Here is a 288,358-nt window from a genome sequence, read left to right as displayed (position 1 = left end):
ATATAACAATATTATTATTTTTTAAATAATTGATAATGCTTATTCAAATAAGATAATATGTAGTAATAAGATAATAACAATAAAATAAGGGGAACCTACATCCCAACGGAAGGTAAATTGAGTTTTTTTAAACAAAGGTGTGTCGCCTATTGAAATTTCACTTCAAATGAAAATCAACTTGACATTTTTTTAATCAAATACATTTGAACAAGTTGAAATGAATATCCGAAATATTAAAAATTTCACCCAAAGAAAATATTAAATGCAAAATCATTCAATTTAGTAGAGATCCACCAAAATGGCAACACTGTTAATACTCAAATATATCGAAATAATTTTGTAACTCGATGCCAGCGACATCTATCGATTAGTAGTCTCATTTGCAATACTCCAATTACTACAGTGATATCCAAACTCCATATGTGGCCATAATTATATTGTGTAGGTTACACAGTGGGGTCCGGATAATTCGGAATTGCAAACGACCAGTAATATTTTACGAATTGATATGCTTTTCGAATTAGACAGATTCCGATTTAGCGAAATCAAAGTAAGAAATATAATATAAGAACTGTTTCTTCAATTGTGTTGTTATAAGTATTTGTTTTTTAACAGAACGAAATTCATACTTGTATGATTTATGCAGAAAAAAATAAATAAACTGAGCTGAAGGTATATCAACAATTTATTTGAGCATTTTTTTTAATGAATTTTTGAGACTTTGCTTAAGAGATATGAATAGTGAAAATGTATTTAAACTTTTTGTACATTATAAAGCATCATTTCAACAATATTGTACTAAATTTTTGTAAGAAAATATCGGGAAATAAGCAAGTGAGGTAACTTTTCCGAAAACGCCTTTTCCAAAAGGTGATTTGCGGTGACTATCGTATCTAGTTGTAGAATCACCTGAAATAAAAAAAACAGAATTATTTGGTTAAATTATCACCAAAACCTCCCCCCCACTGGCTCCGATTTTTTTTTTCATTTTTACGTTGCCAGCGCGTTTTTGAAGCAAAAAGTGCGATTTTCACTGATTTTTTCGCTGTATAAGTGGAAGCCGCCCTGAATGTAAAACAAAAAAGTGAAAAATCTCTCAGTGGGGGGGAGGTATTTTATATATAGAAGTTGTATACCAAATTTGAAAAGGATCGGTTAAATATTGTTGAAGTTCTAATAGTCACGGACTTTGAAAAAGTGGTTTCGAGAAAAACGTAACGCTCCGCTCCAAACGCTCGCAGCTGTCGCAGAGGAGTGGGGACAAAAACGTCTATAACTCCAAAAGTTTTGCTCCGATTGAGCTGAAATTTTGGGACAATATTTTTGAGATGATTTACTATAAGAAAAAGCTATTTCCAAAAAATCGATTTTTTGAAAGTCAAACCCTAGACCCCTCCCTTAAAAAATGATGTTATTTTGCTTTAGTTCGTTTCGAGTCTTGCATCGACAGAATTTTCCAAAGCAATCAGGGAATTAAAAACGAAGTTAATGGTGGATTTTGCCCTTTGTATGCCATAAAATCATCTTCATCGTCATAATTTTCATTGTTTTCCGCCAAAACTTCCTCCAAATCTTCCAATATACCAGCAACAGCCACGTTATTTACATATCCGACATATATGGTACTTATCCAATATTGGTAACAAACGAAGGCTGCTTAGGAAATTTTAATCCAAACGTATTTTTGAGAAGGGCTGCACCCATAGGTAATAGGGCTACATTCATATAAACCATTAAAATTAAAATAAATGAATTTCACTGTACGGCAAAATCATACTTACCCCAAGATAATCAAGTCCCGGAAAGGGTTTTAGTAGAGAGGACAAAAAAATGTACTTGCACTTAGACCTTGTTGAGTTTTATTTTCGGCTTCGTTTCTCAACGCCTTTAAAAGGCGTATCAATCACCAAGGCTTTTGCAAAACTGTGTATTCCGAGAACGGCGAAAATATTATTGGAGTGGAAAAAGAGTTGAAAAGCAAATTTCGACGTTGCGGGGCGAATGGAAAGGTCAGTTTAATTTTTGCTCGGCTTCAGCATCTCGTAGAATCTCAATTCACCGAGCGCCGCACACATTGGTGTGATCAACATCGGACCCTTAGCAAAAATTGAGATTGTTTTAGTGATATTCGAAAAATTTAACGCAGCCTTCGTTCATGTTATTCCTTGCCTTCTGAACAATGACGATTGAAAGAGCCAAAGTACTCTCCCGATTTTGCTTCGAATGGTCAAAGCTTATAAACTATCCTTAGGTGGTTATTTAGGTATGGCATAAAGTGTATAAAATACCAACTAAAATGAGTTTTAAGTGACTAAAGTACTCGTATCAAGAATTTAGTACCTTGCTAACTAAAGTAGGAGCCTGTGTAAATTTTCGGACTTTGTGCAGTCAACCCGCTTGCTCCAACGACTTAGAAGCCTTGACTTCTTAAATTCCTCCCAAAACTTCGTATGCAGGAATTTAAAAGACGAATATCTCAGGAATTTACAACGTCGAACAAAATGGTTACGGTCGTCGCCTAACTTTGTGAAAAATTACATTGCATTAGTCCGTTGATCGAACTAAGCTTATTGTCAGCTGAAGTGGACCTATTCTTGGACGAATAATAATAATCGTATTTTCAACTAGACGTCTTTTTTGTATTTTGCATATTTTAATAGATTATATATTATATGAATACCAATTTAGATGTAAGATTTCTAGATATTTATAAAAAAGTTGAACACAATGCGTCAACTGTCTTTTTTACTCGATGATGTCCTGGGAGTGACTTTTGTACTTCCTGCAGAACCTTGAAAACGTTCTGAATTATGTATAGTATTGTATATTTGTTGTTCCACAAATGGAGGGACCTACAGTTTCAAGCCGACTCCGAACGGCAGATATTTTTTATGAGAAGCTTTTTCATGGCAGAAATACACTCGGAGGTTTGCCATTACTTGCCGAGGAGCGACCGCTATTAGAAAAAACCTTTTTTTTCTTAATATTGATATTTCGAACCGACGTTCTCTCTCTGAATTCCGAATGGTAGTCACACACCAATCCATTCGGCCACGGCGGCCACCGTTCTGAATTGGTTATTATTAAATTTAATAACATCAAATTTTGTTGCAAAACTAAAATCTGCAGTCTATCCATCGCTAATAGGACTGTCGTAATAACCGGTGTTATAGAGTACTGACCTAACATTTAAAAGAATGTTATAGAAAAAATTAAATAATTAATGGAAAACGCGCTGTGGCTCTGTCAAGGTGCAAGCTGCAAAACGATACATTTTCTAGTAGAATAATTTCTGAATGTCTTGAAAATCTAAATAGTATGTCTAACGTAGTTACTATGTAATTTTAGAGTAAACAAATCTGTCACTCGACTAGTGCAAACAGGAAATTCAACCGACTTGCTTACGTAGTTGGAAACAAAATAATTGGGATTTGAGATACAAAAATCATTTGAATATTTATGAACCATATGAAGCAAACAAAAGAATCGAATAAAATTGAAATTTACATGTAAGAGAAATGTACAAAATAATGATTACATTGTTATTAAAATTATAAATATGTAAAATGATTTGTGTGTGGTGCATCGCGTAAACATCGGTATTCTAAGGATTATATAAAATAAAATAAATGAATAATTAAAATTTGTATAAATCAATAATTAAAATTAGTATCGATTTTACATTTATCCAAGTATCATTTATCAAAATATCCTTCCAAACTTTTATTCTTTGTTGTCATTGATGATATGTTGTTGTTGAAGTAAGGAATAAATGTGAAAGTGGTAATCATTTTAAATTTAATCTTTTTTAATTAAAACTAAGATTCCTCGAAATGTGTTAAAAGTTAAAAATCTTAAGAATAATATTTTTAAAGGACATTTTTGACATGTTCAAAAAGGACAATTAAAAACAAAAGCTATATTTAATCTTGCTTCGATTTATCCTTAGAATTTATGCCCATATATCCATATTTTCTGCAAAGCATTTTTGGAAAATTATTACAGAGGGGTGCCTTTTATATGTCGGGATTAGAGAACAAAAACAAATTTTAATCATCGAAAATCACTTTATTGTTTTTCAAAATATTCTCCATGAAGATCTAGACACTTTTGCATGCGTTTGAACCAATTGTCGAAGCACTTTTGCCACTCTGAATGAGGCACCTCCAAAACATGCATTCTGAATGCCGCAACCGCTTCTTCAGGTATCGAAAAACATTGACCTCTCAGTTTGTTTTTTACGTACGGGAATAAAAAGAAGTCATTCGGTGCCAAGTCAGGACTATACGGCGGATGACACATTAGTTCGATATTTTGGGTGCTCAAAAATGCAGTGCATTGTCCTGGTGAAGAGTGATCCGTCTTTGGCGATTGGTTTTCTTAATTTCTTGGAAGACAACTGGCAAACAAATGGTTGTGTACCACGCAGAATTTACTGTTCTGCGTTGTTCTAGTGGTACGGTTGCGACATGTCTAGTTTTTCCGAAACAACAGGCGACCATTTGCTTGGAAGTGCTTCGTGCGCGAACAACTTTTGTTGGATTTGGCTCATCTTGAAACACCCATACAGTCGACTGCTGTTTACTTTCGGGCTCATACGCGTAAATCCATGATTCATCACCTGTCACGATGTCATAGACGAAGCCCCGCGATCGTATTTTTGAGCATTTCCTTCGACCAATCGACACGAGCCTTTTTTTGAGCGATTGACAAATTGTGTGGGATCCAACGCGAACAAATTTTTTTGACAGTCAAATGTTTATGCAATATTGAATGTATGCTGGTCCCACTAATGCCAAACATTGTCTCAATCTCACGATAGGTCACATGACGACCTTGCCATATCAGTTCGCGCACAGCATCAATGGTTTTCGGAGCAACAACTGATTTTGGACGACCTTCACGAAATTCGTCTTGGAGTGAACTACGACCACGATTGAATTCACCGTACCATCGATAAACACTGGTTCTTGATGGAGCTTCATCGGCAAAAAATGAATTAAGTTCATCCATGGAATGTTGCTGAGTTAATCCACGTCGAAAGTTGTAAAAAATGCACGAAAATGTTCACGATTTAATTCCGTTTTTGGACCGAGATGAATCTTTTAAGTTACTGTAAACAACACAAATAGCGCTGGTATTTCAAACCGTACTGAGTACGTAAAAGCCAAAAAATGATAAACTTTGCGATACAGCTGTCAGTTGCCAGATTGCAACACCAGAGTTGCCAAATCCCGAAATATAAAAGGCACCCCTCATATAATTTAAGGTCCGTTGGAAAAAACCTTGAGTAGTAAGCCGTAATACTTTAGGGAGATTATAAGTAGTACCACAGTAGTATACAGAATTAAAAGAAGTAAATTAACAAAACACGCCAACTGCACAATGCTTCTACCGCTAACTTTAACTGCAAGCCGGCTCTGGTTCCAATGTTTCGGGTATGCGTTAAAAATAGCTATTGTTTCTTGGGACAATCTAATACATTTATTACGTATATAACAGCTTTGGTCATCAAAATTATATTAATAAGTTTTTTAAACATAAAAAGTTTATTTTTTCGAAGTTGAGATTAAATATAAAACAAATCTATAAATTTAATACATTCTGATAAAATTAATTGTAACATAAAACACACATGTAACAAATTATTTCAAATATTTCAATAATTTACATTTCATACAACGTTTTTTCTGACGTTACTTTTTCCAACAACAGCCTTCCTTTGTTCTTCGGTTGAATTGATAGAATCAGGGTTTACATAATTAATTAAATACTTCGCAAGGGTTTTTTATATTTAGTATCTATAAGAGAAGTATAAATTGTATGTCGCTTTAAGTTTTAATACTACAAAGTTAAAACCTGTAGTAATTGGGTTTAAAAGGTCCAGCCTTATTTAGTCCTAGATATTTGGCTTGCTCATCGGTAAGTTCCGTCAAATGTGCGTCTAGGACTGGTAAATGTAAACTTGCGACATATTCATCTGTGAATAAATGAATTACTACTTAATTGTAACCAGTTAAATAGATACGTGTAATGTCATACCCATCTTTTTAGGTAACAGATAAACATCGGATTTATAGCGCCCAACTGGAGCGTTAAATAACTCTATAAGAGCTAAAGCTTGTGCTGCAGCTGTAACCGATACCACAAATGATGGAATAGTGGAACAAGACAAATTAGCAAGACGTCCTTCCGCTAATAAGATGATCATGCGCCCATCAGGCCAAATGATGTGGTCCACTTGCGAACGTACTCTCAACCACGACAGCTCAGGAGAATGTAAACTATTCTATAATTTTTGAAATAGTTAACCAGTTTTACTACAATAAGTAAAACTTGTATGCATAAGCATAAGGGAAAACCTACAACATCAATTTCCGAATTGGAATGGCCCATATTGCAGACAATACATCCAGACTTCATGCGATCCATATGCTCGCGACTAACGACATTCTTGTTTCCAGTAGCCGTCACAATAATATCCACTTGACGAACAATCTCATTTAAACGCACTACGCGAAATCCGTCCATACTGGAAGATATTTTTTTAAGTCTAGAATTGATGAAACCATAATACATATTTCAGTTTGCGAGCTTACCTTGCTTGCAGCGCACAGATCGGGTCGATTTCAGTTACGTACACTATACAGCCCTGTCCGCGGAGACTCTGTGCACATCCCTTACCCACATCACCATAGCCACAAACAACCACTTGCTTACCAGCAAACATAATATCCGTTGATCGTTTTAAACTACGAGTTTTTACAAAAGAGGATACAAGATTTACATATGTATTTGTGTATTTAGGTACATACATATATAATAATATAAAACTTATATGAAAGATATTGGCTATACCTATCCAAAATGGAATCTTTCGTGTTGTAGAAATTATCGAATCTTGCTTTCGTTACAGAATCGTTAACATTTATTGCCGGAACAGTTAGTTTTCCGTTCTTCACCAACTGATACAATCTATGCACCCCGGTCACACTCTCTTCAACAATGCCTTTGATTGCCTTGAAAAGGGTGGGGTATTTTTTCCACATTAAATGAGTGGCGTCACCGCCGTCGTCCAATATCATATTTGGATGCCAATTTTCCGAGTTGACACACTTATCAAGGCACCACCAGAAATCCTCTTCGGTTTCACCACGCCAAGCAAATATTGGGATACCCACCTCGGCGAGTGCAGCGGCTACAGCGTTCTATTATGTACGTACATATATGGAAATTAATTATTTAAATTTTTTACTGGTTTTACCTGCGTAGAGTATATATTGCAAGCTGCCCAGCGAACGGTGGCACCCAACTCTACCAGTGTTTCAATGAGTACCGCTGTTTGAGCATTTATATGGGTGCAACCCACGATCTGAGCATTCCTCAGAGGCTTATCTTCTGAAGCGCGTTTACGAAGTGCAAGTATACCCGGCATTTCTTTTTCGGCAATTTCAATTTCTCTTCTCCCGAAAGCATGTTGTGAAGCAATATTCTTAACACAAAAATCGGAGCTGCCGGCGCTATTACGTTGCCTCTTTTCGCGTGGAGATACAGTATCCTCATCCGAACTGCCAGTATAACATGCTAAATTTTTTCAAATACAAAGATATGTTCATTATATATGTATATATATCAATATAAAATGAAAACTTGCCTGAGCTGAATGAGCATGTAGACGCGGCCGATGAGCGTCTTCTGGTCATACTGGCCATTTTTAAGGCACTCGGTTGCTTAGCTTCTTGCTATCAAAATAAATGTTTCAAGTAATTTTTATGTAATAATGGTTATTAAGTGTTTTTATTTGTATACACTGTTATTATATATCTATATAGATACTGAAACCATACATAATAATAAAAATATGCATATATCTACATATATATAAATATGTTGCAGAATACAAAAACTGTTTAACAGTGGGTATAATTTTAGAACGCACACAAAGTTTATTTTGTTTTTTTCTTTGATTGTTATATTGTGCGCATTATTGTGCACAAGGGTAGGAAGGTAGGTGAAATGGTTGAAGTACCAGTCTCGCACTCCCCAAGTAGCACAAAAGCGCCGTTTTGATACCATTATGAGACCTTCGCCAACCAGAGCTGTTGATGTAATGGAGAAGGTTGATGGGATTTAAGTTCGAGCACTGCCTGCGGCGGTCGAAGAAAGGAGCATCCAGGGCCTTAATTGTCTAGCTGCCTAAGTCCGGACAATTACAAAGAAAGTGATCCACAGTCTCCTTCTATAAAAGGTGCTCTGCAAAGAGAATTAAATGGTAAACCTAGATTTCCTTCGTGTTTGCCGATCGTCCAATGGCCGGTAGACACAGCTACGAGCATGGAAATTGAATGACGTGGAGTCCCCAAAACTTTCTGCACCCTGCGACTATTGCATTGTCCATATACGAAGAAATGGAGCTCCATTGATTCTGTGCTTTTCTGAGAAATAAGTTGTACTGTTCCCCTTTAAGAATCTTCAGGGAGTGCCAGGCCCGACGAGAGGGGGTACTTTTCCCCCGGGCCCGGAGTTTTCAGAGGGGCCCGGACTCGAGATTATACGTATTTATATGAATTAGACGTCATTGGAAAGGGCCCTCATTTGCAATTTTCCCCCGAGGCCCGGATTTTCCCCCGGGGCCCGGGTATGCTCTCTACGGCCCTGGGGAGTGCCGATGCCCGGATAAGAGAGCTCTAACACCAATTCAGTCGACCCCTTCCTGGCAAACTCATCAGCAATTTCATTTCCCTCTATGTCCCTATGACCCAGATCAGAGAAATGTTACCTGCACATGGCACCATGCACCATGGCGTCGTCAGTGCTTTGATCACAGCTCGATAAAATGTTAATATGATATATCTCTTGCTCCCACGTTCTTTAAGCATTTTGCATGCCTGCCAGAACGCAAAGACTTCTGCCTGAAAAACACTGGCAGTCAAACTCCAGATAGAGAATTTCAGAGAATTACGGTGTTAACTGCTTAAGAATGCTACAATGTCCGTTCAGAGATTGCCCCCTTCCGATGAAAATAACATGAAAGTTGATGGGAAGTAAGTGCAAAGCGACATTAAGGGAAGCACTGTGGCAAGTTTTACATGCTCCGGTAGTGCCAATACAAACAGTCCTTTGCACTCTCTCCAATAAAATGATATTCTAATCCTTCCGAAGAGGTTCCCACCAAACGAGTCATTCGTACGTTAAAACTAAAATAAAATTATTTGTCGAACATAGATTTGCAGGAGTAGAAAGCTATGCTGAAGAAGGTCAGCCTTCTTTACCGAATTTCTATTTGTGGCTTCCAATGGAGTTTGGAGTTAAGTATCACTCCAAGATACCTAACTTACGATGAAATCGTAGAGTATTATAATATTACGGTGGTATTAATATAAATTGAGGTTCATCATTATGAAATGAGTCCATTCTCTTATAACTAGAGTAAAAATTAATATATTTCAATGAAACTTGGTAAACAAATTACTCTTTGTTCTATATCTATCACTTCATATATAACAGTAGATGCTTTCCATTTCAATTCAACCGGGCTATTCGGGTCATGTTCTTCGATTTCGATGTAACTGAAATATGTTGCTCTCTGGTCAAAACAATGAGACACGTATTTTTTTGTTCGCCCGAAAAATTTTTTTTTCAAAAGTTATCGGCAATTTTGTTTTTCGGCTCAAACTCGATTTTTTTTAATTATATAAGAAAAAAATTTTTTAAATGCCCATAACTTAGTCAAAAATGAACCGATTTTAATAATTCTGGGTTCAAAATGATCGTAATTACTTACACGAGCGATTTCATGTAGAAAAGTAGTTGAAAATTTTTTATTTAGCAAAAAAGAAAAAAAATTGAAATTTTTTCGAAATTCAATATTTCAAAAAGTGTATTTTTGTTTTTTTTATAACTTTTTCCAAATCAAAAGGACACCTGAAACTTCAATTAAGCTGAATGCCCAGTAGCTAAAATGAGTTGTTTTTGAGTAATGAATTTTTGAGTAAAAAACCTGTTTCGCACTTTTTGTTTTTTGCAAAATAAAAAATTTGCAACTACTTTTTTGCAACTGTTTCTACATGAAATCGCTCGTGTAAGTAATGACGATCCTTTTGAACCCAAAATTATTAAAATCGGTTCATTTTTGACTAAGTTATGACCATTTAAAAACAAAATTTTCTTATATTATTAAAAAAAATCGATTTTGAGCCGAAAAACAAAATTGCCGATAAGGCTTGAAAAAAAATTTTTTCGGGCAAAAAAAAAAAATACGTGTCTCATTATTTTGACCAGAGAGCAACATATTTGAGTTACATCGAAATCGAAGAACATGACCCGAATAGCCCGGTTGAATTGAAATGGAAAGCATCAGTAACTTTCGAAAAATAAAAATCTGATATATTTGTATAAATGGAACAAAATTACTCACATTTGTACGAATGGTGAACCTAAAGAAATAAGGGACAAGTAAAACTAGCCCAATCATGATACACATCTTGCGCCTGCTTCATTTTGATCCAATATAAATTTTAATGAGATCAGATAAAAACCACGACAATTTTGTATATAATAAGACTAAATTTCTGCCCGTCCCTCTGGTGTTACAAACTATAACTCAAAAAAAGGGTTAGATATATTGATATTTCTGCAAGACTCAGCAAGGACTTTCAGATATAGTTCAATTGACTCCACATCAATCCCAGAACTTTGATATATGTATATATCTATCTCGATACCTGTATGCTTTAAAAACAAACCGCTATGTGAAAAAATTGTATTACCCTTGGGCGCAAGTACGCGGGTATAAAAACAAAATCTTAATTAGGCCTTGCACCAAAAAACTTTGGTGTCTGATGACGATGTGGCATATGACACACGCTTCTAGAGGTTGGTTATATCGGTTTGTTCTCATATGTATGTATGTATGTATGTATAGCACATAATGAATTGATGCTAATTCCTAACTTCACAGCAAATGAGTTGGAAGTTGTCTCTACCATATATTGTAAAATAGATTTTTTTTATAAAAAACCTAAAAATATTGTTGTTATCAGAGCTATAAAATCATTATTTCTGTAGAGAATGCCCCGGAACATGATAAATCATGAATGCGAATTTGAGTAAATGGGATTATACTCGTAAAAAAGGTAAGTAAATATTCAATTAAATAATATAGAGCGTTTCTCATGGACTGGTGAATATTAGATGTCTTCACACCGAGATCTTTGTTTTATTTTTTGGCAGTTTTACGTAAATTTTGTTTTTGTAAAGCTAACGAAAGCGATAAGTAACAAAGCGCCAAAGTGACAATCTTGGCAATTTGATTGGTAATTGGCAAAATAGCGTCAGTTATTTGGCAATGGGCATTTGATGGTCAGGCGTGAATTAGAGTTTAAAATATCAAAAAATGAGAGAACAAAAATAAATAATAAATTTTGCTATATTTTTGTCTATTTGAATTTTTGTCTATTGAAAGAAAATAAAACTTGAAATGATCATTTTATTTTCACCAGGGTCCGGGTTTTATTTTCATATAAATATGTAACAAAAGAATTCACATAAATCAATTATAAATACATGAAATAACCACATCAGCAGAGTTTCGTTCACAATAAAATTGTAGGTCCCTCCATTTGCGGAGCAACATCAAGACGCACCACACAAATTTAAAGCGGAGGCCTAGCAATGAAGCATATAAACGCCAATAAAAAAATGTAAAAGAACAAAGAAAGAATAGTTAAATAAAATTTTATTTATTGTTTTCAGCGCCATTAGCGGTCCCTTTTTATTTCGGTTAGCAGCTGACCTTCTGCTAAACTCTGTAAAAAGTAACTAATAAATGTTCGCTAACCAGGCATTAAGAATTCACTTTTTAAGCTAAGACAGAAAATTCTAAAGTGGCTTATTTTTAATTGGGGAAATTGTATTAAAGTTCAATTGAAAGTTGAATAAAATTACAACTTTTTGTTAGTTGGTTATATGTCCAATACCAAACTCGTTTTTCATTTGTTTTTCTAAACACTTTTAAACGACTATCGCATCCACAAATGCGTATGGATATGAAACCCATATTTGGGATCATGTCTGGTAGAAACAAGTCTGGTCCATTAAAGCGAAGTGTGCAAATTTTTACTGGCAGCGTAACATAAATTTTATTCTGAGGTTAGCAAGCCCACAAACGTAAGCATTGCCCTCCTTTTTTAGGTTCAATGGAATACTTTTCCATTAAGGTCAATGAATTGGGAAGATGTCCGATTATACTTTTTTGGCCACTATCTAATGTGTTGCATGAAAGCAAAATACATATGTATGTATGTATATTATATGTACCCCATGATAATCACGTAAAATTTTCAACCAAACTAAATTTATTTTGACTAGCTGGAGCCCTCGACTTTGCTGGCGTATAAGATAAAATACTTAAATTATTTCCACATCTATTTGATATACATAGGTACCAGGAAATAGAGACACATCCAAGTATTGTAAGGCAGACAAATTAGCGAGACTATCGCCTCCCTCTTGCTCTGGAGCTTGTAGGATCCCTCTCAACCTACAAGCTGCGTGGTACAAGTAGCTTTCTCTGTCTGACATGTAACGCTACAAAAAGAATTCGGCCGTATTGGGATGTCAGGCGCTCAGAGGCGCTACTTAATTGCTCAAGGAAAAATATCTCTACCTTCGTTGCTTTGATCACAGGTCACTGACTCCTAGGTCGGCATGCTCATAGATTGAACATACCTCATTTCGACTATTGCAGAAACTGCAAAAATGAAGAGGAGGACGAGTCTGTCAGACATCTTCTCTGTCACTGTCCTGCGTGGCATGCCACTGGATCTAGATACTTCGGCTCATCGTTCTTCAATGATACTGATGACCTTAGATATATAAGGCAACGGTCTAAGTGAGTTGGTTTAAAGACCAATTGCCACTTTTACCTATGTGAGTTAGGTGACAACGCCATACACAAATAAAATCAATTAAAACTTAAATTAGAATAACAGAATTTACACAGTCCGTTTGATACCCATATCACAAACTCTAATTAAATATTGATTTTAATTAACATTTTTCTTTGAAATTAAATAGCAACGCATTTTAAAATATTATTGTACTACATTTTTTAGCTTTACATTGATATATGTAAATAAAGGGTCTTGCAATAACAGGTGTTATTTTAAATAGGATTGCGCTATCGAGAGATGATTAACGATTTTTTATGGCCGGAATTGAATGGTATTGATCTAGACAACGTTTATTTTCAACAAGACGGCGCTACGTGCCATACAAGCAACGAAACAATTGATCTTTTACGGGAAACGTTTCCGGACCGTGTTATCTCTCGAAGAGGTGATGACAATTGGTCACCGAGATCTTTTGATTTAACACCTTGTGACTTTTTTCTTTAGGGCCACGTGAAAGAGAAGGTCTACGCCAACAGCCCAGGGTCGATTCAAGAACTCAAAGATGGAATTCGTGAGGCTATCGAGGACATAGGGCAGCCACTTTGCAATTTGGTTATGGAAAATTTCATGTAAAGGATATTGTCCTGTAAGCGTGGTCGTGGTGTTCATTTGCCTGATGTTATTTTCCACTATTAACGGCATACCTTCCTTTTTATAATGAAATAAATATCGGATCATTTATATTAAAAAATAGCATAATTGGCGCGTACACCCGTTTGGAATAGGTTTTTCTCAAAAATATTTGCCTTTATACCCATTATGTACGACTTGCAATAAATCACTTTTTTAATACAAATATACATGAGTTTTCCTTTTTGATGTTTTTTCAAAAAGTACAAAAATAATCAGTTAATCAACGTCTAGAAGATAAGTTAATCACATTAAGGCGAAATTCTCAAAAAAAAAAATCAGTCATTCTACAAAATTTAAATATCTTTGAAAATGAGGTTACATTAAGTTTTCATGCTTAAAAGTGTTGCCTCAAGCTCACAAATGGAGCAACCAGTCAGAAATACGCTCTGAGGTCGAGGCCACAGTCGAAACCGAAATGAACCCCAAATCTGTTTGGCTACATCGAAAATCAAAAATAGATACTCCCTTTTCATATATTCGTCTATATCATCACTAGACTATATCTGTTTTAAGGGGTTACATGGGTTTCGTTGGTTCAAAACATCGACTTATTTTTTTTTTTTTGCTTATAAATTTCTACAACCTCTCAGCAATATTATCCTAAATTTTCAAGTCGATCCGAATAATAAATTCGAAGATACAGCCTTTGGAATGTGTGCGCTCCAAGCCACTTTTATTATTATTCAAAACTTTAAACGCGTTTTTCTCGGAACTGTGTTTTCAAAGTCGGTTGTCAAATGTTCTCGAAAACTACTCAACCGATCTTGATGAAATTTTACACAGGTGTTTTCGAGCTTGAACGAAGGATTTTGTTTTTTTTATCAATTACAACTATTTAAAAAAAAAAACAAAATGTCAAGCAAATTTGACCGAAATTTTCATTTTTTGCAAAAATGTCTGCCAAAATTCCAATTTTTATTTTTTATTTCTTTCCTTCGTTCAAGCACGAGTTTATGGTCTTAACTAAAGCACTTATTTTTGTTTTTTTCATTTTTGATGAGCCTGTCAGGAGTTATGCTGACAACGCGGACGCACCTTTTTTTCGAGGGGTCACCGGAAATGACGTCACAATGGAGGAGTTTTAATTTTTTTTTTTTTGAAAATTTCAGAAATTATTCTTTAAATAGGTATCTATAAGACAGAAAAAAGAAAGAATTAAATAAATAATTTTTTACATAGAAAAAAAATATTGAAAATAGGCCTTTTTTTACCCGACGAAACCCATGTAACCCCTTAATGAATAAAACTTCGTTCCGGGCCATGTAAAATACTTTATCTGTAATTTTTATTCGATAGTAGCTTTGGATAATAATCAGCAATTCAAAGTGAGTGATGGATTTGTGCATGACGACTATTTTGTTGACTCCGAGAGATGATGATAGAAACATTTTTTATATTGTAGTGCCCAATTGATAATTCTACAGATTTATGTATGTATGTTTTAACTAACGATAATTCTATAGATTCACATTTTCAACAAGTTCATAGATACATATAAGCAACCCTCTGTAAATATAATTAAGGTAGCTTAAAATTTCCACAAAATATAATATACCTATGTATACAAATTTATTCTAAAAATTTGTATGAATATACTAAGTTATAAAAAAATTAATAAGTATATTGGCTGTTATCAAAAAATATTAAGGTAAATCAACACAAATATTTTGTATTTTTCTATTGAACCAATTTGCACTACATTCGCGGCTAGCGCAAGATCAATAAGTCTAAATGGGGAAATATTGATTAGGCAATCGAAAATGTTATTACATACGAACATATAATTATTTGCATTCATAAGTACACAATTTTTTAATCAAAGGTGTTAATAGTGTCAATTAATGTTTAGGTGCGGTATGTGTGATAATTTGATTTTGAGAAATATAAGAACTACGAAGTAGAATGATAGTTATCTAAGGAAATTTCTATAAAAAAAATTTTACAAAAATTCTAGAGCACTGCATATATTTCACTGACACAAGGGTTGTCATGTACATTTCTGGCCTTAGGCACTTCTAGTATTGTGAGACGCCATCTGAAATTTTATTGGAAAGTTTAACATACTTTACCATAAATAGTAAAGTAAATATCTACTCCAACAGCACAAGAAATTGGTTGGCTGCTACACTTTCGTTCGCATCCGAATTCTTTGATATAAGGCTCATCTGGATACCTGGTTACACCAATATTGCAGGAAACAGCGCGAAATTAGTGGATTGGAGTCCCCTTGACTACCTGCGGTCTGTTCTTGGAATACAGAATACTGTCCGAGAAGTATACATTCAGTTCGTTTTGCGTCAGCTGTATGGAAGATGAAATGGAATCATCTCAGCCCTTCTCCTTAGCTGTCCTTCTTTCGCGGGGCTAAGATTTAGGCATCTTGACTCTCATTTCTGTGCTATGCTTGATGATGTAGCAGGCTTTGATATTAACCACCAAATGAACTTCATCAGCAGCATGAAGCGATTAGCACGACCGTAACTAAGTCATCGTTCCGCCTTCATCCACAAATTCCCCTCTCTTTTTGTCCTATTAGTCCCCTCCTCCTTATTTCCTCTGCGATTGTAGCAGGACGGAAGAAATTTCCCACAAGGTGACGTTATTACTAAAAATCGCATTTATGGCCCGATATTGTTCATATTCGAAATATCAACTTTTTCAAAATAATTAAATTCCAACGCTATGCATTTACACAGTCCAATCGAGCAAAGACGAGTGTTTTACTTAAGTTTGTTGCTGATGAAATTAACGATTAATTAGAATTTCTGCGAACTCTGAATGGTGAATTGTGCACAACATTATCGAGAGGCCTGTCAGAGTTTATATTTACTTGAGGATGGTACTCATTAAGGGGGGGGGGGGGTCACAAAATCGAAATTTTTTTTCTTCCCTCATCTTATAGTAAATCATTTCAAGAATGTTGTGTCAAAATTTTAAGTGGATCGGAGCAGAACTCTCAAAGTTATAATTTTTCAGAGTCATTTTTTCAAACGCGTTTTTCCCGAAACGACTTCTTAAAAGTCGGTGCCAATCACAACTCCGAAACTATTCAACCGATTCTTTTCAAATTTGGCACACGTTTTCTAAATCAAAAATAACTCCCCCCCCCCCCCCCCCCCACTGTTTTTTTTTATTTTTTTTAAGGTTGTTTTTCACTTACAAATATGGCGAAATTGTTCGCTAAAAATGCTCGTTTTACGTTTTTTTGCCACCAAAACTACAAAAATGAAAAAAAAAAAAAAAATTTATTAATGGGGGGAGGAGCATTACATCATACTTTAACTGAAAAAATCGACTTTTTTAGTTTCAGATGATTCTACGACGAATGCCGATTGGCACCGCAGAGCACCTCTCGAAAAACATATCTCCAAAAAAACTCTGTCATGGGCTTATTTGTCAATATTTTATTATTAATATTTTTTAAAAACTTATTGAAAAGATGTACAATAACATGCAACTGATTTTATTAAAGTATCTTAAGCCATATTTCTGTAAAAAATTCAAAAAAAAAGTGTTTTTTTAGCGCTAAACCCTACCAGCCCCTTAAGAGCACACACTTGCTGATGCTGTTGTTTCATTTACTGCGCATCAAACTCGATCAGTTTTGCTATAATAGTTTCAACTTGTTTGACTGAAGTATGACTGAAGACATTTTGCTTCGAGTTCGTACAACAAAAGAAAACCTCGAACTAGAATTTGGCACAGAGATTTATAAAAAGCGTTAGTTTTGATAGAAGATGTCTGGAAAAATGTTGCACGAATTAGGAATGCTAACTCCAAATTGACAAGTGAATGATAGATTTAATCGAGAATTCCGAACGAGACTTTTTGGATCAACTATTACAAACTATGATTCACTTTTAAGCAGCAGCAAAAAGCCGCGTACAATGAATTGACGAGAGCAGTCAACGAAGGCTTCGGAGGAATCTTCTTCCGTGAGGGTCCCGGCGGAACTGGAGTTCCCTACCCAAGTTCATTGATCTTAGCTGTGGAATTGTTGAACCATTGCTAGAAGGTGGACGCTTAAATCATCACTGAATTTGCAAACGACGGTTGAATCGACGTAGAACATGTCCAAGAAATTTGTAATGGCAAAAGTAGTGCTCAGTAGCAAAATAATCAATTGAAATGCGTGTGCAATGTCATGCAAAAGAGCATTGGAAGCACTCGATCGAACATTGCAAAATTTTCCCAATAATCGGAATCTCTAATACTGCTGGTCGGCGGTTTTCGTCAAACGATGACAAGTATTCTAAGCTCAACAGCTTGAAGTCATCTAATTCGCGGAGATATGTATGTTAAAACTCTCGAATTGACCACAAATATGCGAGTTGCATTAAAAAATTACCAAACAGCAGACATACATGCATTTGAAACAATTATTCACTGGTTTCTTTCTACTTGAATTTGCTCAATTCATACGTCGAAAGAAGAATTGATAACGAAAATGTTCTTATTGGTGAGCGAACGAGCCATTTTGTCAGCGAAGAATAAGGCTGTCCTTATTTGAATATAAAAAATTAAAGTCAAATATCTGGCTAATTGCTTTTGTGTGAATCGATTGCGATACTGATCCATACGAAGGACTTACAAGGAATGTCACCACATAATTTACAACTCAATGTAAGATCGTTGATAGTCATGTGGCGAAGCCTGAAGCAGCCAAAACTGTGCAATAGAGCAATAAATGTTTTTAAAACAATTCAAAATCGCAATTTCTTGCAAATTTAAGGAAATATTCGTTCGGATGAATCCTTTCTCGACAAAGGGTCTGAGCATGATCTTAGAGGCGCACGATAAAAAACAGGTTCACAAATATAAGTTTAAATTCAATCACGTCAGCGTATTCGGAAATGTATCCTTACACTCAATGTAGAAAGAGTGAGAGTGTTTTGTGGAACAATATTAAGACGCACGCCACAAATATGTATCTATATGCATACATATTAGGCCGGATCGATTTGTGGGAGGCAAAAAAATCGCCCATTGCTCTGTGAAAATCGTATTCTAGGGATCAAAATAAGAAACTTTGCCGAAGGAACCATACCTCTAAAACGTTTCTGATGTCCCCCAATTTGGGTCGAACTTTTTAGTTTCTTTTCTCATGTAAAGGCCAAAAATGGTGATATTTTGAAATGATTGTATGGGGAAGCCCCAGGGGAGTTCCAGGGCGTGTGCCACTGACATGGGTGGATCGGCGGTCCAAAGTTAGTGTGGGTCGGTCATACATTTGGACTCGAGTGGAGCACTCTAAATAGGTCAAAGTGGGATTTTTCGTTCGACCCAAATTGGGGGACATCAGAATTCGTTTTAGAGGTATGGTTCCTTCGGCAAAGTTTCTTATTTTGATCCCTAGAATACGATTTTCATAGAGCAATGAGCGATTTTTAAATCGACCCGCCCTAATACATATGTATATATCTGAACAAAATTGTAAAATCCTTGTGCACAAATGCGCGCGGGTAAAAAAATATATGTACATATATACTCGTCATGATATTTAGCAGCTTTCAAAATATAGGAGCAATTTAATCACTCTGGAAATATTCTAAATTGTACATATATTTTTATATACATATGTACATGCATATGTATATATGTATGTAACACTAGAAATTTTAGGTTCTTATTTCACTAACTCAGATAGGCAGTATATCTGTGAACGTAAACACAATTTACTTATACGCTTGCGAAACTAAATTGCTTTTAAATAGCCTCACGCTCATTACAGATAAGGAATGCTACTTTACAAGCGGTTTTAGTGTGTATTTTAATTTTCAAGGAATATCTACATACATATGCTTGTAAACCTAGGTTTTCAATGTTCACATCAATACACTAATTCATACAATTTATAAAAATAAAATTTGTATACTGAAAAATCCATAAATATTTCTTGTTTTACTGAGTTAAAATTAATAAATCTATTCTTTTTCACTCACCTTGTCGCCGAACCCTAAATCCGAAGTAGGCGTGTCCGAAGTCATTTTTGAAATATTCATATTTAGCATCCGTACGAAACCAATTCGTTATGTGTGCACGTTTGATTATCTGAAAATTATACCGATCACCAAATTTAAATTTCCATGTGACAAGTGGGTACAAATCGTCACTTGTTAACGCGCGTATTAATGTTTACATACCTTGATACACACATACATATACATTCAAATATTCATACATGTTTAAAAAAAATCGCTAAGCAATACTTTCAAGCTCAATGTTTAACTCGTGACTTGAAGCGTTAACAGCAATAAATTACTGAAAATTAATTTGCATAAGTCAGCCGCTAAATATCGACTGTAACTGCACTACTTATAGCAACAGCTGCGGCAAGCAAGCGGGCAGGAATACGAATACAACATACAATATTTTAATAGAACGCGGTTCATACATCTGCAATCACATGGCTGATTCGAAGATTTGCATTCCTTGACGAAAATTACAATTAATTGGAATTTCTCTTAATTAGTAAGAAGCGGGATACATGGATGGTTATTGCTAAAAGGGACAAAAATGATACCTAAGTAAATTTGTGCACTAACGTGCCAAGTTTATTATTATCATTGCGCACACAATCAATATTTTTATATTGCACATTTATAATAGCACTCGATAGCTCGATTTATTAGAAAAACAGCCTCGTATTCAAGTTATAATTTTATGCGTTAGCAATCACTCGTTCATGTGGTGCGTACGTATTGTCCATACAAACTTACATAGTTAGGTACGCTCATTTGTATTCATGTAGATAAAGGTACATTGTAAACATGTCTGTTTGAAAATGTTTATATGCTCTTGGATGTATAAATAATAGTAAATAAATGAATCACAAAGCAAATCTCACATCTGGTCGAATTTGATTAACCACTGGGAACCTGTTTGCACCGTTCAGTCGCGTTTCGGTTTGTATCGAACTGTCGCAGTAAAATGCAATTAACACCGCGAAACGAGATCGTTTAAATTCGGGTGGATCACCACAGTACGGGGTTATAGCGCTTTTTTACTTTTGTACTGTGTGTGTACATTTAGCGTCCACTCTCGATTAGAGTAAGCTTCTAACTGACTTCATCACTGCTAGGGAATGATCATATATAAATGAAAAATATAGTAAGCTGTAGTGAGATTCTTATCTCGTGTAGCTTTCGGACCGTTATCGCCCGATTTACCTGTCAAAGTATTTATACTCGCAGACACTCTTTCGTCACTCCGCAAGGAGGGTTGAGGGAAATGTATTGAAAGTAGTGAGAGGGCATACCCGTTGATAATAACTTTATTTTAAAAAGTAGCACTCTTTAATGCCGTTCGCCATGAAGTGAAAAAATAATTAAGACACATTTTCTTTTATAGAAACAGTTTGTTTGAAAATCCACAGGAACGATGGCAGAAGAGAAAAATTTGCATTTTCATGGCGTTGAATGAAAACTAAGTTAAGCTAATAGATTTTTTTTTGTTTTTTAACTGAAAAAAAGATATATGTATGTGTGTACGCATTATTTTATTAATGAACCAACGAAATGAACAATGAAATGAACGATGAATCAACGAATAAAATAAAGCCTATGCTACGCACCTTTTAAATTTTCCGATTGAAACGAGTAATCTTAAATAATAAAACGAAAAGAAATTACTACCGATGTGCTGGGTGGCAAAAACTTGGACAATACACTTGTGCGTTATTTTAAACCTCCTAGTTATCAAGCCAAACGAGATTATTTTTAAGAAGATGCATTTGTTCCCAAATGCAGTACCTTTTCATGACGTACCTAAAGTGTATGTGGTCACGAAATTAGCCGCTGGTGTCAAACAGAGTAAGTCTGCTATAAACAACCACAATCGGGTCCATATTTGCACTAAAATATAATATATAAGCGAATGCTCCGTGAACACTGTGATAAAATTATTTGCTTTAGAGGCTTTCCACATACATATGGTACATATGCATTAACCGGAAAATGTAATAACTACTTAAATGAAGCTGACTAGGAGATACTTTTAAATACTTTCATTTTAACAGAAAATTTCATTTCAAATGAAGAAATAATGTGGGCAAAAAGTAAGGTGAATTTATTTGTCAAACTTCGCTCTAGTTATTTTTTTCATGAGTTGGCAGCACTGTTAATAACATCTGGGCCAACTTTCATGTAAATGACATTATCAGTAATATATTTACGCTTGTGTTTACCAAACGACCAAGAGTGCATTTTTCGATTTTTACAATGTCTGATTTGATTGAGCAGAGAAGTGCCATCAAATTTTGTTTGCGGAATGAACTTTCGGCTGCGGAAACGTTTAGCATGTAGCAGAAGGCATTTGGTGATTCGACCATGTCGTAGAAAAATGTTTATAAGTGGTACAAAGACTTCAAAGAGGGTCGAGAACGTGTTGATGACTTGGAGCGCTCCGGACGACCATCGACGTCAACAGATGACCAACACGTCAATAAAGTGAAGGAGTTAGTGCTCAAAAATCGTCGGTTGACTGTTAAAGACCTTACTGATATGATCAGAATATCAGAAGGATCTGTGAAAACCATTTTGAAAGACCATTTGGGCCTACGAAAAGTCAAATCTCGTTTGGGACCGAAAACTCTCAATTTCTTGGAAAAAAGTCGTCGCGTTGATGTGTGTGAAACAATACTTTCAGACTATTAGGTCAAGCTCAAATGCATCATTACGGGAGATGAGAATTGGATTTATGCTTACGACCCTGAAACAACCGACCAATCAAGCGAATATCGTGCTAAAGGCGAGGCCAGACCGAAAAGAGCACGTCAAAGTCGTTCAAAAATAAAGGTCATGATGACACTTTTTTTCGATTTTCGTGGTGTGGTGCACTATGAATTCCTTCCACCTGGCCAAACTGTTAATAAGGAATACTACAATATTTGAGCGTTATGCGCCGTTTACGTGAAGCAATTCGTCTAAAAAGACCAGAATTATGGGCCAACAACTCTTGGTTTTTGCATCACGATAATGCACCGTCTCACACTGCACTCGTTCTTCGTGACCATTTCGCCAAAAATTCCACGCATATCGTTCCGCAAACACCGTATTCGCCTGATTTGGCTCCGTGTGACTTCTGGCTATTCCCAAAACTCAAGAGACCACTCCGGGGAACGCGTTTCGAGTCGATTGAGGAGATAAAAGCTGAATCGAAGAAGGTGCTGATGGCTATACCGGAAATGGACTATTTGGCATGTTTCGGGGATTGGAAAAATCGTTGGCATAAGTGTATTTCATCGAGAGGGGACTATTTTGAAGGGGATGAAACTGATTTACAAGAATAAATAAAGATTTTTCATTTTCATCATTTGCGGTTCCAGTACATACCCGACTAGAAATTTTGGTAAGGCGGTGATTAGGCGCAAATAAGGCAGACCGCATTCCAAATTTGCGCCTCATAAGGCAGCCAAACTAGGGCCAAGTCCCGAAAGTAACACCACACATCTGCCTCATTAGGTGCAGGTTCGAAAAACCGAACTTCGGTAATACTCCTTCTACAAATCACTGCCACAGATTTTCGTGACCACAACCAAATTTGGTATTGTTCTGGCATGCCAGTCTTTGCCTTGCCTAACATGGGCCTGGTAAGGTACTAGTAAGGCGTGTCTCAGTAAGGCCTGCCTAATTCCGGCCTAACTGATTCTTCGGCATGCCTCATTATAATTCTAGTTGGGTATGTATGTAGATATAAAAATAGAAAAACATATACTGCTTTCCTGTTGAAAACTAAGAATTCTTTCTTATGCTGTAACTTAGTCTGCCAGAAGTTGAAGATGATCATAACATTATCCAACAACCTTGAACGTAAACCATCATATATATATAATATATATACATATATTTAATTATTCCTTCCGCATAGTGAAGCATAGGACCACAACAAAGCTCTTAAATCTATTCCTATCCAATGACATTCTTATTATTTCGTTCCAGGTCAATTCACTTAAAACGCTGGACGTCCCCTTCTGCGTGATTGATTGATGGGTTCCATTCGAAAATTTTCTTCGTAATATCGTGTGCAGGCTTTCTAAGCGTATGGCCAATCCAATTCCATTTTCTTTTCAGAATATTTGTTTTGATGAGCATATAGTTAGTCGATTCCCAAAGCCAGTCGTTGGATATATATGTAGTAGTTTCTGGCCACTTTACTTTTAGTATACGCCTAAGGCAACGATTTGTAAAAGATTAAATACGTTGTATTAGCCGTAGTGCAGCATTCCATGTTTGGCATCCGTATAATAAAACGGATATGACGTGATATGAGGACAGGAATGAGGAGCTTTAGATGTTTTTCTATTGCACGAATGCAAGGTGCAGTCGCCACAGGTCGAAATAATGCATCCTAGATATCAGAAACTTTGAACTTCCTTTATAGATGTTGAGTTTAGTAGTAATGGACGGGTGCTGTTTCTATTTATGCGCATAACCTTGCTTTTAGAGCCATTGATGTTGAGTCCCACCAGTGCCGATATTGAATCGAGTTTTCGTGTCATGTCGTCGTAGTTTTGTGCAAGGATACAAATATCGTGATGTGATGCTTCTCTGTTTAACTAGGGCCTGATGTGGTCAACACATAATCGGTGCGGCCTGAAGGTTGTGCTTCACGAAATATTAATGTAGGGTAAACGTCGGGGATTCGCTGATTTATGATATGCGTGATGATTACTAGCGCTGCATATCGGAGTGATTCCTCTGCAATTTGTTCATTATAAGAGATCGCTTTTTTGGAATTTTGATTATAACATCTTTCTTAATTTCGCTTGAAAGGTACCCATCTAACCAGAAGCGTTCGACGATGGGCTGAACGAAGTTAGGGTCTGCCTTTCTTAGTTCTGGTGCAACGTTATCACTGCCAGGTGCTTTATTGCCTTTTAGTGCTACTATTACATCTGTTATTTCTCGTATGAAGGGGTGTTGTGTCCGGACGTTATCGTTTTCTGCGTCCTTATCGCAATTGCATTGTAAATCACTGCTTCCCTCATAGTTAGAGAGTAATATTTTGTAAAAGCTTTCTCAAAATTTAAGTTAATCGTTAGTTGAGTTGACAAGCGATCCATTCTCGACCCGAATTGGCTTGCTAGAGGCAAACGGGCGGTTCGGTAGCTGCTCCACTATTTTATAGAGGTTCCTACTGCGGTGTGCCTCGCTTGCGCCCTGTGCTTTCGTTTTTATCGCAAAGCGCGCTTCTTTTAAACATGCGATTTAAGAAGTTGTGCTTTCTCTGCGAATCAAGCTTCGCGCTTCCCGTTCACGCGGTATTGGTTGTGGCTTTGGCAGCTGTTCTTTGTTGAATAAGACTCCATGTTTCGTCTGATATCCATTATTTTCATTTGCTTTGATATAGCCAAGCTCTTAGATGCAGTTACGAATATATTTTTACAGGGTGACAAAAAATAACTGTATACAAACTTCTCTGTGCAATTAGATGAATGTAAATTTTGTTTAGCGAATGCTCTTATTTTGTGATTGTTGTGTGTATTCTGAAGTACAAAAAAAAGTATTAGTTTCTATTCCAGCTCATTTTAAATACTTTGTGTAACGATGTCAAGTAGTCGCTCAGCTATTATAGCCCTGCATCAGCTAGGAGCACGCAACTGCGAGATAGCCCGGAAGCTTGGAATTGGACTTTCATTGGTTTCTCGTGCAATCAAACGATTTAAGGAGCTTGGTAATGAAGGTGACCGTCCTGGAAAAGGAAGAAAACGAACTGTTAACACTTCCAACAACCGAAAAATCATCAAAACAAGAGTTCAACGAAATTCGATGGTCTCGATGAGGAAAATTGCTCGTGAGACAGGCATCAATCGTGAATCAGTTCGCCTTATAGCAAAACAAGAAATTGGACTTAAGCCTTATAAAAAATAAAAAATAAAATAAATAATTGGTGCGTACACTTCTGTTAGGTGTTTGGCCGAGCTCCTTCTCCTATTTGTGGTGTGCGTCTTGATGTTGTTCCACAAATGGAGGGACCTACAGTTTCAAGCCGACTCCGAACGGCAGATATTTTTATGAGGTGCTTTTTCATGGCAGAAATACACTCGGATTAGAAAATAGTTTTTCTTAATTTTTGTGTTTCACCGAGATTCAAACCTACGTTCTCTCTGTGACGTCGACTCTCGGCTACGTCGACTACTATCTCACTCAAATACTGAGTGGGCACGGTTGTTTTTTGGAGTACCTCTACCGATTTAAACTGGAAGACAACCCGTTCTGCCCAAACTACAGCAACGCGATAGAAAGTGCGGAACACGTATTCTTCTACTGCGATCGTTTCAGAGAGGAGCGCCTAACACTTGAAGCACTTCTGGGTGGTCAGCTTTGCCCGGAAAATCCAATCACCAAGATGATCTCATCAAATACTTGCTGGAATGCAGCAACAAATTTTGCAACAATGATAGGGCTATATCTTCAATGCGCAGAGTGGCAACGCAACGCGCAGCGAAGAATTCAGCAGCAACTTTTGACTGGAGGTAGACTACCTACGAACTGACGACAAATCACAGACACCTGAGCTTAGTGCTCGAGACGGTATCAGACTACGACATGTCGGTAATACTTACGACACCTCTTCCGATGTTTCATTTGCTGCAGAACCACTTATGAAGTGGAAGCAATGGATACTATCGATAGCGTATAACCTCCATACTCCCATGTAAGAGGAACCTGGGCGCAGGTACCTGTTGTGTCAATAGACATAAAAGCGGCTCCACCTTGACGAAATGTTAACACTGTCCCAGGGTCGAACTCAGTCACTAAGGAGGGTTGTTATAGTGTTAGTGGGAGCATGCCCCACATACCACTGGTGCGACGGCGCCTTTGATGATGTTTCTGACATTTTGATTTTAGCCTCCATAAAAAAAACAAAAAGCCTGGATTTACAAGGCTCGACTACCCTTGATGTGGTTGGGGGGGCTGTCTAAGGCCATAATCGCAGCTTGGCTGTCGCTGCAGGCACATATAGATCCGCCTCTCCATCGGTTTTCCACAACAAAGTTCATCACTTCTTGAACTGCCAACACCTCTGCTTCAAACACAGATGCATGCATTCCAAGAGCAAAGTGCTGTTTTGGCCTGCTGGATTCCACTTAGACCCCAGAGTCGGAGCGATGCTCGGTCCTGGAGCCATCCGTGAAAATGCGAAAAAAATTACTTTATGTAATACGATTTAATTAGCGAGAGTTTGCATTTTTCCATCTATTTCTCAATATTTTTCCTAACAATATTTAACTTCAAGAGTCAACACCACAAAGAAACCGTTACATAGGTTTGCCTACTGAACTAAAGCGAGTATACGAGTATTTGGTTCTGATGTGATAGCCGTTGACCTCATTGAGCTGCAGTTCGCTAATTAAAATTGGTAGGGTTCATTGCGGAATTCCGATCGCCCCCATAACTCAAACCTGATCTTTTGTTGATTCAAAAGCATTGCTTCATCCAACATTCGCAAGTTCCCTTCTGACTCAGAGACGGTCCTTACAAACTCCCCGGCTTACAAACTCTATTAGCAAAGTCAGTGTTATTTTGCATGGGATCCTGTAAAGGACACTCATCACTTTCCATAATATCTACACTGTCCCACAGTCTATGGTCGCAATAGCATCTCAGCCAATTTGTACGAAGAAAAACCTTACCTGGAAAGTAGTCGGAGGTAACTACTGCCTCTTGCACCCGACTCTGCTGTTGTATAATCTATATATTGTTCTAGACGTCTCTTTGGCGTAAAGTGATTGTTCAAAGCAGGAACCCTAAACCCATCCCATATCTGGAAAATGTTTCGGAAGTATTGACCTCTCTGTTGGCTTTGAAGTCAGAGCCTATTGGCATTGATAACTACGATTTAATGGTAACTTTTGCTTATGCCGGTTGATTCCTCTTTAAAACCGAAAGTCCTTTCGAAAACGGGACACCAGTCTGCACTTTGCACAGTTGCATGGGTAATACTTAGCAGTGATAGACTTTTGTGGTTCGCAGAGGAACCACCTAGCGCAATCACAGTGGCTGGAAGTATCGTGTGCCACCTACAAATTGCTTTGCAGTTGCTGTTCCGCCTTGGAAAAAAACTTTCAGTTCAAAGAAATTATTTCGGATGAGATATTCGTTAGGAGCGCTGAATTAAGACTATAGTTTCTTTTTAACATTTTCAGGAGTTAAAAACAACCCTTTGAGACTGTGATTGATATCTCTTAAAATTACTCATTAGCTAATTCATCGGCAGCAGCAGCAGGCGATTGGTTTGAGCGTAACTACGAAATCGTTGGATCCAAGTTGGAAACCCCGTCATGATCTAATAACCCTAAAAAACCGTTTGCCCGTCAGAGGCGACATAAAATTGCAAGTACCTCCATTCATCTAACAACATCAAAACACAACACAAATGGAGTAGGGGCTCTGCCAAACATCTAATTAAGATTGTATGTGTAAATTATAAAAATATATAGATATAAGTATAATATAAATATTTCATCAGACCTATTTCATATAAAGCATCGTTTTGCAAATGTTTTATGGTATAGAAGCAAACTTTTAATGAATTTTAAAGTAATTAAGTTTTATGAAACAAAAGGATAATGAAACTGGAATAATAGCATATCGCTTTTAAGAAGAACATTTCGTCATTTTTTGATAAAAAAATTGTTATTACTTGTTTGTTAATGATAGCTCATTAAATTTGCGAGTAAAAATTTATAAATTTAGTCCATGCACTTGTATGATACATTATTATCAAAACTTGTATCGCGACGATGGTGTATAAAGCACAGGCTTAAATCTCAGAGATCCCCTAGCGGGAGAGGCATAAAGTTGCAATGAGCTGTAAAGCTGGTTAAACTTATTCTCCTGCTCACGTTTCATTAGACGTGTTTCGTTTGATATTAAAACTAAAACACCCATTTTTAAAAGCTCTCTTGCTAACACGTGACGATTTCAATGCTTATATAGTAGTATATCATGGCCAAAGCGAATTCATACAAGGTGTTGTTATTAAGGCGGGCGTTTTTCTTTCTTGTTGCGATTTGGTGGTTTGAATACCAAAGGAATTTAATTTTTGTTGTTGCTTTGATTGTTTACATTCTGATTGAAATTTTGACATTCAACATAACAAAATTCATGTAAATGTTGTTGCTCTAGTGGCCTTAAAAAGCAGTCAAACCAAGGCGAATCTTTACAAAGTTATATCAGTAACGCAACTGATTTGTTTTTTTTTTCGCCTTGAAAATTTGAATGTCAGCACAAATTAAAATTACGAAAAGCCGTTGTATTTCACTACTTCTGATGTTTAAAGTGTTGTTGTCGGTCTTGTAGTACCACCTTGTACAGATTCGCCTTGAATCAAACTATTTGCATATATTTGTCACATTTCTTTGAATAAAATAGTTAAAATATTGATTTATTGGGAAACATACATTGATTTATTGGGAAAACATCACATAGCCACTAGCAAGGCACAATAAACAGATAGTAGTAGTAGGGCAGCTGATTTGGTTTTTTTATTATTTGGTCTATAAATTGTAAATATTTTTTTTAATTACTCTAAGCTGTGAATCATTGCTTACAGATTTTGTCTTTTTAGAGACCAAATTGCAGATATATATCCGTTATCCACGCATTGCTTTGTCTTTGATACCAGCGAAATGTATATCACAAAAGTTAGTATACAGCAAACGATTGTTCAGTTAGCATAACATTTATTTTTACGTATAGATTAAAAAGGTTAAAGCTATTAAAAGGATATAATTAAAGTCAGTATAAAAATTTAGGGAAGTATGTTTTGTATTCATTTTTGCGACATTTTTAGTAATGGCACCAAAAGGAAAAGAGCTTTCTGATGCTTTAAAAAAACTGATTATAAAATATCACAAGGAATATAAATCATTGCGAGAAATCGGTCGTTTGATAGATAGGAGTTTTGCTACAGTTCAAAAGATTGTGAATAAATATAAAAGTGCGAGAAGCACCACTAATAAAGAGCGTTGTGGGCGTCCGCCGCTCTTAAGTCCCAGAGAAAAAAGCTTAGTCGTACGGAAAGTCGGGACACACCCCAAAATAAATGCCTCCAAATTGAAATCTGAAGTTGAAAATGAGACTTGAAAACAATTTAGCACCCAAACTATTCGCCGGGTTTTGCATAGTGCTGGTTATCATGAAAAATATGACCAAACGTTTTGGAACCAAGTCATATTTTCTGATGAGTGTAAGTTCAGTATCTGTGGATCTGATGGCCGTGAAAAAGTTTGGAAAAAAGTTAACGCGGAATTGAATCCAAACAATATGACCGGCACTGTGAAACATGGAGGGGGCTCTGTGATGGTTTGGGGATGTATGGCTGCGAACGGGCTTGGAAACTTGGTATTTATCGAAAATATTATGGACCGATATGGTTATTTAAATATTTTGAAAAACATTTTAAAAGAAAGCGCTACGAAATTGGGCCTTGGTGGCACGTTTATCTTCCAGCAGGATAATGACTCCAGGCACACATCCAACATTGTTCGAGAGTGGCTGTTATATTATACAATGTGCGAAAACAGCTGAAAACACCGCCACAGTCCCCGGATACCAACCCAATCGATTATTAAAAGCGGCAAATACGTAAACATCCGATTAGAAATAAGGAGCAATCGAAAAACGTCCTTCAAGAGGAATGGAATAAAATACCACCAGCTGTAACTGAAAACTTGGTGAAATCAATGCCATCACGACTTAAAGCGATTGTAAAGTCTTATAGTTAACCTACCAAATTCTAGGATTTGATTTTAATTATGTTTTTGATTTCACAAATTAATAGTATGATGAACTGTATACTTACTTTTGAAACATGAATTTTTATAAATTGTGTCATTATTTGGATTAAATATGACTTTTGTATTTCATTCATGTAAATAAAACACAATTTTGTTATAACTTAGGTTGTTTGAAGGAATCGATTGGGGGAAAACTGAAAACGTGTCCGGTATATACTTACTTCTGTTACTAACTGTATATATTTTCCTTTAACTCCTTGGGAAGCCTAAGACGTAAACTACTCCAGAACGCCATCGGATACGATTTTGCGCTATTACCTTCAATTCGCTCCATGATAAAACAAGAGTTGCCATCTCGGATTCAGTTGATCTACGCCAGATTAAACAAGGCCTTCCCACTGCACGCCCTACTTGTTGGAACGGGGTCCTCCGTAACGCAATTTTAGTCACTTCTGAAGTGTATGGTCATTTCCTTCTTTACATTTCACTGGCAATCTCGATCTGATTGGTAACCATCAACAACTCGGAGTTTCATTTTCTCAGATTCATAGAATTTTTGAAAGCAGCGGTTGATGAAAGGAGAAAAAAGCAAAAAACAAAATACATTGCTTTGGTTGTTTTTGCTCTTTTGCTCCAATTTAATGTGCCTTGGCCCCTAAACTAATGGCCTACGGCCATTTAAACACAATGGGCACATAGTTTTTATAGATATGCATTTCGCATATATTATTAATTCGGTGTCCAACAGGAATTTCGGAAGTTAATCAGAGATGACCGGCAATCCATTCTCAACAGAAGCACATGTGGTGAATCTTCGAGTGCTCAGGAGATAAGTGAAAAGAATCTAAGAAGTGTTACGAATAAGCTACTGATTGGAATAACGCCGTGATATGTCCATATGAACTTTACGATATCATCGACATAGTCTAACAAATTGAGGTTAAACGGAGGGAAACCTCTCGTCGACGTTAAAAAAAGACTCATTAAAGAGGGGCATGAACAAAAGATAATCCAGGAGTCAAAGCCTATCCAGGAGTATATAAACGTTCAGAGCATAAGAAGTAGCATTTTCAGTGAGTATAAGTGTGAAATCAAAATGCTTAGTAGCAATATATTTACTTTAATAATATCAGACCAATCTTATCTAGTTTTGGAAATATTCCGTTGGTAATGAAGAGCTTAGGTAGTCTGAAGTGAATAATTTATCGGAATAGCCGAATGCAACGACGACATGAAAGTATAATCAGCAAAAACAAAAAACATACATATCAGCCCCCAGTATTAGCCGTTATTAGCGAATCGGCACAGCAATTCGCATAGTCGTAATTAGCAAAGATTTTGAATATTCTTTCTAGGGAGCGTATCATTATTCTGTATTGCAAAATTCTGGGTGACAAATTCTGTAAATTGCAAAAAAATTAATTAAAATTCTCCTTTTTTAAAATTCTGCTTTTTCGAAATTCTGCATGTTTAATGCGAAAAATTCTGCTTTATTCAAGTTTTGTGATTTTTGTCATACAAGAAGTAACAAAATAAACATTTATTCCATAAATATACATATATGTGATTTGGTCTACCATATGAAAAGGTACCTTATGTGCCCAAAAATCATTTTTCACTTTTTTGTTGATTCGAATTGTGTGTGGAAGGCTCTTTAAAATGATGAAAACCAGAAAGTCATAATTTGTTTAGAAGTTTGTTAAAAGTAAAAAAAAGAAAAGTACAAATACGAAAATACAAAAGCTAACTTATTTTTTAAAACGATTTCTGCGATTTGCATTAACTTTTTCTTATTTATTTATATATAAAAAAATGTTTTTCACTGCTTCTGTGATTTTATTGATACTGTGATCTATGCTGAAGAAAATAAGCCAAACCGGATTGAAAAATATTAATATTTAAAAAAGTTACAAGGGTTTTTAGAAGTTTAAACTTTAACTGCTGTTTTCTCGAAAACTTGTTTTCGCACGTAAGGTACCTTTTCGTAGACCAGGTCACATATGTTTAAGCGATAACAATATTTTAGTTTAGCCAATTACAATATTTTTTGTAATTCTTTTTAAATATGTAGTGTGACTTAATTCATTTCTTTTCTTAATAATTATTCGCAGCTGTTTGTTTTTTTAATTATTTTCCTTTTTTTCTAACTCTTTCTCCATTTTCTTTTCTTGATATTTGAGTTTCGCTAAAATAAGTTCCTTTTGCAAACTTAGCACAAGATGGTAAAATTGCGAGTTTCTTCTTCCAACAATAACTTACAGCCGGCGATGCCACGCTTCAATATTGTTTTGTGTTCTAGGAAATGTTTCTGTTTGCGATGCATTATGGTCATGCACTGACCAAAACTCGGGAGAATATTTGGAATTATTATTATTTATATCAATATAATTTTTATCAAACCAAACTAGTAAATTTTTTACACTTTCATCATCGCAGTTATTAAGTAATGTTTGAAAGTAATTCGGTATTTCGCTTGGCGGTACGAAAGCTAAGCTTTTAATCATTCGGACTTGCAGTGCGAATTCCACCGAAGTCCCATATTTTTGAGCCAATCTATACATAAAAAGAACATATTATTACTTAGTATACATACACAACCATAAAATAGGCTTTAATTACCTCTCCTTCCGAACCTTTCGCCATATTAGTTGTCCAAAATGGAACAAACAGCCGCGTAAATCAGTGTTTGGAAAACATTGCTTAATTGCCGATATGATACCCATTTCGAAATCGCAAATTATACGCTGAGGGCATAAATTCAGTTCATGGTTACTTGCAATCGTCAGCGACTCGTTAAAAACAGCGACATATGAATTCAACGTTTTTTTGCTCATGAAGCAAAAAACGAGAGGCACGATTTCGCCATGTACTCTGCCATGTATGGAAAAAAGTTGCCTCATAACGCGAGGAGCAACATGGAAAGTTCCATCAACAGCCCAGCAATCACTGCTACTCAGCATTTCCAATGAAGATTTTGTACCCAATATTATAAAAAATTCATCATCGACCCACTTTTCTGCTAAGACATAAAGCTCGCCTTCAAGGACATATAAATTAAGTGGCATATCAATATCGTCTACAGTTTTTGGTTCTTTCATGTTCCATTTCTTTTTTGTAGTCCGCATTATTTTACTTTTTTGGGCCATTTTAGAAGGTAAAGCATCACGGCTATCGCTCGTAGTTAGCACAATGGTTTCTTGATTTATCTGGCTAGCCGGCAAGCACGTTTTTTTGGATAACTCTTTAAGCTTTACATTAGCATCGCATACAAAGCCTTCCACTGCCTCAGGGCTATGGGTATGTACACCGAACCTTTTAATCACACAATGGATACCGTCTTTTAAGTCAGTCACCAATCGAGATTTACAGTGACACGCTATTCTTTTGGAACACGACCAATTATATGTCCTTTGTTTTGTTATTCTTTCTAAATAAAAGAAATACCCAAAAACAACCCAACATTTCCTTATTTTTATTTGTTTTCAAAATTATTTCGGACATTTTTATCAATAGGTATAATATTAAACCACGCTCTTTCACAAAAAGTCAGCACTTAACAGAAGATAAACAAACAATATAAGAATCGTTGTAGACAGGTGTGGTGAAATTGTAATTCCTCATTTGTGATAGAAGTTCTCATCTCCAGGTAATATTTGATTGCAAACATATGTACATACCAGTGTATAACTGTTGTCAACTATAATTAATGTAGGTATGTACATATGTACGAATATGTTAAAAACAATGGGGCGCATATACTCAAATTGTGTAAAAAGTTTTACTAACAAATAACCATACCTAAATTTGACAATGAATATCCCACAATGTTCTGTATTACAAAATTCTGTATTAAAATATAATGTTAACAATGTTAAAGAGGAGAGGTAAGCGAATTTTAAAAAAGCAGAATTTTAAAAAAGCATAATTTTGTTTTTAGAATTTTGTACATACAGAATTTCGACACCAACCCTTCTTTCTATAATCAACGTTGGCATTCACAAAAAGGTAGTATATACTACTACTATTCTACTTTTCTTTACACTTTTCTGCCCTGATTTTACCCGGTTTAACCATTTTTGAAGTCGATACTTTCAGCCTTTCAGTCATTTATATCATGTCAGAGTAGTTTTGACATACTATAAGTACTTTTTTAACTTTATGTACCTATATATAATACAATTTATGATTTTTGAAAAACTAAGCTCATTGCCGACTATCACTGTATATACTACCTATTCCCAGATTCGTTTATTCGCAGTCGAAAAGATAGATTTTTAAGACATGAAGGTTTCTGAGACATTGCTAAGCTTTGGCTCCATTTAAAACCCAGTAAGACCTCGAGTCTTGGCGATGATGCTATTTATACTAAATTAAAAAAAAATGCTATATTTTACATGACAGATGTCTTAGAAAGAGATTTCGAGGAGTTTCAGATAGGGGTAAACCTTTGGTACAAAATAATTTGCAATATGGAGTTTGAAGAAAGGCCAAAAACAGTTTTCTGCCCCGAAAAGATAAACTTATGATTTCTTCTCCTATACACCGCCTTGCAAAATTATGAATTCATCTGAAAAAATCGAGTACTTACTATAACAAAATAATTTTTAAAAATTAACGGTATTTTGCACTTTGCTATAATAAATTTTAATAAGATATCAAAATGCATACCAAGAAAAATTCTAAAAGTTCTGATTAAAAAGTTGAAAGCTTTGATGCAATTTTGAATAAAATCTATAATAAAATTTTCCGATATACGGTTTTTATCGTAGTATCAACTATACTTTTATAAAAAAAGTAGTTGTACTTTTATAGTTTTACAAAGGGGTGTATATGAGAAAAAATTGTAAGGGTATGAATTAATAGTGGTTACATATAGAAATAATTAGTGGTTTCCATGGTGGAAGGAATTAAAAAAAAATTTGCTGAAAACATGTGAGTCAAAATCAAATTTAAGTTATTTTTAAATCTTTATTTTTCCCCTTGATTTGGATTTAGTTAGTTTTCTTTAAAAAAAAATAATATTATTGTTGTTTTTATTTTAGCATACTGAACTTGTTTTTTGTTTCATGATCTTTATTTGATTTCCGTTTTTATCTTTATTTTATTTCCATATTTCATGATCTTTATTTTATTTCTTTATTTTAGAAATTTCCGAAATGTGCATATTTATCATAGGTTGAATCTCATGTGACCCATTGCTTTCACATCTGCCATTTTAAGATACACTAAATTCTGATGACGAATAAGAAACCAGAAATTATAATAAAATAAAATAATGCAAACTCTGATCTGAGCAAAGGAATAGTTCATTAGCGGTGGCTAGGGGATGAAAAATACGTACATAAAATCACGGTAAAATTTAACTAATGCTTTCATCCCTTCATCAGTCTTTGTCTTGTAATGACTCAGTCGTGTGTTTTAATAGATGCAGGCCAATCCAATTACAATAAACTCAGTAGGATACAATTACATTTTTTATGTTAGTATTCATAGCCTCATTTGTTAACTCTGGTGGTGAGTAGAAATGGAATATCTATTTTCCTTTAAGCACAAACACTAAGCGTCAGTTGGTAGTAAACACTCACCGTCGTTGACTTCTTAAAATACAAAGATAATCCAAAATATTTGTACGAGCTAGTACCATACCAACATTGACCGGTTATATTGCATGATTTACTGCATAGCACAGTGGTCCGACCAGAAGGCGTTGGCGGACAAAATTCAAAAACTCATTTAATTAAGCTGAAAATATATATTTAGGGGTTTTAAGGATCAGTGATGACGAATCTGACCTTAGTTTTAGCAAATTTTAAATTCATTGAATACTATAAATACATTTTTACTCCCGTAATTAGCTGGTGAGTTCATTTTTACATTTTTCACGACCTCAGAGAGTACCACGTGGAGGTTTACGGTAAGGTTATTCTCTCCTCATTTTTTTTTTTTTTTTGTTTTTAGATTTTTTTTATTTTTAATTTTTTTTTTTTATTTTTTTTATTTTTAATTTTTAATTTTTTTTTTATTGTTAATTTTTAAATTTTTTGTTTGTTTTAGTTTTTAATTTTTGTTTGGATATTTAGTTGTTTTTTTGTTTTTCATTTTTAATTTTTTTTTATGAAACCGCTTGATTAAATGAATATCAATTCCAGTAATTTATGATGATACTTCAGGATCATTAAAAAACCTGCGAGCCGTGTTCCCATCATTTGTCGTTCCACTACCACCCGTTTTAGGAATATCCACCAATAATCCCATTCGACTTTTGAATGCTACTTGGACAGATGTCTTTTTATTTCTTAAACTATTTTTTTCTTCTAGACTTCTAGCCTGCCATTTTTTGAACTCTAATCGATATGATATGTGTAGTAAACATTCGAAAAATCTTATCCATGCATGTAAAGTGGACAAGCCAAACTGAAATGTAGATGGATCGGTTTCCTTTAGAATTGATTCTTCGATTTTGTTCATCATTATTGGCGTTGACCCACATACATAGCATTTTTGAGATGACGATGTGTGGGTAAGAGCATTGCATACTTTGCCATCTACCATGGTGAGTAGCATTTTATGCGAAAATGATATATGTATTTAATTCATTAAGTTTAATTTTACTTGGTGTTTAATTATCTATTTGACTTTGTACCCAATCCCTTTCTTTCAAAGAAACTATCGAACTCTCTTTTATGAACTGAAGTCTAATAGGCACGCAAGTTCGGGAAGTTGATGGGCGATCATTTTTCCAAACGATTACCATATTTTCTCTGTTGTATTAGACATATTTGTGTACAATTCTATAGGTACTAGTGAAGTTATGAAGAGGTTTTGGTCATCAAAAATTTCAATTGATCTCTGTTTATAAACTACCGTCAAAGCCCCACTTAACAATTAAAATCAAATTTGGGATACATTCGGAAGGAAGGGTGATCAAAACAGACTCTGCAATTTCAACTAAACGTTTTGATAAATGGTCGAGTAGTGATTGCAACGGAATTTCTGCACTATGTTCGCTTCTTAGCTTCGAGAATTTTATGGTAAGAAGTATATAGATCAATTCCTCTTTCTATTGCACCAGATCTTATAGAAAGATACTGATGCTTTGTCAGTCTATTAGCCACCAAGAAAGCTAAAGCTTCATCGCTGGTATATGAGGTAAAAGTTTTAATGGGCTTAGGACTAAAACTAAAATTGCACCCTGAACGTTACCTTCTGAACGCAAATTTACTGATGCAGCATACGCCAACTCAGGCCCGCATGATTTAGGTAAATTCTCTACTTTACGTTTCTTGGAACGTTCGCAAACATCATTGGATGTTTTTACGGGCGGCCAACATTAGTACAGCTACCAGAGCCAGATGAAGAGGATTTAAAGTTGTCGTTTAAAGGAAAATCAATTTTTTCAGCTAACCAAGATGCATTCTCATTTAATACACGACGCCAATGTCTGTTAAATCGTTCTAATTTTCTATTAATATCTTTACAAAAATTACTAACAATCTTCAAAACCTGATCTTTCAATTACTTCACACTATCATCATGGTATTGAAGCTTCTCAAGAATGTAATCTTGTAATTCTAACTTCTTTGACTCAAAATTTTTTTTTTCTGAAGAACGTAAAAAAATAAATAACTCCTTTTTTCAAAACTATACGTCATTTTGATTTTATTATTACAAGCAATTCTCAGATGTTCGTTAATATTCTAATCGGCTTATGCCCTTTCCTCCAGTGACAGATAAAAATGTTATATTATTATATATAATTTTATTGTATATAGTGTTATATAATATATCATATTAATATTGTAATTTTAAAAAAAAATTTTGTTTTTTTAATAAAATTTTGTTTTTTTTTTAGTTGTCTCTTAATGCTGATGGGGTCTGTGATGTCTTTTTCTGTCTTTTACACAAAATTGCATAAGCCATATGTAACGTTTTGCCTGTGGGTAAATGCACAAAAGCTACATTATTTTTAATTTGCGCAACTTTGCGCAACAGGTTTCAGTTTGAGATCATAGCTGAAATATGTGGCTACATCACTCATGTTGATTTCAAGTGGACCGGTGTGGACCACTCCAAAAAATGATCTTTAAAAAAAAATTTTCGAAAAATTTTGAAATTTCAAAAAAAAAATTGGATTTTGTACCACAACTTAAGAGAATTATTACTGTTTCCGTTAATATATTCAATTATCTTTTTTTTTCAATATTTGGTTAACAATCAAATGGTATTATTTATTTGCAGACATGAAAATGAAACTCTTGTATGAAGTACGATTTACATACCATTTCATGTTTAAAGTCAACAAACTACAATGAAAAATTTTTTAAATTAAGTAATATTTTCAGGAAATCTGCCTTAAATATTTAAGAAAACATTTGCATTATCAAATTTTTATTTCAAAAATGTTGAAAAATTGAATTTTGTCCGGCCGCCGGACCACTGTGCATAGTTGTGGAACTCACATATAGGTATAATCAATAATTATATTAGGAAATCTGGTTTTCCGAACAAGTGGCAAGATAGATCTATCTTCTAGTCGACTGCACCACAGTTTTATTACTTACTCAATGTATCGGGTGTTTTTTAAGAGCTTGAGAACTTAAAATGATAATACAAAACTGAAATATTTTTGGAATGAACTTTTTTTATTATAATCTAGTAAATATGTAATTTCATGGCATTCATTTTTTGAATATGATATTCGGCATATGTCCGCCATGACTACCACTTACATGGTTCATTCGATCAGTTCAATTTTTGAATACTTTTTCCAATGACGGCTTGAATATTGCAATTAATCGATAGTTAAGCGCGCTGTATGGCACGTTACACCGTTTTGCTGAAACCAAATGTCGTCGATGTTTTGCTGATTAATTTTTGGAAACAACAATTCAGTCAACATGGCTTTATAGCACTCGCCATTTATCATAAGGGCATTTCAAAAGAAATACGGACCGATGATGCCGTCAGTGCTCTATGAACTTCGCGAACAGATTAATTTTTTTCACAGAAAATATCCACAATTTGGTAGCGTTATTCTGGCATTAAATGATTCAAAGATATCGATATCGATAATTTTCATGCAGCTAAAAAACACCCACCGCTTGATTTTTTATTGTGCGTTTTAATCAAAATGCGTTTGCGTGCATATTTTACAGGGTTGCATGTGTGTTAAACTACGTTTGGTTCAATTAAAAAAAGTGTACTGCTGTCCAAAAACAAAATATGGATATCTTAAATGATTTAGAAGACCTGATACTTTTAAGAGGGCATATACCGTAGACGAAAATGATACAAATGCAGGCACCAATGAATTAGGACTTATTACTGAATATTAAATATTGAAAAACAAGGATTTAGGTTTGTATTTTAAGTCGATAAAGATGCCTCGCGATATATTCAGTGTCTTTGCTATTTGTGTCTTCGAAAACTTAATGAAAGAGGAGAATGTTCCAATGCGATCACATATTTAATAGTAACAATATGAAATTCAAAGAGGACAACGTTGTGCAATTTTATTAATATAATTTATACTTGGCTTTATGCTATTTAAACAAGTACCAATGTTAAATCAGCAAATTAAACTTTGATACAAGTTTTATACATAAAAAAAAAAAATAATTGGCGCGTACACTTCTGTTAGGTGTTTGGCCGAGCTCCTCCTCCTATTTCTGGTGTGCGTCTTGATGTTGTTCCACAAATGGAGGGACCTACAGTTTCAAGCCGACTCCGAACGGCAGATATTTTTATGAGGAGCTTTTCATGGCAGAAATACACTCGAAGGTTTGCCATTGCCTGCCGAGGGGCGACCGCTATTAGAAAAATGTTTTTATTAATTTTGCTTTCACCGAGATTCGAACCAACGACCTCTCAGTGAATTCCGAATGGTGATCACGCACCAACCCATTTGGCTACGGCGGCATACATATATATATAAAGTTGTATATGTATTTAAATTTATTTGACACCGACACTAGGAGTAAAATTTCAAAACAAAAAACCATTTGATCCGTTTCTGTAAAAGGTACAGGACGGTCTTCAGCGGGTTCCTTTTCTTTTTTGTAATAAATTAATAACAAGCGAATTCCGAATTTTACCGCATCATTAATAAGTAAAGACAATATTCTATTTCAGCCTCTATGATTTGCGGTTGCGGCTTACTCGCTCAACCAGACCGGCCGGCGCCTTCGGCAAGATCATTGCGATTTCTATCAGACAGTGGGAGCCACCATGTTTTGCAATTAAAAGCTGAAATATGTAAATAGTTATATTAACTAGTTTTAAAATAAAACAGCACACACTTACAAGAAATATCCACTTCGGTTGGTTTCATGCAGAACTTTTGATGGAAAGTTGCCGTCGTACGTGAATATTAGTTTGGTCTAAAAGGCAATTTAGTGAACTCAAATTATGTGTCGTATTGCAAATCAAATTACTTCCTAATTTCTCAAACACTTCTTTCGCATTGATGTATAATGCACCTCTATGCATAGGAACCAAACTACTTTTTTGGCAATATTGGTTTCAAAAATTCATATACTATGGGTGAAGGATTGTTAAGAAAAACATTATGATTATGGATGCTTTACGGTGTGAGTTAGCTATGCGGCTCAAGATATGAAAAAAATTAAATAAAATTTTATTGTATTTATTATAAAACTTCTTGATACGAATTTAGCTGACACGCTATGCCTTCTTTGCTACTAGGCCATCTTGATTAATCTGTTTTAACTCATCTTGAGTTTTGCACTTCGTGGTCGGTCACTTCGCATTAGCCGTTCGTATGTGTTTACTTATTAGAAGTGAAAGAGTGCGTGAGAATATGTGTGTGTGTAGGTGTATTGGGGTAGTGGGAGTGTGGGAGTGTGACAAATGGAGTTTATCCAATCAATATGGTGCATTGGTAAGGGCACTCGGCTTTGTTTACTAGGCGAAGTAGTTCAGCAAAGGAGAATTTCAAAATATTTGTATATCGACAATTTATTAATACGAGTATGAACAATATGAAATGAATAGACAAAATTTTACGAAATACGATTACTTCATTTTAAGATTTGTTTGCAACCTTCTTAACTAAGTTATGTTCTAATTAAACTTTGCACTGCAATTATGTCGGTTTATATTTATTTAACTATATATCTCAGAATTATGTAAAATAGTACGTAAATACGCATGACAGTTTTTATAACACCCGTATAAAATTGAAATCAGGTGATGTTTTCAAATCACAGATTGATCTCACGACTATTAAAAGTAACTTAAATACTAATAATGCTTGCCAAATATTTCTGCGTTACATTCTCTATCTGTTGCTATCGTAACCAAAACATTTTTATTTACATATGTATGTGTGTAAATTAACTTCTTCATTTAAAATATTTTTCATGTCGGGCCATAATATTCTGGAATATATGGATGCAGTTTTATGAACCCGTTGATAATGCTTTTTCCATAAGGTACCATGGTAGAAAAACGCTAACAGCCACTACTACAACACAGCTAGCACACAAAACTATTGTTGACGCTATGTTTCCGACCGAAAATTCTTCATTACTGTGCTCAATATCTTCATGCGGTTGCTTCTCAAATTCCAAAACTTCAACATCAAACCGGAAGCGTATTTTCGAACTTGGAGACTCCTTGCGCCATACCAATTGACCTGACGACTCACGTCGTTCCAGACTCCATTTTGGATCATGAGCTGCAAAAATTTTGAGATTTAGTACAATAAGAACAGCGAATCTTCGAATTATTATGATGCAGAAAAAATAAATTAAATTGAAGTAAATGTTTAAGTTTTTCAGTTAAATATTACATATTTTGAAGAAAGTAATGTTTCAGATGCCGGTGTTGTTTTGTTAAATGATGAAATTTACTATAATTTAATTATAAAAAGTTTCACGCTCATTCTCCATGGCGCTTTTTTGAAAATTTATGTGTAAGTATTGTAAAATATTTTTAAATAGCATTAAAAAATTTAAATCGTTTTCGCTGACAACGGTGTGAAATGAGTAAATATTTATAAGAAAGTTGATATATTTTGCAATAAAACTGCATATTTTCCAATCATTGCTTATAGTTTTCGTATTGTGTTCTTGCTCCAAAGCTATTTCCTTGCCTAAAACTACGTTGATGATGAATCCTCCTTTTTATAGGATATCCTGCCGAAGTGCAACGTCCTCCGTTCATGACGTCTCCGCGCGCAACATTTCCAGTTTTCCAGGACATTTACATGTAGGCGAAACCAAATTATGCTTATAAAAAAACATTGTATATGCGCCCAGTCAGGAAGGTTAAATTCGGTCCGGACTGAAAGTTAGTCAAACGTAACTTGGCTGACTGTTGATTTTTGGAATCGAACAACTTCATAGACTTGTAACATCAGACAAATGGACGGAAATGTAATCTTATAAAAAGTGATAATGGTTTTATTCGATCTCAGTAATAAAGGGTGATCAATATAGAGGTATCAAATGTTGGCCGCAACTGCGCCGTATTTCGGCCATCCGTAAACACCAATTTTGAATAACTCGCTGGAGGACTTCGATCGGTATCTTGTGAATAACTTTAGTAATTTTGGCTTCCAATGCCTCAATCGAAGCTGGTTTATCCACAAGGCATTTAGACTTTACATGGTCCGAGACGAAAGATAAATTGCTCACCGAAACGACGACGCAATGAATCCATTGTTTCATAGGCAGTTTAGCAAGAAGGTCGTCTTGTTGGAACCAAGTATTATGAAGATCGCGGATTCCAATTTCCGGCATCAAAATCATGATTCATCCAGCCCATAGGCCGCACCAAACCGTTATTTTCAATGGACGTTTGACGTATCCATCGTTTGGCGTAGCCATTAAGCCAAAAATGGAACTCATCGTTGAACACAATAAGTTGGTCTGAGCGCGAGTTACCTCACTCGGCCATTCCACTCCAAAAGAAAATATAATTGAAGTTGACTGGTCATCGTAAGACAACACCCAACCAAATAAGTGTCATTGCACTACTTCATTTCACAACTCATATGCCAATTAGCTTGCAATGAAAGAAGTGCAACGACACTTACGCAAATAGTAGAATGTAGAAATTAGCAATAAGAAATATACCTTTGACAAATAAAGAAGCCCTGGTAGCTAGTGCTGTTAACATATTACTTTATAATTTTAATTATAGTTTAATAAATAAATAATAATAATAATAATAAAGAAGCAAATTGGTTTTTTTTAGCCGCCCGCATTTACCATCAAATGATCGCCGCATCGATAAATTTGTAAACTTTTATAAGTTTTTTCTGTCGTATTTCTGTTTCATTATTTGCACCAAATTTTTGCAATTTCGCTCCAGATATATCGCGTGTTATATGGCAGGTGGATGTGGTTATTTACCGAATTCCCTCAATTATATATATATAATTGGAGGGTGTTTAGCCGAGTTTCTTCTCCTATTTGTGGCGTGCGTCTTGATGTTGCTTCACAAATGAAAGGACCTACAACTTCAAGCTGACTCCGAACGGCAGATAGTTTTTTTATGAGGAGAAATACACTCAGAGGTTTGCCATTACCTGCGGAGGGGCGACTGCTAACTTTTTCTTCGTTTTGGTGTTTCACGGAGATTCGAACCTAGGTTCTCTCCGAATTACGAATGGCAGTCGCGCTTCAATTACAATACCAAAATACCTTAGGCAAAGACACATATTACGTTCCTACTTTCATTGAAATATATTAACTTTTGCTCGAATTATAATGCTTAATGCCATTAATTTAAATGTTATTGTTGTAGATTACCATTCATCGGATTTCTCGAGTGCATCGTACTCATTTATAGTCAGTTTCCTGCTGTCCCCGTATGTGGATCATCACCCGATTTTAATTCCTACGGGACATCAGCACTGGAACGCTATTGCGAATTAAAATATTGCTACATTTTTTTTTTTTTTTTAATATTCATTTAATGAATACTGTTTCATTTACTGTATTTTTGTTATTGTTAATATTACTCAGCAGTAGTTGGGAATTATTATAAAATCGAAACAAATGTTATCAAATATTTTCAGTTGTAAAAAAACTGAGAAGTAAAAGATCTATCTTACTCGAATGAAATTTAGTTTCAAAAAGTTAAGTTTTTTAATTGAAAAGGATTTCTAAACGTTAAGGTTATATTTAATAATTTAAAGGCTCTTCCTAACCTTTGAGCATATGAGCAGAGAGGGGACCACGTTAGGTTTGTTATTTGTAAGGGTTTCTTGGTCACCATGTCACAGTTGACAGTTGAACAACGTGCGTTCGCAATCGAAGCGTATTTCAAGGCTTAGGATTCGTGTGCAACCGTTCGTCGTAGATTTTGTTCAAGCTTGAAGATTTAATTTGTTCATGGGTGCGAGCATCAGTCCGTGCACGAGAGGGCGGCTGCCTTGGGACTTCCAAGAACTACTATGCATGAAATATTAAGGAAGGATCCTAGAATTCATCCCTTTGAAATTCAAATTGCACACGGTCAGAGAGACCATATTACGTAATTTCTTCCCTAACAAATTCATAAACCGTTTCGGTGATAACCTCCCACCCAGGTCGATCTTACCCCCTAGGGGCTATTTTCTGTGGAGTACCTCAAAATTAAAGTTTAGGAAACAAATCTGGAACCCAACTCAACATCCCGACATCACTTCTGCAACCAGTGGCTCGGAGAATGGAGGCCAAATTCCAAGAGGGTATCTAATATAACGGTCCACATTTAGTGGAAATAATAAAAAAAAAATAATAAAATACATTTATCATTAGTAATTCTTTTTTAATTTAGCTTTTAATTTCGTGCCACCGGAAACCCTGTAGTTATTATCTTTGTTAATTAAAATTCTTGCTATTTCCATAACGAAAACCATCTCATCAGAGGATTGTATTAAATAAGTAGCCACTATAAAATCTACCAATTTCTTCAAAAAATATTTCCTTATTGTACAGTTTACATTATGCAACTCATTACCTACTTTGGATACTTTTCACCTAACTTTTCGAGGATTACATTTCTCCTAATTTTTACTTCCTTCGTATATGCAACATTTTGTAAGGGAGAGCCAAAGCTTAGTTGTCATTATTTATCAAACCTTTAATAACACAGTCCAACAATTGTACAAAAATTTTCCTTAATAATGGAAAGTAGATGCCCCAGACCAACTTTACAGAAGACAGTACTTCTCCACTGCTGTATTAAAAGAAATATATTACTTTTATCCTAAATTTACGGAGCTCTACAAATTCATCACATCCTTTTTAAAACTTATTTAAAATAATTTAAAATTGAAAGGCGCTATTTGAAATCGCAAAAACAATAAAGAAATAGCAATTTTAGTTTTTATCGTAACACCTGATACGCTACATTTACAGATTGAGAAACTGAGGACCCTCCTTGATTCCTACTACAAGAGCTATAATCACGTAGGTGGTTCCCCTCTCTGGACCCAATTTTGAAGGATATCAATCGGAAAGGATTTTTATTTTCTGAAAATTATTAAAAAAAAAAACATATTGAGGCGGCAAAGTTCTATAGATGCACTACAATAAAGTTTTTGTTTATTGCAACTTTATTTTATGTTGGTCCAGGTTACTGTTAATCCCTTAAAGTTATTTTCCTTATATATTTTTTACTGCAATCACATTTTCACTATTTGCCTACATTTTTTAACTAATCAGAATTAATTTCTATGCAAAAAAAAATGTTTGACAATAGTGTTCGTAACCTTTTATTTTATGGACTTGGGGGTGAGTCAAAAAAGCCTTGAAAATTACAACAGAAGTCGTTTCCACCAAGATGTACTAGTGTAAGTAGTGAAAGCTCGTCAAATTCAATCACACTTTGCTAAATACAATTTGATTTCCACCTAATAATGTTACTCTAGACATAAACTTAATATAAGTTACGTAAAGATGTTTACTCAAGCTGCCAGTTCAGTAGGTATACAGCCTTATGCCAAATAAAGAAGAGTTCCCAATTTTTTCATATCTTTTTCTTCTAAATCTGGTATCCTCAACTAAACAATACTTTTAAAAGATACATATTTATCGTAAATATACCGTTTATAATTAGCCTTAGTAGTAGCCCTTTTAGTTTTTGCACATAATCTCATCAATCAATCGACACAAAAATTGGAAAACATTGCAGCAAGCATAATGGTTTGACAACTTTAAAGTAATATTTCGCAGTGTTCAATGGCAATTCGAACGAATTTTCGCACTGTTTCGAAGCAGAAAACAAAACATTGGCTCGTTACAATAGAAGTTCTGTCAGAATTAAGTAACCAATTCCCATCTCATCCTACGTATTCTCCAGAGATAGCGAGTATTTGACTGTGACTCATCGATAAGAGATCACCCGATGAAGAGGTGCTAAATTTTTTTTAAATCTTCATAAATTCAAATGGTACATTTGCTTATTTTTTGCTATATCATATTTAACTATAATTATGATTCAAAGCAGTGAGATGTAAGATGTGCTGGATTGATAAGTAGATTGTTAAGCTTGATTAAAGATACCAAGGATCTGTGCTGATCTAATTTAAATTGTTCGTAGATCGACTGACTATTAAACTCATCAGAGAAACAAGCAATGTATAAGTACATTCCAGCCAACGGGTACTTTTCTGCACATGGAAGCTTTTCTTTATGTTCTCCTTCATGAAAATTAAAGTCGCATTGCAAAATTATTTGAAGTACTAGTTTTTAAACAATTGATCTGCTTAATCTCTCTATTTATTGTTCTTTCTCAACACGGGTATTATTAGTCAAATGAGCCAAAATGAGCCTGAATTCACAACTCACATCTCAAATGGGTTCGAACAAAATATTCACACTGATTTGGCTAAAGTCTTTGACAAAATATGTCGCTCAATGTTCATTTAAGTTCTTCGTGGTTTTCAACCTGGTCCCTCGGTAGGAGTTCCCTAGAGCAGCTATTTTTGTTATTTAGCAGCCCTTGTTATTCATTCTTGTTATATAAAACATTTAGTTTTATAAAAATATAAAAATTATAATGCTTGACGATGACGTCATTCACTTTGCCAACTTTTAGGTCATACACTTTGATTAAAGAAAGGTTTAAACTTCAAACAGATTTAAATACACTAAATAAATAACAATAATTAAAATAAAAATTAAATACGGCGGCCGCCGTAGCCGAATAGGTTGGTGCGTAACTACCAATCGGAATTCACAGAGAGAACGTAGTCGGCTTGAAATTGTAGGTCCCTCTATTTGTGGAACAACATCAAGACGCACACCACAAATAGGAGGAGGAGCTCGGCCAAATACCCAAAAAGGGTGTACGCGCCAATTATATATATAATATATATATATGTATATATTATTATATATTACGTATATATATATATATAATTAAATACCATTAAAAATACATTTGTAATGCAGTGGCCATAGATCCATATCTTAGTAAGGCGTTTTTTAAACTTTATTAAGTCAGAATAGGTATAGTTTATATAGCCTGAATTTATATAATCATGCCTAAAATTCATCTTATTTGGTACAGGAGGAAAACAGCGAGATGCATAATTGCGGAATGCTAATCACGGAGAAATATGAAAAACGAATGAGTGGCAGCGGAAGAGATACAAGACATATAAATTATAGGAAATACAGATGTTTGAAACCAGGTGCTTCAATGACGGAATTCGGTAAAATTTTCTGAGTCTTCCATAATTGGAAACCTGTGCCATGTTTGGTTGCAATTGTTGAGATCTTTCCAATAGCAGAACCGCGTAAAACTTAAGTACAGTAGGTTCTGTTTTCATGCGGCTTTTTTTTATGCGGTTTTGAAATAGTGCGGTTTTTTTTTAAATTACAAAATGCATGTCGACCTATCGGGAATTGTACATATAAACAAGATTCTAAACCAGCTAAGCAAAAACTCATCACAGATTACATCAGAAATGCTAACCCTACAAGTATGGAACCGCCTGCATAACTATCTAGATCAGACGTGTACATTTCCTCAAGTTACGAAAGTGATTTTACGCCAAATCCTAAACGACCGCGCAACATGTGGGCATTGTCTGATTCTATTTCTGGCTTAAATTTATTTTTCGATTCTGACGTTTCTTAAATAAAGATATAATTTTCAAAAATACAAAATTTTGTTTATGCGATTTTATTTAATTATTTCAGATTCATGCGGTCTATGGAACGTATCTATAGTTATAATATGGGACTAGTGCCCTTTTTTATGCGATTTTATTATATTATTTCAGATTTATGCGGTTTTAGCACTTTTGAAACGTATCCATAGTTTTACTATAGAACTAGTAGCTTTTTTTATGCCGTTTTTTTTATGCTGTTTCTTGCGGAACGTATCTACCGCATAAAAACAGAACCTACTGTACTTTACTGCTATCAATCAAATGGCGAAGGTATGTACGAGTATGTATTGTAAAAAGGGTGTTGTATTGCATTTTTATTTTTTTTTATAGTTTTTTGCGAGTTATTATAAGTTAATACTAAATGAATTAATATTTTTCAATAAATCAATATTTTATTTTTATTTTTCCACATTCGTGAGTAAATTAAAAAATACTTACGTATTCCTGTCATATTAGAAATAGATAGCCTGAAAAGAAATGTAAATTACATTAATTTCTTCATTCAAATGTGTAAAAGTGTCTTAAGGTTTAAAAAGTATAATATCATAAATAACGTTAAAAGAGAGAAGTGTCTGAATTCGGGCGAAACGCATAATTCAATAATAAAAGTTTCTGTATTCAAGCAGCTTTCTCGCTACATTTTGGGGCCGGATTTATACAATCCATTGGTAATGATAGAATTTATCAATGCTGTCAATGATGGGTTTGACGTGTTCAATACAAAGTTTTCAAATTATTGTACCAAATATACCTTCCATTTGGCCAGGATTTGTGTGAGCCAAAAAGTTATTGCCAGGGTGGAGAGCTTAATAGACACACTCATGCTTCTGGGCGAATAGCTTTGTTACCCTTTCAAAAGAGTGGTATGGTGATCAGCAAGTAAACTTGACGGATTTATTTCGATATGTCCAGAACAATAAGCCTTCAATACATCAGACATATCAACTAAATCAAAATATATTGGAGCATTTCTATGAAGCAATACGAGCAAAAGGTGGTCTGCATGGCAACCCCAGTCCCATGCAATTCAAGTACAGGTTGCGAAGATACTTGTTAGGTGTCATCTTACAGTAATATTGAAAGTAAAATGCAATAAAAAAGGCTGTTCTCTATAGAGTTTCTACTATAACTAATTCGATTTATTTATCTCTTCAATACAGGTTTGACCAACAAAAATTAAATTACTATACACAAGGAACAATATTACATCTTATATCATATAGAAAGGGATTAAGCATCAAACTAGCTTACTTTCGTTTTGAGAGATCTTTCAGTTACATATTTTTACCTGTTTTCCTCAATATTGTCACATTTCAGTTGTCACTGAAGCATGGGCGAAACCCATTTTTATATTTACTTACGACATTTCTCTCTTTTCAAATTGTGAAAAACCTGAGAAACGCTTTCCTTCTATATATGCGAATTTCTTATTGTTTTACTAAGAATAAAGTATTGAACATGTTTCCTTTATTATTCATTTCCTTTATATTTCATTTCTAAAAACTGTCAATATACAAACTACTTAAAATAAACTACTTAAAAATAAGATGTGTTACATGCACACACATAAATAGAGAAGTGCACGGAAGCATTGATAGATACGAGGGTTGCCTTTTATATTTCGGGATTTGGCAACCCTGGTGTTGCAATCTGGCAACTGACAGCTGTATCGCAAAGTTTGACATTTTTTGGCTTTTACGTACTCAGAACGTTTTGAAATACCACCGCTATTTGTGTTGTTTACAGTAATTTAAAAGGTTCATCTCGGCCCAAAAGTGGAATTAAATCGTGAATATTTTCGTGCGATTATTTTTTACAACTTTCGACGTGGATTAACTCAGCAACATTGCATGGATGAACTTAATTCATTTTTGGGCGATGAAGCTCCATCAAGGACCAGTGTTTATCGATGGTATGGTGAATTCAATCGTGGTCGTAGTTCACTCCAAGACGAATTTCGTGAAGGTCATCCAAAATCAGTTGTTGTTCCGAAAACCATTGATGCTGTGCGCGAACTGATATTGCAAGATCGTCATGTGACCTATCGTGAGATTGAGACAATCTTAGGCATTAGTGGGACCAGCATACATTCAATATTGCATAAACATTTGACTGTCAAAAAAATTTGTTCGCGTTGGATCCCACACAATTTGTCAATCGCTCAAAAAAAGGCTCGTATCGATTGGTCGAAGGAAATGCTCAAAAAATACGATCGCGGGGCTTCGAAACACGTCTATGACATCGTGACAGGTGATGAATCATGGATTTACGCGTATGAGCCCGAAAGTAAACAGCAGTCGACTGTATGGGTGTTTCAAGATGAGCCAAATCCAACAAAAGTTGTTCGCGCACGAAGCACTTCCAAGCAAATGGTCGCCTGTTTTTCGGAAAACCTGGACATGTCGCAACCGTACCACTAGAACAACGCAGAACAGTAAATTCTGAGTGGTACACAACCATTTGTTTGCCAGTTGTCTTCCAAGAAATTAAGAAAACCAATCGCCAAAGACGGATCACTCTTCACCAGGACAATGCGAGCTCTCACACATCGGCTCAAACAACTGCATTTTTGAGCACCCAAAACATCGAACTAATGGGTCATCCGCCGTATAGTCCTGACTTGGCACCGAATGACTTCTTTTTATTCCCATACGTAAAAAACAAACTGAGAGTTCAACGTTTTTCGACACCTGAAGAAGCGGTTGCGGCATTCAGAATGCATGTTTTGGAGGTACCTCATTCAGAGTGGCAAAAGTGCCTCGACAATTGGTTCAAACGCATGCAAAAGGGTATAGATCTTCATGGAGAATATTTTGAAAAACAATAAAGTGATTTTCGATGATTAAAATTTGTTTTTGTTCTCTAATCCCGAAATATAAAAGGCACCCCTCGTATATTTGTACACTTATCTCCCGTTTTACTTGTAGGCTCCTGAGAAATGCATGTATTAGGCCTGTTACAATAGGTATGTTGTGTCCGTTGCCGTAACATTTTGACTAACGTGACATGGAAGAGGTGCCGGAATCCCACAATGAAAATTTTGCCGCATATAAACAAAACAATATTAAATTTCACTGTGTTTAAAGAGGTTTTAAATTCCATTTATTTGTTGTATTTAATATACATAATATAATGAAGCACTTATAGAAAACTTCGAATTAAAAACTGTGTAAAATCGAAAAAGTGAAAAACAGGTGCCGTGTAAAATAGATAATAAATAGGGAATAGGTGTTTCAGGTGTAGTCTGTACATTGTATGGTTTGAAATCATTGCAATTCGCCAAATATTTTGGAATATTTGTAATGAATAAATAAACTATAAGCTATAAACTCTTCATTTACGTTATATCTAATGAAGTAGGGTAAAATGTTTTCTTTTTTGTTAAAAAATCTCCGAAAATGGTTTATTAAACACACACGGATTTCATATCGTACGATTTGCAGAGCACACCTGTATATCATGAAATAAAGCAATAAATGTCACACCGATATGGTATTTTGTTAACTGTGGCATACGAATATATGTATGTAAGCACGTAAAGGCACAAATTCCTAAAATAGAAAACCAACTGATAGTGCGCTTGCATTGTATTGATCTATCAAATATTCCAAAGAATAGCTCTTAAAATAGTCACGCTTAGAATAAAAGTTTTTAACGTCAGAAATTGTATAAAAGAAGCCGTTTATTGCTACTTACGAGTACTAACCCCACCCGAGGTAAGGAATAAACGGCACACTCTTAGGCTAGCCCCATCATAATATTGAACGCTTTTGGTCCATACGAACCTTATTACAAAAAGTACGGGTAAGGAAAGACATAGGTGCAGAAGTAGGCAAAACAGATGCAGAGAAGCTAAAAAAGTATACATTTTGTATAAATTTTAATTCGATCCGAACGCCAGTCAAGTTATACGTGGTTGCCAACAAGAAATTCACAACATAAAGGAAACGTTAAAAAGAGTCTAGCAATAGTAACTCCTAACTCCGAAATAAGAGACGAAAAATTCTTCCTTTCTATAGAGAAATTTCAGAATGCCTACAATTACCAATTTATTTACGAATTTCATTCACAACAGTATTCAAAACTCGGATGTTGAAAATATATATAAGTACAGACTAAACTCGTACATGAAAGATTAAGCTGGTCGGTTGATATACATAGTATTTGGCTGTCACCACTGAAATTTATTTGACAGGATATTAGAGAATAAGGCTGAATGTGAATTCGTCTAAAGAGAAAAACCATAAATCATTAGAATTTAGATACTAAAATTTAGTACCTTAACATCACATACTGCTGACTGTACGACTCCATCAACAAACGTGAATGCTAATTGAGATCGCCGAAGAACCAAAAGAAAGATATTCGACGATAGAGACAATTGAGTACTATAAATTGGTGACTTAAGCTCAAAGTAGAGGTCCCATAGCATAACGCCATAACCGTAATCATAGTATTAAACATAACGATATTTATGTCATCAATTAATGATACCATGGCAGCCGGTTCTATATTACTGGAATGGCTCGGGTTTTTCCCGACCAAGGGCTGCCGCCCCAGTAAACTGGTCCTGTCTAGTGAACAGCATATCACTCCACCTCTTACGTCACAGGAGCAACTCCTCGCAGCCTTGCTCCAAATGCTTCTCCTCAGGGCTGGAATTGAATCCAACCCTGGGCCAGAAATATTCAATTGCTGCGTCTGCTATAAATGCTATTGAACAGCAGGCCCAACGTGGGCAACCCCACGCGTCCCTCAGCACTGTGAACGACGAAGCCCCCACCAGGGTAGTGGGCAATTGCAGCAGCTCGCCTGACCTAACAATAGCTAGCGCGGGTCTGATAAATAGCATAACGTGGCGACCTATGCTATCGCTTGCATCAGACCACTTGCCCATTATCGTCTCGATTGAAAGACCTGCCGACTTTGTTTCCGCGAACCACCGGTACTATTTTAACTTTAAAAAAGGGGACCTTCGCCACTCTTCCCATCCCCACCGATGTGCACGCAGGCGAACGCGCATTCCGCAAGGTGCTCACAGCTGCTAAGGCTCGCTTCATCCCAGCTGGAAGCTTCAAGGACATCCGTCCTCATTTCCCAGCCGAAGCGCCAGCTTGGCAGACGAGCGTGACCACCTACGACAGGCTGATCCCGGGGATCCCCGCATAAGGGATCTCAATTTGAAGATCCGGCAACTGGTAGACCAACACAAGCGGACTAAATGGGTTGAGCACTTGAAGACCTGTAACCTCACCTCTGGAGTGAATAAGCTCTCATCCACCGTTAGGTCCCTGTCGAATCCGACGAAGCACAACGACAAGGTGGTCATCACCTTCAACGGTTGTACTTCGTCGGACCCGAAGAGATGCGCGAGCTATTTTAGCCGGCTTTTTATACTGCATTCTCCGGCCGACAGATCCAAGCGTCGTGCTACCAGAAGGCTGCACAAACTGACGAACGACAGTGCGCCATTTACTTCCTCCGGTGGTGAGGTTCAGGGGTCCATCAAATCAAAACATCTAAAGCCATTGGCCCTGACGGAGTAAACGCGCTGATGCTGAAGCACCTGGGACCATTGGGAGTAGGATTTCTCACAAGGGTCTTCAGTCTGTCCTTGGCCACTCTCATCATCCCTAACAAGTGGAAAGCAGAGAGAGTGGTCCCACTACTGAAACCTGGGAAACCGCCAACCAAGGGTAATCTTATCGTCCGATAACTCTCCTTTCCCCAGTAGTGAAGACACTTGAAGCCCTCCTACTCCCACTCTTCACGAAACACCTGGCCCCTGCCCCACATCAGCTTGGCTTCCGACAAGTGCATAGCACCACCACTACACTCACCGCCATAAACGCCCAGATAAACCGCGGGCTTAACCAAAACCGTCCCTGCGAGAGGACTGTCCTAGTAGCGTTGGACCTGAAGAAGGCTTTCGACACAGTCAGCCATTCCACGCTACTAGATGATATTTATCAGTCGACACTCCCGCCAGGGCTGAAGAGGTGGTCCGCAAACTACCTGAGCAGTCGTCACTCGTCAGTGATTTTTCGAGATCAAACATCAAAGCAGGGGAAGATAAAGCAAGGTGTACCGCAGGGTGGTGTCCTTTCTCCCTTGCTGTTAAACTTCTATATCTCGACGCTCCCCCAACCACCAGCGGGAGTCTCCCTGATCTCATACGCTGACGACCGTACGATAATGGCGTCGGGCAATGACATCGATGGTCTGTGCTCCTACCTCACCGACCTTTCTCGCTTTTTCACTGCGAGGAATCTCCAACTTTCCCCCACTAAATCCACGGCGACCCTCTCTACCACCTGGACAAAGGAGGTCAAACTGTCCCTTAAGATAAAAGTCGACGACACACCAATTTCGACGGTAAACAACCCCAAATTTTGGGTGTAACCTTTGACAGTTTGCTCTGCTTCTCAGCGCACACAACCCCAATTGCCAATAAAGTCCAAAACCGCCAACAATTGGTCGGCCGGTTCTAAACTATGCAGCGCCTGTCTGGTCGCCTGGAACTAGTGACACGCAGTGGACAAAGCTACAAACATGCCAAAATACTGTCATTCGGACAGCGACCGGTTGCCTCCTGATGACCTCGGTTCAACACCTACACAACGAGGCACAAATGCTCCCAGTAGTGGAGCATAACAAACAGCTCAACAAGCAGTTCCTACTGGGATGTTACCGCAGGTTTCACCCCTGCAGACACCTGCTTGAGCCTGAGCCGCCTCCCAGGCACGTCAGGAGAAATCTCTGACGAAATCCAGGACAAAACTGACCGAAATCTACTGGACCTGACAGTGTTTAGGCAGTCAATAAACGACATTCACCGGGAGACCGTCACCACCTTCTTAAGCTCCCGTCCTGTGAATGCCGTAATCGGAGTTCAACCACCACCTACAGCAGATGAAGAGCTCCAGCTTCCTCGTGAGACACGTGTAACACTGGCACACTTACGTTCTGGATATTGTAGCTGGTTAAACTCCTACTTATCCAGAATCGACTCCGACATACCAAACATATGTCCGGAGGCACCCCGCACGACACTAATCACCTTTTCACATGCCCCCTAAAACCGACTCACCTAACACCCCTCTCCCTCTGGACCCATCCCGTCGAAACAACATGTTTCCTGAGCCCCCCTAGATGAGCTAGACGAAGACGACCGGTGAAATGCCCGCCACTGGCGGGGCTACTATTACTGTTAACAAACAAAACCATAGCCAGCTGAGCTTTAGATAACTATAACTTATTTGTACATTTCGAAGTGCAGAAACTAAAGAAGAGATAACAACATGTTTATACCACAATGCAACTGGTTACGGTTACGGCGAAAAACCAAAATTCAATTGGTCTCCCCGTTTATGATTATCGCTACGGAATTATGGCATGTCTCCTCTAACAGATTACAGTGTTGCCCATATGTTGATTCGATCAGCAAATTTATGGTGTCATGGTTATGGCACCTGTACTTTGGGCTTTAAGCTAGAAATGTTCGATAATTGACGCATATATTTGTTTGGATGTATGTATGTATATAAGAGCTGTTCGTGCTTGCTTTTAGATCCATCTGATATAAGACCAAATTATAAATGTACATATGTATATTTGTTTGATGCAGTTTTTTTCACGTTACGTGCGATAGCCAAAGTCGAGTTGCAATGAGAGAAAAACGAACAAAAATTATAAGTCCATGTATGTACATGAGAGGTTGATGGAATTGCTGTTCAATTTCATTAATTTGAAAACCCATAACTATAGTTAGGCCAAATTCAATGTGTGAACCAAGCTTTGTCAAGTTTTATAAAGTCGGTTTAGTCGTATTTCTTTCTTCTAGATAATCAGTTAAACCCGAAGAGTAATATTCGTTCATTATAATAGGTCAGAAATATCCCATTCTTCTTACCGAATTTCGTCAAGATATCTTACTTTTGATGAATGGACAGACATTCTATTCCTAGTGCAACAGTGTAAACCGGTTATAAAATATTACGTATTCCAGCACATGTAATCGGTTTGAAAAACATTTATTTTTTTACTATAGTTTGTGTTTGTGATGTTTCCATGGAAGATACTTATAAAAAATGTTGCCGTTGTGTAGACAATGCCCTAGCCGTAGTGAAACTATTTTTTATATACAGGCTGGTCGATATAGTGTTTTCTTTTTAAACACATTGAATTGCAATAATATTAACATTGAACGAAACTTAATTTTTTGGTGCCTTATTGGTTTGTTCGAAAGAGAAACATTCTCATTATTTATAGAACGCGATTTCATTCATGTGGTTGCCTCGCTGCCTTAACATTAGCTAATTCTGTTAATCCAGTCTTCTAAGGCCTTGGTGATGGTTTCTGGCTCTATCTAACGAATGGCATGCGGCTTAATGGCCTCAATCCTTATTGGATTGTTCGCATAACATCGGTCGCTTACGGCATCCCTCAAAAAAGTCTAACGGAGTAAAATCGCAGCTCCGAAGTGGCCAATCGGCAGGTGACTGATAACACAGTTACCGAATTTGGTGCTCAAAAAATCGATTACAGCATGGGATGTGTGGCATAGCGCACCATCCTGCTGAAACCGAAGATTGACCAAGTCCAATTGTTACGTCTTTTTAGCGCTCACCGCTGATCGAAATGACGTCTCCAGCAGCATTTTCAAAGGAAAATGGGCCAATCATGCCCCAAACCGTCACATTTTGAGTATGAATAAGTTTCTATGCGACCACGTGTGGGTTTTTCGATCCGGAAATAAGTTTGCAATACTCGTATTTCCCAATGATTCATTGTATTATGCAGATATGATACTGATTTGTTTTATATACATAAGTATGTGAAAGCCAAGGGACGCGATGTAATTCGGCGCTAATCAAATTTCCTGTAGGGTATGCACGGAAGAATACGTTTGCATATGTATGTAAATACAAATATATGCATACATATATGTACATACATATAATACACAGCATGTGTTACCGCAATAATAAACTTGAATTCAAAACAACAATAAAGGTCGATTACACTTTCAAATCGATAATGCCTACTCATAATCAGGGTATTCATACATCCTTCTACTATTATTATTTTTATTATTATTATTATATTTTTACATACACCAAATAAAAAATTATCGTACCACTTCACAAGTGAGAGTAAAATACATCGTATCGACATACATACATACATACATATATAAGAGCGTAGTTTGTTTGCCGACATTGTTTTTAGTACATGGTTTTGAGCAAAAAAAAAAGCCGTCAATAGATGTAAAATATTTTACTTGGAATTCCATATCACTGTATACCGATTAATTGCTGTATTCTTTTGCATTCGAGCTACAAAGAAAATGCTCGACATCGGTTATATTTTACTATACATTTACTAACATTTTCTTCATTTATTTTATTTTATTTGTGTACCCAATGATAGCAGTAGTACAACACCTAAATTTTCATTTTGTTACAAGTATTTTGTTTTTGGCAATTTGTTGGTTTGAGTGTCAAACTTTTAATCAAAATGTAAGCAAACAGGAAAAAAACAAATCAGCTATTATAAACTGCTATCACGTAGTATGGACGCGCCTCTTTTTTTTTGTGTGTATCCAACAGTTCGACGTTTAGCTGGAATTTCCCCTCAGAAAAGTCTTTTTTTATACTTTACAACACCACTCGCATATACTTCTATCATTAGGCACTTTCAACTTAAGTAGAATATTTTGTGTTTTTGCTTCGACGTAACTCGCTAAATTTCCTAGTGCTCTTCTACAGCTTAGACAGACCGGGACGTTAATCGTGATTAACGATTTAATTTGGAATTATCTCAGGAATTGAGTGCAACTAATTGTTAATTGCCATAATTTAGTGGATTAGAGAAATGGCACCACTGCTGAAAAACGACCGTTAATATCTATTGTGATTGATAAATAATCAAACTTTGAAAAAGAAAGACAAGAAAGGCTTAAAACAATCAATTGTGAACAATATGATGAGCACAGCAGGAGTAAGTATATTATAGCAGGAGGATATGATGTGAATTACAACCCATTAAACTCTATAATATCAAAAAATTACATTAATTCGAAATAACATTAACTGTTTTGACATTTCGGAGCAGTTTGAAAAATAGCAAATTAAGATTTTGTAAAATAAATAATTATTTTTAGGCAGCTAATACCCGTATTTTTTGCCTGCGGTTTACCTTTTACTAAAACTCTCAAATAAACAAGTCAGCTATTAATTTATCTGCGTAATAACCGTCTGTCACACTACAATTTTAATCAGATTAACTGCTCCGATAATCCGGATTAACGACGCTGTCTGTCAATGCTATAACAGGTCGGATGCAAAAAGAATATAGCTAATATTATATGATATAATACTCATAAATTAGACGGCTGCTTATACAGATACATATACATACATAATTATAAGTAAGTAGTTACATATATCAGCTGGTTTGTGTTTAAAATAAAAAATAAATAATTGGCGCGTACACTTCTGTTAGGTGCTTGGCCGAGCTCCTCCTCCTATTTGTGGTGTGCGTATTGATGTTGTTCCACAAATGGAGGGACCTAAAGTTTCAAGCCGACTCCGAATGGCAGATATTTTTATGAGGAGCTTTTTCATGGCAGAAATACACTCGGAGGTTTGCCATTGCCTGCCGAGGGGCGACCGCTATTAGAAAAATGTTTTTATTAATTTTGCTTTCACCGAGATTCGAACCAACGATCTCTCTGTGAATTCCGAATGATAATCACGCACCAACCCATTCGGCTACGGCGGCCGCCGTGTTCACATTATGCAAATTAAAGAATACGAGTAAATATTTGTGTTTTGGATTAAAGTATTCACACAAAAAACATACGCATAAGTTGCGTTCCATAAGTATAAAAAACCAGCAAGTGGTTTTGGTTAGGTTAGGTTTGGCAGCCACATCGCACCTAGAGACAGCGATGCCACTTAAACCTCGAAACGGGTCCGTTGTGAACCGCAGGGGCTGGGCTACATTTCCCCTTCCAGATTGAACTATCCTGAGCTTTGGACAAGGCGTAAAAGGTTGTGTATACCTAAAGTGTATAAATTATCTATAATCATTCTGGCTAGAGCCGGACTTGTGCAAAAAAGGTATTGAATTGTCTCCAACTTGACCTCATCCCTACAGCTACGACAGAAATCATGCATGTAAACATGATTTCCTAGCATGATTTCCTATGAGACAATGTGCTGTGAGGGCCCTACTAAGGTCCTAATTTGAAGTATACTCAATTTTATAATACTCTTAGACAGACGTAGATTTAGCTATGGCCATGTTTTCCTAGCAATTTCACGGGTAATGGTACTAATCCATCTTTGATTTACAGAATTGATTAGTGCACTCATAACAAGAAGCTTACAAGTTGCGGGAGGTACCACCATAAAGTTATTAATGTTTGGTATACAGGTACCTTCTGTTGCAAGTTGGTCAGCCCTACAATTCCTTGGTATATATCTGTGAGTTGGAATCCAGCATAAGATAATACGTTACTGTTTAGCCATTTCATTAAGAGATTTGCGACAATGTGAGACACTCTTTGATGTTATTTCGAATGCATCCAGAGCCCATAGGGCAGATAGAATGCCAACCATCTTCAGGCTTTATGAATATCGTTTATTTCCGCTTGAAAAACACTACAGTGATCTGGTAGTTTAAAGGATTCACTGATAAAAGCTCTTCGCAATATAACCCTGATCCTACACCTACATCCATTTTAGATACGTCCGTGTAGATCTTAACAGGCCGCTGAATATATGCAGAAGAAATCCAAGGGTGGCAAATGTGGCATGATGTCCAACGTCATATATTGCTAATTCCGCTGATCTCTGCACCTTATTCAATAAATTATAATAGGTTTTTTTTCTACATAGCACATCACCAGACAAAATTTCCATATAGAAGAATGTTTTAACTGGTTTAATACTAAAAATTTTAACTTAAGAGTCGGTCTCTTTTAATTAAAGTATGTGCTGACTTGTTTGGAGCCGATTTTAATTTGAATACGACTATTCGCCAATTTGTCAACGATATTATTTATGATGTATTAGACATATTCCATCCTTGATGAAGCCTTATCCACATTGCAGAGAACATTCAATTAAAATAACGTCAAAGATAATATGATATGAAAATATCACTTTTCTTCTCTTTCGATTGAGACCAATGTCGTGTTTTAGTCTGTCAAAAAAGCTGAATCGGTCCCATGGCGAACAGCTGTCAGGTACAAACTGAGTTACCACTAGTCGCGTACGAAATGTGCCACCTCTAATTCGCTTTTATAAAAAAAGCTGTGGTAAGACTAGAGATTAATTAAAAAGAATAAACATAAATGTCTAAAATTGAGCGTTATACTCGTATTTAATTGAAAAACTATTTAAAATTCCTCAATCAGTGCTCGTTGTTGCATTCCATGCCGCAGTAGCACTACAGATAATAAAAAAATGCACATTTTGGCAGTGCTCTCCCGTAACGCAGAGATTCGCGTCATATATTATTTTTATGGATGCGATGACGGATGGTCATTAACGAACTGTTGGAGAAACACATATCCATCCTTAACTCACACAAACAGCGAATACCGTAGCCTAATAAAAAAAGATAAAGAATGCGGGCCCTATGGAAGTAAGGGTCTTGCTGTATCGCATATTTAGCGAGCGTAAAAGAAAAAAAATGATTCGGTAACTTTAATCAAATCGTGTACTGGGTATTAAGCTCATTCAAAACACAAACAAACTGATTATGAAGGCAACTCTGCAACTACTCACTCCGGCGAACACAGCGTAGAAAATTCATTGACACAATTCGACAAATCTACTTTCATACATAACACGCATGTACAAGCATTTATAAACAAACATACACATATGCAAATATATATAGACATTTGTATGCATGCTTATTGGAAACGTTGCAAGTTTGACGAGTGTAATCAAGAAATTGAAAACAACAACTCCGTCAAGAAATCGGACTATGGCCCCTTACAAATTTCATACTTATTATTATAACTTTTGTTTACTATAAAATTTTAAGTTTCTTAAGTTATTTATGTCACTTTTAAGTTATTTACGTATGTGGATACATACAAATGTATATGCATACGTTACTATGACTTGACTTAGTTCACAGAATAAAAAGTATAAATTTGTATTTCTACCTTCGTACCCTTCATATTTAATCATACCGGACAAAGGTGAGAGATTTATTAGCACAACGATAGCCAAATCAATACTTTTCGTTTCCATAGATACTCGTACTAAGCCAATAAAAAACTGCATAACATATATACCTGTGTGTATGTATGAGTTAGTCTTGCGTTGTCAAATATGTGGTACATATATACATTCATACATACATACAGACGTAGACTCATATCTACATACTACTTTTTTGAATATCTGCGTACATATGTCCATTAGTACGTATATATACTTATATACATATATATATACTTTTCCAAATATATAAAATTGAGTCTCAAAAGCCAAAGCTGATTTAATATTGGAATTAAGTAATTAAAATAACACCACATCAATTTTTAAAAAGTAAGGAAAATGTATAAAGTTTTACGCTGTCACTTATTTAGTTTCCATAAGGTCGTTTGTAAGAATTTAAGTATGTACATATGTACATATATATGTACGTACATACATAGCATTGTTCTTTTTTGTAATATTTGTCATCGAATAACATACATACACATGTATGTTAATATTTTAAATTGTTGTATAACCACTTTAATATCAAATTTAGATTTGACCAATATTTGTTTAAAAAAAACAGATACAATACAAAAATATACAATGTAAACTCACGCGCGTGGAACCATGCTATGTACGCTATTTCTAACATCGAAAAGTCGCGTTTATTAGCGAATAGCAGAAAAGAAAACTAAAAAAGAAGAGTTCATCGATTAGCGAACGAATTTCTAGCGTACTAAGCGAACGCGTCTACTCAGGCCAACTACCGAGCTAGTCTATTGACCATAACAGCTATACCGTCACATCAGAGCTCACTTTCGTGCTTGCGCCCCGCTTTCCGCGCGTATTACGAACTCTAGGTCTATCATCGCTAGACTACGAATATGAATTTCGATCCGCTATCCGATTGCTATACAATCATACAACCCTCTCAATTTAGTGCGCCATAAGCAGGGCGTACACCAAAGGGGGTATATAATATTGGCCCCACAATTCAATACGTATTAAAACTCAGTTAGTGTCGACTTAACTTAACAGATTGGCAACGATTTCTCAACATCTTGTCAGTGCATAGTTTTTGTATCTTCTATTACATTTGTTTAACAGTTCTCCTATAATGCCGCACCAAATAAATTCTTTTCAAAACTAGTTTCTGCAAACATTTATTTATAGGAATTATAAAATCTAAGATATGGCATGCCCGATTCTCGCATAGCTCTCAATTTACGTAAGAACGAAGCTTAAAAATCTAACATTTGCAGCTTCTTAAATTTCTTAAGTTGAGCTAAATTTTAATTAAGAGCGGAGCTAACAAATGGGTTAAAAAGTCCCGGGCCTAACAAAAAAAACTCGTTTTGTTTTGTTCAAATTAGCTTTATTCATCTACGTAATTCTAGGGAATGCTCTAACGTTTCAATACCACTTTTGTAAAACGATTTATCTTTTGTCTCAAAATAGGTCTCAGTTTCATGGTTAAGCTCCTCATTCGAGCGAAATTTCTTACCGGCGGGCCATTTTTTTTAGGTTTGCGAACAGCCAGTAGTCGCTGTGAACCAAATCTGGTGAATACGGTGGTTGAATTCCTCTAGCTTTGCCATTGTTCAGAATCATCAACACGTTCTTGTTTTTGGTCAACAGTGAGCAAACGCGGCACCCACTTTGAACAGAGCTTTTCATAGTCAAATGCTCATGGAATATAAAGCCAATACGTTCCTTTGATATCTTTACAACGCAACTTCACTTTTCTGGTGTTATCGTCTCATTTGGAGTCCACTGTGGGCATCATCAATCATGTTTGAAGTAAGCAAGCAACAGCTGTATTTTTAAGGTTAATACTAACTGAAAAAGAGATGAATGCAATAGAAATCGTCCGACGCCAATATCGACAAATCAACAGCATAAAAGATCAGTAAAAATCACTCTAGTAGTTTGGGATCCCACGGAATGTAGATGCAAAGGCACCTTTTGGCAGCGCTTTTACATTCCCATATAGCCGGCTGTTGCATTAAACTTATTGATCCCCACGATATATGGAATACAGAGGTGTGGCCAACATTCGCTGTCAGCGATTTTGAAGGAACCAGCTGTAATAACAGGGGTCATAACAGCGGTTTGTGTACGAAAAAACTGAGATTGTGTTGGCGACTTACGAAAAAATCAACGCTGTGCTCAATAATGTTACTTCGTTGCCGTCTGGACCATAGATAATAAGATGAGAAACTCTTTCATTTTGAGAGAGAGAGCACGCCCATGAGAACGTTTCAAAACTTGGCAGCACTCACACATTATGGGATTTTGAAAAAGCTCCAAAAATAACTGACGAAAACAGTTCGTTTTGGCTTAATGGAGAAATGACGTGTTGTAATGTTTATAATTATTTGTCTTAAAATTAATTCAATTGAAACGTAATAATTTGAATTGAAGTGAGTTTGTGGAATCCAAAGCTCGTTATAGTGTACGAGTATCCTTTTCGACTTCTACTTATAATTAGTCTTAAGTACATAATGTAATTTTATTGAAAACTGTGTGTTGGTTTATGTAAATTTGTATATACGTAAATATTCTATGGTTGAAAAGGGTAGGTAAGGGAATTGAATTTAAGTTTGAGATATTTTACAAAAATTAAAGGTAATCTGTGTTATATTATGAAATCGCAATATGTCATGTTTTTAATTATAACTTATGTTCTTCGGGTTCATTACTTTATTATTATTAAATTGCTTTTGTATATCAGTTTCAAATAAATTCATTTACATATAAATTTTTAAATTTTTTGGTTATTTATGTACATATTTCATACGGATTGTGCTTATTTTTAGTATATGTAGGTGTCTACGAGTGATATAAGGTATTGGGCAACCGCACACTAAATACTAACCTCAATGGTGGTGTGAAAACTAAAAATTCTCAATTCTTGTTTAAAAAATACCCAATTTATGTTTCTACCGGTGTGGCAATATTGGCAAATGATATAAAAAATGCAAATTTTTCAGCGCTCTCACGAGAAAAAGATTTTCCCATCTAGTCATCTATAGTCTGGACAACGACTGATTGCACGAGTGCAAAATTCTGCTCGCGAGTACCCGAGTAAAGATTGCCAGCTTTAGCCATCCGAAGCAAATTTGTGAGAGTAACTTCGGCTGCCACGAATTCCGCCCGCTCATTTCTCGGGATTGACAGAGTGGCAAGCACACTCAGTAATTGTGTTTCGTTTGAACCAAAGGCGGGCGAAAACTTTCTTGGCCGACAATAAGTTGGTTGGAATGGCAAAGCTTTGTAGTACGTTCGGTAGGAGGAAGGAGATTCTAAAGGCAGCAGATATCGAGAGAAAAGGTTGAAGAAAGAAATCCTTTTATATTTCGTATTAAAAATGCTAATGATTTTCTTTATAATAGCAATTTTCTTAATTATCATTGCATACACTATTATTTATATAAGTAGAAAAATTGTAAATATATCAGTTTCAAAATTCAATTCATTTTGTTAAAAGTAGAACAGCTGATTTGATTTTTTTGTGGATTTATTTGGTCTCTAAACAATATGAATTCAATTCGTACTTGGTCTTCTCTAGTCTATGTAAACTGGATTCCTTTTAAAGTCAGCACAAATCTACAAAATTTCAATGGCAAGCGCGCCGCAATCAATACTTATTTGTATCCCATTAAAGAATTTCGTACTCACTATTGGTCTTAAATGGGAACTTTAAGCGATATCAAAGCAGGATTGCTATGACTGCCGTAGTCATATGTATGGAAATGGAGTTATAATTAAGATTGGGCCAATTTTTACAAAGTTATTACATCGTAGTATAGGAGGCATCACGTCTACTTATTCCATAAATACGATTTTCCGGAAAATTTCGATAGAAGCGTCATCTAAAGGGTCTACCTTTTCCATAATTGAAACATATTCCGTATGTATGAAACCAATCGAACAATAAATACATCGCCAGTTAGTGACTCAATATTCTAAAAAAATTTTCTTCATATGTAATTACCGAGCCCATTGTGAAAACACGCATACCTACGTGTTCGTCTCGACGAGGAGAAAGTTTACGACTATATTTTAAAGAGGTTTGACATCTGATTGAAAGAATCAAATATAATTTAATTACACACTAGTTATATTCGTATGTGAGCGGAACCAAAATCCGTTTTCTGGTTAACTGATATTTCTTTAACTTTCATCTTTAATTCAATTTCAATTCTCAATATAAAGAAATAGTGTGATTATTTCTATAATAAGTACTTGAAATGTGAGTTAAAATATAGTTTTATCTTTATTCGAATTACCTTGCGAGATTGAATTTAATATTATAAACTATTGTTGTTTTGCTTAAGAGTGTTCAAAATTTATGATCAACTACATTCAACTTTCTTTGGATGCCTCATCTATCAATAAACATTTAGCATTGAAAATCGTTTGAAATGTCACTCAAAGAACAAAACATCGGAAGTTCAACCACGGCACCACGAAATTCAACGGATCAGAGTCCTACTTCTACAAATGTTTAATAATCCGAAGAGCGAGACCCCGTCGTCAAACTGAGCGATTACAACAAATTCGATCAAGAACGAACATCGATCGTTTCTTAAGATTAAGGTATTCAATTAAGATATGGATTACAATTACAACATGCATCATAATATTTTGCGGTACCTTAAGTAATGTGTGTGATCATTGTACTGCTTTGAAGTTTAATGGGTTCGGAATGTTCTATAAAAGTGTAGTGTCATTTCCCAAGTAATTTTTTGCGTAGAATCCGAATCCGGGATTTAAATTGCTCTATCACGTCAGGATTTTGAGATATCCTAACTTAAAAGTGCAAAAAACGCTGTTTTTGCCCATTTTTGAGGTTATATAGCTACGAAGATTTTGCTCTTCATAAAAAAGTAGACGTGGTATTTTAAATTATAAGTCTTCCTCTTTTAAATGCCGTTGAGTTTGCTCAAATATCTTAATTTTTCACTGAGATATCGCATTTTGAAGTCTCCATGTTTTTTTTTTTTGTACGACGATGTAATCGACCGTATCACATCTCATGTTATCTCAATGGATTTTCGAATATCGAAAAATTCACAAACATGGAAACTTCAAAATGCGATATCTCAGTGAAAAATAAAGATATGTAAGCAAACTCAACGGCATTTAAAAGAGAAAGACTTATACTTTAAAATACTATGTTTACTTTTTTATGAAGAGCAAAATCTTCGTAGCTACATAACCTCAAAAATGGGCAAAAACAGTGTTTTTGCACTTTTAGGTTAGGATATCTCAAAATGCTGACGTGATGAAGCAATTTAAACCCTGGATTCGGATTCTACACAAAAAATTACTTCGAAAATGACCCTACACTTTCCTAGAACAAAACGTTGTTGACCTGTGTTATTGATGAGCTTCGAGCGTAACTGTTTCGCCATACCTAGTGAAAAGCGTCCTTGTTTGACCAAAGAGTAAGAGACTAATGATATGCGATCTTCCAAATTGTGAGACTAAAGTATGCCAGAAAAGCGAGTGCTAACCGCCCTGTATCTAATCGTGTTCCTGATGCAAAGTCTCATAGTAATTTGACCATATTATTGATCACTACCTTTGCTTACAACTCTCTATTTTACCATCTGCCCCTCCCTTCTTCGTCAGAACAAAATAGCAACCAACAACATTTTCTTTCTCCGTTGCTTTAACAATATCCCATGTTTAATTTTTAATAAATTAGTGATATTGCATTCATTGCTCTCAGACCCACGTAATGCGATCTGCGCATTGACCTCGCCTATACATCAAAAACATTGCCGTCAACAGACTCATAATCGTCAAAAACATTACTGTCTACATTTATCGCCCTCTGGAATGATAGCGGAACTGACTCTCGATTTGCGCGATACCGAAATAATTTACGTGGTCGCAGTAACTTTGGCGGTCTTGCTGCTCTTTGCATTTCATTTACATCTTCTTGTATCACAGCAACAAGTTCACTGCCCGTTATACTCTGGTTATTTGGATGAGGAGAGTACTCTACACTTTTGGAACTGGCGCTGTTATTCTTTTCTGTTCGCAGCGACAGCAGGTCATCAATAGCGCGAGTTGGAGGAGATGAAACCGGTTGTTGTTCATTTATAAACCTGACGTCACACGAACATACGTATTATTTTATGCTCTTTTGATAACCCGTCTTATCTCGTGGATATCTTACAAACATGCCTTACAATGACCTGGGAACAAGTTTACAATAAAATCTGCCGTTCGGGGTCGGCTTAAATGTCCCTCCTTTTGTGGAACATCATCAAGACGTACACTTTAAAAAGCAGAAGGTGTAAGCGCCAATTATATATGATGCTTTCCATTTCAATTCAACCGGGCTATTCGGGTCATGTTCTTCGATTTCGATGTAACTGAAATTTGTTGCTCTCCGGTCAAAATAATGAGACACGTATTTTTTTGTTCGCCCGAAAAAAATTTTTTTCAAGAGTTATCGGCAATTTTGTTTTTCGGCTCAAACTCGATTTTTTTTAATTATATAAGACAAATTTTTTTTTAAATGTCCATAACTTAGTCAAAAATGAACCGATTTTAATAATTCTGGGTTCGAAATGATCGTCATTACTTACAGGAGCGACTTAATGTAGAAAAAATTGCAAAAAAGTAGTTGAAAATTTTTTATTTAGCAAAAAAGAAAAAAAATGAAATTTTTTCGAAATTCAATATTTCAAAAAGTGTATTTTTTTTTTATAACTTTTTCCAAATCAAAAGGACATCTCAAACTTTAATTGAGCTGAATGCCTAGTAGCTAAAATGAGTTGTTTTTGAGTAATAAATTTTTGAGTAAAAGCCCTGTTTCGCATTTTTTGTTTTTTGCAAAATAAATCATTTTCAACTTCTTTTTTGAAATTGTTTCTGCATGAAGTCGCTCGTGTAAGTAATTACGATTATTATGAACCCAGAACCATTCAAATCGGTTTATTTTTGACTAAGTTATGAGTAATTAAAAAAAATTTTCTTATACAGATTCTTTCCATTTCAATTCAAAAGAGCTATTCGGGACATGTTCTTCGATTTCGATGTAACTGAAATTTGTTGCTCTCTGGTCAAAATAATAAGACACGTATTTTTTTGTTCGCCCGAAAAAAATTTTTTTCAAGAGTTATCGGCAATTTTGTTTTTCAGCTCAAACTCGATTTTTTTTAATTATATAAGAAAAAAAATTTTTTAAATGCCCATAACTTGGTCAAAAATGAACCGATTTTAATAATTTTGGGTTCAAAATGATCATCATTACTTACACGAGCGATTTCAAGTAGAAATGGTTGCAGAAAAGTATTTGAAAGTTTTTTATTTTGCAAAAAAACAAAAATTGCGAAACAGGATTTTTACCCAAAAATTCATTACTCAAAAACAACTCATTTTAGCAACTGGGCATTTAGCTTAATTGAAGTTTAAGGTGTCCTCTTGATTTGGAAAAAGTTATAAAAAAAAAAAATACACTTATTGAAATATTGAATTTCGAAAAAATTTCATTTTTTTTTCTTTTTTGCTAAATAAAAAATTTTCAACTACTTTTTTGCAATTTTTTCTACATTAAGTCGCTCCTGTAAGTAATGACGATCATTTCGAACCCGGAATTATTAAAATCGGTTCATTTTTGACTAAGTTATGGACATTTAAAAAAAAATGTTTCTTATATAATTAAAAAAAATCGAGTTTGAGCTGAAAAACAAAATTGCCGATAACTCTTGAAACAAATTTTTTTCGGGCGGACAAAAAAATACGTGTCTCATTATTTTGACCGGAGAGCAACATATTTCAGTTACATCGAAATCGAAGAACATGACCCGAATAGCCCGGTTGAATTGAAATGGAAAGCATCATATACATATATTTATAACAAAAATAAATGTTAACTTCAACAAAATTCTTCATCATTTAATTTTGTTGACATGGTGCAAATGATTCCGATTTGAACGAATGGAAGATGTATCGATTTTTAAATGACTGATTACATTGAAACTTGTTACGCGTACCATAAAAAATGTGAAGTATTCATTAAGCATTAAGCATGTTTTCTTTGCATCCCTTTTACGGCTAATTTATAATTGAAAGAAATAAACAATTCATTCGAAAGGCACTTTGAATAATTTCAATCAAATTTCAAATTAGTTTAATTTAAAGTTCTTATGTGTAAGTATATGCCTCCTAAACATATGCTTTAATTTTGATATTGATTAAAAAAATCGTAATCAGCGGTTTAAGGGTAAGATTTAAATTAAGATTAATACAAAGATGAAGGTTAAAGTGCATATGCATAAGTAGATGGAAAGGATAAGGCAAAGATAAAAATAAAGAATAAAGAAAAAGACACCTAAATATAAAGACAAAGAGAAAGGAATCATTTTACTTAAAACGTATTTAAATTCCTAATTTGAGATCTATGAACATCTTACTTAAGTGAACGGGGCTTGCACGATCAAAATACTTGGATTGTGGTGTAATTACAAAGGGAATGGTTAATGGTCGAATTTTCGACTACGGCCAACACTGGATCACATAAATATTATTTTAGGGGGTAATTTGAACTTGTAGGAGATTAAAGATTTTTCGTTACCAGTTTGGCAAAATTTGCTATCATCCTTACCGCATCGAATACGAAATTCAAAATCAGCTATCTAGGAGACTTTCCCGTTTCCTTTTGCCCTTATTATTTTCATTTCTCTCTATTTTTTATCCTGAACAGTGTTCCAAAAACGGAAAAATTGTTTCGGAAGAAAAGCAAATATCAGGAATGCTAGTAAGAGAGAGACTGTGATGTAATTTTTAAAGACTTTTTTCACCAATCATTTTAAGCAAAAGTTAGAGCTTGTAATGGTTAATGGTTGTAAAGGGTTAAGGTATAGCCCTTTAGCACTGCGACCATATTGATCTATTGTGCACCCTATGCTGTCTATTTACTGTTAAGTATGCTTATGAATTGTACCAGCTCATTCTGAGGGAGTGATTGAAGGTCTTCATCTGTAAGCATGAACTTGTTTAAAAACCTTTTCCTTCTATGCGTCAACCCCGGACATTCGATAATGAGATGTTCTATAGACTCCTCATCTTCGCAGCAAAATCTGCAGGTGCTGGTGTTAGTTATGCCTAATTTATGTAAGTGTTTATTGCAGGTGAAATGACCCGTGAGGGCGCCTGTGAGAGTGCGAATGCTCTTTTTGTTTAACGTGAGGGCCATGTTAGCTCTTTTAGCGTTGAAATTTAGGAACTTTTTGGAGTGTCTAAGACCCTCTACGTTGTTCCAATCCTGATTTAATAGAGTTTTGGCCCAGTGTTTTACCTTTTGTTTCAGGCTGTTGAATCCGAACATGGGACTAGGTCCGATGAAGTTTGCATCTGCCCCTTTTTTGGCTTGAAAGTCTGCCTTTTCGTTGCCGTCATATCCCTCATGTCCCGGTACCCAAATTAATGAAACATTGTTTTTGGATGCCAGGTTATTGAGTGCCTTGTGGCATTCTAAGAGGGTTTTTGAGTTGTAGGTATAGCTATCTAAAGCTTTTAGAACTGATTGGCTGTCCGAGAGTATTTTGATCTTTACTCTCTTGTGGTTTCTACGTTGCATGATGTTTGCTGCTTCCATTATTGCATATAGTTCCGCTTGGAAGATGGTGGTGTCCCTGGTGAGAGTGAATGATTTGTGGATTCTGGACCCCACTACTCCTGCTCCTACACAATAAGGTGTTTTTGATCCATCAGTGTACCATTTTTGTGTATCATCATTCATCCATTTTGGGTTTGTTTTCCACTCGATCCTCTCAGGAAAGGTAACTTTGTAAATAATTTAATGGAAGATATAATAATACTTATTGTACAAAAGTACAAAGAGAAAACAGCTGGAAATTTTGAAAGAAGAACGGGAAGTTTTTACAAAGTTACTGCCTTCTCAACAATTTTAGCGCAAAACTGTAGAAGAAATAAGTTCTGCCCCGCCGAAAATATTACTGAATGAAAAAAGATATTTATATATATATATATTTCTATTCAATTCTATGTACAATATATAATTGGCGCTTACACCCTCTTTGGGCCGAGCTTCTCCTATTTGTGGTGTGCGTCTTGATGTTGTTCCACAAATGGAGGGGCCTACAGCTTCAAGCCGCCTCCGAGTGGCAGATATTTTTTATGAGGACCTTTTTCATGGCAGAAATACACTCGGAGGTTTGCCGTTGCCTGCCGAGAGGCCACCGCTATTAGAAAAAGCTTTTTCTTCATTTTGGTCTTTCACCGAAATTCGAGCCTACGTTCTCTTTGAATTCCGAATGTTAGTCACAACCAACCCATTCGGCTACCGGCGCCGAATAAATATATACCGTCAAAATAAATATATACTTTATACATATTTATTTACTTGGCTTTGTTTAGTTCACTTTATGTGACTTAAAGGGATTCAGTGAATGCCGTTAGATGAATTTAGTGGCTTGTAACCAGGCGAACTCACACGAAATTAAACATTTATTAACTTTATATAATTACAATACACACTTCAGTTGCTTGCGCAAAACTAAGCTATATAGCGCGAGTTATGGCCGCTACCGCAACCTACACACACACCAACACACCAACACAAGAACCACCGGAAAAGCAACCAAGGCAAGAAGCTAACCGATCATCAACACCGGAAATGCAGATGCGTCAATAATTGGTTAAATTTGAGTTATATGAAATAAATTACATTCTAAGCTAATTCAATATTGTGATACTTATTAATAAGGACGGAATATGTATAAATATGCTAGTAGTTAATAACCAAATAACAAACACTTGTCAAATTGCTTTTCAAAAAGTTGGTGCTTTGTTTTTTATGTTGTTTAGTGAACGATACCTTAAATCGCGCAAATGAAGTTCTGGCAATAACAATAAGTGGTAGTACCTACTAATCCTGCTATATGGATTGTTCTGATGCATGTCTACTACCATGATATAAAAGAGAAGGTTCTTTCATTGTCATCTTTACAGTATACATAAAAAAGTATAGATATTACTAAAGTACAGTATTTCATTTCATTTTATTTGGAAGTACATATTAATTTACGTCTGCTTTGTCTAAACCTACAATAAACGTGATAAAGGATTAGAAAATATAAAAAGTTGATTTACTGTAATTGGTTTTGCATATTTGCCATTATCTCTTTGGATTTGTGAATTTTTGAATACTTATATAGGTAACGTAGGTAGGTAGGTAGGTAAGATGGCAAGAGTACCCCAGGTACACTACACTACACGGTAACGTATTCGTAACTAAATTCTGCACTTGAAGGGAAGATTAAATTCTGCACTTCTATCAACCAGATGCTATTTAATAAATTATATTTCTTGAGCTCAAAGGTTGTAGTAGTGATGATATGTGGCCCAATCATGCGTCAGTGTTCCGGCTAAGTAATTTGGCGCATACATCCGTAGGTCTTTAGGAGTGAGGTGGTTAAAGAAATGTAATGGCTGCATCCGTGCTTTATTTGCACGTTCATCAGAAGCTTCGTTGCTGTTGATTCCAGCATGACCAGGAACCCACATAATTTTTATTGCGTCTTTTTTTCATATATAATATTTATTTCTTATCATATTGATGAGTAACAGATCGTTTTTTGGGTTCTGCAAGGCTTCAATAACGGATTTGCTGTCGCTACATATTAGATGTTTTTTGCTGGCTTGGGAGGCAAACATTACTGCTTCATGCAGTGCAGCTCCTGCTGTGAAAGCTGAGCAGTATGTAGGCAGTGCACCGACAGAAAATTGTGGCACCGTCGCTATTTGTCACAGCAAATGTTGTGCTGGTGTCCGATTTGGATTCGTCAGTGAATATAAAATCCCATCCCGCTCGAAAAGGTTCAGTAGCCTCGATGTAGTGCTGTATGTATTCGACCGATGCTGTTTCAATTTTTTTAAGGCAGAATAATTTATTATAGAAACAGGATTTAAGGGAAACCCACTGCCGGTATGTTGGTGTTCTCATAAGGATCGGAGTCGATATGATGTTCAATTCTTTGGCGAGTGAGATGCATCGCGACAGGACCGACGGCTTTTTGCATTGCATTGTAAGCTGTAGCGACCTTTCGACTATGTTGAATAGAAGATTGCTCTTGCAGTACATAATTTTTGGTATTAACATCAGCGTCTTGCTCAGTACTCTGGATGCGATAGGTGGTAGTCCTGCTTCCGTTAAGACAGCTTTGGTTGGGGATGTGGGGAAAGCCCGGATATATCTTCTAGCGGTTGTGTGATATGGTGCTTGCAGTAGTTCTAGATGATTTTTGGCACAGTGACCGTATATAGGCAGGGCGAAATCAATTTTTGATAATATTAACGCTTTTGTTATATTTATAAGGGTTAGAGTATGTACTAAAAAGTGTTTAGACGAAAGATATTTTATAATATTGAATCAAGATAACAAGCTTATTCTAATACATTTACAATGGTCTTTAAATGTAAGTTTTTTGTCAAAAACAACGCCGAGTATCTTAAGAGAGTTAGTGTGGGGGATTATAGTGTTAATAGTGTTAGAAATGGAAAGGCAAGGTAAGATACACTTGTGTTTACGGCAGATGTGGAATGTTGCACACTTGTTCAAAGCAATGCTAGCTCCTGATGATTTAGACCAGAGATCTGACTTGAAATATTTATAAAAAGAGTTTTTATCTAGGAAAGGTCGTTTAGATCAGACAAAATTACCAGATCATCAGCGTAAGTTACGAAAGTAATTTCATTGAAAGCTATGATGAACAAAATTACTGAAAGGTGGGAACCTTGAGGTATGCCATTGTGTAATTTTAAAATATTAGAATTGTAATTGTTGATACTAATAAATAATTTGCGGTACAGTAAAAAGACTTAATTGTATGGTACATTTTGTTGCCAACTTTCCAGCGTTTTAATAGCCGAAGAACAATATGAGGACCTATCCTATCGTAAGCTTTTTCGAAGTCTAGGTTAAGAACTGAAACGTGTTTTCCAGAGGATACAGCGGTAGAAGCAAAGTGTTCAAAATATAGAAGTGGGTCAATCATACCAAGACCCCTTTGGCAAATTGATTGTCCGATATGAAACCTTTTGGTTTAGCCTACCACAGTAACCGAGTTGAAATTATTTTTTTGAAAACTTTAGACATGCAGGGGAGTAAGGATATAGGTCTGTAGTTCGAAGTAATGGTATTGGGTTTATTAGGTTTAAGGATAGGAATAATCTTTGCAGGGAAAGGTGTTGTCGTAGGGTTCAGATAGGATTTTGTTCTTTACGGTATTGAAATTTGTATGGAACTTAGAAGAATGTGAATAATCCCTCCAAGTGGCTGCAAATTCTTCGGAAATATTCTGTGCACAGTAGATCGGATCTCTTTGGGAGTGGACGATTTTTATATGGTTGCGTTGGCCTGATCTGTCCAAATATGCTTGAGACTAGATGCCGGAGTCATTTTGGCCGTAAGTGTTTCTAATGCTTTCCTTTTTGCTGATTTTAACTCTCTCCTAAATACAGCGTTCGCTTTTTTTAATCTTACAAGGTTGTCCAATGTTCTACTTTGTTTATAACTGGCCCACAATGATTGTTTGTGGTTTCTTAGGGATGAGAAAACAGTAAACCAGTAAGAAAGCTTTGTAGCGAAATGTTTTATCTGGATTGAGGGATGGCAATGTGAGCAGCGGATCTGATAAGTGATTTTATGGATGAGGCCTCAGCGTTTATATTATGCAAATATGCTACATGTATCTACCAAAAGAGAAGGAACTTAGGCCAGTCCGCTTTGTCTGTTAAAAATTTTGCTCTAAGCTTAACTTGGTATAGGATCGGTAGGTTGAGGGTAGTAACTAGAGAGAAGTGATCACTGTTATGGAGTTCGTCAAGTGTGTGGGATGACAATTTGGGTCCTAGGGAGGCGGAAGCGAGGATAATGTCAGGATGCGTGAAGGAGCCATGAGTGGAAAAGCGAGTGGGTGACCCGTCGTTAAGGTCGATAAGGTTATTTCGCCTCTACGGATTGTTGTTGGAGAGCCCCAAAGTAGGCTAAAGCATTGACATCAGCGAGAAAGATGTAGGGAGAGGAAAATAAGATTAGGAAATTTTTTTGAAGTTCCCTGCTATTAAAAGTCTGATTGGGCGGAATATAGCAGGTTATAATTGACAATTTAAAGCCAATGTCTATTTCAACTGCTGAAGCAGAGATGTTGGATGAAGTGGGGATAGCTTTATGTACGGAAGATTTTTTTACAAAAAGGGCAATGCCTTGTTTACATGACGAATTTTGAGGGAGGTTGTGGAAATACAATAGCTATTGATTGGGGAAAAAGCTTTTTTGTTGTGGGGAAGGTGTGTCTCTTGCAGACCAATAATATCGGGAGAAAATTCATTTATGAGAATGTTAAGGTCTGGATAGTTGTTTAGTAGACCATTTAGATTTCATTGCAAAATTGTCATTGTTTAATCTGAGATATTATCAGATAAATAATCGGCTTTTGATATTTTACTTAATGTAGAAAAATTGTATGAAGAAGATTTTATTGGTGCTGTAGTTTGATTTGAGAGGTTAGGGCTTTTATTAGTGTGACTGTTACTTTCTGAATTAAGGCTTGAAATGTTGTTTGTGTTGAAGTTATGGTGATTGTTTTTTTTTTTTTGTTGTTGTTTGTAACTATGGAAAGAGATGAAAACAGGTATGCATTACTTTGATGTTGGTTACTTGAAATGCAAATGGTGAAGAGGTTTGTTTGTCACTTTGTTGTTGAATTTTTGGAATATTGTTAGAGACTAAAGTAAGAGGTGGTGAAGTTTTGGTGTTATAATATTTTGCTATTGAATATTTAAGATGTTGTTGTAGCTGCAGTAGGGAGAGGAGAAGAAATAAGAGAATCTTTAGTTACAGTAGAAAAGAAAGTAGAGTACATACTCGTTGAGTCGAGGTGGAATTTGCAATTTATGTATTCTAATTGCTTCTCACATTGGGCTTTTGTTGTCAGTTTTTCTTACAATAATCTCTTTCATTTGCTTAAACTTCGGGCAAAGCTTGCTGGAAGCGCAGTTTACGCAGAATATTCGAGTGCACGGTACTGGAAGATGGGGGGGAAGAGCGCACATGTCGCATGCAGGTGTTTTCTGACAGCGTTTAGCTGTGTGTCCAAGCAGTTGACAGCTCTTGCATCTCATTGGATTTGAATAATATGCTCTTACCTTAGTTGTATACCTAGAGACATCGATTTTCTCTGGCAGATAGTAAGAATCAAATGTAAGGAGTACAACTCCGCTAGGAAATGCTTTGCCCTCATTTTATTTCTGGAATTTATGAACACTCACTACTCCATGATCTTCAAGGTTTCCCACTATTTCCCTCTCTGGTGTTTCATTTAAGCACGGAGCGTAAATGGTGCCCTTGGAATAATTAAGGGTATTGTGAAGGACAATATTAACTTTACAAATCCGTTTAAATGTTTGGTTGCCAGAAATTTCTTAGCAATACTGGAGTTTTTTATCATTAATAAAAGATTACCATCTTTTAAGTCCGTGATTTTCATGGATTCTGAGCTTATATTTTGTAGGGCTTTATGCATGGCAAAACACGAATATTTTTTCTGGGGCTTCTCTGTATCAACGGCACTTACCATGAGATATTTCGGGTTGTCTTTTTTTACTGTTGATAAAGACGGAAAAAACTCTGTAGTTACTGATTTTGCTTTTTTCCTCTTTGGTTTGGGACTAGGGGATAACAAGGAAAACCTGTTATTCTATAGTGGAGATCCCTCTAGAGACATTTCGGCTTACAAAAGACAATTAATCAGCAGAAGCAAAATTACACGAATTAGTAAGTAAATGAGAAATAGAAAAGTAAAGAAAAGAATAATCGCACTGAGGAGAAAAAACACAACTACGCTGTGAAACGACCGTATGGTTCAGAAGGCAGTCGATAACTGATATATAATATATAATATATAATATATTACATATCAATATATACATATGTATATATATATGTGTATAATTGGCGGAGCGACCGCTTTTAGAAAAAACTTTGAGTTTCATACACGGATATTGGAACCTACGCACTTCCGAATGGTAGTCACGCACCAACCCATTCGGCTACGGCGACCACCGCAGAAGGACTTATACATTTTATTTATTTTCATTTACTCAGATTGCGTGTCTCAGTCCCTAAGTGACACTTTGGCTGACTTCCTAAAAGTCAGTGCGCAGCATATGTACAAAGTCAAATGATCCTAAATAAAAAAGTCTAATCGTTTGATGCCTAAATCTCTGAATCAAGTTATTGATACGCATCACAAACACAAGTCGTTCATCACAGATTTGTATAAGCAAATCATCGTAGTAGTATTAAAAATTTGCATCGCAGTGATTAATTTCAAAGGAAATCAGTCTTTAGTGGTATCAACCAAAGTAGATGAAACGTTTTTTGTAATGGAACCTTCGACAGGATACTTCTGGATGATAGATCGGCGATCACATACCGTTAGCGAATAGATTATTTCTAGTTTTTCGAACCGTTAGCAGCTAGAAAATTTTTTATTTTTCGAATCGTTATCCAATGGAGATTTCAGCTCTCCGGTGATGTGTGATTGTAATTTTTTTTTCCAACTTTAAATTTATGGGCATAATTTAAATGTTTAAATTTTTTTTTACACATTGCCAGTATTAGATAAATGAAGCGGGAAGCGCATTTTTTTGTTAGCACAATAAAAATATGGAATTATTTGTCACTTGCAATTAAACACTTAAAGAAAGAAAGGAGTTTTATAATGGCCGCCTTTAATTATATTTACCTACTTTAAAGTTTTCAGTGAATCTCTTGAGCTTTCTATTTCAGACTCTTTTAGATTACAAGATATTTTAAGGGAATTATTTTATAAGTTACTGTTCTCAGCTGGATTGTTATAAATATAAGTTGTACAGTTAAAAACTCAGATCTACTACATACAGAATATTACTAAATTGAAATTGAAATTGATATAGGTATTTGAAACTTGGTTGCAAACAAAAAAGACTGGTGAGTGTATTATTCAAGTTCAAGTGCTTTGGAAATTTTTGTTAGCCACTTTAGTAGCAAAGTTAAGGAAATGCAAGCGCATTAAATCAGGATTAGGATTATAATAGGAAACGAACGCTGGTTAGAGGAAGAGAAATCTGATTTCCATCTGAATCTCCCGTCTTGCAATAAAACTTCTCATATGATCGGCCAGACAAATCTTTTGGTGACTACCATTTAAAAGTGAAAAGGCAATCCACTTTCTCTTCATCTCAAAAGGAACTAACTCTTACGGCACGGATGAGATTGATGTATACTGGAAGGAGTGATGCTGTCAAAATTGTAGAGGTAGTTTTTATTTGCAACAGTGTCCATAAATTGTAGTCTCCTGGAAAAAAAGTATAATAACGTAAATCTTTCCTCTAGGCCAACTCATATAAGAGGCGCAGAGAGCAATATCATTTTTGAATTCAGGATCCATTTAGACGTGGCACTGAGAAGTTAATTAAATTGCGCTAGAATCCAAAAATTACACACTGTTTGCCGTAGTAGCTGTATGTACCTACATCCATGAACCAATTACACAAGATCATAACTTCGGAAGATAAAGAGAAAAGTAAATTTCGGTCCGTGGCGTCGCGCTTTTGATACCAAGTTTGTCGTTATAAAACACTACAAATAAAGAAAACAAAAAAGGGGTGTGATTGACTGCGATTAATGGCAAAATATGTAAGTGAAATTGGTTGGAAATATGATTTTCACAAAGGAAAGTTTTTTACAATCGCGAAGTAACAGAAAGACTCGATTTTTCATTGCGGGAAATGTAAACGAATAGAGAATGTACTGTGCATTACGTCATCAACTTTTTTTTCAGATTCGGTTACAAACACGCCGTTGGTTGATTACGTGATCTTTAGTAATTTGTTTTGTAGTACAAGGTTTGCCCATTCGAAACAAAATTATGAGAGTAACTTTGGCTGTTAGGGGAAAGGGGTCAGGGGTTGACATAAGGACCCAAATGAAATGAAAACAAAAGACGTAAAGTGAGGTTAGTTGAATGAAAACAAACATTGCGGTCATCAAATTGTAAATTATAAATTATCATGACGGGAATACAATTACAATCTAAGTGATGCTTCGTAATTTCTAAAAAATACTTCGTACTGAAAAATAGTTAGCAAAATATTACCAGTAGGAGCACAAATAGCTCACACCGTTGGATTAGAAATATATTAAATCTGAAACAATTTGAGTTACCGTGAGGTTGCCTTCTATTACCTCAAGTAGTCGCAAATAACAAGAGAACCATGACGAGAACATTTGATGAAATTTGATCTCTTCGCATCTTCGTATTTTTAATATTATTAAGACAACTTTGATGTCTCCTAGAATTTGGCGTCCCTGAAAACAAGTTTCAAAAGTAATGTAAATAATAAAATTAAATTATACTGAAAACAATTACAATAATGAAAACTATAAAGTATACTTACTTGTGAATATATGGTATTATTACTTCAGTCTAGGATGAGAATTATAGATTGCATTACGTTCTGTACATAGCGGTCTAGGACACAAATGCTTTTTCTTTATGCCGATGCCTAAACTTGGGAAATGCTTCACAAAAATGTGCGATTCGGGTTAAATTCAACTTCCCTCCGGGGGATCTGAATACACTTTTCCAACAAAGCCGCGTCCAATGGGAAATTGAAAACGTTTAAATATTTATATGACGGCCGCCATAGCTGAATGGATAGTAGGTTCGAATCTCCGTGTATTAACATCTAATATTAGATTAAATTGTCTAACAGCGGTGTCCCCTCAACAGGCAATGGCAAACCTTCGAGAGTATTTCGGCCATGAAAAACTCCTCATAACAAATAATTAGGCGTTTGGAGTCGGCTATAAGTTCCCCCATTTGTGGAACTACATCAAGACGCACAAATAGGAGGGTCTCAGCCAAGCACCTAACAGAAGTGTACGCGCCAATTATTTATTTTATTTTTAAATATTTATCGATATCACCATGCTCCTTATTTAAGTGTAAATAATAACTTTAATTTAAAAAATTCACGCGTAATACAAAATAACGAGCTTTTCAAATTTACGTCCACCGTAATCGTAAACAAACCGCCGTCATTATCCCTTATTATGTCAGCAAATCCGCAAATTCTTTCAAATTTGCGATAGCCAGATATTCGTGATATTTTTAGGATATCACATAATTAAAATTCACCAATCATCCCATGGGCTTTGCTCAATAAATATCAATTGCCGATGCGGGCAAAGAGTAAAAAACTAAGTGCCAAAGCAATTAAACTTGAATTTACTGTATTGGCTGAAACTCTTGTAAATATAATTGTTTCTCATTTCCACTTCGTATAACTCCAGTTGGCGACTACGTTTTAAGTCTATCTTCAAATACAGTCAAACAGTTACTGTACCCACTGATAGTGAGGGACATCGCTGAAGACCGTTATAGTGGTATTAAACCTGCAAAGTGTTAAACCTGTGAGTACGAAGCAAAAGAGAATAAATACTGATTTTCAGCTTATTCTATACAAGTATAATATATATATATATATATATATACATATATATGGTATATATATATCTATATATTTAATGTATGTATGTACACATGTGTATGTAAATACATAAATTGTAAATAGAATGTGATAAGTCTGTTATCGTTTTCGACTCATTGTTGTGCCGTACTGTCAGTACTCCGTGCTCTTTTTGTGTTCTGCGATTAGCTTTGAATATTATCTGCTGGTGCAGCATCTCAGCTGTGTATTCGAGTAGAATTCATTGCGGAGTGTTGACAATCAACAAAGAGTTACTTAATGTTAAGGGTTTCCAAAATATTTTGAGCCTTAAGTCGGTGTGCTGTTATTTGTAATCTAAAATTTGTAAATTTTATTGTGGAAAAAAAATCTATACAGTTATATCACAGTGAGTTAATGATTCAAACTGTGTTTAATTTTGTTTGTTATTTTGAGATTATATAATACAATTTGATTAAATAAATATTTAGTAGCATCCGTTAACTACTAGCATGTCAGATGCAGATGGTATTCTAAGCAGGGACAACAACAGGTGAGTTTTTCTGCCAAAGAAGTGCATACTTATGTAAATGTATATGTGTATGTATATAATTCAGTATTGTATAAGTATGCATGTACATTTGGTAATGGATTAGTGTGTGACTGCCATTCGGAAGTGCACTGGTTCGAATCTCCGTACATGAAACAAGAAATGATGGAAGCATAGCAGTCGCCCCTCGGCAAGTAGCTCCTCATAAAAAACCATCTGCCGTTCGGAATCGGCTTAAAACTGTAGGACCCTCCATTTGTGGAGCAACATGAAGACGCACACCACAAATAGGAGGAGGAGCTCGGCCAAACACCTAACAGAAGTGTAAGCCCTATTATATATATATATGTAGGTACATTTTTACATGCTTTGTTATTAAAAATGATAAGCTAAAAGGGCTTTCACAATCTGGTGCATTGGAAGCATTTTTGGAATACTTTGGTCTAATTGAGGAATGGAAAATTGGTATAAAAAAACGAAACCTCATTAAAAATAATACGAAAACGGTAATAATCCTGTCAATGTACGTATATACATACATACATATATACACACATACATACGTATGTACATATCCATATATATATTTTATACTACAGTTCGTTCATAATCTATTGATTGCCACGCAATAAGGCTTTTCATACACATAAAAGTATATATAATATATTATAATATGTATACATATGCATAAACATATGTACTCCAATTTCGAGTAAATATAATAAGGTACAATTTTAATACTTGGATTATATGCGAGTTTTTTACCTTGCTAAAGTCACCGGATTGGTGTACAATTACCATTCGATAGTACCCGGGGTAAAAACCAGCTATGGGCACAGAACACCAAATTGATAGAAGAGCTTTTTCTTATGGCGGTTGTCCCTCGGCAAGCAATGACAAAACTCCGAGAGTAATTCCATCTGCCTGCCATTCGAAGACGGCATAAAACAGCAGGAGTAAAAACAAGGATAGAAATCACAAAAAGTACCCACAAGAAATATAAAAAACTTTCAGCATCAAACTCAAATTTCGTTTGTTATTTGTGCATACATATGTACGCTATGAGAGGTTCGGTACTGAAAATGTCTGATATTATATAAATTTCGAATCTACATATTCATGGGAATATAGAGCTATTACTTACTAAGGTTATTATCATCAGAAATAAGAAATATCAGCTATTGCAATTAATTACAAAAGACAAAATAGAAACAAGATACAGATTTGTTCGAAAACGTGGTACACATAAACCGTTCACTTAATACAGGGTGGCTGATGAATTTTGCTACATTAAGAAACTCAAATAACTTTTTTTTTAGTGTATGGAATTCATTTATTTTTTTTTCAAGTTGAAGGTCATTAAATTTTATTAAATGTAGCTTAACTAGTTTTAAAAATAATTGAATTTAAATGCCCCCCATGCTCGTTGACACAAGTGCGGCAATAGTAAAAAGTTGTTCATTGCTGCTTTGAGAGTTGCGACAGGAATAGCCGCAATTGTTGCCCGAATGGATTGTTTTAGTTCATCCAAATTTGTTGGCTTTGTTTTATAAACTTCTTGTTTACATAAACCCCACAAGAAAAAGCCAGGTGCAGTAAGGTCAGGCGACCTGGAAATCAGTTTATTGGGAAATTTTCGTCGCAACTCTGTCATAACAGTCTGGGCTATGTGAGACGTTGCCCCATCTTGTTGAAACCACGCAGAGTTGAAAGGAATTCTCTTTCGGCATAGTTCTGGATAGAAAAATTCTTTCAGCATTTTCAAATAACGGTCTCCAGTAACCGTAACGGTGTGACCATTTTCTTCAAAAAAATAAGGCCCGACAATACAGCGTGAAGAAACCGCACACCACACTGTCACGCGAAGAGGATGCAATCCCGCCTCGTGGAGTATCTGTGGGTTAGAAGTACTCCATATTCGACAATTTTGTTTGTTCACATTGCCGTTTAAATCGAAATGGGCCTCATCAGACATGAAAAGGCAGTTTAACATGTTTTGGTCTTCTCCCACCAAAATTCCAAGCGAATCGGCAAGTCTGCTGCATTCAGTTTGTTAACCATTTGAATTTTGTAGGGAAATAAGTCTAAATCTTTGTGCATTATTGTTTGCAAAGACTGTCGGCTGACACCAAGTTGAGCAGATAAGCTTCTTGTTGAAACCCTTGGATTGCTTTGTATAGCTGCAGCTACAGCAGCGATCGTTTCCTCCGTCCGAACTGGTGGGTTTCTCATTATGGTCCATCTGCTCGGGGGATCGCCGCCAAATATCCGCCTGTACTCTCTCTGTACCAAAACTACGGACTCCAGTGCGTGATAGCGGCGGACTATCCATTGTATCCATATTCTTGTTTGCGTGTCCCAGTTATCCATTTTAATAAATTTTAAATATCAATCTGCAAATTAAAATAAAAATGGAACAGATAACTTAAAAAGAAAAAAAGTTATTCAATTTTTTTTTGGTAGCGGCTTTCATCAGCCACCCTGTATAAACAATTAGCATGTCGTTTGACCCCGTAGCCGAAAGGCTTGGTGCGTGACTACCATTCGAAGTTCAGAGAGAACGTTGGTTCGAGTCTCACCAAAGTGAAGGAAAAGTTTTTTTAAAAGCGGTCGCTCCTCGGCAGGCAATGACAAACCTCCGAATGTATTTCTGCATTAAAAAAGCTGCTCGTAAAAATATCTGCCGTTCGGACTCGGGTTAAAACTGTAGGCCCCTCCATTTGTCGAACAACATCAAGACGCACGCCATGAATAAGAGGAGGAGTTCGGCAAACACCCAAAAAGGGTATAAGCGCCAATTATATACATACATATATACATATATATATGTTATATTTATATGTTTGTATGTATGTTTTTGCTATCCCATTTCATTGATTCTCAAATAACGAATGCCATTCTTAGAAAAACTGATTTTCTGCAAGCATTGAAATAATCGCATTTAAAAAGAATTTTTTATCTATTAAACTTTCATTCAATGGATTCATTTATAATATATAATATAAGTATGTATATCGAGTATTTTTTTAACGGCATGAGAACTATCTATATGGTTAACTATGGTTTGACAACTGAGAATAACAAACTGTGTTGACATTTACGAGGGAGGTTCAATAAGTACCCGTGTTAGAAATGAAGACACTATTTTTTATTTTTTAACATAGTCCCCTTTTAGGAGGATATACTTCGTCCATTGCTTCGGCCATTTTTTAACCCCAAAAAGAGGATTTGTCGAACTCCTCAAATAACACCTCTGTCTCGGCGATGACTTCCTCATTTCAACTACATTTTTTCCCCGCGAGCCATTTCTTCATGTCAGGGAACAAGAAAAAGTCGTAGGGAGCCAGTTCGGGTGAATATGGGAAGTGCGGAAGCAATTCATAACGCAATTCATGGAGTTTGGCGGCGACACTCCGGACGAATATCCTGGGGCGGTATCGTGTTTTTTCGCCAAATGATCCATAAGATTAACGCCGTTCGCATCCCAAAAGTCGTCGCCATGACATTTCCGACCAATAGGACTGTCTTCCCCTTCTTTGGATCAGATCCACCGGGAGAAATCCATTGTTTTGATTGTTGCTTAGTTTCTGGTGTGTAATGATCAATCCAGGTTTTATTAAAGGGACAACTCAACGCAAAAATTCCTTCAGATCTCGCTTAAATTGCTCCAAACACTACTTCCAAGTTAACAGCTGTCCACCGTGAACAATCGCGGCACCAATAAGGCTGACAATTTTTTCATCACCAACTTATCATGTAAAATTATAAATGCCGTTTCGGTCAACACACCTATGGCCTCTGTTACTTCGCGCACTTTCGTTCGTCGATCATCATGTCGTGGACTTTTTGAATGATTTCCTCGTCCACGCCTGTCGGGCGTCCTGATCGCTCCTCATCATAAACGGATGTTCGCCCACGTTTAAGTTCGTTGAACCAATATCTAACTGTGGTCATGGATAGCATCCAACTTTGCCTATTGTCCCATAGACAGCATCCAACTTTGTCTATCTTCTCCCATTTTTCCCCATCCAAAAACAAAAAGCGAATTTCCGAACGATATTGCTCTTTTTCCATCTTAGCGAATAGCATGAAACACATCTTACTCGATTAGTTGCCAAATCCAAACTAACCTAACAATCAATCTGAAATTTGTTTTGCCGTCGTTTAATAGATATCATCATGAATCGCTTAACGCCAGAACAACGCTTCCAAGTAGCTGAAATTTACTTTGAAATAAAGAATGGCAAGCAAGACGTCGCAAGTTGCCATAGAAATTTCTTCCCACTAATTCCCGCTTGTTCCTAAAAAGTTTGATAGTACGTAATACGTTATTAATGATAATCGGCCGCCGTAGCCGAATGGGTTGGTGCGTGATTACCATTCGGAATTCACAGAGAGGTCGTTGGTTCGAATCTCGGTGAAAGCAAAATTAATTAAAACATTTTTCTAATAGCGGTCGCCCCTCGGCAGGCAATGGCAAACCTCCGAGTGTATTTCTGCCATGAAAAAGCTCCTCATAAAAATATCTGCCGTTCGGAGTCGGCTTGAAACTGTAGGTCCCCTCCATTTGGGGAACAACATCAAGACGCACACCACAAATAGGAGGAGGAGCTCGGCCAAACACCTAACAGAAGTGTACGCGCCAATTATTTATTTTTTTTTTAATGATAAATTTTATTGAGTTTGAAGTTGAGTTGAAGTTTATTGGCAAAAAACAAAATAGTACTCCAGTCGGTTAAACCATTTTTGATTTGTTGAAAGTTAAAAATAATTTAATGCTTTTTTAACTCATTTTATCTTATAGACCCGCCCCTTTTTTGCAATTTAAGTCGTAAAAATCCTTACAAGACATATTAGCTTCAAATGCTGTGCTTATCGGATATTTCTATGAATAGTTATTAGCGTGAAAAGTTTTTATATTTGAAACATGATTATTTTCTAAATGTATTTACATGAAACGCGCATACGAGTATAGAGATTTGTTCCACCACAGCTTAGGCTGTCAAGGCTTGATATATTATATAATATTTAAATTTTCGTTGCGAACTCTTTTCGTCTATACTTACCGCTTACCGAATAATTTTTTTCGACTAATATGGTATTCTATAATAATATTCGATTAACCCATAAATGTTTGGGGAATGCTGATGAATCCGAGTCCTTTCGGTAACGTAAATCCGAATGTTGTGGGATCGAATAGTAAGAGCCCTCGTACATATTTATTACGTTTTGGTTATAGAAAATAATGGTTTTAGTAGTGGTTAATATTAATATTATTTTTACAATTTGTATCTGATTGATTATTAAAATATTTCATATTTATGTTATAATTTCAGCGAAAATCAACAACTCTTTTCGGTACTTAAGTCCTGTGCGAACCTTGAGTTTTACGACGATTACTGCGAAGACTTCGGTCTATCGGATTATAATTTTTGTGTTATGCAAAAAATTATATCTGTTAGTGGAAACATTTCTACAAGTAGCTTCGCCAGTGATGACTCCATTGGAGATAATATTCTGGAGGAAAATGGAAGAATATCATTGGCTTATGAAAATTTGCGTACAATACCCGGACGAATCGCTGAAAAGTTTAACACCCATACTAAATGCTTAGATCTTAGTTACAACCGTTTCGAAAATTTATCGTTTTTATCATTCTTCGATGAATTGGATACGTTAATATTAGATAGAAATTGCACTTTGGATGTGAATACACTGCCGTTTTTAGCAAATATCAAAATTTTGTGGTATACTTACATAATAGTTGTGGTTTTCATGGTATATTTATCATATTTCTTTATTTTATTTTGGACAGGATTAATAACTGCAATATTTCAAATATGGTTGAATGGATCCATCGCATACAAACACATTGTCCCTCATTGGAACATCTTTCAATGATGGGTAATCCCGGTGTAAATAACGAGTTTGTTTATTCCATGTCATCAACACAAAAAGCGACCTGTCAGGAGATGCCGTTGCCACCCGCTGATATAATTAACTACCGTGAATGCATATTCAATTCCCTGCCACAGCTAAAAACCCTCGATGGAGTTGCACGAGATAACAAGCTATTGAAACATCAGGAAGTTAATTTCACATACAGTAGCACCGGCAACAGCCCAGTATCTTCCTCTTCGAGTAACAAATTAGGCAAAGACGAAAGAAACCAACAAATTCATCCAACGCCTAGTTTTGGGGATCTTTTTCAAATCAACAAAAAAAGAAAAAAAGTATATCAGATGTCTTCTAAACGTTAGTTACATAAGTATCTGCATTATACAATGTTTATGATAGTTTTCCATGCACTTGTATATACCAAGAGACATACAAAATCAAAAATAATTATCTGCATGCAAAGACTTATTTCAAAGTGCGGTACTTATCCAAAAACGTATCATTTTTTATTAATCTTTAACTGCTTCGAGTTACGAAATACTTATAATTTGTGATACATTGTATTAAAAATAAAAATTTATTTAAAGGCATGAGAAAATGAATTCTCCAAGAAAATAATTAAGTGTGAGGTCAACTATCGGATTTCGAAAACAACAATACTCAGGTATGCCCAACCCTTGAGCTCATGATTGAAAACAGTTCTTGTGCTTTCACACGCTAGTTCCGTGCAATCAGATACACACGATTCAAATAGGATTCTATGCGCCATGCGGCTCTTGGCTCTTCCCTACAGCAAATACAATAGGTGTAATGTAGGTCCCAGCTTAAACATATTGATATAAATAACTAGCATTTCCCAGTGGGCTTCGCACCACCATGCATAAAATGTTTTTTTTATATCGCAAGAAATTTTTCATATTAAGGGGTAACACCACTGTACACGCGTAAAATAAACACGATATTTAAAGAATTTTTTTGTAAAGAAGGAATGGGGAAACAATCACTCTGATTTGGGAAGTTATTACTTATATACGAAAATACAAAACTACAAAGTTTGATCAAAAAATTTTACAAAATGGCGGCATTGGAGACATTTTTGTAATGTGGTTTCTCTTGAAGGAGCTCCGCGGCACGCAGCACAGAGGGTGCAAATTTTAATCTGGAACAAAGAAACATTTTTTTTCTTAATCTAGATAAGAATAGGTAGAGAAACACGTAGGGGATTTAAAAAATATTTATTTTTGTGGAATTAGCAAGCATTTGAAGGAAAAAACTCTATTTTGGACTAAAAAAACGGCACTTAAATAATTATAACAATCGTTTAAATTAATCTATCGAAAATCCCCTACGCTCTTCTCTTAAGAAGGTTATTTTACAGACGTAGTGAAAAACCTGATTAAAAATATTTAAAATTGTTTGAGTTATGCTGCGTGCCAATTTCAGAAAACGTGTTTTGAGAAAAACGCGTTTAAAGTTTGGAAATTTGGAGAAGTCGTTAGGTAGCAGTCACTAACGCTTGGTTAAAAGCTTAAAATATTTATGAAATAAACTTCGGTAACGTATAAAACGTTTTGTTCTGTATTTTAACAGGTTCAAAGAATTTTTTAAGCTTATAAAAAAAAAATCAATTTTTTGAAATCTCTACAGTGGTGGTAGCCCTTAAGTTTTCTTTATAGAACTCGTAAAATGTTTAAACAGTTGAATTAGTTGATTTTTTTCAACATACTTTCTAAAGATGTCACAATAGCCTTTTCTGTACTTTTTTAAAATTTGATTGTGGTGGTCACCTATATACAGGTAAGGTGAAAGAGCCGATAAAAACTTGTAATTAAACTTTGATTCTTTAATTTCCATTTCAATTTTTTACGCTAAATAAATTATGCTAAAATAAATAAAGTTAAAAATGTTTTTCCAGTTCCTTGAATGCTCCAGTTTTTATTATATTTTCGTCCAAAATTAATATTAACATAATACACTTACAACCACAACAGTCCAACAGAAACGCTCATAAGCGGCTGTGTATTTGTTGTTGTTTTTCCCATACAGGCATTTCGTATGAGAGGAAACCATTACTCACATAAAATGTCATAACTCAGGAACGGCTGCACCGATTTCAATCAAACTTCACACAAACCACCTCCTCAAAGATAGAAAAGAACTCTAAAATTTTTGTGTCAATCGGTTCGGCGGTTCTTGAGTTATAAGATTACAAAGAAAATGTAACTTCTTTTTATATATATAGATTTGCGCCGAGCTATTCTTCCTATTTGTGGTATGCGTCTTGATGTTGTTCCACAAATAATGGGACCTTCAGTTTTAAGCCTACTCCGAACGGCAGATATTTTTTTTTTGTTTTTATGAGGAGCTTTTTCATGGTAAAAATACTCTCAGAGGTTTGTCATTGCCTGCCAAGGGTCGACCACTATTACAAAACACTTTTTCTTCATTTTGGTGTTTCACGGAGATTCTAACCTATGTTCTCCGAATGGTAGTCACGTCCATTCTGCTACGGCGGTTATAAACTTCGCAAAAATTGTATGCATTGACGTTGGACATGGCTGATGTAAGTAATTCACAAGCCTTATGAATTGTTACACTACATCACAACAAAATCACTAGAGTGAAAATATACGATGCTTTGAATATATTCTTACATATTCTTGCCTCCTTGCCCTCTGAGTACTACCTACCCGTTTCATAGTATTCAGTCGCTCTTTATCAGTTTTGAAAGCCAAAATTGTGTCCATCCTTCTACAGATTCTACATGGAATAGGTACTGTGGCGACGTACATAATTGGGAATCCGAGTGTAGTACAATGGACTTAATTGTGTCTGAGTGCTGCACTTGCTAGTTGCCCGCCAAAGAGAAAACCTAATTGCTCCAAGGTAGATTTATATTGCCCCCTGAAATTGAGGCCGGGCGACAGTCTTTAATATACATTTATATATACACAGGTTATTTTTAATAGTGAAAACCGAATTATATATAAATTATGCTTGTGAGACACATACAGCAACGACTGATTGGACGAGTGTGTGAATACGTGTGAAATAAGCGAGCAGAGTTCTGCTGCCGAGTACCCAGTGACGTGGCAGCCGAAATTACTCCCTCAATTTCGTTATTCACCATAGCTAAAGGACAAACCTGGTAATCTACCTTCCTTGGATATATTTAGGTCCCTATTTATATTGTGTGTCATTCAGCATACACATAGTTGCTTGTTTTCTTACGATATGCTTTTTATCCATTTAGCTTAAATGATAAAATGTAATGTAATGTACAGAAACGTCCATCTCAGGATCCATTAAGAACTGGCTTATAGTGTGCGATGCCGTTTCTACACCACAATAGACACCTTTAATACCTAATGTGTTTATCAAGAGGTCTGATAATTTCAAAACTATTTCTTCAATGCCTTTTGCAGTTTGTTTGGTCCATCACCCGTTGTTCTCAACTTTGATTTATTGGCGGAGAATTTATCGTTTGATGTGGCTTTTATAAGCTAACCAATCCTACAAATGGTATTGGCCTAAAAGATAATAAAAAAATAGTAATAAGATACATAAATACCTTTTGTACTTTTAAAATGTTATCCGTACGTTTTTCAAATGGGCTTATCTATTGTTGGTGGGCCCAAGCTTTTCAAATGCTGAGTGACACTACCACAAAAAACTGCCTATCATTTTTGGCACCTTTGCAAATGCTCGAGCAATATTCGTCCTTTTTCTTTCACATTCCACCATTTCTTCCTACTGTGTGATCTTGATGTGATCTTCGTCTTGACAATTTCCTAAAAATGTGTTGAATCTTAAGCGCAATTCAATTTACATATTTTTTGTAAATCTTACGTTTATACAAGTTATTTTATTATTAAAAAAAAAACGTTCAACACCGACACTAGTTGTTCCTCGTACAAAATTTCTGTAAAAACTTTAAATTGACAGCTACGTCGGATTTCAAAATTACGAAACAGCAACACGGACTATCCAACAGAGTATATCATATTCTTGATATGACCCATTGAATTTTCGAATGCCAAGTAATAACAGAAAACCACACTTATAATTGTCTAAAGAGGGCTAATCGTTTTAGAAAATTGTCCCCTTGTTTTATACTAGGCCTCTTCTATTCGCCACTTCTCTGCTCGCCTAACATTTGCGTGCGAAAGGAATAACTAAGTTATCGAACAAGATCTGCCGCTAGCGAGTACGATTATACCTCATAAAACTTGAATAACGCACTGTCTTACAAACATATGTAATTTAAGGCAGCTCTGTTCCAGTGTTGCCAAGATATTTTCATTTGTACCAGTTGCTTTAGCTATTCGCCATTTGCGAACGCTTTGTGAAAAGACGAGGCCTAATATAATATATAAAATGAAATATATGTCTTAGCTACAGCCATGGACAGAGAAATAGCACACTTCTAATATTAAAATATTTATTACTGTAATGTTTTTATACACAGGCGTAGATCAATTATTTGGTCATGTGTTGTTAGTCATATCAATACTCTCTTGATCCCGTTTACCGTTATCGATTCGTCTCTTTTTTTTAATCACGTTTTTGTTGGTATATTGCACATTCACCTTGGACAAAAAATAGCACATTTTCAGTTTTGTTTCTGTATTCATTCTTAAATGAAATAATAATCAGTCAATTTGTTAAAGTATTTTGTGTATTTTGTGCAAGTGATAAAATAAAACAATTTTTTTAAATATGGGTCGAGGAGTACATTGCACTCTTGAAAAAAGAAAACTTATGTGGAATCTTTTTGAAAAAGGCACCAACAAATCGAAAATTGCCGAATTACTAGATTGTTCTAATATAGAAAAATGGTGCATAGTGCTATTAAATTCATCCAAGCAGACAAAAGTTTTTTGACGTTTGAATGAAGCCAATTTGTGTGGAAGAACTAGCAGGAAGAAACCACTTCCTACAAAACAAAAATATCAAAGCGCGGTTGAAATTTGCAAAGCTGCATCAAAGTAAGGATGTAAATTTTTGGAAAAAGAGTACTATGGAGCGATGAAACTAAGATTAATAGTATCGGACCTGATGGAAAATCATTTGTTCATCGCCCAAAAAACCAAGCGTACAACTCAAGGTACACTAAGAAAGCAGTTAAGCCTGGTGGAGGAAGTGTTATGGCTTCGCGTGCGTGTTTGTTGTTGTAGCAGCATAAACATTCCCCATACTTACATACGGTGAATGCTGCTGGAGTGACAGTCCTTGGCCGGATATAAATCCGGGTCGTTTCGGTAACGTAGAACCGACTGGCGTTTTTGTGGTATGGCGTTGGTCCATTGGTGCGAATTAATAGCAAAATGGACAAACATATTTATTTAGATATACCTAAAAGTACAATAGAGCCATTTGCTTTTGAAAATATGCCTGTAAATTGTATATTCATGCAGGATGATGATCCTAAACATTCATCAAAGGTGGTGAAAGAGTGGTTCAATAAAGAACGTGTAGAAGTTTTGAATTGGCCGGCTCAAAGCCCCGATCTTAATCCTATAGAAAAGCTTTGGAATGATGTAAAGTTTCAGATCGGGGGAAAAAATTTCAAAAATGCCAAAGAATTATGGAAAGGAATCAAAAAAGAGTGGAATTCGATACCGGTGAGCAGATGCAGGACATTAGTGGAGAGTATGTCCCGAAGATGTGATGCAACTATAAGAAGTTGTGGCCAATCAACTAAATATTGAGGTAATTTATGAATCTGATGCGATTCTATAAATTTTTTAATTAAAATTTCAATATAATTACAGCGTGTGCTATTTCGCTGTCAAGCTGATATAGTGGTATTGGAACAATAATGATTAGAAAGGAATAAGCAAACGGACAAACATTTGATTTTTGAAATTAAATTTTATGTTATAAATAAATTGATTGTTTTTGCAAAGAATAAAATGTTATTTACATGTGAAGAAAATGAAGTTGGAGATGAAGTTTGTCTTGTGTGCTATTTCTCTGTCCATGGTTGTATATAAAGGCACTTATCCAAGAGCAGACTTCATCAATTTTCATCTGTTCACTTTCAAAGATAACAATTGGGCAGCTCACAAAGTATTGAGAAGATTTTTTTTCAAAGTTGTAAAGTTATGATTGTTTCGACATTTTTGGTTTTTTACAAAATAAAAACAAAATTTTTAGAACTGTAGTCAAATTATATGACTTCATGACTTTTTACCTAAATGTCTAAAGTAGAAAACGACGGAAAATATGCGTGTTTCTAGAAGCTAATTATAGACGAAACTTCACGAAAAGAATATTTATTCACTTTTTGCATATTTAATATGTGTGTTTTAATTATTTCTAACTTTCAAATGCTGAATCCCAATTTGTTTAATTGATTGAATTTTAATCAGCCGTATGAAGTCAGCGGTTTCGCTGGCTGGCAAATTGTTGTAAATAAAAGTTTGTTCAACCGAAATCAGCCTCTGCTCACAATGAAATGCTATTTTACTGTATCGCGGATGCCAAAAAGTTAAGCGAACTTTTATAAAAACCTTGATATATGTTTTCCGCAACTTTTAAGCTTAACTTATAATTAAACTTCACATTCAATGGGATTGGTAATGGCTATAGGATTGACAATGAATGTAGAAGTAAAACTTAGTTAAACGGGTATTTAATATTATCATCTACTAGAGCAAAATTACGAATGTTTCAGGACAATGTCAATTAGACTTAATATCTAAGCTAGCCATTGTACTTTCTAGAACCGAAATTAATTTATCGTTGCTAGAAATTTTCGATGATTTTGTCGTTCGCATTGTTGCATTCTCCAATGCCCATTGCGCCATTTTCTGTGCTTCCTTGCGCTTCGAAACCAAGGCGCGAGAATTGGCAACGTAGCTGCAGCACTGAAAAGAAATATGTCCTTATTAGTTATTTATGATAACCTATATACATATACTTACCAGATATAGGCCGTATAGTGCACGCAAATTATTTGGATTCAGTTTGAGAGCTTGCGAATAATAGGTGCGAGCGATTTCCACATTCTCTATTCCACCCTAAATTTAGATTCATAAAGATTTATTTTCAGCAATTATAATAGTAGTAATACAAATATATGTATTTAAATATATGTATGGGCATGTACGTTAATTTTATATCTATATATATAAATGTGAAAATCTGTCCCTATATTCGCTTAAAACTAGAGAACGGCTGAACGGATTTATCTTATCTTGGTCTTGAATTATTCGTGGAGGTCTAGGGAAGGTTTAAAAGGTGAGAAAAATTCGAATAATTGCCGGGAAAATGGTCAAAACGTGGACCCGGGTAACCTTTGGTTGTGTATGTACAATATGGGTATCAAATGAAAGCTGTTGATAAGTACTTTAATACGGGGTCATTTTCATACCTATTGATCACTAAGGTCTCGAAATATATGCCAAAACGTGGACCCGCCGTGTCTTTGCACCGAATTAAACCAAACTTACACACATTGTTAAGGAGGTATTGAAGATGGCTTCCGTATAGTTTGGATACCTATTGGTAGATACGGTCTCGAGATATAGGTCAAAACGTGGACCCGGGTAACCTGGGGATGTGTATGTACAATATGGGTATCAAATGGAAGCTGTTGGTGAATGCTTTAGTTCAGAGTATTTCCATCCGCTCCGTGACTAGGGTCTCGAGATAGAGACCAAAACGTGGACCCTAGAATATGTTTGTACAATATGGATATCAAATGAAAGCTGTGGTTAAGTGCTTTAATACGGGTTAATTTTCATACCTATTGATGACTAGGGTCTCGAAATATATGCCAAAACGTGGACCCGCCGTGTCTTTAAACCGAATTAAACCAAACTTACACACATTGTTAAGTAGGTATTGAAGATGGTTTCCGTATAGTTTGAATACCTATTGGTAGATAGGGTCTCGAGATATAGGTCAAAACGTGGACCCGGGTAACCTTCGGACGTATATGTACAATATGGGTAGCAAATGGAAGCTGTTAATGATTTCTATAGTATAGACTATTTTTCATACCGTTCCGTGACTAGGGTCTCGAGATATAGGTCAAAACGTGGACCCGGGTAACCTTTGGTTGTGTATGCACAATATGGGTATCAAATGAAAGCTGTTGATAAGTGCTTTAATATGGGGTAATTTTCATACTTATTGATGACTAGGGTCTCGAAATATATGCCAAAACGTGGATCCACCGTGTATTTGCCCAGCGAAGCGGGCCGGGTTTGCTAGTCTATATATATAAATGTAAAAGTCTGTCACTATATTCGCTTAAAACTCGCGAACGGGCTCACCTATCCAAACCAAATTTTTAGGCTTTGTTTTGACTATTCAGTAGATGGTTTGTGTTTTAAAATTTTAAGAATCGGATACCAGGGTCTCGAGAAGTAGGCCAAAACGTGAACCCGGGTAACCCTAGGATGTGTTTGTACAATATGGGTAGCAAATGGAAGCTGTTGATGATTCTATAGTATAGAGTATTTTTGATGCCTCTCCGTAACTAGGGTCTCGAGATATCGCCCAAAATGTGGACCCCGATAACTTAAGGATGTGTTCGTACAATATGGGTAGCAAATGGGAGCTGTTGATGATTTCTATAGTATAGAGTATTTTTCATACCGTTCCGTGACTAGGGTGTCGAGATATAATCCAAAACGTGGAACCGGGTAACCCTAGGATGTGTTTGTACAATATGGGTACCCAATGGAAGCTGCTGATGATTCTATAGTATAGAGTATTTTTGATGCCGCTCCGTGGCTAGGGTCTCGAGATATCGCCCAAAATGTGGACCCCGATAACTTAAGGATGTGTTCGTACAATATGGGTAGCAAATGGAAGCTGTTGATGATTTCTATAGTATAGAGTATTTTTCATACCGTTCCGTGACTAGGGTCTCGAGATATAATCCAAAACGTGGACCCGGGTAACCCTAGGATGTGTTTGTACAATATGGGTACCCAATGGAAGCTGCTGATGATTCTATAGTATAGAGTATTTTTAATGCCCCTCCGTAACTAGGGTCTCGAGATATAGACCAAAACGTGGACCTGGATAACCCTAAGATGTGTTTGAACCGGTACCTTACCTGTATATAGGTGACCACCACAATCAAATTTTAAAAAAGTACAGAAAAGGCTATTGTGACATCTTTAGAAAGTATGTTGAATGAAAAAAATCAACTAATTCAACTGTTTAAACATTTTACGAGTTCTATAAAGAAAACTTAATATGAAAAATTTCTTGCGATATAAAACAAACATTTTATGTATGGTGGTGCGAAGCCCACTGGGTGATGCTAGTATTGTATATATGAATAAGTTATACGTCAACTTTTAATTTTTTCAATTTTTTGGGAGGCATGTGAAGTGAGCAATAATAAAATTTTTCTCACAATATATTACTTTACAATGTAGCGGTTGGAAACTACAAACGCACTTCTCTTGAGATGCTATTACTGAGGTATAGCTAAGTTAACAAAATTTTTTTTTTATATTAAACAAATTTTATAGCAATATATTGTAAATTTGGGTGCGCATGCCATTTTAGGTAATCATAAATTAAGTTTTAATAATAGAACACAATGTTTGCAAAAAATTAGAGAGATGTCATAGCCATATGGCCTTGATCGTGACATTTCAGCAAAATGTATATATAATATAATCCCTACCGCGGCCATAAAACATCGGGCTGATAGAACAAATTTTTTAATAAGCGCAATGGCAAACTTTCGACTGCCATAAAATCATACACAGCGTGACCGCCATAACTTAGCAACTATTTGACCATTCCGATTCTAACAAACTGCATTGTATGGGCTCATCGTATTTACTATTCGCAATGCTTCATATCTTCGACTCATACTTTGTGTTAATTTCTGCCCAAGTTGTGCAGGTAATCGACTCCAAAACAGCCAAATTTGACTTGATAACTGTTTGAACGCCCTTATTTGAATGCCTCTTATTGAGTTTTGGCTTAACTATTGCCTAAACATTTTCTATAGATTTGACATCAGGCCCAGTTCAACATTTCAATATTGCTATTCCCACTCTTCCACTTTTCACCCTTCGGCTTCGAATCTTTGGATCGTTGTCTTCTTGTAAAATCCAAGGTTGACGAGTTCTTCCAAACATCTTCACAGCTAACGGTTATAATGCTTGCTGGTAAATTTTATTCATCAAAACTGCGTTCTAATTGGCGGTAAACACAAATACATTGTCAAATCCTTTTCCGGCGAAGCAGCACCAAACATGAGCCTTAACTAGATGCTTAACAGTTCGTTGAGGTCATCGCTTATCCGCATTACACTAGGAACGACGTATGCAACTATTCGCCCAAAAGGAAGATATATCCGCGAAAGTTGTCTTTGGATACATTAACACTATTCTTAAAATTGCTTCAGCTTCACGCAACGATAAGTTTAGCTATGTCACAAACAAATCAATGATCTTCTGATCTTGCTTTGGAGGTATTTTTTTTTTTGCCGCATCCGAAGAAGTCGTCAACGTTTTTAACTTCGGTATACCATTGCACCCATTTATTTATGAACTCCTACAACTTCTTCAAATATTTTACTATAGATGCTCTTGACATTTTTGGACATTTTAGGTGTGCAACACGACCCAAGACCTAACACAACACCCACTGGAGCTACCAGATTACAGACAGCCTATAAACAGCATTCATGGAGAGAACCGTGTCATATTTGCACAATTGCATTCAGGATATTGTAACAGTTTACCTACACAGTTTTACCTAAACAGAATCATTTCGATGGCACCCGGTTTCACGTTACCGGAAGACTCGGGTTTTTCCCGGCCAAGGGCTGCCGCCCCAGTAAACTAGCCCTGTCTAGTGTACCGTACCCCACCCCCAATCTATCGTCACAGGAGCAATCCTACGCAATATGTTTGCTCCAAATATTTATGTTTTTGTTGTTGTAGTAGCATAAACATTCTCCATACTTACATACGGGTGACAGTCGTTGGCCGGATATAAATCCGGGTCGTTTCGGTAACGTAGAACCGACTGTCGTCCAAATATTTCTCTCCACAGTGCTGGTATTGAACCCAACCCTGGACCAGAATTATTCTACTGCCGCATATGCTCCAACGAGTGATGCCATCGTAAGACCTACTCAAGCCTTATGACACATAGGGACTGGTCCACACGGTATGTGGCCACGCCACGAGTTGCTCCCGCCAGCAGGCGGCCCCTGCCTCAACGGCTTCATCGTCGAATGTGCCGACACTTCAAACTGCCGCCACTAATCAAACCTCAACGGTTAGGAGCCCACCGGTGCAACAAACTCCCTCTGTGACCCACAACCCTCCCCGAGTTACGACAATACTCCCGAGGAGCTTCAAGCTACTGCAACGGACTCATGAGTACGATAGACGAGATAGTCGACTTCATGAGCCGGCACGGAATTAAGATAGCTGCGGTCGAAGGGACAAAACTTCACGCGAGCTCCTCCCTGATAACCAGAGGTGGATATAACGTGCACAGAAACACGGCCAGGTGATGCTGAGCTCGAAATATAAATATTGAATATATGTACATACTCATACTCGTACCCATACCCATACATACCCCTTCACCTGTTGCCTGGCAGGATATCACCCTGAAATTGCTGTGCTTATCAGAAGAAGAAGAATCACGATCTTTGGCACTCAAGCCTACCAAACGATCATAGGGGACATCAATTGGCAGAGCAGATAGACGATTCGACATTTAGCACAGTAAACGATGACGCCCCACCAGGGTAGTGGGCAATTGCAGAAGCTCGCCTGACATAAGAACTGCTAGCGCTGGTCTGATAAATAAATACCTGGCGACATATGCTACCGCTTGCATCAGACCACTTGCCCATTATCATCTCGATCGAGAGATCTACCGACTTTGTTTCCGCGGATCACCAGATATACATCAACTTTAACAAAGCTAATTGGGCCCGATTCACGCAATTTACCGAGAACACCTTGGCCGCTCTCCCCATCCCCACCGATGTGCGCCTAGGCAAACGCGCATTCCACAAGATGCTCACAGCTGCTGCGTATTTCCAGCTGAAGCAGCTGTTCTAGCAAACGAGTGTGACCACCTACGCCAGGCCGATCCCGGGTATCCTCGCATAAAGGATCTCAATTTGGAGATCCGGCATCTGGTAATCCAACATAAGCGGACTAAATGGGAAGAACATCTGAAGACCTGCAACTTTACCTCTGGTGTGAGTGAGCTCTGGTACACCGTAAGGTCCCTATCGAACCCGACGAAGCACAACAACAAAGTGGATATCACCTTCACGGTTGCGTCGATAGAACTAAGCGTCGTGAGACCAGACGGCTGCACAAACTTACGAACAACAGTGCGCCACTTCCTTTCTCCAGTGATGAGCTTCAGGGCGCCATCAAATAGACGAAAGCATCTAAAGCCATTGGCCCTGACGGACTCAACATGCTGATGTAGAAAAAGTTGGGTCCATTGGGAGTAGAGTACCTCACAAGGGTTTTCAATATGTCCTTGGCCACTCTCGTAATTCCTGACAAGTGGAAATCAGGGAGAGTGGTCCCCCTACTGAAACCTGGGGAACCTGCCAACCAAGGGGATTCTTATCGGTCGGTAACTCTCCTTTCCCCACACAAAATATATTCAACAAAGTGCTCTCATTAGAAATATACTATAATGCCAAATTGAACCAAATTTGTACCTATTTTAATTCGTTTATTTATATTTGTAGTCAATTGGGTTGCTACGATCTAAAAGTCTACAGGCTCGAAGGTCCGAGCATGAATGGCCAATAATAGAGTCTTTCGCATAACTGTCACCCCTCGGCAGGCAATGCCAAGCCTCCGAGGGTAATTCTACTATGAAAAAGCTCGTCACAAAAACACTTTGCCGCTTGGTGTCGGCTTAAAACTGTAGGTCCCCCCATTAGACGAACATTAAAACGCTCGCACATCACAAATAGGACAAGGAGCTCGGCCAAACTACCAATAAAGTGTGTGAGCTCCAATTATATACCTATAAATATATATTTTTTTGCATTATAGTAACTTAAAAAAAGAGTCGCACTGAGTAGTTAATCACACTTTATATAATGCACCTTGATAACACAGTAGCATTTGCACTTCGAAATTTTTTAAGAATTTATGAAATAGGATTCATGAATAACCTTATTTTATAACTTAAAAATTGCGATATACTCGTATACTTATAAATATATGATTCAACGTCAAGATTTCGTTAGATGTATGTGGGTATACTTATAGACTCATAGTTACCATTGTATATCGGATCTCTGCAATACGTTGTTGTATAAGATGGCTATGTGGGTTATGCAGTAAAACTTCTTCCAAACAGAACACTGCTTTTGAATAATCACCCTCCGCCAAATATAATGCATATAGCTCATGCCACGCTTCTTGATCAGACATGAACCTATAAAGAATGCCAGAACTATTGAAACAGCCACATGTACTTTATTAATTAATACTAACGTTTTTAAATATTCACTTAATTCTTTAATAGCCTCTGTACGTTTTCCCTTTGCTTTCAATATAGCTATTTTTCGTTTCCGAGGTGCAGCATTTGTTTCATCCTTTGCAATGATTTCATCGAGCAAATCATTAGCTTCATCATACATCTGCATAGCTTCCAGGCGCATAGCTTCGAATTTCATTACCCGCATGCTATCAGGAAATTCCGTGCTCAGTTGCTCTATGCATTTTCCTGCAATATCAAATCGTGACGTGTCCAAAGCGGCAAGTATCACTTGTTCCAATATAAGGTGCCTTTCGTTGCCAGTCTTTTGGACTCGATTTTCTAATACTGCTTCCCACAGTTGAATAACTTCATCACTACGACGCTCATTATCTTCACGATATTTCCGAAATTGATCACGAACATCTAAAATAAACAAAAAATACTTGGTACATTAAGCAAATCATATAAATCATATCTAATCTAACGCCTTATAAATAAATGCAAAATATTGCAAGTATTCGCAAAAACTCAAAACACACCTGACCAACTCATTTCTCTAAAGTTAAATGTCATTATTTTAGTATTTCAATATCAGATTGAATACACTTTATTTCACGGACTTAGTAATCAAATTTCACCCAATTAACACAAAAAGGCAGCAATCTTAATTGCAAAAATATGTCATATGTCATATTCTTAAACGTCAAATTTAACTAAAAAACTTACGTAAAGATGACGCTGTAAAACCTATAATTGAGTTAAGGCGAATTCATACTAGGTGACCTCGGTAGGGTAACGATAACATTTGCATGAGTTTTGCTTTTACGATTCGGTATTTTAAATATCAAAGTGTCAATAACAACGTGAATAAGCAAACAAGGCAACAAATCGCAAATTAAAACAAAAAACAAACCATGCTATACGAAGATACCTTGTGAGAACTGCCTTAATAGGCATATTTCTTCTAGAGCTAGAGCCAGGGCTAATCTATTGTGTAGCTCTGTATACATTGTATATTCTGATCTACTTGATTATATTCACAAATCTATATAATTAAAAAAATAAAAACAGCATTAAATAACTAAATAACGTGGACTTCAATTCCTGGCTTGAAAAAGCGGAATGCCGTGTACTCCATCGCAGACAGTCAATTACCGCAATTTGAAATTTTGAAACATCCTTATTAAGTCTTCAAATTTACGTATATATGCAAATTATAAGGTCTCACAAGTGCATTGAAAACAAGAATTTCCATCTTTCATTTTCACGTTTGGTGATATTTTAAAAAATATATTTCCTGACGTTGCCTAGGAACAGCGCCTTCTTACACAGCTAAGATCAAAACGTTCCTTTATATAAAATGGTTGCATAAGGAAAGATTAAATTTTATAGAAAATCGTACCAAAAAGTCGTACAAATTTTGATATCTCCCATTAAAATAACATTATTATAGTTAAGAAATATATTAAAAATATTGGTTATTTATTATATCTTTTACCAATTAAATATTAATTGAGCATTAATTATTTGAATTTTTGTATAGTAAACTGGGTTACCATGGCTTTTTGCTCAACGTCACTAATGTACTTAGAGTGACACCAATTAGATACTACCCAAGTCCTACCTCTTTGATTTATGCCTCTGCTCCACATTAACTTTTTCTATTTTTGCAGAAAAGTATGCATTGCACTAATCGTGGATTTGTTTCGCGCACCGAGGTCGGTCCTTCGGATTCACCTTTCTTATGTGCTGATCCAGGATTTTCTCTAATCTATACCTTAAACTCCACCACCAGTAGAAAGTCAACTTTTCTCCGAGCAACCGTGAGTCTGTTTACCATCTGTACTATGTATCCGTCCCTTTTGAAATTATAGCGATTGAGTTCGTTTACTATTGTTATTAGTGTAATCTATATATATAAAAAGAAGTTACATTTCCTTGGTAATCTTATAACTCAAGAACCGCCGAACCGATTGACACAAAAATATTAGAGTTCTTTTCTATCTTTAAGGAGGTGGTTTGTGTAAAGTTTGATTGAAATCGGTGCAGCCGTTCTTGAGTTATGACATTTTATGTGAGTAATGGTTTCCTCTCATACGAAATGCCTGTAGGGGAAAAACAACAACAAATACACAGCCGCTTATGAGCGTTTCTGTTGGACTGTTGTGGTTGTAAGTGTATTATGTTAATATTAATTTTGGACGAAAATATAATAAAAACTGGAGCATTCAAGGAACTGGAAAAACATTTTTAACTTTATTTATTTTAGCATAATTTATTTAGCGTAAAAAATTGAAATGGAAATTAAAGAATCAAAGTTTAATTACAAGTTTTTATAGGCTCTTTCACCTTACCTGTATATAGGTGACCACCACAATCAAATTTTAAAAAAGTACAGAAAATGCTATTGTGACATCTTTAGAAAGTATGTTGAATGAAAAAAATCAACTAATTCAACTGTTTAAACATTTTACGAGTTCAATAAAGAAAACTTAATATGAAAAATTTCTTGCGATATAAAAAAACATTTTATGTATGGTGGTGCGAAGCCCACTGGGAAATGCTAGTATATAATAAAAGTAATCAAATTTTTCCTACAGTGATTTTGAAATGCTAAGAACATTATACTAAGTATTATCACTTCACTTTTTAACTGTATTTCACTTGCTAAGCAGGCTGTTTACAGAAAAGGCTGTTCAAAAAAAAATCGCCTCGGGTAAAACGCCAGAGTTGTCAAAATTCATCACGCACCTCTTGAAGCGTGTAAACAGTCTGTTACACTTATAAGATTACAAATTGCGCGCCAATTTGTGGCATATGAGTAAAACATTGTGTAGCGAACAAAACTCTGTCGACATTTTGGTTTGCGTTTGTAATTTTTGGGCTTTTAAATATTAAACGAATAGTTATGGCGGAGACGGAGCATTACATTAGGGATATACAGCGTGAATACGTTGACTTTTTGGATGATGAAGAGGATCAGGGCATTTATTCAGGGCTAATTAAAGACATGATTGCTGAAAAGAGCCGCCGATTGATCGTCAACATTAATGATTTGAAACGTAAAAATCCTCAGCGCGCTCAAGGTCTTCTTTCGAATGCTTGTGACGAACAGTTGGCATTTGGGCGAGCGTTAAAAGAATATGTTGCGACCATTGATCCTACCTACGCAAAGCAACATGAAGATTTCTTCGTTGGATTTGAAGGTTGTTTTGGAAATCGTCATGTTACACCACGTTCTTTAACATCAATGTAAGTTTAGTATATCGCATTTATTTTAAGCTTCATTCTCCATTTCATTGGTATAAAAATTAGCATAACATGTATGCGTATTTGTTTTTCTTTTGATAGTTATTTGGGAAATTTAGTATGCGTTGAAGGCATTGTTACTAAAGTTTCCTTGATCCATCCCAAGGTCGTGCGAAGCGTACATTACTGTCCAGCTACAAAAAAAGTAATGGAAAGGAAATATACGGATTTGACTTCGTTTGAAGCAGTACCTTCTAGTGCTATCTATCCAACAAAAGATGATGAGGGGAATTTGTTAGAGACAGAATTTGGGCTTTCTGTGTATAAAGACCATCAAACAATAACCATACAAGAAATGCCTGAAAAGGCTCCGGCTGGTCAGTTACCTCGATCTGTAGATATCATATGCGACGACGATATGGTGGATCGTTGTAAACCTGGAGATCGTGTACAGATCGTAGGCAGCTACCGTTGCCTACCAGGAAAGTTTGGAGGATATACATCTGGAACTTTTCGCACAGTGTTGCTAGCCAATAATATATCACTATTGAGTAAAGATAGTAATATGGATATTAGTCGCGAAGACATCATTCTGTGCAAAAAACTCGCTAAGAATAATGACATTTTTGATTTGTTAGCAAAAAGCTTAGCACCTTCAATTCACGGGCATGCCTTCGTAAAGCGAGCAATATTATGTTTGTTGTTAGGAGGTGTAGAAAAGGTTTTGCCAAATGGCACTCGTTTACGTGGTGACATCAATGTTCTCCTTATAGGCGATCCAAGTGTAGCAAAGTCTCAGTTATTGCGATATGTATTAAACACGGCGCCTAGGGCGATCCCCACAACTGGTCGTGGTTCCAGTGGCGTAGGTTTAACGGCTGCTGTAACGACTGACCAGGAAACTGGCGAAAGGCGTTTAGAAGCGGGTGCAATGGTTTTAGCAGATCGAGGCGTTGTTTGTATCGACGAATTTGATAAGATGAGTGACATAGATCGTACAGCAATTCACGAAGTTATGGAACAAGGACGTGTAACGATATCAAAAGCTGGTATACATGCTTCATTAAATGCGCGTTGCTCAGTTTTAGCGGCAGCTAATCCAGTCTATGGAAGAGTATGCATGTGGTTTTTAGAGCTTGAATTAATACTAACAAGTTTTTGTTTTTATAGTATGACCAATACAAGACACCAATGGAGAATATTGGTCTTCAAGATTCTCTTCTTTCCCGTTTTGACTTATTATTCGTAATGTTGGATGTAATTGATAGCGATATTGATCAGATGATTTCAGATCACGTTGTCCGGATGCACCGCTATCGGTAAAAATACTATTCATTTGATATGTTATTTGACGGGGAAACTATTTTCCTACTTTTTTTTCAGCAATTCAAAAGAAACAGATGGTGAACCTCTCTCAATGGGAAGCACTTATGCGGACTCTTTATCTTTTGCTTCAAATTCAGACGAGGTATATATGAAATATTAGGAATTCTGATTTTATTTTAATTTTCCAAATTTTCAGAAAAAAGAAACTGAAATCTATGAAAAATATGATCCTTTGCTACATGGTAGATCACGAAGGCGACAAGACAAAATTTTATCTGTCGATTTTATGCGTAAATATATTCATATTGCAAAATGCATGAAACCAAAGCTGAGCGAACAAGCTTGTGAAGCTATTGCTACTGAGTATTCCTGTTTGCGTTCTCAAGAAAATATTCAGTCAGATGTTGCACGCACACAACCAGTAACAGCTCGAACATTAGAAACTCTCATTCGACTTTCCACAGCACATGCGCGGGCTCGTATGTCAAAAACTGTAACCGCCGATGATGCTGAAGCTGCTATAGAGTTAGTGCAATTTGCTTATTTTAAGAAAGTATTGGAAAAAGAAAAGGGCAACAAACGTCGACGTGACGGTTCAGTTTCCGATGCTGAAGAAACTAATAGCAACGAAAAGTCGTCTGCTCGAAAAAATAAGCGAATACGCAGAGAGTCTTCACAACAAGAGCCCTCCAGTGTTGCCTATGACACTGATGAAGATATAGAAACTCCTCAGCCAGATGCTGGTGATTTAACTCGCCGTGAAGCAAGACGTTCCTTGTCAGGTCATAAGTCAAACGCTGCAGGGGCTACAGGACTACAATCGAACGAAGAAAGTACACAAGGCTCACAAAGTTCGGCCGAAGTTACACCTCCTTCTATATCGAATGCAAGGTTGAGCATTTTTAAAAATAGTTTGCAAAGATTGTTCCGAGAAGCGCGCGAACAGAGTTTATCTCTTGAACGCATCACCACTACAATTAATGAAAATAATTCCGAACAGTTTTCTAATTCTGAAATTGAAGCTGCCATGCATCAAATGACTGAAGATAATCAAGTCATGGTTGCTGATGGCATTGTTTTCTTAATATAAATTTTTCCACGTTTCTCGACAAAATTTGCATTCATTTTTTTTATAAACATTCAAGTATTTGCTGATAAATATTTTCTATTGTTTACTACTGTTCTATGAATGAATTAAAGTTTATTTTTAAATTAAGTTGGCATCTACTTTAGAGGATAATTTTTGTTGTAATTTTGTCGTTTGAAAATGTTAAATGTTTTCGGTTTTTTATTATACTTACCTCGTTGCCTTTTACATATTTATACAATTACGGAAAAGTATTTTGCAAAAAACTTTCAGAGCATGTACTTAATTGAGCTCGACAGTAGGATGGATGAAATAACTAAGTGGACAAAATGCCGAAAAGTGTAGTTTGCAAACCGGACCTAGTCCTGCATACTAGAACTCTAGAATTTCTATTTTGAATGGTATTCCAATCGGAAGTCACTTCTTTTCTCTTGGTATGCCTTAACGCATCTTCAAAAGTGGCGTCTTGCGAGCAACTAACTCTTTCTGGGTGTTTGGCCGAGCTCCTCCTATTTGTGGCGTGCATCTTGATGTTCCACAAATGGAGGGATCTAAAGTTTAAGTCGACTCCGAACGGCAGATATTTTTATGAGGAGCTTTTTCATGGCAGAAATACACCCGGAGGTTTGCCATTGCCTGACGGGGGGCTACCGCTCTTAAAAAAACCGTTTTCTTAATTTTGGTGTTTCACAGAGATTTGAACCTACGTTCTCTCGGAATTCCGAATGTTAGTCACGCACTAACCTATTCGGCTACGGCGCCCGCCGTACATACCTAGAAGGCTCAATTTTTAGCGTATCAATACAGGGTTAATTCCACTAAAAATATGCACTTATTTATGAATTTTTTTTGGAAAGATGATTCATGTAAATTTATTTATCCAATTAGTATACTGTAAACTCATATTTCAAAAATTTTCACAAGAAAATATACAAAATTGAGCCGTTGACAGCAGATCTACGGAGACGTCTCGAAAAAAAGGCAATTTGCCGTGGACAGTTTTTCTCAGCATTGGATCATCTGAAATCAAAAAATCAAAGAGTTTTCATTAGGTAATCAATTGTCCGAGGTAACCCTGTCGAGTTTTTATTAAAGTTTTTTTTCAATTTTTTTTAACATTTGAAGTAGAAGTGCGATTTTTAGACGATAAATCGCATAATATTGTTTATTGTAAAATAAATAAAAATTGAAAAAAAGCCTCCCAGGGTTACCTCGGTAATTATGTAGAGAAAGTGTGTACAAAATTTCAGGAAGATCGGTCGAGTAGATTCAGAGTAAAATTGTCCACGGACTTGAAAAACGTCGTTTTCCAGAAAATCGATTTAAAGTTTTCCATAGCAGGTAGCCGATTCGGAGCGGCCAACGGTTATAATGCTCTAACTTTGTGAGTTTTGCACCGATTGACTTAAAATTTGCACAACATTCTTGAGCTTATGTACATTCATTTTCTCAAATAAACCAAAATCAATTTTTTTTACCCTAAAAACCCTATTTAATTCGTAAAGACCTGGTAGGGTCTGAAAAGTTAACCATTTCTAGAAGAGGAGAACATTCAACCTCCCACCTGATAATATTAAACAGATAATACAGGGACAAAATCGATCTTCTACTTTCTAGCTGTTTGAGATGAATTAGAAGTAGGCGAGATTTCTATTGGCGCATGCCGCGCTGTTAGTTCTGCCTTTTCCAAACTGGATAAAGGGTAAAGCGAATGAGTCTGGTGGAGAACTAGGACGAAACGAAGTACCTCCTGTCTTCAAACAAACAGTCGGCGCACTCACGTATCGGTTGTAAAAGACTTCGTTTATTTAGGAACCAGCATTATTATCGATGTCAGCCTTGAAATCCAACGCAGAATGTCTCTTGCCAACAAGTGCTACTTTGGAGTGAGTAGGCAACTGAGCAGTAAAGTCCTCTCTCGACGAACAAAACTAACACTCTACAAGGCTCTCATAATGCCCTTCCTAACGTATGGCGCAGAAGCGTAGACGATGACAACATCCGATGAAGCGACGCTTGGAGTGTTTGAGGGAAAGGTTCTGCGTAAGATTTTTGGACCTTTGCACGTTGGCAATGGCGAATATCGCAGGCGATGGAACGATGGGCTGTATGAGCTTTACGACGACATAGACATAGCTCAGCGAATAAAGACCCAGCGGCTACGTTGGCTGAGTCATGCCGTCCGAATGGATACAAGAAAAACTTTTTGAACTCGTTCAATTCTGTCGATAGATAATTGGTGGTAAGGTCCCCAAATGAACACGGCATATTCTAATGTACCAAAAGCTGCTAGTTTGTCCCCGCATTGGGGTTGGAGCAGGAGGGAAGGGGATTGGCTATGTTTGGGGAGTTGTGTTGCGCCGATAAGCTCCTTACCGTGGAGGTATGGATTTTGGTGGCGGTTGGTAGTGCCGGCCTATCAGGGGATGTAGTAGTCGTTGAGGCATTGGACGCTTGGTGGCGGGAGCAACACGTGGCCACATACCGTGTGGACCATTTCCTGTGGGACTTAAGGCGTGAGCAGGTCTTAAGGTGGCTCCACCCGTTGCATTTATTGCACCTAACCGAGGTGGAGCTCGGGTGGAGTCATTTATGGCAAACGCAGCAATAGAATACCTCTGGTCCAGGGTTGGTTTCAATACCATCCCTGATGAGAAGTATTTGAGGCAAGATTGCTGCATGGAATTGCTCCTGTGACGTTGGTTCACTAGACAGGGCTAGTTTATTGGGGCGGCAGCCGCTGATTGGGAAAAACCCGAGTCATTCCGGTAACTTAGAACCGGCGGTCATGGGAATGAACGTCGATTGACACGTCGAAATCTATGCCCAAAACATTAGATAATAGGAGAACTGGAAAATAGGAACTTTTTTACTCGCTCGCTCGTTGCAAGTGACGCAAAAACAAAATAATTTGAACGATTTCTATTAAATAGTGCTATGGACTCTCGAATAATGTAACAGTCTTGGGCCTAACACAGCGATGGCACTAGTTTTATTGCATGCACCTCTTTTTCAGTTAGTATCATACTAAGATATTTCGCTCGAATGAAGAGGTTATGGCTGAAACTGAGGCTTATGTGGTATTGATATGTTAGAGCGGTGGTGGAATGTTTGCGTTGTTCTTGTTTAAAATTACGTTGATGAATAAAGGTAATTTTGAACAAAAAAAAGTGTTTTCTTTGTTATGCCCAGGACTTTTCAGCTCAAGTGTTGTTTTCCTAAGCATATATGGCTTATGCGAAAGATATAGGCATTCTTCTGAGTTGAAACCACAACTGCCATGTTGCACGATTTTTTTAAATATGACCTTCGATGTGAAATTCTGTCAACTTTTGTAGAAGTGTATTATTTATTTATTCAGTTTATTAACACACTAATTAACAAAGTATATTAAAAACTTAAATTTTGATGATTAATATAAACTAAAGGTTATAATGAAGTAAGCTAAAAGTAAAAATACAGAAGATTTATAAGCGCATTTTTTTATTAAGTAAAATTAAGTAAGATAAAATTGGAGGTTAAATTAAACTCAATTAAAGAACGAGTAATAGGAGCATTTCGTGCATAATCAGTCTTATAAATTGAAATGAATTTGTGCCAATTGAAAGGGGCATTCTATAACACCGATAGCAAGGCTAAACACAAAAGTAAAGGGAGCAGGACCTTCTAAAGGGTGTTTTTTTTAGAGGTTAGGTTTTCAAGATGAAATAAAACGTATATAATTTAATGTTATGGCCAAGAATTTAGCTTTATTATAAAGATAAGGGTTTGCCATTATGTTTTAAAAATGATTTCGGGCAAGTGGCCGCCGCGGCTGGCTCGAATAAATTCCAGCCGAGAGGCCCAATTTTCGACCACTTTATGCAGCAATTGGGGCCGAATGTCAGCAATAACGCGCCGAATATTCTCTTCCAAGACGTCAATCGTCTCGGGCTTATCTCCGTAGACAAGCGACTTCCACAACTTCCGGACCACAAGAAATAGTCCAGCGGTGTTATATCGCACGATCTTGGAGGCCACGCCACAGGTCCACGGCGCGAGATAATGCGCTCACCAAAAGTTTCCTTCAATAAATCGATTGTTGCGTTGGCTGTATGGCATGTAGCGCCGTCTTGTTGGAACCAAAGGTCGTCCACATCAACATCGTCCAATTCAGGCACGAAAAAGTCATTAATCATGGCTCTATAGCGCTCTCCATTGACTGTAACATTATGGCCGGCTTCATTTTTAAAGAAATATGGACCAATGATTCCCTCTGCCCATAGAGCACACCAAACAGTGACTTTTTGAGGATGTAACGGCGTCTCAGCAATGGTTTGTGGATTATGTTCACTCCAAATGTGACAATTTTGCTTATTGACATACCCATTCAACCAAAAGTGAGCTTCATCGCTGAACAAAATTTTCTTGTGAATGCGTCGCGCGAACCGAACCATTATTTTCGTAATAAATTTGCACGATTTGCAAACGTTGTTCAGGTGTAAGTCTATTCATTGTGAAATGGCAAACCAAACTGAGCATAAATCAAGTGACAGCTGTCAAAAAGACCATCTACGAAAAAAGTAGTGCCAACTTGAAAACCTAACCTCTAAAAAAAACTCCCTTTACTTTCCAATGACTTGAGATTAATTAAGAGTAAACGACTACTGTATGGTGGCGTAGTGCTGGCCTCACAAAAACGTTTTAATCATGTTCAATTCTACTTATTAAGTTATGGCGTGGTCTCCAAATACATGTGGCATATTCTATTCGGCCGCCGTAGCCCAGTGGCTTGGTGCGTGACTACCATTTGGAATTCAGTGTGAACGTAGGTCCGAATCTCGGTGAAAGATTAAAATGAAGAAAAAACAATTTTGGCAAACTTCCGAGTGTATTTCTGCAATGAGTGCCTTGCTTCTCGGATACATGACTTTACCTATATATAGTTGAAATAATTTCGTATTTTTTGAGCAATATTCAGTAGAAAAATTGTTGTCTGCCGAATTTGTAGACCAGGTGTTGGCGAAAGTTTCAACTATAATATTTGGGGATGTTAGAAAGGAATCATTGTGTTTTATGGCTTTAATAGGGGTATGCGGGTTGCCGGTTAATGTTTTTATATCATATATCACACATTATATGTGTGATTTTCGACGTAAATTCTTCTAGGCTTTTTCTTTCGGCTTCTTTTACGGATTTTTAAAAATTGCGTTCGCTTTTTTATATTCTATCAAATTCGCGATGGTCATACAAAGTTTGTAGCTGTGCCAAAGTCGTTATTTCTTTTGTCTTAACCTTTTTAATTCGCTGTTCCCCCAGTGGATGAATCGTTTGCCAGAGTTTGGCTTACTCTGAGGTATGGCTATATTTGCAGCTGTTCTAATGGCCTTGGTAATCTTCGCAACTTCTTGGTTAACATTGGTGGTCGGCCAGCTTTAAAAGCATTTATTACCTTCACTTTGATATAAATCCCAGTTAACATGATCAAGCTTGAATTTAGGAACATGTTTTTTAATTATGAAGGTGCTTTGCAGTGTTAATGTAGTGAAAAGTGGGTAGTGATCACTTCCGGATAGCGAGTCACTGACATTCCAGCTACAGCTTAAGACTGATCTGGGATGAAACTAATGTTAGGTCGATGTGCGTAAATGTATTGCGTAACAGATCCATCATTGAGGACAACTAAGTCTCCACAGAAAACTAGGTTTTCAATTTTAGTCCCTCTTCTATTGATGGTACTGGAGCCCCAGAGAGGGCTCCAAGCGCTGAAATCCCCTGTTATTATTAGCTGAGAGTTAACTTGGGATATGTATGACATCAATTCTTCAATCGAAAAGTCTTGAATCGGCGGTATATAAATATTTATTAATGTGAGAATTAAGTTTAACCCTGGAAAGTCATGCCTCGTCGTTTCGACGACGCGAGTTTTTATTTTACCGTTATCGCACTGTTCCTTTCTTTGTCAGGTGCCTTTCTTTTTTACAGCGTTAGTTGCTGTTGATGTTTGCAGTTGGTTGGCTTCGTAGTAGTCTATTAAAGCACCTGGAAGTATATTAAGGGGTTAGGTGGGTTTCAAAAGCTCAAAATAGGTACATTTTTATGAATTTTTTTTTATTTAATCAACAGAATATTTCATTCCATCAATTTAACACATAAAAGATACATATTTTATAAGTAGTTTGTGAAATTTTCATTGAAAAATTTTGAAAATTAAGGCGTGGACACGTCGTCTTCTATGACCCCTCAAAAAAAAGTTCTCTCGGCGTAGTCAGGATAACTCATGACAGATTTATCTGAAATTCAAAAACAAAAAATTTTCTGTTAGTAGATGTTTCAAACTCGTGCTTGGACGAAGGAAAAAAAAAGAAAACAAAAATTACATTTTTGGCGGCGTTGAAAACAAAAAACCCTTATTTTGAGTAGAATTTGCACCCTTCATGCCCTTGAAAAATTACTTGGAATAGAAAAAAAAAATTCCTTCGTTCAAGCACGAGATAATGTTATTCCAAAGATGTGTGCAAAATTTGAACAAAATCGCTTCATAACTTTTCGAGAAATCGACCGACTTAAAAAATCGAGTTTTGAGATAAACGCGTTTAAAAACGAAACGCTGCACTGACATGGCCTGATGGGCGGAACTTCTGAAGGGTCTATCTCGTAGAATTTTACTCGGATCAATTTGAAATTTTAGGAGAATATTTTAAACATATTATACTATTTAATAAGACAAAAAAAAATAAATCGATTTTTTGAAATTTTGAAACCCAACTAACCCCTTAAAGCACCAATATTTAATTTATAAACTCTTACGGAGGAAATATTTCCTTGAACCACCATTTACAACGTCGAATGCATCCGCACTTTTAGACTTAACATCACTTAGGTCGTTTGATGTTGAGCAAGCAATGATGCGATCATCTTGTATACCGTATTGTGAAGGCCGTTGTTTAGGTATGCCGATGACACGTCTGTTTGCTGTAAAAATAACTCGTATTTTCAAACGTAATTATGCACATAAATTGGAGATGAAAACGTGCCCTTAAAATTAGAGAAAGATCCTTCCGCTACTAAAATCGACTAGGGACGATTTCTACTACTGTCAGTATTTTACTTTATGTGTATGTTACAAACCCACTAACAACGAATCGATTTCTCATCGAGAGGCATATCGACTGGCAACCAGTCGTTAAAACACAATATTCATTAAATATCTGCGACGAAAGTATTGTAAGATTTTGTTAAACTTAATGCCAAAATTATAGTTAACATTTCTTCTGGACCTATTACACCTATTGATATGCGCCTTTATGATTCCACCTTCCACTTACACGGGAACATTACCTTGCGGGTCGGCCTATTTCGTGCTTCTAATGAGGATGTGTCGCTCTTGATTTGATTCAGCTTCGAAGGTTTTATGCTAAGCCCTTTCATCCCTTGTCTCAAACGCTGGAACTTCTGCTGCTGTTACAATATCGGCTTTATGACTTTTCCATAAACCATTGGCTACAATTCTGCATGAATCAGTATACTTTTCATATAATTTTAATTATAAATCTCTAAGTATACGAACGGCTCACAAGCTAACAAACTGATGACGCTAACAGCGCTTTCAAATACAATCATCGTTGAAATTACCGCACACAAGACGTTTAATCATTCAAAAGGAGTAATATATTGCAACGAACTACGATCAATACCCGAGAGTGAAATCCTTGAAGAACTGAGACCGCAAAACGTATGCGAAGTGAAAAAAATTCTTAAAAAAGTGAATAATGACCTTATTGAAACAGGGTTAATTATATTAACATTTGCTACAACAACTTTATCAACAAAAATACATATCGGCTATATTAAAATAACAGTTCGCCCATATATCCCCCCAGCAATGAAATGCAAAACTTGTTTTAAATTCAATCACGTTGCTAAATTCTCCAAAAGTTCAAAGTCCCTTAATAACTGTGCAAGCAATTACCATATTAACGACGAAAACAATGAGCAATGGAATAATGCTACGAAATGAGGCAATGGTGATACGAAAGGGCTGACATATACTAATCACCCCACTCTCGACAAAAAATGTTCCATATTTATACGCGAGAAAGAAATCCAAACAATTAAGATCACTGCACAAGCCGACAACAAAACTGCACGAGCTATATACATACAAAGAACGACATCCACGCAACAACTATACATTTGCAGAAGTCACCAGTCAACATACAGTGTTTGATTGAAAAGTAATGAGCCTTCCCGCGCGGAGCGTCTGCCAAGCGATCAACCGAGTCGGCTGGTGGGGGAAAATGATCGTTGGACCTTCCATTTCCACTAGAAACCGGCCCCAGTTCGCTGGCAACAGCGGTGCAGTTAACATCGCTCCGCGCGTGAAAGCTGTTTTGTGTGTTAGGATTTTGCAGTGGCGAAGTTGCAGCGATCGTTGGAGCAACGTTACTCGATCAAATTTTGCGTAAAGCTAAACAAAACGAGTACCGAAACCATTGGGCTACTCAAGGAGGCTTACGGGGACCAATCTCTGTCCAGTTCCCAGGTAAAACGGTGGCACAAGTCGTTCAAGGAAGGCCGGGAGGACGTCGAAGACGAACAGCGATCTGGAAGGCCTTCGACGACACCAACAGACGAAGATGTGAACCGGGTTCGTGAATTTTTGAACATTGGCCGTCGGGCTAGTCTACGTAAGATCAGTGAAGAGTTAAATTTGATCTTATTACAATAACCAGGAAATCGTGACCGGAAAACTTGAGATGCGACTCCATCGAGGCGATTCAAAAAACTGTGACAGCCGAATTGAACGCGGTGTATTGACGCTCAAGGGTCCTATTTTGAAGAATATTAGTTGTATAAGCCAAATGGATTAATAAAACTCCTTAAAAAAATAGGGCTCATTTCTTTTCAATCAAACCCTGTACATATAAATGAACAAAACTCATCTCACAATCAGAACATCAAAACTCCCCATACTTCAATCACCCACTCCACACTTCAATCATAGTCCAGTCAAAAGAAGATTTAACTTAGTAATTTTAGGAGTATGCGAGTTTATGGTTTTATTATGTAAAGCCCATCACTGTGAACTTAAGTTTGAGTTTTCGGGGTCGGGGGTTATGTCCCGCGGCCGCCATCTTGGAAATAAGGGTGCAACTGGTTTTTTGCGATTATCTCGTGAATTTCGAAAGTTACGAAAATTTTGTATAGTACTTTTTTGTAGATAATAATATTATCTACAAGTTTCATTCAAAACTTTTTATTGTAAAATTAATCATAAAAAAGTTATAAACAAAATTAATTAATTAAAAATGGTGAGTCAGCACATTTATGGTGTGAGACAAAATTTTAAGAAAAATAAGACTCAATTCAAGAAAATTAGTAATCGACTATATCATGTCCATGTTATCTTAATCGATTTTCAGGTGTAGGAAAATTTAGAAACATGAAAATTTCAAAATACGATATCTCAGCGAAAAAAATGATATTTGAGCAAACTCAACGCCATTTGAAAAAAGAAGGCTTGTATTTAGAGATGCCATCCTTTAATTTCGGTGGGAGAAAACATCTGCAAGGCTACATAACCTCAAATATGGGCAAAAACGGTGTTTTTTGCATTTTTAGGTTAGGATATCTCAAAAACCAGAGCTGATAGAGCAATTCTGAGGCCAGATTTGGATTCAGCGCATCATAAACCTTCGGAAATATATAGTCTGGTTTCTGGGTCTGAATGTTGGTTAAATTTTGCCGGCCTGTGTAATCATGTACGCGCTTCGCTAATGTAATGGTTGCTCCGCTTAGCAGCTCAAAACCATAAGACTAAATAAAGATAGCGAAAAAAACTTAAGGACAAAAATGTTCACAAAAGAATGCTCTATAAAAAAGCTCTGATGTATATTTTCCATAAAATCAATAAAAAAAAAGTTATTACGTTTGAAAAAAATTCATCCCTTAATTTTTCGCGTAATTTTGTTTATAACTTTTTTATGATTAATTTTACAATAAAAAGTTTTGAATGAAACTTGTAGATAATATTATTATCTACAAAAAAGTACTATACAAAATTTTCGTAACTTTCGAAATTCACGAGATAATCGCAAAAACCAGTTGCTCCCTTATTTCCAAGATGGCGGCCGCGGGACACAACCCCCGACCCCGAAAACTCAAATTTAAGTTCACAGTGATGGGTTTTACATAATAAAACCATAAACTCGCATACTCCTAAAATTACTTAGTTGGCTATTTTTTTTGTCTCTTTTGACTGGACTATCACCCACAGCCAACAAAGCCAACCGCACCAACTACCACTTCTCTCACTCAAAATAGCATGGAAAGGAAAGTCAAATGACAGCTTAGAATCCACATCTACATCAAAGCAGAAGACAAAAATCCTATCAAAAACACATCGAAACGATTACAATCACAGATAAAAAAGTTAACAAAAAAATTTAACCCAACTAACACTACAACTAATCAAAACGTTAATTACCCTAATATTCCTAAAACGAAAATTACTTATACATACTTATTTCTAATTTACTAAGTATTTATTAGATCTTTCTTTAGTTAATTCAAAACAAAAACACGAACACTTATCTATTCTACAGATATATGACACTCACTAAAAATCGTACAATCGTACTACAAATATTACTCACACAAATTAAACCATACGTAATTACCCTGCAAGAGACACACATCCAAAACTCGATACCACTGCCAACGCCTATTAATTATAATATATACACATCCACAAACCCCTGCAACTCACTTGGAGGATCTGTTATTCTTATATAATACATAAATGCAAACAGCATAAAATAATAAACCATACCACTATCAATTTTGATATACATACATACATAGTTAGTATACAAATACAGTCCGTACTCAAATTTACAATTAAAAAAAAAAAAAAAAAATTACAATTAGTTCCATCCTTTCCCTAAACAAAAATTTCAATATCAAAAACCTTCAAGATATATTTGACAGCTTGCAAGCACCAATTTTAATTACCGGTGACTTTAATAGTTGGCATCCAAACTGAGGATCCCCCAAAAGCATAGCAGAGATAATAAGCTCTTTAAATTCCTTAGTCAATGAAGACTAATTCTTTTGAACGATGGCTCACCAACCCACTCATGTTGATTTAACCATAGCCTCACCTCCCATAGCCCTACAAAGTAATTGGCTGCCTTTTCGGCAGCGACCACTTCCCAATAATTACAACCATCTTTAACAACAAATCAAACACCACAATAAATATCAGGCCCAGGTTTAACCTTAATAAAGCTAATTGGGAAAAATTTAACACCCTAGCGAATATACTATGTCAATCTAAACCACACAGCAATAATAAAGGGTTTTCCAATAACAGGTGTTATGAATGAATGGATTGCGCTATCGAGAGATGATTAACGATTTTTTATGGCCGGAATTGGATGGTATTGATCTGGACAACGTTTTTTTCAACAAGACGGCGCTACGTGCCACACAAGCAACGCACCATTGAGTTTTTACGGGAAAAGTTTCCGGACCGTGTTATCTCTCGATGAGGCGATCAAAATTGGCCACCGAGATCTTGTAATTTAAGACCTTGTGACTTTTTTTTCTTTGGGGCCACGTGAAAGAGAAGGTTTACACCAACAGCCCAGGGTTGATTCAAGACTTCAAAGATGGGATTCGTGAGGCTATCGAGGACATAGGGCAGCAACTTTGCAATTATTTTCCACTATTAACGGCATACCTTCCTCTTTATAATGAAATAAACGTCCGACAACATAAAAAATAACATTTTTCTTTGAATGTCAAAATAACACCGCTTATTGGAAAACCTTTTACAAATAAAGAAGCGACCACGCTAAAAAAAATCATACTACAAAGCGCAAATGAAGCTATCCCTCAAACGAACTACAATACGAAAAAATGCACCCTTGGTTGAACAAAGAAATCAAAAGATTGAAGAAAGATAGAAATCGTTTTTGGAATAAAGTAAAAAGACACATAACAACTGAAAACATAATAAACTATAAAAGAGCAAACGCTCTGTTTAAGAGAGAATTTATCCAAAAACAAGGGAATGCATAAGTTTACAAGCCCCATTCACCCCTATACACCCACTGGACAGTTGTGGCACACTATACGTCGATTATGCGGCTTAAAATCACACCTTCCGATACACAGTATGGGCCTACAAGATCCAATCTAAGCTACTACAACCAATAAACTTATAATAGCCAACTCATTCGGAAATTACTGGTCAAATGAAGCCAGCAACACCAACTTTACACGATCATGTTTAGATAACATCGATCAAAAGCTTAACCTCAAGCAAAACTGCGCTCCAAATAGAAAACGATATAACTCCCATGGAACTCTTTATAGCTCTGTCAAAACTTAAGGGTCGCACCCCAGGTATCGATATAATTTCTTACCCCATGATAAAAAACTTACCGGCGGCCATGAAAACCCGTTTACTTTGTCTTTATAAGAACATTTTGAGCAATCAAATTCCTCAAATGTACAAAAACAGTCTCGTCCTCCCTATACATAAACCAAACCAAGACAAATCCTCCATCAAATCCTACCGTCCAATATCTTTAAATCCGGTCTACGCAAAATTATTAGACAAAGTAGTAGCTAATCGGCTATGGTGGTTTGTTTCCTGCAACAAGCTACTACATAGCCAGAAAATCGGATTTAGTATATCTAGACCATCAGATCACGTTCTCCCTATCCCAAAAAAAGCATTTATCAATCATCTCACTCGACTTTACTAAAACATATAATAAAATTGGAGTACGCACCATTCTAGACCATCTTTTAGAATGAAAAATAGGTCCTAAAATATTAAACTACATCAAGATTTTTATGACAAACAGAAAAATTAAAATAAGAATAGATTCTCACTCCTCCGAAGTATATCCACTCCAAAATGGGATACCAAGGATCCCAAATTTCAGTCATACTATTTCTAATAGCATACCACAAACTCAGCAACATTATATCATTACACAAAGAAATAGACTTTCTGCCTTACGCAGACGATTTCGCTCTCATAAAAAAATTAATAAACATGAAAATACAAACATAGATCTCAACGACATTCACAATGATATTTTGAACTGGTGCAATTACTCAGGTGTAAGCCTCTGAAGAGAAAAAAGTAAACACATACACATATGCAGGAAAAACACTGTCATCCAAATATCACATGCAACAATTTTACAATAAAATATTAGGTATCGAATTTAATAAAAGATATAGATAAACTCACTAAATAAACGTTTGAACATAATAAAATGCCTTTCAAGCCTAAAATTTAACGCTAACACTACATATGTAGTCAATCATTGCCGCTACCAAATCTTTAATCGTATCAAAAATTTATTATGGATTATACCTTTTTGGTTACGCACCTAAGTCAAATACCAACAAACTCAACTCATTACTAAACTCTGCTATACGAACCGCCTTAGGCGCATACCGTACTACATCGATTCGCAACGTAACGTTTGAAACAGGCACACCGCCGTTAATGCAAATGAGGGAGTTTGCCACAACAAAACTTTGCAAAAACCTACTCGTTATTGACCAGCCAACACTTTCCAAACTAACGCACAAAATAATAATTTCTAAACGAAAGCACAAAATTCAATCAACACTCAATCGCACAATAGATAAATCCCTGGAATTAGATATTCCCAACAATAATAAACCTAAGACCATCACCCGATTTCCTGGATAGCAACTACCTTTCAATGCCATAGATACATCGCTCCACCAGTGATAAAAAGACAATACGCCTTAAACAATATTTCAAAAACTCTTCTCAGAAATAACCAACAAACTTTTAAAAAAGAGGTTGTCTGTAAAGTCGGTTTACTGACGATAGTTTAACGTGACAACGTCATAAGAAAATACTGATGTAATGGTTGCAATTTTCAAAACAAAATTTTAATTTAGTTTGTTTGATAGATATTTTGTATGGATATAGAGAAGGAGGTAAATGGAATCGCAATGGAATAGGTCAAGTTACATTTACACAAACGTGAAAAATGGCGAAATATTTATCAAATTCATGAAAGATATGTTCAATTTCGATTGTGCATCTTAACGTCTAAGTCAACAACACTAAGAGGCAACATCATCGATTTGCCTTTTTCAAGACACATTACACTCGAAACACCCTCTTTCATTTCCTAATTTTCCTATCATCGTCCTATTCTCAACAGAGAAATGGTTCATTACCATGCACACAGGAAGAAGGCATATGCAAATACAAGTATGTGAATTTATATACAAATGCGCATATATATACATGCTCACTGAAGTAGGAGAAAGGCAGATGTCGAACGTTGCCGAACGCGGGGGACGATTGTGCTCTTTGCCGTTCGTTCCGCGCTTTCGCTTACAGTTCAAGCAAGGGAACGACGAATGAGCAAGATAACGACACATTTTTTCGTGCGTGGAGCCGGCTAAATCGAATTATAAGAATTATCACGTCAAAAAAAAAAATCAAACTAATCTTCACAGACAGTTCAAAAAGCGCAAATCAAACAAGCTTCAGCGTTATATACAATGGTAAAATATTAATTAGCAAAGTCTTACCTTATTGCAGCACAAACGATAGCCATATTTGAAGCAGTACAATATGCTAGCCAAACACCTGGAAAATTTACAATTTGTTCCGATTCCTTAGCCTCATTAGAAATGGTAAAATATATAAACAATAATTATTATTATACAGAATACATAAGAAAATGCTTATTGAAACTCAAAAATAAAATCAAACTTATCTGGATACCAGGACACGCGAAAATCAAGGACAACGAGCTAGCAGATTTAGCAGCAAAAGAAGCACCAAACCGCCCCGTAACTATAGGGTAGGCCATGTAAAATTTTCTTTTTGAATCGGCTATAAAAAAAAAACTAATCAATATTTTTTCAAACTTTTTTTTTATTTTGAAGATTGAACATTGTCATTTATGAATGAAAAATAATATCGTTCAAATGACTGCTACGACTGGTTTTACAGTAGGCCATTCGATCAACCCAATTTTTAAGCACATTTTCGATTGTTTGGGCTCCAATTTCATGAATGGCAACTTCGATTTCGTGTTTTAAAGCATCAATCGTCTCTGGATGGTTTGCATAGCAAAGCTAGCTCCAAACACATCCTAGACGACTGCACACATTTTACAAACCACAGAAAATCACTAAACAACATAAAACCTACTGATCTACTCTTAAACAATTCTACAGAGAACATTATTAAACTTATAAAAAAAAATAATTGGCGCGTACACTTCTGTTAGGTGTTTGGCCGAGCTCCTCCTCCTATTTGTGGTGTGCGTCTTGATGTTGCTCCACAAATGGAGGGACCTACAGTTTCAAGCCGACTCCGAACGGCAGATATTTTTATGAGGAGCTTTTTCATGGCAGAAATACACTCGGAGGTTTGCCATTGCCTGCCGAGGGGCGACCGCTATTAGAAAAATGTTTTTTATTAATTTTGCTTTCACCGAGATTCGAACTAACGACCTCTCTGTGAATTCCGAATGGTAATCACGCACCAACCCATTCGGCTACGGCGGCCTAACTTATAAGCTATTTAAGATATTGTAAAATCCTAAATGAAATTTAGCTAACACTCTACATACACATATATACACATCCAATGTATTAACTTAAGGGCACAGTAGCCATAGCTATAAGCTTATTGTATTTTATAGTTAACTGTAAATACAATTGTCAATAAAAAAAAAATTGATATACATATGAACATATGTTGAGATATTTACGAGTATACCTATACATACATATAAACTGTTTGAAAATTAGGACTCCTTGCTTTAGGATGCTTTGTATGCTCAGGGGGACTTCCTTTTGGCATAATTATTCTCAAGTATGAGTTGCACTTAATAGTGTTTATGGATTTATTAATAGCCATAATAAAAAAAAAACAGAAGAACACATCTGACTAGCTGCAGAAAAAATCAATGATAATTAAAAATACTTTGCCTACAATCAAATTAAAGGCGCAGTTGGTACTTTGGACCAACTTGCAAATAGTTTTACTTCCCACAGAAAATCACACAGATGACCCTTTCACTCTTTTGTAATTTGGAATATATTTGCAACATAACATTTGTTGTTTGGAATAATGTGCAGACAATTTGGAAGGTATCGTATTACGAAATAAAACCCCAAGCTCTGCTTACGAGATTTTGCTGAAAGACTCATCGCTTCCCAACGCTCAAACGATAAATAGCAACGTGCTATAGTTTATCGCTTCCATAAATTTTTCGGGAAGGAAACACCTCAATTGTCTCTGCACCAAACGTTTGCAAATGTTACTACTTGTATGCTATAAGTCGCATAATCAAAAATATAATAAAAATGTTTAACGAATACGCGAAGAAAATTTTGCTATGCGAAGAACGTAATTAATAAAATAATAAATACAATAATATAACTCAATTTATTCTGGTTTCAATTATTTTATTTTGTACATAGAGGGACATGTTGGTGGGATATGTAATTTTTTTCTTTTGCCAAGATGAGGTGTAACAGGATATGACAGTTCAATAGAAGTTTCATATTTGTGTTTATAAATGGTGAATTATTTATATAACAGAAGTTATTAAAAACAATGAAAACTGAAAGTTAAGATAAAGCCATGTTAAGAAATGGGTTAAAAATTTTGTTAGCGACACTTTTTCCGGTAGTTTGCTCATGATATGAATGGTTATCCCGGGATCAGTAATTTTCCAAAGTGTTGGTATAAGCAAGCCATTAGCTTTATGGTTTGTGATAAATCGATATTTTTCCTACAATTCTGTTAATAAACGGTTTCTTGTGAAAAGCTACTCATACTTGAATTACGTCCAGCAATATTTCTAGAATATATCAGTCTAAATAATATACAGGGTCCGGCACTCGATGCGTAACAAACTTCAGACCGCTCGCGCAGCTGATGAACGGGAATCTGTTAGCTGTGTTTGTAAGTTGTCTAAATGAAAGTCAAGAGTATTGTTTACAAGCACGCGGAAACATTTTGCCAAGAGTAAACGCGATAAAAGAAAAACCAGTAATGGATTTCAAACGTAATAGTGTGATTGCATTGTATTTGGCTGGAAAATCACAACCAGGGTTTGTTCGTGAGCTCGATCACCTTAAAGTAAATAAAGTTTTTGTTTATCACACCATTACTCGTTACAATGATACTGGTAGCTGCGAAACGTCATGAAGGTGATCATCAAAAGACTAAAACGTCATTCGAAATGGTTCAAAAAGTGAAGAAGCGACGTGAGCGAAATCCCTGACGAAGTGCTGACCGTAGCATCCGCCGCATACTGAAAAATTTTCTCACAGTTAAGTCTTACAAGATCTAAAAGGAGCGCATGATCTCACACCAAAGCAGCAACAAGTCAGACTTGAGAGAGCGAAGGAGTTGCTTCGCTTGGCCGAAAGCGGTCAATTTCTGAACATTTTGTTTCTTGACGAGAAAATTTTTCAAATTGAACAATTCGTAAACCTCCAAAATAATAGAGTTTATTAGACCGACCGTTCATATGAGAATTTGAGTCATCGAATGACCATCAGAAGGCAGCACCCCACACAGGTATTGCTTTGGGCCGCTGTAACCGCAGGTGGGCATTCTCTAATCGTTTTCATCGAGCCTGGCGTCAAGGTAAATGCGAAATATTATCGGGAAAGTATTGTGGAGGTTGCCTTGAAGCCGTGGAGAGCAAGGTCCGAACTAAAAGATTCACCAGTCTCGAGGCGTTTTGAAAAGCCATTGTCCGCGAATGGGCCAAAATACCTGCAGGTCACATTCGGGTAGTTGTGATTCGTTTCTGGACCGTCTCAAGGTTAAGTCAAAAGGTGATAATCTCGAGCAAAAGTAAATTGATTTTTAATTTTGTATTATTTTCACACATTTTTTACTTTGAATTGAATAAAAGTAATTTTCCAAAGTAAATGTATGGCCTTTTTAATTAGTTACACTTCGAGTGCCGGACCCTGTATAATGAGGTCTCATTTATATTGTAGGTTAGTCGTATATAATTAATGCAAGAAATTATTCATTCCTTATTATAACAAATTTTTTGTAGGTACGTATATGTACGTTTATCATTATTTATTTAGGTAAACCGCTTGTTGTATAGGTGCTCTCCATTTCCATAAATCCACCTGAGGAAAATCTTTACAATTTCTCAAAATATTCCTGCAGAATAAAAAAATTAGTATAGAACAATAATATGATTTAGTATACATAGAGAATTAATGAAAATAATACGATTTATGATAATAACCTGCTGTTTGGAAAAATAAACGCATTAGGTTGAATATCCTGTAAGAAGTCGGCATTGTTGCAAAATAACTGCGATAAACTGGCTTTACGGATCTCAGCTAATTGGGCTATAAATAAGACAAATGCATTATCAGTGTACAATATACTAAATATTTCTATATGTATGTGTAAGTTCATAACCACCTGGTTTTCATTATATAATATATTTGACAAAACGTTTTATGGTTATCAATTCGATTTGATGGTAAGGTAACTGGTAACTACATAGAATTACCAGTATGTTGACAATTTATGGCAAATTTCGTCGCCAAAAACAGGAAGAATGCAACTACTAAACAATTGGCATACATAGGGCCGCCGTAGCCGAATGGGAGGAGCTCGGCCAAACACCCAGAAAGGATGTACGCACCAATTATATATATATGTACATATAAATATATATATGGCAGAGACTAAACAACCACAAAAAAGGGGAAGAATATGCAAAAGTGAATGGAAAGCTAAGAATATAGAATAAATCGTGCACACATACATCTGCATGCGCATACATTTGCGCATAAATGTTGATTTTCTGTATTGACGACACTCAATTGTCAAATTCGCCAAAAGTAATGTATAATAGCAGTTTTTGGAAGGCGCCACTTACTGTATTCAATACATAGTGATATGTACGGGTTGCCCATATTCGACGGGCCCGACGAATTTCGATGACTCTTTGGGCCCATTCCAATCGACGAGGCTTATCCGCAGGCAACAATCTTTGCGTCAATTGAATCTTATACGGGAATAAATGCAAATCAATTCGGATAATTCGTTGTAAAGTGGTCCGAGCAATGCCGAACTGCTGAGAACGGCGATTTTGGGATGTCCTTGGCGACGCCTTGGTCGGTTTTGATTTGGCCTCTTTAAGTTAGAAAGAGCATCACCAGTCGAAAACCTTTCGTACAAACGTTTAATGGTGTTCTTAGAAGGCGCACTTTTCACATTATTTAATTTTTTATACGCACGTTGAGTTTTCACAATTGACTTCTTTTGTCGAATGTAAATTTCAACAATTTGGGAGCGCTCGCGTGGCGTGTACTGTTCCATGATAAAAATCTGCTTGGACTAACGCTTCCAACGCGGTATGTCATTAAGCGGTCTGACGTCTCTGTCAAAAGATACAGGGTTGCCAGATGGGTCCATCGAATATTGGCAACCCTGTATGTATAAGTATACTTCAACCGGCATCGGCAAGAGTCTAAGCTCGTAAGGTTTTTGAAGCTTTTTAGGTTTGAGAGACTACAGAACGTGGCCTAGAATGACAGATTACAAGATTGCGACATCCGCTAAGAGTATTTCTAGGTGTGACGTAACTATTGAATAAACGAGAAAGAGAACGGCGTTGCAGGGAATGTCGCAGCAACACAACAATAAAATGAATCCAGATATTATATTGTTACTTCAGCAAATTAGCTGATTGTCAAAATCGCGAAAAAAGGAGCATTTTTCTTGAGATTTGCTATTTGTCAGAGGTACCTGATTCCGTAATATTACTTTTTTTTTGTTTGCTTACATTATTATTGAAATTTTAGCATTCAAAATGCCAAATTAAAAAAAAAAAATTGTTGAATATTGTTGTTGCTCTATATATGTGGACTGGCCTGGGTACAAAGCTTTGTGCAAGACAAGGCACAGGGAGCAGGAAGCAGCACTAGAGCAAAAACAACAAGAGCAATGCATTGGTGCTAGAATTTCAAAATCGATGAAGAGTTAAGAGACCAAATATATAAAAAAGTCAAAATTGCAATTCTGCTGCTGCTATCTCTTAAATGTGCCTTGCCACAGCAATAATACTATTAATAATAATAATAATAATAATAATAATAATAATGGAGTAACTCTAAAATAATAATAATAAGATTACAAGTATATCCGTTAGTTGCGCACCCTGCCGAGATGGAGTAACTCTATAATAATAACAATTACTTTCTTCCTTTGCTTGGCAATTGAGTGACGTCAGTACAACAAATAAACATGTCTTCAGATCCAAATGCATTGTATGATCGTCTTATTTCTGTATTCTTGGCTTCGCACTAACTTCCGCTGTTCTTCCTCTTCTTTTTGCTTGCTTATTTTCTGTACTGATGTCATGTCACTTATGAAGGCACGTCTTGTATTCTTGAGTTCAGTCAACGTTCAGTTGGCTATTGTGGTCGCTGGGTATTGTATGATTGGTGTCTGAGGGGGTTATTTTAGTTTTTTAAACAGCGAATTTTATTACCCCATTTTATATAAAGTAATATCAATTTTAAGCAGAGTGTTTACGACTCGCCAAACAATTTTTCAGAAAAAAGAACATTTGTTCTCATATATGTGTGTTTTGTTTTTCTCATTACAAATTAATATTTTAAAAACCATTAATATCCTGCTAACAAAAACTTGAAAATTCGGCCGATACTTATTTAAATATATGTTTAAAATGCTTGTTACAAACCTTTTGAAAATCCACTTATTGGATTGTACCGCTCAAAAAAGAAATGATCACCCACTCGAGCTTTGAGGAATTGTCGTCCTATTATACATTGAAACGTAGGCCCTAAAATAGATTCCGGTGCGTGTGCTTCCAGCGAGCCACCAATAGATAAATCTACATCGTCGGGAGATGCGTAAAGCTTCTGCATTACAATAATTTTCTGAAATTAAAAATTCCAAATTCCACACTAATTATAGTAATTATTATACATATGTATGTGCATACATAACATCAAAGGACTTCTAAGAAAATCACATATTTTACACAACTTTATTCTTTCCGAGCAATAAATAATTGGTGTTCAAGGATATTTTTTGAGTTCTTCAAGCCTAGTAATTTAATGCTCTCAAGAAAAAAGTGCGAAGTCGAATATATGTATGCATGTACTTACAAGTATACATATATGTACATATACATGCACATGTATATGAATCAATTACACTGTTCAGACAATATCAAGCGAATCCAAACAAGTTGATAGTAGTAGTAGAAAATCAATTGATTCAAAGTGGTTTGAACTTTCAATCAGAAAATAAACAAATAAAACAAGAACAAAAAACAGATCACTTTGACATTTAAACCACCGAATCGCAAGAAAAATAGAAAAATCAGCTGCTTCAGTAACTTCACCTTATATGAATTTGCTTTGCTCTATACACTTATGCTAAGAAGAATCTATACAAGGTGAAATCAGTACACCAGCTGGTATGTTTTTCTTTTGCTTTGAACCTTAAGATGTCATCACAAAATGAAACGATGAAAAGCTGGTATATTTTACTACCACTCTACTTTTTTTCGAGACATTCTAATGTACAAAACATTGTTTTTGGTCTTATGCCACCTTCTTGTATATATGAATCTTAAGTTATACGTACATCTTGTGATATTTCATTGGAAAATCCTGACCAGTCGTAAGCACGTGGTAATCCGCAATAGGTTCGCATGTCATTATAAGATGGTAATCCATAGTCTCGCCCACGCTGTATATCAATTGCTTTCAAATCAGCTCCAAATACTTCGAAGCTTTTACGATCAAAGAAGTGTTTTATCTGTAGTAGATGTGAGTACGTATAAATGTATTTATATGTATTTATAAATAAACCTCAAATAAGTTCTTATTAACTCTTTCCGGGGCGCTGGTATAAAATTTATACCACTTATTTAAATGTTTTTCCTGCATTTTATGCGCATTGGTATAATTCTTTTACCACTTATACAGGCAAATTTAAGCTTATATTTTCTAAAAAATAATATAACAAGTGTTTGAAAGAGATAAATATATATGTTTTTCATGCGCAAAATGAGTAAATTGTTGAAGTATTAAAGTGTTACTCAGAATTTATCATATTTTGTAAATAAAAGCACGAACAGCATCGTTTTCCTACAATTTTAATAAAATAAAGTCTTAATGAATTAATTACTCAGCCAATGGAATAAAAATAATCAGAAGACTTTGTGTGGAAAGTGTTTAAAGTTCCTGGTACTAGAAGTATACCACCGCGCGGTATATACGTATGTAAATGACAATGGTTAAAAAAACTTAAGCAGGGTTGGAGATATACTATATACGGGTAAAAAAGGAGATCTAGTCGAAAAAAAACTTGGAGAACGGGTCGATCTCGGCTTAACTACCTATTTTGGGGGGAAACATCATAAAGTGTTTTTCGATAATTTTTTCACTTCGTTCAACTTGATTCTTGAACTGAAAAAGCAGTTGATAAATGGATGCGGAACAGTGCGAACCAATCCAAAATTTCTTCCTACCGATATTAGACCTGGTAAGCAATTAAAACGGGGCGACTATGATTGGCAAATTAGTGATTCTGGTATACTTTTTATGGAGTAGATTGACAAAAGAGAGGTTACAGCTTTATCTAACTTTCATGATCCGAGTAAATTTGTAATGGTACAACAACGCCAAAGCGATGGTTCTGTCAAAGAAATCGAAAAGCCTGAAATAATACACGACTATAATATGCACATGAATAACGTTGACAAGTTAGATCAGCTAAAGAAGTACTACGAGCTGAACAGAAAAAGCCGCAAGTGGTGGCACCGAATATTTTTTCACTTTCTTGATATTGCACTCGTGAATTCTTTTATTATTTCTAATAGCATAGGGTACCACTTATCCTTTAAGGACTTCAAACTTGATTTGATTTCAATACTATGCAGTTCAGCCTCACCACCTACTCTTGGAACCAAAAATAAAAAGCAAACTAGAGTCCGCATAAAGAAAAATAAACCGTATGTAGATCCAAGCCTACAATCCTCGTCATCTCACCAACCAGTCAGAACAACCTTACGTAGATGTGCGTACTGCAGCACGACAAGCCACCAAAGAAGGACTCAGTGGATGTGCTCAAGTTGTAATGTGCCACCTTGCCTCAGCAAAACAAAAACTTGTTTCAATGAGTTTCATAAACCATGCGCGATGGTATAAAAATCGTACCACATCCTTGTACAAAATCCTGTAAGAATAAACATTTTTTTTTTACATTTTCTTCATTAAATGTCTCGAATAAATGAAATAAAAAAATCTTTGTGTTTAATTTTTAGCGATTTTTTTCAGTGCGCCGGAAAGAGTTAATACTTATATTTTATTACCGAGAGTTGTTTGATTAATTCTTGTTAGATAGAATACCTGGGTAAATACTCATGTAAATCTTCGGTAAATACTCATTAAAGGGACATACCCTGTGCAAACCAGATAACGTTCCTGCAAGTTAGATATTTCTACCAACTTTAATATAATCATTCCCACGTAAAAGAAATATGTATTTGAAATTATAAGTACTATATATCAGCGCTTTCAAATAACCAGTTATTTTTAAAACTTGGCGTACTCGGAATCGAATATAGCGCTATTCTTGAATGGAGTTTTTTTCTTAGAGCTTTATGTAGAATTCGGATCTGCCAGGAACGATGTCGAAAAGTCGTTCTATATATATTGACGCGCCCATTTATATATATATATATATAATTTACCCTTACGCCTTTTCTGGACAAATGGAGGGACCTATAGTTTTAAGCCGACTCCGAGCGGTAGATATTTTTTATAAGGAGCTTTTTCATGGCAGAAATACACTCGGAAGTTTGCCATTGACTGCCGACTGGTGTCCGCTATTAGAAAATAGCTTTCTATCATTTTGGTGTTTCATATACGAAAATTCGAATCTACGCACTCCCGAATGGTAATCACGTTCCAACCCAGTCGGCTACGACGGCTAATATGTATTTATTGTTCCAACAAGAACAACTGAACCATTTTAGATATTAAATTTCTACAGCTTCAATCGAACTGTTAACCATTTGGCAAAAAAGACTTTGAAGGATTTAGATACACAGTAAGGGGGCGTCCATAAATTACGTGAGATGTTTAAGGGGGGGAGGGGGTTGAGTCAAATCTCATCTAATCTTACGGAGGAGAGAGGGGGGGGGGGGGGGGGTCTCGGCAAATATCACGCAATTTTTTTTCTGATTAAAAGAAAAAAAAAATTATACTATTTTGGTCCATTATCCAGATTGTACATGCTTAAGATTTAATCTTAAGCGTAATCGTAGTATGATTAAGATCATTCACTAATTCGTTCGAAAGAAAATAATTTCATTCATACTTCGACGTTATACATTACTGCTGTCAAACCACCATATTTGTTTTATACCAAAAAAGCTCAATTTAATCTGAATTTACGGTACAGTGTAGCCCGTCGTTTGTTTTCGCACCACTATCAGCCGAATGCGCGACTCAATGAACAAGAGCGTACGAGCTGAGTGGCAGCGACATACGGACAGGTTCCAACCTTCTTTGTTTAGAGAGAGCCAATATTTACTCCAGTTATATTGCAGTTGATTCATATCAAATTTTTATGCGTGCCTATTTTTTTTTTTTTTTTTTTTTAGTTTTTTAACGAGCTCGAATGTCAACAAATTTTTATTAAGAGTTACAAAGGGAAATTGTTTTTTATTTTTTTTTAGGTTGTGAAATGCGATGATCAGAACTGCGGCAGCCCACGCCGGAGTGATCTGCATATGATTCTTCACGACCGTTTTCTGCCACCTCCATACCCTATCACTTAGGTTGATTGACGTTTGATAATTCCGGACTTTAAAGAACATGACGGAAAGTCATTTGCTCCATTTCGAATACGCCTACCGATTCAACCGCTGAATGCCGTCATCAGCACGCCTTATGATCTCTATTGCCCAAGTATACGTGATAATTTAGAGAAAATATGCTGCAGTACATGCGGTATTTACTTCGCATCTATCACAAGAGCTGCAGAGCACAGGCGAGCAGCTCACATTGCACCAGCTAAGCAAGCGCGTATGCACCGCAAAGTGCGACCCTTACGGATTGTCGCAAGACGAGCTAATGAGTTACTGTGCGCAAGCGACAACGGCTTAGTGTGGCTAGATCAGAACGAAGTTGAAGGAGCAGATGATTTTACTGAAAATCATATGGACATGTTGGTCCCAATAGTCTCTCTTGAAACCGCGCATGATTCTCCATGGACTGAATTAGAGTAGATATTCTTTTTTTAATCGGAGTAGTTACGATTTAAGTCTTCTACTCGTATTGTTAAATTTTTATTACACTTATAACTCTCAGCAATATTGATTACTAGTCTTAACTAGTCGTAAATAAAAGCACGAAGCAATTTTTTTTTCTTTTTACAATAACAATCCAACGCGTTTACATAAGAAACCCACATTTTGAAAAATCTCACATGAGATTGGGGGATGGGGGATGGGGTTGAATAAAATCTCACGACATCTCATCAGGGGGGGAGGGAGGTAGAGAAAATTGAAAAAAACACCTCACGTAATTTATGGACGCCCCCTAAATATGACAAATTTTGAATTACTGATGTTTTTTTTAATATTAAAATGCATTCAAATCGACACAAACACACCATGAAATATGGGTTTGCAAGGGGTTTGGGTTATGATACCTATTTGCAAGGGATTTTGTGTTTTACCTAGTGTTTGCGCTTAAATACGCTAGCGACAGCAAACCCAAAAGTAAGATGCGATTGCAACGTTATACTAAGGTCCTATTTGGTCTTAATTTGTATTTTTCTTTCCCAAATCGTAAGCTGCTTATATTTTACATATGTATGTAATTATAGACCTCTTCTATTCACCATTTCACCGCTCGCTATTTTTATGCTCGATTAACTTAACGAAAAATTTGCATGCGAAAGCAACAACAAAGTTATCGAGTAAGATTCGCTGCTAGCGACTATGGTTACAGCTAATTAGATTGGTATAACTCACATCTTACAAACAAATGTAATTTAAAACCGCTTTATTCCGGCGTTGCCAATATATCTTCATTTATACCAGTTGCTTCATCTATTCGCCACTTGCTAATTCTTGGCGAAAGGAAGAGGCCATATATTATATGATCATACCTCTTTGTCTATGTTACTGTCGGGACGCTTCTGTAGTTGTGTACATAAGCCACGAATAAGGGAGTCAAAGTTATCATTATCCCACATCAAATTCAGATTCTCAGGCCGCTCGAAATGATCACTTAACCGCAATGTTTGATTGAAATTTCGTCTTGAAGAGACTAATCTGTTGAATAAATAAAAGGATAAACATTAATCCCCATGTTTTTTCGAATCTGTTGGGGTTTCGAATTAATATGCACTGAAAAAATGAGACGCTGAAATCTTTTCCGTACAACTAATCCATTCATTGATGAACTTTAACAATGCGAAAAACTTGTTTTGGGCTTTGAAGCATGAATAAATTTAGCAAGATGGAGTTTTATTAAGGTGAAACCCCACTTATGGAAACCTGTTTGGTAAAAGATGACTGCAGCATACCGTTTTTTTTTTTCGAGAATCGTAATGCCATTCAAATGAAAAATTAGTTTCATGAACCAATTAATATAGATCACGTAATCATCCAGCCGTGTATTTGTCATCGAATTTGAAAAACAAACTGGTGCGTAGCGCTTTTAAAAATCTAGCCGTGCTATTGCTCCGCGTTTGTGAGCCACTTTCTACCATTCGTAATTTTCAATCAATTCTATTTCTTAATTTTTATAATAAATACCATTAATAATCGCACTCAACCCTTTTTTGTTTCCTTTCTTTGTTCTTTTTTTTTTTTGTAATAGGTTGACGCCACGGTCAGACAATTACTTTTTTCTTCCTCTTTCGAATACGTGATCATGTTTAATTAGTTCATGAGATAGTTCTAAACAGTTTGGAATTTGAAACGTACGAAAACCATCCAGGTATTTGATTGTGTGAGTAACGAAAAGCGGCTGCAGCGAATTCTGCGTAAGGTGCGGCATTAACGGCTGGATCGTAATCATATGAGTACTCATATTGCGTAATGTGGTATAATAGGTCTTTATTATAAGCATACGAAGGTCCAATAAGAAGCGGCAACCAATCATAAAACGTAATCTTTTGATATTGAGCGATATTTATTTTTCTTGCCTCTTGGAAAAGTGTCTCATCCGAGTAATGAGGGTTAAATTGTTCAAGTTTTCTCGCAATTCGGTTATGTTCGCGCACAAGGATGGTATGCAACACTGCAACTGTTGGGATGAATTGGTTACGCATATCTGGTATATCGTAACATTGATAATTTCCTTCTCCACAATCACTTTCAGGATTGGTGGATAATGGCAGCCAGTCACGGTTATTCACTAAACTTGTTTTTAGTAGGCCACTTTTAAATACACGAAATTTTCTGTTTTGCCTTACGGAGTTGCCATAAACAAACGACAAATCCAGATATGCTGAGGTCATTGTTATTTTCTCTGAATATGGCAAACCACTAGCGGGACATACAGCATCGGAATCAGAAGTACTTCTGGCGAAATTTAAACACCCCTTCGAAGAACTCTGCGAAATTGGTCCGAGCGGGTGAAGAATAATTGGATAGCAGAATAAACTTTCAGGACGAGAGCAACAGTCGTCTAAAAATATTCAAAATTAAATTAGTAATAATTGTATAGAGCACACAAAATTGAGAATAAATGTATTATAAAAAATAAACTAATAACTATTTATTGCTTTACGTGCGTATTTAGTGGATGTTTCAAAACTGCTTTAAATCAATATGACTTATTTTTTTAGGTAGCAAACTAAAGCAAGAACCAGCAATTAAAGAAGTGGTTTTTTCTTCAGTTTGTCTTGACCGTGCTGTCTTTTCTGTTAAATCCACCCAGAAATTAATGTATCCAGCTTGTGCTGAAACATTTTAAAATAATTATTTTGCTTGCAAACTATTGCAAATTGGCAAGAATTCTGAAGAGATTTTAAAATATATCACAGATTGGCCTTTTTTTTTAAGATACCAGTATTTATATACACGCATTCTACGACTTCATCGGTTTGTTAAATCACAAAATAAAAACATATTAAGGCAAAGATAAAAATCATATGAAACCGGCGTAATCGAAATTTGATTTTGTTCTTATTCAATATTAATAAGTAAATTTCAGTATAGTTACCACTGGTGTTTCCTTTAACAAAATGTGTCATGTCGTGAGCCACCAATTGACCCCACTGCAAAAACGCCATCGTTCGAAAATCATCCGGCAAGGTAGTTTCTCCGTATAAGGACAATGATAATAGACGGCTATTTGGTAATGGTGCCCCAGTGATTGAGATTGTTGGAGAGTAAACACCATCACCATATTTCGGCGGCATCATTCGAGTATACCTAAAATGTATCGAAAAATATATTTTGAAAGTAGATGAAAAAAATTAGAATGTGAAGGCATATTTAGAATCAAGCTAACGGGTAATGACTATTTTTAATTATATTCCTTTTTATATTATTATTATAATTATTATAGAGTTTTTCACATGTAATTAGTTTAATAATTATTATAATCATATCAAAACTGCAAATCCCAGAAAGTAAAAATCCTCCTTGATTTCAACATACACAACACGTATTATGTAATAAACAATTAAAAGAACTGATTATTTTCATTATTCTATTGAGAAAATATTCTGAAAAATACCACACTTATGTATTTATTTAAATTTGAACATTTCGGTTATGGTACTTTGATTTGTTTTTACTTGAAAGCACACTTTTAACAATTCAACATAAAATTACCTAGATTTTGCCATTCCATAGTCGGGATTTTGAAAATTATTGCATGACCCATCATAGGTTCGATAATAAAAGTTTTTCGAATCACTCGCGCAGTTTGAACGCGGTGAAGTGCACTGAAATTTTTCAGACTTTTCGGAGCTGAATAGTAGTTCATTCAAACTAGGTACAATGGCACTAGTTAAGTGACTGACATCATTATGCCTAACTCTTGCAGTATTCCTTACGTCCAACTCGGCAAAAGCAGCTGCAGCAGATGAGGACACATATATGTTCGGTTTTGTCTCATATTCCTGATAGATCGTAAAAGGACTGAAACACATTTAATTTAAGAACAATACTCGTGTTATTAACATTGTCATGCCCTTTGGAACACACATTTATTTTACCATTTACTTGGAAAATCTGCTACCACTTCATGAACTAGAGATAAAATGAAGGCAATAAAAATAAAATTATACTCTTGGCAGCCCATATCTGCGTATGATTTCACGATAAAGTGCACTTGTTATATGCTCACCATATACTTGGTTTTGAGCTTATATTGTTACAGCGATTATGTTGTTGGAATATTCGCGATGTCTTTTGATATGGCTTGTGCCATCTTTGTAAGCACGCGTATCAAACTATTTAAATAGCGCACGTTCAGATTATCCGGAAATGTTAATACACAGACTTATTTATACACTTAGAAAAAATCTGATAATAATATATTTTATTCTATTTATGTTAGCTTAAACTATTGAAACTTATTGTAATAAACACATGTATTCGTGTGTTTATGTGACTATGTTAATAAGTAAATGTGACTAATAAATAAATGGAAAATGTGACGTCGAAATTCCGTCACCTGATTACTAATATACATATATAAAATATGTATATTGTATACAAAACTTTTATCAATATATATAAATTATGGAAAAATAGTTTTAAAATTTTGTGTCATTATAAAATTTGATAATTTTTAAGTACCCTTTTCCCATGATTCAATTATAGAAGGTTAGGTAAGTAATGACAAGGGCGTTTTGACACTCCCTTATTTGAGGGTTGCATTTACGAAGCATGGAAGAAGAGGGGCATATGTTTTCTCCTTCTTGCCTTAAAAGTAAACTAGTTAATTCGTAGTGTAATAAAAATTAAAAAAAAATTAAGCATATTGGTTAAAACGAAACAGCAGAAAAATTATCGTTTTCTTTTAATGCAAATGTAATATTTACTTAAAATTTTTTCGATGCATTTCGCACAAAAAAAAAGCATGATCTGATATAAGTATAAAGTTTTAAATTAGTTTGTAACAAATTTGATATTGATTGGACTGCTGCCGGATATAAGGGGATTGCTATAAGTTCACAAAGTTTCTAGTTGGAATTGATACGAGTCAAAGGTCGACAAAACTCATGATAGCTGTCGTGATTAGTGAGTCCCTAGAGGAGCATTTTCATTATAATAAAAAAAAACATGGCTAGTAATAAAAATAAGCTTATATCAGGATTCTCGGGTATATCTTTTACGCCTTCCAAAAAATGTGTCAGGAAATTTCGTGTGTTCAGAATGATTAAAAAGAGAATGACACACAGAATTAATTTATAAAATTCATAATATCGAAATAATATGATATAATTGGAGCTTACATCCTTTATTGGGTTTGCGCCGCCTTTGGGTGCGGAGGGTTAGGTAGGTAGGTTTGGCAGCCGCATCGCACATAGAGACAACGATGCCACTTAGACCACGAAATGGGTCCGTTGTGAACCGCGGGGGCTGAGCTACATTTCCCTCTCCATATTAAACCATCCTGAGCTTTTGACAAAGCGTAAAAGGTTGTTGATACCTAAAATGTATAGATTATCTATATTCGTTAAGAAGTAGGATTTTAAAAATCGGTTCCTGCTTCTGGCTAGAGCTGGGCATGTGCAAAAAAGGTGTTGAATTGTTTCCAATTCCTCCTCATTTCTGCAGCTACGACGGAAATCATGCGTGTAAACGCCTAATCTCTTTGCATGATTTCCTATGAGACAATGTCCTGTGAGGGCCCCTACTAAGGTCCTGATTTGAAGTCTATTCAGTTTTATAATACTCTTGGACAGACGTAAATTTAGCCTTGGCCATGTTTGCCTAGCAATTTCACAGGTGTTAACGCTAATCCATCTTTGATTTGCAGACCTGATTAATGCGTCCTTAATGACAAGCTTACAAGTTGCGAGAGGTATCTCCATAAAATTACTTATGTCTGGCAAACAGGTACCTTCTCTTGCAAGTTGGTCTGCCCTACCAGCATAAGATTATACGATATTGTTTGGGCATCTCATTTAGAGATTGGCGACAACGTAAGACACTCCTTGATGTTGTTTGGAATGTATCCAGGGCTCGTAGGGCAGCTTGGCTGTCTGATAGAATGCAGATATTCTGTTTATCTTTAGCCATTTTAAGGCTACATGAATAGCGTTTATTTCCACTTGAAAAACACTACAGTGATCCGCAAAATAACCCCGATCCTACACCGGTGTCCATTTTAGACCCGTCCGTGTAAATCTTAACGGGTGTGTTGGGTCTTAGGAAATTCCTTTCGAAGCAGAGAATGGGAGGGTGATAATCACAGTCACTGGGTATGTGTAGGAGTCTAAGATGGTTGAGTGTCCATGTGTGATAGTCTTCCATTGTGAGCTCGCTTTGAGCCTTACAGCGGAGCAGGCCGCTAAGTATTTGCAGAAGAGATCTAGGGGTGGCAGATGTAGTATGATATCCAACGCCACATATTGCTAATTCCGCTGATCTCTGCACCTTATTCAATAAATTAGAATAGGTTTTTTTCTGCATAGCACACCACCAGACAACATTTCCATATAGAAGAATGGGTCTGACGACAGCAGTGTAAAGCCAATGAGCAACCTTAGGTTTAATTCCCCAGGTCTTACCTAAAGCTCTCTTACAGGCATAAAAAGCTAGGTTCGCTTTCCTGACTTTTTCTTAGATGTTTGACTTCCAAGTCAGTTTCCTATCTATGATTAGTCCCAAGTACTTGGTTTCTTCCGAAATCACAAGAGCTTAATTGGACTTAGTTGAGGGATTTTGTGTTTCCTAGTGAACAATATAAGTTGTGGTTTGTCTGGGTTGACTCCTAGACCACACTTTTCTGCCCACCTAGAAAGTATGTCTAGAGCATTTAGTATTAGGCCTCTTAATGTAGATACAAATTTACCAGAGACAGCAATGACAACATCATCGGCGTAAGCTATCACCTTACAGCCCACCGATTCCAGTATTAACAGAAGTTTATTTACAACTGCGTTCCATAGAAACGGTGAGAGGACTCCACCTTGCGGTGTACCTCTACTTACCAATCTCCTGAACACCGACTCTCCTAGTTCCGCTTCAATGATTCTGCTATTTAGCATTTTGCCAATGAAGCCTACCAAGCCTGGTTCTACCCCAAGATCAGTGAGTGCTGCAGTAATTGCCCCCCTCTTCAACATTGTTAAAGGCCCCTTCAATATCAAGGAAAGCGGCTAAAGTAAATTCCTGTTTGTGCAGTGAACTCTCTGCCGTGTAAGTGCTTAGGGTTATTATAGGAATAGTAATGAATATTAAATAAAAATTTGTCAAACCATTGAATTTGGTACAGATTTGGCTGCCATGATATGTTAAAAATAACTGGGAATATTTACGAGGAACATTTTGAGAATCTAATCTCGCAATAGATTTGTGTCTATTTTGTGGGAAAGAACAAAAAATAGTCATGATAAAGGAATATAATGTGCAAAATTCGTTTAATGCAATGCGGAAATGCATTGAAAAACTTGAAAAACGATTTTTACATCAATTGGAAGTTCAGCTTCGTGGCTAAGGATTAATAATTATTAATTATAATTACTGAGAGAAATTATCTCACCATTGAATGCTTAAAGTATCCTTTCGAATTCATGCAGCTTTTTTGGACAGGCTAGCGGAAGTAAATGTTTCTTGATCCTGCTGCATGGAACACAATTGTGTTGGGCATGTCTTACCAACTCCAATGCATGTTCTATCCAGGCAATATTAGCTTCCGCAATTGACACTCCCAAAACAACTATAACTTATTTTCTTTCAGTTGGTCGAATTCAATCTCTTGACACTTCAAACTTGCGTTGTACGAGTATGTTTCAATATCCCTCACACTCTACCTAAGGTTTTGTATTTCGGTGAGCTTGAAATTTCGAAACTGGAAAAATACGTTTTTTCTTTTACAATCAGAAAAATGCTCATGGTATCATACAAGTGGCTTTTCTTATTAGGTTGCATTACACATACGTGGTTTAAATGTGTAATTGAATAAAACGCATGTTCTATTTTTATTTTTATTTTGTTTTTGCTTCTATTTATTATATACATAAACATATATATTATATTCAAGGACTTATATTACTTAGCTAAGTGGTATTTTAGAGTCTTGATCGACTTATACATCCGTATTTGAAATGTCTTGTTTGTATTAATCCGTCTATTTGAGACTGCAAAACTTTAAACGCTATCTGATGACTGGAGTGCATCCAATGCCATGGGGATTGTCTTTTTATTTAACCGCCGACGATTGGAAAGCATATTACCTAAACAAGAATCCATTTGCGAAGTATGGAGTTAACATACTCTTGAAGTGTGAGGGAGTGTCACACCACCAAATAGAGCCCTTCGGCAGCCCATGTTTTGCAACAAATTGTACAGTATGCAACTCAACAACAACAGCAAACAAATTGCACAAAATGCTAAGTGCCACTTTTCTCAAATAATATTTGAAAAAATACACGTTTTTTCTTTCTTTTTGAAATTGCCAAAGTAAAATATAAGAAACTGACAATGTTGCAAGCTACAAATTGTTTGATAATAATGGTGGAATTGGAATGGAAAGGGTGTACGCGCCAATTATATATGTATATACATATATATATAAATAAGGTATCAAAAGCCATTTGCTTTGCATATGTACAGTCTGTCTAATAGAAGTGTAACCGCTAAACATTTTCAATGCGGTTGGCATCAGGCGACTGTGAAGCTCAATCCAACATTTCAATCCCATTTTGTGGTTTTCACTCTACACACCTTCGGTCTTCTTGTAAAATCCAAGTTTGACTAGTTCTTCCAAAAATCTTCACAGCTTTTTGGTTAATTTTATTCATTAAAATTGCATTCAAATACACGGTTAAATTCTTTTTATTAGAAACAGCCCCAGTTAAGGTTCATGGAGGTGATAAGAGTTTGTTGAAGCGTACGATTATCAGCAGTACACCAGGTTCGCCGTATGCAACTACCCAACGCCCAAATGGAAGATTCATACCTGAATATTACGTTTGCCCAATTGCGTTCTGAATTTGCCTTAGCCCATGCAATTGATTTACAAATTTTTAAATGTGTGATAATGAGAGCAGCGGTTTTTCAATGTGCTCCGGAATGTGAGGTCTTCTGCACGTAAAAGTCCTCGAATCGTACACTTTTCCTCAAAACTGCTTCAGATTCACGTAACGATAAGTTTGGCTTAGTCACAAACAAATCAATGATCTTCTGATCTTTGGAAATGTTTTTAACTTCGGTACACCGTGGACCTATTGATATATGAGCGACTTCGACTTTTTCAAATATTTTGCTGCAAATACACGTTATAATTACTTCAAAGAGTGACCGGCATTATTTTTATTTATTTTTTCAAATAACTGTTTTGAAATTTATATTTATATACATATGTGATGCTTTAACTCTTATTTGGAGCTAGGGTGTCAGCCACTCCTCTTTGCCAACGGTTACGGTTTTGTGCTAGGAATCTTATTTGGCTTTACGATAATGTGAGATAATTCATTCGCAAAATCCGACGGAGGCAGCGATTTATGAACTTTTGCAGGCGTTTCGTGATCTTCGCAGTTACTTTCCAGGTGATGCAACCATATAGTAGAATGGAGTTTAAGATGCGCAGCTTGGTGTGAAGGTTGATACTGTTGTTTTGCCACAATAGAGCGAGGATGTCGAAAGATGATTTAGCTTAGCGAATCCACCTTAGGACCGCCATCCGCGATGACCATATAACCATGGTAGCAGAATTTGTTAACGGTTTCGAACTGTTGTACACCCACTATCAGTGGTTCCGATACGGTGCCATTGAGGTGCAGCGCTTTCATTTTTCAGACGTTAACTTTTAGACCGGTTGATTTCAACTTCTCCTGCATGGCTTGTGTCAGCAATTTGAGGCCACACAGTTTATAATCGAACAAACAGATGTCATAAGCGTATGCCAGGTGTCTCAGGAATGTGTTGTTTATCTGCCATTGGATGTCCCTCTGTTGGTTTTTGTTGCTAAAGGCAGCGCTTATGACGTGTTCAATAACAAGAAGAAAGAGAATTGGTGACAGAATGCAGCCTTGTCGGACACCACTTAGCACGTGAAAAGGGTTCGACAGTTTTCCTTTGTTAAGGACGCAGCAGTTTACGTGCCTGTAACTCTCCCTTATTATTTTAAATTTAACTATTTTATAATTTCAAAATAAAATTGTTTTATTGAAAAAACCTAGTAAAAAAAGTGTTAAGCAATAAATAAACATACAGAAGAATTAAATGTCATATGTTTATTTAACTTTGTTAACACACTTTGCCCTGAATTTATTAAAGATGATAGATGTTGTTTTTTTTTTCAATAAATCAATAAATCTGATTTTGTTCTTCCGCTCGCAGATGGGGGTTATGTATGCTTTGACTGATTGACAGCTTTAATCTTGAGGCTTCATCGGGGGATAGATGTTGGTAGCGTGTATTTAATGCTACCTCACAATCTCGCATAACGCAATAACTCATTACGGGATTATAGCATCGTTGTGCACTAAACTCTCAAACAGACTCATAAAGTTTTAAAATTTCCGAATATTCCCTTTTAAATTTAGGTGGCCATGAGATGTGAGGTGCAATAAGCAATGTTTTGGCGATTGACGATTTATTTCTCGCCAAAATAGATTTTGTGACGAACTTGGTTTCCACTATAGGTCCTCTAACTTCCCACGAGCTGTGTCCTCCTCGTCGATTTTTTTTATTTTTGACTGAAATTTCACAAGCTTCTAGCTATTTGAGTTCAAAATGTGAAGTGGACACTCTAACTCCATTGGATTGAATGGCATTGTTTTTTTGAGGACACCCGGAAAATAGCTGACAGGGGTCAAGTCATGAAAATATGAGCAACCACAGTAGCACAACGAAAATATTTCCACAAATTAACGAAAAAATTAAATCTTTTCCTTGTAAGCAAAGCGTGTTTACAAAAAATATGTATTACTTTTTATACTAAACTTAATTTAACTGTTGAGACGGTGCCGAGTCCTGTTGAAACGTCCATGGTCTGCAACCAAAATGTTTGTCTACCCACGGCTTCAAAGCAACCTTCAGAATACTTTCCCGATAATATTTCGCATTTACCTTAACACCAGGCTCGATGAAAACGATTGGAGAGCGCCCATCTGCGGTTACGGCGGCCCAAAGCAATACCTGTGTCGGGTGCTGCCTTCTGGTGGTCAATCGATGGTCAAATAAACCCTATCGTTTTGAAATCACAATGTTCGGAAATTGACCGCTTTCGGCCAAGCGAAGCAACTCCTTCGCTCTCTCAAGTTTGACTCGTTGCTGCTTTGGTGTGAGATTATGCGCCTTGTACGGCTTGACTTTGAAATCAGTTTTCAGTATGCGGCGGATCAGATATTTTCACTTCTTTCGCTATTTGATTGGCACTTCGTCGGGGATATCGCTCAAATCGCTTCTTCACTTTTGAACCGTTTCACGTGACGTTTTAGTCTTTTGATGATCACCTTCATGACATTTCACGATGTTACCAGTACCATTGTAACAAGTAATGGTGTGATAAGCAAAAACTTTATTTACTTTAAGGTGATCGAGATTGTTCGTGAGATCCCTGGTTGTGATTTTCCAGCCAAATATAATGCAATCACAACATTACGCTTGAAATCCGTTACTGAGTTTCTTTTTTCGCGTTTGCTCTGTGCAAAATGCTTCCGTATGCTTGTAAACAATACTCTGGACTGTCATATAGCCAACTAACAGAAGGCTTATGCCCGTGCGTCAGCTGCGCGAGCGGTCTGAAGTTGGTTACACTTCGAGTGCCGGACCCGTATGAATAGACAAAACAGTGCAGTAGCAATAAGGTGCCAGAGTAAAGAAGCGAGAAAAATACTGGTAAATGATATTAAAGAAAAAGTGGGTCACAAGTATGACATCCACCTGCCAAAAATGAGAAAACCAAAGATATTGATATGTGGATTGAGTGAAAATCTAAATAGTTAATAAGTAGCGCAAGCTATAAAAAAAAAAACAAAATAATCTAGAGATTAATTAAGTACAAAGTGTGAAGGTCTATAAATCCTACAAAAACATGTATTGTGAACAAAGTAGTTGAACATCGAATAGGACAGGTGTACTGGATATGAAAACTGCAATATATTGAGGGGCTACAAGTGCTGGGGACTCAATCATAAACCCGCTGTTTGCAAAGAAAAAAAAGCAAATATATGCCAAATGCGGAGACTGGGGACACACATTCCATGAATGCACGAACGAATCTCTGAAATGTGTAAATTGTGTTAAAACAAAAGAAAAATTTTAGCCGAACTCTAAGTGAACCATGACTGTAGAGGTTCTAATTACCAAACTCTTCAAAAAAATCTAACAGAATACAATAATAGTAGCCTAAGTCGTTAATGAAATGCTGGTACTTGGCTTCGGGCTTGGGCTGCGAAAAATATAACCAGCTAGAAGCTATCATTTTTGAAACAAAATTTGATTTTATTTGTATTACAGAATCACATTTAACAGACGCAATAAATAATGGTGAAATAAAATTGAGCAACTATTCATCTCCAACCACATTGGAAGTGTTAAGTAAAGTCGTTGTGGGTTTATATGTAAGAAGGAAGACATTGCTTCTTTGACTATTTATTTATTTATTTTCTTAATTTAAACTATTTTTTTATAAAAATAGATTTCATTCTATAATAAATGTAAGAAGGAAGACGGTGCTTCGTTTACTGCTTGCGACTGATTTCTCTACGATTATCTATCCTCGTTCGTCGGCACAAATAACAGCAACAGCGGGCGATGCCGGAGCAGCAGAAGCAGCGACGGTGACAGCGATGAGAGTAGTAGCAATGAGCAGAGTAGCAGCTATCCGCGGTAACTGCGACAGCGGACAATGATAGACATGAGGGCGACGAACAGCAAATAAGCAACGATGAACTGCACTGTTTTTGTTTTGTTTAAAAATTGCATTTTCATCGGCAACCAATTTTTGGTTTTAATGCGGCACTTAGAACGTGTTTTATGTATTTTTTTGTATTTTACGGCTCACAGTTTTTTTATTGAAAGGGGCAACTTACCTTTACAATTTGTGTTACAATTGGGCGAAAACTTATATGTACCACTGTGGCCGTTCTTATATGCACCGCTAATGTGTTTGAACCGCTGGCAGTATGTATTTTCTTTTATTTTTAATTTATTTTTTAAGTGCAGTTCACTTTAACACAAATTCTAATTTTGTTCTTGCGTTTCTCTTTTCCACCGCCTCTTATGTGTATATACACATGTATAAATTATGTCAATGTGTGCTTGTTTTGTCTTATTTTTCGTTTGTTTATTTGTTTAATTTAGTCACTGCACTCGACGCGAAAACGGGCTTGTAAAGAATACGCGCATGCAATTGTTGTTGCCATATTACTTATCACGTATATATGTATGTATATTTATGTATAATTAATACAGCATAAATTAGCACGTACGTATGTATTATTGTTATATATATTTATTATATTATAACATATGTTTAATGTTTTTTGTATATGGAAATAATTTCCGTATTCATTTGTTTATGTTCACAAAGCTATTTCACAAATTGATCATTTTTTTAATTTCACGCAGTCAGGTCCCTGCTCGGAAACTGAAAAACTCTTAAGCATTTTTAGGAATATTTTTTGTTTACTTTTTTTTCGGGGAGTGTGCGAAACAACAATTTTTCATTTAATAATAATACGTTTGCGACAAAAAGAATGGTCAAGTACCTAGGAGTGCAATTAGACACAAGGCTAACTTACTGGGGGCATATAAACCATGCTGCCACAGGAGCTGCCAAAGTAAGCGGCATGTTAAGTAAGCTCATGGCAAACCTTGGAGGTCCAACGCAGAACAACCGAAAACATTTAATGGACACGGCGAACTCGATTCTCGTATACGGATGTGGTGCAACGGATGGTGCAATGCCGGCGGAGAACTCTGCAATCTGTGCAACGCACCTGCGCTCTCAGAGTTGCTTCGTCATACAGAACAGTATCTAAAGCAGCGGTGTTAGTTTTCAGTGGAACCATCCCTATAGATATTCTAGCACAAGAGCGCAAACGGAGATGGGAGGCAAAAAATACAGGAATCCCAGTACCACGCTTCTCCGATATTAGAGTTCAAACGCTCACACTTTGGCAGGCAAGATGGAACTCTGAACGGTATGGTAGATGGACAACGATACTAATACCCGATCTTAAAAAGTGGGTAGAAAGAAAGCACGGTGAGGTTACCTATTACCTCACACAGTTTTTGTCGGAACATGAGTCCTTTCGCAAGTATCTATAGCGAATGGGAAAAGTGAGCCAACCAAACTGCATATATGGAGATACTGAGTATGATGATGCGGAGCAAACCTTCTTTAAATGCGAGAGGTGGATCGTAGAGAGAACAGGTCTGCAACGAGCTATTGGTGTATTTACACCTGAAGAAATTATCGAGAAAATTATGATATACGAAGAAAAATAGAATGCCGTCGCAAATTTTGTGGAGGATATTATCCGAAAAAAGAAGCGCGGTATGGAGGTTTCTCAAAACATGTGACCCTGGACGCAGGGTGAGTAAGTAAGTGTCCTTCTTAGGGCGCCGTCTTGGCCCTCTACCTCGAATCACCACACACGTAGTAGCGACGGTTACTATATGGTGCGAAGGCATTTTTAACCCAACCTAACCGCCAAAAAAAAAAAAAATCGTAGTCCCGCAGAAAAAATGCGCTGAAGGGCTTCTTTTAAATTTCTCAGATGGTCGCTGCATCTTTTACCCATAATGGTGATGTCATTCAGATAAACTAAACACGTTTTCCTCCAGCACATGCTCCATGAGACGCTCAAAGGTTACCGGAGCATAATTCGAATGGCATCACAGAGAGAAAAGTAATAAAAAAAAACACGGAAAACTGCCACGACCCATCTTCTATGCTAAAGACTGTCTTCGCACGATCGTAATCCTCAGTTTCCACCTGCCAGTAACCACTTGTGGAAAACCATTTCGCATCGGATAAAGAGTAATGGGCTGTCCGGTTTGTGACTTAATTTAGCTTATTTTAATCCACATAAAAATCTGCCGGCGAGCTTCACAGGCTTATTAATGGCTCAACTACGGGATTATTCATACCAAATTCAATGTCTTGGATTATCTCATTTGCTTCCTCGCGCTTTACTAATAGAACTCGGCATTGAACTTGACGAATTGGCTTTACATCTCCTTGCGTGTCTATTTGATGTTTCATACGGAGTTTTTCCAACTTTTCAACAATCACCATTGAATATGGAGCCGTGTTTCTTCAAAATTATCTTATATGTATTTCTTCTTCTCTATCCCTCTTACTTCATGCAACCAGCTCCTTATGAAGTCGGCAGGTTCTCTTCTTCCTTCCTAGAACTCTTCGATTCTCTGTTGAGGTCTGCCGCAGTTTACTATGGCTTCTACTTCCCGAAATTTTCGAATCACAACTCCTTTCTCTAGAAAACCTTGAAATCGCGCACCACCATTGCTGGAACCCGTGTATATTATCCCGTTTTTACCAGTGTTCTTTTACACGATTTTATTTGCCGTTTCTTCAGCGGCTTCTACGACCCACACTTAACTTGTTCCACAGCGCCTTTCCACATTAACCCATATGACTGTTTTAGATTTTGGCGATGACCTTTTTACCCAAATCCAAAGTTAAATCAAGAGAGCTGCTGTTTCCTGGTGCCAGTGCAAAAGACCCTGTTTCAGCAAACGTTTCATCGTATCCACATCCGTATCCGTATATCTCTTATGAATGCCTGACACTTCATATTTTTTACGAAGCTTGCAGTTTGCTTCGCGTAGATCAAATGCGCTAAACACTCGATCTCTGTCGCATATTCTTGCAGGGACTTATTAGTCCTCTAGCTTTGATTTGCTAGTTCCATCTGGGAAATTTGTTTTCTGCGGTCACTCCCGTAATGTGGATTTTCAGTTGCGCATTTATTTGTGACGACAGCTCTGCTGACATTTGTGAGATCTGCGATGAGATTTGTGACGATACTTGCGGCGACATTTGTAATATCTGTGGACATTTGGACTTTATCCAACAATCCCACTACTGACACCAATTGTAAAGTTTTTCTCAACATAAAACGTCTCTTTATAATTCTCCTGAGTTCGAACACTTGATTTATAAATAAAAACAACACTCTAATGGCAACAACTTGCTTGCATTATGTAATCACTATACCACAATATGCTTACACGTTCACGCGCTGAAGCTATGACTGATTATTTTGTGTGCCTTCACCTTCGCTTGTTTCGGGTTTAGTATTATATAATGCGACATGGATAATTTTAGGCAAAGTATTATGACTTATTTAATGAAACTTGGTGGAGATGTTAGGGAGTGGCTTAGGAACAACCTTTATAACTCCCAATACTCCCGAAATAATAGTTTTTCAATTATTTGCCTTCAAAGTATCTCCGGGAACTTCACTATAGTTTGGCACATTATAATACAATATATTTTTTCTCTTCTTCATTTAAATTCATAAAATATACAGCCACACGCACATTTTTACTAATTTTTATAATTATATTCGAAATATTTTTATGAAAATTAAAGGTGAATGCATTTATTAATATTATCACTTTCCAATTTTAAACGAGAATAACAATTCATTGTCATTGATAACAGTATTGTGTTGCCGTATGCCTGCAAATGAAAATTAAAATGCATAAAAATGTGGGAGTACCTCCTTACTGCACATACGCATATGACGTTTTAATTTTTAGTTCAATGTTTTTAACGTGGAAAGGATGATTATTATTTTTTTTTGAAGCGCGGTCGATGGAAAGGAGTTCTACGCAAAAATACTGTGGATGGCGTAGTTTTCATTCCACTTTTCTTCTGCAACGTTTTTTTTTTTAATTCTAAACTAAAATAAAAAATATTGCAGATTTACAAGCATCCTTCCAGTGAACGTCTCTGCATACGTCTCGTTCTTATTTTAGGTCCTGGCAATACCAACTTTTCGTTAAATTATACAACTTCAACAATAAATTACTTAGAAACTATAAGCCTCCGGAAGGTACGGTTTTCAGTTTTAAGATGGGGATATACCTCTCCCACTTAATATCCAGTTTTTTCAAATCGTGTTGCATTATATCATACTAAATATTTCCTTTGCATATATATATGTTCTTAACAACTATAATAATTTCTTTATACTGGTATTCATATTTTTGTTTTAGCACCTCATTTTGTAGTAGTTTGTAGTTGTTCAAGTAAAAATACGTTCACATATGCATTAATTACCAATAAATCCAGAAAATTAGTCTATCGGTTCACATAAGGCAGATTACCTGCAAAATTGACAATCAGCTGTCAATACTATTGTGAAAGGTTTAGTTTGAAAAGAAAATGAATAATGAAATTATATAGGTGGAATATTTTGGTGTTTTTTGTTTGTTTAATTGTTATTATTAACGATATGAAGAAAAGAAAAAGAGAAGGAATAGCTAATTTAATTGCGCAATTGGCTGCTAATAATAAACAGTTGGAGGAATCCGTAAACGGCGTTTACTGAGGTTTCAAAAAATACGCATTCGGAATGCGATATTATATTTTATAATAAGCAATAAAGGCAAAAGCGTCTAATAATACGTTCACATATGCATTAATCACCTATAAATCCACCAAATTAATCTACCCGTTCACATATGGCAGACTACCTGCAAAATTGACAATCAGCTGTCAATACTGCTTTGAGAGGTTTTTCTTTATAGAAATTATTTTGGTGGAATATTTCGGTGTTTTTGGTTTCTTTAATTATTACAAACGATCTGAAGAAAATACAAGGAGAAAGAATAGCTAATTTAATGGCGCAATCAGCTGGTAATAATAAACAGTTGGCAGAAATCCGTATCCGACGTTTACTGAGGATTCAATAAATTATGGCAGCAATACGCATTCGAAATTCGATATTACACTTTATAATAAGTAATAAGAGGTCAAAGCGTTTGTGGTCACACGCTTTGTTCTGTAATATGAATGTATAATTAATAATATATAACAAACATTTAACTAAAATTATATCTACAAATCTCTTTTCTTTGCCGGCGTCCATTTCATTTGGTTTTTTTTTTTATGTTTCTCTTCACATTCGTAATAATAATTATCGATAACACAGAAAACACAGGATTGTATGTCCAAAAGTATGATCATTATCTAGGATTATTTTATAATCTCAGATTTTGGGAGAGAAATTTTGTATGGGAAATCGCGCTTTTTAATTATGGATTTTGAGTTAAGCGCGAAAAAGTAGATCATCTACTTATATATGAACGTATTATAAGAACACATATACATATGAATGCATAGTTAATAATACCTAACAAACATTTTATTAGAATTAGGTCTACAAATTGGTTATCTTTGCCGGCAACCATTTTAGTTTTTACTATGACGTTTTTCTTCACACGCGTAAAAATAATGACCTATTACACAGAAAACACAGGGTTGTGTGTCAAAAAGAATGGTTATTATCTAGGATTATTTTATAATCTCAGATTTTGGGGGCGAAATTTTGTATGGGAAATCTCGTTTTTTAATTACGGATTGAGAGTTAAGCTCAAAAAAGTAGATCATCATCTTATATGTGAATGTATTAATAAATTCGCCTTGGTTTAAGATGTGGTACCTCTATTTTAGGCGTAAAATAATTGATGGCACTAAAAATCGATTAAAACAATTTTTTTTTACTATCGATAGGGCCAACGATCGTTTGGTGGAAATATTTATTATCCCGTTATTTGAAAGTCCGTTGGATTCTATTTTGAAGTTAATTATATAAATTAGTTGGCCAGTTATCGAAATATTAATATAGTCACAAAAAATGCATCGCATACCACTTTTGCTACCTGCGCCTTCAGTATCCTGGAATCGAAGCGAACCAGACTATTTGTTGTTTGAAAATACAGTAAATGCTTGTAATATTGAGTAATTGCAAACTATTTTACGTTTTGTAAATAATTGCACTAATATTTGATGGAAAATATTTCAGAGAGAGTGATGAGTTTTTGTCTATCTTGGATCGTGAAGCAAACGAGTTCTTTGACCGCAATCATATGTTAGCAGCGGATCAGGTTGCGTTTGCCAGTGAAATGATTCATAATGGTAATTTGTTAGGGGTAAGGATGATGAAATATCGTTATGATTCAGAAATGTAAATTTTTAATATCAGGCACTACGGATACTGAATAACATAATATTACGTTTGCCAAGAGATTGTGATTCCCTTTCACAAGCCTTAAAAATTCGAGGCGACTTGAATCTTCAACGGTACCACTTACAGGTAAAGTTATAAGTTTTCGAGACTATAAGAATTTGTATGAAATCTTCCGTTGCAGAGTGCTGTAAATGACTATACAATGTTTCTATATTTGAATACACGAGACGATAGTTATGAAGAGTTGTATGAATTGCATGGAAATCTTACTGTATGTTATTATTTGATGAGGCAATTTGATAGAGCAAGGATACATTTGCGTCATTTTAAGAAATATAAAGGTTAGTACTATAGTTGGATTTTGTTGTAGCATAATATTGTAAATCATTATGTGTACACATTTTGGGAATGCTGGTGAAAGAGCAGTATTTGTTTCGGTTCAATCCGAAAACGTAGACTAGACTGTTGTTGTTGTAGAAGTACCTTTGCCCTGTCAGTGTAGCGTAATCACCGGTCGTCTTCGTCTAGCTCATCCAACGGTAGGCCCAGGGAACTAGCTGTTTCGACGGGTTGGGTCCAGAGGGAGAGGGGTGTCAGATGAGTGGATTTAATAGGGCATGTGAAAAGGTGGTTAGTGTCATGCGGGGTGCCTTCACATGCTGGACCTATGTTTAGTATGTCGGGGTCGATTCTGGATAAGTAGGAGTTTAACCTGCTACAATATCCAGAACGTAATTTTGCCAAGGTTACGCGGGACTCTCGGGTAAGTTGGAGCTCTTCGTCTGCGATTGGTGATGGTTGGACTCGTATAACGGCATTCGGGGGTCGGGAGCTTCAGAACGTGGTGAGAGTCTCCCGATGAATGTTGTTTATGGCCTGCCTGTACACTGTCCGATCCAGTAACTGCCTATTTGTTTTGTCTGAGATCTCGTCCGCGTAGTTGAGGAAATGCCTCCTGATGTGCCTGGGAGGTGGCTCAGGCTCGAGCAGGTGTCTGCATGGGTGAGGCCTGCGGTAACACCCTAGCAGAAACTGCTTACTGAGCAGTTTGTTATGCTCTTTAACAGGCAGCATTTGGGCCTGCGAATCACTGGTTCCAGGCGACCAGACAAGCGCAGCATAGTTTAGAACCGGTCGGCCTATTGCTTTAAAAGTCGGCAGCAACATTTCCTTGTCTTTGCCCGAAGAGCTGCCGGCGAGCGACTTGAGAACCTTGTTGCATTTCTGTACTTTAGTTGCAATAGCGGTTGTGTGCGCTGAGAAGGAGAGCAAGCTGTCAAAGGTAACTCCCAAAATTTTAGGGTTGTTAACCGTCGGAATTTGTGTATCATCGACTAGACAGTCGTAGGTGATGCTTTCCATTTCAATTCAACCGGGCTATTCGGGTCATGTTTGTTTGTTAACAGTAATAGTAGCCCGGCCAGTGTCGGGTATATCACCTGTCATTTTCTTCGAGCAGGTTATAGAGGTAGGCCCAGGAAACATGCTGTTTCGCCGGGATGGGTCCAGAAGGAGAGGGGTGTTAGATGAGACGGTTTTAGGGGGCATGTGAAAAGGTGGTTAGTGCCTTGCGGGGTGCCTTCACATGCCGGACATATGTTTGGTATGTCGGGGTCGATTCTGGATAAGTAAGAGTTTAACCTGCTACAATATCCAGAAGGTAAGTGTGCCAGTGTTACACGTGTCTCACGAGGAAGCTGGAGCTCTTCATCTGCTATAGGTGGGAGTTGGACTCCGATTACGGCATTCACAGGACGGGAGTTTAAGAAGGTGGTGACGGTCTCCCGGTGAATGTCGTTTATTGACTGTCTAAATACTGTCGTGTCATGTTCTTCGATTTCGATGTAACTCAAATATTTTGCTTTCTGGTCAAAATAATGAGACACCTATTTTTTTGTTCGCCCGAAAAAATTTTTTTTCAAGAGTTATCGGCAATTTTGTTTTTCGGCTCAAAATCGATTTTTTTAATTATATAAGACATTTTTTTTTAATGCTCATAACTTAGTCAAAAATGAACCGATTTTAATGATTCTGGGTTCAAAATGATCGCCATTACTTACACGAGCGACTTCATGTAGAAACAATTTTGCAAAAAACAAAAAGTGCGAAACAGGTTTTTTACTCAAAAGCATCTCATTTTAGCTACTGGGCATTCAGCTCAATTGAAGCTTGAGGTGACCTCTTGATTTGGAAAAAGTTAAAAAAAAATACACTTTTTGAAATATTGAATTTCGAAAAAATTTCGAAGTTTTTTTTTTTGCAAAGAAAAAAATTTTCAACTAGTTTTTGCAATTGTTTCCCTTTAAAAACCGAATATGACGGCAAGTATGGTTAAAACAGGAGTTAAGAGAAAGTTTAAGTAGCGGAAATAGAGAATATGGGAGGAAGAGATAAATAAAAAGGGAAGGATACAATTTCTTATTATTGAACTAAACAATAAGATGTTATTATTTTTGGTTGCTAATAGCTAATATTCTTTCGCCTTATTTCAACTTTGTTGAGGTATACCGGGAATCTTTTGCACTGAGTTGGATGATTTACGTCTACGCCAAGATGTAACTTCTCATTAGCTCGTATGCAGTTTATACATTTCTGAATACTAATTGTATTACAATCCTTTGATCTGTGTTGCTCAGGGCACTTATAACATACTTCTTTATTTTTGCAATCGACAGCTTTATGGCTACGCTCCCATCCAATATTAACTTTTTCGCAGTTTAAAACATAGGGGAAAGTCTCGGGATTAATTTCCCAAATAGCGTTGTAAAGAAGTATGCTCTCCTTTCTAACTTCATATATTTTTACTAATTTGATTTCACTGTTTTCTAGAACTTTATTTTGTTTTTTTAGTTTCTCTACTAATGACTTTTCATCATGCTTATACCCCATTAGTGATATCATAAATCTTGGCCTTAGGAGTATTGACTTCGGTATTTGAATATCGTAGCTTTCACTAATGTTTTCTTTAATCGTTTTTTTTAATTGTTTCCCTTTCGTTTGCATTTTCAGCTGCAATCACTATAACTCCGTTTCTTCTGGATTCAATATTTGAGATTTTTAAGTTTCCCGGATCAACTTTTGCAATCAAGTTTAATTTTGTTTTTTCACTTTTTTGCTTCGATTTCGGTTTAATCACTAATGGTGCATCTTTTTTTAAGTCTGGCATCACTGTTTTGAGAGCAATATTGTTTTTTAACACTGCTGCATACGGTATTTGGCCGTTATCATTTGCTATGTTTGCCTTTTTCCATTCTTTGATTTCGTTGTATATCTTCGAATTTTCCTCTCTGGGTTTCTGCAGTTCCTGCATATTTTGCCACTTTGTTCGTTGAAGCTTGCAGTTATTTCGCGAATTTTATGCATTTCACGCACACCTCGCTTGCATACTTCTTCCGCTTATTGCATTCCACTTATTCTTTCACTTAACTTTTTCTCGATAACCTCCAGTAAGCTTTTGATTTCTTTTTCATGAGTTTTAAGTGCACTTTCGAATTCAAACTTGTAATCAAGCAATCGTGAACCGTTCTTCTCGACTACACTCTGAACCTCCTTAATTGCAAGGTCAACGTTGCTAATGTAAACCACACATTCATCACACATGTAGCGAAGTTTGGGAAATTCATCTAGTTTTCCTAATGTATATTGATCTATTCCCGAACATTTCGATTGGGAATGATACGTTTTGGCACATACACCTGCACACCTTATTCCCGTCTCTCCATGGATTTGCAGTTTGCACCTTTTGCTATCCATGGATTGCGTATATTGTTATGATACAGCTAATATTTAAAACTTTCTTTTCACTTTTTTATTTTAACTCTTTCTTATGAAAATATGTTTTACGGGGGAGAGAAAGAGGCAGAAAACTTCAAAAATCCACTTCACCACTGATTAAGAGTCTCTGTCTCAATACGAACATCAATTGTGTCCAGATTTGAATTTTTGAAAACACTTTTTTGCAGAGCGGTCCGAAACACGTCCGTTACGCTTGACATACAAAAATATTTATCAAACTAAATGATTCCTAACAGGACAGTTTAGGACAGTTATATTTGATATATAATTTGTGTGTGATATATTTTTTCTTTCCTCCTAAAACTATAGTACCAGTTAGAGGTAGACGAATTATCATATGTCTTACAGAAAATAAGGACAATTTACAGAGACAAAAGCTTAATGTTGAAAATCCTTTATTTTCAATGATATTATAACCCCGTGTCAAATTCTCGTCAACAATCACACATATTTCCAGAATTGTGCTTCCATATATTATAGTTTTATTTTCTGAGAAACCTGTCGCTGCTCTTCATGGCACCAGGTTCTTTCGTCATGATTTATAACAATTTATTTTTCTTAGCTTATAAAAGGAACCTAAAGAAAAACTTACCACAGAATTTGAATCGGGTAAACTGAGTAACGTGAAAATAACTTTTCTTATCTCCGCAAAATTAGAGTTCCGCTCTAACTGGTACTACTTTTTATGAGAAAAGGAGAAATAGTGAAATCTTAGTTATAGCGGAACTTGTTCTTTACTTGGAATGTTGTAGCAGCATAAACTTTTTCCATGCAATTAAGGGAAATGTCGCTGGAATGACTGTCCTTGGCCGAATATAAATCCGGGTCGTTCCGGTAACGTAAAACCGACTGCCGTGAGAATGTTGTCTTTACATAAAGTACTAAATTCGTGACCACCACTATATATATATAGTATTATATTATATATATGCATATATGTATATACATTTATTTTTTATTCAACAGATAAATTACCAAAGGAAACTTTGACGAAGACGAAAATAGGTAGGAAGAAAATATAATTCGTTAAGTTTATGTCTTATAAACCAGATGCTTTTTTGATAGAAAAAATAGGCAATCACATAGCTTATTTTGAATCTGATTTGCATGATTCTGAGAACTTTGGTCCTAAGTGTGGGCATACTGTGCTGCAAGATGAACCATTTCAAGGATTTAATAAAAATGCAGACATAAAGCAAATGTCTTCGGCGTGTTATATGCAAGTTTAATTTTTTATTATAAAGTAATAACATATTTATAAAATACTTAAAATTTCAGAAAAACTAATCAAAAGGAAAAGGAAGTGGGAGGAGTTTTCGTGAATACTGATTTGCTGGAAGAAAGCGTCGTTTTGATTGAAAAACCAATAAGTGCAAATGTAAATGTCCCATTAGTTCAATGCGAACTATGTTTGCATAGAAGTGACAAAGTGTATACCTGCTTGGATTGCCGCTATAAAACTTATTGCTCCCTTCATTGCATTAAAAAAGACAGAGATATTCATCAGTACGAATGCTCTGCATATAAGAATCTGATATTATTTATATTAGATGCAAAAGATCTCTATCGTTTATTTATAAAAGTGTCAAGCCATCTACATGAGCATGTATTCTCTCGAAAAGTATTTCGGTAAGTAATATATTTACATGTAATTTTAATAAAATTAGTTATTTTATCGCAATATATAATTTGATCTATCTCAAAGACAAAAATATTTAAAATAGTCAACGAACAGAAAACCAGTAAAAACTTGCAAGTTTCACGAACAGCTAATATAGTAGTTTGTTTACATTGAAAATAAAATTGATATAATAGTGCTAAAGAATTCAAAAGAGCCGAACATAACACATGGGCTGAAAAGTCCCGGGCCTAACACATAGACGGCGCTAGTTTTATTGTATTCACCTCTTTTTCAGTTAGTACTAGCCTTAAAAAGACAGCTGTTAAAATTTCTAATATTTTATTCATTAGTTCGTGAGTTATTGTGATAAGAGTGACGCTACTTTCGTTATTTTCAAAACAATGGGTCGATACAAATCACGTGTTTTAATTTTACATTTTCTTTTATGAAAAAAAAAAAAACCGTGAAATGTGAAAAGTGTTATGGGGACTCGGCTTCATCAGAAACACTCGCATTTACACCATATTCGCCAAATTTGGCTCCCAGCGACTACTCGCTGTTCGCAAACCTAAACAAATGCCGCTAGTAAGAAATTTGTCTCGAATTAAGAGGTTGTCGCCGAAACTGAGACCTATTTTGAGGCAAATAATAAATCGTTCTGCAAGACCGCCCTGGAATGATTGCGTTGTTTTTGATGGAAATTACGTAGATGAATAAAGCTAATTTTGAAAACAAAACGTGTTTTCTTTGTTAGGCCCGGGGCTTTTCAGCCCATGTGTTAGTGCGAGCTGCAATCACATTCCGTGAAGTCCAAAATAGATTTGCTTACGTTTCCCATATCTGAATTCTTTATATTTACTTTTTTCAAAGCTAAGTTAAAGATTCGGATTTGCTTGAATTGTAACCAGCTGTTTTTGTTTAGCAGTTTCGCCCGCTGGGAAATTTCAGATTCCCTTAAAATGAAATGTCCCTTTACACTCTCTTAATTTCCCCTACTTATTGGAGGGTTGCGCATGCATATTTCCTTTCGCGAAAATAATGTCACCTCATTATATTTATTTATTTATTAAGTCTATGGGTTATCAACTTTACAGACTGTACAGAATACAATATAACTTAAAACGGTTGCTAATAATTTATAATATTAAAAAAAAACTTAAATAAGAAATTATTAAAAATAGGAGTTCAAGAGATTTAAAAAGCTACCTTTGAGAGAGAATAATGAACCGGTACAGCATGGCATAGAGCATTAAATTCCCTAATGTTACGATAAATAGGAGCATTACTGGCATATTGTGTTCTCACATTACTACGATAACATTGAAGATAATTTCGAAAGATTGCTTAGGAATATTTAATCGGAACATTAGTCCGTTCCAACAACAACAACACTGTTAACGTCGTAATTAAAAGATATACGCAATACGGATCTGCGTCTATCATCAAGATACAGGCTTAAGAACATTAGACGAGAAGAATATGACGGGTCTGTAAAATTTATTATTGAAATAAAACCGTTCATCAAAAACTATGCCAGGGTATTTTATTCCAGAGAGATCTTTATCACTGAGACACTTCAAGGTATTAACAAATATACCACCTTGATAAAACCGTTTCCTGAATATATTCAGAAAATTCTAAATACAAGTTTATTCCTCAAAAGTGATATTGTCGCGTTCAAAGTACGCTCCATGAAATGCAAAGCTCTCGAAATATTTCTGAGACTCTATTTTCGGTTTAACCATCAGAGCCGTCTTCGATTCCATTAGTTGCTTTTGGCTGTTAAAACGCACTAGTATTAGTTTTTTGACTCGTGGTTTTTTATAATAATATAAAAATATTATTAATAATACAAAAATATTCTTTAAATATTATATTAAAATATAGTACAAACATCTTATAATTATATAATATAAAAGTATATTGCAATACAACAAATATACATATTTATTCGCATTTGCCGATCTGTAAAAAATGTGTGTTGATTTATAAAAAAATATGTACTATTGTTATCGCACGTGGGATAACTTAATTCAAAGGGCCCATCAGCTTAAACTTAGAAGTCCTAGCGGCGAGCTTTGCTCAGGTAGACCAGCAATGAGGAATACTCGAATCGTATCTTTGGAGATTTCAGAAAGGGAGAACAAGGCTGGTAAATATGGTCTGCGCAGAGTTCATACAAACAAGAATCTAAAGTTGCAGCAGCAGTTTCTTCAAGTAGACAACATACGCGAGCGAGATTAAGGTGATCCCTATTTATCTTATCGTATGATTCATTAAAGCTGATCTCCTGATTGGTCTGGATCATGTTAAACTGTGTGTACCATTGGAGATTCCCCACAGTCGAGACGATGGTCTGGTAGCAGCACGCTGTGGTTGCTGATGCCCATTTGCTTGTGCACTAACGATGACAACCGCGATAAACGAATTTAGTTTGTTTGTTTGTTAACAGTAATAGTAGCCCCGCCAGTGACGGGCATATCACCGGTCGTCTTCGTCTAGCTCATCTAGAGGGAGAGGGGTTTTAGATGAGTCGGTTTTAGGGGGCATGTGAAAAGGTGGTTAGTGCCGTGCGGGGTGCCTTCACATGCCGGACATATGTTTGGTATGTCGGAGTCGATTCTGGATAAGTAGGAGTTTAACCAGCTACAATATCCAGAACGTAATTGTGCCAGTGTTACACGTGTCTCACGAGGAAACTGGAGCTCTTCATCTGCTATAGGTGGGGGTTGGACTCCGATTACGGCATTCACAGGACGGGAGCTTAAGAAGGTGGTGACGGTCTCCCGGTGAATGTCGTTTATTGACTGTCTAAACACTAACAGGTTTAGTAGATTTCGGTCAGTTTTGTCTTGGATTTCGTCAGCGTAGTTTAAGAGATGTCTCCTGACGTGCCTGGGAGGTGGCTCAGGCTCAAGCAGGTGTCTGTAGGGGTGAAACCTGCGGTAACATCCCAGTAGGAACTGCGTGCTGAGCAGTTTGTTATGCTCCATTACTGGAAACATTTGTGCCTCGTTGTGTAGGTGTTGAACCGAGGACATCAGGAGGCAAACGGTCGCTAGTGTCACTAGTTCCAGGCGACCAGCCAGGCGCTTCATAGTTCAAAACCGGCCGACCAATTGCCTTAAATGTCGATAGCAACAGTTCTTTGTCTTTGCCCCAAGTGCTGCCGGCAAGCGATTTGAGGACCTTGTTGCGGTTTTGGACTTTAGTGGCAGTTGCGGTTGTGTGCGCTGAGAAGGAGAGCAAACTGTCAAAGGTTACACCCAAAATTTTGGGGTTGTTTACTTCTTCAAGTCTGCACTATCTTAATTATCCCATCCCGCACGAGGGTCTGTCCACGAAGGCAATGGAATCTCGGTCATTGGAGGCACGTCCTTTTCAGCTCTCTCCATCCACATCCTTCATACCCGAAAAAAAAGATCTTGCACAATCGACATGAGAGATAACGGAAGCTTTAAGGGAAATTGGAACCTAGACCTTTCTGGCTCCCAATTACGAAGAATCGGAGACTGAAAACACTGGCAAGGGAACTTATTACTCTGGTATATAGGATTTGTAAATTTATTGTTAGTTTCTTATACAAGAAAGATTCAATAAATAAAGAAATTGAAAAAATAAGAAAATTAAAAATGCAAGTATAATCGTGTTCGCAATTTTCATGACTACGATTACTGTAATTGGTAATCCCTAAATTCTTGGGACCACCACTAAAGTATTCTCAATCATTCATTTCAAGATTGCGATTATAGCAATTGTAAGCCAAAAAAACTTATGGACTACAATTACGGTAACTGCAATTCTAAATAATCAAAATATTATCCTAATCCTAAGAGTTACTCTGAATTCTCCTTGCCTTTTTCTTTTAATGTACTTTCATCTCAACCATGTATTATTAAGGTATTATAAAACCATTACTTTTTCATTTTGTTCATAAAAGGAATATTATGACCCTTTTATGTGGCAACTATTTTGTAACAAACACCCAGATAAATTAAAATTATTGAACTTCTTTCTATATGTTTGAAACAGGAAACTATCATCTGTGGAAACTGTTTTGGGAAAAATTGAAAAGAGCGCTGCCAAAGAGGACTCTGAGTTCGGTTCAATAGTTAATTTGTTGCGTGTCAAACCGAGTTATACAAAATTAAGTGAAATGCAGTATTCTACTCTAGTAGTAACGGCTTTCCGTTTAGCACTTTTTATTATTAGGAAAACGAACCTGGTCGATACTTTTTACAAGAAACTTCGTATATTACCAACCCACAGAATGATACTGATTGGTGTCATATTGATGCGGCTTCATTGCCATTTACTTCTAAACACGTTCGATTTTGAATATCTTATTCCATTGTTAACGGATAAACCCAAATATGAGACAGTTTATGATCAAATTGCTGAATGGACAAACCTAATAAATCCCGTACGAGAACCGAATCCAGAGGACATAAATGCATATTTCAATACAGCAGAAGCCGAAGTAGTTGACCTATCAATGCGATATTTGCAGCTCCAGTCAAGGGATCAAAATGAACTTTCTGTTGACTCGATTCCAGTTCTGGAACACACTCATTTATGTAATTCGATCGAACGACCGGTTTCTGTCTTTAAAGATAAATTAGCAGAACTCTACTTTAACGCGGATGAATTCAAGTTTTTAATCTATGGCGGGATGGCTGCTGTTCCAAATTCTGGCCGTTCAATTTGCGAATCCATAGCAAAAATGCCCATTACGGAACGGAGTAAATTGGTACAAAAGTTTGTTCATAATTTTCACGCACATTTCATGGACTACTTTTTACAAACGAGCATAACCTGTAATCAGATACATCAAGTACTATCATTGCCGTGCCCCACTTTGCGTAAATTCAAGCATTCATGCGCTCCAAATGTTGATATTGTGTAAGATAACGTACTACTATTTTTCCTTCTCCATTTTCTTATTGTATTTTAATTTAACTGTAGTATTCTGGATAATGGAATGGTTATGGGAAGGACTATGCGATATATAAAAAAAGGCGAAGAGCTCTTTGTCTCTTACAAAGCACATTATTTGCGACACACCCGAGAAGAAAGACACATATTTTTGAAGCAAATTAATATCGACTGTCAATGTGAAGTTTGCCAAAATGTTGTAGAAACCGAACCCACTGTGAGTTTTTTAATTACACTCTAGATGAATATATTTGGCTTAATTTGATAATTTTAACTTAATATTTACTAATAATAAAAGAGAAACTAATAATTAAGTTAAATATTTATTAAAACAAGACTAAAATTATATCATCAGATTATCTCAATAAAAATTAGGCATTACACGTTTAATTCCAAAACAGATATGTCCTAAAATCAAAAGCGAAATATTGGCCCATTTTCCTCCCGATGTCTTTAGTGAACCATATCTCGGTTCGTATCTCATTTTTAAAACAAATTATTAATATTTATTTGAAAAAGGTGGTTAAACACTTTAAATCATCTGGCAAGAAATAAGAAAACTTAATTTTTTTCGAGCACTGTTTTTAGCAATGCAGGATTCGTATGTGGCGTTATAGAGGTAGATGAAGGTGTATATTAAAGTTGAATTAAGTAGTAAATCTAAGGCTGTACTTCTTATATCCGAATAACTCTTTACTTTTTTAGTTTGCTTTTCCATTGCTAATAATTCGTTATTTCTTATAATACCTGCACATATAAGTAGATGATCTACTTTTTCGTGCTTAACTCCCAATTCGTAATTAAAAAGAGAGATTTTTTTTAGAAACAAAAAAATTTAGAGCAGTAACAAAAGAATAGGAACGTTTTCAGTGGCATATAAATAAACCGCTACATTTTATGGAAGTGCTGTTGAAATAATTCCCTATATGCTCGTATTATAATTTTCGATCCACCTTCTTTCTAAAATATGTTACTTGCCAAAGATCTTTTGTTTGATTATCCCGAAAAATAGTCAATGGGATTTAAAACAGGTGATTTAATTCCATTCTCCGCTAAAGCCACTCGTTCTGCTATCCATGCGGCCGAAAACATTTGGAAATGTACTGTTATCTAAATCAGTTTGTGTTTCTTTCAATAATTGCATCGTATTAAAAAAAAAGGTTTCGTGTCACTTTTCTTTCATATGTACAGTTTATCTAGTAGGGGAAGTCGTCTTCGACTTCTTTACATAATTTGGTGCATATGAACGTGACATTTTTGGTGTGTACATACGAACACTTTTCATTTTGTATATATTTTTTGCGCAGAAATGTAGGTATAAAATTAAAGTGAAATGATTTACAAGGCGGGTTTAATAAGTACCCGTGTTAGAAGTGAAGACACAATTTTTTTTTTTCAAAATTGTCCCCTTTTAGAAAGATACACTTTTCCCAACGCTCCGGCCAGTTTTTTTAACTCCTCTAAGAAATAGGATTTATCGCACTCTCCAAAGCACGTCTCTGTCTCAGCTATGACTTCCTCATTTGAACTACATTTTTTCCCGCGAGCCATTTCTTCATGTTAGGGAACAAGAAAAAGTCGCAGGGAGCCAGATCGGGTGAATACGGTGGGTGCGGTAGTAATTCATAACGCAATTCGTGCAATTCGGGGGAGACCACTCCGGATGAATGTGCTGTTGCATTATTGTGGTGAAACAGCATCTTCTTTTTCGCCAAATGCGGCCGTGTCTCCTTAAATTTTTTTGCGAAAACGGTCGTAATGTAGTATTGTCCAGTGATCGTTCTTTCTTTTTATAAAAAATTTATGAGGATGACGCCGTTCGCATCCCAAAAAATCTTCGCCAAGACCTTTCCGGCCGATGGGACTGTCTTCGCCTTCTTTGGAGCAGATTCACCGGGAGAAAGCCATTGTTTTGATGGTTACTTAGGTGAGGTTGACCTGGCTGGCTCAAAGCCATCATATAGACCTATTTGTCCTTTGTGGTACCAGATGGAGCTTGACCTTTATGTTTCCTTGTAGAAGCCTTCTTGTATAAGTCTGCGTCTTTTGCGTATCTAAGTAAGCTCTGAAGCTCTAACTACTAGAGACATTCTAACCTCTCATATTGTAGAGAGAGGTTCTAGCTAATGCAGGGCAAGAACATAGAAGGTATGCAAGAGTTTCCCTCTCTTCTAGTTCATTGCCAAATCTGCAGCTATCATTGTTTGCAATTCCCATGTTGTATGCGTGTGCCGCTAACAAATTGTGGACTGTCAGTATACCTACGACAGTTCTGCTTTTCTTTCTGTGTACACATGATTTTTGCGGTTTTACAAGGGGCTAGATTATTCCACCTCTTGTCTATCCGTGTTTTCATGTCCGCAGCGATGTCATTGTATTCCGTATTTAAAGGTTTTAGCATGTCGTTTTCTTGTTCGAATTGTATGAAAACAGCGCTTTTGGCAATCTCATTTACAATTCCGTTTCCTGCAATACCCTTATGTCCGGGTACCCAATAGATGTGGCTATGGCTTCACTGGTCTTAAGAAGTTTTTAGATGAAATTTCATATGGGTTTATTGCCTTTATTTCCGCTTGACTGTCAACGTATATATTTATGTTGGAGTTGCTCGATGTCCTTCCTAGTGCTATTTCTGCAGCATTTCCTACCGCAAAGACTTCTGCTTGAAAAATACCGCAATGGTCAGGGAGCTCAATTGGCCGCCTGATGTCCAGCTCTGCGCAAAAAATCCCTTTACCTACTCCGTGCATCATTTTCGAGCCGTCAGTAAATATGTTAAGCGTATTGGGACTAGGTTTCATACCCCTTTTCTTCTATTGTTGTTCGGAATCTCTTCACCCAATTGTATTTCGGAATCGTATAGTCCGAATTGGTGCGATAACTCACACGTATTGAGCTATGTCCGAATATTTCACAGGTAAATTCACCCGTTGCGTTAAGTCTTGCGGCAGATCTAGCTGACAGACCTTCGTCGCAATGTCAATCGGTGGTAGGTTGAGTATTCTTTCAAGTGCTGCCGTAGGAGTAGTTTTAATTGCCCCTGTCGCCAGACAGACTAGAGCACCATAGAGTAATATTGGCTTTACTACAGCTGAGTAGCACCAATACATTATTGAAGGATTAGACCAAAATTACTCGAAGGTACTTTGCATAGTCTTTAAGAGTCAGTTCTACGCCGTTTAGCTTCGGAGGGTGCCAATTTAGATTCTTGTACATTCTACATAGTAAAAAGTATCATATCCGAGTTGCCCTGGATTGTTACTTAGTTTCTGGTGTGTAATGATGAATCCAGGTTTCATCAACGGTGATGCAAAAATTTCTTCGGATCTCGCTTAAATTGCTCCAAACATTGCTACGAAGTTAACAGCCGTATACGCTTGTGGTCCACCGTGAACAGTCGCAGTACCCATCGGGCCGACAATATTTTCATCACCAACTTATCATGTAAAATAATAATTGCCGTTCCGATCGCCACACCTATGGCCTCTGTAACTTCGCGCACTTTCGTTCGTCGATGAGCGAGAATCATGTCAATGACTTTTTGAATGATTTCCTCGGTAACCACTTCTGCCGGGCGTCCTGGTGGCTCCTCATCAAAAACGGATGTCCGTCCACGTTTAAATTCGTTGAACCAATATCTAACTGTGGTTATAGATGATGAAGCGTCCCAATAGCAGCATCCTACTTTGCTTTTAGCGAATTACCGAACTGCTCTTTTTCCATCTTAGCGAAAATCACGAAACACGTCTTACTCGAATTGTTGCCAAATCCAAACTAACCTATCAATCAGTCTGGAATTTGTTTTGCCGTTGTTTGATAGATGGCAGCACACGATGCTAACACCAATTCCCCTCAGGAACGCGCTCTGTCGTCAAGCACGGGTACTTATTGAATAATTATAATAATACATACTTGTGTTGATATTACATTGTGTTGATTTTTTTCGTATATCACCAACACAATCTCAGTTTTCTTGTAAACACATCGCCTGTTTTGTCAGCCCATCAGCTGATTCTGTCAAATTCGTTCAGAGCCCAATAACACTCTGTTAAAGAGCACACCTCTAAAAACCTTTTCACTATGCTCCTCCTATGCACCTTGCTCAATTTGAGTGTTGTCGAGCGCCATCTGACGTTTCTAGCAAGGCATCCAAAATTAGTGTTTACGGATACCTAAAATACGCCACAGTTGCGAGCAACATTTGAGAGGGATTATCTTTAAAAAATAAATGCCATGAATGGTTCTACACAAAAATAATAAAAAGAGCATAATTAATTTGAATTTTCGTTGTTTTATTTCAATTTAAAATCCGATACCTCTAAATTGATCATATGTTGCGATTATACAGGGTCCGGCACTCGAAGTGTAACCAATTTACCAATTTGACAGTCCAGAGTATTGTTTAAGAGCGCGAGGAAGCATTTTGCCGAGAGTAAACGCGAAAAGAGAAAACCAGTATTAGATTTCAAACGTAATAATGTGATTGCATTATATTTGGCTGGAAAATCACAACCAGGGATTGTTCGTGAGCTCGATCACCTTTAAGAAAATAAAGTTTTTGTTTATTACACCATTATTCATTACAATAATACTGATAGCATCGTGAAACTTCATGGAGGTAGTCATCAAAATACTGCTACGTCACGTGAAACGGTTCAAAAAGTGAAGAAGCGACTTGAGCGAAATCTCCGACGAAGTGCCAATCAAATCAAATCAAATGGCGAAAGAACTGAAAATATCTGACCGTAGCATCTGCCGCATACTGAGAATTGATCTGAAAGTCAAGCCTTACAAGATCCAAAAGGAGCATGATCTCACACCAAAGCAACAACAAGTCAAACTTGAGAGAGCGAAGGAGTTGCTTCACTTGGCCGAAAGCGGTCAATTTCCTAACATTTTGTTTTCTGACGAGAAAATGTTTCAAATTGAGCAATCCGTAAACTCCCAAATCGATAGAGTTTATTTGACCGACCGTTCATACTAGAATATGAGTCATCGATTGGCCACCAGAAGGCAGCACCCGTCACAGGTTTTGGTTTGGGCCGCGGTAACCGCAGATGGGCGCTCTCCAATCGTTTTCATTGAACCTGGTGTCAAGGTAAATGCGAAATATCGGGAAAGTATTGTGGAGGTTGCTTTGAAGCCGTGGGCTGACAATGGAAGTTACAACAGGATTCGACACTGTATGGCAAAGCTCGAGAGAACCAATAATGGCTCTCAAATTCACCAGACCCGATGGATTATTCTCTTTGGATTATTCTCTAGACTATTCTTTGATGGATTATTCTCCTTGGGCGATTTTGAAGAGCAAGTGTATAAGGCTAGTGTATTGTTCTGGGTTCCATTCACCACTACTCCTGATATGCGCATCCTGCAATCGCTCTAGGATTTTTAACTATAAGTATGATTGGCTCGTCTCGGTATAGAGGTCTCGTATGTGTGGTTTTTCGTCCATTGGGAATAAAAACCACTCTTTCTTTGATCCTATTTCTAGGGGATATAATTAATTGGAATCGCCGCCACAAAAATAGTGGCGAATCTAAGTGCCATCATATCTATAGTTTGTTGTCATCTGACCCTCACGATTTGGTTGGAAGCTGCCAATTCCGCGTTTTATGCTATCCTCTGTTACAACATCTATTGGTGTATTTGTTGTAATTGTGAACGAGGCGTAATTTTTTATAGCAGCTTTTCTTTGGATAACTAAACCACAGGTGTCTTTTAATTCTATGGGCTAATGTTTTTGAGAATATAAAAGCGAATTATCAAAAATTAATATAATTTGCAGAAAACGTGTCATCGGACTAAGTTGCGCTAGAAACCTAATTTAATCGTGTGAATTTATCGTTTTTGGATTAATCAGCAGCGCGATCGCAGTAAATATAACGCGTGGAAAAAAATGTTAAATCGTATCTGGTTATCAAGGGCTTGTGAGATTGTCGGGATTTGAAATGTCTTTCCGAGAGCTTTCTTTTCATTGACTCACACGTGTTTTCATATATCGATAGCAAGAAAACAGCGAAAGATGCATGGGATGCACTAGAAAAAAGTCTAAGTGAAAGTAGAGTCGCATTGCTAAAACAATTAAATCATACCGTACTCTCTGAGTTCGGCAGCATGGAGCTGAATGTCACTGCAATGCTCTCCTTATCGTCACGAAAGTGCGGGTTCGTCACTGAATGATGAAGTGGTAACCTCAATCATCCTTGTGAATCATCCCTCCGTGAATGGCCAGCTGAATTTGGTACTTTCGTTATTACCATCGAAAATGCTCAAAAAACTCTTAACAATTGAGCATGTCGAAACTACTTTGTTGCAAGAATCAAGGCTAGATCCAAAGAGCAACACTTCGAACGACAATGCAATTTTCACAAAAAATAAGAAATTTGCACATAATTTTTGTAAGCAAATTGGGCATTTTGCGAAGGTCTGTCTGCCCAAAGAAAAAGAAACCGATCAACAACAAACCTAAACATGATAATGTATTGTTTGCTTCGCTTCTCGCGTGTAATGTACGAGTAAATTTGACAGATTGGTACGGTGAGAGCTCGTTTTTCATAGGCAAACGCCCAGTTATAGAAAATAATGTTAGTAGATACTGCTAATAATTCAAGTCTTAAAGCGGAATGCATTGGTGACATAGATATGTTTCTGAACATTAGCAAAGAGGAACGTCAGTCTAAAGCAATAATTACTAATCCACAATTGTGTGCTAATCTTCTATCAGTAAGTCAAATGGCAAACAAAGGGAATATAATCGTCGTAGTAGACACAAGGTGATGATTGCGAGTGATGACCATGAGTTATGGCATCGTCGCCTTGGTCACATCTGTGACAACAATTTAATTAAGGTAGACGAGTCGTCGTGCGGCCGCCGTAGCGTTGGTGCGTTGGTTCGAATCTCGGTGAAACACCAAAATTAAGAAAAACATTTTTCTAATAGCGGTCGCCCCTCGGCAGGCAATGGCAAACCTCCGAGTGTATTTCTGCCATGAAAAAGCTCCTCATAAAAAATATCTGCCGTTCGAGGTCGGCTTAAAACTGTAGGTCCCTCCATTTCTGGAACAACATCAAGACGCACACCACAAATTTCATCTAAGGATTTCGCACCATTGAATTCATTTTTAATGCAAAATTTATTAAAAACTCGTAACTGTAAAATGCGAAAACACGTGCAGAGATAGATTTACTTAAGACGGCGTAACTTTTACAAATGACAAGCAATGGCGATACAATTTTGTAAGAAGGTTAAGCATAGATGTGGCAACCTAACAAAAAAAAAAACAAAATTATTTTGTTAATTTTTATATTCCATCACAAATTTCACTGATGACGGATTTTCTCAGTTTTGCATGCATGAAGCGTCAAAATTGGAATCGCTCGAACACTTGAAATTTGCAAAATTTTGACATCGAACATAATGCTTCGCAATATTACCGCATTGATTAAGACTCGAAACCCAAGCTCATTGTTCCGTTCAGAAGCTCTGTAGTTACTACCTATATTGTTTCCAGCCCATTATACAAATTATATTTTTATATTTTCTCAGTTGTGTTAAATTTATATGTTTGCAATTAAAAAGAAACTTTCATCATTTTATATTTTTAGAATGTTAGATCCGGAATTTACTGCGAAAAGTGTACTGGATTTGAAATTACATCAAGTCAAGGAGAATGTACGAATTGTGGAATAAATTTTGATAGTCTATCATTAAAATATCGAACCGAAATTACGACGTTGGAGTGTACAATCAAAAATCTAATGAATCCAGAATGTATGTATTTGTGAAGTATTAAAATTAAGTATTCACTTACACATATTTTAGACAAAGTAACGGGTTTCGATATATATATATATGTATATAGTATATACAAGGTGAAGTCCAAAATAAACAAGACTGAGCTAAAATAGAAACAACAGGAGCTTTGTTCTGATAACTTCGAGTTTATTTATTCAAAATAGTCCCCTCGGACCTTGATACACTGTTTTGCGCGATCTAAAAGCTTTTCGAAAAGCCATTAACCGGAATGTCCTTGAGGATGTCGGTACAAGCCTTTTGGATGGCCTTTACGGACGTAAAACGTTTTCCTTTCATGGCCAAATGCAATTTTCCGAATATGTAGAAGTCACAGCGAGCCATATCAGGCGAATGCGGTGAGTAATTGATGGTTAAAATGCGATTTCTAGTCAAAAAATCAGTCAAAAGAGTGGATCGATGAGATGGTGCATTATCATGCAATAAGCGCCAGCTTCCACCTTCGCGGACTTCAGGGCGAATTCGACGAATGCGATGCAACAAACGCTTCAAAACGCCAAGATAGAAAACTGCATTCATGGTTTGGCCTGTTGGCACGAACTCCTTGTAGACAATTCCCTTGAAATCGTAAAAACAAATGAGCATCAACTTGATTTTTGACTTCTCCAAACTCAATTTTTGGGTGGTGGCTCGTCTGGAGCCTTCCATTCGGCACTTTGACGCTTAGTTTCAGGTTTATGTTGGAAACACCAACGTTCCATCACCAGTTACAATGTTGAGGTTCTCGTAGTTTCTCACCTCTTTAATGAGTTCTTTCGAATGTTAAATTCTGTGCAATTTTTGGTCCTCAGTTAACTTGTGCGGAATGAAACGTGCACAGACCTTTCGTAGGCTCGAATGATCAGTTAAAAAGCGAAAAATTGATGTTTTGAAGATACTTAACCCTAATTTCATGAATTTCAACGATGATTTATATTCCTTTTAGATAAATTTATGAACAATTTCGATGGAGTTTTCGGTGATTACTGATTCTGGACGGCCCGTATGTTCATTGTCATTTATGTCGTTTCAACCACCTCTGATACGTGTAAACTACTCATGAACTCTGGCACGAGATAGACAATCATCGTCATACACTTTTTTTCATCAATTCAAATGTTTCGGTAACCGTTTTATCAATTTTAAAACAAAATTTGATTTAGCTCTTTGTTCGAAACTCATTTTTGTACCGATGACACAAACATACTGACACTTTAGACGCAATAACTTCGCTTCCACGGAACCTAATGTCATCAAGCTTTCATTGGAAGTCAGCTAGGGATGTAACTCCAAGGCACTAACTCCTTAAAAAGATGGCGTTATTAAAAAGATTTTTATGACGCCAGTCTTGTTTATTTTGGTCTTTACCTTGTATAATTGGAGCGTACATCCTTTTTGGGTGTTTGGCCGAGCTCCTCCTCCTATTTGTGATGTGCGTCTTGATCTTGTTCCGCAAATGGAAGGACCCTACAGTTTCAAGCCGACTCCGAACGGCACATATTTTTTTAGGAGAAGCTTTATTATATCATAAAAAAACAGTTTATGTACGAGGTTTGTTAAAAAAAATAAGGTGAATTTTCAAATTTCTCGGGCTATTGCGTACAGTCGACTTTCGATTATAATTTTTTAATGTAGGTACACTCGTCTCGAAGATATGTTCATGGTTTTAGCAATGTAGCATGTTTAGTTTGTTTGTGAGAGGCATAAATAAGACAAGTGTTTTGCGCGTTCGGAGATTTTCTGCTTTTTCTTACCACGGACATTAACCTTCCAACCAATTATGCCACAAACGAATTTTTTCCTGTGCTCGTCATAGTGTTTTAAAGATTAGTTATAACGTGCTATGGTTCGAGCAGAAATTACATGGCTTCACATTTTGGTGTTCAAGGACTTTATTAAAAACTATTTTTGGGTTTTAGCTCAAAATTACGTTTCGATTCCATCATGGACAAAATTGATATCAGTTCGAAAGCAATAGCAGTTTAAGTTGATTATTGATACAATAACTTTTTAGTGAATGAAACACACAACCTGATTTTATAATTTTTATAAATTTGTATATATTTATATGTTTAAGTTTCAAAAACAAAAGTAAATTTCAAGAATCCTCACATAAGTTTTTAGATAATGGTGAATAATGACTGTAACAAGTAAATAAAGCGACCATAAAGTCTGCGTTCAGTCTTAAAGTCTAATACAAAAACATGATATGCTATATGTAAAAATTAAATCTACCATTTAGTTGGATATGCACGTTGCTTCAGGACTTCACTCAGCCTATTTGGCATTGAACTTACTAGTTTCTCTGTTTCCTCTGCTGTTATCTTCCTCTATTCTGCGTGCATGACACTCCGCAAAAAGTCTTTACTAGTAATCACTTGCTGGCGAATTCTTTTTTCCAATAGATCCTACAGATGCTCGATGGGTTTAAGATCTGGGGACTATGGCGGTGTTTTAAGTTGTTTTGGGGCGTTGTACAAGAGCCAAAGCTTAACGATCTCGGCTGTGTACTTCGGGTCGTTATCTTGTTGAAACCAAAATATTCTTGATAAGCCGAAATTTCCGCACTTTGCTTTTAATTCATTTTAGTCTGTTCAAGTATCCCCATTTATCCATCGTCGAATCAATAAATTCTAACTGACCCACCCCATTTGCCGCCATGCAGCCCCAAACCATAACCTCGCCACCTCCGTGCTTAACCGTGCCAACAAGATTTTGCTTTTCAAGAGCAGTTCCAGGTTTTCGCCTGAAAATATTACTTTTTTCCAGAACTCGGGAGGCTTATTTATGTACTCATTAGCAAACTGAATGCGTTTACGTCTGTTCACAAGAGAAATGAAATGCTTTCTTCGGGCGACTCTACCATGGTATCCAGCTTGACTCTTCTGGCAGTTTCAGCGCAAATACTTTTTTTAAATGTTTGATTTATGTTTTCAACTAATTTTGAGGATGTAATCCGGGGGTTAACCTTTGCCAAGTTGATTATAGAACGCTCTTCGATCATTTTTTCGGACGCCCTGACCTGGGCTTAGATGTAAAAATTCCAGTTTGCCGAAAATTTGTTACAACTCGCTGAATAGAGGAATACGTTCTCCCAATAGATTTTCCAATATTTCGGAAACTTTTTCCGTCTTTCCACATTTTTATAATTATTTTCTTCTCAGAAACGCTTATTTCTTTTCCCTTTCCTTCCATGTTCTTTAATTATCTACAGTTATAAATAAAATGTTCAACTAAGCTTGTTAACATTCCGCCGAAGTAATGCGCAATCGAAAATTAATATAAACAAGGAAAAATATCTTAAAATTAACGGTATCATTAAAATAAGCAGGCTGAACGCAGACTTTTTGGTGCCACATTTACATGCTGCTGAAATTATTTTCCCGTTATCTAAAAAGTGAAGTGGGGAATCTTGTTTTTTGTTTTGCCCTTAAAAGCTGGGAATGTAGTGAATAAACAAATTGTAAAGATTTCAATTTAATCATAATATTCTATTTTGTTTTTAATAAATTTAAGAAGACTATTCCGGTGAACGCAGTCTTTGTGGGGCATGTGTATATACGAGGTGGATTTATGTTGTGGAGAAGTATTGTAGACGCACCCACTTTGGGTGAAAACATTTGTAATATACCATTCCTGGTAAGCTAAAGGAATTCAAAAATGCGATTTATCCGCATTTATAACAGCATGAATCGATTTGTACATACATATGTATGTTTGTATGTATGTATGTAGATAGGTAGTCCACTCCCCAAGTAGTACTAAAGCGCCGTCTTGATATCATTATGAGACCTCCAACAGGCAGATATCTACAGCCAGCCAGAGCTGTTAATGTAATGGAGAAGGATTTAGGTAGGGCACACTGCCCCAGGCTGTCGAAGATGGGAGCACCCAATGACCTTAATTGTCAAGCTGCCAAACCCGGACATGCACAAAGAGTCAATAGTCTCCTTCTTTGAAAGGTTCCCACAGTTTCAGCAATTGGGGTTAAATGTTAAACCTAGCTTTTCCGCGTGTGTGCCGATCGTCCAATGATCGTTAACCACAGCGACGAATTGAATGGCGTGGAGTCCTCAGACCTTTCTGAGTTCTCCTTCTATTGTACTGGGGTCTTTAACTGTCGAGGAGTGGATGCCGCCGGGTAGGAAGTTTCTGAGGTTAATTCAGTCCCCTTCGAGCCAAGCTCATCAATTTCATTTTCCTTTATGTTCCTATGTCCTGGAACCCAGATCAGAGAAATGTTATCTGCACATCCAAGATATTTGAAGTTGACTAGTTTGGTTCTGCACAATGTTAATCATTTTGCATGCCAGCAGGATCGCAAATACTTCTGCCTGAAGTACACCTGCATTATTCGGCAATTCGGAGATAGAGAAAAGCCCTGCTCCGACTCCCGATTCCATCTTGGAGCAGATTTTGTTCTCGATCCAATCCTGCCTATTTGGGAAGATTGCTCTAGCATGACCCTCAAATATGTCCGAAGTTCGGAGAAATACAGTGTTAACTGCTCAAAAATGCTACCATGTCCCTTGACAGATTGTCTCCAGAGGCCAATCTTTAACTCGATGCGAAGTAAGTGCAAAACGACATTCAGGTCAGAGTTGGGGCAAGTGTTTTGCACCCTCCCCAGTTTAGTAATACAGGGTGGCTGATGAATTTTGCTACATTAAGAAACTCAAATAACTTTTTTTTTGGTGTATGGAATTCATTTATTTTTTTTTCAAGTTGAAGGTCATTAAATTTTATTAAATGTAGCTTAACTAGTTTTAAAAATAATTGAATTTAAATGCCCCCCATGCTCGTTGACACAAGTGCGGCATCTTAGTAAAAAGTTGTTCATTGCTGCTTTGAGAGTTGCGACAGGGATAGCCGCAATTGTTGCCCGAATGGATTGTTTTAGTTCATCCAAATTTGTTGGCTTTGTTTTATAAACTTCTTGTTTACATAAACCCCACAAGAAAAAGTCAGGTGCAGTAAGGTCAGACGACCTGGGGGGCCAACGAAATTCGGAGTTTCTTGAAATCAGTTTATTGGGAAATTTTCGTCGCAACTCTGTCATAATAGTCTGGGCTATGTGAGACATTGCCCCATCTTGTTGAAACCACACAGAGTTGAAAGGAATTCTCTTTCGGCGTAGTTCTGGATAGAAAAATTCTTTCAGCATTTTCAAATAACGGTCTCCAGTAACCGTAACGGTGTGACCATTTTCTTCAAAAAAATAAGGCCCGACAATACAGCGTGAAAAAACCGCACACCACACTGTCACGCGAAGAGGATGCAATTCCGTCTCGTGGAGTATCTGTGGGTTAGAAGTACTCTATATTCGACAATTTTGTTTGTTCACATTGCCGTTTAAATCGAAATGGGCCTCATCAGACATGAAAAGGCAGTTTAACATGTTTTGGTCTTCTTCCACCATTTGCAGGATCTTCTGGCAAAATTCCAAGCGAATCGGCAAGTCTGCTGCATTCAGTTTGTTAACCATTTGAATTTTGTAGGGAAATAAGTCTAAATCTTTGTGCATTATTGTTTGCAAAGACTGTCGGCTGACACCAAGTTGAGCAGATAAGCTTCTTGTTGAAACCCTTGGATTGCTTTGTATAGCTGCAGCTACAGCAGCGATCGTTTCCTCCGTCCGAACTGGTGGGTTTCGATGATAAGGCCTTCTTGCGACTGTTCCTTGCTCAGCAAAATTATTCACCAGTCTCATTATGGTCCATCTGCTCGGGGGATCCCCGCCAAACATCCGCCTGTACTCTCTCTGTACCAAAACTACGGACTCCAGTGCGTGATAGCGGCGGACTATCCAAATTCTTGTTTGCGTGTCCCAGTTATCCATTTTAATAAATTTTAAAGATCAAACTGCAAATTAAAACAAAAATGGAACAGATAACTTAAAAAGAAAAAAGTTATTCAATTTTTTTTTGGTAGCGGCTTTCATCAGCCACCCTGTATTATAGCCCTTTCGAAGAGCCTCCCACCAAACTAGGCATCCATACGTTAAAAATGGCAAAACCACTACGTTGTACATCCACAGTACGACCTGTGGCTTGAGCCCCCATTTTTTACCGAATATAGATTTACAGGAATAGAATGCTTTACTAGCCTTCTCTATCCGGTTTTCAATGTGTAGGTTTAAATTGAGTTTGGAGTCAAGTATCACTCTAAGATACCTAACTTCCGATGGAAACGGGAGAACGTGGTTGTTTAATTTGGGAAGTCGAAAGTGTGGAGGTTTATATTTTCAGAGTTAACTCGGAGGCCGCAAGTGGCAGCCCAGCGACTGATGTTTGTATGTATTTATGCTCTAAGTAAAGTAATAGTAATAGTAAAGTAAATAGAAATATTATGTGGAGTTTTCATAAAATATAGAAAAACGTTAAAGAATTTCTCTCAAAATCTCTACTTCTGCGCTATCTAGCAGGTCTATTTTTTGGGGAAATATGTGTTTTCATAGAGGCGATATGAGAGCATTTTGAATATCAGCTAAATCGGGCATAAACACGAATTTTACGAATATTTGAAATACCTATGTATGTACAACAATACACCCTAACTTCATCACAACTTCATGAGGTAGGTGTGTACACCGGGTAGACAAACATTAATTTTTATATATGATACTAGACTTTTGGAATTAGATTAGAGATGATTAACGATTTATGGCCGGAATGGGATGGTATTGCTCTGGACAACGTTTATTTTCAACAAGACGGCGCCGTGGCCACACAAGCAATGAAACCATTGATCCTTTACGGGAAAAGTTTCCAGACCGTGTTACCTCTCGGAAGGTTGATCACAATTGGCCTCAAAGATGGAATTCGTGAGGTTATCGAGGACATAGAGCAGCCACTTTGCAATTCGGTTATGGGAAATTTCATGAAAAGGATATTGTCCTGTGAGCGTGGTCGTCATTTGCACGATGTTATTTTCCACTATTAACGGCATACCTTCCTGTTTTTAATGAGTTAAACATCAGATCATTTATATTAAAAAAACACCTTTTTCTTTGAATATCAAAATAACACCTCTTATTATTAGATAACGCTATATATTTACATGTTGCTGAAATTACCGTTATGTAAACAATGAAGTGTGGCATCTTGTTGTTTTCTTTTGCTTTTGTAACTTAAAAACCGAAAGAATAAATGAATAAAATACTTTTTTAACTATAAATTTATATTGTGTTTTTAATAAATTTAAAAATATTTGTAAGGTGAATGCAGACTTTGTGGGCTTTAAATGTATTTTTATATAAAATTTCAATTCTAAAGAAAATTGAGTGAAAACGTGAAGTACAGTATGTGTCAGAAGAAAAGAACCGGGTATTTTCTTGTAACTTCAACCATAACTTGCTGCGCAATAGTCCAACTCAAAAGCTACGACGCCAGTGCGAACTCAGGTTAGTGTCGTTCGAAACATTCCCGTAAACGCAACCAAACAAAAACGAGTGAGAAGTAAACGTAGCGTTTTGAAGCGATATTTTATGCACGCATTCGAAAGGGCTGCAAAAGTGATTAATAAATCAAAAAAGTTTGTTGTGATGTGGAATCAGCAGTATAGGGTGTACAAAAATGTTAATAACTTTTTCGAGCGCGGCTCGGAGCGAGTGACGACAAAAAAGTAGGATAAAGTGATCGTCAAGCTCGATCATTTCTTGCTGAAAAGGGAATAGATGTGAGTATCAACACTATCGAACGTCGACTGAAGGAGGCGAACATATCCTATCGTCCCACATCATCAAAACCACTGCTTTCAGAAAAACACATTGAGAAACAACAAAACAAGCAAATGGCGTCACTGTATTGGACTGGCCTTCCCAATCCCCAGACGCCAACCCATTGAAAATGTGTGGGGAACTATGAAAACGTATCTTGCCGGAAGGCCAGTCAATGATTTAAAGCAACTCGTGCGTCAGGTTCGCAAAAGCTAGTCCTGTTTGTCGACGAGCTACGCAGAAAAGTTGATTCAAAGCATGAAGAAGATGCCAGGCTATACTCGACGATGATGAAGACTACACTGCTTATTGATTATTGGGACTCGTAGTTTTGTACATACTTTCATGTAAAATTTTTTAAAATATATACAAAAGGGAGAATGGGGAGTTGTGAGACGGGTTTTGGTTTTGGACCCGTATTACTCAAAATCTTAATATTCTGCATATGTCAACGATGGAATCTTTAGTCAATGAATACTGGAAGCTGGAAGCTATTTAACAAAACTACAATTTTCCTTAAAATTAAAATTGTATATAATAATATAAAATATAATACAAAATACAAAAATGTGGGGAGTTGTGAGACACCATGGTTTAATCAATAAAAATGACTTATTTTAGTTGTTAGTTCTTTATTAAGATGAAAAATAAAAAAAAAAGACAATTGTTATAAAAAAGTGTATAAAAAATGCAATGCCATCAATCTGATTATTCGCAGTGAGAACATGTATAATAACCAGTTCGTAAATTGGCACACTTTAGGTGCACAGGTGCTTATGAAAGATGCGTTAAAACGTCGAAAAAAACGGTGTCTCACAACTTCCCACATTTGTTGTCTTACAACTCCCCAAATCGTTTTTTTTATAAATGGCCAAGTGAACGTGTAAATTCAAAGCTAATAGGACAATTAATAATTTGTATATATTAACATTTGCAATTTGCTTCAACAACTGATCGAATGCATCCCAAAACAAATGAAGAAAAAAACTTACCCGAGAAATTCCAAAACACAGTAACTGGAGAGACCAGTGTTGCCAGTCTATTACAATTGTAATATATCTATTACATTTGTTCTCAGTTTATTACGCTATTACACTTCATATGAAATCTGTTACAATTTCCAATTCTAAGAGGAAACAGGAAAAAAATTGTTCATGTTTTAAATTACAATTTCAGCCAAATTTTGAAAAAAAATGTTTTATAAAAAACGTATTGCGAAACCTTCTTTATCCATCGCTGCTTATGTAAGTCCCATTGTTAACGAGAGAGGGTGAGCAGCAGCCATAAAAGTAAACATGATGTATACTAAAAGGACATATGTCTGGAGATATTTTTGTTTCATTCGCCCTTTTGACAATAATTTCTCCGCTACTGCACATCGTCAATTTTGAATATGTATAACAACACGTTGCAACTTGCAACGTGCGCATTGGCCATAAAGGCTTAAAATATTAAACCCGCTAATGTTGGAAGAATATATGTTAATTAGTGATATCCTGTGTTACTGACTGTGTTATGACGTTTATTTGACTCTGCCTTTCTGAATGAGCTTTACTGCTTTGTTAGAAGTTTATTCAGTTCGAGAATTGTCACTGTGATGAGCATGTCAGTGTGATAGTGAGTGTTTTGTTTTCGTTTTAGTCAATTAAATCCTGTTGATACATCAATATGGAAAGGTGAGTGTTTCTGAACATTTTCTCACGTGAAATAATTGCGGATTATTTTTTCAATGGACCATGAACAAGAATTTAATATAAAAGAATATCTACATGTATGTATAAGAAGGAATCCGTATTTTGTCTTGTAGATTTATTATTAAACGAAAATTAGACTTCTGTTAGGTGTTTGGCCGAGCTCCTCCTCCTATTTGTGGTGTGCGTCTTGATGTTGTTCCATAAATGGAGGGACCTACAGTTTCAAGCCGACTCCGAACGGCAGATATTTTTTATGAGGAGCTTTTTCATGGCTGAAATACGCTCGGAGGTTTGCCATTGCCCGCCGTTTTTTTTTTTTTTTTTTTTTTTTGTAATTTTTCTTAGACTCCTATTACGGAGTACAGCAATCTATTACTTTTTTGATCATCGCTTTAGTACGCTGCTGCGATTGGTTCTGGCAACGCTGGGAGAGACACTTGTTGACACGGTTCCTTTTTTTTGACACAGACTGTATGTAGATGCTAAAATTGCTCACGGGTCTATTTCCAATACAAATATTTAAATTAGACTCTAATAAAAATATTTAAGTTTGACTATGCCTAGATATTCTAGGATGGTAGCCGCGCGGTCGATGAAATCAATGAAATTGTACTCCATGGTGTAACCAGATATCAATAAAACACACATAGATCGACGTTTTCTAATCGTTTTGTCATATTAAGTGGGATCTATGATAAATCGCTACGACTATTATTTAATGTTTTATATATGCATTTGGATCGCTGTTCACTTCGCTATTTTGTGCCACAACAAGTGATTCTCAACGCTCATCACAAAATTCGTTTTTAACCGAAGATTGTTCGCTCTTACACTTATTGTACTACCGTATAACAGTTCGTGTAACTGTTCTATCGCATCACTCTTGGCTTTAAAATCCAAATCCAAAATAAATGATTTAACGTTCTTAATAAAATAAAGAAAAGTGCAAATCTTCACGGTTGCCAAGTGCCTAAGAACACTTAGGATTCCCAAGGCTTACATTATAAGTTGTTTATAATTTAAATTTTATCTCTGAAGGCAGTCATATGTAATAAATTTGGTTGAGTTCCATTAAATTCAATACCCATTAATATTTTCAGCCGATGAGCGGAAATTGTATTTGTTGAGTACAATAATGTATATGCGTGTCAAGCAGAATTTCGTTCCCTCACATGAAACTCGCATTAAAGCGGAGCTGCAGTATGCAAAATACCTGGCACTAAAAAGTTAGTATACCCTTAAATATATACATATGCTGTATGTATACTTAGATATTGATATACTGCAAAATCCTTAAATAATATTTTGTCAAACTGTTGGTTGTAGTACTCGTAATTAATAATGAATCAAAATTTGAATTTTAGATACACCTTAAATGTAGATAAATATCTTTTATAAAGTAATAAATGCTTATTTTAAATTTCTACTTTCCCTTATAGATTTTTCTCAATCTGCATATAATATTTTGATGGAGGTGAAAGCGAATATCGCTCAAAATTATAGTGAAGATGCGCTGTGGCTTTTCTTTTACACTGAGATGCTTCTAGTTATCAAAATTATTTTGTATTACAATATAGAAGAGAAGTAAGTTATTATATGAATATCAGACTGAAAAATTCAATAATCTTTAAACTGCTAGCGTCAACCCAATGCCAATTACATATATAGAAGAATTGTGTGCATTTGGAATATACATAATTAATGAGCAGAACAATCACAGACGTCTATTAAAAACAAAGATTTGTGAACGCACAGAAATATTCGAGGAGATGTATTTATTTTTAAAATGGCAAGAGAAACTTCATCATTATACTTCATTGTTTAATTCACTTACCTTCGATGGAAACAGATGTACGGAAAGCAAAGAAGAAGAATTACCCGCTTTACTGAAAGTAGTCATACATTAAAATTTATGCAATGTACTTAATTTAAGTTGAACCTTCTGAAAGTGATTTAACTCCTTTTTAAATTTATTGCGTTTTTGTATTACATATTCTTATTATTTTGATATAAAAGCGTAAAATCTGCAGCGAAATTAGACAAACTGGAAATTGCTTATACGAGGGGTGCCTTTTATATGTCGGGATTAGAGAACAAAAACAAATTTTTATAATCGAAAATCACTTTATTGTTTTTCAAATTATTCTCCATGAAGATCTATACACTTTTGAATGCGTTTGAACCAATTGTCGAAGCACTTTTGCCACTCTGAATGAGGTTCCTCCAAAACATGCATTCTGAATGCCGCAACCGCTTCTTCAGGTGTCGAAAAACGTTGACCTCTCAGTTTGTTTTTTACGTACGGGAATAAAAAGAAGTCATTCGGTGCCAAGTCAGGACTATACGGCGGATGACCCATTAATTCGATGTTTTGGGTGCTCAAAAATGCAGTTGTTTGAGCCGCTGTGTGAGAGCTCGCATTGTCCTGGTGAAGAGTGATCCGTCTTTGGCGATTGGTTTTCCTAATTTCTTGGAAGACAACTGGCAAACAAATGGTTGTGTACCACTCAGAATTTACTGTTCTGCGTTGTTCTAGTGGTACGGTTGCGACATGTCCAATTTTTTTCGAAAAAACAGGCGACCATTTGCTTGGAAGTGCTTCGTGCGCGAACAACTTTTATTGGATTTGGCTCATCTTGAAACACCCATACAGTCGACTGCTGTTCACTTTCGGGCTCATACGCGTAAATCCATGATTCATCACCTGTCACGATGTCATAGACGTGTTTCGAAGCCCCGCGATCCTATTTTTTGAACATTTCCTTCGAATGTTTATGCAATATTGAATGTATGCTGGTCCCACTAATGCCTAAGACTGTCTCAATCTCACGATAGGTCACATGACGATCTTGCAATATCAGTTCGCGCACAGCATCAATGGTTTTCGGAACAACAACTGATTTTGGACGACTTTCACGAAATTCGTCTTAGAGTGAATTATGACCACGATTGAATTCACCATACCATCGATAAACACTGGTCCTTGATGGAGCTTCATCGCCAAAAAATGAATTAAGTTCATCCATGCAATGTTGCTGAGTTAATCCACGTCGAAAGTTGTAAAAAGTAATCGCACGAAAATGTTCACGATTTAATTCCATTTTTGGACCGAGATGAATCTTTTAAGTTACTGTAAACAACACAAATAGCGCTGGTATTTCAAAACGTTCTGAGTACGTAAAAGCCAAAAAATGTCAAACTTTGTGATACAGCTGTGAGTTGCCAGATTGCAACACCAGGGTTGCCAAATCCCGAAATATAAAAGGCACCCCTCGTACGAATATGCAGAAACTTGTTAAAATAGTGGAGTTTGCCACTTAAGTAAGGAACAAAATTGTAGTCTAAGACAAATTCTTTTGTTTAAGTAAATGAAATACAAAGTGTTTGAGTTTCTCAGTTTTTGTTTCAACGTTTTAATATGTGCATGGTATAAATTCACGGTATTTTTTATGTATTATATTTCACAGTGTCTGTTCGCACTGTGTTTTATTTAATAATTCGATGTTTGTATATATTTAATGTTGGTAATACCTGTAACTCAAAGACAAAGAATGTATGTATGTTCTTATTTCGTACAACTGCTATATTTTCGAAATATAATTATATAATATTCACTAGGCTCAATGTTTGAGTTCTATTACTTCATTGAATAAAAACTGCAGGATGCATAATAATTAATACAAAAATACTTATTTCGGGAAACATAATTTCGCTAAATACTAGTGTTATACACGCACACCTTTGCTATATACACGTACACCTTTGCGTGTTCAATTATTTAAGTGTTTATTCATATATTCTCATCATTGACAACATACCACTCATTTACTTCAATAGTGTCAAAAACCAAAATGTGGAGAAAAACGGCTTCAAAGTTATTTATTATGTGACATATTTTTATCTACCGAGTCATGAATTTTTACACAGCATAAAAAATAGCTTGCATTTTCTGCATACCTATCAAATTTTTTTTTTACTTTTTTTTTTTGAATATTATGACATTGAAGTAAACGAGCGATAGAAGTATTATTCGGTTAAGTCTCCTGAATACATGTGTGTGCATTTGGCATGGCCACTGAATTCTTCATCAGTTACCATAATGAAATGGAATGACATTTAAAGTGTCACTTGGTTGTACAAATGGCTTTTGATCAATCCATTTTGTCAAATCAACTTGTGGAATATCCGAGCATGGCACAACGGGATTTCTGAAATGATTTTTAATTGAATTCCATAGTTTTAGAAAATACACATGAATGTTTATGTGATGATTAATTATGTAGTTATATTAACTTACGATTTGGAGATAGTTTTAAAAGCTGATGGCTGCATTGAGGTGATTTGGTTACCATTATCGCACAATAAACGCGCCATGCTTGCTTTCCGTATTTCAGCTAGTTGTTCTAAAAAAATTTAATCCATTAAATATTTTTACAATTCTATGCTCTTCAGGACATAATTTATTTATACTGATATTCATTAAAGATTCAGAAAGAAATTAACGGAAAATTGAGATAATGAGCGACATTGTATGGAATAATTTGAAACTTATAAAAAAATTGTTTTTTGTATTTTGTATTTTCATTTTACTCTGGACTTCAAAATATTAATAATGCATTTAATACAAAATCTGTTAAATTTAACTTTGAGGGCAAGCTGCTGTTTTTATAAATATTTTAAACTCTATCCTCTCTCACAAAAATTTGCTTGGTAGTCACTAATTACACAGGTCTGCAAAAAAATGAGTTCGGAATGTCCTATAAAAGTATAGTGTCATTTCCGAAGTAATTTTTTGCGTAGAATCCGAATCCGGGGTTTAAATTGCTCTATCACGTCAGGATTTTGAGATATCCTAAGCTAAAAGTGCAAAAAACGCTGTTTTTGCCCATTTTTGAGGTTATGTAGCTACGAAGATTTTGCTCTTCATAAAAAAGTAGACGTGGTATTTTAAATTATAAGTCTTCCTCTTTTAAATGCCGTTGAGTTTGCTCAAATATCTTAATTTTTCACTGAGATATCGCATTTTGAAGTTTCCATGTTTGTGAATTTTTCGATATTCGAAAATCCATTGAGATAACATGAGACGTGATACGGTCGGTTACATAGTTGCACAAAAAAAAATAAAAAAAACTTCAAAATGCGATATCTCAGTGAAAAATAAAGATATTTGAGCAAACTCAACGGCATTTAAAAGAGGAAGACTTATACTTTAAAATATAATACTATGTTTACTTTTTTATGAAGAGCAAAATATGCGTAGCTACATAACCTCAAAAATGGGCAAAAACAGCGTTTTTTGCACTTTTAGGTTAGGATATCTCAAAATCCTGACGTGATAGAGCAATTTAAACCCCGGATTCGGATTCTACGCAATAAATTACTTCGGAAATGACCCTACACTTTTATAGGACAAAACATTGTCGAAGTGTGTTATCTGTTGAAATTGTAAAAAAACGTTTAAAAAAAATAAAACGAAAATTTGACAGCCGGGGTCAGGGCGGAATAAATACGACATTGGTTATATAACCCTAAGCCATATTATAAACTTGTCTTTATTCGACGTTTTGGTTCAGACTTTACGGATCCATTTAGGTATAAGTTGTATTTATATGGAGGCCGCATTGACCAAACAAACTGGGACGAATTCAAAAGCCGTCTCTTCGTTTGGCTCTCAGTTCTCAGTTGTTCCGATTCCGTGTGGCAAATCATGAATTTTTGCGAAACTACTGGCAGAGAACGTAACAATGGTCAAGAATGATGAAACAAGATTGCGCCTATCAGAGCGTGCGTGACGTCACGTTTGCCAAGTTGTGCAGTTGTGCCCACCATATGCTCTTCACAATAAATTTATTGCTTTTTTATTGTATACCCTAAATGCGAAAATTTTTAAGTTTGGTGTTTGTTTCTTTTTGTTTTTAATTTAAAGCTACCGAAACTGTAAGTTAAAAAAAAACTGTATTATTAAACAAAAGAATGTTAAAAAAGGCCGCTCTGAGAAGATTTTAGTGTTAATGGAAATTTGTTGATTCTTATACAGTTTGATATTTGGAAAGTGCAAATTTAATTTTTTGCTCCTTTTAAGTTAAAGCAAGAATATTAAATGTTCTTCTCTCAACTCTTCTTAACATGGAAAACCTTTTTACATATATTAAAAAGCGTTGGAATTTACTAGAGGTGTATTCATAGTAAAAACAAACAAAAAAAAAAAATACCAGAAAATACTGAAAAAACCATAACGACATTTTTACAAAAAGAGTACCTTATTTTTTACATAACCTGAAATATAGCAAATAAGTCGTTCCCTTAACAAAAGAGTTTATTTCAACAAAAAAACTTATAAATGAATTTGTACATATCCATGACACATTTATTTAAAAAAAACTCACATTTTAAAGACAATTTGTCATTCATAAAAAGTTCTGTAAGTAATTCAATAAAAATTTGGTATTTTATTTTCTTTAAATGGGTATTTTAGTGCGTTTTTATATCCAAAGCTAGGCAACACTGCAGTAGCGAGAAAGAGATTTGACTGCTGAAAGCAGAAGAATACCAACAACAACTGCAATCGCGGGCAATGCGACTAGATGTTAAAAAAGTAAAGCTGAATAAAACTAAGTAAATTATTGAACTAATTTTTAAAAAATGTATATTTTACAAAATTATAAACATTACTTCTAATGAGAATAGGCTAGAAAAATGTCATGAAGAAAGAATTAAAACTCCGAGACTAAATAACAAAAAAAAAATGCTAAATCAAGTTACGAAAATGGTAATCTGGCCATACTGGTGCTAAAACCACGTAACTCATTGCCAAATTCGCTGAGAGCAAAGTAACGGTACCACGATAGGCGCCATCTCATTATTCTTTCCATCATGGGTAATGGTTAATGGTTACATTACGTTCTCTGTGGCAATACCGAGCAAATGAGATACTAAAACAAAAACATGAGTGCCAGATGATGACAAGACAGAAGTTGCCCGAAAATACAAGTTGCCACATCTTCACAGTTGGCGGTAATAATGCTTTTTGTTAAGTTTCATTCATCAAAATTGGATTCAATTTGGCGTTAACAATAATATACGGTCAAACACTTTTTCGGATAAGAAGCCCAAAGAATGATGCTTAACAGTTCGTTAAGTTGTCGATTATCACCAGTACAATAGGACCGATTTAATAAACCAAAGTCAAAAACCAACAAATGGAAATAGTTCATTATTCATCATTATTTTTAAGTTATTTTAACAAAAAATAAAAGTTTTCCAAGTTTATTTTATAAATGATTTTGAAATGTACCTTATGACAATACTGTGTGGTGAGAGAGCACTCAGCTGACACGGTTCTACGGGAATTTTCGAAAATCCTGCTATAAAATCTACGATACGGAAGGAAAGTTATTTTTCATTTACATAGGGCTCTCATTAGTTTGATCGTAACAGCTGCCAGGGGTCTGTGTTTACGTCGGTGACTGTTTGCAGCATAAGTATTGGCGAAAAGAAGATACCCTATGTTCTATGGCTATCCGACTATCTGAGTTTTCTATTAAAAAGCTTTTGCGTACTTTTACCACATTTATAACTTTCACCCAATTCACAAATTTTAATTATTGTGTATGTTTACTTTACGATCAGCAGTTTTTCTCACTTGCAAATTCTTACAAGTAAAATTTTATCCAGTAAAAACTTGCATCAGTCTCCGCCTGATACTCATCGCGAGTGGACGTGCCTTTCAGACTGTGCTTTTTCTCTTGGTTTCTCACCAAAGTATCTCTTTACCGTTAATCACTTTCCTATGGTACGGGACTTTTTCTTTTACAGTTCTACGTTTAATTCATTGCAAGTGTTCTGGTATAAAGTAAGAACTACAATGGCCCCTAGGCCACCTAACTTGGGGGATAACAGGTTTGCTTTACTTTCCTCAAGCCCCAAACCGAAAAGGAAAAAACCACATACAAACTTCTAGTCTTTCCCGAATTTCCTCACTCGAAACAAGATAACCCCAAATTTATCACTATTTCTGCTGCCTTCACCCATGTTACTCCCTTGGCGTTCGAATATAATCTGTGGTTTGCACAATTAGACGGGTTTGCGAATACGTGTAAAATGAGCAGCCAGCTTTCATCTGCCGAATCCCCGCAAGAATGATAGAATATCTGTTTCGAGGAACTAGAGATAGCGTCTTTCGAAAACCGCTACCGTTATATACTAAACATTTTCTGCACATGGTAGCAAACGGGAACTAGTACGCATTTCTTTGACCAGTTATAATTCTAGTTATATAATATTTTAAAATTAACTGTTACTTAATAACGGAACATTTATTTCCCACAATTAAAAAATACCAATATTCTGCGACGGATTCTTATTACGAAGCTACTTTTTTAATTCCAAGAATCCACTAAATATTAAATAATAAGTAATACAAATCCCTAGATGTATTAAAAAATGTATACAAATGTAATGATGTTTACCCTCTGTAAAACCTGTCAATGGATCACCATTTTCATGCCAAAAGCGATCGCCAACGCGTGTGCGATAGAATTGTTCTGTAAGAATGCAAAGAAATGTTGGGCCAGCAAGAGCTCCTGCTACATGTGCTTCCACTGACCCTCCCACAGTAAGGTCTACATCTTCATGACTGGCATATAGGGTTTTCATTTTTTCTATAACCTGTAGCGAAAATTAGAGAATAAATATTCAGAAATAATTTAAAATATTCAGTAAACATTTTTCATATTTTACATGCCTCGCGCTCTATAAGATCACCATAGTCCTCCCAGCTATTGGCTCGTTTTAGACCACAAAATTCTCGTAAATCATTGTAAGATGCTAGTCCATGGTCCCGATTTCGCTGAATGTCGATAGCTCGTAGGTCACTTCCGAATGGCCTATTTCGTCTCAATAAAAAGTGCTTAATCTATAAGTATGTTAAGAAATTAAACTGTACAATGATGATTATAATTATTATTAATATTGCTACTACTATTACATCTTAAAAAAAAATTCTTAACATACGATAATAGTGTCATATATATGTATGTGAAAATGTGTTCAATTACTTATGTATGATCGTATAAAGTTACGGAATTAAGTGCTTCAGAAGACATAGCATTAAGCGATACACCGCCGTTTCTCTATGCAACATTTTCATTCATATCCAAATGCAAATACACGCAGATCAACACAAAAGGCAGCTTTAGTTAGCAAAAGACAAAGGAAAAATCCGAACATACATGTATTTTTGGTACGGTCAATCTCCAGTTAATATTGTCTTCCCCTGACACACGATTAGAGTTTAAGAATTTCATTTTCACCAAGAGATGGTTAACTGAATCATTGTGGGATTAGTTTGATCATTGTGAATGCACAAAAACTACATAACAGATGGGTTTTGTCTACAATTATTATTTTTAATGTATCTTACCATTTTGTGAGCTTGTCTATGTCATTTGTATTTTCTAATAATATCATTTAATTGTCATTTTGCAATTTGCATTGGCTATACCATTTCTTATAGGTACATCTTTGGACATTTAAGTAACGTAGTACAACAATATCGAATTACCTTACATATTCTCATCACGAAGCATGCACATGGTAGAAAAAGTCTGCGTTCACCCACTGTTATAAAGTATTAAAATAATTTAACGTGTTTATCTTAAAACTCTCAGTTATTTCTTTTCACTTATTTCAAAGAAAATTATTCGTAGAGGGTATGAACAAAATTTTTTGAAGTTTGAGCTGCGTCGTGTTCAGATAACGGGATTGTAGTACAGTTACTTAAATAGGCTGAGCAGAAAAAGTGTGCGTTCATTTCGAATAGTGACGATTATTTGCATGGCAATTACGTTAAATTTAATTTTAAATCATTCATGTAGTTGACGCGGTTAAGAACAAATCCAAAGAGGGAAAAATTGATATTAGAAATACATTTTTTGTTACTATGGACCAAAGGCGAAAAGAAATAGATATTGGTGAAAGGAAAATCATTAAAAGTTTGTGGCAAAATAGTAAGAGCTATCGGGAAATCGCGAAAATTGTTGGAAGGCAATACTCCTCGGTCCAAAGAGTGATAAACAACTTCAAGCAAACGATTTGTTTGGAGTCTAAGCTTCGTTCTGGGCGTCCAAAAAAACTGACGGAAAGAGAAGAACGCAACTAACTATTCTTGTGAAGTCTAATCCACGACTAACAGCAAGCCAAACTTCAAAAGACATAGAAGTAAAATACCAAAAGAAAGTACATCCAGATACAGTAAGAGAAATTCTAAAAAGAATCGGATTTCACGGCACAGTGGCCCGAAAAAACCCTTCATATCACGAGTAAATCGAATTAAGCGGATGGCTTTCACCAAGGAATACGTAAACAAGCCACCTGAGGTTTGGAATAGTGTGATTTTTTCAGATGAGAGCAAGTTTTGCATTTTCGGGATAAAAGGTCGTAAAATTATTTGGAGGAAAAACGGAACGGCACTTGGAAAGCAAAATCTGGTACCTACGGTAAAGCATGGGGGAGGAGGTGCCATGATATGGGGGTGTATGGCTAGTTCGGGCGTTGGAAATATACAGTTTGTTGAGTCGATAATGAACATACATGATTATCTCGATATTTTAAAAACGAATTTGAGAGAAAGTGCAATCAAACTAGGACTCGGTGAAAGATTTGTTTTCCAACAGGACAACTACCCGAAACACACAGCAGAGATTGTTAGGTTGTGGTTGTTGTATAATGTTCCATAACAACTTCGCACACCCCCACAATCACCTGACCTTAACCCCATTGAGCACTTATGGGACGTTCTAGAAAAAAAATACGAGAGCGTACAATAACTAGCAAGGAAATGCTTAAGAACGCGCTTAAAGAGGAATGGGAAGCCATAAGTCCAGAAATAACAGCCAAACTAGTTGGATCAATGAAAAGACGCCTTCTAAAAGTCATACAAAGGCGTGGATATCCAACTAGCTATTAATTTTAAAACATTTCTATGATCTTAAGCCTTTTATTTTATTATTACTGAAGTGAACGCAAACTTTTTCCGTTTAGTTTGAATGGCCTTTTTAATTTTATGTGATCTCATTTTAAATTTGATTTTGTTATTGGTAGCGAAATATGTGTGATAGTTACGTTTAAGTGAACTAAATAAAATTCATTAAACAAAATTTCTGAAATATTTATTGTTTTGAACTTTTTCTAATGCAAAGAATATTTGCATAGGTGAACGCAGACTTTTTCTACTATGTGTATGTGTGTTAGGCCTATAAGTACGTTTTTACACAAAAAACATATGAATGTACACATATACATATGTATGTAACTTATGTGTCCCTAAAGCACAGCGACTCGACTGTAACTATGCATAAGTAAGGAAGTGCTAAATTCGGTTCGGAGGCAACCTTATATTTGTAGTAATTTTTAGGTTCCATTGATGTGTTCTGTTTTATTATATTTCTATAAGAAGTACATACCTCTCTGTCAAAATTTATATCGGTTAATTCTTCGGGTTGTGTTGCATGCCCTCGAGTTAAAGAATCAAAGTTGTCACCAACTTCAATTATGGCTGGTCGATTCATCCAATCACTCAATCTTAATGACCCCAGAACTGACCGCAGCTCAGAAACCAAACTATTTATAGTACATGTTTGTAAAGCAATTATAAGCCACTATTATATGCAGTTCGTGTGCACATTACTTACTCTAATCGACCTTCAATTTGTGTGTGAAAATATCTAAACGCTGCAGTCGCATGCTCATTTAAGACGGACGGATCAATTGAGCTATCGAAATCTTTTATAAAATTATTTGATGCTGTTTTGTATATAAGTCGGTTCTTTAACATATTTTCTGAACCTAGAAATATGGGTAACCACTCATAATAGCTTATGTGTTGATATTGGGCGATATTTATCTTTCGTGCTTCTTGAAATAAAGTCCTATCGTTGTAATGGGGATTAAGTTTAGCCAAAGTATCGGCGATGCGATTGTGTTCCCGTAACAAAATAGTGTGTAAAATGGCTAAACCTGGATTTTGATTGACACGGATGTCACCAGCTTGGTAGCAAACCTCACCGGGCGGAGCCGCATCGCAATCTCCAGTCCCATTGCGCGATGGAGGCAAGTATTCGGCACCATTTCGTTGATCAACTAACATTCGGCCGCCCTGAAAAGCCCGTATCTCACTATTCTGTTGTATAGAATTGCCGTAAACGAGCGACAGATCGGCATACGATGTTACAGTTGTCAATTGTTCCGCTGGACCATTGTCATAGAAGCATTTAATGTCGCGATCTGTGAGCGTTCGCACAAAGTCAAGACATTCAGTACCCACTTGTGAGTATGCGGGATCGTTTGGTGGTATCACAATAGGGAAGCATGTCGAGTGTGCTTCACCCGTGGTGATAAGTCGACCATCGTCAGTACAGCAGCGTGTTGGATGTTGCCCTTTATAAATTAAAATTGAAAAGCTCGTACAAAGGAACTTTGCTGGACTTCAGATAATAACAACAAATCGTTTTCTATTACTTACTGCCTTGTGTTCCTCCAGCCTGCATACTCATATCGTGTGTCATTATCTGACCCCATTGCATATTTACTAGTGTATATTCCGGATCCGGAACATCCAATTCGTTAAAAACGACTAGTGAAACAAGTCTTGCATTCGGTAACTCTGCGCCTGTTATTGCTCGGGTAGGCGATGAAATGCCATCTCCGTATTTTGGGGAGAGCAGGCGTCCATATCTAAGAAAATATAACATTTAATAAGTGGTGATTATTAACAGTCAGTGCCCAAAATGAAAAAGTTACAGTTGGTCAAGATTGACTTTTGACATAGAAAATAAATTGAATTTTTCGACTTAATTAGCAAAAAATAGCACTATGCATTCTTTTTTGTATTGATTCAATAACTTTTTCATGGAATAGACCAATTAGTACATGTCGCATACGTTCGGAATATTCTGCCATTCCTCCATTATTGCAGTTTTTAATGCGGCTACATTCTTTGGATGCCTTTTAGCAGGCCTACAAATTTTCAACCACGTTTATATCGGGACTCTGGGCTGGTGTATTTATAACTTTACCCCAATTGTATAGAAGCCACATCTGCATATAATGCACCTTATATTTTGGATCGTTATCTTGGTAAAATTTAAAATTTAATTTATTCTTAGTGATAAACCCAAATGCGTAGCACTTTTTCAATATATTGAAACAATAAACACCAAGTCTCCTACTCCTTTACTTAAAATGCATCCCCAAACCAATTTCCAAAATGAACCGTGGGAGTTTTATTTCGATATTTTGGGCTTGCGCCATTCTTTAGTCGGTCCATCGTTGTAATGCAACATTATCTTTGTCTTGGCGCAAAATAGAACGTCGACCCAATAATCTTCTGGTTCGGAAATGTGGTTCAAAGCAAAAGACAGGCGGTTTTCTATATTTTGTGCAGACAGAAATGGTTTCTTGCGTGTTGATTTCGATTAATATTTGCACTACACGGCTTGACGCACTGATTCATGGGAGACAACAATGCCACACTCCTCATTAAGCTCCTTTCCAAGTATTCTCAAGGAAATTCGCGGGGTTTGGTCCAATTTTCGGATCATCAAGCGTTCTGCACGTCCAGTAATTTTAGCTTTAGATTCACCTGCGCGCTTTTGCTTTAATCTACTCTATTTTTTCGCTCGATTTATAACTTTATAAACTATCTGACTTGTTACCGAAAACATTTCAAACAATCCCTGAATACTTTTACCCAAATGGTAATTATAATAAAGTATAATAATTGCGTAATATTAAAGGTTAATTCTTTGCCAGGCATTTTAAAAACATAATATTTAAATTTTAAGTCCGAATAAAGCAAACATTTTTCACTGAATTGTAAAACGAAAGCATCAAAGTGTTCACTGCAAAGCAGAGATAATGATAAATTTAAGTTAATCGCGCAACACATTCTAAAGAAATTGAAAAAGCAAAATGTAAAAACAGTTATTGACAGTGGCGAAATAGTGTGTTATTTGTTTTTTGTAGCTTTAGTTGTTGTTTCTCCAAAGATTTTGAAGTTTTTCTTTATTAATTCCCATTAAATGTTGTGAATAAATATGAATCAGTACAAAAAAGAGGATAAATAAAGAGTGCTATTTTTTGCTAATGAAGTCGAAAAATTGAATTTATTATCTATGTCAAAAGTCATTCTAGACAAACTGTATAAAAGTAAACACATAAACGTTAATGTTGCGATAATTTTCAACCTCCCTTTCTGAATTTGTCAAATCTAAATGAGAACTTGAATAGTTCCTAGGGCCAGTTTACAGTGTGGTAAATTAATAATAGTTTTATTCTGCACGATTAGATATCTAAAGTTAGTTTACCTTGCACATAAATTGAATGGATTTTGCAATGAATAACTTTCCTGTGCGGCAATAATTTTCTGTTTAGTAACTAATTAGAAACAAGTTTATTTTATGGACTACCCACAATTTGTGTATGCATACTTATGTATACGCGATTGCGAGTGTAAATCGTAGTTTAAGCATTCTTGTTTAATATTTCCTTAAAAATCTAGTAAAACAGTGATTCAAATTAATAATTGATGGTTGCTAGAAAAGGCTTATCTCAGAAAGACATTGACAAAAAGTGTTTATTAGAAAAGTCAACAGTATGTTTCACAATAAGCAAGTTCAGATTACAGATGCTTAAGCCTTACTTACATACATGTTTAAGGCCTTACTTACATACTTAAAAGTAACAGCGGGACTGTACAAAGGATGCAGATGGACTAAGAAGTTATAGGGTAGCTAAAAAGCAAAAAAAATCAATTGAAGCGTTTTAAATTTGCTCCAGAACCCATCAAAAGTTAGGCAACTGTAGCCGTTTCGTATGAATTCAAATTTAATTTGAAATATTCCGACGGAATGAGAAAAGTTCGGTAACCACGAAATAAGCGCTTGGATCCGCCATATTATCAAGATACAGTTGATCATGGCGGAGAGATATAATGGTGTGGCGATTTTTTTCTGGATTCCGCATTGAGCCCCTCCACTGAATAAATAGCATAATGGGTCGGTTTATGTTCAAAAATATCCTTGAAAACATGTTTCCCCATGATGAGTGGAATATGGCACAATTACCTTTAAGTTCCAACATGATAACGACTCGAAGCACGCCTCGAAACTTGTAAGAAATTGAATCGAAACTGAGAAAATAAATGTCCTCAAGCGGCCGGGTCAGTTGCTGTACTCAATCACATAAATATAATACATAATAGACAGAGAGGGTTTTAATGCTAATTGAAGCTGCTAAACAAGTCTGGTTAAGTATTCCTCCAGAAATCATTAACAACCTTATAGTTTTTAACCTTCTAGGGAGATACATTTCTCATTAAAAATAGTGGTTATTTTATGAAACAGGTGTGAAATAATAATATTACTCTAATATGTTTTGCCACATTTTTTTTTTTTTTTTAATAATTAATAAAAGGTCACGGAGTAAAATAAATTTATCGTTTATGTTTACTTAAAAGCTATTTTTTCTTTATTTAAATAATTTCATTATATTCAGTTTAATATATGTGCTAGTACGTGAGATGATAGTATCGATAATAGACACACCGGCAAAATATTTTTTGTTTGCTTAACGTCTTCAGTCAGCTGACGAAACCATATGATCAAAGATGTGAAGAGGCTATGTTCAGCAAAAAAAAAAAAAAATTCCCGAAACTAGCTTGCAAAAGTTCTTTAAACCAAGGGGTCTGCGTCGAACGTTTTTTTTTTGCTGGTGGCACGGTCTGCTGTTAAATCTAGTAAGGTGTGTAGGCAAGCTAGGCGTATAGTGATTTAAATTAGTTGAGGAGGGTATGTAGATAAGTATAAGTATATGTATAAATACAATAAATAAACGAATAATTTAATTTATAGGCACGTCAATTGGTCTAAATGAAGGACTTGTAAGGCAAATGGTCATAACTTTTAGACTTCAAAGTTTTAATGGCTTTGCAGATTCCCTAAACAACCATATCAGATTTTCCTCTTGAAATTTTGAGTAGCTATTAGACTGATTGCAATGTTGGTAGAGTACTATTTGAGTGTGACTACGGATCAACTGTAACTTTTATTCAAATAACAATTCGAACCAATATGGTTGACGGCCGCTGCAGTATTCTGCATTTGACGGTGTACTAAGAAAATCAACGTTTTCAATAGGGCCTTATTTTGATTTGGATATTGCACTATTTCACCCGTTGCTAGCATTGGTAAACTAGGGCGCGTTGAACCCATTGTTTTACTTGAATTTTCAGTACTTACACTTCACCTGACTCGAAAGAATTTAGCATACAATTGTAATCAACTTACTCATACACGTATATAAAAACATAGTAATTTATTAAACTATATTAATATTATTAATATAATCTTTTAATTTTGTTATATGAACAAGCAAATTAAAACAGTATAAATTGCGAATTTATAAACTTCGAATTGCTATTCGGTCAATGATTCAGAGGCATGTACAAAGATATGTATGTATCTCTAGATCTCTATTCAATATTTCATTAATTACCCCTTTTTCCAAGATTCGTTATGTAATTTTAGGTGACATTGTCTGGATTTCGATCGACTTTACTTGTTTTCTACACCAGCTTGTGGAAGGAATTTTACTTCTTGCCGAACAATTACTTCTTTATTGATTCTAAAAAATTATTTCAATGTGCACAAAATATATTTATAAATTATTTTTATCCCTATTATAATTACGTGTGCCATAAAACAAATTATGCACTAAACGAACCAATTAGCAGATGCACTTCTCTATGTAATTTATGCACTTGCTTTTTAGATTTTGCAATTATAGTTTCCTGAGAACACTAAAGCAAGGCCTTTTATGGCGCTCTCAATTTTGTGGACCACTATGCAACTAATGTATACCAACTTACCTCGTATTTGCAACTCCCGCTTGAGGATTATCGAGATGATTACAGGAGCCGTCCATCGTTCGATAAGCCGATTTCTGGCATTGAGGTGGAGGAATAGCACACACCGCAACTCCACCGGTGGGGAAATGTGCACCATAAGCTGGATTGAACTGAGCAAACGGGTTTCCTGGCGCAGGGGATGTTTGGCCAAACATAGCAATACTGTTGGAAAATAATTTATAATTGCACCATATTTCAGATTTAATTTAATTAACTCATCTAAATATATAGCATAAGTCGTCTTCGGTTCGTCACTTCTCTACTCGCTATGTTTGGGCTCAGCTCGCTTGGCGAAACATTTGCATGTGAGCGTAACTAACTATAAAGTTATCGAGCAAGATTCGCCACTAGCGAGTATGGTTTACCTCATACTACTGGAATAACTCACTAAATTAATGCTGCCAGCTCTTTTTTCTGATATTAGGCAAGTATTAGCACACATTAATTGCTTCCAAACAAATGCCATTTTTCAGCTCTTTTCCAGCAAATGCTTGTTTATGGCAGTGACTTCATCTATTCGCCACCCGTTAACGCATGGCGAAACAAATACGGCTATGGTACAAAATCAGACTCTTAAGCCCTGGTATTTGTATTTCGATATGAGCATATATTTAATATTCAAAAAGTATATATTTAATAAATAATAGTAATAATAAGGGCTATAATATGAAATAAATGATGGAAAATCGTTCCTAATATGATTTCGACCTAATTAATTTGGAATGGAACAATTGTCATACGGCAATAGACCTGGAGAATTCTTTAAATCTCTTTATAAAATAAAAAAAAAAATAAAATCAAATAAGATCTACTTATAAACTGTTGTCGAAATGAATTTTATCTTATAAAAATAATGTACCAAAATCAATTATTTAAGTAGATATGTATAAATGCAAATATAAAAACTTTATATAAATGTAGTAAAATACCCTTGTATTCCTTGTGGCAATATTGGCGGAGGCGGTGGACTTCTGTAACGAGGTGCGTTCCCTTGTAGAAATCGGAACATGTGATTTGCTGGGAGGTCGTTATGAACGATGTGATATCCCGAACTGGAGAATTTTGTTAACCCATTGGCTAAGTAGTTAAATGTTGATACTACTAAATAAATGCATACGCTGACTTTAAAAATCATCTGCAATGGTAATGAAGTTTGCTACATTAAAGACTAATGGATATTAATGAATGTAAAATATATTGCGAGTTTGCTGGGACATCGTCGTATACGAGTAAATTCCGAAAAACGAAAAAATCGAGATAACTGGCTCTCAAGTGTTCAATTGAGGCTATTAATTATTTCGGTATCTACACAACTCTCTCTCTAATGTGAACGAGAAAACAACTATGTATAATGGAGATTATGCATTATATTTCACGAATGGTATTTACCATGTTGAGACCCAATTAATTAAAATAGGAATCTAATTGAAACTAATCAGTTTTTAGTTGGTTAGGTTACGGTGGTTTGACGGCTCTTTGCGACAGATATCATAGCCATACGTTTCCCATGTATTCTCATTAGGTACTGCCCGGTGATGATACCAACTGCGGTACAACTGAAAGGCCTGGGTTTTAATATAGTGAATACCATTCGCGAGTTAAACTTTTTCTTGGTTGATGATAATAATTGTTTGTGGCAATAAAAATACACGAAAATAGTTTTAATCACGTTGGCCACTGCTCTGCGACAATTCAGAGAACGTTAAGGGAGGGGTCTAGGGTTTGACTTTCAAAAAATCGATTTTTTGGAAATAGCTTTTTCTTATAGTAAATCATCTCAAAAATATTGTCCCAAAATTTCAGCTCAATCGGAGCAAAACTTTTGGAGTTATAGACGTTTTTGTCCCCACTCCTCTGCGACAGCTGCGAGCGTTTGGAGCGGAGCGTTACGCGTTTTTCTCGAAACCACTTTTTCAAAGTCCGTGACTATTAGAACTTCAACAATATTTAACCGATCCTTTTCAAATTTGGTATAAAACTTCTATATATAAAATACCTCCCCCCCACTGAGAGATTTTTCACTTTTTTGTTTTACATTAAGGGCGGTTTCCACTTATACAGCAAAAAAATCAGTGAAAATCGCACTTTTTGCTTCAAAAACGCGCTGGCAACGTAAAAATTAAAAAAAAAAATCGGAGCCAGTGGGGGGGAGGTTTTGGTGATAATTTAACCAAATAATTCTGTTTTTTTTATTTCAGGTGATTCTACAACTAGATACGATAGTCACCGCAAATCACCTTTTGGAAAAGGCGTTTTCGGAAAAGTTACCTCACCGGCTTATTTCCCGATATTTTCTTACAAAAATTTAGTACAATATTGTTGAAATGATGCTTTATAATGTACAAAAAGTTTAAATACATTTTCACTATTCATATCTCTAAAGCAAAGTCTCAAAAATTCATTTAAAAAAATGCTCAAACCCTAGACCCCTCCCTTAAAAACAAGGAAACTGCATTTACTGTTCTAACTCGTGAACGACATTCACTATAGGGAACCCAATTGGTTCCAATAGGAATTTAATGAATTGAAAATTGTGCACACCGTTAAGATGATTAGCGATATGTTTAGCAGCTTCAAATGAATGTGTGCTTTCTATGCCGGCGTTCATGTGAAAATATTTCACCAAGTCTGAGCATGCAACGGACTATGCCTCTTTATGTTATTAGGTTCGATTTTCCATACGTTTTCTGGTTGTGCATTGGTATTCATTCTGATAACATGATCTGGCCAGCAGAGCCGCAAGATTTCTTTTCGTATGTCTATATCGCCGTAAAACTCTTTGTTCCATGGTTTACGAATACTATGGCACTTACACATAATGGTCCAAATATCTTTTGCAGAATCTTCCTCTCGAACACTCTAATGAGAGACTTATAGTATGAAATGCGGTTTTTGTCCGTGGAGCGGAATTTTACTACGCAATTGCCCACATAGTCCAAAGTAAGGATTTCAAGGCTGGAATTATTATTAATGTTAATGCTAAATTCCAATTACCTCGAAATTACAATCAAAAACGAGTGCGTTGACTGATTACACAGGTCAACAACGTTTTGTTCTAAGAAAGCGTAGGGTCATTTTTGAAGTAATTTTTTGCGTAGAATCCGAATCCGGGCTTTAAATTGCTCTATCACGTCAGGATTTTGAGATATCCTAACGCTGTTTTTGCCCATTTTTGAGGTTATGTAGCTACGCAGATTTTGCTCTTCATAAAAAAGTAAGCATAGTATTTTAAAGTATAAGTCTTCCTCTTTTAAATGCCCTTGAGTTTGCTTAAATATCTTTATTTTTTACTGAGATATCGCATTTTGAAGATTCCATGTTTGTGAATTTTTCGATATTCGAAAATCCATTGAGATAACATGAGACGTGATACGGTCGATTACATAGTCGCACAAAAAAAATAACATGGAGACTTCAAAATGCGATATCTCAGTGAAAAATTAAGATATTTGAGCAAACTCAACGGCATTTAAAAGAGGAAGACTTATAATTTAAAATACCACGTCTACTTTTTTTATGAAGAGCAAAATCTTCGTTGATACATAACCTCAAAAATGGGCAAAAACAGCGTTTTTTGCACTTTTAGGTTAGGATATCTCAAAGTCCTGACATGATAGAGCAATTTAAACCCCGGATTCGGATTCTACGCAAAAAATTACTTCGGAAATGACACTACACTTTTATAGAACATTCCGAACCCATTTTTTGCAGACCTGTGTTATTTATTTATTTTCAGAATCCAAGAAAAGATGACTTCAAACTGACTACTAAAACTAAAGAATGATGAAATTATATAGATAATTAAATTATAATCGTATGTCTAAGTGAACTTAAATTTATAGTTCAATGGTACAGAAAATTTGTTTTTTGAAACTGATAGCTCTAGCAAGTTAGAATTTGAGATCTCATTATGGCCTCCAAATAAAAGCATTTTCTAACTTGGAGCTCTCGAATGTCATAAACAGCAATTTCAGGGTATAAGGGTCCGTAAGATTTGAGCTAATATTATCGTAAAAACCTAAGACAGAATATGATTTTGATAAGGTGAAATTAATGTAACTATTAAATGGAAATGGAAAGGTTAGCGACGAACATGGTGAAAGATTCCATTAGACCAGAGAAAATAGAGACCTCGTATGTTCGGAGAATTTTGTTTGGACGCTCAAAAACCAGCCTGAAGTCAAGTACTTCAGAAAATTATAATTTTTAGTTTTAAAAAACATATTTTCAAGTGGTAGTTCAAGTGAAGTCTAAGATTTTGCTTTTACAAAATATAAAATTCCTGCCACAAAAACATATGGAACACAGGATAGTAGTAATACCAAAAAATATTTAGTGTCCATGTCTCAGGGTTTCACTCAGGAACCCACGGCTTTTTCTTCTTTATTTTGTCTGATGCAATGGCACATAAGAGTATTTGCAATATCTTTCTAAATTTTATAAAATTGGCGGAGTACAGGTTTATGATAATGAAAATCACTCTGACCGGGTAGGTAGTAAAGAATTAATTTTGATGGCGCAAGGTCTTAGTCATTAGTAGTTGTATATATAACGGCCGCTGTAGCTGTAGACGTATCAGGTCAGTCCATAAATCGTCCGTTTTTAAAGGTGGTTTTAAAATTTATAAAAAAAATGTTTAAAGTATCTATTAATCAATAATATATTTTCCTTCATTATTTACAATGTCTTACCAACGTTTAGGCAAATTTTTAATTCCCTGCTCAAAAAATTGTTTGTCCTTGAAGCCAAAATACGCTTTGATATCCCTTTTTATAGCTTCTTTTGAGGAGTAGTTCTTGTTACACATATGTGATTGAAGTCCACGGAAAAGGTGATAATCACAAGGTGCAATAACCGGAGAGTATGGTGGATGCGGCATTAGCTCCCATCCGAGTTCGTTCAGCTTGCCTAATGTTTGCCTTACGGTATGAGGTTTTGCGTTGTTGTGGTGAAACAAAACTTTGCGTCTATTAACTACAGACGGTCGAATTTTTTTAAGTGCCTCATTCAGGTTTGATAGCTGATGGGAATAATAATCAGCAGTTATCATCTGGTTTGGTTCCAGAAGTTCATTATAAACAATACCGGCCATATCCCACTAAATAGACAGGAAAATCTTCTTGGGGTGAAGACCATCTCTAGGGGTCGGTTCTGGTGTTTCATCTTTATCTAACCATTGGTGTTTGCGAACAGGATTATTGTAAAAGACCCATTTTTCATCACCAGTAACGATACGGTTCAAAAAACTTTCATTTTCATTTCCAAGTCGTTGCAGCAGCTGAGAACACACATTCACTCTCTACTGAAGGTTGGCGACGGAAAATCTATGCGGAACCCATTTTCCCAGCTTTGAAACCTTTCCCAACTGAACCAGGTGCCTGTGAACTGTTCCATGCGATGAATTTAACTTCTGAGCTATCATATTGACTGCCAAATTTGGCTCAGCTTCCACAAGTTCGAGCAAGGTGTCGGAGTTGAACAATGTTTATTTCTGCAGCAGCAGTTGTTGTATTTTTACCATTTTTATAAAAAAATACAAAATATGCCTCTTATACGCGTTCGAAGATTCCATTTTATTTTTTAACAACACGTGCTTCTATCCGCGATTAAAATGACTTGTTGAATGCACAATATATCAAAGAAAATATAAATAGTTCCGTTATACTCCGCAAATAATTTTTTGTTTGCAAAAATCGTACCTAAGTGAAATTATGGGTAAAATATGCACGAACTTATGGACTGACCTGATATAACGACCGCTGGAACCGAGTGGGTTGATGCGTAACTGCCATTCGGTTGTGTCCAGGTTTGATGTTATAATTAAGCCTCTTAATATACTATAAAACCAAACTTCCATTTCTATAATACACACTTAACATACATACATACATATTAGGTACAAGTGAATCATTGAAAGTATTGCCCATTGCTGGCTACTACTTTTCCCCATCTTTAGGGTAGATCTTGTATACCGTCGCGGTAAAACTGTTCATCTTTTGAGGCTATCCACGGACCAAGCCATTTTTTGATGTCTTCATATGATTGGAACTGCTGGTCAGCTAGACCATGTGCCATTGATCGGAGCAGGTGATAATCGGACGTCGCAATATTTGGAGAATATGGCGGGTGGGCTAGCATTTCCCAATTCAGTGTTTCCAGGTAGGTTTTAACGGGTTTGGCAACGTGAGGCCGAGCGTTGTCATGCTGTAGAATAACTTTTCCATGCCTCTCCGCGTATTGCGGTCGCTTCTCGCACAGTGCTCGGCTCAATCGCATCAATTGACGTCGATACCGATCCCCAGTGATGGTTTCGCTTGGTTTTAACAGTTCATAATAAATAACACCAAATTGCTGTAATGAATCCATTTTTCACCACCCGTCACGATGCGATGAAGAAAACCCTTCCTGTTTTGCCCCTGGGGCTGTTGTTCACAGGCGAAAAAACGACGTTCAACATCCCTTGGTTTTAACCCATAAGAAACCCAAGTCCCCTGTTTCTGAATCATTCCCAAAGCATACAATCGCTTGGAAATGGATTGGCGGGTAACTCCTAATATTGAGCAAACTCTTCTTGCGTTTCACATGGATCCTCATTGAGCAATGCCTCCAATTCAGCGTCTTCGAAGGTTTTTGGCCTTCCTTCACGCGGACAGTCGTCAACATTAAAATCACCGTCTTTGGAGCGACGGAACCAATCTCGGCACGTTGCTTCACTTAAAGTAACATCTCCATAAACTTTTTGTAACTCTCGATGCGCTTCAGTGGCCATTTTTTTCGAATGAAAGAGGAAAATCAACACTTCCCGCAAATGACGATTATTCGGCACAAAATCAATTCCAAAGAATTGCTTTATTAAAAGTGCAATAATGCGACTTATATTTTTATTAAATACTTATTCACCTTTTTGCCGAATTTGCATTTCCGGCACTTACCAAATAAACGGTAAACAATTCCACAGAATAATTCACCGTGCTAATATGCAACATAGACAGAATTTAAACAATAAACGCTGTAACAGTAATTTTAAGGCAGTCTTAAGATAGATTCAATAAAGCAAAGTTTGATTTTAATTGAACATAAATTGGTTTTTTTTTTTTTGTTCATTAAAAATATTGAACTCAAAAGTGGCGTAGTCGTTAGAATACTGCAAGTTCTACCCAACGTAAATCGGTAGTACGCGAATATTAATTCCTAGTGCGGTATAAGCAAGAAACGAACCTATTCGCGAATTTGTGAGCAAAAGATTGCCACATTGGTAAAAAAACTCGTGAAATTATAGTAAACAAAAGATTGCTACTATAAATTAAAAACTAAAAAAAAAAATTTCGTGAAAATATAGGAAGCAAAAGATTGCTACTATAAATTAAAAACTCAAAAAAAAAAAACCAAAAAAATCGTGAAAATATAGTAAGCAAAAGATTGCAATAGTAGCAAACTCAGAAAAATGTTTCGCGAAAATATAATAAGCAAAAGATTGCTACTATAAACTGAAGATAAAAAAAAATAATAATTTTCGTGAAAATATAAAAGGACATCAAAATAAATAAAGGACATCAAAAAGATCTCAGTCAGCCTTGAAGAATAATAGGAAAAACTTCATGCCAACGACATCGAAAAGACATCAGCCAGCCGTAAAGGAAAATAGGAAAAACTTCATTCCAACATAAGGACATCAAAAGGACCCATTCAGACTAAGAGACAAAGGAAGGAAAACTTTTAATTTTCTTTTATATGGACGAGTACTTGGCACCCAAACAGAATTGTATTCTCACCGAAGCCGAGGACAATAAAGAAATAGCAGACTTTATTAGGAAATTAATTAACTTAAGACGTTATTAGGAAATTAATTAATTAATTAATGTAATAAGAAAATAAAAACATGATGTGATGAGCTATCACAGGGACCGTTTTCGGACATGATTAAAAACAACTAAACTTGCATATCCGGCATGTGCCGTCTGGGATTAAGCAATTCCAAAGCTATTACTTTATTAAAAGTGCAATAATGCAACTTATATTTTTATTGAACACTTATTCACGTTTTTGCCGAATTTGCACTTTGCCGGCGCTTGCCAAATAAACGGTAAACAATTCCACAGAATTATTCACTGTGCTAATATGCAACACAGACAGAATTTAAACAATAAATAACGCTGTAACAGTAATTTTAAGGCAATCTTAAGATAGATTCAATAAAGCAAAGTTTGATTTTAATTGAACATAAATTTGCTTATTGTTTTGCTCATTAAAATATCGAACTCAAAAGTGTTCGACACCCCGGAGTGATAGGGCATTTTTTGTATTTGTGCCATGAAAAAGCTTCTCATAAAAACTATCTGCCGTTGAGAGGCCGCATAAAACGTTAGGTCCTTCTATTTGAAGAAAACCATCAAGCCGCACACCACAAATATTAAGAGGAACTAGGTCAATTGTTTGTTATGTTAGTAAAAAACTGTTTTATTAAGACTTTTTTAACTTACTTATCACTGGTAATTGTTAGAAAAACGCACATTTTGACAGCGCGCTCACTCTCACTCTCACTCTAACTCTATGATTTAAATTTAAATAAGAGGGTTATTCATTTGAACCACCTCGTAAACAATCTGCTAAAATTGTGCTTTACACTGTCTGCGTAAGTTTATGCGTTAATTGTGGGTCGTTATGAGTTTGACAGCAGATAAACAAAGTTGACATAAATATTTCGCAGCTCGCGTAAACATGTAAATATACGCGATTCGTAACTTAAATGTTTAGGCAAATACTCCTAATATGATATGGAGCGCCCGGTATCGAGAGAGCACTGGGAAAATGTGTGTTTTTTATATCCCTCTCAAATAGTGTCACTCAGTTAACAAAATTCAGGTGTGGTCAAGAGGGCTTTTCGTGACTTTTTAAAGTTCTATTTTCTTTGTAACATGGCTTGAATAAAAACATTTTACGCAGGGTTTGTTCTATTTAAAATACATGGTTCCTTTTGCATGTTGCGTATTGGTAAATTATTTACTTTAAGTGTGAAAGAAATATGGGTTGTGTGGAACTGATCTTAACCAAAATTCAGTTTCTTTCGTGACAATTAACTATATACACAAGTATATTCCAATTAGCGTGAGATTAAGTCAACGCTGTCACGATTTCTGTGCTTAGTGAATGTTTGTAAGAATACAATATTCGTGCAATTTATATGTAAAAACTCATGTACATACATATCTATGTACATATATAAGTATATATGTAAGTTCGACATTTGGGAACAAATGCCAAGCAAGTTTTATAAATCGAAAACAAAAACATCACCTGTCCCTACATACATTTTTTTATTTATAGAGAAAAAATGTAGAAATAATCAGTAGATCTTTGGTATTGTACGTATATATGTAGGTATGTATGTACTTATGTGGAAATGTATACCAGTGTTTCACACATTTCTAGTCATAAAGTATAAAAAAATGCACAAAGATTTAGTTTAATGACACGAACTTATTGGATTATAAAGAGAAAAAGCAAAGATTGCCTGTGAAGTTTGTGCAATGACCTCCTGCACGAAAATGCAGGCAGCGCGAAAATCAAGTCATGCAATATTCAAATAAATTTACTTATTTGCTTATATACTTGCACATGAACAATATGCATTAGACCCACGATTACATATACATATGTACATACCTTCGTAGTTGGCCTCTACTTTGTAAATATGTACATATATATGTATGCGCAATTGGCAAAGGCAGTCAGTTGGAAGCTGAATGCAAATCGACGTATACACACACATATACATACATATGTATGCATATTGCGTCAATGTACCATTGAAGACAGTGTGCTAGACAAAAATTTGCGTACATAATTATGTACATATATTCCCATTCTCTTACAGTGGGAAACATATGTACATACTTTGACACCAGAAGTACCTTTAATTACTTAAAATGCAAATAATGTTAAGTTACTGCAAACGTTGATTGTGCTGCACGATCGCAGGGTATACTTAAATAAGTGAATATATATATATATAGTAGTCGTACCCTAAGGTATCGTCTGCAGGGTAAATCTGTGAGACTGAATCCTTCTGACATTCTAGACGAATTATTGTGCAAATTTCATGATAAATATTGTTTTTATTTCACAAAGGAGAAGTAAAACATGTAGCTGAGACTGTTGGAAAAATAAGGATTTTAAGAAAGTTTCATTTCCCAATTAGACATCGTACTCATTGGTTCATAATATTCAATTTCAGTTAATATTGTGAGAAAAGAAGATAAAACACCTTTTTTTGTTTCTTATATTTATTCTCCACCTTCTGCTTTGTTTTGGCTGTTTTTCAATGAACACGAAAACGATAAAAAAAAATATTTACATATATAAATGGCGAGCTCCTCCTCCAATTTGTGGCGTGCGTCTTGATGTTGTTCCACAAATGCAGGGGCCTACAGTGTCAAGCCGACTCCGAACGGCAATATTTTTATGAGGAGCTTTTTCATGGCAGAAATACACTCGGAGGTTTGCCATTACCTGCCGAGGGGCGACCGCTATTAGAAAAATGTTTTTCTTAATTTTTTTGGTGTTTCACCGAGATTCGAACTTATGCTCTCTTTTAATTCCGAATGGTAGTCACGCACCAACCCATTCGGCTACGGCGGCCGACGATAAAAAAATTATTCTCCAAATTAGTAACGAGGCGAAAAACAAGCTTTTACCATGTTCAGAAAAATGTTTTTAGGCACAGGTAGTGCCTGTAGCGCTTATAAAGGGTGTTTTTTTTAGAGGTTAGGTTTTCAAGATGAAATAAAACGTATATATTTTAATGTTATGGCCAAGAATTTAGCTTTATTATAAAGATAAGGGTTTGCCATTATGTTTTAAAAATGATTTCGGGCAAGTGGCCGCCGCGGCTGGCTCGAATAAATTCCAGCCGAGAGGCCCAATTTTCGATCACTTTTTGCAGCAATTGGGGCCGTATGTCAGCAATAACGCGCCGAATATTCTCTTCCAAGACGTCAATCGTCTCGGGCTTATCTGCGTAGAACAGCGACTTCACATAGCCCCACAAGAAATAGTCCAGCGGTGTTATATCGCACGATCTTGGAGGCCACGCCACAGCTCCACGGCGCGAGATAATGCGCTCACCAAAAGTTTCCATCAATAAATCGATTGTTGCGTTGGCTGTATGGCATGTAGCGCCGTCTTGTTGGAACCAAAGGTCGTCCACATCAACATCGTCCAATTCAGGCACGAAAAAGTCATTAATCATGGCTCTATAGCGCTCTCCATTGACTGTAACATTATGGCCGGCTTCATTTTTAAAGAAATAGGAACCAATGATTCCCTCTGCCCATAGAGCACCAAACAGTAACTTTTTGAGGATGTAACGGCGTCTCAGTAATGGCTTGTGGATTATGTTCACTCCAAATGCGACAATTTTGCTTATTAACATACCCATTCAACCAAAAGTGAGCTTCATCGCTGAACAAAATTTTCTTCGATGTGTCGCGCGAACCGAACCATTATTTTCGTAATAAATTTGCACGATTTGCAAACGTTGTTCAGGTGTAAGTCTATTCATTATGAAATGGCAAACCAAACTGAGCATAAATCAAGTGACAGCTGTCAAAAAGACCATCTACGAAAAAAGTAGTGCCAACTTGAAAACCTAACCTCTAAAAAAAACACCCTTTACTTGTCCACGAAGTTCAATAACGTGAATACCAGTAACCGTAGCCACACTGATGCTCTAGCTTAATGTGAACGGAACAATCACGTAGAAGTGGCGCGAGATATGGCTGCAGCTGCTTCCGATAAGGAGAGTCTTATAATGGATATCTGTAAAGTAGCCTCGAATTTTAATATCGGAAAGAAGTTTTAAATCCACTAAGCGTAATATCTTCGCTGATGGTACTTACAACCTTGTTTGGCAAATGAACGTAATAAATAAAATAATAATGATTCTATTTGAAATTTTCTTGATTGAAAAATAACAAAGAAGAAGGTTTAATTAACTGATATACATATGTATATAAATAAGATGGTTTTTAATTAAAAAAAAAAGATTGAAAACTAATAACAATACACATTTACAGTTGAAGGAAAAGTGGATCAATGTTGTATGTTTTTCTAAAGGTATATTATAAGAAATTTGACTGTTCTACATAGCCGATTTTAGAAAAACTCGAGAAACGCGCAGCTGAAACTGTGATTAATAAAAAAAATGATTTTGGGACACACTCCCGTTTTTGAAATTGTTTTTTAACCACTGTTTTTAAACGACAGTACAGATAATGGCGAATCCGCATGAATTCGCAGCTGATTTATTTTCTTTTCTTGAGATTTGCGGGTTGGAATACCAATGTTTTTTTGGTTTATTTACATTTTCATTGCAATTTTGACAATCCAATTATCAAATTACAAAAGCCAAATAAATGTAGATGTTGCTGTTGTACTAGCGAACTCAAATCTCTTTGAATTCACCTAGGTGAAGATTCCAAATAGACCAACTTTTGGCTATCAGATAAATCTTTCTACTAGATGCCGGGACAAAACAGAAAAGAGTGTGCCTACAGACCTACCCAACTCTTAACTATCGTAGAACTCACATAGCATGCAAAATCAGATAGCAATTATATCGAAGTTGAATTCCTTGTGGGACTTATCTAAGACCTTATAGGACTGTCGAAATCATGTTTCACTCATAAAACGCAAAAATGTATTTTACCATCTCCAGCATATATGTAGTATGTACATATCTCTACCCTTTCCCGTGTCTTTATTTTTGTATTAACTGGGAATTATATACCATTAAAGGTTAGCTTTTGCGAATTAAGTTTGTGGATATGCTTTCGTAAATACCTAAGTGCATAATCATGAATGAATGTAATATCTAAATATATCCATACGTGCATAGTACATGAATAATCGCGAATGTACCCAACAATCTTTGCAATAAAAATTTTTTATTTGGCACAATTAACAAAAATGTCGATATACAAACAGTCTTTGTTGCAACTGCAATATGGCGAGCATAACTAGGTCTGCGGCTTATACAATGGACAAACAGCAATACTTCGTACCACCGCTTGTCATTGTTTTCTGTTCAGTCAAACAAGCATTAAATCAATTTCGATCCATATAAAATTTACATTGTAAATCAATTCCAGCATAAAAACAACTGACAATTTTTTTTACAAAATGCATTTTTCTGATACCTGTGGCTATTTCTTAAGTAATGCGCATTATGCACATATGTATGTGTATGCGTGAGTGCGCCAATTGATCGAGCTAAACGTCTTTGGTGCACGTCTATCCCGTGGAGAAGAGGTGATGGTGCATACGTTTTGGTGTCTGCAGTTAAGTCAATTAAAAGGCCTCTAACGGCGGCTGCCGTAACCGAATAGGTTGGTGCGTGACTACCATTCGGAAATGCGCAAGTTCGAAACCCTGGGCACGAAGCACCAATTGATAGAGAAAGTTAGACAATGGCAAACCACCGAGTGTATTTCTGCCATGACAAAGCTCTTCATAGGTGCGCAAACAGGTCCCTCCAATTGTGGAAAACACCCGAAAAGGGTGTAAGCGCCAAATTTATATAAGTATATAACTGCTTCAAAATTGGTTTTATGGAAGGACCTACATTTTTAAGCCGAACGGCAAGTGGTTTTTTATGAGGAGTTTTTTCATGACAGAAATATACTCGCTATTAGAAAAAACTTTTTCTATTATCTGATGTTTATGCATGGAGATTCGAACCTATGCATTGCCGAGTGGTAGTCATAAAATTGATTTTACAATGCAAATAAGAAAAGAGAATATTTAATCTGCGACGATATATTATTTAACAATCGGCGTTATAATGTGATATATTATACTTTTTTTTTTATTATTGATCAAGAGCCGTTCATTTTAGTTAAACGTGCTCTTGCTACTTGAATACAAAACTCGGTTCTGACCGAACGTGTGACATTTATATACATACTTGTTGAACATAGGTTCCATCGATTTAAAGATTGCAGTGATTAAGTATTGACTTGTACCAGTAAATATTTTACTGATAATGCAAGTCAAATTATATTATCAATATTTTTACTGCAATTTCTTTAAAATAATATTTTTACTGAAATTTTTGTCCAGTAATAAGTAAACAAATATTTTTACTGCAATGCAGTAAGTATAATGCAGTAAATATACAATGCAGTTTACACATCTATGTACTTAACTAAGTGTATTTTTGTAAAAATTATTTGAATAAAAAAAATTGTTTACCACCAAAACGTAGGTAACTAGGAAAAATTAATTTTATCATTAGACATCTCTCATTTCAATTTGTTAATGAAAATGTTCAGAGGAGCCCAAAATGACAGCGCTGAGTGTTGCGTTTTCTGTCGCCTTGCGTTAAGGCTAGAATCTAATACTCTTCTTTTCGCTTAGCGTTAGCAAGTGGCGAATAGATGAAGTATACATAAAGATATGTATCTTGACAACGAGTTATACAAGTTCTTTCTCGATAACTTTATTGTTGCTTTCGCATGAAATTTTCCCCCAAGCTAGTCGAGCAGAGAAGTGGCGAACAGAAGAGGCCTTATATACAAATAAAGGCGGCCAAGTACGTTGCTGCAACGAAAGCAAAGGACTCATACTGACGGTCCTATGAAATTCTGCCACTTCTAGCTAAGAGACACGCGAAGTTATTCTCAGTTGCGCCTTTTTTCGGAAATGAATCCTTTTCCTGTAAAACCCCCTTGGGGGAACCTGTTATCCCTATAGGGCGCGTCCCCACGTAAACTTCGTTAAAAAAACTCCCTCAACCCAAGGTGTGATGCGACCCGTGCCTATTGGGTGGGTTTGGCAGCCGGGAGACTAAATAAGGCTGTCTTCGTACGGAGCCCTCCTGATATCAGGCCGCCTCAGGTTGTAACGGTGGCCTTGCCATAGTATGGGGCGCTGCCATGGTCGACCATGGTCGACCAACCAACCAATTAACACTTAAAATCGAAATTCACCGAAAATAGCAGCCAGTTTGTCCTGTTGTCTTGAACAACGAATACATAAATAAATATCAAAATTAAATATTTACATTACGAAAATCTCAAGCTACATATTTCCATTGATCTTATAATAACCGCTGACGTTGGCGTTCGGAGGATGAAGATCTGTTTGCAATTGGGTTTTAGATCAAAATTTAATGCATATTGAGAGCAGGAAGAGTGTTACCCATGGCAAAGAGATTTTAGAGGTCTGGTCATGATGAAAATAATTCAAGAGGTGTGATCAAGAACAGACTGTTAACCGGCTGTTCTCAGCGAATTTGAAAGAATCAACTGATTGGCTGATGTCAGCGTGGTCATTCAGCGATTTGTTTACGAAGAAATTTAGATTGTGTTGGTAATACACGAAAAAATTAATACAACGGCCCCTTCGTAATCTGTAATCCTTGAAAGTTATTGGACGTTTGCGTTTCACCCGAATTAGAGTAATGATTTGAAATAAAAAACGAAAAACATTCAAAAAAACTTAATACTTATATATACTTTTGTCTTACAAGAATACGTCAGTATAGGTCACACCAGTCGAACGTAATGACTAATCCATTTTCAATGTATCATTAAATGTCATGTATTCCGAACAAAAAGTTATTTTTATGTTTATTACAGAAAAGTGAAATCGAATTTTTAACTTTATTGCGTTTATTAGCTCAAAACTGGTATGGAAAGTACTTCGGGATGGGAAAAGCGATACTAATATTATTTTGGCGATAACAGTTTTCTCTAAATAGATGGATTACTAGTAAATATGTTCTGTTATTCCTGAGTTTATTATTGGCGGCCGCCGTAGCCGAATGGCTTGGTGCGTGACTACCATTCAGAATTCAGAGAGAGCGTAGGTTCGAATCTCGTTAAAACACCAATGAAGAAAAACATTTTTCTAATAGCGGTCCTCCTTCGGCAGGCAATGGCAAACCTCCGAGTGTATTTCTGCCATGAAAAAAGGTCCTCATAAAAAAATATTTACCGTTCGCGGTCGGCTTGAAACTGTAGGCCCCTGCACTTGTGGAACAACATCAAAACGCACGTCGCAAATAGGACGAGAAGCTCGGCCAAACACCCAAAAAGAGTGTACGCGCCAATATATATTATATTATTCTCCTAAATCAAATGTTCTTATATATTAATTTATAATATATTCTTAGTTAAGATATGTATGTATATTCGAAATAGGAAGCAATTCGGCCCATAAAGGCTAACGTTCCAGGCGATCCATAAGTTAAAACATGTGCATTACAATTGGTGAATCCTTAAAAGGAGAAGAACTGGGAACACACGCAGACCGGAACTTTATACATATGTAATATACTTATAAAGATAATTACGGTATTCATTCATTCATTAAGTCTATGGCTACAAATCTAATCTGATCTTAAATAAAAGTTATGAGTAATAAGAGTTAATCTTATTCCGACTTAAAGTCTAGGAAGAAAAAAATTTCAATTTCAGTAATATAAAAATTAAATAAAAATAACTTTATGTCATAACTTATTTGATACAATTGAAAACAAACTTAAAAGTTTTATAAAAAGTTATGTTGACAATTTTAATATCTGATATAGGTTTTTCTTTTTTTTTTCAATAAATTCCAATTTCGTACATGACATTTCCCTGTAGCTTTCAGATAATCTTTATTGAGCTCAGATTCTAAGATAAGTTCGTGCGGTTTTACAACAGATGGCGTAACTTGATTATTATTCCATCGATCCACATTTCCAAACATTCATTGGAGAGCTACTGTCGTAAGGCACAAACGTCAGTATAAGTTTTTTATTTGAAGCGTAAACAACAATATTTTTACCACACTTGAAAATGTCGAATTTCGTGCCAAATAATGTGTTTTTGCGGGGAATTCTTTAATATGAAGAAAAAAGCAGCCGAAAGTCATCGTATCTTGGTGGAAGTTTATGGTGAGCATGCTCTAGCTGAGCGAACGTGCCAGAAGTGGTTTGCACGCTTTAAAAGTGGTGATTTTGGCCGCGCCGCCAAAGTTCATGGATACCGAATTGGAGGAATTGCTCGATCAAGATCCGGCTCAAACGCAAGAAGAGGTTGCAAAAACTTTGGGAGTTGATCAATCAACCATTTCCAAACGTTTAAAAGCCATGGGAATGATCCGAAATTCAAATTTCGAAAAAAACCGCACGAACTTATTCATAGACCTATTAATTTCTGCGAAACGTAAGACAAGTCGTCGGACACAAATATTTTTACTTTTGATTCATCGCAGAAATCCGGATTTTTGCAGACATACTTTCTGGCAAAGACAAGCCGACTTTCTTGATTTTTTACGCTCTCAGAGCACACGGCGGAAAGTTTCTACACTGCATGACTTTCCCAATTTATGTGAATCTCACTGACCAACTTTGGTGCCGATAGCTTGTGATTTACTTTAATTTATTGGCAATATAACGCTGTTAGACTCGTTGAAAGTTGTATTCGGTACAATATACATAACACATACACACATACGCACTTAGCATGCATTTGCTAAACTACATTAAAATTTTGGCAATATACCTACATACATCTTAGTTTGTAAGTTGGGTCGATTTAATTTTATCAAATAAGCCGAGAACCACTGTATAAGTATACATATGTATACATGTGTGTATGTATGTACTCGTATTCATAAATCTTAAAGCAAAAGTAAGCTATTAGTCCACACATGTCTAAGCATGTTTTTTTGTCCAGTTGAAAAGCAGATATCTCGGTCAGACTTTAAATTGTTTACAATTTGCGACACTATGTAGACATCAAGGCATACGGCATAGACAGCAGCACCTGCACCACTTCACTGCAATGCATAACTAGTATTTATTCGAGGCAATAGGGCACATATTCCACCAGCTAACCATCGCACCATTCGCAAAAGCTAATTGAAATTGCCAATTTTAAAAATGTTACCCCAATTGTTGAGGCAACCAATGTATGGGGATTTTATGTTCATATGTATATAATTGCGCATAATCATTGCTAGTCCGTGTTTTTGTCACTTTAGTACCATTTACGACACTTACTGAATGCTAGGTACCATTTTAAATTTCGTTCAACGTGATATTTACTATATGTGCGTATGTAGGTATGTATGTATTTAAGTTTACTGTTGATCAGAGGCTAGTACGTGTGCAAAGAATATGCATACATAAACGAAGTGCTTGACCGCGTTTATTTATGACCAAAAATTATAATGAACAGACTGTTAAACTAATCGTTGATTTGAGAAAGTGCGCTCGAGTTCTAATTTTCCCACAGCTCTGGCAACGCGCATACATATGTATGTATGATTATATAAGTAAAAAAAATATTATATACATAATCCAGAGCTATGATATCACACGACAGAGTAGAGCAATTCGCAAATTATTGAAAAAAAAAAAACGTTAAAACATATATCCTGTCCAACAAATATTGCATTTTTTTGTGGCATTCGCCTTCCTTAAGCTTAGTAGGAAAGAAATTGTCTGACTAGGCCATATGAGCTATATATATCAACTTATATAATATATGCATGTATGTGTGTGGGACTTTTTGCCAAAAGCTCTGCAGAGCGATAATCGTGTCACAAAATAGTATTCCCTATTCACGATTGGTCCCTTCGGTAGGGATTTGGACGTAATCGGTAATTGAAAAAACGCTTTGCTTTCGCAGGTTCATGGCTTGTTGGAAAACAACTTTTAAGTCTATGACTCATTACGGTGTGAGATGTGTAATCTGAAGGGAGAAATCATATCTAACTCATATCATATCATAAAAATCTAGAACTTTCGAAAATATTGTACAATTGACAAAAACTGCAATTGGAAGCACACCGAGTATTCGAACCCGCGCCGTAGGTTTGTAAATTAAATGTCAATTTCAGTTCATCACTTTTCTTTCGTACTTGAGATAGAGATCGACTAATCGATTGACGATGCTCATTCACTAAAAAAATGGAAAAATTCCGTATCCAAATTATTAAGAGAACTGAAAGTCATGGATAAAAGAATTCAGAAGGTGTGGTTAAGACCAGACCGTTAACCGGTTGTCAGCGAATTCGAAAGAATCAGTTGATTGGCTGACATCACCGGGGTCATGACAGCGCTTTGTTTACGAAAAAACTGAGATTGAGTTAGTGATATACGAAAAAACACCAACACAGTGTTCCCTTATGCTGTTTCGTTGCCATCTGAATTGCGTTAAATGGAAGGACAGAATTCAGCTACCGAATACCCGGTGACGTGGAAGCTGAACTTACTCTCACAATTTTGCTGCAGATGGCCTAATCTTATAATCTATCACCTATGAACTAATTCTCATTATATAGGAAGCATATAACAGCCCCGAATGCACTCGACATATACACTAACTGATATTATTTATTTATTTGTTTATCAAACACAAAACCAAAAGTTATTTTACAGTGTTTGAACTTGTGAACACTATTCTTAAAAATAACATAGTGTAAGTACACATAAAGGTAATGTAGGGAGTTATGTGATGCGAAAAACTCCAATATGTAAAATTCAAACCTATTTATGTCAGATCTGTATCCGATCCCGTGTAGGTAAATGCGAATATATGGTACATCAAGGGATTGAAATTACGATTGTGGCTCTAAATTATCATTGTTTCTTTGCAAAAATAAATAAAAAATAAATAGTAACACAAATTTAAATATCTGATGCAAAAACAATGTTCGGCCGCTCTGATAATTTTGTGATTGTTTCGCTATTATTCTTTGATTTATTTTTCCGTCTGAGAGTGCTTGAGTAAGTATTTTAATAAAGCCCAATTATTTTATAGCTCCATAAATTATAATTATCAAAACTAGATCGAATTATTTTGTTTCCTGCATATGTTTATGCAGCAATTTTTATTTACATAGATGCTGTTTTCCGGTACTCAAAAATGTGTGCTATTTTCTTACCCAAATGCACCTCAACTGAACATGAAATTAGACGAAATTTAATATCAGGGATTGTGGCGGTTATTTTTGCTTTGCTTACAGGTTTCCATAGACCTGTTCTATTATCGTATCCAGATCTAACGCCACTGCACGTACAAGCACAATTTTTATGAAAAAGTTTATGTAATATACCTCATTAATCTTCATTCAGGTAATCCGCGGTGGCACTGACTTAATTAGTTTTAATCACCAACAACTTATATTTAATTGCATACATATATTCATATTTACTGCCTTCCAATGTGATTTTTTACTTTATATAACTTCGTTTACAAATCTTGCTGAAAATACCGAAATGTTGAGTGTGAAATTTGTATTTACAAAAGTCATAAAAAGTTCATGGTTTAAGTTCAGATTTGGCCTTCAAATTTTTTAGTTCCATGCGAAAAATACACAAACAATGAAAATTTTTTATACTAAAGCGTTTCTTCCAAATATATAGAATTTTGTCAAAATCAAAAATATATAAAATGTGATTTTTCACTTATTTAGTGTGCTTCCTTGGCTTATTCAGCTTAGTATCACGATATTTGGAATACGACTATTGTTATTATTCTCACAAGTTTAGCGCTTTTATTGAATAATAAAAAGATACAGTTAGTACGTTTTTGACAATCATTCAGTTGGTCCTTTTCAAAATCCCATAGGGAGCATTAAATATCAAACTATAGAAACAGTTTTGTTTTTTACCGGTCACCCCTCGGCAGGCAATGCCAAACCTCCGCGTGCATTTCTGCCACGAAAAAGCTTCGGCATGAAATTGTGACGCCTAATCGGATATTGTCATCGTCTACGCTTCTACGCCACGCCATAGTATGGCAATATGAGATCCTTATAAAGAGTTAGTTTTGTTCATTGAGAGTGAACTTTACTACTCAATTGCCTATTTAGTTCAAAGTAGCACTTGTTGGCAAAAGAAATTTTTCGTTGGATTTCAAAGCTGAGATTATTATCGGTTTTAATGCTGGTCCCTAAATAAACAAAGTCTCTTAAAATCTCGAAATCATAACTGTCAACAGTGACGTGGGTGCTGATACGTGTGTGCGCCGACTATTTGTTTGATGACAGGAGGTACTTCGATTTGTCCTCGTTCACCACCAAACCCATTCGCTTTGCTTCTTTATCCAGTTTGGAAAAGCCAGAACTAACAGCGCGGTTGCTGAGGGCGATGATGTCAATATCATCGGCATACACCAACAATTGTACGCTCATATAAAAAATTGTGCCTGCTCGACTAAGTTCCGCGGCTTGCACGATGCTTTCCAGTATCAGGTTAAAGAAGTCATACGACAGAGAATCATCCTGTCTGAAACCTCATTTGGTATCAAACGGCTCAGGGAGGTCCTTCCCAATTCTGATGGCGCTGCTGGTAGTGAGCAGCGTCATTCTGCATAGTCGTTTAGTTTTGCGGGGATACCAAATTCAGACATGGCGGCATACAGATAACTCCTTTTCGTACTGTCGAATGCAGCTTTGAAGTCAACGAAAAGATAGTGTGTGACGAGTTTCCTTCCCTGGGTCTTTTATTTATAAGGCTAATCCCGCGGTAATTGGCACAGATTGCAGTTTCACCCTTCTTGTAGATTGAGCAGAACACACTTAAATTCCAATCGGTAGTCATGCATTTATCCGCGTAATAATAACGCATAGAATTCTCCAACTTGAATTTTTTGTATTTTGAAGCTAATTTCGTTCTTTAATGGAAAACAAATCGTGGGGAGGTTGATTTCAATTGTTCTGATCTTTCCATCGTATTGCCAATGATTTTTTTCATATAATATACAATATATTATTTTGTATTCTTGTGATTATTTCGTGTGATCATTTATTTAAGAGAAGATGTCTGATTGATGAAATAAACAATTTCAGTAACATTTTCAAGAAAACTTAAAACGTACATTCAAAGAAAAATATACATATTTGAACTATGAACGCCATCAATATTTCTGTTCATGTGTAAAACATAAGAATAATAATTTTTACAGACCTCTTAAAGACAATATGAGCTGAAATTGCTTGACAATTTAAATTAAAAAACAGAGTTTAAACATGCGTAAAATTATTTCTTTAGCACTGAAAAGCCAAACGAAATCGGACTCGAGATCACATTGAATTCTCTAAGTGCGCGGGTTATGTTTCTATCTCTCGAAGGATAGAAAAAAAAAATACTTCGTTCTTTCACCATTGAATTACAACTGATTTTTATTTTTAAAAATGTTTAAAATGAAACTTATAAATTAATATTCTGTATTTTAATAATAATTCCTATGAACTCAATCTAATTTCAAATTGCTTATTCTATATTTTAATAAAAATTCAGATGAACTCTGCCTTTAGTTCATTGACTTAGCTATTTTTATGTTTAACCTTGGAGGTTTGGTTGGTGGTTGTTTCATGGGGTTTCCATAACTCGCGTGATTCGTGTTAACCAATTTAAGATAAAATGGGTAAGTATTGTGTAGTGTTCTAGTAGGGATATGAAAGTAAGTATCCCGTAACAGAAACGAACAATTAATTTCTCATTTAATTACACTAAAAACAAAAGACAGTTCGAACATAGCCCAAAGCGATGGACAACGAAATAGCGCAATAATATTTCAATTATTAGTTAAGATAATCTCAGATATTTTTTCGATAAATTCTTGTTTGTTATAATTATAAATATAATTGTTTCCTTTAAAATCGTTTTGGCCAAGAATATGAGAAGAGGAGCTTACTGCTCACTTGAAAAGAAGAACATTATTTGGAGCCTATACCAAAAAGGTCAAAACAAACAAAAATTCCAGAAATAATGAGTTGTTCATGTAAAATGGTATACTCGATTCATGCCATCAAATGTATCAGTACAGATAAAACTATGCTTCAAAAAAAGAAAGTTCGAAAGACTACAATTCAGCAGGACAAGGCTCGTTAAGAAAAGTTTTCCCAAAAAAATATGCAGTTCTGGACCGACCAGCACAAAGCTCCGATCTTCAATGAAAATCTGTGGAACGATATTAAAATGAGGGTTGGGTAAAAACAATTTTAAAATGCCAATGGTCTATTGCAAGGAGTACAGAAAGCGTAGATCTCTCCATATTTCATATCGTAATACTCAGATAGCATACTCAGCTTTTCAGTTTCTCATCAATTTAATTCTTTAAAGGACATTAATGTTTCAAATGACTATATTTTCAAAAAAAAAAAAATGTTTTAAATACTTGTTATATCAATATGGGCATCAAACAAAAGAGAATAAGTCCAGCTTTAAAAAAACAAGTGTTTGTTTAATTTCGCCAAATGTTTTATAATATTGTAATTTGATAATTTTATCCTTAATTATCCTTGAAATTAATTAATTTGAAACAAATATATGTTAAAGGTTAAATATATGTTAAAGTATGTAAAGGGTGGTAACCCTACCCATAAGGCAGCCCCGACAAATCGGGAGGTAGGGCAGAGAAGTGATCAGTCTATTTTGAATATGTTTTTTAACTCTTTGCAGCTATCATTGACGCAAAGGGAAATTGAAGAATGTTTGTATGAAGATTTACCTTCAGGACCTGAATGTGAAGCCAGTTCCGATGAGGATGAAAATCTAGACACGCCTGAGTGAGTGGCCAGTGTCAAAATCGATATTGGATGTGTGTGGGGCAGATGTACAGAATATTCATGAAGAGCTATTCATATCATACCATTATCAAACTTTGTAAGTCAGAATAATATTGTTAGCTCTACGATCTTGCAGCCTCCTAAATGGAAAGGACCTTCTCTATGGATATACCTGGCGAGTTTGTTGAGTGTGTGGGCTGAGCTGATCATATAACCAGCTTGGAAGATGTAACACCACTCCGATTGTTTCGCATGTTTTGAACAGAGGACTTGGTTGAGGTCATAAGCTTTGAAACTAACCTATATGCAACACAAGAAGGTAAACCTTTTTCTCCTACCAGTCCTTCTGAAATACAAACTTTCTTGGCCATAAATATGGTGATGGGTATAAAAAGCTACCGATAAAGATTACTGGTCTTCTGCTCCTGATTTACGTGACTCCTACATTTCCTCTTGTATGCCCCTAAATCGCTTCAGCTGGCTTCTTGGATGCTTGCATCTGAATGACAATAATCTCATGACTGCTAGAAAGCATCCAGACTATGATAAGTTATATAAAGTCCGTCCTATGCTTGAAATTCTTCGCCGCAACTTCAGAAATAATTATAAACCATCCGCTGTAAAGAAATACAACAGCAATATGAACTTCGTTGATAAATTCGATCAATTAAAAGCCTGTTACTCCATCGGCCGAATCCCAAAAGTGGTGGCACCGATTTTTTTTTTATTTCTTGGATTGCTGCGTTATCAATAGCTATATAGCTTACAAAGAGCTTCTGATTAACAGACCTTATTTGGATGAGTTGACATTGAAGGACTTTCGCCACTCAATTTATCAGGGGCTGTTAGCACCTTGCTACGCAAACAAGCGAGCTCCAGGAAGTTCCGCGATCAGCAATGGATCAAGCCCAAGATCTCCTGTACCAGTTGCTATAAAACGGTATAAGCCTAGCGTGCCTGCTGAAATCCGCCATGAGAGTAATAGACACCAATAGCTTAGAGGCACACCTAGAAGATGCGCATTTTGCAGTACCAAAAGCGTTCCTGTTCGCACAGTATGGCAATGCAGAACATGCCACGTTCCACTTTGCCTCCGAAAAGGAAAGACATGTTTTTCAGATTTTCACAAGAAATAATTGTTTGTAAATTTATTACCAAATTTTGTATTGTCTTTTTTCTAAAAATAAATAAAAAAGTGAAGTAATTGAGTGCATTAGTTTTAATAAATTTTTGTACCCTTCAGTTATGGTGGTTACTGGTGGTGACCACCTTGTTTCCCAAAAACCTAACGGTAAATATTTTTTTTTTTTTGCATTCGTGTGTTACTTGTATTCCATATTCACCAATTAACAACAAAAAATAAATTTTTTATGTCGCAGTAAAGAGCGTGACGGAAAGAGTTAAGCATTGACATTTTACAACATATTATAGTATTCCTTGCTGCCGGGTACTAGGTGGCGTGGCAGTCGAATTTGCTCGCTCAGTTCCGTTGTTCGCCAGAACTTAAGACCAAACCAGGTAATCTATCATCCTCGTGGAGTTCTAGCTTAATTCGTTTGTTCCAAAGCATCTATTCAAGGTGATATCACTAGACCAGCTGCACAAAATGAAATTACTGAAAGTCGTTTCATTCGCACTATCGTCGTATGCAAGGCGAATACACATATGATATTAAAAGTGGTACTTTATTTTTCGCGATTTTGACAAGGCTGACGTGATTCACCGTATCAATACAAAACAAATCGTCCCCTTAGTATTAAAATAGCCTATAATTTTTTTGATGTTTTGAGAAAATGAATTTCAAACTTTTTGTCGAAAGTAGCTCTCACTCAAATCTCGTTATGTCTGTAAATATTTATTATTTTTTGACTGACGTTTTGACCTACTTTGTGGAACTAGAATTTGACAAAATTTTGACCACATATAAAATCGACGATGGAGAATCCAAAAATTCAATAAAAAAATAACAGCCTATGAGCACATAGGCTATTGTTATACTAAGGGGACGAAATGTAAGCCTCTTTTTTACACGTTTTACATGTTTGCAAAAATTCAGTGAATGACTTAGTATTATTGTGATTTGTGTGGTACGACGTTCATATGTAAGTAGATTAACTACTTTTCGTGCATAATAATTCGTTTACATATAAGTAGATAATCTACTTTTTCGCGCTTTACTCAAAATCCGTGATTAAAAAGCGCGATTTCCTATACAAAATTTCTCTCCCAAAATCTGAGATTATAAAATAATCCCAGATAATAACGATACTTATTGGCATACAACCCTGTGTTTTCTGTGTTATCGATAATTATTATTACGAATGTAAGGAGAAACATCAAAATAAAAACTACATACATAAATGAAATGGATGCCGGCAAAGAAAACAGGTCTTTAAACATAATTCCAATAAAATGTTTGTTAAATATTATTAATTAGGGATTCATTTTACAGAAAAAAAACGTATGTCCATAAACGTTTTGTCCTCCTTTTACTTATTATAAAATGTAATATAAAATTTCCTATGCGTATCACTGCCATAATTTTTTGCACCTTTTACGGATTTCCTCCAACTGTTTATTATTAGCAACCAATTGCGCAATTAAATTAGCTATTCCTTCTCCTTGTATTTTCTTCATATCATTTGTAATAATTAAAGAAACCAATAACACCGAAGTATTCCACCAAAATAATTTCTATGAAGAAAAACCTCTCAAAGCAGTATTGACAGCTGATTGTAGATTTTGCAGGTAATCTGCTATATGTGAACGGGTAGATTAATTTGGTGGATTTATAGGTGATTAATGCATATGTGAATAATTATTTTTACGAATGTAAAGATAAACGTCAAAGTAAAAACTAAATAAAATGAACGCCGGCAAAGAAAAGAAGTTTGTAGACATAATCCTAATAAAATGTTTTTTAGGTAATATTAACTATGCATTCATACATATAATAGAAAAAAAGCGTGTGTCCATAAACGCTGTGCCCTCTTATTCCTTATTATAAAATGTGATATCGAATTTCGAATGCGTATTGCTGCCATAATTTTTTGAAACCTCAGTAAACGTCGTTTACGGATTTCCTCCAACTGTTTATTACTAGCAGCCAATTGCGCAATCAAATTAGCTATTCCTTCTCCTTGCCTTTTCTTCATATCGTTAATAACAATTAAACAAACTAAAACACCCAAATATTCCATCAATATAATTTCATTATTCGTTTTCATTACAAATTAAACCTTTCACAATAGTATTGACAGCTGATTGCCAATTTTGCAGGTGATCTTCCATATGTGAACGGGTAGATTAACTTTGTGGATTTATTGCTAATTAATGTATATGTGAACATAGCTAGCATAGTCAGATATCGGCCCTAAATATAAGTTTAAACTTGCAATTTGATGCACACATGTATATGATTTATTATATTTTGTATTAAGAGCACCATTTTGAACATAAAGTTAAATATTTAATTGCACAGTTTGTATTGTTTTCAAAGATTCTTTATATTTTTCCAGAAGTGGTTCTATTTCTTCAGTCAAGAAATCGTCCACCTGCGCACAAGCACGCCCCGTAAATGTTTGAGCGTCAAGTATTTCATCGAGTTTGTTAAGAATAGGTTCAAAATAAGGGTCCTTTCGAATACGTTCAACCAAATCATTGTCCTTTCCGTATTGTTTGACTTGCGCTCCAGCTTCCTGGGATAGAACACGAATTTTTTCATGGCACACTTGTCGATCAGCACCTGCTTTAACCATGGCCATGATTACGTTTTCTGTCGACATAAAAGGTAATTCTTGTGCAATATGTCGTTCGATAACTTTCGGATAAACTACCAGTCCTTGGGAAATATTTAACAATGTCATCAATGCTGCATCTGCAGCTAGGAATGCTTCTGATAAAGTCAAACGCCTATTGGCAGAATCATCGAGTGTGCGTTCTAACCATTGTGTTGCATGTGTATTAGCAGCGTTTGAGAAGAGTGTAATTAAATGTCTTGCTAGTGCGCAACAGCGTTCTGATCGCATGGGATTTCGTTTGTAAGGCATAGCCGATGAGCCTATTTGTGAACTTTCAAAGGGTTCCTCTATTTCTTTGCGTGAAGCTAATAATCGTAGATCTGAGCACATTTTATGAATGCTGGTACCCAAACTTGATAATGCTCCAATAATTTCCACGTCAACTTTTCTTGAATAAGTTTGGCCTGTAACTGCGTAAGATTTTTCGAATCCGGCGAGTTTAGTTACTAATTTGTCCAACTGTATAACCTTTTCACCATCACCATTGAAAAGTTGCAGAAAAGAAGCTTGAGTTCCAGTAGTACCCTTCACACCGCGACAACGCAAATCTTCACGACAACGTCGAAGTGCACGTTCATCCATCAGTAAATCTTGAATCCAAAGACAAGTTCGCTTCCCAACCGTAGTTAGTTGGGCGGGTTGCAAATGTGTAAACCCTAAGGTGGGCTGAGACTTGTATTTTATAGCAAAATTCTTCAAAGAGAATATAATGGACGCAAGTCTTGGTAAAAGCAAATCTATTGCATCGCGCAATATTAAGAGGTCTGTATTGTCTCCAACATAACAGGAAGTTGCACCCAAATGAATTATAGCAGCTGCTTTAGGACATTGTTTGGCAAACACATGCACATGGGCCATAACATCGTGCCTTGTTAAACGCTCTTCAGCAGCAGCTGCTTCGAAATCTATGCTATTTACGTTATCTTGCATTTCAGTAATTTGTTCATTAGTAATATCCAGCCCAAGGGACTGCAATAAAGTAATATTTATAAATAACTATCAATTATATGCACAATAAATTACCTGCTCAGCTTTTGCCAGCCAAACCCACAACTGCCTCCATGTTGCGAATTTATGCTGATCACTAAATAAAAACTGCATTTCTTTGCTGGCATAACGGGTACTTAACGGGGATTCATATCCCTCATAAACACGAATCGTACTCATAGCTTTTAGAAATATTAATTCACTAATAATAAAAAGCACACTTTTCCTAACTCGTAAATGAAGGCGATAAGAACATTATCAAAGCCATCAGCTGCTTTGCGTGTCGTTGCCACATTAATAGTATAAAATTTACGTTTGTGATTTCGCAGTGTTGGGAAGATGCGAGTACAGAGTAGTTAGTATCGATGAAGAATTCACACCGGGTTTTTTAAAATGTATTCCCATTGTATTTATGTTTGTAAAATATAGAAACTAAGGAGATCAAAACTCAAATTCAAATCAATTATCTACGCTTTTAAAGCAAAGTATAAAATATTTACATGTGTACATATTTACATAAACCAACACCCAATTTTTTAAAATAATTATGGCTTTCCATTCTTACCACGATAAAGTTTAGTGTCTAAGTGCGTGGACCGAATTTAAAAATTGTAACAAGCAAATGTAGTCACTATGTCAGCCTTTTGATTTATAGTACTTTTTTTAAATTACAATTAAGAAATAATAGCAATATTTACCGTTAAAAATGCTTATTTTTTGCATAAGCTTGAAAAAATGCCCTATTACAGTCGCTTATTTCACTTAAATACAAACGCAGAAAAGTAACAATATTCACTTATAAACAGTTTTTATGAATTGAAGATTCGATATAAAGGTATTTTTACTAAACAATACTCCAAATTCTATTATTACAAATGTTCTTCTATACGTTTGTAATACCGTGCAGAATAAATGTGAGGAGCAAACTATCAAACGAACGATGAAAGAGAGAAGAACAAAGCGAAATAAGAAAAACCCAGTCAACCAGAAGTGAACAATTCTTATATTATTATTTTTATTATTTAAAGGGGCGCTTTTTTGATTTCAAATATATAGAATTTTCAAATAATAAGTGTTATTGGTGAATGGATTGCGGTATCGAGAGATGATTAACGATTTTTCACGGCCGGAATTGGATGATATTGATCTGGACAACGTTTATTTTTAGCAAGACGACGCCATACAAGCAACGAAACCATTGATCTTTTACGAGAAAAGTTTCCGAACCGTGTTACCTCTCGAAGAGGTGATCACAATTGGCCGCCGAGATCTTGTAATTTAACACCTTGGGATTTTTTTCTTTGGGGCCACGTGAAAGAGAAGGTCTACGCCAGCAGCCCAGGGTCGATTCAAAACCTCAAAAATGGAGTTCGTGAGGCTATTGAGGACATAGGGCAGCCACTTTGCAATTCGGTTATGGAAAATTTTATGAAAAGGATATTGTCTTGTAAGCGTGGTCGTGGTGGTCATTTGCCTGTTGTTATTTTCCACTATTAACGGCATACCTTCCTCTTTATAATGAAATAAACATCCGATCATAGATCCATAAAAAATAGCATTTTGCTTTGAATATCAAAATAACACCTCTTGTTGGAAAACCTTTTACATATATACAGCTGTTGTCAGCTAATTAGAAACGCTCCATTTTGATAAACGCTTGATGAGCATAATATTAAACTGTTTAAATTTACCGTTATTTTTTCTCTTAAAATTATTTGCACTGCTTTTGTTACTCTATTTACTACCCAATGCGCCTAGTTTTGTAGTTGTGAAATTGAAGTACCGTTAATATTATCCAACGCAGTAAATAAACTGAGACGAGTAATTAGAAACAGTTGTTCAATGGAAGCATATTCGGCAAGTTGTGTTATTTTAATAGTAATATAATCGACTTTTTGGTATGTATATATTTTAAATTTGTTATTTAAAAGCAACTAAAATATTCGTCTTCAAGATGTGTAATGGGAAAAAGCAGCAGCTGTACACCTGCCCTGCGGAGCTCCATTTTTGACCTTTGTAAAGCTGGAAAGTCGTACAGTGAAATTTCTAAGCAAGTCAAATGCTCAAAAAAAATTATTTTTAATGCCTTAAAGCATATCCAACTTTTTAAGACTTTTGACAATGTTCCACGTAAGAAAAGGCCCCGGAAAACTTCAGCAGAAATTGACCGCAAGATAGCAATCATCTCCAAAAGAGACCCAAAAAAGACTTCCACTGACATCCAACGGGAAATTCAGGATCAATATAATTTCGAAATATCCAAGAGAACAATTGCTCGGCGTCTGGTCGAATCTGGACTGCATGGCAGAGCAGCACGCAAGAAGCCCCTTCTAACCAAGATACAAAGGAGACGGCGAGTAGTCTTTGCGAGATCCCATTGGTCATGGACTCCAAATCAATGGAAATATATCGTTTGGAGCGATGAAACCAAGATAAATCGCATAGGCCCAGATGGTAAAAGGTATGTTCGACGGCCAATCAACCAAGAATTCAATCCTCGCTACGTTTCACGGGTAGTGAAGCATTGTGGAGGATCAATCATGGTGTGGGGATGTTTCTGGTGGAATGGTGTTGGCACAATCCATAGGAATGGAATTTTAAATAAGGAGAAATACGTCGATATACTAAACAATGTAATGTTGCCGTGGGCTGAGGAAAATTTGCCTGTTATATGGAAGTTTCAACAGGATAATGATCCAAAGCACACGGCAAAGTTGACGAAACAGTTTTTCGACGAAAATTCCATCAATGTTTTGGAATGGCCAGCATCCAGTCCGGACTTAAACAAAATAGAGCAGCTCTGGGGTGACGTTAAAAAAGCCGTGAGTGCCAAAAATATCCCAAATATGGATGTCCTTTTTGCCGAAGTAAAAACGGCATGGCAAGCAATACCTGTGGCGCGCTGTCAGAATCTCATTCCATCAATGCGCAATCGATGTGAGGCAGTGTTGAAGCAAAAGGGTTATGGAACCAAATACTAATATAATCTTTATGTTGATCTGATACTACATTACTGTTTCTAATTAGTGGCCCTATCCAAATCGTGCATTTCACATGCTTTAAAAAAATATATATATATTTAATAAAGAATTGGGATTAAATTGTTTTCCACTAGTTTTTAAGTTTATCATATGTTTAAATAAAATTGGCAAAAAGTTATGAAAATACGTGTTTAAAAGGAAAATGGAAAATTTATTTTGAAATAAGTGTCGTTTCTAATTAGCTGCCAACAGCTGTATATATATATATATTTATATATAAATATATATATGTATATATAATTGGCGCGTACAAACTTTTTAGGTGTTTGGCCGAGCTCCTTTTCCTATTTGTGGTGTGCGACTTGATGTTTTTCCACAAATAGAGGGACCTACAGTTTCAAGCCGACTCCGAAAGGCAGATATTTTTATGAGGAGCTTTTTCATGGCAGAAATACACTCGGAGGTTTGACATTGCCTGCCGAGGGGCGATCGCTATTAGAAAAAACTTTTTAATTTTTGATCTTTCACCGAGATTCGAATCGACGTTCTCTCTCTCTGAATTTCGAATGGTAGTTACGCACCAACCACTCGGCCACGGTGGCCACTTTACATACATATTACAAAAAAAAAAAATATTTTTACAAATTTATTATTTATTATTTAATTAAATAGTGAAATAATGCAAAATCAGATAATTTTTTAGTCAAAACTTTCGCTAGCGCCATGTATAAATTTTACGATTAAACAATATTTTTATAAGTGTTATGAATTATAAAACCTAAGTTAAATGATTGCTGGGTTGACGATTGCTGTTTACACTTCTCTTCAAGCTGCAAATACGGTAGTAAAAAACCTAATTTTTAAACTTTTCCTGGGGGTTCTATAGGGACCCTAGGAGGTGGGGAGTTTCATAGTTATAATGGGCGTACTGGATAGTGCCAGCCCCTCCCCCTCTGCTCCCATTCAGTAACGGAAAGTTTAGCCTAATTATATACATATACTGGCGCTAACACTCTTACGACAGATATTGTTTATTTTTATGAGGAGCTTTTTTATGGTAGAAATACATTTGGAGGTTTGCCATTGTTTGCGACGAGTTATGGTATGAAAAGATTGACGACGGCATGCCACCATGTGGGGACATCAATTTTTTTTGTTTGCAAATGTGTCGTAAAAACGACAAACAAAACGGCTGATTTAGAGGTTTTGAGATTTAATTCGTTTAAAAAGTGTATGGCTAGCATTTTTGTTTGGATAAGAAGAAATTAAATACGAACGATCTGGAACTCGTTATAGATTTCGGAGCACCAAATGTACACATAACAAACACAGCTTATGAAGCGGATAATAAGCTCAATGGAATGACTCGGGAGGAAGACAGATTTTTCAGTGACTGCACAATCCCTTCAAAAACTTCATCTACATCCATTTTTAAAAATATATAATATCTTTAAAATTGTAAGTAATATGTTAATATGCAGAAATTAGCAATATTATTAATTATTGTACGCAAAAGTTACTAAATACAAGAATAAAGGTGCGCAAGCGAGATAAATACATTTTAATAACAAGATTTTTCCTCTTTCAAAATAAGATAACTTGCTTCAAGTAAAGTGTTTTAGTGTAAAAAGGAAATAATATTATTTTATATGTATGTTTCCATAGTTATTTTATCTTTTTTCGATTAAACAAATGGCAGCACTTCCTTTGTGAGTTGTCGCCAGCAAAATTATTGTAGGAATAGTCTGCAAAAAACAATGCTAAGTAGCTTTATCCTAAAAAGTTTTGGAGATTATATGCCATTAAAGAAAAATAATTTTAGAATCCTGACACGAATTCCAACAGGGCATTGGAGATTGAATTATAATCTTAAATATTAACCTATTTTAACATATCGCCCCCTTTCTGTGTTAACCTCGTAACTTCCGTTTGTTCGAAATTGAGATTTTTAGTGAAAAACACTCTTTAGCACTCCTGATACGTAAAACAAAACATACAATGTTCATAATGATTATATAATTTTTTTCAGAGCTTTTAGATTTTTCTCGTATCTACATGTTCGAATTCAAAAACCTCGTATCTACTACAAGTATCGCCAAAAACGTCGTAAAACTCTTCATAGAAGTTAAGTAACTCTAAAAATTTTTATCGATTTACTGAAAATTATGATTTTGTAGATACTAGGTTAACACAGAAAGGGGACGATATTTTACTATAGAAAAAGTATAGCAATTTTCTGTTTTATATAAAAGCTATCACCTTACCTATATAAAAACTCATTGTGCCTACTACCGAAAGCATATCATTAGGAATATGGCCTGACCCAAGAATGATAGAACACAGATTGCGCCTTTCAAATTCGCCGTGTCGTGAAGGAGAAGAGTAGGCAAAAGCAAAGGAAACAACCAAACACAAGAAATTATACGCATACACACATACTTTCTGGCCACACCGACTTCCGCAAAAAAACTGCATTTAGAGGCTTATATTCATATGTTCTTTAATAATTTAACACGCGGTACTTCGTTTGCATTAGTTTGTTTAGTTTTAATCTCACAAATCACAATACAGTAGACGCGCGGTTGAGGGAACCCCGAATTGAGGGAACTACTCGGTTGAGGGGACCACAAAAATTCTTTCATTGAATACTCTGTAGAGGGAACCTTCAATCTAATAAGTACCGAGTAGAAGGAACCTCAAAATTTTTATGCAATTTCAGTTATTTTACAGTTATGTTAGAATGCGTATATGATTGGTATATACATACATACATATATGTATATTGTGTAGATTTTTACCCCTCAAAACAAAATCTGAAATTATACAAAAGCTCGATAAAGGCTTTACATTAAAATCATTGGCTTATCAATATGGTGTTACCAAATCGACCATATCACGTATAAAAAATGGCAAAAGAAAGATTGTAAAAGCATCTACAGCGTGCAGCATTAAACGGAAGTATCTTAAGAAGGGTGAGTTTGCTAATATAGAAACTAAGCTATATAAATGGTTCATCAGTCAAAGAAGTCGATATATTCCAATATCTGGAAACCTTATTAAAGAAAAAGCTAAAGAAGTGCATGCAAAAATTTTTGGAAATGGAAGTGGCTTTAACGCAAGTTCAGGCTGGCTAAATAGATTCAAGGCTAGATTTGGAATTAGATTGTTGAAAATTTACGGTGAAATACTGTCTTCTGATCAAGAAGCAGTGCCAGCATTCAAGGCAAAATTTTGGCGACTAAAAATTGATTTACAGTTGGATGAAAACTAGGTTTACAATGCTGACGAAACTGGATTATTTTTGGAAATTACTGGCAGACAAAACATACGTTAGCTCAAATGAAAAAAATGCGTGCGGAAGAAAAAGTGAAAAGGCGCGAGTCACAGTTTTAGTGTGCACTAACGCAACTGGCAAACACAAATTAAAGCCTTTAGTAATATGTCAAGCCAAAAAACCACGATCATTCAGAAATTTTCAGCTTCCGTTGAACTACAGGTGCTCAAAAAGAGCATGGATGACTGCCGACATTTTCGAAGAATGGTTCCACAATTCCTTTGTACCAGAGGCAAATTAAATTAATAAATCATAACATATGTAATATAATAATAAATTGAACTAAATACATTTTTTTTTGTTTTTTAGGTTACCACATTCCTAATACATGAGGGTCTACCAGTCAAAGCTGTTTTGATCTTAGATAATGCACCGTGCCATCCAAAACAAGAGTTATTAAAAACAGAATGTAACACCCCTTCTCCAGCCGATGAACCAGAATTTAATAAGGTTAACCAGGTTGCACTATAGAACAAATACGTAAAGTCGAAATAGCCGACTTTTAAAAAAAAATTACTTTGAAAGATGCCATTTGCCTTTTGACCGAAGCATGGCAAAAAGTCGATGCCGACGTTATTAAAAATGCTGGTGTCCATTACTTGACTATAAACATCCGATAGACAATGATGAGTGTATCGAGGATGATGCGCCTCTCAGTGTTTTAAGACCGCAGATAGTTGCACAACAACATTCAGAATTTGAACAATTACTTAATTTAACTGAAACTGCATTTCCACAGGTAAACAATCATTACAGTTACACGTGCACTTAACATGCCATAATTTTTTTATTTCAGTCAAACCTAAGTGTCAACGAGCTAAGAATATGGACGGAAAAGATGACAATTGCGCTAATGGTACTGAGGGCGTTATCGATGATGTTAATCAACCTGTTGAGGCATCTGATGAGGATGAGGAAGAGCATGACGAAGTAAAGATAAGCCATAATAAAAATAAGCCATTAAAATTTTTGACAAAGCAATCCACAATACCAACTCGCTCGAACACATCATTTTTCTTAACAATATCAGGGATATTGCAGTGAAAAAATCACTGGAAGCTAAGAATAAACAAAGTACTATATTGGACTTCTTTAAATAAATAAAATATTTATAATCCACCCACTTCTGTACATGTATAATTTCAATCTCAATTGAAGGGAAAGTCTGGGTTGAGGGGAACAGCCCTTGCACGAATTAGTTCCCTCAACCCCGAGTCTACTTTTTTTGTTTTGTTCGTTTATTTTGAATTGCGAAGGGAGCTGGCGTCAGACTATGCCACCTTAGATACTCAATTTGCCTTTGGCCTGACGCATTAGGAACATGTAAAAAAAATTCCCTAAAGAGTGCCTTAGAACTAAATATTATATTTTTCGTGGGATATATGAAGTTTTGTTTTAATTTCTATTTTTATTAAATTGGAAGGCCAATTATTTATCTTTCATGAAACGATACGACAAGTACATTTTAGAAGCAACCACATCCGACTGTGTATGCAAGTTTGCAAAGCAAGAATTCTCATGAATTATTCGCTGACCGTCTGTCGCCCCATACTTGTTAGCTTTTGTTATTGGCGCAAAATCAGTTTGCCAGAAAATTGCCTGGGAAAATGCAAATAGCTACCGCCAAGTTTGCTCAGGGCACTCGCTTGAATTAACAGATTTTTCTTATTAACAGTCTACTTTCCTTAAAAATTTAACTAAAATTAAATAAACAAAAATTAAACTAAAAATATTGAAATGATGAGAAAAATAAACAAAGCTAAAATAAAATAAAAAAGAACTAAAGAAAACATATATATTAAAAATAATATAAAATTCCCTAAATCTTTGCATAGATCCATATTAGCGATGATAATGAATATTTTAAATTGAGCCGCTAGGAGGTATTTTAATAGAAGTTTGTATTATCTAATTGCACTTAAAATAACATATTTATACCTTATGTTTTTCTATAAATTTGACTTTTCATTTTATTAATATAAAACTATATTCACAAAATTTCGAATTTTTTTGCCAGATAACTTTTTTTTGCTTTATTTATTCCAAATTTTCTACAACTTTTGCAAAGGTAATAAATGGGATCATACAGGAAATTAAAATTATTAACCTCTACATCTGGTTTAGGCCAATTGAATTTGATACTCCTAGCATATTTGATGAATTTGTTCTGATATGTATGTACGCAGAAGTTTAAGCTATTTACCAATATATGTAAATATGTACATACATATGTAAAATGCGTTGTGCGCGCAGACAAAAGATAAAATAACTCAGAAAAAGAAAAAAGGGGAAAACAACATAATTTTAAAAGAATATTTCCTACATAATTGCACATAATTTGTAACGGGAGCTAAGAGGAATAGCTACTAAATCTTTAAGTTACTGTAGGTTAAGTTAAAAAAATTACACAAAAATCGCTTTGCGTAGCGATTCAAAGCAATAATGCGAATTGCTCTTTAAAATACTAATTATGTTTTTTGAAAGTATTCGCCTTCATAGTAAACAAACAACTGTCCCCAATCGCCTAACTTAAATTTAAACTTTTCAACGTACGATGTTAAAACTCTACATCGATAAAAGCTCGTATGCGCAATGACAAGCTTACTTTTCGTAGTTATTAGGCAGTGACAGACTTTTGATATATATTTTTTCTGGTTTTTTGATTTCGGTATATTTGGATTCAGCAGAACGTAGGTGATATAGAATTTGGAGGTAGTGAAGAAATTAAAAAATTAATAAAATTAAGAATTTATTGCGTTTCGTGAGTTTTAAAATCGTACCATGCGAACAAAGTAAATTATTTATGGTTGCATTAATAGTCAAGTCAGGTAATTTTAATTTTTTTTTTCGTTAATGAATTAATTAACCATTTTTATTACAATCATTTTTATGTCGTTTTTACTGATTTTTAATCAAAGAATATGACCTTGACTGTTATTAATTTCGCATAGAAAAAGTGGTAATTTGACCTATGTAAGTGCGTAAGAGTAGCAATATTTTCATAAGTAAATGTGGAATAAAGTTTATTCCATAAACTATTGTTAAGTATTATAGTAAATTATAGGGATTCTGTTTTCTGCACGAAATTGGAATATATTTTGGGTCGAATTGAATTATTGATTTGCAACTATGTAAATAAGCAGCTCGCTAACGCAGTGCTTCATTTTACCCAACAACTTCCGGAGGTAGCGTGGAACAGTACACCCTGACCAAAATAGAGTTCTGATCAAAAAAGGTATCCACCCTTTATCGGAAACTTAGTAGCAGAAAAACGGAAATTACGGACACAGGCAGCAAAGTAGATCTCCAGAAATTAAAATGAAATTGAAAGTAAAAAATAAACAGCTATACACGGGCTCACAGCTGATAAAATCACAGAATATTGTGGAAAGCGACTAAATTTTGCAATAGACCATTTAGCACAGTGCCACTGTTAAAATTGACGAGGGAAGCTGGGCTAAGTCAAGCGAGAAAAAGTAAATTTATTTACTGAGCATTTGGGAAAAACCTTTAGCCTTAATGGAGGCACTGATGAAGTAGAACCTATTGGAAGCTGACCTGAGTGCGATGAATATATTAATTCAATTACATTAGAAGAAGCTCGCAAGGAAATAAACAAAATGAAGCTTAAAAAGTCCCCGGGATTTGATTTAATCACGGTTGAAGTTCTTAATAATCTGCCAAAAATTGCATTGTCTACTTGGCCAGTATATTTAAGAAGTGCCTCAGCTTTAGGTACGTATCTGTATATTGGAGATTCGCTGAAGTTACCATGATACCTATGCCTGGTAAATTACCCATCAAAAAGTCATATAGGTCAATATCTTTGTTACCGGTAATGTCGAGGCTTTTTCTAAAAATACTTTTAAAACGTCTACAGTCAGTCATTGAAAATAAACAGCCCAGCCATTCCCAATTTGGTTTCAGAAAAAAACATTCAACGCATGAACAAATACACAGCGTTGAAAAGAAAAGAATAGAAAAGAAAAAAAATGTGTTTGGCCTTTTCTCTTGATGTATAGCAAGCTTTTGACAAAGTATGGGCTGAAGGGCTCTTCCAAAGGCTTAAGTCCATGCTGTCAACACAATACTGCGAGGTGCTTTCGTCATATCTTAATGATAGGTACTTTTGCGTAAAACACTTGAAAAAATAAAAACTCAGGAATTCCACAAGGAAACGCTTTGGGCCTTCTGCTATATATCCTGTATACCCTACCATTAGCAAATCAGCAACAACTGCAACATTTGGAGATGACACCGCCATACTTGCTATAATATACATGCCCAAATATTTGGTCTCGTAGGCGTATGGGATTTTTCGATGCATCGATGAAGATTGGCTTGTGAGTAGCGTTTTTTATGCAAAAAAATATGTGTGTTGATTTGTTTTTGCTTAGCTTTATTGCTCCCAAGTAGCAATATGGTTAACAGCTTCTTGTACTTTAGATATCTTATTCGTTACGTTTTTGATGGTATTATAGCGAGCCGCGGAACTTAATCGCCTTGGCGTATGCCGATAATATTGACATCATCATCCTTAACAACCGCGCTGTTAGTTCTGCCTTTCCCAAACTGGATAAAGAGGCAAATCGAGTGGGTCTGGTGGTGAACGAGGACAAAACGAAGCACCTCCTGCCATCAAACAAACAGTCGGCGCCCACGCGTATCAGCACCCACGTCTCTGTTGACAGTTATGATTTCGAGGTTTTAAGAGACTTGTTTATTTAGGAACCAGCATTAACACCGATAAGAATGTAAGCCTCGAAATCCAACGAAGAATCTCTTTTGCTAACAAGTGCTACTTTGAACCAAGTACGCAATTGCATAGTAGAGGACTTTACAAACTCTACAAGGGTCTCATCATGCCTGTCCTAACGTATGACGCAAAAGCGTAGACGATGACAACATCCGATAAAGCGTCATTTGGAGTGTTTGGGAGAAAGATTCTGCGTAAGATTTTTGGACCTTTGCACGTTGGTGACGGCGAATATGGCAGGCAATGGAACGATGAGCCCTATAAGCGTTACGACGACATAGACATAGCGCAGCGAATAAAGATCCAGCGGCTACGTTGGCTGGGTCATGTCTTCCGAATGGATACAAACGCTCCGGTTTTGAAATTATTCGATGCAGTACCAGTTGGTGGAAGCAGAGGAAGAGGAAGGCCTTCTCTGCGTTGGAAAGATCAGGTGGAGAAGGACTTGGCTTCACTTGGTGTGTCCAACTGACGCCGTTTAGCACGAGAAAGAAACGACAGACTCGCTTTGTTAAACTCGGCCAAAATCGCGTAAGTGTTTATCGCGCCAATTAAGAAGTTTCAATTATACGAAAATGAATTAAAATCATTAATAAAAAAAAAAATAATAAATAAGCATGCATCTGTTTTAGCTGTGTTTGCACTAGCATTAAAAATTATGTTTTTGGTATTTTTTATGGCGTGAACTCTAGATTAAAATAATACTAATTTATTGGCTAAAATTGGCAAAATTAAAATGCTGATATAACTTTTGAATTTCTGAAATAAAAGCTAAGTTTTGAACAATAATTCTCATTCATCACACCACTATGTGGCCAATTTTCTGAGGAACTCCCCCCGACTCTTCTCCCGTACATCCGCTCCTGGAGTTTTAGAGAACATGTCTCGGACATAGAAAGTTCAATTCCACCCGAACTTATGTAGGCACTGTTTTATTTGTTACACATTATAGATTTCAATGTGAGGTAGATCCCACGCCATTTGTAAGCATTTGCGATATATAGCACCGTCGTAAATAAAGTTAGTTTCGCGCTTGTCTGGAGACAGTTATTCCTCATGTACTTACACACACATTTATACATGTGCATACGTATTCGCCGGCTCATAAAGTTTTTAATTGGTTAATGCTTGCATGCCGAAAATATATGCATCAATATGCAAACGTGTATGAAGGGTCTTTCAAGTTCGAGTTTCTTTTTTAAAATTAAATAAATCACATATTTTGGATGGAGATTTTTTCTCTGCTTGTTTTCATATGTAGGGGTATGAGAGGTTGGTAAGGTGCGAATACATTGACTTTTTGTGTATTGACGGAATATACTTTTTTTGCTCTAGTTCGCCTCCAGATCCACTCGCCTATCCCCTGGAAAGGAAGTATGTCCTGGAATGAAGTATATCCTGCCGTCACACAAAAAATCAGCGCAGTTGTGCCTTTGGAACTCTGTCTCTGTTGGTAGTTATAAATTTGGAAAAGTAAAGGACTGTGTTCACTTGTAAACTAGCATCAACAACAATAGTAACGTCAGCTTTGAAATCCAAAGGTGCTACACTAAAGTCCTCTTTCGGGGAACTAAAATCAAAAAATCGTAAATGTCCATTTTGGTAATTAATGCAATATGTATGTGTGTATGTATGTATCTTAAAAAAAGGTTTCAATTCATTGTTGTACTATTTTGTAAAAACCACATATTCAATAGCTTTTTACGCAGTCTAGCTTTCACATACGATTTGTTGAATGTGAAAAAGTTGCGTACACAGTTCACAAGAGCCGATTTTTAGTTTAATGGAATTTCGGTATTCAGTGAGTGAAATGGATTTAACGCGCAGAATAATAACACTTGGCATAATAATTTTAGAATTTATAATAAAAAATTGTAATATTTATTTACATTATTAATTTCATTATGTATGGCACAGCCAAGTGTGCAAGTTGTGTATGTTTATGTGGAAAAAATGAAGATATGTACATATATATATTATTCAGTCCTGAAGATGACTTCTCGACGAACAAAACTAACACTCTACAAGACTCTCATCATGCCCGTCCTAACGTATGGCGCAGAAGCTTGGACGATGACAACATCCGATGAAGCGACGCTTGGAGTGTTCGAGAGAAAGATTCTGCGTAAGATTTTTGGACCTTTGCACGTTGGCAACGGCGAATATCGCAGACGATGGAACGATGAGCTGTATGAGCTTTACGACGACATAGACATAGCGCAGCGAATAAAGATCCAGCGGCTACGTTGGCTGAGTCATGTCGTCCGAATGGATACAAACGCTCCGGCTTTGAAAGTATTCGATGCGGTACCAGCTGGTGGTAGCAGAGGAAGAGGGCGGCCTCCTCTGTGTTGGAAAGATCAGGTGGAGAAGGACTTGGCTTCACTTGGTGTGTCCAACTGGCGCCGGTTAGCACGAGAAAGAAACGACTGGCGCGCTTTGTTAAACTCGGCCAAAATCGCGTAAGCGGTTATAGCGCCAATTAAGAAGAAGAAGAAGATGACTTCTAATTGAATCAAAAATTTAATTTTGTAGTTTTATTGTTAAACTGGCCCTGAGTCTACGAAGTAAAAATACGAAAATTAATAACAATCCTCAACGAAGCCATTCGTTACAGTTTCACAACAAGCTCAGGGTTGCTTGACGAAAAAATGTAATGAAACAAAGTTGGCTGGCGACCGAGTATCTCTTTTGGGAATTTTTCTCCCTTTGATCGATTCAAAGGAAAACATCTACAATTTTATGAAATATAGTTTTCACAGAAATATAGTTTTCACAAACGAGAGTATTATCCACAAATGAAGCACTAGAATCTAAAACACACTCGGCAAAAACGGTCATATATGTAATATTTTAAACTTCCAAATGACGTATCAAAATACTACAAAGTACAGCTTATTTGGGGGCCAGGCCACAGGAATATAGCAGGGAACTGCAAGGCAGATGAACTTCCTCGAACCGGTACAACGCTCGACCTCCAAGTGGTAAGGCGCTGATACCTATGCCTATAGCCACTTGTTAACTACTTATAGATACCTCTCAACATGCGAACTAAGCAGACAGACATATCCGAAATGGACCAGCGGTCGATCAAAAAGCTTGTTAAGGTTTAACAGAGAAGCTATAAGAAAAATAATAAGGGTATTAACTGGTAATTGTCTAATAGGCAGCCACGCTAGAAGGTTAGAACTCCCGTACTTCGATTTCTGTAGAAGCTTTCTTAATACAGAAGTAGAGGAAACAGTCAGGCACCTTTTATGTGAGTGTGAAAGCTTAGCGACAAGGTGGCTCCGCACTTTTATTATGGCATTTTTAACTGATGTAGCGCATCTAAAACTAACGAAGCTTTGCTCGTTTATTAAAGCTACCGGAAAGGTACCCATAAGGTAAGGATAAGTTCCAGTGATATCACAATGGACCTACGAACGGTCTAAGTGTGTCTTCGCGACAGCCAGCCTACCTACCTATCTAGTCTTCACAGGTCCATAATGGAGTTCAATTTCAATTTTATACGTTTTTCAAGCAAAATCGATATTAATTTTACTACATTTAAAATTTTCTATTTCACATCTCTCCAAAGAGATGCTATCGAACAGGAATGGGAACAATTGAGGGAACAAAAAAGAATCTCGAACTTGAAAGATCCGCATTTTGCATAGTACTTTTATTATGTAATTCATTGCTGCGAATATTTTTTTTTGTTCCCACAAGGTCGTTAACGGGTAAGTTAAACCACATTTTTTCTGTTCAAAGTGATTTTCTAATGTAGCTTGCGATACTATATGAATGAAATTATTTACATATACATACATACATATGTATATGTAAGTGAGAGCATATTTCTTATTATCGCTCTTCAGTCCAAGTAGTAACAACACAATTCGAAATTCGGTAAACTTTCTAAGTCTGAACGTATAAATTTTTTGCTTTTCTTCGGCAATACTACAAATAAGTTAATTTAATTTCATTAGAGTAAAAAAACCAACTAATATTTCCCAGCCATAAAATGAGTGCCAACACAAAACAGTTTATGCAATATGGAGTTGCTTTGCAACTTTATCAACTTTATTAGTTTATTCAGTATTCGTGAAATTTTACAATTTTGTATACATGAAAAGTATTCCCGAATACCAAATTGTATTGAAACTCTGCTTGGTCGGGTAGTAAGAGGACTCCAACCAACTTTCTTCGAAAAAAACTGGCCTAAATATGCGTATGAGTGTTTCGAATATCATGATTGCATATATTTGTATGTGTGAACATTCATAATGTAAGGTCTTCAACTTGAAATTTTCTTTAATGTTTCGTGACTTTGTGTTCCGTTTTAACGATTTTAATTCACACTGCGTGACGATACTAAATTAGCTATAAGAGTATACATATGAACGTATACGTGGGACAATATAAAAAAGTCTGACTGCTACATACATACATATATGCTTGCTTATGTACTGCATATACTTTATACTGTAAAATTTAATGTCTACATATAGAGCTATTTTGGAAAACCAAATTTGAAAAACCATTTTTCATCCTGATTTGGCAAAAACTTACCTGTTGCCAAGTACAACATAATTAAATCAAAATACGATAGGGTTAAATATCAGATTTGGTTAAATGACGGTTGCCTAATAGATGTTCTCCCTCTTCGATATAGGGCACATTCTGGATTTAACCTTTTCACTGCTGACAAATCATGGACTGCCTTCGTCAGCACGAAACTGATTTCCCTATATGACTAAGTTTATGTAGTATGTCTACAGAATTTCGATATATATATTATAGATATCATATACCATATATGTGTATATAATTGGCGCGTACGCCCTCTTTGGGTGTTTAGCCGAGCTCCTCCAAGCACCTCTACTTCACTATTAGTAGTTTGATTTCATGTAGAGTCCATAATTTACTTAGGTTAGGTTAGGTTTGGCAGCCGCATCGCACATAGAGACAACGATGCCACTTAGACCACGAAATGGGTCCGTTGTGAACTGCGGGGGCTGAGCTACATTTCCCTCTCCATATTAAACCATCCTGAGCCTTTGACAAAGCGTAAAAGGTTGTTGATACCTAAAAAGTATAGATTATCTATATTGGTTAAGAAGTAGGATTTTAAAAATCGGTTCTTGCTTCTGGCTAGAGCTGGGCATGTGCAAAAAAGGTGTTGAATTGTTTCCAACTCCTCCTCATTTCTGCAGCTACGATGGAAATCATGCGTGTAAACGCCTAATCTCTTTGCATGATTTCCTATGAGACAATGTCCTGGGAGGGCCCCTACTAAGATCCTGATTTGAAGTCTATTCAGTTTTATAATACTCTTGGCCAGACGTAAATTTAGCCTTGGCCATATTTGCCTAGCAATTTCACAAGTGTTAACGCTAATCCATCTTTGATTTGCAGACCTGATTAATGCGTCCTTAATGAGAAGCTTACAAGTTGCGAGAGGTATCTCCATAAAATTACTTATGTCTGGCAAACAGGTACCTTCTCTTGCAAGTTGGTCTGCCCTACAGTTCCCTGGTATATCTCTGTGGCCTGGAACCCAGCATAAGATTATACGATATTGTTTGGCCATCTCATTTAGAGATTGGCGACAACGTAAGACACTCCTTGATGTTGTTTGGAATGTATCCAGGGCTCGTAGGGCAGCTTGGCTGTCTGATAGAATGCAGATATCCGTTGATGATATTCTGTCTATCTTTAGCCATTTTAAGGCTTCATGAATAGCGTTTATTTCCGCTTGAAAAACACTACAGTGATCCGGTAGTTTAAAGGATTCACTAATAGAACGCTCTTCGCAAAATAACCCTGATCCTACACCGGTGTCCATTTTAGACCCGTCCTTGTAGATCTTAACGGGTGTGTTGGGTGTTGGATCTTCTTCAAACCATTCCAGTCTAGAAGGGATTTTCTTAATTTACTTATTCAATATAAATCTTAGTATTCAAAAAAAGAAATAAAAAAGAGCCAAACAACTATAGTCGAATCTCCTTACTATGTGCCTACTGTAAACAACTGTTCGCAAAAATTGTTGCGAATGAAATGTCGAAGTAAGATAGAGCAGAGGAAAGTCAAGGATTTAGAAAAACAGGTCGACAGTAGATGCCACATTCATGACAAAATTATAGAAAGGGTCTTAGAGTTTAATAAACCCGCTTACTTATGTTTCGTCGATCTCACAAAAGAAATTGATAGGGTGCGATTGAATGATACGACTGCTGAATAAGAAAAGAACTCCAAATAATATCTTGGCTACAATATTCAAATGAAATAGCAAAAATAAAACACCGATAAGTTAAACGGCAGCTAACAGAGTTGATTCCGGTTACAGCAGGAAATCGACAAGGAGATAGCTTAAGCCCAGCGCTGTTCAATGTTATAATGGATGAAATCATAGAACAAGTTAAAGGCGCAGGCGCAAAACATCGCAGACGATGCTGTGTTGAAAGCAGAAAACAAAGGCGACCTGCAGAGATTACTGCTCAGATTTGAGAAGAAGAAGAATATAAATCCATAATCAAATATAATCAAATGTGCCAATAAATGCTACTTTGCACTGAATAGGTAAGTGAACAGCAGCACCTCTCTTTGCTAAAAAAAATACTTTTAAAAAGTTTCGCGTAATTTCTGCCCTATGAAATAGGAGCCTGGGTGATACCAATAAATCAACGTCACTTACACTTAACAAATCGAAAGATTAAGATTAGATTGATTAAGATTCAGATTAATGAACGAATCGAACAGACACGCAGCTAGACACCCAATTAATGATACATGCGTAGATTCACCTCAAACAGTCAATATAAATCTGGAGATAATGAAAGACAAAGCTAAGGCAATGGCATAACCTTAAGCCTATTGCAATTATTTTTAAAGATTGATAATAGTCTGCGGTTACTGTAGCCGTGACTACAATTGGGTAGTGCTTGGGTTCGAAACTCACTGTGGGCATGAAACACCAAATGATAGAAACAGTATTTTTTTTCTAAAAGTGATGGCACCTCCGCAGGCAATGACAGACCTCCGAGAGGACTTCTGCCATGAAAATGCTCGTCATAAAAAGTCATGTGCCGCTCGGAGGCGGCATAAAATCCACACTACAAATTGGAGGAGGAAGAGCAGACAGTTCCTTTATGAGGAGCTCTTTCTCGACCCAAATATATACAGTAAAAAACCTCTTCTATCATTTGATATTTCATCATTGATATTTCATGAACAAAGTAGATTTCGAGCGCGAGCCCTACCATTTGATTGGAACTTCGTCGGGGATTTCGCTTAAGTCGGTTCTTCACTTTTTGAACCATTTCACGTGACGTAGCAGTCTTTTGATGATCACCTCCACCTTCGTGTTGCTGCCAGTATCATTGTAACGAGTAATGCTGCGATAAACAAAAACTTTATTTACTTTAAGCTGCTCGAGCTCACGAGCTATCGCTGGTTGTGATTTTCCAGCCAAATATAATGCAATCACACTATTACGTTTTTTTAGTAAAATAAATAATATTTGCGTATGTAACTAAAGAGCCGCAGCTTCTGGTCCAAATAGCCGCAGGTTGCCGACCTCTGTCTTAGACTATGTTTAAACAGGCCAATTAAATTTAAATTAGTTTATGGAGTTTGGTGTTCACACATGCATAATTTAACTTACACAATTACTATTTGACAGATGAAAGTGTTTTGATTTTCTTTATGAAAAATTCGGTCTCAGAAAAATGGAGAAAAACTTAACTTCAGAACTAATTTTATGTGTTAATAATAGATATTTTGAACCATCCCCACTCAATCTAGTCGAGTTTGTATTGTAGCATGGCTTTGTTCAGAAAAAAGAAAGATAACGTGCTAATTATTCAAAGTTTAAACAGGTAGTGACTATTGCTTTTTTTGGTATTTGCTCAATTATTTCCCGGTAATATTTTTAAACACTACCATAAGAAATCTTTTCTTTGGGAGGTCAATTGCAAATTTGTTTTTCCGTAGCTCCCGTTGCTCTTCCCTTAAATCGATAGTAGCCGCCCCTTCCCCCTTCCTGAATATCGTTTTCAAAATAAATCCGTTATAAAAACATATTTTCATGGAAAATTCGTTGTTTTGTTTTTCCTCTATTTGATTCCAATGCCATTTCGTTTTCTTATTAAACAGACTTCACAGAGAAAGTTTTCTTCTGGCAAGTTCATGGAAAATATCAGGCTACTGGGTTGCATTTCTTAACAAAAAATTAAATGTTAGAAATCAAATAAATTTGTATATTTGTTAAAAATATTAAAATAAAAACCAAATATTTTAAAATTTAAGTAACTATTCTTAAATGAATATATTTTAATAATTGTTAATTGGTATTCTAGTCAAATCAAAGTATTACTTATGAAGAAATAATGACATAACATGTTTTGTAAACAAGCCGACTGACTTTTTTTACTGGTAAATTGCTTTTTGCGGTCCTGTGTAACATTTTTATTTCCGTAACATCTCATTAACCATATCTTTAACACGAAGTTTATCATACAAATAATTTCCGTTAAACTCGTCTTAAGAACTACTTTAATTTGGGGTTTACGGACATGCAATCTATTTTGTCTCTAAATTTGCCCACACTTTGTCTAAATTTGACCGCATTGTTGAATGTTTTTTATAATTCAATTTAATTATTTTAATTTTCAATTTGTACAATTCATTAAATTTATAAATATAAATTTGATCAGTATAAAAATATAAGAGTTGAGATTAATGATTCTCCGAAAATTTTTAACTTTCCTCTCCATACTCGATTGAAAAATTCCTCTCAATTACTTATGTAATCCATCTCCCAAAATGTAACTCAAAGTTTAATCAAGTAACAAATACCAGGTAAAGTTTTTTGAGGTTTACCTATTCCAATACATTTTAGAAGTCGGTAAAATAAGTTTTTGTAAAATCCGCATCCTTTTTTAATAATTTTTGCCCAAGCATATAATTCTCTTGAGATCTCTTGTCTACATAGAATGCTCTCTACGAAAAAACCGTCTTGGTGAATAATTGAGTTCTCTGAACTTAGGGCTTCGTGCTACCGCCTTTTTAACTGAAGAAAGTTAAGAGGGATTCATGGAGAAGCTTCTGCGAAAGCGTGGAGGACTGCCAACAGTCCGCGAAATTCATACGAGTCCTTCGAGATAGTTGAGAGTCGAATCGGATGTTGAAGAATGTGTGACGAAGAATCATTCAAGTTACTTCTCGACGTTTATTTTCCGAGGAATCTGATCCCTATTAACAATTTTTTTCCTCGAGTTATCGCGCGCAGGAACAGACAGGCACACTAGGTTAAATTGACTCCTTTCATCTCTCTGAGCATTTTGGTATACATGTGTATGCCTACATCCTTCTCTATTTCTTTATGATGCTATGCACAATCGTTATGCGAACAAAATTTTAATACTCTTCGCGCGCGAATAATACGTTTCATAAAGAAGTTCCTTTAATAATTTTTCGTTTTAGTTTTTGCCCTATCTATAAGTAAGTTTTTGCCCTATCTACGAGTTGTATCACTTAATTGCGTTTACTGAACTCGAAGTGTATTTCTATATACATACTTATGCACATACATACATAATTAAGGCATTTCCTCATTGGCATTGTCTGAATGGTGTATTTCGCTAGCGGACATTAATAACTCTATATACGCATACTATACATACATAGCATTACTCCAATGGTAGAAAAACAAGAGTGGAAACGAGAGTATACTCATTAGCAGGTAATGATAATGAAGGTTTTTAAACCTTGACTTTAATACAAACGAACATAAAAAAGTTTCATTAGTTCATTTAAATTAACAAACTTCAATTAAGATTTTCTTTTTAACGAGCAAAAGTATTACATATTACTTGGCACAAAATGTAGAAATGTTCGGCGTGCTACTGGCGCATCAACGACCGAAAAAAACATGAGTGCATTATATGTATTTTAATTTTGCATACATGTTAATAGGTAATATTAAGAAAGGAGAATGTTTCAATCTGAATAGATAATATATGTATGTACTTATGCACGTATTACACATAATGTACATAAATTGTACATAAACATAAGTATAGAAAGACTACGTCCAACCAAGTGGATGTGATGATCGCAGGAATGAAATCTATTGAAATATCATGAATTGAATAGGTAGAAATACAATAGAACCAAAATCTTTGAGTAAAATAAATTTTATAAACTGAGTCAGATGTTTATTTTTATTTTTATTTATTTATTTGCTTGTTAAATGATTTGAAATAAATAAAAGAAAAACAATAAGTAAAGTACTAAGGCGAGTGTAAAAAAGGTACGCTCATCATTTGCGGGTTCGCTTTTTGTAGCGAATAGGAAAATCATAATAAAATGTGGAAAGAAGGCCAAAATTATACACAAATAAGCAAAACAAGAGGCAGGGCTTGAACATCAGAAAATAACAGAATTATAATTTCAAGGCCAAGAGAAGGGGGTCCTTGTAAATCAACTGAAAGGGGAAAGCGCAGTATTATAGGTCTTGCAAAGAGATGCAAAGATAAGTGCAAAAGTTAAAGCTGAAATAACGAGTAACTTTCAAGACTAGCACTTCTAGTATGCTCAACTGTCAGAAGAGTCTTAAAAAAAGCCGACTCTTATGAAAGAGTTGCTAGGAAGAAGCCAGCAACATTGCCAATAAATAGACAAAAACGCATTACTTTCGAAAATGAGCTTATGCACAAGCCTTCAGAATTTCATAAAAGGGTTATTGTTTAGGATGGAAACAAGTTTTGCATTTTTTGTATCAAAGGAAGAAAAATTGTGTGGAGGAAATCAAGTATAGCGCTACGTAAAGAAAATGTATTACCAATAGTGAAACATGGTGAAAGTGGGAGATAGTATGGCACACGGCTCAGAAATTAAAGTTATAGTTTCTCAATAGTGTCTCCTAAACTTATGGGCGTTTCTGTAAAGAAATGTAAGGAAACAACGAATTACAAGCACAGAGATTTTGAAAAGTGTCATGTATGAGGAGTGGGGGAAGATGGCTGTCGATGAGTCTACCAAATTGGTAAATTCTAAGCAAAATAGACTTTTGCATTTCAAGTAAAATCTATTATTTATTTGTTAAATGGTGTGTTCGAAAATAATTGATGGATTTTATTTAACAAATTTAATGCCTCATATTAGTTAAAGATAAGAAAAATTTATTTCATCAACCTAAAAACTTTTTTCTTGTTACTTTTTCAACTATTCACAAAGGAATGTAGACTTATGACACTAAGTGTACGTACATATATTGCACTTATACAATTGTATGATATCACAGTTGGTAACTCATGGATGTACGAGAAAAACAACAGTGGGCTTAAAATAAAGCCTTGTTTATAGGGAAAAAGTCGATAGAGCGTTATTGCCATAAGGAAAGAGCTTAAAATTATTGTTTCGCGGAGAGGTACGCAAAATTAATATTATGTGATTTACGTCTTTTCAACTAAAAGTATCGAAAATTCAGATTTTTTCGAATCAAAGTCAATGCGTACTTATAGCATCAACCACGTCGGTTAAAAGAGTAATGCGTCTACGTTTCTTTTGAAAATCAGACTACTATTATATATACAGGGTAGGCCATTTAAAGCGGGCCCATTTGTTTCTGAAAAAAAACATTGAAAAAAACATTTTTTTTTGTGTTGATATGAAAAATCATTTATTTTGATTCAAGGAGATTTGTTCCAGCTAGTTTTTGAAAATGATATCCTTCAAATGTTTGCCTCTGGCCTTGATGGCCAAATGTGTCCTTTTTTCGGCGTTTTCCATCGTTTTGGCCAATATTTCGGCCGGTATGGCGGCGATTTCGCGTCGGATATTGTTTTTAAGTTGAGTTAGAGTCCTTGGCTTGTTGATGTATACCTTGGATTTCAGATAACCCCACAAATAAAAGTCCGGTGGCGTCAAATCTGGTGATCTCGGTGGCCACGGAAAATCACCATTTTTCGAAATCAACCTTCCAGGGAACAATGGCTTCAAAAAATCGATTTAATCGGTTTAATTTTTGTGCCATTTGAATTTTGTACGGAAACATTTTCAAATCGATGCGAATTATGCGCCTGAGTGTTGTCCTGGCGATGCCTAATTCCTGAGAACGACGATAACTCGATGTTCGCGGAGCCTCCTCAACACTGGCTCGTACAGCCTCGATATTTTCAGCAGAACGTCGTGTACGTTGTCTGGATGCGTGGCTGGTATTGCTGAGACTACCGTGATTAATAAATTTTGCGTATAAACGCTGTAAAGTGCTTTTGGATGGCGCACTTTTAACTTTATTTTTTTTTTTAAACGCACGTTGAGTTTTCACAATTGAGAAGTTATTTTGGATGTAAAGCTGAATTATTTCAGCGCGTTCTTTTGGAGTGTACTGCTCCATGGTAAAAATTGTCTTGGACTGACGCTTCCAACGCGCTATGTCATTAGTCGATCTGACGTTCCTGTCAAAAGTTATAGGGTTGCCAGATGGGCCCGCTTTAAATGGCCTACCCTGTATCAGGTTATCAAAAGCTTTAAGTAGAGAAGTTAGGATAGATAGGATAAATTAATTATTATTCCTTGGTACTGTGATATTTTTTGCTTTCCTCCAACTGGGTGGCTATGTGGACGCTGTGTGACATGTGGATGTTGTGACATGAGTGAAAAGTGGAAGCCAAAAATGTGGCAATGATGTAGCTCATCTACATCGACGGCACGGGACTTTATGGAAAAAAGAGGTTCTAGTTCATCATTCATTATCAGCGCGTTGGTTATTACCCTCTATATCGTTATGCCGGGCAAATGACTTTGATGCAACGCAGCTTAAGCGTATTGATATAATCTATCAATGTTTGTTGCACATGTATGATTGTTGACTAAATCCATATTGTTAAATTCATTCCAAGTACCTCTGCTTTTTGCGTTTCTAATCTTTTTCATTTCTTTTCTGATTTCTGATTTTACTCAAACAACATGGGAAATTAATCGTTTTCATTGCTTATAAGCTTTGTTTCATTTGACAACGAGATGTTTAATTTCATTACTACATATTAAGCCACGGATGTAAATATTTTTGCTTGATTCGTTTTTTTACAGCCATGTTTAGCCACAAAAGTTCTGTTCGGTTTCGATTCGACACATTTCTTAATTTTTATTCCTTGAAAAAAATTCCTTGGAACTTACGCGATCGGTAGAATTTGCAATAATAATACTGAAAAACACATCTTCATGAATATCTACTGCCATGAAATTGTATAATAATATTTTTTAATACTGGTATCAAAGCCCAAATTTTCTTTTAAAAAAATATTTTCTTATATCTACCTCCTCCTCGGTCCTGTAGGTCAGCTCTACATAACTAAGCTGGTTCAAAAACTTTTCAGAAGTAGTAGTATTTTTGGTTGCTGGTTTAGTTATATTTTATTGGATACCTATTTTGATTCTATGGCAAGCATATTTCTTCAAGTTACAAAATTTTTGGAAAAAATTTTCATTCCTGTATATTTTAAATAGAAAAATTATTTTTACGCGATGTTTTTGGCAGTACTGTATGATAAATTAAAAACGAAGCATTAAAGAAAAATTGGTACAATTAAAACAACAAAGAACTAATAAGAAAACAGATGTTTTCGCGTCGATGCGTCAAAGTTATTAAGTGCGTAAGCGGGCTCATAACACAGGAAGGTATACTAAAAATATGTTACAATACGATTTTCGCCTTTCTTCACTTATGCACGGATTTCTGAAAAGCGATATTGCAACTATAATAACAATATTACTGGTCCGCCGATGGCCACATATTGTCATTGATGAACGCCTAGTTGGCACAAAAGTTAAGTAATTTCACTAATTTGGTATTGTCTAACATAACGAGCGCGGAACATATCCACATTTGAAGGAACAATAAATTGTGCAATATAGGCTTTTTTTTTAAGATTCATATACAGAAATATTAACGAAGCGATCAATTGTGACGTAATTTGTCAAACACCTACATACATTTTTTTGTGCTTGTGGTCAGTGTCGCATTCAAGTATTTTAACTCTGTTCAACGACGGTTGTTTGTAACAGCGTACCAGATAGGTTAGGTTAGGTTGAAACGGTGGTCCTGTGGGACGCACTCAGGCTTATAGCCCATTGTGATGCCGCGTTGGGAGCTTGCCCCTATCTCTCCTAAAACCAGTGTGTGCTTTTCAGAAATTTTAGAATATCTCTGATTTCTGCAGAACTGAGATCTTCAAACTCATTAAAAAGTTGTTTACCTAGAATAGTAAATGCACGTCTGGATAGAGCAGGACAGTGGCACAATAGGTGCGAGATTGTCTCTTCCTCCTCATCCTGACCAACTTCTACAGAAGTCATGTGTTTGCACACACATCCTTTGGGCGTGTCTACTTATGAGGCAGTGCCCCGTTATCACTGAAATCAGTGTGCTAAGAATACGCTTATTTCTGTGCGTTTAGCATTGAGAGTCGGCCACAGTTGTCGGGCGATTCTGCAGGTGGTTTCATTAGTCCATATTTCGTTCGCTGCTCTTACGATTTTTTCAAGGATGAGTAGCTTGCATGTTTGTAAGGGTATCCCTATGTCATTATCTATGTACTCATCGGTCAATTTGGTGCCGAGTCTCACTAGTTCATCTGCTCTACAGTTACACTCAATGTCGCGATGGCCAGGAATCCATATTACCTTTAGATGAAATGACTCAGCCATCTCGTTAAGATATGTGCAGCATTTCATGGCTACCTTGGAGGTTGGCGACAGTTTTGTGAGGGATTTTATCGCCGCTAGGCTATCAGTAAAAATGTAGATATCATTTCCGGCTATCGCATCACACTGTACAAGTGTTGCGGCTTTAATTATTGCCATCAGTTCAGTCTGAATGACACTACAGTATTCGGGGAGCCGAAAAGGAAGGAGATGTTCAGAGTATACACCTCCGCCAACCCTGCCCTCGAGCTTTGAGCCATCTGTATACATGTATGGGCTCGCCCTGTCTTACATCGTCCCGTTCCCTCTCTTGTCTTGAGGGTCGTGAAGGCTGTAAATGCAAGTGTAGGCGGGAGCGCATAGTCCACCAGTCCGGGAAGCCCCAAAGTGCCAACCAGGATTTTACCGTGACCATAATCTGTGTTTGACCACTTACATAGAGTGTTCTGCCTTGTTGCCGCATCGCACACTGGGAATTTTTGTACAGAGATGCGGAAAAAAGTATACATCCCAAAAAATATTTACATTTTTACTACTAACGAAGTTGTATATATTTGTGTATGAAAAGAAAATGTTTAAAAACTATTTTTAAAAAAAATTTAAAAAACAATGTTTTTTAAAATTCATAAATTTTTTTTTTTTTATTAATATAAGCCAGCAAATATTTACGCACAGGATACATGTAAGTTCATAATTCTGAATTACCCTCAAAATGTCAAAACAAAATTAAAAGTGTTTCGTTATCATTATGCACACACTAGAAAGCGTTTAGTTATTATCATTGCCAAAAAATAATCAGTGGCGCCTGGTGGCACCTGCAATTGATTAAAACTGAAAGAGACGCTATTAAGCAACACGTTGATACTAGTTTCTGACCGTAGGTAAATGTAGCTCAACTTGCAGATCCAAGAATATGAAGGAATATGATTTTCTTTCTTTTTGATTTTATTGTTGGTTCTATTCTGGAATTTAGAAATACCATTAAACATTGCGTAGGTGGTATGTTGCAAATTTGACTTTTTTCCGCTAAATCCCCAGTGTGCATCGCGTGCGTTATATTTTGTTTGCAGATCTACCGGAGGGAAGTTTAATGTCGCATATACACTTAATTCTGTTTTTACACGGTAGGTTAGTTCCAGAAAAAACCGTGTAAAAAGAGACATTGATCGTATGCAAAAATAGGTGATTGGTTCCTAATCTCTAAAACCTATTAAAATTAGTCAAAAACAAGGATTTTTTAAGAACAAGTATTCATGTTTATTTAATTAAATCACATATACAATGATTATTTTTACAAGCATAGTTAAATCTTAAAAATAATATGAATTAAATATATGGCAAGTTCAGGAACTAAAAATAATTTTGTTAAGCAGCTACATATGTTGTTAACGAAAAGAATAGGTTATTCAATTTTTAAGGTAAAAAAATAAAAAAAAAAATAAGTGATAATCATAATGCAGGAACATAAATTTAATTGCTGTCATCATCAGTTACACGCATTCGTTTGCTTCGAACGCGTCGCTGGAATAATTTTGAACTGGACTTTCTCTTGCTCGTTCAGCATTCTTGCTACCTCTTTTTATAATTCTTTGTAACGAGCCACACAAGAATTCAGCTCACGTTGGAATTGTGCAGCTCTTTCGGCATTGGGATCATTTGTGATGGAATGGGGTCCTAATTTATTTGCAAGTTGAAGTCCTTCTTGAATTAAATTTGCAGTTAATTTTACAAGTTCTTCACTATCACTACTTTCCATAGAATCAGCATTCTGTGATGCAAAATGTAATACATATTTCCTCTTCGCTAAGAACTTTATCAATCATCAGTTTATCAATGTCATCGAAGCGTTGGTCAAATCAATTATATTGGGATATTCTTTTGTATTTGGATTCACACATTCTGGTCAAATTGCTCTCCAACATCCGTTTAAGGTTGATGGTCGTAAATCTGATAGCGCTAAAGCAGCATGTTTAACGCATTCTTTAATAGAAAACTGTTTCCTAGCATCAATTATTGTAAGAGTTTTATCCTTATCCAAAGTGTCCAAAATGTGAAATGTTCTTTCTATGTAGTAAGTTTTAAATGTTGCGATAATTCCTTGGTCCAGTGGTTGGATTAGGGATGTGGTATTCGGTAGCAGGAACAAAACTTGTACATTTTCGTGTTCCAACTGATGACGCCCGGGTGCATTATCTACCAACAGAGGAACTTTAAATTCTAAGCCGTTTCCATTAATATATTTTCTAGTTTCTGGTATAAAATATTTAATGAACCATTCTGTGAAAACTGTAGTTGTCTCACCTATCCTTTTTATTGGCCACCCAATTAACCGGCAATGTACCAAAATCGACACCTTTCATTGCTCGAGGCTTAAGTGCACGATTGATAAGAAGGGGCTTTAACATCCGATCACCAGAAGCGTTACTACAAAATAAAAATGTGACTCGGTCGTTTTCTACTTTAAAACCACCAGCGCTTTTTTGCGATTTGGCCACATATTTGCTTCTCGGCATTTTTTTCCAAAAAAGAAAAGTTTCACCGACATTAAAAACCTGATTTGGACTGAATGCACCATCGGCTATTATTTTTTTAAGTTTTAGTGACAAGAAATGTTGAGCCTTCTCCATTTCGAAGGCGATCTAAAATTTCTATTTTGATTTCCAAAGAATTTACTTTACGTTTTAGTTTTGTATTTGACATTTTCTTTTAGGGATACATAAAATATTTAACAAAATTAAAAAATATAAATAACTGAATAAATATAAAATATTTTTTGGCTTACCTTTTGTTTTAATGCGTTAAATTTAATGTAACGTTGGAAAAACAAATTTGCCAATAAAAAATTTCTTTAACCATCACGTCTGATTGCATTGATAATTCACAAAATATTAACACATTTCAATTGCTCTGACCAGTAAATTTGCTTGTATGCACAAAAAAGGACTCACCCTAAATTTGTGATATGAACATATTTCGCAAAAATTAAATGCGACAAAAGAAATTTAAGCACAAAAAATTTTAAATCGTGCTAAATGGAATAAAATCGTGTAAAAAAATTAAAAATATTTCATTTTCAAACCGTGTAAAAAAAGACCGTGCAAAAACATATTTAGGTGTAATGCTTTCGATGGTGTGGTTGACATCGCACCGATTACCAGATAGATAGGATATATGAGAATGAAGTGCGCAACCAGGACTATTTTTGAGGGGGGCTTGCATAAAATTCTCTGAGAAATAATTTATACTAAGACAATGAAAAAATATTTTTACATCAAAACAAATTTAAAACTATCAAGCAAAATAAAAATTACTAAAACATATTAAGTCCAAATCACAGTGTACCAAATAAGGATATTTAGTCGCATGAAAATAGAAATAATATAATTTAATTTCGCCTGGTCGCTTATTTTCAGCAATTTCTTTATAATTCCTTCCACCGTGGGAGTTTGAGTCTCTACAAATATACATCTTACCTTTCACTTGATGAAGGCCAAATACTTTCCTTTTAACTTTGTGTCAATCATTTATTTAAGTGACTTAAAAAGTACTGCGTAAAGTAGTTGCAAATTAAAACCTATTTTGTTTAAGCCGAAGAGAAAAATCTTAAGAAAAAACGACGTTTTGGTTGTAAACTGTAATTAATCTTTACAATTATTTGAAAAATTCGATTTTGATTTGATATCAATAATATTATAAAAACAAAATTTTTCGGAGTCCTTATATCTCCTTACTTAATATGTCGTTCTTTCTTTTGCACAATTTATGCTGCTATACTCGTATATGTAAGTGCATAGTAGAAAATCTTCACCAAATTGCATCGAAATGAAAGATGCATTTTTTGGGGGTTGACGTGTTTTGCATCATATACATATATCACGTTCTTTGTTAAGGTTAAATTAGAGGTGACACATTATAACGTCATAACCATAACGATATTTGCTGTTTATTAATGGTGTCATAGCCATAAATATAATAGCTGATATTTGCATACGTCGTCATTTATTTGTTCATTTGGAAAAATCAGAAACTAAAAAAAAAGATAACAGAACGAGCAGTGACGAGAAAATTTAATCATTAATACATACATTGCATTTTTCTTGATTTACTTTACAAAAGAATTCACGAAAGCCGCTTGTGAAAACACGAAAACTCCAATGCAACTGACTTGAGTTTACAGTTATTGTATTTAATTTAAACCTCTATTTAACGTGTTTATTTGTGCCAGCTAATAACATAAAATTAATAAAAGATATAAAATATAAATCGGCTCCCAAATTTCTAGAAATCCGATTCAAAGAATTATTGATAGTACAGGTCGATCGAATAAAATCTTTAGAGTCTTACAATAAGAAAAAAATTTTATCATTTCATATACAGTCTAATCTTGGTAATCCGGACACCAAAACGTTTTCTATTGAAGTCTCTGTAATCCGGACACCACGTATTCATGTACCTCTAAAATTCGGACACTTCTCTATTTTCCAGTGAATATGCTGAAATAAAAAGGAATTCCGTTATTTTTTATTTTATTTTATAAAGGGGACTCCCCTGCTAACTACTTTGCGTGAATAGTGCGTTTAAGTGCTCGTCAGCCTCCTAGTTCATATTCATAAGCATATTTGCGTAACGTGTAGTTCAGTAGCTAATTTCAAACATTAACTCCATAATTTCTTTAACTGTGGACTGTATAAATTTAACTATGGCACCAGCAGCTAAGAAAAAACATACATTTTTAACGATAGACCAGAAAAAAGAAGTTCTTAAGAAACTAAGTGAAGGACAGTCAATTCGACAGCTAGCTGCGCAATACAATGTAGGTAAATCTACAATTTCGGACATAAAATCAAGTGGATTAAAGATTGATAGGTAAAAAACTAAAACATTTTGTAAGAAGAGTTTACACTCCTTTGATTATATTATATTTTGCAGTTACATTGCTAGAACAGAATGTGGCCTTGGAAAGCGTAAAACTATGCGACCTGCGGAGTTTGAAAAGATGGAAGACCACTTGTATAAATGGTTTGTAAACGCAAGACGAAACAATGCACCGATTTCCCCGGAAATCATCAAAGAAAAGGCCAAACAATTCTGTTCCCAAATTTACGGACAAAGAGTGGAATTTGTGGCTAGTAATGGTTGGTTTAGTAATTTTCGCTCCCGATATGGAATTAAATTCTTAAAAATATCTGGCGAAACACTTTCCAATGATTCTATTGCTGTGCAACCCTTTACTGAAATATTGCGAAAGAAAATTGCAGAAATGGGCATTACGTATGATCAGGTTTATAATGCAGATGAGACTGCTTTGTTTTGGAGAAAACTTCCAGAAAAAACCCTTGCATTGCATAATGAAAAATCCGCACCCGGGCGCAAAATTGGAAAAGAAAGAGTAACACTTCTAGTTTGCTGTAATGCAACCGGAGAACATAAACTTCCATTGTTCATGATAGAGAAAGCCAAAAACGCCAGAGCGTTTAAAAAAGTAAACCTTCCGCTTGGGTACTCCCATACCAAAAATGCTTGGATGACAGAGCAAATCTTTAAAAATTGGTTTGAAAACTCATTCGTTAAAGAAGTAAAGCGTTACTTAAAGGAAAAGAATTTTCCAGCCAAAGCCATTTTACTGCTAGAAAATGCAACTTGCCATCCCCAATCACTGTCGGATGTCGATAAGGACCAAACTGCACGGCTCTTATACAGCCAATGGACCAAAATGCTATTCGAATTTTAAAGACAAACTATCGGAAGAGTTTTTTGTCTCTACTTTTGTCCAGCCCAACGAGCAATCTCCCGGAATCTTTAAAAAACTTTACATTAAAAGATGTGGCTTTTTTATCGTCTAATGCTAGGAAAAATGTGGATGAACGCGTGCTCAGAAAATGTTTTAACAATATTCTTTATGACGAAGAATGGGACTCAGATGATGATTTGCCTCTTGCGATGCTACGTCCCAGCAGCTCAACTAAAATAATTGATCTTCTTGTTGAAATATCCCCTGATGTATATAATGATAACGAGATTACTGAGTGGTTGAATGACGACACTGATTTCGATATCAACGAGATTGAGGAAGAAGATAACGAGAACAGCAGTCTTGACGAAAATGAAAGTCAAGATCCTAAAATTTCGCACTCTCAAGCTATTTTCGCATTTGATAGTTGTATTAAATATGCAGAGGAACAGGAATTTTCATCCGGAGACATTTTAAAACTTGTGAGTCTCAGATATATTGCCTTCAGAAAGAGAAATGAAACAAAATTACGGCAAACGAATATATTGAATTATTTTACGGCCGAATAAAAACTAATATATGTACATATAACTCATTGAATATTAATCAATTTAAGATTAAATAAAAGTTTATTTCATTTAATTACTGATCTACTGATTTCTATTAAATTTTTTACCCACTCGATAATCCGGAAAATTCGATATTTCGGACAACCTCTGGTATTTAATTGTCCGAATTATCGAGATTATACTGTAATTTCATACAAATTATATGTAATAATAATAAGTTTAATTCGCCGAACTGTATCGTTGTTTGAAAGCAAAATTTTTTTTTTGAGCACTTTTATTTATGAGCTTCTTAATGAGAATTTAACTGAAAGATGTTCCCTAATCAGGCATACCAGGCATTATGTTCTGAGCGCTTAATAAGACATTGAAATAACGGCCCTGAGTCTCGGTTGCGTCGCCTTTGGTAGTCTACTAGAGTGGAGTTAACTCCAGCTGAAATTTGCGTATAAATGGCTTTCGAGTTGAGTGAAGCCTCAAATCAGCTATTTAAAGTAGAAATAAAAGAATATCAAATAGCAAAAGGAATGTTTATACAAATTGGGCCCATTCAAAGAAATATTTGTCTATTCGTTTCCAAACATTGATATGATTATTTTCAAGAATAGCAACTTCTTCTGAAACACTGCAGATATTTATTGTACTAGGCATCTTTGGCCTATAATTTTTTCATTTGCACTTCTTATACTTATTTACACACATTACATAACGAACGGGCGACCAGTGCGTACTATCTCACGATAGCGACAGGATAGCATTAGTTAGATAGTAACTCAGTAAAGAAATCGCTGATTTATACGAGTTCATTGAATATCTTATGCAAAATTACTTTTTTTTTTTTATTGAGAGCAGGGGCGGGAAAAAGAGCGAAGCAAAACGAGATATCGGAGTGGAGCTAAAGCGGAAAGCTGCTTTGCTACGCAATTGAAATGCAAAACCACCCATTTCGATTGTTTATGCATTACAAATAAAGAAATACATACTACGATAAAATTTGATTTTCAAAAATTAATGGCCAACATACTTTACCAATGTTTAACACAAATAAAGTTTAATCGTGTGCCTCAATTAAAGTGTTCTTATCGTATTTTCAGATTTCAAATAAATATTCTCAAATTAGAAGTAAGGGGTGGTTAAGTTTCAAGGGCCGGTGTTGATTTTAAATAAAATACAACTTTTTTAGGAAATTATTCTCATTTCTTTTTATTCTGTTAATATTGGTATGGCTCAATTATGCATTAAACAAAATATCGGTCAAATGGCCGCCGCGGCCTTGGCGGCACACCTCCATCCGATGGTCCAAATTTTCGATGACGCTGAGACATAATTGAGGTTATATGCCGTTAATGTGCCGAATTATCTCATCCTTTAGCTCTTGAATTGTTGCTGACTTATCGACGTACATATTTTCTTCCAAAGAACCCCAAAGAAAGAAGTCCAACGATGTCAAATCACATGATCTTGGCGGCCAATTGACATTGCCGCGACGTGAGATTATTCGGCCATCAAATTTTTTGTGCAAAAGAGCCATTGTTTCGTTAGCTGTGTGACAAGTGGCACCGTCCTGTTGAAACCACATATCGTCCACATCCATATCTTCCAATTAGGGCCATAAAAAGTTCGTTATCATCTCACGATAGCGAGCACTATTCACAGTAACTGCCTGAACGGCCTCATTTTGAAAAAAATACGGCCCAATGATGCCGCCGGCCTATAAACCGCACCAAACAGTCACTCTTTGTGGGTGCATTGGTTTTTCGGCAATCACTCTTGGATTATCATTCGCCCAAATGCGGTAATTCTGCTTATTAATGAATCCACTGAGGTGAAAATGTGCCTCATCACTGAAGATAATTTTGTTCGAACGCCCGTTTTCATAATAAGCCTGAATAACTTTAGCGCGTTGCTCGATTGTGTATCTTTATATGGTTCAAATTGAGTTAGTTTGGAATTGAAAAATGTCAAATGAAATGCAGAAAAAAACTTGATGTTTAGGTGTGGTTTACATTCAACATCGGCCCTTAAAATTTAACCATCCATTAATAGATTTCTTGAATTTTCAACTGGAGTGGCGGAAAGCGACTACGCAAATACGTGTATTTGGCGAGAGTTTAAAACTTACAAACGGTTTAGTTCAACCACTTCACTTCCGTTTTATTACTTTTATTGAATAAAATTTCAGTGCCAAAAATGGTGAAAAATCAATTCTTCGGAAATCTAAAACTACCTCAGAATTAATTTTCGGTTGCTCAGGTTCAGACCTGTGTATATACATATGTATAACCAACCATGCATACTATATACATACCAATAAGCGCTTATCGGAAGTTCTTCCCGAATTGGAAGAGGAGCTAGCGCAAGTTTGTTATTTTTTTAAGGGACTGCTTTCAAGAAGGCAAGATACTTAGATATTGATCAATAAATAAATATTTTTTGGGGGAGGGAAATATAGAAAACCACGAACTAAGTGGAAATTTGTATTTAAATCTGTAATACAAATAAATAAGCATATTCAGATCCGTTAACAGTTTTTTTTATAACTTTCGTTTGAATTCAGGAGTGAGAATTTATGGAGAGCATTCGAGAGAGAGAAAACGTGAAATGGCGTTTCCAAATATTAAAAATTATAAAATTCTAGCATCATGAATCGAAAAATGTCTCTCTCGGATTTATTTTGAAAATTCCATATAGCTACTTTTAATGCCCCTTAGTTTTTAGCAATCCTGAATTGTACTCACTCGTAAATAGCTCGAAAAATGACATTGCCAAACTAATATCAAATAAACATTTTTTAGTCCTTTGAAACTTTAAAGTCCTTTCAAAATTTAAAATGATGTGAAAATGAAAAATTGAGTATGCAGCATTGCGATCTAAAATCTGTAGTTTCACGTGCTCATACAGTTTTTCGTGGTTAAATTTGTTCACAATGACATCAATGCTTTTTGACGATTTTTCAATATTTCAAATCTAATTTCAAAATTAAAAAATTTCTTTTTTATTAGATCAAAAAAGAAAACCACCTCATCCAAACTAAAAATAGCCAAACGCGGGAAAAATTGTCGGATTTTTAGAATATCATATCGATTATAATTGATTCAGTTAACTCAGTTATCGTCTGAGGAGAGGTTCTTAATTAGCAAATTTGGGTGGGTGCCTTTTTATTTATTAAAAGCCGAAGGGTGTTTAAATCCCCACTGGGCTTCTACCCAGTGACCCAACGTATAATAGTTACCCATCTCACCACTCGGCTAAAACGGTTGCCAAATTATTTACACATAAAAATTAAAATGACATTGCAAAATTATAGGTATTAGTCAGTACTTTAGAGATATATGCCGATTATTCATTTAACACTGATTTTGTTATCGAAAATAAAGACACAATGTTGATCAAGATGTTTCAAATATCAACATTTTTACTTACTTTAAATGTTTAAGATTTTCTTAGGAAATTTGCAGAATTCATAAATTTCAATTGCTTTTGAATTTCACTTGCTCTCTTTTTGTTACAAACAAATGTTTTGACCACCAAATTCGTTATGTTGTTATTTTCCGTTTTGTTTTTCTCCTGCTTTGCTTTTTTTATTAATAGTTTCAAAGTAAAATACCTAAAACAATATTTCAGCATATAATAAGCACTTCACACTTCCTTAAACGATTTTTTATTATTTTTTAGTGCGACTGGGAATTCATTTCATATGCCACGCAAAAATCTGCTGGTAGCGCGTTTTTTGTTTAATGTGCAGCTTTTACTTTTTAACTTGTATTCGGCTTCAAAATTCAAATTTAGCGCCACATAAAGCTGTTACCGAGAGCGAACTGCGATATTTTGTGCACAAAAAATGTGGATCGCGCTGCAACTGGAATCAAAATTCGATCGAAAACAAGGCACTGCTGGCAATAACAAACTAACTTCAATGAATTGAAATTGCCGTTATTTATAAGAAAAGCCTCTGGTCGTCGATATGGTCGCGCAAGTGCAATAAAAGAAGTTGAGGTGGTAAGCTATCCAATGGATAAGTCAAGCCACTCGTGTCGGCAAACTTTTGAGCAGTACATAGCTTAAATTTACTCCTCAGCAAAAGGAAATAATGAGAACTATCCATGTGTCCACGAATAGTATGTGTATGTATACGTTTAAAGTACTACTATTTAGTGAACTTTTTGCCTCTCAGTTGATATAGTTTGATTAGACGTTGTCTCAACTGTGGCAAATACCTTTTTTATAACAGATTATTCGTATGCGAATTTGTATTTGTTATGCAGGCATATACACACATAATTTAGTAAATACATATGTATATGAACATCTGCGTACAACCGAAAAGCTGGCGGTTATGGTGTCGTACTTATTTTGCCTTCACTGTCAAAGCTTAATTTTTATTTTTCCTGTACTCTAAGCAAACTGTCCCCATTTATTATAAGCTTACATACAAACAAGCAGGCGCGCAACCAAGAGGAGTAATGGTTTTGTACTAAATCGTCTCAAAAAATTAAATATTATATATAAAACATGTTACAATTACACAGTGAACACGAACTATTCGAAGTGTCTGAAAAAGTTTCAAAAATCTTTATAAAAACAAAGCAAAAAAAAAACAAAAGATACCACGGTGCTGCTGCTTATTGGATGGCTCACATCGTCCATTGGTGGTAGTCCAAAATCTTCAGCTATTGGTAACAAGATCAAAAATATTAAAATTAAATTTTATTAAATCTTCGCGAAAAGTTAACTAGATCCACTTTTTTTATCGAAAAATTGTGTTCAGCGACGAAGCTCATTTTTGGATCAATGGGTACGTAAATAAGCAGAATTGTCGATTTTGGAGTGAAGATCAGCCAGAAGAATTGCAAGAGCTACCAATGTATCCAGAAAAGGTCACAGTTTGGTGCGGTTTATGGGCTGGAGGTATCATTGGACCGTACTTCTTCAAAATGCTGCGAATCGTAACGTAACTGTGAATGGTGAGCGCTACCGTGAAATGATATCCAACTTTTTTTTGCCTCAAATGCAAGAGCTTGACTTGCACGACATGTGGACGGTGCCACATGCCACACAGCAGGCGTAACAATGGACTTGTTGAGAGGCGAGTTCGGTGAACATTTTATTTCACGTTCGGGACCTGTCAATTGTCCACCCAGATCGTGCGATATAACGTCTTTAGATTATTTTTTGTGGAAAGAGTATGCCAAAATTGGACTAAGCGGATGGACCATTTGAAGCGCAGTCGCGGTCAACATACAAATAATCTTCAAACATTAAATTATATGGACTGTACTATCGATTTAAATAAAAATTTCATGCATTTTTCTTAATTTTACGTGTGTTTTTTTTTTTTTGAAAAACTTTCCTATAGCTCTTAAAAAATCGCCCTTTAGAACCTCTGAAACCTTGAAAGCTAATTCCGCAGTGTAAGTCCTGTCAAGGTTTCTTGCATACAAAAAATGACTTCTGTAAACCACCAAAATGCGTAAATGCTCAGGAAATCATGCCACAATTGAATGCACAAAGGAGGATACTCAAGCGCCTAAGTGTTGTAACTGTGGGAAGAACCGTCCAGCCAGTTATCGAAGATGTGAAGTTGCAAAACATCTTCAAAAACTGCGTAGTAAAACCACCGAAAATAGAAATGAACACAACACAAGCAAAACATTTCTTAATGTAAATGCTACTGTTGTACCAGATAGAAGCTTCGCAAAAGTCGTATCTGAAAAGAATAGCAACAGCGTACCAAGCACATCCAATGCTCTTGAACAAATTCTGTCGGAGGTAAATGAGTAAACCCCCTTCAACCAATTGCTTTTGAAAAGAATTGAAAAGCTTGAACAAAAGCAAGACACTCAAAAATCAAAAACATGCGAACGACCCTCAAAGTTATGGCCTGGGATGCAAATGGAATCATGAAGAAAAAGGAGAAACTTAAACTTATTTTTGAAAACAGAGAAATTGACATTTGTCTTATATCAGAAACTCACCTAACAAAGCAAATTTTCATCAATTTCAGAAATTATTTTATGTATTGTTCTAATCATCTTCTAAATAATGCTAGAGGAGGCAGTGCCATTTTGGTAAAAAAAAATTTAGAACATTATGAGGAAGAAAAGATTAGTACTGCTGAATTCCAAGCAGCAACAATCAACATTAAACTAAACGATACGAGTTTGTCCATCACATCCATATATAGTCCACCAACACATAATATTAAATGTGATCGATACAAAATTTTTTTAAATAAACATAAAGGAAGATTTGTGATTGGAGGAGATTTCAACGCAAAACATGTAAACTGGGGCTCCCGTTTAACAACTAGTCAAGGCCGCGAGTTATTGAATGCCTCCCAACAACTAGGCTGTGATATCATCTCTACGGGTAACCCAACATATTGGCCAACAGACCCGTCTAAAACACCCGATTTAATCGATTTCTTTGTTACAAAACATATTCCGAGAAACCTAATGTTTATTGAAGATGGAGTCAGACCATTCACCCATTTTTCTCACCATTGTAGGGGAATTATAAAAAATTACACACAATATCTCCCTTTCAAACAAACTTACTGACTGGGACTGCTTCAAAAATATTACCGATGAAAAAATAGACGTAAAAAGCATAATAAAGAGTTCTGAAGACATTTATAATGAACTTGAAGACTTTTCGACGCAAATTCAAAATGCTACTTCGATGAGCACACCAGTAATTCAAGAGAAATACTGCCGCCAATCGTATCCAGCTGAGATTTAAAAATCTTACACGAGAAATAAGGAAAAAGTGGCAAATATTATGGTTTCCCGAATACAAAACTAAGCTCAATTTTCTTATAAAACTTCTTACCAACAAGATTATAGAGTTCAAGAATACAAAATTAAATGATAAAATTAAAAGATTATAGGCAGACAAAACAACGGATTACTCCATATGGAAAATGGCAGCTCATATGAAACGACCTATCTGCCACAATCCACCTATAAGGATGTGTAATGGTATTTGGGCAAAAAATGATTTTGAGAAGGCAGAGGCGTTTGCCTTGCACTTAGAAAAAATTGTTCAGCCAATTGAAGGTACTAACACTTTTAATGATCTTTCAACTGTGCAGGATTCAACGTGCATCCAACCGATTACAACCGGAGAGTTTCTTAATGAAATAAAAAAATTAAAGCTTAAGAAATCGCCTGGCTTTGATCTTATCACATCTGAAGTTTTAAAAAACCTCTCACCAAAGGCTTTAAGAGAATTGGTACGTATAATGAACGCTTGCTTAAAACTAAAGTACTTCCCTTCACAATGGAAAGTATCAGAGATAATAATGATTCCTAAGCCCGGAAAAGATACTAATGAATTAAGCTCGTACAGACCTATTTCATTGTTACCCATAATGGGAAAATCAATCAATGAAAAAAATTTGTGCCGGAGTACCCCAAGGGAGTGTACTTGGTCCAACTTTGTACTTGTTGTATACAGCGGATATACCCATACCAGCAAACTGCACACTAGCTACATTTGCAGATGATACCTGTATTTTAGCAACTGGTGAAGATGGAACAGAATCAACCGCGAAACTGCAATTGTCGGTAAATGCAATTGTTGAGTGGACCAACAAATGGAAAGTTAAACTGAATGAAAGCAAATCAACATACATAAATTTTACAAAAAAAACGTTAACTACACACCTCTAGAAATTTGCGACAAATTAGTACCATATGCAAACACTGCAAAATATTTGGGAATGACACTTGACACAAAACTGAAATGGAAAGAACACATAAAAATAAAAGCAACAGAGTTAAATATAAAATACCAAAAAATTAAATGGCTTATTGGAAAACATTCCAAACTTTCAACAAGCAACAAACTGCTTATTTATAACCAAATGTTAAAGCCGATTTGGACATATGGCATCCAACTTTGGGGGTATGCAATCAAAAATCATATCCATGTAGTTCAACGCATACAAAATAAAATTTTAAGAAATATTGTTAATGCACCCTGGTATGTGAGAAATATCAATCTACACAGGGACCTGAAAATATCAACTGTGTCTGACGCAATAACCATCATGGCAGCGAAACATGCAACACGGCTGCTAAATCATCTCAACTCCGAAGCTTCTATTTTAAATGATGAAGAGCTATACACAAGACGTCTAAAAAGGAAAAAACCACAGGATTTAGTGGTTAACAACATATAGTTTGAATTTCTAAATTTATCGTTAAAAAAATATTAAATACTTGTTAGTTTCTAAGGCTAGGTGTAATGATGTGAAATGTAAATGAAAAATTATTAAAAACGTTTCAATAAAAAAAAAATATATATATATAAAATAAGGTTTTCTTTTATTTTTTACGTAAAGCGAGAATATCTTTAAAATGTGCATACATATCTAGGTACATAACTACATATGCGCACATAAGGGAAAATAAAAAAACCGTTAAAGTTTCTAAATAAAAAAAAAACTAATAATAAAACAAAAAAGAAATGTTTTAATGAAAACAAATTAAATCTTATTCCACATGGAACAAATAAACACCCAAAACCCCCCCTTAAGTGCGCGCATGCTTACTTGTATACGAGTACATTATGCTTATATACATACATGTATGTTTGTTTACATCGGCATGTATTTGCAAATGCCACTTACTATCATGTCATTGAATAAACTGGAATTTTCGTGCTGCATGTCGGTATTATTTCATTCATAAACTCTGCAGCATATTAGAAAAAGCATTTATGTCATGCGTTATTGAAAACGTAGTTTGTATGTACATTAGGGGCCTTCGCAAGAAAAACTGCGCCCCAGTTTCAATCTTTAACACAAGGAAGTATAAAAAGCCGCACAAGTTTTTGTGTATTTTCGCTGAATAGCAAATAATAAAAACGGTCTGACAGTCTCCGACTATCACTCAACGCGAACGGTTGTGATTTATCTGAGTGCCCATCTATATTCAGTGAGTAACTATCGAAGACCACAAACTGGTAAAACCCACAAATTAAAAGAAAAAACAAGCAAAACAATAACAGCATACCAAACCGTCAAACAAACAAACAACAATAACACAAAACCCAAACAAACATGCAGCTGCACTATTAACAATTAAAAACTAAACAAGGAACAAAGTAAAATAATAATTACCCAAGCGATAACAGAAACAAAGTAGAAAATGGGAGATCCACCGGATCGAGGAAAAGCGAACAACCAGCTCGTTTTCACAACCAACAAAAACGAAACTCTGAAAAATAATTCTAACTCACCCAAGTACCTAGTTATATCAAGGATTGGCAACACAAAATCGCTAGTAAAAGTATCGCCCTTCCTAATAAAAAGAGTTATCGACTCGGTGTGCGGTGGTGAAGTAGAATTGTGTAAAAATATAAGAAGTGGAAATATCCTAATAAAAACAAAAACACAAGTAACCAAATTAATTAATATAACATCATTTACACCCACCATAAAAGTTGAAGTCACGGAACACAATATCCTAAACACCACAAAAGACGTTATTTTTTCAAGGAAGTTGAAAGGGATACCAGAGGACACAATTAAAGACTAACTGAAGCACCAAAACGTAAGTGAAGTAAGGAAAATAATGAAAAAAATCGACCAAAGTTTAGTCGAAACGGGTTTACTAATCATCACGTTCGACCATCCTACACTGCCAGACGCCCTACTTATCGGCTACGAAAAAGTAAAGCTAAGCCCATGCATCCCACTTCTCCTCCGATGCACCAAATGCTTTAGATACGGTCATTCACAAAAAGTATGCAATAACACCCAAGTATGCGTAAACTGTGCAAAAGCCTCCCACACCGACCCTGAACTAAACGAAAAGTGCACCAACCCCACTGGCTGCAGCAGTTGCATTCACCAAGGTATCAACAACACAAACCACAATGCCTTGGACAAAACATGCCCAATATTCCTAAAAGAAAGGGAAATCCAAGCCATTATAACACTAGAAAAAGTGGATAGACGAAAAGCAATCACTACATTCGAAGAACGTCACCCACAAAACACATCATACGCAGAAATTACACCAACATCACTTCCAACACAATCCACAACTCACACACCAATAACAACCAGAATACCAAAAATTGATAAAACGCAAGCAACCAGCTCCAGCAACACCAACAATAATCCATCACACTCATCAAACTTACCACATAATTCGCCTCCACCGATGTCTTACTCAAGAGCACCACTACGGCGGGAAATACCATACAAAAAATTGCGAAAGAAAACAAAAGAATCTTGCCCAAAAATATCTCCAACAGAACCAACGAGTTAAAAAAGATAAATAAGACGTTGTAGTTAAAAAATTTTTTATTTGCAAAAAAAAAATTCAAAATTTTTTCGAAATTCAATATTTCAAAAAGTGTATTTTTTTTTTTAACTTTTTCCAAATCAAGAGGACACCTCAAACTTCAATTGAGCTGAATGCCCAGTAGCTAAAATGAGTTGTTTTTGAGTAATGAATTTTTGAGTAAAACACCTGTTTTGCACTTTTTGTTTTGTGAAAAATAAAAAAATTTCAACAACTTTTTTGCAATTGTTTCTTAAAAAAAACTGGCTTTAAAATATGAAATATCAAATCACGTTTATTACTATGCGCACACAAAAAGGAAAAAACCGAAAATTTTCATAGTAAAGGGTTTTCCAATAAGAGGTGTTATTTTGATATTCAAAGAAAAATGCTATTTTTAATATAAATGATCGGATGTTTATTTCATTATAAAGAGGAAGTATGCCGTTAATAGTGGAAAATAACATCCGCCAAATGACCACCACGACCACGCTTACAGGACAATATCCTTTTCATGAAATTTTCCATAACCGAATTGCAAAGTGGCTGAAGTCTTGAATTGACCCTGGGCTGTTGGCGTAGACCTTCTCTTTCACGTGGCCCTGAAGAAAAAAGTCACAACGTGTTAAATGACAAGGTTTCGGTGGCCAATTGTGATCACCTCTTCAAGAGATAAAACGGTTTCCGTAAAAGATCAATGGTTTCGTTGCTTACGTGGCTACGGCGCTGTCTTGTTAAAAATAAACGTTGTCCAGATCAATACCATCCAATTCAGGCCATAAAAAATCGTTAATCATCTCTCGATAGCGATAGATAACACCTGTTATTGGAAAACCCTTTATATCGTAAAAAACGGTACTATTTTGTGCAAATATTTACTTACAAAGTGATGTAGAGTTTCATTTAGTTCTCATAACTTATAAAGGGTGTTTTTTAAGAACTTTAGAACTTAAAATGATAATACAAAGCAAAAATAATGTTAGAATGAATTTATTTTTATTACTTAGGTATATAAGCTGGTAAATAATTTCATGACATTTATTTTTGAATATAATATCCGTTATATGTCCGAAGCAGCTACAGGCTGTGAAGTACATATATTCGATCAGTCTAATTCTTGATTACTGTTCCCAATCAGCAAAAATGCGACGCAAACGATGGTCATTTGGCTTCAATTCTTGTACGACCTGTATGTTAAAGGCACGTAAGCCAAGATCCGTACTTAAAATTTTCCATGTAGTCGAGGTGCATCGGCGTTTTTTTTTTTAAGACTTTGCTCTATGAACTTCGCGAAAAAATTTATTTTTGTGTAAATTTTTATTATTTTCAATGTAAATTTCCACTATTCGGAAGCATTGTTCTGGCGTTAAACGATTCATAATGATCACAATCTACTTTAATTCCGACGTATTTCACTTTCATTTTCTATAATTTTTCAAGATTATGCCTAATATTTTAGATGTGTCTCAACTTTTGACGGCAAAAAATTACATTCTGCTCCCTTTAAACTGAAAATCCCCTATTAAAGAAAAAATCTTGATTGAATTAAAATGGTTTTATATTTTAAAAAATAGTATTTTTATTTTTTCCATATAATCGCACTACAGTTTTACATTTTTGAATAGGTTTTATTGTATAAAATTTGTATAATTGATAATTGCAGTATAATAAAATGTTTATTGTACGCACCATTGTTTTTTGAAAACTCTTTAGCGATGGAACCGAAAAGAGAAATAGCTGGCTGAAGTCCCAAAAATTTTCGGTTATGCAGTGGCCAGCACAAAGCGCTGAGAATTTGTGGCATCTCGTAAAACAAAAGCTAGCAAACTATATAAACCCGCCAAAAGGGATGAATGAGGTCTGGGAGCGAGTCCAGGATGTGTGGTACTCCATTCCGCCACAAACTGTGGCTAAATATACAGAAAGTATGCCAAACCGTATAAAGGCATTAAAAAAATCGAAGGGGCTTTGGACGAAATATTGAAATAATTTGTTTTTTGTACTTTTTTTAAGGATAAATAAATAAGCGGTGCATAATTGGAACATTTATGTTTTTTTTCAGCTCTTCCAATGAGTAGTTGTGGTTGCTAGATTTTAACCGTTATGGGCTCATTTGAAAGCTTACACACTAATCATATAATACATGCACAATTACATTCAAATAAACAAGCTTGTTTGCGTAGATATGGTACGAAACGTAACTTATGTTATTTATGTTCCATTTTTGCACCTTACTGTATATGCACAACTTGTTAGACAAACGAAACCGAACGCTCGGTACTATAGTAGTGACGACCCTAATAATTTTTTTTATGAAAGCAAACTTAAATTTATTTAGTTTTTATGGAAATGCTTTTATCTAGCAAAAACTAAAGGGATATGATAAAAACTTATTAAACATAAAAATATTTTTAGCAACCTCGAACAAGATTTGTTCAATTAAACATTTGTATGCGTCATTCATATAAACTTATATTACACTGTTTTACTTAATTTATTGCGAAATCACAGACTTTAAAATCAAGTAATAAAGTGCATGGTTTCCATCACCATCTTTAGTTACATGCATGTGTATGTTTATTTATGTAAGGTGATCCATTTCATGTTTGGAATTTGAACTATGAAAATTATTCAAAAACTTTCGAAAATTTGATAATTTGACGAGACTCTGATGCCAATTAGGCGCCTAGAAACAGCGGGTTACCCTTAAGGATAAATGCCACCATCTAAAGACATTTCAATTCATCAAAATGTATTGGCCTGACAAAGTGATCTAATGTTAAGTAGTAATTTGAATGATATTTAATATAAACTATTTATGGAAAAAATTATATCGCCTTTTTTATAGATAAATTAAATTGAATTCCAAATGCTACATATGCACACTGTACTTAAGGTATTTCGCCAGGTTATGAGAATTTTTAGAGAACGGAATTTTTTCGTCAGTAACTTTCAAACTCTTACTTTGCGCTGCCAAAGCGTTGATCCGATTTCGATGAAATTGGCTTAACTCACTATTTGCACTTGGGAGAAAAAGATAGTTGTAATAAAATCGTCGTATTTGATACATTTTTTTTAACCAAAACATTTGATGATTCATATTCATAGCATAGAATGGCTTGATGAGAAGAAATAAAATGAAAAAATGGTCGTTATAGATGGGGAACTGGAAGGGATGCTGGAAGTACTGGCAGGAGAGAGAACTTCCACATGCTTATATTCTGATATGGCTTAAAACGAAATGCTCAAATATATAATATGTTTAATGTCGGTTGTGCAGAAATTCCTATTCCCGAAGAACATCCACAGCTATTTGATATTTTGAAGAGAAACATAGTGAATGGCCATCAGCAGCAATAAATCCACAATCTCTTTACATGGTGAACAATAAATGCGCGAAGAAGTATTCCAAATGAACGAAGGCCCAGTTGGAATCCCACTGTGCATATGGAATACCAATTCATGGAAATAGTTCTTTTTCTAAAAGTAGGCAAGCAGTGGTAAACCCGCGACTGTATTTCTGTCTCCTCACAAAAAAAATTTGCTGTTCGGAGGCGGCATAAATCTGTAGCTTCTCCCATTTGAACTCAAGATGCTTTCCTCGAATTGGAAAAGGAGCTCGGCCAAACATCCAACAAAGCATGTACGCCCTTATAAGGAATCACCTGAATCACTTGGTCGAACTCTTAGTTAACTGCGATCAAATGCACAGCTGTCCGGTGGCGTTCTTGTTTTATTATCTGCGTCTTTCCAAAAACTCCCCTGTGATAACTACATCAACACCAGCTGATGAGATAAATACTTGCCTCAAAGCACGGCATCTTTGGAGAATTGGTCGAAAACTCACATTCAAGACGAATATTCGAACCACTGAATTATTGCTCTTTTCAATACTAAAAACACGTGCTCAACCGAGATGGATCACAAAGACGAATCAGAAGTTTTTATTCCTTGTAAATATTAATAGATATATGTACGAAAATGTAACAATATAAAGAAATGTCTGAAGATTTTTGATAAACTACATTCATATGTAGTTATGTGCATTTGTGATGCATTCGCGGTGTTCCAATGACTGATGATTGAGATCCGAATTTCGCACACAAATGTAACAACAATGATGTGGTCCTGATAGGTATCTGGTTCAATTTATGATCCATTCTGTTCGTTTTATTTTTCGTCATTAGTTTGACAGTACAGCACTAACAAGTGAATGTATACAGAAACTCGAAGTTATATGAAGCCAATTAAAAAAGCTTTTATTTGCCATATAAATTTTATGAATGAGATTTTTGCAGACAATTTTAATGCTGCGTCGTTAGGCATAAACTATCGCGTCAAATTGGTTGGTTTTATATTGGTATCAGCCATCACAACCACGATAACTCTTGAAAGCTATATTACACCGATTTTCAGTTAAAATGTTATTCTCTTGAAAATGTGTATTATTTACATACCCTTTATCTTCTATTATAGGTTTCATCATCAATGCTGTCATATTTCAACAGCAAATGATGTGAAGAATACATCCACATATAATTATAAATACAGGGTCCGCCATATAACTTTACGGAATTAAAAATGCTATAAAAAAGAAACTACTCAATATTTTTCCAAACTGTTTTTTTTTATTTTGAAGTACAATCCTTCCGGTTAATGATGGAACACAACTTCATTCATATGGCTGCCTCGGTTAGCCATGCACCATCCCATACGATCGGTCCAATTTTTCAACACATTTTCGATTGTATGCGGCTGTATTTCAGCTATGACATCGCGAATATTGGTCTTCAGTGCATCAATTGTTGCTGGTTTGTTGGCATAACACTGGTCTTTGGCGGCACCCCAAAGATAATAATCCAACGGCGTCAAATCGCAGCTCCGAGGCAGCCAAACGATATCAGAATTTCGGGTGATAATGCGATCTTCGAAGACAGTGCGCAAAAGATTGATCGTAGCATTCGCTGTGTGGCAAGTAGCGCCATCTTGTTGGAACCAAATGCCACCAATATCCTCCTCTTTAATTTCTCCGAACAAAAATCCGTTCAACATGGCCCGGTAACGCTCTCCATTGACGGTTACGGCCACTCCTCGCTCATTTTCGAAGAAAAATGGACCAATGATGCCTCTGACCAAAATCCGCACGAAACAGTGACTCGTTGTGAATGCATCGGCTTTTCTTCGAGTGCGTGCGGGTTTTCTGAGCCCCAAATGCGCTAATTTTGCTTGTTAACATACCCGCCGAGATGGAAATGAGCTTCATCCGAAAAGATGATTTTTCGGTAAAAGTCTTCATCTTCTTTCGTACACATTCTGCAGCATTACCATGATTTTCAAAGTAATGTCGCAATATTTCCCAGCGTTCTTTGAGCGTATACACAACCATTTTCGTTCAACGGTAGAATAAAACTAATTTTCTGTCAAATCAGATGACAGCTAAGTGTTACCATTCTTCAAATAATACCTAGTTCAAATCCGTAACGATAGATAGCGGGCCCTGTATTTGTTATTACTACCAAATCCCAAGTTTTATATCAGTGCTGTCAACACAGATAAAAATTATCCGAATTGTTCCTGTGGGAATTGATCAAGATACTGAGTGGATAGCCAAAAAAACACTCTAATTAACAACTAAATAATCTCATACATCGTATGTATATGTATGTATATAAACCTGTGAAAATTTTTAGCAGGAAAGTATTCAAAACCTTGAAGACGATGATATGAAGGGGAGAAAAGCATTTAATTTTCACTGTAAAAGCTTATTTATTACCATTTTTGGGTAATGACAGTGTTTTTTACGCGCACATGTATAAGTATTTTATCTGCGATTTCAGAATTCTGAAAGTGTATTACACGATATCAACGTACCTCTTCTTTGTTTACATTTACATTATTTACGGTCGATAAAGCAGATTGCAAAAAGCCAATAAAAACTACATAACAAAACTTGGAAGCAGCGATCTCATCCGCAACTATTTCATAAGCACAAATAAAACTGTGCGCTTATTGCTTCGTATGAATTTTAAGCATAGACGCAATGAAATGCTTTATCTATCAAACAAACACTTATTTTTTAGTTACTTCTATGGTGTTTCTAAAAAAGTTTTTTTACATCAAAAAAGTACTACACCAATTCATTTCCCAGTGTTGGCCAAGACAACTTTTTTCTAAATTTAAATGCATATTAATTTATTCCGTGGTGTTTTGGAAAACAGTGTTTTTTTGTCATTACAGCAAAGGTATACCACACAAATAGTAAATTTGCTGGAGGGCTTATTTATTTTATTTATATATTAATATCCAACACAACAAAAGTAATTAAGCTTTTGATATAAGTGAGATAACATATATTTTAATTTTAAATCTAAATTTTTTTCCTAACGTTTTCCTAGTACGTTTAAAATATTAGAGAAAGAAAAAAAATATATGATTAAAATTAGAAAATTTGTACAACATTGGGAAAACCATTTCATGAAAGTATAACTAATTTTAAAGCTCCTTTCGATAGCATGAAAAATACAGCTTTTAGAAGTCGCAATGTCTGAATTTAGTATCTCCGTAAAACTAGTACTCTTCCGCTTGAAAAGATAATTAATTTTTTACCATTTTCTTATTTTTGAAACGATAAACATATACATACATACATACCATTTATTACGCAAAATTATTTCGATTTCATTAAAAAACGAAATTAAAATAAAAAAAACATTCTCTGCTAATAGTGGTATTCATAAATAAGGGCAACTAATCTGCCAGATTTGCTTAGCAGTAGAATGGCTGAACAGTTCATGAACGCACGGTGTACATAATCGTGTAGCAGCTTTGCAAAAGAGCTTAAAAGAGTATGCCGAATGGTATAGTGCGTCATAAAAAATATCTGCTGTTCAGAGTCGGCTGCCAACTGTTGTTCCCTCCATTTGTGGAACAACATCAAGACGCACACCACAAATAGGAAGAGGTACTCGGCCAAACACCCAAAAAGGATATACCTATATATATAGCATATTATGGATAGCAAAATAATGTCCTACTCTTCATATGACCATTTCTTCAGTGGTTTTTTAATTTTCTTTTTTTGATTCACGGTTTCATCATTACAATTTAAATACAAAGCAATTTTCCTGCAACGAAAAGAAAATGGAATATAAGCAAACACAGAGATGCATTTTGAATGTGGTAGCTAATCGTAAAGCTAAATACACACCAGGCAACCGTTGAAGCAACGGTTGCAGCAACGTGTTGCCTTTGTTTAAGAAACACGTTGCGACCGTTGCTTCAATCTCAGTATTGTGTATAACTGTGGTGCAGGAAAGGTACAAGCGGAAGATACGTAAAATTAAATTAAATGATCGACGAAAATGCGTAAAATTACTTCTCTTATTATAATTGACCAACTTTTGTACGAAAATGAGGAAGAAGAGATGCAACAAAAGAAGAGAAAAAAAATCTGGTCCAAAAATTGGCTTTTAAAAAAATCGAATTTTCGAACGAGAGGCTGCTGAAAGAACTGAAGGAAAATGAGCCAGCGGACTATAAAAATTACATGAGGATGGACGAAGCCCTGTTTAGAAAATTGTTGGACTTCGTAAAGGCCAAAATAATGAAACAAGATACCATAATGAGAGAGGCAATATCAGCAGAAATTAGACTGGCAATAACTTTGTGGTATCTTGCAACAGGAAACGCTTTTGCGGACTTGAAATTTTTATCAATTTTATTGTATTCATTTTTTAATTGTTCGTATGCTTTTTTTCTAAAATCTGTATTTTTATATTTTTCACTACTTATATCCCACACCTCTCTCAAATTTTTATATTCGTTAATAAAATTAATATAATTTTCATTATTTTCAATTGCCATTTTTTCCTTTTTCACTTTATTTTACTCCGCACGAACCTTCTTCTTTGCTTGTGTTCAACGAACTGGACGAGTAAAAGCAGTAAACAATGATACACACGAAGCAACGGTTGCAGCAACCTATCCCAAAAATCAAATTTATTTGATATTTCAGGCAACGGTTGCAGCAACACGAAAATCATTTGCCAACACAGCTACACACGAGGCAACGGTTGCTTCAACATGGCCGAGTTGCTGCAACGGTTGCCTGGTGTGTATTTAGCTTAATAATTATGTAGAAAGAGAGAATAGTTTAGAGCAATTTTGATCCCCATTAACATTAAATTAGGATATTATAAAGTATTATATATATAGTATTATATTATATATAACTGCTTAATTTTATTTCAATTATTTAATAGTGATCGCTTAATAGTGGACTTGTGATTTGAGGCGACATAGTCAAAATTCTACTGGAGCGCATTGTGTGCCCTAATTGTCAAATCGAAGATTATGTTGAATATGCAATTTATTTCATATGGCTTGTATAATTTATTGAAGCAATATTAAACGAATGTAATTGTCAAGTAAGCACGTTTATAAAGATAAAGCAAGTTAAATAGAGTTCATGATTGCAGATTGAAAGATGTAGCGGAACAAAATATTTGCACATACATAAAGACAAACGTATACTTATAAGTATAACATAAAATACGTGGATGTCGAACGAGTAGCCCACAAAGCTTTATACTTCTATCTAAAATATTTCATTTAGATCGTTGTCTTGCTGGTCCGCTTTTTGGCGTGCTTTTGCAAGTTTGGCAGATAATTCTGAAGAACGAATCGTTTTGTACTATAAAAAGGGAGAATTGTAAATAATTTTAATTATTGTAAATACAAACAGTGTAAATTGCTTTACTCACTTCGCATATATTCTTCTGTAGGACTATCTGCGAAATTAAGCGTCGACTCTCCTTCTGCCCAAAATAGCCTTCGATAACATGCGGCGAAAGCGCAAACAGTTCCTCTCCATTTAGTTTGCAGAGCTTGTTTATTATAACGGCGGGAAACCCTTTTGCATGCAACCACTCCTTCACTTCTTGAGGTGATGAATACTGATTGATGTGAACATTTGGAGTTGTTAATATTTCTAGATCTCTGCGTCGTTCCCGTTGATATAGAGTTGCTTTCAATTCCTCATTTATTGTGCCTTGTAACATTAATAATTCATCATTCGTCTCATTTTCTTCGCGAGCACGCATTGCTTCCATGTAAAATAAAAGTATAAATATATTCATTTAAAAACTTAATAAATTATATGTAGATTAAAAACGTAAGATTCTTCCTATGACAGCTGTATGTTCTCTAGCGGACATTGAAATCCGGGCACTTGTGTAGCGATGAATTACTATTTAGCAGGCCCGTGCGCACGGGCAGGGTTCAGGGCAGGGCTTTAAAACAAAGGGTTTGCCAGACAAAAAACATTTTTTATATTTTTAAAATAAATATTATCATATTACGTATATTTTATTAAAAAAAAAATGTTTGTTACGTTTTTATACCGCAGAACTATGAAAGTCTAAAATTAAACACAAAAGTTTCTTTCTGCTAGTTCGTGGAGCTTCTGCGTGAAGCTCATATCCAATACATAGTGCACATAACAAGCCCCAAGAGGTTACCCTCTTCGTTCCTGCGACAATCGGTTTTGCAACCCTCAAAAATGTATGGGCAATGCTTTATATTGTACAACAAAAGGTTTTCATCTCAAATATGCATCTTCGAAACGAAATTGCATTGCATCAGCTTGCAAAAGTGGAACGGAGCTCATCTGCTTCCTCGGGGCTGTCATTTAGCCAGCATCTGTCTCGTGCAAGTTGAGAAGCAAAGTCGTCAGCTATTTTGTTGAAGATCTGTGACAGATAGTAACAATTACTGAGGTTTTTGTGATTGTCTCAAGCGCCTTGAAAGCTAATTGTCCGTCCGTGAAATGTGAAGACGTTGCTATTTGCGAGCACTCTTGAAAACATATAGTACGATGGGCTGGCAGGCGGGAGGTCTTCTTTATTCTTAGCTATTCTTAACAACTTCGTCAATCTTACGATTATTCCCCTTTCTTTTATTTATTTCTTTATTTATGAATATGCCTCATCCCAATATACATACGTAATAAAATAACGTAAGTATCTACATATCGTCATATGCGTGTAAATACTTATTTAACATACCTGCTAGAGTGCCAGCTGAAGCCGTATTACGTTTTAGAGTACCACTTGGTGTTGGGGGTTCACTATCCTCGGTGGGAGGCATAGGCGGAGGTACGGGCACGTTCGGCATGCTGTAAGATCGTGGCATTGACTTCCCTGCATTTTTTGATTGTACTGTTTCACGTTCTGTTGCATCTACAAACTGGTTGTTGTTTTGATTTAAATTGGCTGTTTCTGCAAGTGTTTTTAAGAAAGGTCAGACATAGTAGGATCCTAGTGGAAGAAGCAGCAATGCATTTTTTCATATACAAAATTATACAACGTTAAGTAACTGAGATAATAATTCCGTTTGCAAAATTTTTGTTATTGAATGCCTATGCTCAACCTGTGTCTCTGACTTATTTTGAGAGTCCTTTTATAATGATTTTTATATATAATTTCTTATTTGAAAACATCATGCATTGCTCTAATTCCTAGGATCTATTATAAACGAATTTATACCATTGTCCAAAATAGATGATGTGACGGAATCTGTATCTTTCGTGGAATAGTTGGGCTGCACTTCAAAGTTATGCGCCTTAAGAACAGTGTGGGGAGCATAACCGACATTTCCCGCGGAATTCCTGACTTTCCACCAGTTGCGGGAATCATTGATAACCTAATTATATTTTACTTATGCATACTTTTTATTATACATGAAATCCAACTACATACATACAGTTGCTCATAAAATTGAGTGAACACAGAAGTCAATTGGAAATAAACGTTCATACCAACCTATGTATTGAATCTACATTTTTTTTTAATTCTTGTTAGCAGATCTAATACACTTCGTTTTATTAATAACTATAAGTAAATCAAAACAAAATTCATATCACTAAATTAAGTGAACACTTCAGATAAATTCTAATTATAAAAAAAATATCAAAAAATTAATGGGACTTTAAATTTTGTATATGTACGTTCTATTTTGTGTGCTTGGATATAAGTAAGTTGTATTCTGTTAGTTTAGGTGTTTATACACATGTACGTATTTGCATTAAGCATTCGAGCTTTAAAATCTCAGAGTGCAAGACTCACAGTCTACTGCGTAAGATTGTTTAACACGAAAAAAAATCAAAACAAGTAAAAAAATTTTTGAGCAGTTCTCTTAAAAAATAAGGAGTTTGTTACATTCATTCTGTGAGCAACTGTATGTTCTTATATACCTCAAGATATTCTCCCTTAACCACGTTAAGTTCTCTATCATTATTTGCTTTGTTATTATAAACAACTTCGGCTATTTTCACATTCCTTGATTGTAAGCGGGACAACCAAACGGCATTACTTGCTAAAATTCGTGGTGTTATTGGTGAATCCGGTTTAGGAAGTGGTATATAGGAAACCTCGTCGTCAACCACCCAGTCAGGAGACCAGTCATCATAAAAAATCGGATGATATGATCCTCTATGATCTTTAAAGTGCTCCTTCGCCATAGTCCAATTCTTTCCCAGGGACCTCCAAAAATCAATATCAGCAGCATTCAAACAATTAGATAAAAATTGTATAGTTTCACGACGTAGTAGTGGGTTAACCACATTTTCTGGTATTTTAGCACCAACATGTACATCATTACAAACATTGACAATCGTGTGCAACGAGATGAAGAGGTCAGAAATAGGTTCCGTCCCATTGGAAAAATGATTATTGAGCTTTACTACAAAATTTAGAGCCAATTTTAGTTTAGCAATGATATCAAGAAACTCGCTTTCAATTGGAGGCCGCGACCGTAATATCAACAGCCCCTCACCATGAGGGTTGTGCTCTTCATGTCGTAATTCTAATTCTAGTAGAGCCTCTGCAGCATATTTTAGACGTGCAACAAAGCGCTCGATATCTTCAAAACAATGATTTAATACTTGGGTGTCCCGCAAATTTTGCTCGGCGTCATGAGCATTTTTCTCGGCAGCTACTTCGGCGGCAGCTATTGCAATCCCATACTGATCGCGAGCATTCTGAGGAGTCTTTTCCGGCTTCGGTACTTGGATGGGTGTTAAGTTTCGATCAATTGTCACTACTTTACCGGAACTCAATTGTTTTAAATCTTCAACCATATGTATAGCAGATACATTCGTTGCCTGTATATAAATAAATGTGTATTATATAAGTGTGCATGCAGATGTATGTATTGTTAGAAAAAATAAAAATTAAATAGCGAAACATTTCTTACCTGGAAAAAGTGCATTTCTGTTGTTCCCAATGATACGCCTGGTACCGTGAAAACTAAAATATTATTGAAGATCTCCAAAGGATCCTCGCTGATAAATGCCATCGGTTCCTTTATTAGAGAACCGGGGAAATTTTCTATTTCTTTCATTTCGCTATCCAAAATTACCAACCATTGCCCACTAAAGGACATATACATTTTTTGTGGCCAAATTGCTCCTGATATGTCCAAATCCTTTAGTACATTTAGCTTTTCCTTTGGTTTTCGTACGTCAGATTCGTGTTGAACTTTAAACGTGGCCAAGTGTTCCAAAGCATAAGTTGGCTTGGTATCTCCATTAGTTACATTGCTAGATGGATCCCTTTTCTGGTCAATATTTGTCGACACCATCATGGTAGGTTGTAAGTGGCTAAAGAGGTGATTTTTCAATGACTAGTTAGTGAGTATCTGGCACAACCGTCGTTTTATTTTTAATAACAGTAGCCAATGCTACTCTGAGGCTTGGGAAATTTGGGAACCGATATACTTTTAATCGTCCATTATAAAAATTAAATTATTAGAAAAAAAAAATCAAAAAAAACACACAAGACACGCAGGAAACTACCGGATAAATTATAATTTAATTATATGCAACAACTGTAAACAAAATTCATCTGATTAAATACTTTTATGTATTCACAATTGAGTTTTATGGATTCTAACCAGGTGTCAACTAATTAGATCTAGCGGAATTGCGTTTGTCATTTAAAGCCATCAGATCAACCAACCTCGGGTTAAAGGCAATTTTAACCAGACTTAAAGAAAATGGCTTTATGTCCTTATTATTAATGACGTCGTGTCTATCTGTGACTTTCGGATTTGTGCAGGAGACAATTTTAAAATGACGTCAATAAGCCAATACTTATGGCAATCATGGAAGAGCAGCACATTACCACTTATTTGGGCATCACAGTTAATTTTTGGTGCAGTATTTACCAAGGAAATTTAATTTACAGTTAAGAGAATTGCAGCTGCTGTCAAATTAATGGTTTATAATGTTTAATAATTGCATGTGGAATGTTGCCTATGAACAGTTAAGTTACTCAAAACGCTTGAAGTATTGCGGCTTAATTCGAGTACAAGGAAACTAAATTAAAAATTGTATTTAAAATTATTTCTACATGTGAAAGTAAATTTAAATCGCGTTTAAAACGAATTCCCACAGATAAATACACTCTTGCGTCAAATAACGTTTAAGTAATTGCTCAATTTTGCTTTTACTTACATATATTAATTCTTTTTGGAAATGAGTAATAATCAAAATCACATGTACATATGTGGAATTACATATATGTACATGTGTGTGTATACGAAAAAAATCGAATATATATGATTATTTTTGTCGGCATTGACAATATTTATGAACGAGACTCAAACCGTTATAATACTGCGACAGAAGGTATCGGGTGTTTTTCATATTTGATTAGATAACAACTTTTGTATATTATTACTGTTAAATGTAAGAAAATTTTGCCACATATTATCGTATGGCTATTGTTTAATTTGAAATGTGTTATCTTTAAAAGTCCAATGGAATTTCTTTCTGATGAAGTCATTTAAACCATTTAAGAAATATTTATATAAAATTTATTTGGCATGATTTAAAATTATTGCCGGCATTGTAGCAAATATATTTTTCCACTTTGTTCCCCGTACAATTGCAAAAACTGAGCCACTTATAACACATTAATTATTTACCTAATTGCGGTGGTTAAATCACTTGCTTAAAACCCCTAAGGCGAACGATGCATAAATTACTTGTAACTCTTTGAAAGGGAAGAGAGCAGAAATAGAACTGATAGGAAAATTAAATATTTGACATCCATAACCGCAAAAGTTGGTAAAACAATTGCACTCGAATTTTTATCTCACCTGTATACGTAGTTGCGGCCGCCGTAGCCGAATGGGTTGGTGCGTGATTACCATTCGGAATTCACAGAGAGATCGTTGGTTCGAATCTCGGTGAAAGCAAAATTAATAAAAACATTCTTCCAATAGCGGTCGCCCCTCGGCAGGCAATGGCAAACCTCCGAGTGTATTTCTGCCATGAAAAAGCTCCTCATAAAAAAATATCTGCCGTTCAGAGTCGGCTTGAAACTGTAGGTGCCTCCATTTGTGGAACAACATCAAGGCGCACACCACAAATAGGAGGAGGAGCTCGGCCAAATACCTAACAGAAGTGTACGCGCCAATTATTTATTTTTATTTTTATATGTAGTAAATTTACTTTCGGATATCGGTTTCCATTATCGCCATAGTCACCTGCTTGAGAATAAGCGAACATGTATGCATGTTAGAATGTACATATTAGAGATCCCAATCCCGGGATTTCGAGATTAAAAAAAATTTAATATCGAAATAAAAAAAGTGAAAACCTTCCAATTTCCAAGAAACCTGGTATAATTTACTTATTGAAGCTTTATTCTCTCTAAGTGCAATGTAGCGTTACACTTAATGCTCGAAGAAATAAGGCGTAATAAATTTTCCTTAAGTAAAATTTATGTATGTTTCCTTAAGTAATATTACGTCTGCGTTGAACGGTTATGTCAGACGTTTGCTCTTTTCTAACGAACATGGGCTGAAGTATGAATTTTGGTAACAATTAAGAGAAAGCTTGAGACTATACTTCGAAATTTACAGCCTGAGCCTTTTGTAAAGAAGCTTTAAAAAAATGTACAATAGTGTCACTGGCGGCCGCCGTAGCCGAATGGGTTGGTGCGTGATCACCATTCGGAATTCACTGAGAGGTCCTTGGTTCGAATCTCGGTGAAAGCAAAATTAATAAAAACATTTTTCTAATAGCGGTCGCCCCTCGGCAGGCAATGGCAAACCTCCGAGTGTATTTCTGCCATGAAAAAGCTCCTCATAAAAATATCTGCCGTTCGGAGTCGGCTTGAAACTGTAGGTCCCTCCATTTGTGGAACAACATCAAGACGCACACCACAAATAGGAGGAGGAGCTCGGCCAAACACCTAACAGAAGTGTACGCGCCAATTATTTATTTTTTTATTTTTTACAATAGTGTCACTAATGTAAATGAAACAGAAAGTTATTGGAAAAAGTAGCATAATTTATTGCATTAATTCAATTTATCCGACACGCTGAGAAGAGAAGTTGAAATGTTTACTAATGGTGGAGATAGCTACCTTATTTTCAAATGGTTTATTACTACCATTTGACAGTTGACAAGTGTTGAGGCCGAAAGATGTTTTATCGGCAAGTTTTGTATATCAATATTAGAAGACTAAATGTTTTGCTGTTTTTACGTACACATTTTAAATGACATAATAATATATATATTTTTGTATACGGTTCTTAGAATAAATGTGCTTAGGCCTTTCAGTTTTATATATTTTTATTATTTTTTGTTTAATGTTTTTTTTTTATATACTATTAATTATTACTTTCAATAATGCCTTGAATCTGCATTTTTATTTGTGTATTTTTTTATTATTGCAATATTGCAATCTAAAAAATGTATTGCTTTAAGATTTCTCTGTTTAGTAATTAAGTGTTTTTAAAATGAGTTAACTTAAGTTTTAAATGGTCTTATTTCATGGTATGTTTAAATGATTTCGGTTACTGAAATTTTACTCATATTACTCCAGATCAACCAGCACAACATAACCTCTGAAGCATGAATATTTTTTTTTCGCTGTCGATGGACATGGTTCACCGGCAAGCTTTCGATGCTTAGGGTTATCATAATAGTTCCATTGTTTATCGCCAGTAACAATGTGATGCAGAAAACCTTTTCTGCCGTTCAAGAAGCATCTCACACGTCTCCAAACGTCTCTCGATATGCCTCCCGTTAAATTGATGTAGCACCCAGTTACCTGCTTTCTGGTTTACCGACAGTTGATCTGTCAACATCCAACTTTTTAGACACATGAGCAAGGGTTCGACATGCGTCTGTTGTTGTAGTTGAGTATCTTCGAATTTTTTCAGTTCCCCTTCGCGATCTTTATCACTCACATCGCAATTGCCACTTTGGAAGCGTCGAAACTTCTCTTTACAAGTTGTATTTAATGGAGCGTGATTACCGTAAATATTGATCAATACTCGTATATGACACGTTTCAGCTGCACTTTTCTTGAAAAGGTAATAATTAAGCTTGACTTCCCGCAAATCCTGTTTTTTCGGGACGAACGTAGACATTTTTGACGTCAGATAAAAAAGGATCTTTACGTTTCAAACGAATGTCAACTACTGCGACGAGGTCTCACATATAATCCTTCAAATCACCAGTATATTACCTGAGAGAACACAAAAATAGTATCAGCAGCGATACCTCTTTTATGAGGGCCATACTATTTCCATTCCCATACCCAATATATTTAAGTTATGCATGTCCTATAATTTGAGGGATTCATTTGAAAAATATTGAAGCAGAGTTGTTTTAAACTATTAAACAAATTATTTTCATTTTATTAAAATATCATTTGTTTTGAGAAGTTGATAGTTTAATTTGAAATTAAAAACAAACCCCCCTTCTTTAAATTTTTCAATACCTGAGCCCCTAAGACCTCAAAATCACCGTATACGAGAGTGTTTTCTCTTGCCCGATTGCAAAGTTTTTAAGATTATATTTTGTTGTTCATTTCATTACGAAAAAGGTCTAAAAACCGTCATTTTTATTTGTATCTTGTCTTACACAGTCGTATGCTTTAAAAATATTATGGCCCGTTCTTATAAATAAGATAAATACTATTTTAATCCTGTTACAGTCAACTTAAAAGAAAATTAATATTTGAAAGTGCTAAACTTAAGGATTCGTGGTGGTTTTAACTTACGATTCGAACTATAGTTCTATATGTTTTGACGAGCGAGCAAAGTTGAGAAGAAAAAAATCGCGGTTATGCTATTTATTGAAAAAACTAAAGTGTTAGTCTGCAACTATTTTGACATTTATGAACAGTAGGTTATCTAACAACAAGCTTTTATTTATCTTTCAAAATGAGATGAACCACTAAACGTAGCCCTAAAGTTTTTGCAGGAAGTAACAAAATACCCTGTATAGACCGATACAATTCATATTCGGTTGCATTTGCCTATCTTATCAATAAACAAAAAGAAACTTCAATCAATATTGTTTGGAGACAACAATTTTACAACAGTTCCAATTTTTCTATAGATGTACGAATACCAATAACACAAACATATGAATCTACATACCAGGCCCGTGCGCACGGGGGGCTTGCAGACGAAGTTTTAAAAAAATTTTTTGACATGAATCGATATGAAATTGAAAAGGAACACGTAGAGTAAGGATGAGCTCCAGTGGTATCACAATGGACCTGCGAAAGGTCTAAGTGTGTCTTTATGACAACCACCCCACCTGCCTACCTACCATCGATATGAAAAAAATAGGCACTCAAATAGTAATAAATGTATAGTATATGTTCAATTGCTTCTATAAAATCTGATAATAGCTAATGACATATATCGATTAGGTGTACAGAGAAAACAAATTATATACGAATAAAGCATGAGAACATTGATGAGTTATTATAAAGCATATTATAATAAAGTAATTTCAATCTTTTTTTGATTATTATTTATCCTTATCACCAATCAATGATTCATCATATCCAAAACTGTGACTTAAGCGTACTGTGTCATAAATTTATAAACACAAGCAAAGTTATATCAGACTGCAACAAAAGTTGGAACCCCCCTTAAATCTGAGGGTCTGCGCACGGACCTGCTACATACATACATACAAACAATGTCTTTCCAGTTGAAGTTCGTTTTGTAAATTAAATCGAAAGACATATTTTGAATAGGAATTCATTATTGGTATATTGACTCATTCAGGTGTATGTACAATAGTAGAGGGTCAACAATTTGTAAATGATGTCGATGCTTTTGGTAAAATTACCGATGATATTTCGCGCCGAAATGGATGTTAAATCAGTCAAAGTACAGTATTCTACTACCGTGAAATAATTATTTCTGAGAATTTCGTTTGCAATAAAGGGAGGAATCTTTGTACCGCTGCCTTGAAAGAGCTACGGTTGATCGAGTATGTAAATATCTGTATATAAATGACGCACACATCTCAATTTCTCCTGCAATACCTGGCGTCCATCTTGATTAGAGAAATTACAGTTAAAGGTGGAGCTAGGTTTTTTCTTTCATAAAAAAAATCATGCACGTACTTCGTATGGAGAAAATACGTGGCAACTCAGCGACATTTTTTTTTTTTAATAAAAGGTATTTTATTACTTGAAACTTGCATTTTCAATTCAATGGGCTATAAAACTGTACACACAAAAAACTTCTTGTTAAGAAGTTGAAAGTTCTGATTAAATTTGGAAAAGTTTGTACAAAGTTTGAAACTTTGCTTTATATGGTGTTTATTGTAGTATGAGCTACATTTTTATAAAAACTAGTGGTGTATTTATAATTTTCAATGGGGCGTTTATGACAAAAAGTCGGATGGGTACGAGTTAATAGTGGTTAGAGTTTGTTTATGAAAATTAGTTGAAAAGCTCCAATCTCTTTGTTAATTTACATTGAGTGGCCCTGAAAAAGGTATTTTTGTTATTGTTGCTGTAACATCATACAAATCATCAACATTCTTATAAACTTTTGATACATACTGCTGAATAAGCAGCCCTTAATCAAATATATTAGCGGGTCAGTCGGTAACATAGAACTGACTGTCGTAGGACCCGTAGGACAGGGTCTTTTTGTTGAATTATTCGGTGGATTATATGGAAATAGTATATTGGGGGACAACCTTGGAACTTTCACTAACGGCATTGTTGACCAGCTCTCCATCGTACCCATAGTCTTCAAAATCTATCTGCTATACCAAACACTTTTCGGAAGCAATTCGCTTTTAGGAATAATAAAATGCATTTGCAATATGTAGTTAAAAAGTACTTAGTATTAAAAAAGTGTTGGGAGCACCGAAACAACGCTCTCGTTGCAACCAAATAAATAGAACTTGAGGCCGGTCTAGACAATATGTATAGCTTCTGCTCAAATATGAACGAGACTGATTTAATAAAACACAATTATTGTTCAATTTTTATTTTATCTCCTTCAAAGTAATCACCATTGGAGGCGATACACATATACCAACGTTTTTTCCAATCATCATAGCATTTCTGGAAGGCCGATTTCGGTATGGCTTTCAGTTCCTTCTTCGAATTCTCTTTTATGACTTCAATTGTCTCAAAATGTTTTCCACGGAGCGGCAACTTGAGCTTGGGAAACAGGAAAAAGTCACATAGTGCCATATCAGGCGAATACGGTGCTTGCGAAACGATATTAACATTATTTTTTGTTCAAATAATCGCGAACAAGAAGTGATGTGTGAGCTGGTGCATTATCGTGATGCAAGAACCATGACTTGTTGTCTCACAATTCTTTCCTTTTAAGACGAATGTTCTCGCGCAAACGCTTTAGAACGTCTAAATAATATTCAGCGTTAACCGATTTTGCGATTTGTGCGATTTTCAAGCACAATTTCCTTTACTTTTCCGATGTTTTCGTCGTTTACTGATGTTGCTGGACGACGTTCATGAGGCAAGTTTTCAACCGATGTACGGCCCTCTTTGAACGATTTGTACCACTGGAAAACACGTGCACGCGATAGAGCAGAGTCCCCATAGGTTGTCTGCGACATTTTTAAGGCGTCTGAAGCCGAAATTTTGTTGGAATAACAAAATTTCAAACAAATTCTTTGTTCAACTTGAATTTCCATCGTTAAATTCGAAAAACACACCCGAGCTTGACTTGTTTACAGTAGCATAGAAAACAAACTATGTGACATATCACGCTGAAATTTGCCATGTAAGCTTATAACCTACCATCCAACAAAAAATTTATTTTTGCCATATGTCATCCGCGGACCGTTTTATTGATAAAGTCTCGTTCATATTTGAGCAGAAGGTATATGTATTAAGCCGCATAAAGCCGTTTTATAAATGTCAGGTTAATATTACCTTTAACGGGCGCGCAGCCGGCTTCACTTAATCAGGCATTGAGAAATCAGGCTTGGGAACAGCTTTTGACTGTCATATAGGGTGGGCCATGTACAATTTGCTTTTTGAATCGGCTATAAAAAAAAAACTAATCAATATGTTTTCAAACTTTTTTTTTTATTTTGAAGATTGAACATTGCCATTTATGAATGAAAAATAATATCGTTCAAATGACTGCCACGACTGGCTTTACAGTAGACCATTCGATCAACCCAATTTTTAAGCACCTTTTCGATTGTTTGGGCTCTAATTTCATGAATGGTAACTTCTATTTCGTGTTTTAAAGCATCAATCGTCTCTGGATGGTTCGCATAGCATTTGTCCTTAACGGCTCCCCCCAAAAAATAGTCCAACGGGCTTAAATCACTGCTCCGAGGCGGCCAATTGATATCAGAATTTCGGCCGATTATTCGGTTTTCAAAAACGGCAGCCAAAAGTTCGAGTGTAACTTTGGCAGTGTGACAAGTTGCACCGTCCTGTTGAAACCAAATGTCGTCCATGTCATGTTCTTCAATTTTTGGAAACAACTCGTTGAGCATGTCACGGTAACGCTCGCCATTTACTGTAACCGCGGCTCCTCGCTCATTTTCGAAAAAAATGGCCCGATGATGCCGCCAGACCAAAAACCGCACCAAACAGCGACACCTTGTGGATGCATTTGCTGCTCTACAGTAACGTGTGGATTTTCTGAGCCCCAAATCCGACAATTTTGCTTATTGACGTAGCCACCGATGTGAAAATCAGAAAAGAAGAAGAAGACTCACAACTTTGGAAATAGGTTTTCAATATTTCCCAAATTTGTTCAAGCGTATAGCGCCCCATTTCGTAAATGTCAAACTTTTAAGTAAATTATGAACACATTTGACATGTCATTTGTGTTACCATTCTCAAAAAAATAGATGGTTCAAAAAGCAAACGCTATATGGCACACCCTGTACTTATCTTAAGTCTACCTTCTGTATTCATAATTACGAAGTCCTTTTTACTTTTTGTCAATAAGGTACAGACACCCTTTTGCGAGTTATTGCCAGATCCATGGATGTCAATAACAATTCTCCTAAATTCCTTTTTTAACGGCCTACCCTTTGACATTTCGTCTAAGAACTAATCTGGGTTACAGACTCTTCATACGAATTCATAGCATTGAAGTTAACAATGTAATAGATGGAGTGAGTGCTGTATGACCCTATTAAGATGGGTTTTTGCAAAAATTACAACGTAATCCTTGGTAAGGAAAAAATCTCTAAATCTAAAATACTCGAGGCGATGTTTAATTCAGCCAGCATTCATCTGATTGGCGCATTCATGCCACTACGCCGAACATTAAAATTAGCTCTAAAAAGAAGGGCCGGGCAATCAATCCTACTGGAAATGATGTCGAACAGACAATGAAAGGATTTATCGTCTACTTGTATTACGAAGTATCATCAAGTTAATGAGTTTACCTCGTGAAAAGTATTAAGGTTTTGGTGCAGAAAGATTTAATGATTACAAGGCTTATCGAAGTCAGGATGCCTCATAAGAATTTGCTGGTATGGATTCCAAATGAATGCAGAATGCATTTGCCATAACGCAGTTTAC

General features: G+C 35.7%; 10 protein-coding genes across 26 annotated transcripts; 3 read left to right on the top strand and 7 right to left on the bottom strand.

Annotated features, from left to right (window-relative positions):
- Positions 1–5,526: 5,526 nt before the first annotated feature.
- On the bottom strand, positions 5,527–20,636 carry LOC129253483 (adenosylhomocysteinase-like 1). Of its 3 annotated transcripts, XM_054891879.1 has the most exons (11): positions 20,434–20,636; positions 19,730–20,087; positions 19,529–19,637; positions 7,655–7,742; positions 7,265–7,584; positions 6,859–7,208; positions 6,600–6,752; positions 6,367–6,532; positions 6,043–6,289; positions 5,860–5,980; positions 5,527–5,801 (listed from the first exon to the last, which is right to left on the bottom strand). In XM_054891879.1, exons 3-11 carry the CDS (start codon positions 19,595–19,597, stop codon positions 5,795–5,797), a joined length of 1,521 nt encoding a protein of 506 aa, XP_054747854.1. In that variant the 5' UTR covers positions 19,598–19,637; positions 19,730–20,087; positions 20,434–20,636; the 3' UTR covers positions 5,527–5,794. The 3 variants fall into 3 exon arrangements, with proteins under 3 accessions (XP_054747854.1, XP_054747853.1, XP_054747855.1); XM_054891878.1 differs by lacking the exon at positions 19,730–20,087; XM_054891880.1 differs by lacking the exons at positions 19,730–20,087; positions 20,434–20,636 and adding an exon at positions 20,306–20,400.
- Positions 20,637–41,291: 20,655 nt separating this feature from the next.
- On the bottom strand, positions 41,292–80,574 carry LOC129243582 (uncharacterized). 8 transcript variants are annotated; one of them, XM_054880739.1, is made up of 3 exons: positions 80,188–80,574; positions 48,905–48,933; positions 41,292–42,028 (listed from the first exon to the last, which is right to left on the bottom strand). In XM_054880739.1, exons 2-3 carry the CDS (start codon positions 48,915–48,917, stop codon positions 41,751–41,753), a joined length of 291 nt encoding a protein of 96 aa, XP_054736714.1. In that variant the 5' UTR covers positions 48,918–48,933; positions 80,188–80,574; the 3' UTR covers positions 41,292–41,750. The 8 variants fall into 8 exon arrangements, with proteins under 8 accessions (XP_054736714.1, XP_054736697.1, XP_054736741.1 ...); XM_054880722.1 differs by lacking the exon at positions 80,188–80,574 and adding an exon at positions 62,314–62,485; XM_054880766.1 differs by lacking the exon at positions 80,188–80,574 and adding an exon at positions 62,198–62,216.
- Positions 80,575–80,946: 372 nt separating this feature from the next.
- LOC129243563 (leucine-rich melanocyte differentiation-associated protein-like) lies at positions 80,947–88,306 on the top strand. 4 transcript variants are annotated; one of them, XM_054880680.1, is made up of 4 exons: positions 81,407–81,649; positions 81,735–81,789; positions 87,126–87,537; positions 87,606–88,306. In XM_054880680.1, exons 2-4 carry the CDS (start codon positions 81,753–81,755, stop codon positions 88,048–88,050), a joined length of 894 nt encoding a protein of 297 aa, XP_054736655.1. In that variant the 5' UTR covers positions 81,407–81,649; positions 81,735–81,752; the 3' UTR covers positions 88,051–88,306. The 4 variants fall into 4 exon arrangements, with proteins under 4 accessions (XP_054736662.1, XP_054736669.1, XP_054736655.1 ...); XM_054880671.1 differs by having other exon boundaries at positions 81,732–81,789; XM_054880687.1 differs by lacking the exons at positions 81,407–81,649; positions 81,735–81,789 and adding an exon at positions 80,947–81,205 and having other exon boundaries at positions 87,127–87,537.
- A 6,003-nt stretch (positions 88,307–94,309) lies between these two features.
- On the bottom strand, positions 94,310–101,841 carry LOC129243558 (ER membrane protein complex subunit 2-like). Its single transcript, XM_054880659.1, has 5 exons — positions 101,698–101,841; positions 101,173–101,581; positions 100,957–101,113; positions 94,618–94,713; positions 94,310–94,560 (listed from the first exon to the last, which is right to left on the bottom strand). The coding sequence occupies exons 1-5, from the start codon at positions 101,729–101,731 to the stop codon at positions 94,375–94,377; spliced, it is 882 nt and encodes a 293-aa protein (XP_054736634.1). The 5' UTR covers positions 101,732–101,841; the 3' UTR covers positions 94,310–94,374.
- A 2,067-nt stretch (positions 101,842–103,908) lies between these two features.
- On the top strand, positions 103,909–106,949 carry LOC129253033 (DNA replication licensing factor Mcm3). Its single transcript, XM_054891258.1, has 5 exons — positions 103,909–104,410; positions 104,510–105,521; positions 105,578–105,726; positions 105,791–105,875; positions 105,930–106,949. The coding sequence occupies exons 1-5, from the start codon at positions 104,067–104,069 to the stop codon at positions 106,821–106,823; spliced, it is 2,484 nt and encodes an 827-aa protein (XP_054747233.1). The 5' UTR covers positions 103,909–104,066; the 3' UTR covers positions 106,824–106,949.
- A 17,384-nt stretch (positions 106,950–124,333) lies between these two features.
- Positions 124,334–136,255, bottom strand: LOC129242781 (peroxidase). Its single transcript, XM_054879627.1, has 9 exons — positions 136,120–136,255; positions 135,734–136,042; positions 135,117–135,328; positions 133,874–134,579; positions 133,051–133,216; positions 128,509–128,682; positions 127,595–127,793; positions 125,120–125,225; positions 124,334–125,031 (listed from the first exon to the last, which is right to left on the bottom strand). Exons 1-9 carry the CDS (start codon positions 136,203–136,205, stop codon positions 124,941–124,943), a joined length of 2,049 nt encoding a protein of 682 aa, XP_054735602.1. The 5' UTR covers positions 136,206–136,255; the 3' UTR covers positions 124,334–124,940.
- A 14,587-nt stretch (positions 136,256–150,842) lies between these two features.
- Positions 150,843–182,324, top strand: LOC129242726 (uncharacterized). 4 transcript variants are annotated; one of them, XM_054879529.1, is made up of 13 exons: positions 150,843–151,028; positions 151,093–151,219; positions 151,273–151,383; positions 151,439–151,598; positions 156,019–156,057; positions 156,118–156,271; positions 156,331–156,681; positions 160,706–161,575; positions 161,639–161,825; positions 169,217–169,382; positions 179,915–180,040; positions 180,254–180,398; positions 180,454–182,324. In XM_054879529.1, exons 1-13 carry the CDS (start codon positions 150,925–150,927, stop codon positions 180,719–180,721), a joined length of 2,808 nt encoding a protein of 935 aa, XP_054735504.1. In that variant the 5' UTR covers positions 150,843–150,924; the 3' UTR covers positions 180,722–182,324. The 4 variants fall into 4 exon arrangements, with proteins under 4 accessions (XP_054735504.1, XP_054735516.1, XP_054735509.1 ...); XM_054879541.1 differs by having other exon boundaries at positions 150,895–151,008; XM_054879534.1 differs by having other exon boundaries at positions 150,903–151,018.
- On the bottom strand, positions 182,272–259,915 carry LOC129242762 (peroxidase). Its single transcript, XM_054879593.1, has 10 exons — positions 259,618–259,915; positions 196,707–196,912; positions 195,739–195,939; positions 191,335–191,546; positions 190,505–191,249; positions 190,277–190,433; positions 187,558–187,728; positions 187,283–187,481; positions 183,112–183,217; positions 182,272–183,022 (listed from the first exon to the last, which is right to left on the bottom strand). The coding sequence occupies exons 2-10, from the start codon at positions 196,910–196,912 to the stop codon at positions 182,902–182,904; spliced, it is 2,118 nt and encodes a 705-aa protein (XP_054735568.1). The 5' UTR covers positions 259,618–259,915; the 3' UTR covers positions 182,272–182,901.
- LOC129242788 (adenylosuccinate lyase) lies at positions 222,743–224,404 on the bottom strand. The gene is made up of 2 exons (XM_054879639.1): positions 224,169–224,404; positions 222,743–224,114 (listed from the first exon to the last, which is right to left on the bottom strand). Exons 1-2 carry the CDS (start codon positions 224,310–224,312, stop codon positions 222,807–222,809), a joined length of 1,452 nt encoding a protein of 483 aa, XP_054735614.1. The 5' UTR covers positions 224,313–224,404; the 3' UTR covers positions 222,743–222,806.
- A 15,007-nt stretch (positions 259,916–274,922) lies between the features above and the next one.
- Positions 274,923–280,559, bottom strand: LOC129242769 (epidermal growth factor receptor kinase substrate 8). Of its 2 annotated transcripts, none has more exons than XM_054879604.1 (7): positions 280,479–280,559; positions 278,745–279,150; positions 277,744–278,652; positions 277,037–277,193; positions 276,557–276,769; positions 275,255–275,595; positions 274,923–275,184 (listed from the first exon to the last, which is right to left on the bottom strand). In XM_054879604.1, exons 2-7 carry the CDS (start codon positions 279,132–279,134, stop codon positions 275,089–275,091), a joined length of 2,106 nt encoding a protein of 701 aa, XP_054735579.1. In that variant the 5' UTR covers positions 279,135–279,150; positions 280,479–280,559; the 3' UTR covers positions 274,923–275,088. The 2 variants fall into 2 exon arrangements, with proteins under 2 accessions (XP_054735579.1, XP_054735587.1); XM_054879612.1 differs by having other exon boundaries at positions 276,557–276,730.
- Positions 280,560–288,358: the final 7,799 nt, after the last annotated feature.

The sequence above is a fragment of the Anastrepha obliqua genome, chromosome 1 (assembly GCF_027943255.1).
Source record: "Anastrepha obliqua isolate idAnaObli1 chromosome 1, idAnaObli1_1.0, whole genome shotgun sequence".
Lineage (NCBI taxonomy): Eukaryota > Metazoa > Arthropoda > Insecta > Diptera > Tephritidae > Anastrepha > Anastrepha obliqua.
The sequence above is the reverse complement of the archived record's forward strand: the minus strand, read 5'-3'. Positions and strand labels throughout refer to the sequence as shown.

What these genes read in the sequence shown, in the direction of transcription:
- LOC129253483 (XM_054891879.1), bottom strand. Translation starts at nt 19,597, where the DNA reads ATGCTAAATATGAATATTTCAAAAATGACTTCGGACACGCCTACTTCG. An exon ending in ATTTAGGGTTCGGCGACAAG is followed by an intron (nt 7,743 to 19,528) that starts GTGAGTGAAAAA and finishes TTATTTTGATAG; the next exon opens with CAAGAAGCTAAGCAACCGAG. An exon ending in ATCTGTGCGCTGCAAGCAAG is followed by an intron (nt 6,533 to 6,599) that starts GTAAGCTCGCAA and finishes AATATCTTCCAG; the next exon opens with TATGGACGGATTTCGCGTAG.
- LOC129243582 (XM_054880704.1), bottom strand. Translation starts at nt 61,776, where the DNA reads ATGCAGTTTTTTATTGGCTTAGTACGAGTATCTATGGAAACGAAAAGT. An exon ending in GGTATGATTAAATATGAAGG is followed by an intron (nt 48,934 to 61,663) that starts GTACGAAGGTAG and finishes ATTTCTTTTCAG; the next exon opens with GCTATCTATTTCTAATATGA. An exon ending in TTCTAATATGACAGGAATAC is followed by an intron (nt 42,029 to 48,904) that starts GTAAGTATTTTT and finishes AAATTTTTGCAG; the next exon opens with CTCATGATCCAAAATGGAGT.
- LOC129243563 (XM_054880680.1), top strand. Translation starts at nt 81,753, where the DNA reads ATGTCAGATGCAGATGGTATTCTAAGCAGGGACAACA. An exon ending in TATTCTAAGCAGGGACAACA is followed by an intron (nt 81,790 to 87,125) that starts ACAGGTGAGTTT and finishes GTTATAATTTCA; the next exon opens with GCGAAAATCAACAACTCTTT. An exon ending in GCAAATATCAAAATTTTGTG is followed by an intron (nt 87,538 to 87,605) that starts GTATACTTACAT and finishes TATTTTGGACAG; the next exon opens with GATTAATAACTGCAATATTT.
- LOC129243558 (XM_054880659.1), bottom strand. Translation starts at nt 101,731, where the DNA reads ATGACATTTAACTTTAGAGAAATGAGTTGGTCAG. An exon ending in TTAAGTGAATATTTAAAAAC is followed by an intron (nt 101,114 to 101,172) that starts GTTAGTATTAAT and finishes CATTCTTTATAG; the next exon opens with GTTCATGTCTGATCAAGAAG. An exon ending in CACTATACGGCCTATATCTG is followed by an intron (nt 94,561 to 94,617) that starts GTAAGTATATGT and finishes ATTTCTTTTCAG; the next exon opens with TGCTGCAGCTACGTTGCCAA.
- LOC129253033 (XM_054891258.1), top strand. Translation starts at nt 104,067, where the DNA reads ATGGCGGAGACGGAGCATTACATTAGGGATATACAGCGTGAATACGTT. An exon ending in CCACGTTCTTTAACATCAAT is followed by an intron (nt 104,411 to 104,509) that starts GTAAGTTTAGTA and finishes TTCTTTTGATAG; the next exon opens with TTATTTGGGAAATTTAGTAT. An exon ending in GTCCGGATGCACCGCTATCG is followed by an intron (nt 105,727 to 105,790) that starts GTAAAAATACTA and finishes CTTTTTTTTCAG; the next exon opens with CAATTCAAAAGAAACAGATG.
- LOC129242781 (XM_054879627.1), bottom strand. Translation starts at nt 136,205, where the DNA reads ATGGGCTGCCAAGAGTATAATTTTATTTTTATTGCCTTCATTTTATCT. An exon ending in GCAGATTTTCCAAGTAAATG is followed by an intron (nt 136,043 to 136,119) that starts GTAAAATAAATG and finishes AATGTGTTTCAG; the next exon opens with TCCTTTTACGATCTATCAGG. An exon ending in TTTATTTTTCCAAACAGCAG is followed by an intron (nt 125,032 to 125,119) that starts GTTATTATCATA and finishes TTTATTCTGCAG; the next exon opens with GAATATTTTGAGAAATTGTA.
- LOC129242726 (XM_054879529.1), top strand. Translation starts at nt 150,925, where the DNA reads ATGCATCGCATACCACTTTTGCTACCTGCGCCTTCAGTATCCTGGAAT. An exon ending in TTCAACGGTACCACTTACAG is followed by an intron (nt 151,384 to 151,438) that starts GTAAAGTTATAA and finishes CTTCCGTTGCAG; the next exon opens with AGTGCTGTAAATGACTATAC. An exon ending in TCATTTTAAGAAATATAAAG is followed by an intron (nt 151,599 to 156,018) that starts GTTAGTACTATA and finishes TTTATTCAACAG; the next exon opens with ATAAATTACCAAAGGAAACT.
- LOC129242762 (XM_054879593.1), bottom strand. Translation starts at nt 196,912, where the DNA reads ATGATTTTTAAAGTCAGCGTATGCATTTATTTAGTAGTATCAACATTT. An exon ending in TTGCCACAAGGAATACAAGG is followed by an intron (nt 195,940 to 196,706) that starts GTATTTTACTAC and finishes ATTTTCCAACAG; the next exon opens with TATTGCTATGTTTGGCCAAA. An exon ending in GTGATCTTATAGAGCGCGAG is followed by an intron (nt 187,482 to 187,557) that starts GCATGTAAAATA and finishes TTTTCGCTACAG; the next exon opens with GTTATAGAAAAAATGAAAAC.
- LOC129242788 (XM_054879639.1), bottom strand. Translation starts at nt 224,312, where the DNA reads ATGAGTACGATTCGTGTTTATGAGGGATATGAATCCCCGTTAAGTACC. An exon ending in GGCTGGCAAAAGCTGAGCAG is followed by an intron (nt 224,115 to 224,168) that starts GTAATTTATTGT and finishes ACTTTATTGCAG; the next exon opens with TCCCTTGGGCTGGATATTAC.
- LOC129242769 (XM_054879604.1), bottom strand. Translation starts at nt 279,134, where the DNA reads ATGATGGTGTCGACAAATATTGACCAGAAAAGGGATCCATCTAGCAAT. An exon ending in TTAAGGGAGAATATCTTGAG is followed by an intron (nt 277,194 to 277,743) that starts GTATATAAGAAC and finishes AAATATAATTAG; the next exon opens with GTTATCAATGATTCCCGCAA. An exon ending in ATCATCTATTTTGGACAATG is followed by an intron (nt 276,770 to 277,036) that starts GTATAAATTCGT and finishes AAACACTTGCAG; the next exon opens with AAACAGCCAATTTAAATCAA.